Source organism: Onychostoma macrolepis, chromosome 03 (genome assembly GCF_012432095.1).
Source record: "Onychostoma macrolepis isolate SWU-2019 chromosome 03, ASM1243209v1, whole genome shotgun sequence".
NCBI lineage: Eukaryota > Metazoa > Chordata > Actinopteri > Cypriniformes > Cyprinidae > Onychostoma > Onychostoma macrolepis.
In genome coordinates this window covers 26,571,508-26,859,005 of record NC_081157.1, presented here as the reverse complement: position 1 = coordinate 26,859,005, position 287,498 = coordinate 26,571,508, and the positions used below count along the sequence as shown (strand labels likewise).

Genomic DNA, 287,498 nt, shown 5'->3' with positions numbered 1-287,498 from the left:
AGTATTTATAAAACCCCACACTTGGGAAATACTCCAGGCGTAAGAGAACATGAATATATAATAGAGAATGTGATTGCAGATGTGTAAGAAGCCAAAAGATGTATCATACAAAACAAATATATTCAATGTTATTCACCACCGTAAAATATAGCGTAACTTTTTCATTTCTCCAAAATAGGGTCTTTATTTTGGGTGTTTATTTTATTTAATGTTCTATAACATATAGTTTTCAAAATTCCTATTTTAAATTAGAAAGCAGTACATGGGTTTGATTAAGAAAATAGCTTAATAATAATAACTGAACAAAACTTATTAGTTAGTTACAAATAAAATGTACATATATGCTTCTTTCTGTATTATTGTAGTTATTTCTGAAGCAATGTAAAAATGTTTGAAAATGTACACTTTGTGAAATGCCCCTTGTCACTAAACACAAACAAAATATTATACTATACTATTGTCTGCTTGTTGATGGTGTAAATGCTGTACTATCAGAAATTAATTATCAGTACACTGTGCTGTCACTGTGCTTTCCTTCCTCTTTCTTAGAAGCTCCTCGAATGCTTTTCATCTCTGTTTTCATCTTGAGTGCTTATATAGCGTTTAATTTTAACCAGGAACTACCCAACAGCCACCTCTTCCTCCACAAACCACAAAACCAATATGGTGTGTGTCACGGCTTCACACTAGATGTGTAGGTGGTTGCCACATAGTTCTTTGCAATTTCTAGACTGTTGATAAGGGTGGTTGCCAGTTTGTAAGTGTAATCAATTAAAGTGGTATTAGCACACTTCTCCTCAATAAGATATGATTTGAGATATCATTCATGTCAACAGCACAAACAAGCCAAAGTTGAACATTTTATATTTTGTTGAAATCCCTAAGTATGAGCAATAATTATGATGTTTGTCTTATTTATAAGCACAAGCAGTTTATAGGTCTTGTATATTTTCTGTATTTGCTGTTTACTCAGAACTCCTTCCTGTTTTCTTTAAGGGTATTGACCTTTTGTACATATTCTGTGGAGGCCTAGAAGAGGAGAAAGTTTCCATAGTTAACTTGTTTAGTTTCACTTCAAATTTAATTCAGTCTACCTTCACCACCCCCACACAAAGCCTCTCTTTCATTTCTCTCTCCAGTTGTTCATGTGTATTACTAAAAACTTCTTGATCGTGTGTGTGTTTAGGTTAGAACATTTTCATTAGGTTTAAAGTTTAAAAGAACGTGTAACAAGCATACGGTACATGCTAACAGTGTCTCTGTTATGGATATGTGGTTGTAGTCAAATTAAACAAAGGTCAAGAGAATGAAGTAGCATTTACACATTTATTAAATATTTAGCTAAAACAAAGACAAGGGGAAAACTGAGGACTTATAACAGGACGAGAACAAAAGAGCAAACAAGATAATACAAATCAGGTGGGGATGATGAACGATGATTAACTAATGACAAAGACCGGAACACAACCAAATAAGGGCAAACAGGAAACTAGAAGAGCAGTCTCCTACAGACACTCAACTCTTATTAGCTTGTAAACTGCTCTAATTTCTTGATTACTTTACAAAATCGGCAACCCACTTTTGAATAGACCGTGTACATGCCCTATTTTTATTATTATTACTTGCCTATAACCTGCAGTCTGGGTTATTCATGCCATTAATGATAAATTGATTGTTTTTTTTGTAATATTATTTTTATAACATTTTCTTGAAACACTTACAAGACTGACACATGTCCACGTGTCTGTAACAACAGTTACAATGTACAGAACAGAAGACGAAGATAAGTTGACTGTTGATAAATATACAACTTAGACATTACATTTTTTTTCAACACATGGTCATTGAAATGAGGTGAAAATGCTGTTAGTCCTTCTGAAAATAAATGCCAACCTCATCAACAACCGACACAACCGACATCAAACCTTCTAATAATATTTTTTTTTTGTCAATGGAAAAAGCAAAGAATTAATCTTTATTATGAGCTGAATTCATACTGTAGAGGGCACCAGGAAATTGTACATTTCACAAACAAGCCAGAGTGACATTTATGCTCAGTAGTTCTGTAGAAACCTGAGAAAAAGATGTATGATAATTTTGTGAGATTTGTTATGTGTAAAAGTAATTAGAACTATATTTGGCTTTGTTTGCATGCTTGCTGAAGGTAATGACTAAAAGTGGGTGGGTGTGGCCAAACTATCCTGTTAGAACTGCACAACTGCACCAAGAAAAATAACAATTTACTTTAATTGCAAAGTTTAATTTTGTAATTAAAACATTCTTACCAAGACTTTCATTTACAATATTTTTATACGATATAATTAATTTTGCCTTTAAACATATTGTGTTTGCTTGCATAAATCTCTTGTTTCTTTTCTCTTATACAGTTTAAGGACCAAGATATAAGACACCAGAGCGCCATCTACGGGTAAGAAGCTCTAAACATCACAGTAAGTACTCTGTCTGTAATTCAGGGACAGATAATAAACAAAAACATGTCATAACCTTCTTCATAATTTGCACATATTGCATTGGAACCACAATCAGCGCAGCCATCCACACCAGCAGTGCCAGCTTTAGGCCACATTTGGGCCAAGATTGTCATCAGCTATAGCAATGACCCAGCAACCCTCTAAAACTTTTAGCGGTTGTATTACAATGTGTAGAACACTTTAGCAATTCATTTGAGCATTGTGCTGGTTTCATAATTTCATTTTTTTAAATTTTATCTTATGATTGGAAGGTTCAACTGAAAGGAACTTAATCTCTGTTAACATTCACACCTCTTTCGTTTTAAATACTGGTGACTTATATAATGGTCATAAATTAGGGTTCTGACTTCCTATTCAAGGTTTTGAAACCCCAAAAACATGTCAAAACCATCATTATGGGAACAGTGTCAAGAGAGTGGCTGTGAATTGTAGAAGTATAGTTGTCCTGTTTTCACGCAGACTATTATTGCTGTTTCTATAGCACAGACAAACACAGAAAAAAAGGAAGTATTATTATATTTGGTGGGAAATTACTTCTCACATCCACTACACATAACTTTGACAACACTTGATTAAAACAGTCAATGCAAAAAGGGGCTCATGACAGTGAAGTTATTTCTGAGAAGGGCTTCAGCTCTTAGTTTGTACTGTTTCATCTCATCTGTAGTTACATTTCCTATGTTTTTTCCTGTTAATTTGACTCATTAAAATGCAAATCAATTTATAACTTTTGAAATGCATTTTTCTGGATTTTTTTGTTGTTATTCTGTCTCTCACTGTTCAAATAAACTCACCATTAAAATTATAGACTGATCATTTTTGTCAGTGGGCAAACGTACAAAATCAGCAGGGGATCAAATCATTTTTTCCCCCACTGTATAGCCCTAGTGTTTCTTTAGTTCTTTGTGAGTTGTTGAATGTAATGGTTGTCTGTTTGCACGTCATTCTGTTTTAGTTTTTCCATGAAATCCCTGCACATAGATCCTTGCCTCTGCCTGTGTTCCCCAGCTTCTCCAGAACGTTACAGTTTTTGACTGGCATGTCTCTTTGTCTAGTGCACCTTTGACCCTTTGATATAGACCCTTTTGCGCCAACGAAATTCCAGCTGAATGTTTATGTATGAATGCTTATGTGTGTACAACAATGTTTGTGTGAAATAATGAAAGATACTCAAACAAACATATATAATTTATGAGAGGCACTTATTACTAGGTGTATGTTGTATATTTATTATATAGGACACACACGCCTGCCTAAATGACAAAAAGAGACAGGTCTCATCAATGACCTTTATTTAAAATCATTTTTTGCTGTTTTATATTTTCAGGAAACAACGACATAGCTGTTTATCTATCTATATCTCTAAAAGTAGCGGTTAAATTTGTAACAGGCTTGGTATGTTGTCAAAGTCAGTGCTATACAATGTAAACAGTATAAAATATATCCAGTAAGCAAGTAAACAAAAATGTTAATCAGAAATCAGAATCACTAACAACAATCCTGAGGTATTTACAAGACTTTCAGATCGGAACTGAGTTATACTGAGTTACTCCTCCAGCATCTTGCAATCATCACTGCAAAAGCCTGCTCACTAAAAATAGTTGGGTTAAAAATGACCCAACAGATAACCCAATGGTGGGTTACTATAGCACCTACCTAATGTTGGGTTATTTTAACCCAATGGATTGGGTAATAAGTTTTACCCAATGCATTGGGTTATAAAATAACTAATTTGTTGGGTTATTTGGCCAAAATGTTTTAAAATGCTTTAACCATCCTGGTATTATTATTATCATCATCATCATCATCATCATTATTATTCTTATTATTGCTATGTAAATAAATAATAATGTACAGCATACAAATATATGGAAAATGCTTTATTTCCATTACATTAAAAGTTGCAAATACTTCTATTAAATTAAATGACTGGTTGAAATTGTGTTATTAATTATTTCCTTATCACATTAGGTTATATGCAATTGTTTCAGTTTACAAGATAAATATAAATTCACAAACAAACAAACAGAACAAAGCTAGTACAGACAATGCAATTACAGCTGCAACAGGTTTGGGATACTCAATGTTCAAAATGTAAAATAATTTAAAGCATGTATCAACTGCTTGTAAAAAAGACGGCCTTGCTTCAGTGCCATTTCTCCCACAATAATGAAGGCTTGATTATGAGGGAATTGTCTTGGTTGCTCCTCCTCCTCCAAATACAGAATGAAATTTGTTCCAACCTTTAAACAGAAATTTAAAATGGTAAATATGCACACATACATCGGATACCCAAAAATGTATTGTCATAAATGATGCCTTGGATAAATGATAATAAGGATAAATGACTTACCCACTTTGTATGGCAATGAAGGAGGATATCTGGCAGGGTTTTACTGCAACTTTAATGCAATCTCCAAGACCAACTTAAACAGAAAAAACAATGGATTAATCTCCAAACAAGAATGGGGGGAAAGGGGGGTGGGGTCTTTTTAGCAGTTTTTCATTTGATTTCTTACTGTTGTAATAATGGATTAATGTCTATTATATATCAATTTGATTAGCCGAGTGTTACAAGAGTTGTGTTTATATCATTGTAGACAGGTGTGCGAATTTTTGAACTCTTTCTGCATGTTACATTGTTATGCTAGTGGGTGGTAATGTGAGTGTATCAATGACATACTTAATGAAATTTAAGTTATGTAAAAGCTATATCACACTCGTAATCGTGCTGCTAGACTCTATATCAGCAGGCTGTGGTTATCTGTGGCCTCATACATGATCTAGAGTCTAATGCCAAATTCACACTATAAAGATGGCAATAAAGCACTTCTGAAAGTGGCATTTATGTGTCTTTACAATACTGTTTAATGCCTCTCAGGGCATAAATGCCTTTACAGAATTACAAGTGCATATTTAGATTCTGAAACGGGTCAGAGCTGGAATTTAGTTTACCTTTAATGCTGCATTGCATCTATACAGAGAATTTTGAGCTGGCACAAGCAGCCTTAAAGGAGAAGTCCACTTCCAGAATACAAATTAAGTACAAAGAAATTAATTTTATTGAGGAAAACAATCCAGGATTTTTCTCCATATAGTGGACTTCTATGGTGGCCAACAGGTTGAAGGTCCAAATTGCAGTTTGAATGCAGCTTCAAAGGGCTCTACACAATCCCAGCCGAACAATAAGAGTCATTTTTCTTAAAAAACAACAACATTTATCTACTTTTTAACCACAAATGCTCGTCTTACACTAGCTCTGTGATGCGCATGTGTGTCTTCATGCATTACGTAATCATGTTGAAAAAAGGTCACGTGTGGTTAGTTCTTCATGTGTGTACTCGGTTCAAAAAGTTAGGTAGGGCGAAGAACTCCATCTAATTTTCTCCTCCAACTTCAAAATTGTCCAACGTTGTTGTTTTACCTTTTTTGTAAAGGGCATTTGATTTTCTTTGCACGATCACTTTGTAAACACTGGGTCGGTACTTCCACCAATGTCATGCATGTGTGATTATGTAATGTGTGAGGTTGAGCTAGTTCAAGACGAGCATTTGTGGTTAAAAAGTATATAAATGTTTATTGTTTTAAGAAAATGACTGATTATTTAGCTAGACAAGACCCTTATTCCTGGCTGGGATCATGTAGAGCCCTTTGAAGCTGCACTTAAACTGTAGTTTGGACCTTCAAACCATTGGCCACCATGGGGTGAGTAAATTATCAGGAAATTTTTATTCTGTAAGTGAACTTCTCCTTTAACTCAGCTATGTAAAACACCTTCACAGTACTCTTGTTTGTGTGAAATTGCTCAAAGAATAGTTCACCCAAAATTAAACATTTGTTATTATTTACTCAACCTGAAGTTGTTCCAAACCTGTATGAGTTTCTGTCTTCTGTTGAACACAAAAGATTTTGCAGAATGTGTTTTATTAATACTATGAAAGTAAAATATATATTTTGTGTTCAGCAGAAAAATGAAACTCATAGAGATGTGGAATAACATGAGGACGAATAAATGAGAACAAAAGTTTTATTTTTGGGTGAAATAACCCTTTAAGTGTGTGTTGGTGTGCTTGTCAGTACATAACGTAAAATATTACAATATGGCATGAAATACAGAGCAGGGTTTTCTCACCAGAAGAAATATTCGGAAGATCCAACCAAGGCTCTCTTCATCTCTCCATGCCCTTTAGAGCTCAAAGTCTATCTATCCCTGACATGTGGATATAATATACCTTAGTCCAGAGTAATCTAAAATTAACAAAGAAATGGAACAGTTAAAATCAAACATTAGCATAAGATGACTACATTTCCTACTTCAGTGTTCAAAATATAATTAAAATCTCACTTGTTATTATCTATCAATTGAAAAACAGAGACATGCATTTTTTATGGTTTTGTGGGTTCCATATATTATTCTAATTAACTAACTGATTTTAATACAGTACACCAAAAATCACACTATGAAAAATATTAAACAAATCATTCCATATAGCAAACAGATTAAAACAGTACTACATTATTACAAGGTTATGACTTCACACAAACACATTACAAAAATAAATATGAGAACATGATAAATAAAACAAATATAAACTACTTAACAAATATTTTAAACAAGTTCTAGTGTACAATCATATTTTCATTTTCACAAACTGTTACATGCAGTGCATATATAATACAAACTTTTAACTTTTCAAATGTGATTATATGTTTGTGCTTTTGGAAATTCATCTTTACTTAGCCTTATTATTTTGCATTTAAGCCTCTTTTGAGCATAAAATGTAATTACATTCTGAAAATGTAATAGTTGCATGTCCAATTATTTATTTGTATTTTCATTTATCCACATCAGAGTGCACTTTCATCCAAGTGGTATAGTTAAGACGTATGAGGTTTTGACAGTGGAAATTTCAGTAACGTTTAAAATTGTGTAAAATTCAGCATCCTGTTCAGACCCTAATATGGTACATACAATCAGTATTAATTTAATTTAACATGAACAGTTTGTGTGTGACTATACCTTGAAACCGATAACGGTATCTTTTGATAATTGATGATAACAATGCACCCTTCTCTTCCACGTTCAGTTCTTCGTGGCTGAAGAAGCGGCGCGTGTAATCAGTGTAGCTCGCAGCGCCCTCTGTTGGTGAAAATAATCACTACATGATTGCTCTGGTAACCAGCAACTTAGAGATAATAAAATGCTTAATTTCTGCGTGTTTCGTAGTATTTTAATTGTACACTGTAGTTTCCTGGGGAAAGGACATTAAATTTGAATAAAAAGGCGACATACCTTCACTCAGAGTGGACGCGACACCACGAAAGAGGCTCCGCTGGTCTTCAAGGTGAGCGCTTAATTCTGCCTAATATCTGAAATGTATGTAAAAAAAAATCCCCCAAAATTGTCGAGACTAACAGAAAAAGTAAGGAAACCGGTTTTTATACGTTTGAAATCGATCTGCTACAAGCGCTCGTGTCGTTAGTCAAGAGTGCAGAAAAAAAGTTTCAGTCGACAGGGGAGTAAACATACTCGTAGGAAAAACAGAAATATTATTGTGTCAGGGCATGAAGACACTTTGTAACGAAAAACATTACGCACACATATTAATTTACCACTGTATCATCTGTCGCAGCTGCACCAATCGACCGTTGGAATTTAAATTTTAACACAACTGGTTGCGTTGTTGTTGAAATAACCCAATAAACACAGGAATAACCCAACAAAGCGACTCAATATGTTTAACCCAGATATTGGGTACAGTAAATAACCCAACGTTTTTGGGTGTTTTCTGAGTAAAAGCCTTGCATCTCTCCTCGTTTTCCTCTTCCAACATAGCCTAAAGGATTCATAAGAAAATGGTGATATTAATACCTAAATTACCTTATTAACAGTAGACATGCATGTACAGCCATTTGAATGATTATTCCCATTGCATTTTGTCATAAAGTACCTAGCAGTGATCACATTTTCATGCATAATGTACACACCTGGTAAGCAGTTTTTGTAAACCTCATTGCAGTGTCAGCAGGGCTGCAGTGTGTACATTTTGAAAAATTCCTGGCATGGCTCAGACTTCGTTCTCCAATTTGTTACACCTGTATATTGAAATGAGCAGCATAAAAAAAAAAATAGCATTATTACAAAGGTAAACATTCAGACACGGCAACTGAGAAATTGAATGGTATGGCGCAATTTTAAACATCTTTAATCAAATATGTAAAAGAAAATACATACTGTCAAGCCAGAAGAAGTGTGCCCTCTTTCGAAATGAGTCTGTATCCACAAGACTTCTGAATTTGGAACAAACCAAAGACAGATTTAACAATGCAGCATCACCCTCCTCCAGGACCACATGAAGAAGAATTTCCAACAGGACAGCATCTGGCAACTATTGGGTATTATAAACAAGCCAAAAAATTAATGCAATTTCTGAACATCACAGCCTAACCTCCCTTAAAACAGAATGTGAATCCTATGGGAGCAGGTAATATTTAACATTTATAAGGCATTTGCCATAAAGCAACTATAATAGTTAGTGAAGATAGACTTTCAGTCTCTGTTTCTGTCATACTGAATGTGCTACTACCATCAAGATTCCTATGTTCTGCACCTTCTCCTGCTGTTTTGTCTCCTCCTTGAATGCTTCTGACATGGCTGATGTGCACCGCTTCTTTCTAAAAATAAATAAATAAACGTGATTTATTACCAAACATTACTTATGCAAAATGGATTTTAATTCACATATCCACATATACCTTGCATGTGTCATTTTGAAAAAGATCAGATTGACCCACCACCTCCAGATATGGGCCATATCATGCTGAAAAGTAAAAGACAAATTTGGAAACAGATGTTTAAATGTCAAAAATTAATACCATTTATCAATATAGAAAAGAAAAGGATAGTGCTTACCTGGGTGAAGTCAAACTCCCAGTTAAGCGCCACATACAGTGCATACTGCCAAACAGACAAAACATTAACAATTTTGAATATAAATCAAACAGTTAATTTGAAAATATATATATATCCATGCCTGGATTGCCACCATCTACTCCAATCCTCATAAAATCACGACACAGAGGAGATTCACAGGCAATAGACGCTGAGCCAATGTGCTTTTTTACATGAATAGGGACTCTAGGTCCATGGACATCTTTTGGGGTGACAAAAACCCCATTTCTCTCGTCAATACAAATGACAGGTGGTTGCTCCTGCCCGACATGCTGCCTTGCCTTTGGGTTTTCAGTTGGCCCTTCTGAGGGAAAATATTTAAATATGTAAAGGCAATGTGCAGACAAAGACCAATAAATATTAAACATTAATAAATACCAGTATCAAAAGTACATACCCTCCGGTTTGTTGGGAACTTTGTCCATAACTGCAAAATCTGCAAACAATACAAAATGATGAGGGGAGTTAATCTCAACATGAATGAAATCAAAATAAATAGATTTAACTAATTACATTACACATACCATGATTATGGAGGTGCTTTTTTAAGTCAAGGGCATGACACAAGATGTGCTGGCACTTAGGGCAATGCCAATGGCATCTCTTCCTTTGTTGGGATTTCAAACAAAAGCAAGGAATGCAATATTTTTCTAGAAAGACAAGAACAAGTTAATACATTTTAACTTGCAGCCAACATGAACAAACACGTAAAATGCATGTTGTTTGTACAATGCTTACGATTGCCATTATCCTCAAAATATATGGCATGCTTTAAATGCTTTGCCTGAAAGTGTTCAGGAATTGACGTCACACCAGCTGTACAATAGGAACAACTGCCTGTCCCAGAATAGACATCATCTATTCCAAAAGCAAGTGATACACCTGCACATGCATTGTATTAGATAAAATAACATACCTCAGCAACACAAACTCATTCAAATATAAAAGGTAATATATTTCAGAAGTTGAATAACATTTTCCCATGGATAAGTTTTTGCATGTTCTGTTCAAATTAACTTATGTTAGTAAGGAAATGTAATGGCCTCACCTGTCATAACCGATAGTCAGGTATACAAAAGGTGAAGACAGAAATAAGGGAAAGAAGACGGAAAGCAGAGAAAGAAGCAGTAAGGGTAAAATCTTTGCGCGGCAGGGGCAGCACCGCCAATTGCGCCTGCCACCGGACCTGCCACCGCTTGCCTCGCGACCCGTCACCGCTATAGCAAACAGGTGGTGATGCTTAGGTGCTGTGCGCTCCATTATGGTTTTAAAGGGAGTAATAATCTGGCAAATAGGTAAATAAATGTAGAAATGTACTGTTTGTTTGTTCATAAGCATCAATCAGAGTGTAAACAGAGAGAGATGTTGAGGCAGGCGCGACGCTTTGGGGCTGCGCGCGCCGTTATTCTTAAGGGAGGAATAAAACAAGCAATGTGGCGAACAGGTAAATAAATGTAGAAATGCACTGTTTGTTTATATGCATCAATCCGCCGTTATGGATGTACAGGTTATGTTTATATACGTACATTCAAGGCTGTAAAATGACAAACGTAACGTGCAGGCTTATATTTAAAACAAATGCAAAAAAACAACAACAAACAAACAAAAAAACCTACTTGTAAAAGTAGTCAAGCTACATCGGGTTTTGGGGGGCTGTCCTTACCCGGGACGTTTATTGCTTTGAAACCGGCCACCCCACCCCGCAAACAAATACAACACCGACGACCCCCAGCCTTCAGACGTAAGAAGTTTTTGATTGGTTGAACTACGTTGAACTGTAACCGAGCAATCTGATTGGTTGTGAGCGAACCTGGATTTGAGGACGACGGACCTGAAAGATCATAACCTGGACAACTTTTTTTGCGTAAGTACACTTTTTTTGGCTACAGCTACATGCATGGAAAGGCGCTAAAAATAATTTATAGTCGCTATATTTACTTTTCAATTTTTTTTAAGGTGTTGCCGATTCTTGGAGAATTTACAGGATGGAAGGTAAGCAAAATAATTCGGCATTTTCTTAACATCAACAACATTTCTTACTTCAGTAAGAGTAGTAATTTAGTGATATGACGAACTGTGTGTGCTCTCGGCGCACTGATCATGAGGTCACCGAGTTCCGGACCTCGGTAATGTTTTCATGTAGTTATGAATGTCTGCATGACATATATAATTCAGTTTAGACAGTTTGCAAGAATGTTTAACATCCGCAGTATGAAAATGATCGCTGCAAGACGCAGAATGAACCAGTTGTGAGTGAGGGCGCGGGCGCAGCATCACTGATAGATCCAGCTATTATAGGCGTTTTTGGGATTTGTCACTTAATTTAACACTTTAGAAAGTTAATGAAGTAGGAAGTTGCAGTTTATGGTCAGCCATATCTTTATCATATTTATATAATTTTATATTTGAAAAAGATTTTAAATAATTTTGGTCTATTTTTCGTTTTTGTTTGTTTTAGAAAAAGCCCATGGACAGATTATTACTTACAGGATAGCACATTCGTTAAGGAAAACGTAAAAAAATATGATATTTTCAGTCAGAAACGTTATCAACTCTATCAAAAACAGTAGCATTTCACACTAGTGCACAGATTTGTAGAACAAGTAGGTTAATGAAATGAAATACGCAAAGTATTCCATTCAGTAGTTAAATTTTCACAAATCATGCTATAAACATTCATAAGAGCAATAGACAAAGTTATCAGCTATAGCAATGGTTGTTAATAAAAACTATAACAGTAATATGTATTGTTGCATGAATAATAAACGACTGATAAAATGATCCACCCTTAACTATAAATTATTAACAAGTTTTGATGCAATAAATAGGGTATGATTTAAAAAATGATCATCCCTCCGAAACAGAGAAAACATCTTTTATAAACATCTAAATTTCTGTCTCTTTTAAAGTGTTTACAGTGTATATAATGAGTTGTATTTGTAGGGGTTATTATAGCACAATTCTATAATAAGAGAATTACCCACCTCACCTTACCTCACTAATTTTCAAAGCCTGGGTACGGGTATAAGTCATGACTATGATATCATATTTCTGCTTGAACACAGTTCAGTATATTCACGTAGTTGTCAAAATTAATGCACTGTGAGGATCAGTGATGTTAATGCAAGGGCATCAGACGCTCCAAACACATACATGTCGGCTTGTTCTGAAAGAGGAACTGTTCACTGATGACACAGAGCCGCCTTCAGATCGCTGAGTTTATGTGCAGTCATTTGGCGTTTCCCTGTGGTCTTGTTTGGTATGATAGGTTGACTTCTTATTTGTTAATGTTACTGTATAATTGAACAAAGTACTGTAAAGTTGTAAATACACTCTGTAGTGACATTTCTGCAAAGTATGTTTCCAAAAAAAGAGCACTTTAGATTAAAATCTATCTTTAATATATTTTGTTAACAAATAATAACATGAATTTGCAAAGTAATAACACTAGAATTACAACTGTTTTTGTGAAGAAAAAAAGGTTGGGGGGCTTTGCAGTATTGATTGCGATAGGAGGGGGCCATGGAGTAAAAAAGATTTAGTACCACTGATTTAGGATATGGAGTGATATTGTAGCAAATATTCTTTGTCATCCTGATGGTGTTTTGGTCTGCTTATTCAAATTTGTTTTCTTTTTCAGCAAGGAAGTTTGAGTTTGTCAGTGAAGAGGAGCTTTTAAGCCTTGGAGGAGATCAGGACTGCTGTTACTGCAGAACATCTGTTACAGCATCCAGTGATCATATATCCAAACGGCATCTAACATTTGCCATTCACTTTAGAGTCACTAAGTAAGTAATTGTTAAAAATGTAAATGTAATGTAATATTTATATGTAATATAAATTATGTAATATTTTGTTAAATCACTATAATATATGTTGTATTATGTATAATATCCAAGATCCATTACTTGTCATGTTAATTCCATAATCGCTCTTTGTAGGCAAGTTTGCAATACCATGTTACTGTCCTGATTGACAAAGTGGTAGAAGGAGCCACTGGCATTGTTCAAAGTGCAAGAAAGTAATTCAAAGGTCTTTTGATTTCAAATGCCACTTAAAAAGACATGGTACGTGTTTTGTCAATTTTGAAAGTTGTACTATTGTTTTTTAAATATTTAATTTTGTAATGATACATTTTGTTTGTTTGTCTTTGTTGTGTGCCAACAACAGGTCTGATGTTCCCAGAAAAAGCCTCAGGTTGACACATAATACATAACCATCCTACACAGTAAATGTAATAAAGTGGAAAATGTCATAATGTAATGTATCATTATTTCTTAGATGACAGAAAACCCTGCCTGGACACTATCCATGTTGACCCAGTTCAGAAAGAGAACCTGTTCTGCAAGAAATGTGGGATTCATTTCACGATCACATCCAACTACCAAAGACATGAAAGACAGCAGCATGGCAGACAGGAACCAATGATATGCATTGATTCTGTGAATGGAATATATGTGACAACAAAAGAATCTCATGGGATGAGACTACCAATACATGTGCAAAAGTCTTCTGTTTTAAATTATTTTGCCTGTGAAGTGCAGGCATGCACAGACTTCATGAGCATTGCTGCAAACAGTGGAAACCCTGGGAAAGAATGTTTTCACTTAGAAAGGACCAGGACAGCAACATCATACAGTCCTCCACCAGCACTACGCAATGAGTCCCTGCAGGAGATGCAAGAAAAGGACTTTTTTCAAAATCGAGACTTGAAGAGTGCACTGCAGTAAACCAGCAGGCTTGCTCTAAGGACATAGACTGTGTCTTTCCTATTTTTTTGGGGTGAGCATGGCCTTTCTGAGCGATATATATACTTTTCTGTGTACACAGGCCAAAAGGACAATTGGTGTAAGTTTGGAAGAACAGTCTGCACATTTGATAGTAAGACTGGTAAGTGGCACTGCCAGTGCAGAGGTACAAAAAATCGGATCAGTTGTGTCCATAGATACTTATCCATGTGGTGGCTTTTTCAAGAGCATCCCCAGCTGTTACAAAATGTAGTGGACACCTCAAATGAGGATATTGAAGATGTTGAGGAGATGATCAGTGCTGGTGATGATGTCCACCAACATTCACGTAGTAGTATCATCATGGAAACCAACTACTTCTGGAGTTCAAAAAGGATACCAGAAGACCTTCCAGTGGATTTAACCACAACAGAGAAGCCTGTTCCTGAAAACTTTGAACCACTAGAAGTACAGTGCCCATACTGTCCTGGCCCATGTCCTCCAGATCTTGGAAACAAAATACTCATCACCCGACAAGCAACTGTTTATGGAATATTTAAACAGTTTAAAGGTAAAATGATTAACGTAATGGTTAATGAGCAACTTTCTTTCTTACTAAAACTCACCTTAAAAATCACCTTGAATTGATTTATTTTTTATCTAGGTGTTTCTGTCTATGCCAAGGAGTGTCCTGTCTGCAGAAACTTTGTCCGGTTTCAAGAATATGAGAGTGGGTTTCACAACTACAATAACAGAATTTTTCTGTCAATCCCTTTATGCTCTTTTCTGACTGCTGGTGTTTCAGTAAGTATACACAAAATTTTGATATTTAGAGAGCATGTTTCAAGATATCACAATAATCATGCAAAACTGTTCATCAGTTGAGTAAAACCTCTATTAAATTTACTTTCTACAGAATCATATTGTTGTGGGTCGGCTGTTTAGAACAATTGAATCCCATTCAAGAACTGCTTTGCCAATCAACATGCTAAGAAAAGCATTCTACCATTTCAGTGCTTTAAGGCAGTACTCATACAATTTTTTTTTGTTACCGCTGTGGTTATCATCCATCCATTGTCATAGCAGACACCAATTGGAAAGTTGCATTTGATATACCAGGTGAGAGTCAAATCTGAATAAAAACCCTCAGATCTGTAAATGTTCTTAACACAACATTTAGGCCTTCAAAATAACACACATTCACATACAACCCCTTTTACTCTATAATTTCCAGTCAATCTCATGAGACGCCCGGACATTCAGAACATTGGCCTCCAGGACACCCTTGTTAATGTGGCAGCAAGATGGGAGAACCTGGAAAAGGAGATCATTGCCACTGGATTTTGTGACGGTACCAATGAAAATACTGTTTCAATTGTTTAACAGTACTATTGCCATTAATGTTAATAATGTGTCTTAATTATATATTACGTTTCAACATTAAGGGTAAAGCCTTGGGTTTTGTAGCAGTAGAACCAAAAATTAACTGATGTTAATCTTAGAAAAAATTCTGTTCCTCAGACTCATCTAACAATGCTTTCTCAAGTCCACTGACATCTTCAGCCTTTGCTCCTTGGATTGGACAACACACAAGACTACATGACAAGCTTCCAAAAACAGAAGTTTTCAAAGGTCTCTCTCAAAGTGAAAGGGTGAGCTCTGTATGCCGTGAAAGCCAGGACATTGGTGAAGACCATATTTTACAAATACTGGACTCTAAATCGGTAAATATTTATACTTGAAGTCTCACAGTATTCGTGTAAGCACTCAATGTATCACTATTAACTTTTTTCCCACGAACAACACTAATAGAAAGTAATTTCTCCACAGCACAAAAGAGAAGACCTGGTGAAGGCATGCAACTGTCTTGGAGTGTCAACAACTGGCTCACTATAAGGAGGTTTACCCCAAAATGTTTGTAAAGCTGAAAAAAGCTGGAGGTAAGATATTGTTTTTCAGTGTCATTAATTCATTTGTGTAGGGTTACTTTTTTTGTTGAAGTACCATCATCTATGCAGAAAACATGTATGTAATTTGTCATTCTTGTCACTTTAACACAGGTGGAGTATTACATATGGGCTGCACCCATGGTGTTATATATTATACATCACCATTATGGTGGCAGGAATCTGCACGGGACCACAGGGATGCTCTGCTAAGTTTTAAATATCCCCCCACTGTGTACATCTCTGACATCGCTGGACGTGTTGCCAGGCATGTTAATAATCGTACGCAACAGAAATTTTTCCAGCCAAATGACGGAAGGGTATGCGCACCAACGGACACAAACATATCACTGGCAGCTGCAGGAAAGTTAACAGTAAATATTGAGTGGTTGAAGAAAATTAGGAGGAAACCAAGACATGCAGAAGAACCCAAAGAAATGGAACGATTCTCATGTCCACACCCTGAGACAGGGACATCAGACCGGTACTCACTGTATGACAGATTTCACCAAAAAAAACAAAAGCGTCCTGAAGAGAGACTGCGTAGCCTGAAAGTGATTCCAGATCTGGCTTGTCTGATTAATTCTTCAGCAGCAGAACAAATAAACAGAGAGCTTTCCTCAAGTCGATACTCACTATGTCAAATGAAGGACATCCACTACATGTTCTCACTACGTCTGTTTTTTCACCTGCACAATGAAAGACTGTATAGCTCCTTCATGAAGGAAATTGAAAAACAGAGTATAGCAGAAGCCATACGCATTGGATTAGATGGCAAACTGATATGTGGCCAAACAGGTAAGAATGTGAAAATTTAAAATTACACTGTGACATTAAATTTATTAAAGTTTGCCACTTTATTTATTAATGTTATGTTATTGTTTCCCAATTAATTACAGGAACACACACAAGAAAACCTGACAACAGTCAACAACAGTCCAGAAGTCCTGAGGCTCCAGCAAAGGGGGACAGTCCTACTATGGATGGTTACCGTTTTTCAGTGGCAATGTTTCCAATTAATGATAAAAATAAGGTAACAAGTGTGCTGATTAACACCATTGACATATGTCAGTAGTAATAATATTTACTATTAATAGGAATATAAAATCATTAACACATCTTCTGCATCATTAGGACAAAATCCAACAGCTGTATGCTGCTGAGAAGAGAGAGCATGATGTCATTGCTAGAATCTCTCGTTACGCCCGTCTCTTGAAAGACACCAGTAGCCAACTGATGCCATGGCTATATGACAATGTAAGTACCAATTATGGTTACCTTATGATTTTAATATTTAATTATGATTAAATTGACTTGATTATTCAGCTATCACATACAGATAACTGTCACCTTATATAAGATGTGTAAGTAGATATGGAAATACACAATATATTTGAATACACTTTCTTACTATGCATCTTCATATTTTGCTTTAAAGACTGTAAATTGTCGGATTGCACAAATTGCCTCAGAAAATCAGAATGTAAGTAACTTCTTCAGAATCTATACTTTTTTCACAAGTTTTAATCATTTTCATAAACATGCAAACAAGCATTATGAGCAGATGAAAGAAGTGCAATTTGCATGTAATTTTGTTCTATCCTCAGGTTGCAGCCTTGACGACTGACACATTCATTTTGTGGTACAGGGACTGGCTGGCTTCAAGAAAAATTCCTGATTCACATCTGAAAATTCTTGAGGTACTATTCAATTTCTGAAATAAAATGCATTAAAGCAATCCTGTCTTTACATCCTATGAATGTCACGAATGCCTCAGGGACATGTGTTTCCTATTTCTTTCATTTCAGAATGATACACAGAAAACACTTCTATCAAGAATTGTTGGCACGGATCAGACACCAGAGACAGGATGTCACTTCATTCTTTGGGTTAGTACAACTCTAGCAATGTTCAGATTATAGAGTATATAGATGTGATTATTATAGACAAGCTATAAGCTATATAGTGTTATTATAGACAAGCCAAAAAAGTACAAACAAATGTATTTGTGACTGCTTTAATGGCTCTTTATTTAATTTCTTCTACAGGTTTTTGACAAGATGGAAAAACAAATAAAGATTTATGACAACACAGAACGTTACATGAACATTTCACCCCCAGATATGGACATTCTGAAGTAATGCATTTTATCATTTATTTTATGTTTTACACAGTTATTTTAAAAACATTTCGTAACTTAGGTACAGTCTGCTTTAAGTTCATTTCTTTCTTCCAGAGATGCCTATAGAAATGTAGACTCCCTGGATGGGTGGACTGTGTGCAATCCACAGCAATGGCGAAGAAATGATGGAAACAACTGTGGTGTTTTTGTTTGCACAGTGAGCGGATAGTTTTTTATGAATTTATGATTGCAACTTTGATTAATATTTATGTAATGCATGCTATGGGAAAGTAAACAAATACCGTTTAAAAATGATTACAGCAAATTCTTCAAATTCCCTTTACATTTTCTTAGATGGCAGAGATGGAAGCAAAAGGTCTCAAAATGTCTCCCGAGTTGCTTCACACTGACCAGCTGATTCATCTTCGACTTTACCATGCCTCCTGTTTGGTTGAAAATCTAGAAATTGAGGTAAAGCAGACCAGTTAAGCTTTAATGGTGGCTTTCTCTCTAACAAGGATGTATGTAATATACAATAAACATGACATTTAATATTTTGCTTAAGAGTAAACACTGCTTTACTCATCTTCTGTTCTTAGGACTTGCAACCAAAGAACACGTCTAAAACTAAAAACAGATGTATAGCCCAAAACCTTGGTGTTTGCATATTTCAAGAAATCCAGCAAAAGTAAGTGACCATACTGCATTTGAACATGTTATACTGTATTTATTGAGCAGCTATATATAATTATATTTTATTTTTTCTGCAGAACCATGCATCCAGATGTCAAAACACTGCAATGGATTCAGTGTGACAGTTGTAACAAATGGTTGCACAGTGACTGTGCTGGCATTGATCCAACAATGGTCACAGTGGACATGCCATTCAACTGTGGATGTGACATTGATAAGTCATATCCTTATGATAAGTATGTACTTTACACTTGCAAACAAACTTCAATTACTACATTACAAATGCATTCAATGTTTGAATAACCCTCCAATTTCTTTTTACAGAACACTACATTTACATTTATGCATTTAGCAGACGCTTTTATCCAAAGCGACTTACATTGCATTCAAGTTACAGTTTTTACATTTGATCAGCTCTTGCTTTCCCTGGGAATCGAACCCATGATCTTGGCGTTGCTAGCGCCATGCTCTACTATTTGAGCTACAGGAAAGCCGCTATCAATATTGAAGCAGGGATTGGTGGTGGACACTGTAATAACAGACCAGGACATTATGGTAAACAAGACGAATATCACCAATAACTGAATAAATGTGACTTCCCTTTTGTAAAGTGCTAATTTGCATATGCAGTGTCTCATTGACATTTACAAGCATATCTGTTGGAATTTTCTAGAAGTTTACAATTTGAGAAATATCCATATTTTACACTTGTTTCAAACAAATACTGTGGTTCTGTTTAAAATAACCGTTTTTGCACATTGTAGGAACTACACAATGGCTTGACAAGTGGCAAAATAAGATCAAACAGGATGTTTGTGCATAATCCAACATTTTGTCCTAAGCTGAAGATGAAACTTGATGGAAGGATTTATTTATTTTTTATTAAGGAATAATTTTAGTTGCAAATGTTTCAGTGCTCAGACTTTATTTAACAAACACAAATCCGACAAGTGTTATTATACAACAAGAAATAGTAATGGAAAATTACTTCACAACAACTGTGATATTAAAAACCTTGACATGAAGACATCTTAAGACAAAACAACAATGGAAAAATAATATATAAATCAACTATATAATATCAATGAAAAGAGTATATAAATGGCTTAAATGATTATTAGAAATGATTATATTTTTAAATGAAATAAAATAATTAAATGATAAATTATCATAAATGAATGAATTAATATAAAATAAATGAAGTAAAACACAACAAATGTATGCTCTCTTGAAGCAAAACACACATTTTGCATTTGAGGATCCTTAGATCCTTCAATACTCTGATTTTGTCTTCTGCATTTATCCCATTCACACACAGCAGTGGTGCTGCAGCCATTTGAAATTGGGGGTTAGTTGCCTTGCTCAAGGGCATCTCAGCTATTGAGAATGGAAAAGAGCTCTGTTCATTTACTTCACCCCGCCTACTTTTGGGCTTAGAATTTTCACTTCTATGACGAGTTTAAGATTTGCTGCCACGCTGACAAAAGTTAAGAGTAGGCCTACAATCCCCAGTGTCACAGAGAGCCGTCAGCACAGCAAAACTGCCGAGCTTATAACAGGAGCAGACGGTCTGATCGGCAGTGGATCTCACTGTAGTGCAGCCATGTGTTGACCAGGCGCCCCCGTCTAGTTCAGGATCCCAAAACACACACATATGCTTCTCATTCTTTTTCTGGAGGGAAATGTACATGTAGAAATATCAATTAATAATGCATCACACTGGTGTAACACATTATATGTGGTCCACTGAGAGCAAACTGTTCCATACCGTCAGGTGAGAAAACGTGAGCTTTATTGGTTTCTTTAGGTTGGTTGTCTCATAGTTACTAAAAGTGGCAGTTACTACTTTTGAATTGATCTTGAAAGTTTGCTTTTGCTGTGTCTCTAAATGGTTAAAACAGCAGTTGAGTGATTCATCCAGACCTTTGTAGCTGAGGAGAGCTGCAGTTGTAAAGCCTGGTTCATGCACAAAGACAGTAAAAATCGTTTTATACTGTACAATTAAAAATACTGTACTTTTTCTATGTTGTATTTATAAGAATGTGTACCGAGGTATGTATTTCCTGTTGCTGTGTCCCAGTTGGAGGTCAATTGTGCTCCACTGATATTCATCATGAAATGACCCTCAGGAGGAGAATTGCCCCTCTTTACTAACAGCTCCACATCTGGAGGGCAAAAGCCACATTACAAATATAAAACAGATTCATTGAAACAGATGTTACTGAAGATGGTACTAATGGCACTGAAGTGTAAAGTTTAGTGACGTATTTCTTACCAGCTTTAGTGCTTATTTTCCTGGTCCGGCTTGCTGACAGCAGATGTCCGGTCAGTTTTAGTAAGATTACCACAATCCTAAACAATGCTGAGACTATATCATTATCATTGAAGCCACCATGAAGCAGATAATCTAGATCACTCAGAAATGCCTGTATTGTGGTGGGTGAAATGAGAGAGACTTGTGGATCAAGATGACGTTTAAAGCACTCATTTTAGTTCTGCTGAATGTCTGCAAGACATTTTACCACATAATTTAGCTTACCCTTGTGAAAAAGAACTACACTTTAGCATACTGTACTTTTAAAAGAGTACTTGTTATGGAAATAATATACTTTAAAATAATATGCTTAAGTGTTAACTAAACCTTAGTTGATGTTATTTGCAATTCAATTCAAATGTATTAGAAGTTTACATTTATAATGAATACAATTAGTTAGAGTTTTTTTCTTACACACAAAAGTAGGACTTAAGTACATATAGCCCATGTTATTTCAGAAAGCATAGGCTATAATCTTCAAGTACTTGTAAAAGCTAATTGAGAGAGACAGACAGACGGGCAGAGACAGAGTCAGATAGATAGACAGATAAACAATTGCTAAAATGTCTAAGGCTAGGTTTTACACGGAGCCCCTAAAGGGACATGGTGGTGGAAAAAATTCAGGGTGAGTGGAATTTTTTTTAAAAATGTTTCGCGCTCTCTCGCAAAGCTTTTGCATTCCCTCGCAAAATTTTTGTGTTCTCTCGCAAAGATATTTGCGTTCCCTCACAAAACCAGTTAAGTTGGACAAACTCTTCCTGTTTACTTTACAGCTTGCAGTGGTTCACACAGCTCTGTATGTTCACAATGGAGCCGTTCATAGAGTTTTATTTTGAACTTAGACTCAAGTATAAAGAAATAAAGTCAGTGCTTAGTTCAAGGAACAGTTTTGGGACATTCTAAAATGCTTAAGGTGGCTTAATGATTTAAAACATTGACATTGGAAGACAAAATTTGATAATAAATACTGATAAAATTATTAGGCTAATATTAATAACCTTATTAATAATATTACTATTAATAAAGCAGAATAGCCCTGAATATGAACACAATGCCCTGCACATTTTTTTTTTTTTTTACAACTTTTTCTCCCCCCATAGAAAACACTTAAGGTAGGCGAATGAACTTGAATTTATTGTTTATGAATCACTTTATGAATTTATTATCAAATTTTGTCCTCCAATGTCACTGTTTTAAATCATTAAGCCACCTTAAGCATTTTAGAATGTCCCAAAACTGTTCCTTGAACTAAGCACTGACTTTATTTCTTTATACTTGAGTCTAAGTTCAAAATAAAACTCTATGAACGGCTCCATTGTGAACATACAGAGCTGTGTGAACCACTGCAAGCTGTAAAGTAAACAGGAAGAGTTTGTCCAACTCAACTGGTTTTGCAAGAGAACGCAAATATCTTTGCGAGACAATGCAAAAGTTTTGTGAGGGAACGCAAAGTTTCTCGAGAGAACGCAAAACATTTAAAAAATATTTTTTTCCTCCCACCCGGAATTTTTTCCACCAGCATTTCCCGTAAGGGCGCCGTATTTTTAGGCTTTGCTAGTGATCGATAGATAACAGATATAGCACACTGTGTCAGAACAGTGTGAAGGTCTATCCCGAGTTTAGTGGTTATAGCTTGAAAGCTCTGGGAATTAAAAAAAAAAAAAAAGTAGTCTAATAATAACAACAACAACAACTAATAATAATAATAAATTGGCTTTCTAAAGCCAACATAATAAAGTAAAACTTTTGACATAATTACAAAGAGCATTTTTTAAAACTGTTTTATTTTTGCCATAAAAGCTGATTTAAAAAGTGTCACCTCCAAAAGTTTTTCTCCATTCACTTGTGTATTATTCCAGACAGATTCGCTCTGACTCAGTACCAGACAGCTGCTGTTCATCAAAGAGGTGAGTTTTGTGAGCTCTGGTGATGCCTACACAGAAAAGAGAAATCAGCATTCTGGTTCATTATGAATGACTGTAATATTCATATTCTGTCTCAGTAGTCTAGTAAAAGTCCCATACCGGAGATGCTTTGCTCTCACTTAATAATCTGTCACACTTATGCTCTGAAAAACAAAACGAACATAATATCACATGAAAAAAGTATGGCTGTGATTATGTGATCACATCTGATATTCAGATCAGCAGCACAGACTGTGTTGCACAACAGCATATTACACAGAAAAAATGGTAACCTTATTAATATCACTGAATCAACCTAAATACATCCATTTATACCAACAACAGGTTGAAATAGCTCTTTAAGTGCACACTATCACTTGGCACAGTTGCATACCAAACCCAAGCGCGATTATCCTCCCTTCCTGCTCCCCTACTGTCCTGTGCTCACACTGCATATAATGTTTTGGGCCGGAGCACATTTACATCAATATAGGCATGGGCCGGTATGAGATTCTGACGGTATGATAACCTTAGCTAAAAACATCACGGTTTCACGGTATTGCTATTACAGCTCTAAAATATGTTATTTTTAAATGTCTGGGTAAAAAACAACGTTTTTTCCACTGAACACAATACATTTTATTTTTAATAAACATATAGAACATTTTGGAATGGTAAACATGTCAGGCTAAATAATTAATATAAATAATTGAATTCTTGTTAATTAAAATATGTGCAGTCACTTAAGTGAGCCTAAACCTGCAGCTCAACAATAATAAGAACATAAATTATTTTCTGTAAAAAAAATAAAAAATCCTTCTAAATGAAAAAAAAATTACAAATGCAGTCACTTAACCTAAACCTACATTTCAATAATCAAAAACATAAATCAAAACTATTTCTGTAAAAAATAAAAAAATGCAGTCATTAAACCTGCAGCTCAACAAGGTTTTTGGAGATATGCTCACTTTCTACACATTCATCTTTCAGTCCAAGTTATGAGCGGTGAGGTACAAAGATGTGTGCACATACACATAAGGAGAGTGCGCGATTGTGTCACACACACACACACACACACAACACACACACGGTCTCTCTCCGTATATCACTCAAACAGTGGCAAAGACACCTGAGCCAGCAGTTTGTTTCTTTTTTAAATGACGTGATTTTGAACAGATGTAAACAATGGCAGGAGGCTTAAAATTATAGACGTGATACCAGCTAATGTATTGTACTAAATCGCAGAAACGTAGTACTTTAGTCTGCTATTCCCCGCTCTGTGAGGTAACGTGAGGGAGGAAACTAGCTGAAGTTAATTAGGTATGTTATCTGCCTCGGTAGCAAGCCAAATAGTATTTATTTCAACACTGAAACAACCGGCGAATGGGTCTCTGTCTTGATCGAGGGTGAAAGAGAGAGAAATGAAGACGACACAGATATATCGTTTGTGTACGACCTGGAAGTATTTACTTAGCGATCGGTGCCAAAACGGCATCTGTACGAACATGATTGGTCTACGTTACCCGAGAAATTCCCAGACAGCAGACTTCGCCTTTTTCGACGGGGGAAAAAGTTCTTGAGGATTCACCTCATTAGGCCATCATCCTACACACAGGTGACTCTCACTGACCGCTGTCCGGAGGAGGGGGAGGGGTCGTGTGACTCGTTACGCTCTTCACTGCTCACAACTGAGGGAGTCCTGCACTTTCCGTATTTGACGACACGTAAAAAAAACTGTGCATACCACAGGAACGGTATAACGGAAAATTTTAGTGGTTTTGAAACCGTGAATTTTCCAAACCGCGGTATACGTTAAAACCGGTTATCGTCCCATGCCTACATCAATACATTGTTCCATAGCTGTTTTGTGCTCATGTTAAAACTAAAGCAAACGTTTTGTGCTATGAATTATGGGAAAGCATGAAATAAAAGAGATAGTTACCAAAAATAAACTTTTAACAGAACTCTAACCTGTGCATTTCATTTGTTTGTGACCATAGTTGGTGAATCCTGAGCTGCACACACATTCATGACCGTCTTTGCTGTTTTTGCAGACTCCTCCTCCACATATAGATTTATCAACGTCACATACACCTTTAACAACATCAGAACAACATTTTAAAGAAAGATCTTACGTTTCTCAAAAATAAACTTAAATGTGTCAGAATGTGAACTTGAGTGGTTTTAAAGGACCTACTCTGGCAGAGTTCACTTGTATCAGTGAAGTTAGTTTCTGAATCCAGCAGCACAGATGCAGTAGTAACCGCCACCAGTGTTATGACATGTTGTATGTTTTCCACAAACACTGGGATCATCACTGCATTCATCTCTGTCTGTAATTTAACATAATAAACAAAACTCTCAGCTGAAAACTCTCACATTAGACTGCAAGCCAAAAAATATAATAGTTTCTTACCAATACACTGAACTCCTTGTCCTGGATTAAACATCTCTCTTCCATCACTGGAAATGTAGCCAACTGCACATGTGCAATTATAACCTCCTCCAGAATTGACACTTACTGCATTAGAACCACAATCAGCGCTGCCATCCACACGTTCATTGATGTCTGAAATGAGATGAACAGAGATTCAGATGTTTTCTCTGCTGCACAGAGATTATATGAGATTCATGTCGAGCTCTCTTGCATTTAATCACGTTCGCTTGTTTGAAATTGCCATCTGAGTTTATATTGAGGCAACACTTACACACAGTATTGTCAGTTACGTTTTGCTGTGTTGACAGAAATTGTTTTAGACAAAGCCATGGTGCTGTTGTGTGGCATGTTGTCGTTCCTGATTGAATTAGTGATGGGTTGTTCTTGAACGATTCGTTAATTTTAAACGAATCTTTAATGTGACTCGGGGAAAAATGAGTCGTCTCGGGGAGTGATTCGTTCAGTCGTGCGTGCTGTACTGGAATTATGCTGCATTCACACCATGTAGTAATTAATTACTGTAATTACGAGATGAGAACACGTGATGTTCAACTCGGTGCTGTTCACATCCTAGGACTGGGGATTATCCGCAGTGTTGCCAGATTGAATGTACGATTTCCAGACCAAAAACCCGCCCCAAAACTTTAACTGTCAAAATAATGTGATAGAATGTAAATCAAGGTTGATAAGAGCCATTTTTAACTCCTTATAACGAAATAATGATGACAAAATGATATAAATATAATGCTAGATAAATTTCCCATGGATAAAATCGGGGCAAATACATTAAAGAGAACTGCCAAATATGATTAAAATATGCAAGCAGACACTGATAAACACATGCATAATTTTCAGTGTCAACAGTCAGAATTTAAATGCAAAAAGTGCCCAATATATAAGTGATCAGAATAAGCAACTTAATTATAGGTATTTCACACTCGTCCATGCACACCATGACAGTCAAAACTGTGTCAGTATGATAATCCGACAATTAAAAAAAATGTAACAACAACAATGCTCTTACTTTCGTGTCGCTCTATAATTTCACACAGAACTAGTCTTTCGTGAAATTCATATTGAACATAATATAGAACTTTGCACAGTCAAAAATAACAAGTCCAGCAGCTTTAAAGGATATAATCTGGACCGTTTAAAAGATAAAAAGACAGGATCGTATAGATAGATTTTGATTATAATTTAACTGTGCTCTGATTTCGGAGTTGCAGTGATGCCTTCGTGTCATCTCCCTCAGGTGTAATTCACGTTTTGAGAGTTAAAACACTCTCCACTCTTTACCATCTAACGTATATATAGGCATTATGATCACTTACAGTTTATACATTCAAAATCAGATCCGTTATCGCGCTAAAAACCCGTCACTCATGAATCATCGTCTGTCTGCAGATCAGTCAATGATTGGCTAAAATTGCGGCCGCGATGTCAGCATCAGCACCAGATATTGTGCGTGTGTTTAGTAACGTTGTGGTGACTGATTGGATGCATGGAGTAGGCTATATGCACATTTGGGCTTGTTTTTTAACCAATTAGCCTATACAATTTAAATGTTTTGAAAACCGCCAAACTGATTAAAAACCAGCCCAAAATTTGTCTACCCGCCCAAGCCAATATTTACCCTCACAATCAAATTCAAAACCGTCCAATCTGGCAACACTGATTATCCGTGATTATCACTGTCTTGGTACATTAAACAAGCATTTAAAAATGCTACAAAACTGTTCACAAGCTCCTAGGGATTTGATTTTGCTTGTCATTTGTTGAAATAGGCTAAATATTAAAAAGTACTATGAGTTCGTGACTGTTCGCTGAATGTGACCCACAATCTCTGATTCTCCGTGGCGTGGAAAAATGAATATTTATAATGACAACAATTATACTTTATCATTTAAAAGTTTCCAACAAAGAAATGGATCGACTTCTGTCAGCTTGTTGAACACACTTTTATATGGATAATTTAATATGACGGCTGAAGCAGCAGCGAGCGACACTGTTTTCACGGTAATCAGAACATTGTAAATGAAATTCTACAAAACCTAAGAGAAAAAAAAAAATCTAATTATCATGCAATGCGACAAATTAGCTTCTCTTCCCTACAATGAAGAATGAATTATTGTTTAACTTAAAGGCAAAAACAAAAGAAAAGTTAATCAGTTATCCATTTAGAGAATGAGAAGTAACAATGGGAACGGATAGCGTGTCCTGCTAATATGGCGGCGCCTTCCCGAAATGCTGACAGAATTTTTTTTTTAATATTGTTATAGTACATTACAGTATCTATGCATCTATTTCCCTCATTTTTAGAGCAGCAATATAGATTTCTTTGAAAACGCCGGTATTTTTCTCTGGTTCCGCGGTCACGTGGTACAAGCAGAGGGTAAAAGCCGTAGCTTTAGGTGACTTCACGCCACATCTTAATAACCGTAATTACCAGATACCAACTTAAGCGTTCACGTCCTTGTAGAACTTTTTAACTTACGGTTATTACAATATGGCCTGAATGTCCTGTGGTATTCCTGTGGTACTGCAGCAGTACTACATAAATTTACCACACAACAAATGAGCAGAGCTAAATATGACAGGATTACCACAGCACTTTCTGTTGTACAGTATCACAAGAATTTACCATTAGATGCCATATGTAGTTTTTCTGTTGTTTTTGTGTGGTAATTCCAACACAAGCTAAATAAAAAGTAAACAATATGCTCTCTAAAAAGTTGATGCAGTTGTTATAGAGCCAATATTTACCTGATCTTAAAAATGACTTTGATCTGTCAATACAGTCAGGTTGATCATGTTAAATAACCAGTTCATTTAGATGTTACCACATACAGTTCTCCAGTGAAGTGCAGACATGATGCAAGTGTTGTAAATGGCCGCTTCATTGATTACACTCTGTATAATTTTAAACATAGTCTGAAGTCTCTAATATAATATATGTTTTTATAGAAAAATTTCAATATATATTTCTCTAAATTATTTATAAGATAAAATAAATTGTTTATATAAAAAATAATTAGTTAAAATCTTGTTTCAGAGATTCCTGGATTCTCAATGAGCTGAGAAGACTAAGGACAGATGCACGACCTCAAACTGAAAGTGAGGTAAATATAAAATTGTATTTAGAGAAAAAATGTTGTTTCAATCCTCAAATTTAATTGACCCATTGGTGGTCCAAGACATTTAACTGTTTGTATTACTCTGTGTTCACAATATTCCAGATTATGTATGTGGTGCACAGTAGAAGCAGGTTAGGGAATGGATTGATCTGAATTGGCTTTAGAAATGCTCCTATTTAGTGAGTAGGGAGCAGAAAAAGAAAACCTAGAGTGGAGTATATGTGTTGCTCACATACTAAACACACTCTTTGTCACACACACAGGTTCATAATGAACACTTCTCATGATAACATGAAAGTTCTCTACTATTGTGTTTTGCAGAGTTGCTTTGGCAAAACATCTGTCAAACAAACTAAAATCGAAGTGTGTTATTGCTCAGTGCCATTGTCAAATTGCAAATTGAAAGAAGCTGCGTGTAATCATGAATTTCTCGGTACGTAAATATACCAGATTTAATTTTCTGTGGAACTGTTGGTGGAAATTATGTTATTGGTGCAATAACAATGTTTGAATTTTCCTTCTTATGGCCAATAATATATCATCTGCTAATATGTCATGCATCTCTACTCACTATTAATTACATTTTTAATGTACTGTTGTAAAAGAGCAATATCGAAATTGCAGTCATGTTGTTGTTTAATCATTGTTTCTATGGACACATGATAGCTGTGCTCATATTCAGAACAACAGCAAAACAGTACATGGTTTTGGCTTTGGTCTAATAATTTATAGACTAACTTTCCTGTAATTGTGAGGTTTTTTTTATAACACTTTATATCAGGGGTATCACACTCGGCTCCTGGAGGGCAACTGTCCTAGCTTTGTTCTAAACCTGCTCCAACACACATATCGGTAGTTTTCAAACCAACCTAAAGGACCGTTTGTCAATTATTTATTAATGTATATTAGTCATGTCCATTTTTTTATTTTGCAGAAAAAGTGAGCTGTGCTTTCCCTGTTCTCAGCCTCAGTCGTCACTCCCACGGACCGTTGGCTAAACATCTGATACATATGGCACACAAAAGTGGAAACACTTCAAGAGTTTCAATGTCATCATCGGACTGGTTGAATTATACAGGATTTCTGGGAGACGTGCGTGTTGCGTTCTTTAACGTTCCACGTGGAAACAAAGATGCCGTGATGCCCAACTCCTCACGAAAGAAGAAAACCGTCATGTTTACAACTGTGATGACGAGCGCTTATCAGGATCAACTAACCGCTGGATTTTTGAAAGTATGTGAAATATTTAAAGTTCATGGCATAGAATCTGTAAAATACGTCCGAGAGTTTTACACACCGGTCTGTTATTGTGGTGACATTTCCACGCCCCGAAACGTGACGCTGAACGAAATGAACTGTGATTGGTTGTTTGACATGTCGGTCAAACGGCCTCATGGGCGGGCCTTGGCCAATGAAAGCTGCCATGGATTCCAGACCTTAAAGGGGTGGTTTACTGCTTTTTTTCTTTGCTTGATTGTGCTTATGGGGTGCAATATAACATGTCTTCGTGTTTCGTTTGTTAAAAAACGCCTTATTTTTCATATATTCCACCTTTATTGTAAGCTGCTTTCTCCTCTGTCATTTGAACGACCGGTTGACTTCCTGATTCTCTGAAACCACTCCCTCAGAAACAGGCAATGGGCTCAGATTGGTTAGTTAAGCCGGTGTGTTGTGATTGGCTAAACGGCGTACTGCACATTGTCCAGAAACGTCACGCCCATTCCCTTCACGGGCGACAGTTGCATGTGCTCCGGTCAAATGTAAATAATGGTGTCAATATTGCCGTATCAGTTTGAGTCAGAATCAGACCCAGAAAGCGGTAATGAAGAGAGTCAAGCAGAACTTCCGTAAGCACGGCTCTTACAAAACGTTTCTGAATGGAAGTTTGCTGTCGTGATTACATATCAATTTTTTGAAGTTTGTACACGTTTGTCTTATACACACAAAATAGCCTCGAACTAACTGGCCATTATAACCAAACAGCGTTGGCTTGTGTTTACGTTCTTGATCAAATCGAAAAATTACGTCATAAAGTATACATGTGTAACCGAGTGGTAAAAAGTATAAAAGTTTGTTTCTCCTTTTGCATCATTAAACGTATTTTATTTGTATTTGCTGTTTTCTGTAAATTTGTAAGTAAAAAAAAAAAAAAGAAACAGTGAATACCTGCATTTTCCTGGAGTCGTCAGTAGGTGTGTGCATTATGCATGAGAAATGCGCATGCACTGTCGTCCTCAGACATTTTGAGTGATGCGCAGCGAGCAGCGAGAGGGAGACACGCACTCTCTGTAATCGGTGACAGATTTAAGACCATCAAATGGTAAATCAAAATCCCCGGTCACACATGCAAAATACATTTACAAAATTAGTACATAATTACAAATTCGGGTCCAAAATGTTTGTACGCGTTTGTCATAGACACACGAAATAGCATTTAACTAACTGGCTACTAAAGCCAGCGTTGGCATTTGTTTATGACCTTGATAAAACTAAAACATTACGTCTGAAATTATACATGCAAATACATTTAAAATTATTAAATCTTACTTACAGGTTGTGGCTCTACAACTGCTGCCTCTGGTTTTAAAGTTGGAACTGCTCCATGTTTTAGTAATAGTTTCTGTGTGAATCTGGCATTGAATTCGTGTAGATTCTGGAAGCTGTCTTCCGTAAAATGCGCAGCACAGAGAGCTAAATTAGGATTGTAATTGTCAGGAACAATTGTGACGAACTACAGCGTCCGGTGAAAATAGCTACAACTCTCCACTATAACTCATCCTCTTCGACAAAGCCGCATTACATGGCCTTGCCCCCTTGTTTGCATGTTCTGGAGGGAGGGGTTGATGGGTTTATTTCGTATGCAACCCGGGAAGTATCTCGTTGTAGTCCCATATGAGTCGTTTTTGTAGGCATTGAACTTCCTGATTTTTAAAAGACCATATCTCCGCTTACGTTGAACTTTCAGCACAGCAACTTTGCAGATACTGTTCATGCACCAACAGCAACATTACACACTATTTAAAATGAAAAAAGTGAAATCGCAGTAAACCACCCCTTTAAGCTGTCAGTCTGAAGCTCTGGCTACGCGAGACAATGCTTTCCCTAATGTGGACACAGGATCCCTGAGAGAGGCTGTTCACAACAAATGAGCGAAAGCTTAATTGTGAGATGTTAATGTTTGAATACTGTGAATTAGCATTTTCATGCTTTGTTTAATTGTGCCTTATATTGTTTTATTGTGTCATATACCCTACTTTGTAGTGTACACAGATGATGTTGTTACACATGGTGAATAAATGTTGAAATGTAATATGGCAGATGTAGTATTGTGTGTCACATTTTTGTATTTGTAACATTTTTAAGATTATGACAAGTATGCTAGTAATACCACAGGTTTATGACAGAAAAACTACTGTTTTCTTGCAGTAATATAGCGAATTAAGTGTTACCATAAAAAACCCTGCAAAATTATTACAGGAATACCACAAAAATATTACAAAAGGACCACAGGACTATTACAGGAAAGCCAGGTATTACTGCAGAAATATGATAGTAGTACCACAGGAATATCACAGATATATTACAACCCCAAATCAGAAAAAGTTAGGACAGTATGGAAAACGCAAATAAAAAAAAAGAAAGTAGTGATTTCTAAATTTACTTTGACGTGCATTTCATTGCAGACAATAGGAACGCAAAATATTTCATGTTTTGTCTGGTCAACTTCATGTCATTTGTAAATATACATCCTTTCCTGTCATTCAGACCTGCAACACATTCCAAAAAAAGTTGGGACAGTAAAGCATTTACCACTTTGTAATGTTGCCATTCCTTTTCACAACACTTAAAAGACGTTTAGGGACTGAAGACATCAAGTGATGAAGTGTTTCAGGTGTAATTTTGTCCCATTCTTCCTGTAAACAAGTCTTAAGGTGGGCAACAGTACGGGGTCTTCGTTGTCGCATTTTGCGCTTCAAAATGCGCCACACATTCTCTATTGGAGACAGGTCGGGACTGCAGGCAGGCCAGTCAAGTACCCGTACCCTCTTCCTTCCTTGAATCTTTTAATTATATTATGCACTGTTGAAGGTGAAATATCCAAATCTCTTCCTATCTTTCTTTGAGGAACATTGTTTTTAAATATTTCAATAATTTTCTCACGTATTTGTTGGCAAACTGGCGATCCTCGGCCCATCTTTGCTCCTAAAGGACTAGACCTTTCTTGGATGCTGCTTTTGTACCAAATCATAACAACAATCACCTGTTGACATCACCTGTTTCAAATCACATCATTATTTAACCAATTTACCTCATTACTAGACCTAAATTGCTCCTGTCCCAACTTTTTTTGGAATGTGTTGCAGGTCTGAATGACAGGAAAGGATGTATATTTACAAATGACATGAAGTTGACCAGACAAAACATGAAATATTTTGTGTTAATATTGTCTGCAATGAAATACAAGTCAAAGTAAATTTAGAAATCACTACTTTCGTTTTTTTATTTGCATTTTCCATACTGTCCTAACTTTTTCTGATTTGGGGTTGTACATACAGTACAACAAAAATGCTGTGGTAAAGCGTCCCAAAAAACAACACAATACCACATAATTACCACACAATTTTTGTGTAGTACTTTTAATGTTTTACCACATGTAATACCACAGGTAATTGTTGTAAGGGCATGCAGCATAAGTTTATGGGGCTGTCACGTGATGAACGAACGACTCAAACCCGAAGACTTGTCAGATGAGGTGAGCTAATAGACTGAAGACCCAGATAAACAATAAATTAATATTTTCTGTTTCTTATAGCATTATAGTTTTGTATTGTTTGTAGTGTGATCAACGTTTGCGTAAGTAGTAGACGCGTTTGGGAAGTAACACGTAAAATTTAATTATGTTTTGCTAAAATGAACGAAATGACTCGAAAAAAAGATTCGTTCATTTTGCTGAACAAGACTCAAAGGTCCGAGTCTGTAAAATGATCCGAGCTTCCCATCACTAGATTTAATTTGTTTTAGAATTAATCTTTTTATTATTTTTAATTTTTTTAGAATGAATCATTGATACCTACTGGCGTATTAATGTAAAGTGCAGCAAGAGTCACTAAATACCCACCACTAACACATGAACTGACAGACTGTCAGAAAAATGCAAACATAGACAAGCATTTTGTGCTATGAAAGTACATGGGAAAAAAATCAAGAGATATTTAGAAACCAAAATCTTCTCAATAAAATTACAATTTTAACACTGTGCAATATAAAATATGTGTCTTTAAGCAAAACGAGAAGCACTAAATGGCCAATAATTTTCTAGGCTCTAATAGTTTCTTACCATTACACTGAACTCCTTTTCCTGGAATGAATTTCTTATTTCCATTGCTGGAAATGTAGCCAGCTGCACATGTGCAATTATAACCTCCTTCGTAATTTAGACATACTGCATTAGAACCACAATCAGCGTTGCCATCCACACATTCATTGATGTCTGAAAAGAGATGAACAGAGATTCAGATGTTTTCTCTGCTGCACAGCGATTATATGAGATTCATCATATCAAGCTCTCTTTACCTTGGCATTCAATAACATGCGCTCGTGTGGGGTTATGAGTTGAAAGAGTTGTGAATCCTTCATGACACTGACAGTAGTAGCTGCCATCAGTGTTGATGCATTTTACCTTATTTCCACAAATGTGTGGAGTAGACTCACACTCATTGTCATCTGTAGCAATGACAAGAAAAGTATGAATAACCACAGCACTCTTTCTTGATTTTTATTTACAATTCATTTATGAGTGCTGTTTCAACATCAACAAAACATGATTATTACTTTTTTTTGTGGGGCCATTATAAATGTTTTAGAATGAATCTTTTTTTTATTTTATTTTTTTTAGAATGAATCATTGATTGAATGATTCAGTGACTCATTATAGTTACTTGTTGCCACCTACTGGCGTATTAATGTAAAGTGCAGCAAGAGTCACTAAATACCCACCACTAACACATGAACTGACAGACTGTCAGAAAAATGCAAACATAGACGAGCATTTTGTGCTATGAAAGTACATGGGAAAAAAATCAAGAGATAAAAGCCAAAATCTTCTCAATAAAATGTAAATTTTAACATTGTGCAATATAAAATATGTGTCTATAAGCAAAACGAGAAGCACTAAATGGCCAATACTTTTCTAGGCTCTAATAGTTTCTTACAAAACTTTATTAGGGCCCGAGCACCAAGGTGCGAGGACCCTCTTGGAATTGCTCTGTTTATTATTATTATTTTGTGTGGGGCCAGTGTGTTGACATGTACAGCTCTAGTAAAATCCTGTTAAACCCTGACATCAGAGTTGTCAACACAAAAAGGAGTTTCTAAGAAATGTATGAATGTATCATATATGTTAGATTTTTCATTCATACCTACACACTTTCGTTTGCTTGTTTTCTGTCCAGGTTTGCAGGTTGTTTGCATCAGGATGTTCTCTGTCAGTGCTAACAGAAGAACTATAAGCAGAAAATAAAGAGTCTGTTACTGCAGGTTTAGTGTCTTTGGTGTAGTTTGATGCACATATAGTGAGCTCCAAAACACTGAGACCATATTGATAATATGGGATTTTTTATGCAAACCTGCAAATATGCAGATAGTTTTATCAAAGGTCAAACAAAAGACATCCAGAAAGACCTAGTCAGTCTGACTTTTCAGATTTCAAGTAGTAATGTAATAATGTTTGTAAAGTAAAAACAAAACTAAGAAAAAAAAAGAAGAAAAATAGAAGCATTTTCAATAGTGGTCTCTAGATTAGATTACTGGACGTTACTGTATATAAATTGTGTTTGAAATGATGGTCCCATTGTTGGGGAGCACAGCTTGACCCCAAACAGAGACCAGTATGCTGAAAGAAGGTGAAGTTAATCAGTTTACAGAGAGTTTACTGAAAACAATGTTCTCCACACTTCCAAAGGCCACAGAAAACGAATAAGAGAAATCCAACCTCCAACTAACTTGAGATACAGAAACTCTAAAATTTAAAGGCATATGGATGATCGGTTGATGCTGTTTCTACTTTAACAGTACAGATAATTCTACCATCTTCTGAAAATGGTATTATGTTATTCACACAAATGTGGTTATTTCAAGATATTACCTTTGACACACTACATTCACAAGTCATAAATCAGAAAACTACCATTCCCTATTTGTTATATAATATAAGAGGAGATGATTGTAAATCCACCCCTTCACCACTGACTATTTTGCTATCCCATCCTGATCTTATATTAATCTTAATCTTAAAACATGCAGCCAAAATTAATTTGATTTATTCCCATAACAGCTAAAATGCCACTTTTTAATGAGGAATAACAAAGACAAAATGGAAAGAATTATCAAAGAAAGGAATAATTCTATTCAGTCAATTCACTTTTACACTCATTGTTCATTACATTTGCATAATTCACCTGTCATGAGAGGGAACAACAACATGTTATTTAATAACTAAGCATTTATTATACATTCTGCATGGACTGTCCATTTTCCCAGAGTCTAAACATATGTGGGTGGAGTTCCTGCCAATATTATTTGATTGATCAAACATAATAAGGCTAGTTACACATACCCAAAAAAGACCATTCTGTAATCATTTACTCGCCCTCATGCAAACCTAATTTTCACTTTTTTTTCTCTCTCTCAGATATTCTTGTGGCAGTTTCCTCTCATTCCCATTTATTGTTTCTCTTTTTTGAGAACAGTTTGAGTTTCTCCCTACAAACATCTGTTCATTCAATCGTGAAAAGAACTGAAGTGTAACTCACCCAGACTCAGCAGATACATGTGCCTCATAGTCAAAGACTTGCAAATAGAAAAATAAAGAAAGAAAACGGCTTATGTTTTGATCCTGAGCAATTACAAGAAAGTTCTTGAGACTTTTCAAACGATGACTGTCTCCAACTATCTTCAAGGCTAATAGTCACAGATCACTTCAACTAGAAAGAAAATGGTAAATATTGTGACTTTTTTCATTTGAAAGCCTCCTTTTCACAGTCTTGCTTCTCAGACTAGGTCTTGTGTCTCTCTCGCTGACTCTAATGCTGAAAAAGCTTGAAGTTCCTGAAAGTTTTGTCAGTGCTGTCCAGCCCTCTGCTTTGGCCAATAGCAAATTTTATTTTATTTTATTTGTTTACAAGAAAAATAGGTCATTTGGTTTCACTTTATTTTCCAGAATGTGCACTTACTTGTACTTAGAGTGCACTTAAGGTTAGGTTTAGGGGTAAGTTCAGGGTTAGTACCTAGTTATTACTCAGTCATTCTAATTACTACAAGTGCATTGCATGTACATGCAGAACAGGACTGTAAAATAAAGTGTTACCATAATGTAAAATGTCATTTTCTTGCCTGATTTTAGCACTCTGATTTAAATGTGTTTAAACATACAATTGATGTTGTGGGGACAATAGTCAAGAAGAGACAGGAGAGTTGTGTGAGATGTTTAGTAGCAGTGGTATATTTGTCTGTTTATTCACAGATGCAGACTATTAGTGCTGTTCCTGTATACACAGACACACTCAACAAGTTTAAACCTCATAAAGACATACATCTGTGCAACAGAAAGAAAGAACATTGATGTATACAAATATATATTTCTAAAAAAAGCTCTTCCTGTTCCTGTGTTTCTTCCTGTTGTTAGTTTGCTTCCTTAGTTATCATCGTCATCATCATCATCATCAGCATCACCACCTGATTCTAGTTCAGTTCATCAATTTCATAATATATTGTTTGGTTTTTGGCAGTTATGCTGTTGTAGTTTGCCTTGACCTTCCTCTTTGGTTTTCTTCAGGTACTGTAGCCTGTTGCATAAATCTAGTTGAACAAACACTTACTTTCAGAGTAGGTTTAGAGTTGAGTCCAGGTTAATTTGGGTCAAGAGGTTTCATGATACTTTTTTGTTTATCAACTTTTTCTATCAACTCAGGTTTTAACTCTGAATCAATGATTACTTATATTTTCTGTGCACAAAGAACCAGGTAACTCTGCAGAGAACAGCCAATAGCATTTAATATTGGGGGGAAAGTAGGTGTTTTGGTTGATTTATATGGAAATATGAGGATTTTAAGCCTACACTTCCCACAAAAAAAACTTCTGTTGGCTGCCAAAGCTTTAGAAAATTGCTGGCAGAACATTGCTGATTGTGTTACCTTTAAAGGCTAAAAATAAAATGGATTGAAATTTATTTCACCATATTTATTGTAATTTAATTAGAGTTTAAATACATTTGGTTTACTTAGATATTACTTAAAAATAGATTTGCAATAGTTTACTTGTGATATTAATAATAGAATGCTATTAGCCAAAGCAGGGGTCTCAAAACTCTTTCAGGCACTTAATTTGTACAACTATATTAGAACGGGAATAATTTTCTAACAGCAACACTGTGATGAGTGAATTTTTGCTAGAAAAAGAGCAGGAGAAATAAGATGTAAGTGTCTCAGAGCTGGCAAAAGCTATTAAAAGAGTGACACTTTATCTCACAGAGTATGACGCAGCTTGCAGAAGTGACATGCATGGTTGTTGTCACCACTAGAATTAGCCAAAGCAAAAAACTCATTTAACATCTTCCAAGGCACATATTTACAAAATAGTGACTTCTGGGAATGCATACTCTGGTCTCAAGAGGCCAAGTCAATCATTTCGGATCCAAAAGCATCCAAAATGTTGTGGTGTTGCTAGAGGAGTACAGTGAGAAGTGCTTGGTACCCACAGTGACGTTCAGTGGTAGTAAAGCTCTTATATAGGGATGTGTGAGTGCTGAAGGTGTGAGGGAGTTGTGCTTTATCAACGCTGTCATGAATTCACACACCACTGTCTGATGTAATACAAAAACTTGAAACAGAAGATGCTACCATCCCCTCATTCCCTGCATTATTGGGCATTTCTTCAGCATGACAATGAAGATATTCATTCTCCCAAGGTGAAAATCCTTCAGTGGACATGTATTTCACCCAATCTTAACACTCTTGAGCAGTTGTGGGGGATTCTGTAGAGACGAGCTGAGCAAAACTCCCCATTAAAGACCAGAGCATTTAAAGAGGTCGTCCTCCAGGAGTTAAACAGGACAGATGTGAAAATTTGTCATGAACTTGTACACCCAGTGCCAAGAGGGTCAGAGCAGTATACTTAAAGTTCTAGAGGACATATTAAGTACTACAATATTATACATTTGCTGAATTAGATCTAGGGTGCACTTATTTCTGCAATCCTTCATTTAAACAAAATTGGCTAATTTACTTATCTTACAGAAAATATTGGCATATATTGCCATCTGTCCATGAATTATATTAGTGATCATTAAGAAAATACATCTTTATATTTATTCAGAGGGGGTGTACTCATTTATGCTGTGCACTGTACTTTAAGTACCCCTGAGATTTCAAAATAAACATTTCAATAATTAAGTATCACATTTGCATGTTCACGGTTTCTTTGATGTTGATTAATGGTTACATGGCATGGAGGTAAATAAAAATATCTTTTTTTAGTAAGTGTTTTATTTTAATTGCTATTTTAAGACTCAATAAGATAATATATGTTTACTTGAATATTGCACTACAAAATAATGTTTACTGGAGCATTGCACTACTAACTCTTTTGCACTATGCGCTGCTTCCCACAAAATCTCTCTTCTGAACAATTTAATGTAAAAAATATATATTTCCTGCACAATTTCATGTACAAATATCTCTTAGCACTATTTCATGTACAGTATTTATGTAAAGTTCTTGTACAGTCTCAGTTTGTGTATGTGTAGTCAACTAGGTATAGTAGTTATAGTATTTATAGTATATGTATAGTCAGATGGTTAAACTGTTGTATAGACCTATTGTTTTTTTGTTTTTTAGTTTTTTCCTATATTTGCATTGCTATATGTGTATCTCATGTCTAACTAGTATGTAGCACCGTGGTCCTGTGAGACACGACATTTCGTTCCACTATATGTCCACACATGTAGCAGAATGACAATAAAGCTCAACTTGAACTTGATTTTAAAACAGTGCCTGCGTCCCAATGTGCATACTATCCATCCTAAATTTTATGTGATAGCAGTAATTTTCAATACTATTTAGGGCAGATAGGGTGGATAGTACACAGTAAAAAAATGCAGTGTCAATTTAACACTTAAAATGTCCATTTTAACACTACTAAAGATCATATATGGCCCCAATCTATCTAGTGTTAAAAGTACACCATTCATAGTGTTGAATTTTTAGTGTGAAAATAGCACCTTAGGGCGTGTTCACACTTGGCGTCTTTTTTGACTAGAAAAAGTTGACAAGAGCGCTTTTTTAGTAAAATAAAAAGCTGGCAGCATTTTGGTTACAAATAGCAGCCGAGGGTGTCTTTTGTTGCTATAACAACAGCTGCAAAGGTAGCCTAGCGCTGTGTGCTGCAGAAATGTCGGCTTTTGAAGTAAATGTTGGCTTTTGAAGTTAACGGGGAGGGTATGTTTGTCGGTTCACAACGACGTTTGTGGGAGCGCGACATTATACGGGGAAGGAAACTGTATGGTGCTTCCAACAATTTAGACCAGGAGCTCCGGTTGGATGATACACGGTTTCATACAACTCCTTGCATGTACAGGTGCATCTCAATAAATTAGAATGTCGTGGAAAAGTTCATTTATTTCAGTAATTCAACTCAAATTGTGAAACTCGTGTATTAAATAAATTCAATGCACACAGACTGAAGTAGTTTAAGTCTTTGGTTCTTTTAATTGTGATGATTTTGGCTCACATTTAACAAAAAACCCACCAATTCACTACATCAACAAATTATAATATGGTGACATGCTAATCAGCTAATCAACTCAAAACACCTGCAAAGGTTTCCTGAGCCTTCAAAATGGTCTCTCAGTTTGGTTCACTAGGCTACACAATCATGGGGAAGACTGCTGATCTGACAGTTGTCCAGAAGACAATCATTGACACCCTTCACAAGGAGGGTAAGCCACAAACATTCATTGCCAAAGAAGCTGGCTGTTCACAGAGTGCTGTATCCAAGCATGTTAACAGAAAGTTGAGTGGAAGGAAAAAGTGTGGAAGAAAAAGATGCACAACCAACCGAGAGAACCGCAGCCTTATGAGGATTGTCAAGCAAAATCCATTCAAGAATTTGGGTGAACTTCACAAGGAATGGACTGAGGCTGGGGTCAAGGCATCAAGAGCCACCACACACAGATGCGTCAAGGAATTTGGCTACAGTTGCCCTATTCCTCTTGTTAAGCCACTCCTGAACCACAGACAACGTCAGAGGCGTCTTACCTGGGCTAAGGAGAAGAAGAACTGGACTGTTGCCCAGTGGTCCAAAGTCCTCTTTTCAGATGAGAGCAAGTTTTGAAATTCTAGAGTCTGGAGGAAGGGTGGAGAAGCTCATAGCCCAAGTTTCTTGAAGTCCAGTGTTAAGTTTCCACAGTCTGTGATGATTTGGGGTGCAATGTCATCTGCTGGTTTTGGTCCATTGTGTTTTTTAAAACCAAAGTCACTGCACCTGTTTACCAAGAAATGTTGGAGCACTTCATGCTTCCTTCTGCTGACCAGCTTTTTAAAGATGCTGATTTCATTTTCCAGCAGGATTTGGCACCTGCCCACACTGCCAAAAGCACCAAAAGTTGGTTAAATGACCATGGTGTTGGTGTGCTTGACTGGCAGCAAACTCACCAGACCTGATCCCCATAGAGAATCTATGGAGTGTTGTCAAGAGGAAAATGAGAAACAAGAGACCAAAAAATGCAGATGAGCTGAAGGCCACTGTCAAAGAAACCTGGGCTTCCATACCACCTCAGCAGTGCCACAAACTGATCACCTCCATGCCACGCCGAATTGAGGCAGTAATTAAAGCAAAAGGAGCCCCTGCCAAGTATTTAGTACATATACAGTAAATGAACATACTTTCCAGAAGGCCAACAATTCACTAAAAATGTTTTTTTTATTGGTCTTATGAAGTATTCTAATTTGTTGAGATTTTGTGAATTGGTGGGTTTTTGTTAAATGTGAGCCAATCATCACAATTAAAAGAACCAAAGACTTAAACTACTTCAGTCTGTGTGCATTGAATTTATTTAATGCACGAGTTTCACAATTTGAGTTGAATTACTGAAATAAATGAACTTTTCCACAACATTCTAATTTATTGAGATTCACCTGTATAGGCCCCTTGTCAGTAACCAAGTTTTGTGCTTCACTGTTGGTTGCTTGTTGATGGTGTAAATGCTGTACTATCGGTTAATACAATCTGTCTTTGTGCTGGCCTTCCTCTTTCTTAGAAGCTCCTCGTGTACTTTTCACCTCTGCTTACATCTTGTTTGCTTGTATAGCATTTAACTTGTTTGCTTGTATAGCATTTAACCAGAAACTACCTAAAAGCCACCTCTTCCTTCACAAACTACAAAACCAACATGGGTGTGTGCCTTATCAGTGTATGTGCACGTACCTCACAAAACTAATTTTGCTTTTGAGGAAGGATAATAATTTAATGATCCACAACAAAATAGAAAGCGCTTTGGTGGTAACTTAGTGAATACTTAATTACCACAATACTAATTTCTCACTAGATGAATATACATTTACACACAAACTGACCACCAACCACAACTTTCAGATGCCACCTTTGTTTGTTTTTTTAGCTCAGCTGTGATGGAATTGAATGCACAGTATTGTGGGAGATACATCTACGCTGCCTTCAAAAATCCATCAGACGAGGGCATCTCAGGAGACAGGAAGTGAAACTAGCATTGGATTTGGATGCGCCTTGATGCCTTCCTACCTTAGAAGGTAACCTCCAAAGGCAGCATTCTTCAGTTTGCAGTGGTTTGAGTGGTACTTGATTGTATGAAATGGTAGCGTTTTGGAATAAGAGGTAAAGTGTTAGGTATTTTTGTCAAGGAATTTCTATGTAGTGTTTTTCAGTGGTTGCTAGGGTGTTTTCTAGATGGTTGTTAGATGATTTTTACTGGCCCTGGTCAAAAGAGCCTCAAGTCCCTTTATGTTCTGGTCTGCAAGTATGACTATTTCAATATCTTTCAACAGACAGTGTCAGTCTGTCAGTGTGTGACCTTGTACATCCTCTGCTGAGGCCTAGAAGAGGAGAAAGACTCCATAGTTGAATAAAATTATGTCAGCGAATTGTCATTGTGTATAAAGTTTAAAAATATATACACACACCTAAACAACAGTTTCAGTCACACACTGTACGTGGCAACACTTCTACAGACACTCAACAGTTTGTTTTAAGTGTAAAAAAAACAGACAATCATTTATTACAACTGGAATACTATAAATGGATAATATAAAATCTTTGAAATAAAGGTATAAAATAAAGCATATAAAAATATTTTGTAAAAAATAAGTAACAACAAAGCCAGATGCTCTGAGCATTCTGATCAGACATATCATAACTGTTCTTTGGCGAGAGCAAAAGCAATGATTATTTAAGGCCCCTCCTTCCAAGATGCTTGACATTTTCTTTTATAATGTACTTCTGCAGCAATGGCAAAAGTGTTTTGCTTTTCAACCTTTGTCATTTTGCAAACATACTTGGTAAATTTAAAGTTGTACTTTACAGCATTAAAATTCTTAAAAGCACTGTGCTTAATTATAAAAATACATAAAGGCTGGAATGCACTACACAACTTTTGTACAGATTTTGCTGTGATTTGCAGTCTGGAAGAGTAGATGCTAAAGCCAGAACCAATTTTGAGTCTGCAGATTCTGGGCAGTTGGATTTGAAAAATTTCACAGGAAATCACATACAAATTCCAGTTTCTTTTAGCTTCAAAATATAATTTCATCCATTTGGAGGATTTCAAACATATAACACAGCTAGTCTCTTAATAGCATATACATCATAATTAGCGCTGTTAGACGATTAAATCGCATCCAAAATAAAAGTTTTTGTTTACATAATGTGTGTTTACTGTGTAATTTATTATGTATATATAAATACAGACATATACAGTATATATTTTGAAAATATATACATGTATTTACATGTACTGTATATATTTATATGAATATAACATGTTATATAAATATATTTAATATAGAAACATGACATTTTTCTTTAATATATGCATGCATGTGTGTGTATTTATATATACATAACAAATATACACAGTATATACACATATATTACATAAACAAAAACTTTTATTTTGGATGCGATTAATCACGATTAATCGTTTGACAGCACTGATTATAATGCACTATACTCTAACATAAAGTGCATGTATTTTTTTTTAGGTTATTCTGTCATCCATCATTATAAGCCTGATAACCATTCCCACTGGTAAAATCTGTCAAATCTTTTCAGATTTTAAAAGTCGTGTAGTGTATTCCAGTTTTTAATTTATACAAAAGGTGCTGAGCAGCTTTGTCATCCAGTGTTTAGCAATAGCAAAGCAATACAGTCATCAAAAAATACCCTTGACCTTTAGGTCCCATCTTTGATGGCATCCCAGTACCATTTGTTAAGGTTTCCAAAAACCCGGTAGTCTTTCTTTGTTCGTATATATTGACAGGCACAGCATGCATGCTCTTGAGGATAATTAACAAGTTTGATTTCAAAGTGTTTTCGCCATTGAAAATACTTTTTGTATTCTTCAACATTTTTATCCAATGACAGCAGGTGTTCAGCCAGTTTCTGAGGGCTGGAGAAATCCTTCACGTGGATGAAAGCATCTTTCGGCAAAAAACTTTCGTATATGTATCGTGGAGCCCCAAGAGCCACTGGCACCGAGGGGATTGAACAGCTTCTCTGTCATGTAGTCATAATGAGCGTCTGTGTTCTCAAATAACAGATAGAACTTACATGTAGTTAATATTTCCTTGTATTGTGCATCACTTACTGGTTTTCCAAAATGACGCCCAAAGGCATAAATGTTGATGTATTTTTTGACCTCATTATAGTATTTTACCCTTTCATGCTTCTCATTCCAGTTGCTCACAATCCAGCAGACTAACTTGTCCTTTTTGTCCAAAACTTGTGGAAATATCTTATACTCGGTATCTTCAGTTTTAATCATAATTTGTTCACGAAGGACAATATCAGCATCCTGTCTGTAATTCAGCGTCACATTAAATAAGTTCTCCAAACCGCAGAGTCGTCTCGTGTTTTGTGGGGACTCAAAGTGCATCCATATCCATTTCTGGAAGAAAGGCCGAGGTTTTGTGGGTAAATCTGACAGGTCGCTTTTAATGTCTCTGTGATTTATCAGCACTCCGGGAGCCTGGCTGTAAAGCTCTCTGTCTACAGTTAAATATCAACCATCAATATTAAAATTGGAACTGCAGGAATTTAGGTCGATTTTTTTTCCCAAATGGCCAAAACCATATAAGCAGGATAGTGCTGTTTTCCAGGGGCTTGTCTTTGGATGCTGTAAAAGTTCTGACTGTTGGTGATTCGTTACAATAGAGATGTAAGAATTCATATATTAAAAATATGTTCAGTCCAACAGAGAATATAAGAAGCAAATAGTCCTAGTTCTAGTGGTTTGTAGAATACTTTTAAGAGATTATTATACTTTCTTGAAAACATTTGCTATTGGTTTCTAACATGTGTTACTGTACATGTTTGGGTTGTGTTGTCGTTACACGGTTTAGACCAGCAGGTGACGCCAGCGTAGTTTGGAAGATTCGTTTTCGTCAATATGGGACACATGCCCTATCAAAAAACTGTGCCCGTATATTTTGATACCCTTTTTAAATACTGTTTTGGATATACATTTTTGTAAATCTGCAGTCGCATGTGCAATTAACAGCTGCTTAGTCGTTAACAAACTATAGATTTTCGCGGGCACTTGTTTTGTTTTTATAGAATAGCCCGTTGTAAACGATTCAGTGCCTCAACCAAATGAATGAGAATCACGAGAAATCCTCAAAACAGTAGTGTGTTTCTAGCCAGTGTGTATATGATCTATGGTTGTTTCCAGTACACGACAAATATCTCTGAATAGCCTATATAACCAAAATTACACATGATTACAGCAGAAAAGGTTTCATTAGCCATTACACCAGTCTTCAGTGTCACATGATCCTTCAGAAATCAATCTAGCATGATTTATTATCAATGTTGCAAACAATTATGTTATTTTTTAAGTTGAAGAGCAGTATTAATTCAAAACAAATCTTTTTTAAAAATTAAAGTCTTTACCATTACTTTTTTATCAATTTAACTTTTTCTTACAAAAAAGAAATATATAGTAGTCAACATTTGAATATATATAATATGTACCACATCAATCTCAATAACTACTACTGAGTTTGTATTTAATCATTTTAAGTGATATATATAATTGTCCATGAAGGCTGAAAGTCAAAAACTCCTTATTTCAGGTGTGCAGAATTATTAGGCAGGTTTTCTTTTACAGATAAAATGAGCCAAAAAAGAGATTGAACTCAACAATTAAAGTAAAAAAAATATATTAAATGCCCATGAGAAGGATGCAATACTAATGCAATAATAGAATTAGCAAAGTTAAGGCATGACCACTGGGCAGCGGAACCATTTTAGTCTCCAGCACCATCATTTTCCAGAACTGCAACCTTCCTGGAGTCTCCACAAGTGGAACGTGTCAGGTTCTCAGAGACTTTTCTTCGGTAAAAAATGATTTAAAATGGAAGAATTTATCTTCCAGAATCTGGCAGTAAGTTTTGGGAGCTCATTTTAGTTCATCTCCTATCTTGAAAAAGTCTGTCTTGCAGGACTGATTAAAAATGAGCTCCTAAAACTTACTGCCATATATTATATATATATATATATATATATATATATAAAATATATTTACACAGTAAAACAACTCTGGTCCACACCACAGCAAGTCAGTTTTTCTTCAACGCCAGAGTAAAGAGTGACAATTTAACACTTTTACGATGTATTTTAAGTTTAGATTAAATTAAGTTAGATTAAATTTAGGTTAAATTAGTTGACAGTAACTGTCAGGAAATAATTTGTGATAACTTGAGAGAGTTACACTGATAACAACATTGAGAGTACATAAAAAAAAAAAACAATAAAGTTAAATTCAACTTTAGTCTGGGATCACAGTAGAATTCTATTCATTCTACAAAGTTAAAAATAAAGGCAAAATGCAAACAGTTGTTATAACAAACTAGTTCTTTATTAACAAACAAGCCGCATAACATTATGGAAGGTTTACTTTAAAAATAAATGAAGGCACAATATAGGCATTTCTGTCATCAGAAATAATATGAAAAATGCTTATCAAATGGTCTGTAATACTTCAAGTCCTGTACATGTCAGTGAATGCAAGTCGCTAAATGTCAGTGAAATTGAGTCAATACCCTGGACTTTGCAACACAGTACAGCAGTGCCAGAGTCAACACAACATTCAGCAGATGAACAACTGCAGGATATGTGGATCAGTTGTCTCCAGTTGCAAACAGTAAAGTTCAGCGTATAGTTATTTCACAGAGCAGGAAAGGCTATGCAGATTCAAGTTCCTCCAAAAAGACTGGAATGCTGGTTCCCATCTAGACAACACAAAACCAGACCAATTCAAATGAATGCTATTTGTGTTTTATAAATACAGCAGGTTTTTTGGTGGAACACACTCAATCATCTTGGACTTTTGTGACTCAAACAAGAAACTATTTTGGTTAGATTCAGACTTCTGAATTGATTCATTTCCAAGTAAAAAAGGAACAAAGGAAACCACAGAAGTAATCCATGTGACTTCAGTGGTTTAACCTCAATTCTATGTTTTATTTGTGCAAAAAAAACAATTCATGACTTTATTTACAAAATATTAATCTTCAATACATGTTCACACAACAACATCTGCTCTCGCATCAACACATCATGAATGCATTGTGATGTTCTTTGAATGCACGCTGGAGATTAATATTTTGTAAATAATTTTTAAAAATGTCAAGAGTGGGAGACATGGATTTGGCTGTTTATAAGATTTCAAATGGCTCGTAATCTTCATGTCAGCTCCTAGGCTATTCAGGTTAACGCATTAATATACTATATGGGAGATGACGCAGATGACATGTTGAGAGGACAGCCTTTATCTGATGCACAGCGGCAAAAAACGTACCATACGAAAGAGCAAGATTCAATCAAAGAGTGCAGCAGCCCAATGAATCAACTGATAACTTCATAACATGCTCTTGCAGAAAACTGCAACTATGGACCTCTGCATGATGAATTGCTCAGCGACAGACTTGTAGTTGGTCTAAGAGATAGTACACTATCAGAGCGGATGCAGCTGGACAGAGAGCTCACACTTGAAAATGCTATTAATATGGCACAATAGTCAGAAGTAATCAAAAGTTACTTTGGGGACCTTTACATTAAGGGAAAAACAATAACATTAAGGGACCTTTTGTCCAAAAGGAACCACTGGTGTTGTGGAAGAGCCAGCAAGAAGCCTTCAGAGAATTTAAACATGAGCTTTCATAACCACCTGTTCTTCTACAAAAAGAGGAGGAGCAGTGGAAGCAACACAGTTCTGGAGAAACTGCATGAAGGGCACCCAGGGGTTGCTAAATGCAGACTGCATGCTTGAGACTGTTTAAGTGGACAGATAAATGAGCTGGAGTCAATCCAACCAATGCCCTCGGAGTTTCCTGCCAGACCATGGCTTAAGTTGGGTGTAGATTTGTTTTCAATGCATGGAAGGACCTATCTACTGGTGGTGGATGATTTTTCCAGATTTGTGGAGAATTAACCCATGCAAGATCTGATGATGTAATAATGCACTTAAAGTCTATGTTTTCAATGCATGGAATTTCAGAGAATTTCATTTACTTACATAATGGCCCTCAGTTTTTTTCCAGTCAGATGTTTGCAAGCTTTGCAGTGGATTATGGCTTTAGTCACATCACCAGCAGCCTGAGATTTGCTCAAAGCAATGGAGAAGCTGAGCATTACGTTCAGACTGTAAAACACCTGCTTAAAGCGATTGGGTGTTCAGTTTCAATTTACCGCCTAAAATGACTGTGTAGGTATATTTATACAAAATGTATTGGGAAACGGGCATGAAATGAAATGGGTTTAAAAAGTCAAGACAATCAAAGATAATAAGATAGGAATTACCTGACATTGTTGAAATTACCTTAGCAAAATTCACCTCACTCCATCAGGAACATAACAGTATGTACAATCAGTCAATGCATTTTTACATCCTTATCATTAGGCATGGGTGTACATTTCATCTAACAGTTGGGGATACAATAAACACAATAATTATCATGAGCATTTTTTGAAGGGGACACAAAGATGTTGTGGGTACACAAATTGCCTTAATATGGGGACTTTTTGTACTTGACGTTTTGGTGCACTGAAAATTATCTTATGTCCGTTTTCTTTCCTTTGTCATTTTATCTGGCCAACAACAAAAAGCAAAAGTTGTTTAAATCAGCCATTCTTGAGAAGTGGGACAAAACAGGGTGCAACATTGAAAAAAATATAAAACCTTGTACTCGGACAAATGAAACTACATTTATGTACAGTGGGGCAAAAAAGTATTTAGTCAGCCACCAATTGTGCAAGTTCTCCCACTTAAAAAGATGAGAGAGGCCTGTAATTTTCATCATAGGTATACCTCAACTATGAGAGACAAAATGAGAAAAAAAAAAAATCCAGAAAATCACATTGTAGGATTTTTAAAGAATTAATTGGTAAATTCCTCTGTAAAATAAGTATTTGGTCACCTACAAACAAGCAAGATTTCTGGCTCTCACAGACCTGTAACTTCTTCTTTAAGAGGCTCCTCTGTCCTCCACTCGTTACCTGTATTAATGGCATCTGTTTGAACTCGTTATCAGTATAAAAGACACCTGTCCACAACCTCAAACAGTCCAACTCCAAACTCCACCATGGCCAAGACCAAAGAGCTGTCAAAGGACACCAGAAACAAAATTGTAGACCTGCACCAGACTGAATCTGCAATAGGTAAGCAGCTTGGTGTGAAGAAATCAACTGTGGGAGCAATTATTAGAAAATGGAAGACATACAAGACCACTGATAATCTCCCTCGATCTGGGGCTCCACGCAAGATCTCACCCCGTGGGGTCAAAATGATCACAAGAACTGTGAGCAAAAATCCCAGAACCACACGGGGGACCTAGTGAATGACCTGCAGAGAGCTGGGACCAAAGCTACCATCAGTAACACACTGCGCCGCCAGGGACTCAAATCCTGCAGTGCCAGACGTGCCCCCCTGCTTAAGCCAGTACATGTCCGGCCCGTCTGAAGTTTGCTAGAGAGCATTTGGATGATCCAGAAGAGGATTGGGAGAATGTCATATGGTCAGATGAAACCAAAATAGAACTTTTTGGTAAAAACTCAACTTGTCGTGTTTGGAGGAGAAAGAATGCTGAGTTGCATCCAAAGAACACCATACCTACTGTGAAGCATGGGGGTGGAAACATCATGCTTTGGGGCTGTTTTTCTGCAAAGGGACCAGGACGACTGATCTGTGTAAATTAAAGAATGAATGGGGCCATGTATCGTGAGATTTTGAGTGAAAACCTCCTTCCATCAGCAAGGGCATTGAAGATGAAACGTGGCTGGGTCTTTCAGCATGACAATGATCCCAAACACACCGCCCGGGCAACGAAGGAGTGGCTTCGTAAGAAGCATTTCAAGGTCCTGGAGTGGCCTAGCCAGTCTCCAGATCTCAACCCCATCGAAAATCTTTGGAGTCCCAAAACATTACTGCTCTAGAGGAGATCTGCATGGAGGAATGGGCCAAAATACCAGCAACAGTGTGTGAAAACCTTGTGAAGACTTACAGAAAACGTTTGACCTCTGTCATTGCCAACAAAGGGTATATAACAAAGTATTGAGATTAAATTTTGTTATTGACCAAATATTTATTTTCCACCATAATTTGCAAATAAATTTGTTAAAAATCCTACAATGTGATTTTTCTGGATTTTTTTTTTTTTTCTCATTTTGTCTCTCATAGTTGAGGTATACCTATGATGACAATTACAGGCCTCTCATCTTTTTAAGTGGGAGAACTTGCACAATTGGTGGCTGACTAAATACTTTTTTGCCCCACTGTATCTTATATGTACTGAGCTATGCTTTGATTCAACCTCCCAACTTTTCTCTTTTTTTTAACAAAATGTGCTTTTTACATTGGACTGTGTAATATAATTTCAACTTTATCTTTAACAGCATTCAAGATGTTTTTAACATTTCAAAACACATTCTCATGTTAGCAGACAGATTACACTTTCACATGTGACCAACAATTCCTCAACAAATATAAAATATTATCAAAATATTCAACTGACGGAGGTGACACATCTGATGGTGGTGACGAAAACCTGAATTTGTAATCTTTTTAACTACCAAATACATTGAATCAATCAATTACTGTATTAAAACAAACACAACAAACGGTGAGTATCTTATTGTTTATAAAGCTTTTGTTCAAGAGTCACATTTAAGTATTTTGATATATCATTGGAACACAAAATCTTACGGTGGTGACATCTGATGGTGTTGACAAATTTGGCATTTCTTTCACAAAATTTATGTAGGTGCCATTTAGTTTTTTTCTGTTGATGCTAGATGCTAATGGAACCTGCTTCAGGAGAATCTAAATATTTCAAATAACTTCCTCAGAAATTGGAAGATGGTGTTGACACATCATGGTTGTAACCAGGAAATATTATATATTATTTAATGTTTATATTATTCTACTTAAGGTCGCGTTGCAGTGGTATCTGTATCATCAATTGTCATATCCCTTTGCACGGCCGGTGTGAAAAACGTGCTTTCTCCGCATTAGAATGCCAAAAAAGCCGAGGTTTTACCTGCAGAAATTGATGATAAGGGCTATGGCAGTTGATCATTCCAACGCAATCTAAGTTGAATCATATACACATTAAATATGTCTACATTCACTACGGAACGTGGATGAAAATTAAACAAACTCAGTATGGTAAACATCTAAAATAAAACGTGGCTTTATAATTCATCTCTGTAGATTTAATATATTATAGATACAGTGATTTGCATTAAACTGCAAGCCCTCACACCACAAATAGAAGAAAATCATATATGGAAATGTTATTTGCGGCAGCTCGTTAATACCAATAGGTAACTGTTCGTAACCCCAGTTCTCTGAAACATCGAGTGGAGAGATCCACCTATGGGAAGGGCATCCACGCCTGACCTCTGCAGAAGCATCCAATTGCACCAAGTCTGGCTTGACAGACAGGAGCGCGCACGTTGTACTGGAATTCAGCTCCAGACACAGAAATGTCACATTCTGGGCAGGAGTGAAGTCGCTCTTGCTCACATTCACTCTTTTGCCGAGGGCTGTGATGTGAGAGAGCACACGGGCCGTGATTTGCATCGCTTTCTCAACAGTGTGCAAGCACTAATGCAGTTTAGCTCCAGACACAGAAATGTAACATTCTGGGCAGGAGTGAAGTCGCTCTTGCTCACATTCACTCTTTAGCAGAGAGCTGTGATGTGAGCGAGCACACAGGCCGTATTTTGCATCACTTGTAATGCGGTTTAGCTCCAGACACAGAAAAATATCACATTCTGGGCAGGAGTGAAAATGTTTTCGCTCACATTCACTCTAACGGCAAGCGCGAGCGAGTACACAGGGAAGTGATTTTCATCACTTTCTCCCTTGAATAAGCTATAATCAGCCAATCGTATATGTCAGGATCTTGAGACCCTCTATTCTCAGCGTGGTCACGCCGGCTTAAACTCACAGACAGATCATCCTAGGCTTGAGCAAGCCCAAAAGGGAGAACTGTGAATTCTTAGCACATGCTTTGGTAGGCGAAATGAAAGAGTTCCCTGCACAGAGGATAACTGCTTATGTGGGAAAAAGCATCTTTTTAGATAGAATGATGTGAACCAATCGATTACTGAACGTAAGAGAGAGCCATGTGTTAACATTCTGAAATTGTATTTCCTCAAATGTTTGTTCAACACTGAGATCCAGAATAAAAAGGAGAGAACTATTCATTTGAACTGAAACTGGCGTGTGGAAACAGGAAGTTTCCTTTTTAGAGCTATCCAAAATCGAAGACAAAACTGATCATATATGAGATTTCGGAGGCCTTTTATTTTGTAATGCAACATCAGATCGCCTTGAAACTGACTGAGTGACACACTGGGATAGTGGACTATTAATCTGAATTGAAACTGTGTGTGGAAACAGGGAGTTTACTTTTTAGAGTTATCCAAAATCACAAGCAGAACAGGTAGAATATGAGTTTTTGGAGGGTTTTTAATATTTAATGCAACATCAGACAGTCCTGAAACTGGTTGAGCTATACACTGTGGACTATCAATCTGAATTGAAACTGGTGAGTGGAAACAGGGAGTTTTCTTTTTATAACTATGTGAATTTACAGATAAATGTGGTTATATGCGAGTTTTGAAAGGCTTGTACTTTGTTATTTCTCATCAGACAGGTATTTTCATATTATTTGGAAATTCTATATTTAATATCACTCAACATTTTAAGTCATTTTCATTTTATCAGACCGTTTTTTAAACATTTGTATTATTTTAAATTCATTGATTTTATTTATTTGTTTATTTATATATTCGTTCATTCGTATATTCATTATTGACAGAGAATGACCGTGTTTTTCAAAGTGGAGGCTGGCCTGACTGCAGTGCTTTTTCTGTGGTGATATGCATGTTTACGCTGTGTGCTCCTAAGCGTGACCTAAAACATGCCGGAATCCAACGCGGCGTGACGTCCCATTCTCTATAAATAAAATGAGGTCTTTCTCATCATTAAAAAAACATTTTTGTCCATGTTATAGCATATAAATGATTGAACCCTTCTCTGTGGACACACTGTTTTAGATGTAGTGAGAAGACAACAAGTGTCATAGATTTCACATAATGATAAACTTAAATTGAAGGGGATAATTGTGTGAAATACATTCTATTATTATTCCCCATAACATTTACAACTGAAAATATTTTTATTTTTTAAACCTGATAGCAGTTACAATTGCTGGACATGTTTTGTCCTGAAATATGAGTTAGGTTGAATTAATGAGCTAGTAGTTGATATCACTGAAAATAATATGTGATTCATGAACGAATTATTGACAGAACTGTAAGACTATTATGGAAAAATAAAGACAATTGAACCCTTTTTTTTTTCATAAAGAACAAACAAAATTGTAGTTAGTAGATTTGTATTTCCAAAACGAATCAAACTAATAAAAAATAAACTCGTTCATTCAAAACTACGCCATAAGGTTTGAATAGCCTGCACTACTGATTTAAAATCACAGTATACTATAATTTGTGTAAGCCTATGAACTGAATGAGCTGACTTAAACCGGAAACTCTTGCATTATCGACAAACTCTTTTCCTTTTTAACACTGTAAAGCCGCTTTGACACAATCTGTGTTGTATAGCGCTATATAAATAAAGGTGACTTTATTTAGATAAATTAGTATAATTATTAAAATATCTTGCGTCCTCCACGTAGTATTTAGGTTTCGTCTGGAACATATACAACGGTTAAGCATCTTTTTTTGTTATTATTATTAAAGAAAAAAGAATCACTCCATCCGACGTTTAACGTGTATAGCCTTGAAAGCTTACTTACTGGAGTCACGCGACTACTGAGAAAACGGTCCTCTCCCACTGGACTTCTTCTTCTTTTGAGGTTTTATTGGCGGTTGCCCGCCACCGACTGGTAGGAGTGAGGATCAAAACGTTAAATCCCCTTCTCTATTTTATATCCTATAGTATAAGATACTGAACTAGAAAGCTGTAATAATCATTCCCTGAATTATTTTTAATCTAGAATATCAACTGGATTAAAATGCATTTTTATTTTTGGCAGATTTTGTATCAGAATCCATTCTTGTATTTCTTGCCCACAGTGGCATTCACACTTCCTCTAATATTTACCCATTTTATAAAGTGTACTGTTTAGTCTTATGTATCCAAATCATAATCTTGATATTATTATCTCATATCTTCTGCTTTTTCCTGCACATCTCATCTCTCCCACTTTGAACTCTATAATACCGTTGTCATTTCCTCTCTTCCTCCCATTGTTTTTGCCACCATTCCTTCAAACTTTTCATAATGATGCTGCTCTTGATCTCATTTCTAGGCTACTTAAATGTACTGATAAATCAATGTAATTATTTTTGTGGCTTCTTTGGTGCCTTTTCAGCCATTTCATTTCCTTTGATACCAATGTGTGCCGGTACCCATAAAAATACTATTGTCATATACCCATCATTTGAATTCTGTATGAATGTTTCCTGTATTTCTATTAAAATATCTGGTATACTTTGATGACTGCATTGTAAACTAGCCAATGATGAGTCTGAACAAACCTCCATACCTCCTCTATCCACTGCATTTTGGTAATCGAAAATGATGAGACAATGTAATGTTTTATACCAGTTTGCACCATCAAGCAGCATATTAGGCTGTTTTTGTAGCCTACAGGAAAAAAATAACTAACACCGGACTTGCTGTAAAAATTTAAATGACCAAAGTACCTTAAAAACTAATCTGGGCAGTTCTGAATTATTCTGGTGACTGTTTCTTTGGCATGGTCACATGTCTCTTATAACCTCGAACAGTACTATCACACTACATTATTTTCATTGCAGAAGTACGCTATTTCCTGTGAATGTGCCAGACTTCCAAGCCATTAAAACACAAACGGTAGAGCATGCTATTTTCGTACGGCTAAAACAAGGCATTAAATGACACTGGACTTCAACATTCAGACTACCATATTACCTGCTCTTACCTTATAAAAAAAGGTGCAAACAGGTGATATCTTTAAAGAGCAAACCTCAAACTTGTTTCTACATATGTAAATAATTTGATCAGATATTGAGTAATAAATTATAAATTTACATTTAATAGCAAGTCTATTTTTTTTCTCTATAAGGTCACCTCTCACCTGCCACATAAAAACATAACCTTTAGCATGAGTATAACCCGTATAGATTCACTTGATTAAAAAGACTGTGAGTAACCACTGCTTAGATAAGAGAAGGTTTTTTTTTTTTAAATCTAACCTTTCAGTCCGATGCAGGTGTGTTGTTCTCAGGCAGAGGTTATTTGTCCAGTTAACTGTTATGCCACATCACCAGTTTAAGCCGTTGGGCAGTTACACATTTTTTGTTGCATAATGAGAAGTTGTGTAATCCAGTAGCCACAGAAATTACTTCTGAGGATAAAAATGAATTTGCACTCTTACAGTAGGTGGGCCTTCAGTTTTTTATCTTGCCTTACTTGCTGTTGCCTGATGGAGGCACTGTATGACCCAAGACATATCTGTATGCATCTGTATACATCATTTAACCTTTCAATGACTAACAATTAGTTCACATCTTTAATAAGAGAAATCTCATAATGTATTGTTATTTCCTTTCACAAATATGAATAAGGGTATAAAAAATATCCTGGGGTCATGTTTTGGCTGGTTAGCTTCAGCCCCTGGTTATCAGCATTGTCAGCATCTCATTTTCCAGAGTGATCAGTCACTTGAATAAAGCAAAGATGTCAGCATCCAAGTTGTGTAACTCAGCAGCTGCCTTTGAGATGAATGGCTATGCTAATGGTTAGCATTCTCAAGATATACTGTATCATGCTATGTTCCATAAAATTTCAGAACTTGGAATTATCCCACCTCCTAATTGAAAATAACTACTGGAACTGTGCTCAAGATCAGACTATAGCTTGTCAGTTCAGATCGATCAGCCCTACTTTCAATAGAAGAATCATTTGATGTTATTTCCATTTAGGTGGTGACTAACATGACCTTACAGTAGTTTTTATTCAAGAGAGAATTCAGAGTTCTGGAACGCAGCCTGACTGGAACTTTTTGGGGACAGAAATTGAATTTTTTTACTTGAGTATTCTCAGACACCAGACATGGTCTGGAACACAGCCGTGACACAGAAAATGTAGATGTAACATTTTTGAATGAAAATACCACCTAGTTACCAGTGCAGCAGTAAGCAATTCTTAGACTCTGGACAAAACCTGCATCATGGGTTTTCCCCTTTGGTAGAAATCGTGTTTTCTCCCTAGTGTTTTCCTCTGTTACTAGAGATCATGTTGCTTCTGAAATTAGTCAAGGTGCTCTAACCCTAATGTCAATCATTGTAATTTTGAGGGTGAATCAAATATTTATATGCGGATGTCACTTCCGAAAGCATGTGCATGTCCGTTGGTTCTCGGAGAAGCATGAAAAACAAAACATTTATTCAAATTCAAATCCATAATCAATGAATCTCTGTACACTGCACTATGAATCTATTATTGAAGTTGTGTCTACATGTTATTATGAGAGGATTTGCAAGGGGATTGCCATGTCTGTGCAACAAAACTAGCCCAACTGACCCATCGCAAAGACCCACCCCCTTAGTTACTGTTGCTATGTACGACAAGCCATGGCCCTCTCACGCCACACATCATGTTCTTGTCGGGGTTATGGACCAGCTTTGGTTGTTTTGCTCCCCATGTGCTCTCTGTGTCCTAGTTTCTCCCTCGTGTTTCATTGTGCCCATATTTGGTTCTTCCTGTTCCTGCTCCTAGTGCGTTTCATTTGTCTCAGGTGTGTCTCGTTATTACCTCGCTTAGTTGATTATTTAAAGAGTTGTCTGCCCCTTGTCTCCTTGTCCGGTGGCTAAACGTCAATGTGCAACGTGTGTGTCCTGCCTGCCCTGTGTTCGCTGTGATTTGGATTATTAAAGACTCTCGTTTTGTGTTAACTCCTACGTCTCCTTGTCTCCTCACTCCTCACTCCTCACAGTAGCTACAATGAGAACACCAGACGAACTGGGCTAACAAGATGAACTGGGCTGAGGACTTTCTCTTCGATTTCCAGCAGGAGGGACGGCCTTTGGAGCAGTATGTGGAGGAGTTTCTGTGTCTGGTACATTTGGTGAGATGGAGCGATTCCATGTTTAATGCGTGCTTCCGGATGGGAAGAATGACGATTGCCGCAGACCCGTAGCGGATTTTATAAATTACGTTCTTGATTTAAATGCTTCCAAGTTCTTTGTCGATGTGGAGGATCATCATCCTCCTCCCATCCGGAAGCAAGTGGTTGCTCCAGCTCACCACAAGCCAGCACCCTGCACATACGGTTACAATGAGCCCGCTCCCTCAGTGCCATCCACGCATCCCCGAGTTCTCCGAAGCTCCTCCTTTGTCCTCAGCCAGGATTGCCGGCCGCGCCATTGTCAAGCCCACCGGCCGCTGCATTCTCAGACCCAGCCCAGAGAGGGCTCCTGCTCCAACGTCCAGCCCAGAGAGGGCTCCTGCTCCAACGTCCAGCCCAGAAAGGGCTCCTGTTCCCACATCCAGCCCAGAGAGGGCTCCTGCTCCCACGTCCGGCCCAGAGAGGGCTCCTGCTCCCAAGTCCGGCCCAGAGAGGGACGCTACTCCTACATCAGGCCCACGGAGGGCTTCAGATCCCGAGTCAAGCCCAGAGGGCTGTTGTTTCCACGTCTGGCCCAAGGAAGGGCTCAGATCCCGAGTCAAGCCCAGAGCCAGTTCCAGCCAGGGAATCCGAGATTTCCCCCAAGGAATATTTTTTGGGGGGGCTATATAGGCTATAGGCTGTAGGGGCCGGGCTGAGGCCAAGGCCTTGGGAGGCTATCCCACCATGGCCCCCTGTGCTCCCTGCTCTGCCATGGCTCTCTGGACTGCCTGATCCCACCATGGCCCCCTGAGCTCCCTGCTCCCACATTCGGCCCAGAGAGGGCTCCTGCTCCCACGTCCAGCCCAGAAAGGGCTCCTGGAGTAATGTCAGGGTTATGGACCTGTTCCGGTTGTTGTTTTGCTAGAGTGAACTTTATAGTTACTTACACTATGTGTATCTGATATGAATAAAACATATCGGCAAATTAAATTTGAATGGATTGTTATTGTTGCTTCCATAGACGTCTTTGTGTATTTTACAAACTCTAAATGTATTGTTTTACTAGTACTTATGTGTATTTAAATGTCTAAAACCTAAAATATGCACTATATGGTTAAGAACACTGCATAGTTGTGATATTATGACAAGCGCAGTGCACTTCTCTCAGATTACTTTTGTAATGAATCAAAGCTTTCAAATTTTGTCATTTTTTTAAAGAAATTGTACTGTTTTGTGGCTCTTTAATGTGTCGAGACAGATCACTGTAGAAGCACGTGAACCAATCACCTCTTCCACTTTTCATAACATGAAATAAACATGAATGAATATCAGAATGTATCTTGTTTCCACTGCAGAAAGATGTCAGTACACACCATTTTTCAAATTCAAGTCCACCAACATAAATCTACTCTCCTGTCTTGTTTGTTTGTTGGACAAAATGGCAGATTTGGCATTATGATCGCCTGTCAATCAAACTCCTGGTGAAGGGTCAATTGCTATTCAAAACTAGCCCAATCACGGCCAAAGCTATAGCTCAGTCATGCTCAAGGGGGAACTGGCTATCAAAATCACAAAATAACATGGTATGGGGTTGGCCCCCTCAGTTGAAATTGCAGTCCATGGGAGGGGGGAACTCTCGCGTGACCAAAATTCACCCAACACACCGACTGACGATTAATCGCCTCTCATTACCCCCTGTACACTGCACTACAAATGACACATGAGAAAGCTGAAATTCATCCGAAAGAGAGTTGTATGACTCAAAAATTGGCTGAAAATTGACAAAAAATCACAGTGTATGCCCAGTTCACATCAAGAACAATAACTATAAAGATATAGTTTCTAAAAATCGTTCTCAGTATTAAAAATTAGCAGAGTCCACATCACAGCTATAACGATAAAAGCACAGAGAAACGATGTAGTTGGAATAATTTTCAAAACAATTTTTTTTCCAGCTGATGAATGATAAAAACATTGACAGCCAATCAGAATCAATCCTGCTGTAACAAGCTTGAAAATTTAAAGCAGTAGACGAGCGTGCGCTTAGAATAAACAGACAATATGGTCTGCTGGTGTGGATGCTAATATAGTTACCAAATAAACAATACAACAATAGTTATCATTCTTGGTTTGAATGGGCCTTAACTCAGCTCTGAACAAAACTGTTCAAAACGTTCTGAGCAATGAGTGGATTCTGATAAAATTGCAAACCTCTGATTGGCCATTGCGTTCGAAAAATCAACAGATATATCTCTAATTGGCTACAATGCGCAACCCTGAAAAAACTGCTGTAAACATGTTGTAAACAGAAACCTTTGAATCTGTCATGAGCGTAAACACAAATTCACATTGCAGTTTGACAAATCCGTTTCACCAAGAATTTTGTTCTACCAGCATTACAGAGCCCATATGCCATTTAGGGTTGTAGTTTTTTCTATCCACGATATGGTAGTAGTATACATCCTCAAAGATATTTCTTGATGTTTTGTTTATCTCTCAGTCTGATATGTTGTATGTTGCTAGTTTTAGAGGGATTTCGGTTACTTTCTGTTTGTCTGCCTTTATCTTAAACCAGACCAGCAAACCAGTTTAAGATGGTTCAAGCTGTTATTTTCAACAGGGAAGACCTATATTATAGTGTAGGCATTCCGTTAGACAGGCAAGAGTCTTTACTTCCTACAGATCAGATTTTGAGCACCGACTGTTGTTATTTTTTTTCTCGACCAAACCCGTCACAGTGCTGTTGTGTGACAGCGCTCGCTCGAGAGCGCTCTCCTGTCTGTCAGTGCCGCTGCAGCATTAATAATCCTCCTCTACACACTCCATTATACACGCCGACATAAACTGCCCAGAGCTCTATGTATATGTCAAACACTGCGTGTCCGAAGGGCACAGATGCAGGCAGAGCAGAACATTTGCGGGAATGATACTGGACTGATGCCAGACACCAAAATCTTGGTGCATAGCCTGCACATGGAGAAAAAGCGACGCTGATAGGTGGTCTACCCCGAGGAGCCTTCAGTAAACAGCCTGATGGACGAGGAGACACCGCGCTGTTTACACTGAAACGCGCTAAACGCAGCACAGACGAGCGGAAATGTTTCCCAGCATCTGTTTCTTAATCCGACACATCTGAAGTGAGCGCTGCTGTGTTTCATGATGCATCGGAGCACCCTCATGCCTAATTTTCTTTTATGAAGCCATTTTTTTCTTTATTTAATGTACAATCGCTGTGTCCTGCAGTAATTCTGAAGCCTTATGAGGAGGATGAAAGCGTCTGTATTTGTCGCGGTCATGTCCTCGGTTTTATTTAATCCCAGTTTTGCCTTCAGTTCACATTTCGACCCAGGTGAGTAAAAACATGACATATTCTGACCCGCAACCGTTTATTATTCATTAAATATGCGATGATGTACATGCTACCAATGAGTTGAAACAATTTAGACTTTATATTTGTCATGTTGAAACAGCCACATACATGTTTTGGTTAAAACATTTACAAAATGCATAATAAAGGCCTAAATGTATGTTTTTGCAAACGTTTACATTTATTTTTAATTATGTGGTTAAATGAAATTGCTAGCCTACATATATTTGCATGGCTTTAATCGGTATTTTTTTCAGCTGTTTTTAAACATTTTGATGCATATAAATGTATAAATATGTTATGTATTAATTTGTTTGTGAATAATGCATTTATCAGAAGACATGTGTGTGCACTCGCACATGCATGCGCATTATGCACTACAGAGCCAGAGTGTGTTTTGCATATTTGCAGTCAAACGGAGCTGACTTGGCATTAGTCAGCCAGAACTGGTGTGTTCCTCTTCTTGTGTGTCCTGTGTTCCCAAGGCAGTTTCGTTGCGTAATGTCTGTGTGTTTGACATATCTGAGCACTGCTATTTACTTCCTCGAGAAGTCAGCAGCCTGTGGTGTCTCACTCAGTGACCATGAGGGCAGACCGCGCTTTGTGGTTGGAGGCCGACCAGTGAGACTGAGATTCACGTGCAGACCCTCTCTTGTGGCATCAAGCTCCCTCTTCATGCGTGCCCTGCAGCCCGGTGAGAGAGGCTGCATGTCTGCAGTAGGCTCACACCGTTCATTAGGAGCAATGTATACAGCATGTGATGCATCAGAGTGCGTGCATAGACCTTAGAAAGCCAAGCGGCATGAATTAAAGTGATGTAGGTGAGGAAAGAAATATGTAGTGCTGTAAACAGAGCCAAAAGCATCCCTGGCCGAGGTGACGTGCAGCATACTAATGAATTAGTACTGTTCAGCTGCCTCTCTGAATCTGGGGTGCGGAGGGGGTCAGCTTCTTCACCAATGCTCTTGGTTTTCACTGTCTGTGTTTTTACCAGGCACTCTAGATATGCCCTTCGCATGCAGATCAGTGTTTGAATGGCTCACTGATTGGGAAGCCGTAACAAACTATTATGTAACGCCCACTGCTGTAATTAGATTGAGCAATATGAGGGCCACGGACACTCCCAATCACGACCAAGGAATTATAGCTGAAAAGATGCCTTGACCGGTGCACAGTCCTGTGCTTGATTCAATTGCAATCTTGCATTCCTGCTAACCATAACTTCCCTCATTTCTCTTGCGTGCAATGACAGAAAATCAGATCAAGCTCAATACTCTTTAAAATAAAGGTTTGATAAAGCTTTTTAGGTTCCCCAAAGAACATTTAAGTGGACTGTTCTTTAAAGAACTAGTGTGAAGAACATTTTAATGATCTAAAGAACATTTTTTCCACTATAAAGAACCTTTTGTGCAATGGATGTTAAAGGTTCTTTATGTAACCATTGATGTCAATAAAGAACCTTTATATTTAAGAATAAAGATGAAATGAGGATTCCATGAGTTTCCATATTTTATTCACAACATTCCACCCTGGTTTGAGATGATAGTAGTGCGGGAAGGGCATTGGCTAAGCCTGCAAAGATTCCCTCTCGCTTTATGAGGACATATTTAGGGTGACTGACTGTAGGCTGCCTGGGTGATATACATGCCCTATAACGGGCTGGAGTCAGCAGCAATCTGTTACTCTGACTGGCCAAGTAATGGGATTGAGAATCAATGTTTCAGTGGCAATGGATGGTGTGGTGTATGACAGGAGACTAATCAGTCTCCCACCCTCAGTTTCTTGGACGTACACAAGGACGTAGCAAAGTCATGTGGATTATAATGGCACAGGGCAGTTTGCTTCATCACATTACAGCAGTTTGCATGTCAAGTGCTGTTTTAAGGTTAGGACTGTATTAGTGTAATTTATGGGGTTGGGAATCGGATAAGAACTGGGTCCATCTTTTTAAAAAGAACAGAACAGTGAAAAATCAAAATCATTGTGTTCTGGAATTTCTTAAAAAGATTAAAAACAGGCTCTTATCTGGTTCATTTGCAAATTAACTATAAGCAGATTTTTAAGAATTACTCTCAAAATTAAGCTTTAGTCTTTAGTTTGATTCACTGTAATGATTCACTCCCTCACTGAATTGAAGCGATTTGTTCTCTGAACCTTAAGTCATTACCTTGAGCTGAGAAACGAGAAACTTACACTACCATTTAGTTTGGAGTCAGTAATTTTTTGAAAAAAATTAAACTTTTATTTAGCAAGAATGTATTAAACTGATCAAAAGTGAATGTTTTATAATATTACATTGTAAGATTTATAATGTTGCAAAATATTTTTACTTCAAATAAATGCTCGTTGTTTGAACTTTCTAGTTCTCCTGAAAACAAAAGAATAATAGATGTTTTTTTTTTTTTCTTAAGCAGCAAATCAGCTTGTTTTTGAATGATTTCTGAAGGGTCATGTGACACTGGAGTGGAGTATTAAAAAACATATTTTAAATTGGAATAATATTTCACAATGTTGTTGTATATTTTTAGCAAATAAATACAGTCTTAGTGAGCATTAGAGACTTTTGAATGGTAGTATAGAATCAGTCCAATTATATTACAATTAGATAGTCACAAATGAGTTTGTTATAGTAAATGATCATTTATTTAAAAAAGGATTATAGAGCCATAATTGTTATGTTTAATCGAAATCAGAACCACAGCCTATACATTCCTTACTATACCCATCCCTGTGTTTAGGGTTGTTGCGCTAAGATGGTTTATGGATGACTCGGAAAGAACCACATCAAAGCATTCAAAAGTGGTCTGTTAGGGCAAGAATTCTTGCGTTTGTCAGAATTTGTAGCTTTGTTGCATACTGATGGTTATTTACCAGGCCAGGCTCTATTCATGTGTCCTATAAAGCCACATGCATCACGGATGTGGTTGGCCTGGAACTGTCTGTGAACTGGACTTTACTGCTCCCTGGTCACAACAACACAATCCTTATCCTCAGTAAGAGGATGATTTCACAATACTTCAAGGCCTGCCTGCGGTTGTGACTGTTTACTACAGTTTTCTGAAAATTTATGAGGGTTTTGTTTCATCCCAGACTCTCTCTGATTCCAATTTGCTTTGAAGTTTTGCTTTTTTTAGATGATTAACAAATAAATACCCCTTGCGCACCTGAATGGTTATAAGCGGTTGTGTAGGACAAACAGCACTTATGTGAAGTGTCTGATGAAGGTCTCAAAGGAATATTTCAGATAAAAATAAGATTTCCTGAGAATTTACTCACCCTCAAGGCATCCCAGATGTAGATGAGTTTATCAGAAAAGATTTGGAGAAATTTAGCATAACATCACTTGCTCACCGATGGATCCTGTGCAGTGAATGGGTGCCGTCAGTCCAAACAGCTTATAAAAACATCACAGTAATCCACAAGTAATCCACACAACTCCAGTCCATAAATGAATGTCTTATGTGTTGAAAAGCTGCGTGTTTGTAGAGCGACTTACATATGCAAGTGCATTAATATAGAATGTGTAGTCAAAGCAGTCAAGGACTTCAGCCGGTGCTCATTCAATCAGAATTTTATTTTTATTTTTTAAGATGGATGCTATTTGTAAATGCTGTGGATTTCTTCTGCTTATTTTGTTCTGTCTGATTATATTTAGGTCTGAGTGTTCTGTTATGAACATGCTGCTTTTGCAGACAGATCGATGTTGAGTTCATAGAGCTATTAATCGTGTGCATCAGGAAGCTGTTTAAGCACACTCTTTAGACTGCAGCCTACATCTTCTGTTGCTTTGCTGATGAACTAGCTATGCAGGCTTCAGTAAGTAACATGGCGACTGAAGGTGACTGGCTTTTGTACCTGCTCAGAATCAGCACCATGGATAGGGTCGTGTCTGGATTCTTCAATCATGGTGAATTGCTGAAGTCAACAGATTTGCAAAGTCAACAGAATGCAATTCAAAAGCTCAAAGCTGTATTTCAGGCCTCTTCAGAACCATAACAGCACACGATTTACAACCAGGGCCTGAAGTACATGAGCTACTTCTCTCCACACATTTAAAAATGCAGGTTTGTTAAAGTCACCAAAAATCAAAATGGACAATTCTTATTTTTAAATGGAATATTGCCGTATTTATTATAAGTGATTTATCTGTGCACATCATTTTATTAAAAATGCATGTGCCCTTGTGATTTTTAATCCAAAAAATTTCCCTCCCTCTTTTCTCTGATGTCTTGTTCGCTTGGACAACCTGTCACTCATACGAGATCGCAGCAGAAGCAAATGACAACAATCAATCCAATCAATTTCCAATGGACAAAATCAAGTCCCACTCTACTTTTTGTGTATTCGCGAAGCTGTTTTATTCACATATATGTCATAAAAAAGACTATGGAAACTTCAGTAACACTTTATTTTAAGGACCAATTCTGACTATTAACTAGTTGTTTAGTAGCATGCATATTACTAGCATATTGACTGTTTATAAATACTTATAAAGCACATATTAATGCCTTATTCTGTACGAACATATTTTAGATCCCTTAATCCTGCCCCATACTTAACAACTACTATTAGTAATATTACTACTAATACTATTAATAAGCAGCAAATTAGGAGTTTATTGAGGGAAAACTCTTAATTAATAGAGAATATGTGTTCCCTAATCTAAAATGTTAAGAAGTGACTGGTACTGAAGTAGGTACTTTTGACAACACTACTGTACATTATAATGTTGTGATGCCTAAATTCACCAGGAGCAGTTAAAATGATTGATTTCAGTTTTAGTTTTAATCTACTTTGACAACATAGTCTAGAATTTTTATATCAGACATTTATTGGTTATCAGTCATAACCATTAAATAATTCTCAGTTTATCGGTATCTGCCAGAATTGTAATATCAGTAAATCTGTACTTTCTTTGGATTAGAGATGCAGCTTGCATTTTTTTTTTTTAAGCACATAGATAGATAACTACAGAAACACAGAGCTTAAAAGAGTTCTCCAACACCATCTTTTGAAGTTCTTCTATGATATCAGGCCATAAATCTGTTTTCTGAACCTTTATGGAGTTCATGTGCAGTAGAAATGTGATATTATCTGGAGAAAAAACATAGATAGCAGCACTCTTAAGCAGTAGTTCAGGAAGAAAGGATGCTGCCTTTGCTGTCCTTCTGGCTTATGCCAATATTGTTTCCTGACAGTGCTGAACAGATTTCATAAATCAAACTTTAAGCCAAGTAACACAAGCCACCGAGGCGCTAGTCAAACAACAACACTTGGAGCGAAGCGTCAGGGGCACCACAATACTTTAATCCGGCCCAGACACCATTCTCAGATTTCGTTTCTGTTAAGATTTGTCTTAGTCCACTAAGTAATTTCTATTATGAAAGAAGAGAGCAATATTTCCAACGCATTGCATTTGGATATACTTTTTAACCTTGTCTGTCTTAATAAGAAGATGGGATTTTGTACATACTGCATTACTGCTGTCTCCTTCCCAAACACACACTTATAGTCGAATTCACTTGACTGCCTCTTACTGACAGATGAGTTCATGCAGTATTTATTGCACCACCTCATCCTGACCTCGTCTGGGTGAATGCTGCGAATGCTGCATGCCATGTGAGGCAGCCTGGAAGAAGACTGAAGTGTGTTGATGTCTTAGAGCGGATGTGGAGAGATTTATGAAGAGCATTCAGAACAAGAACAAATGAAACATCTACTGTATGATCAGGTACAGTGTAGGTGTAAAATTGAATAACAGTCGAGGTTAGTCAAGGTAAATTTGTTCAAGTACTTTGGAAGAAACAGAATCTGCCTTTCAGTCAATTCAAGCTTTAGTCTTGTAGTGTGCGCTGAGCATATGTGCGTGTTGCAGTGCATAAGAGAAGAACTGTCATTCGTCAAAATAAGGAACTACACAGGAAAACGTGTAAACAGGCAGCTGGATGAGAGAGATCATTATGTTCTTATTCAATGCTAGATAGTCATATCTGTGGTGAGGGTTTCCTTGTATGATGTTGGTATGATCTTAAAGCTTAGAGGAAAATTATGTATTTATTTCATCCTTTTTGATGAAGTATAGTTTAAGCATATTTATTGGTGTGTGTGTGCATTTGTTTGTGTTGAGGCATAAATGTGAGTTTCAGTTTTAAATTTGTTTCTAATTATGTGTGTGTTTTGTCTTTGGATGTTGTTTTCTTATCTGTGTCACACATGTTTTTCCTGAGAGGGAATGGTCACAGAAAAACACATCGCCTGCCTCCTTCCTGAATGTGTCTCCACACACACACACACACACACACACACACACACACACTTAGAAACAAATTAGTGTTCTGATAAGTATTTCTGTGGGGGCATGAAAGGAACAGCAATGCAAAGATACCCTGCACTAAAAATAAATGACTTTGAGTAATTAATTATGAATTATCTAGGGATGGAGACAACACAACAAAGCTGGGGTTCTGGTCAAAGGATCTACTCCAAAACCTAGTGAGTTGGAACATAAACAGCATTTTAAGGCATCACAGATGAGTTCCCGACACAAAGTCAGTTTCAAACGATAATTACATTGCCTTTCAAGATAACTTTTACCAAATTATAAGACAGCGTGGCATGTATAATTCATGGAGAAGATAATGCAATTCAGTGAACTCAGTGAAGGAAATCCATCCAAAAAGAGGAAAAACATATATTTATCTAATTAATGCAAAATATACTATTTTATCCAGTGTTTGTTTTCTATGCAGTTTTATGCTCAAAGACTGTACAAATAGTTCATTGGTATTAATTTGAATAGAAGAAAGTGCAATGTGCAATATACTGTAATAAGTCCCGCCTTCTAAAAAAAAAGCTAATCGGCCAGTTGGTCATGCTTTTTTAATGCTTAAGAAACAACATTTATGTGATCAGATTTGAAATATGCAATTTAAATGTGAGTTTGGCAATCAGTTTTTGAGAATTTAATATTTCCTCATTGTAGTAGAAAGGAGCTGGTCTTGCATGTCTGAAATAGCTGCCTCAGAGGCATTGCAAATATGGCCGCAGAGTGAACTGATTTTCCTTGAAAGGGACTTCTGTATTGCACTGTTAACTTAGGATCATGCTAATGTCAAATTCTGTTGAAATCAATTTGAGTCGAGTTTTTTTTTTTTAATCCTAAACACAAACGAAGATGTTTTGAAGAACTTTGGTAACCAATGGTTGATTGTAGCCATTGACTTCCATAGTACTCGTTCTGTCCTTTCAGTGACTGTTTGCCTTATTTACAAGACTTACATTCACAACCAGTAGATGTAAAGAAGTAAAGCTTCTGAGAAGAGGCATTTAAGATTGCTTGCTCCCCATCACCCGTCAAGCCCCGCTGATTACTGTGGTTACGAGGACTATGGGTTGCCATCTGTGCTGAACTAGTGGTTCTGCGCTTTACATGCAATGAAAAGAGCCACTTGCTGTTTATCCTCCACCCTCATTGAACCTTCACCAAGAAACATTCCTTCTCCAAATCACCACACGGTTCAATGTCTTCATTCTTTCAGCCGCTTCAACACCCAATAGCAATTTGGCAATATATCGCTCTCTCCCTCTCTCGGTGGTTTTGTCGTCTCACTCACTCAGTGGTTGACAGAAGGCAGCTGTCAGCATCAATTCTTCTCTAGGACAGTGAACAGACCACAGCACTTTTCCACTGATTCAGCATTGACTGTTTAATGAAAGGATGTTTTTTGTTTACTCGTGTGTTTGTGTGTATTTCTGCATAGGCCATGATAAGGCTCTCTTGGGATCGCTACACTTGTTCACATGTTCTGCTGTGATTGTGGTGAGAAATCTGTGCAAATATGATAAAACGTGTTAAACGTAGCGGAGCGTAAAACATTATTGATAACTGAATGCATTAGCGAATCTGTGTCATACAAATAGCACTGCATACGAAACTCATCTCACAATTGTTTCCATTAGTGCTTGCAAATAGCATGTTGCTGAGCTAACTATATGAGAAATATATGAAAGTACAGCACATATAAACGATGAATATATACATGTGTGCTATGCAGTTTACTCTCAAAATAAACACACACAAAAAAATGACAGCGGTGAGAAAGCAGCAGTTAAGAAACCATCTGATCAGAGCAATGTGGATATGTTTGCGCCAGCTCTGCAGTTCACCAGCATCATGTCGACAGATGAGGTGATTAAAATTACACTGTTATGATAGTTTGATTCTGATGTGTATTTGAGACTGAGGACTATATAGATTTACTATAGATTGAATTAATCCCTTTTCTTTGCATGACACATTTACAGTACAGAATAGTACTTTTGGCATTAACCTAAACATAAGCATTCATTTCATGTGTCAAAGAACGGAAGAGAGGCTCTTGAGAGTGTGTAAATGTCACATACTTTTGACTTTCCCGGCCAAAATGTCCCGAGTCCTATACCTGTATAGCTTACTGGTTTATACATTGGCAATAAAAAAGCGATTAATGCATGAAAATTCTAGTATTTTCATGTATTGCCCCTTTAAGGCTGAAGACTGATAAATGAAAACTTCATTAATTTGAGATCTGCTAGATTACATTTACAAGTGTTACTAAATTATTAGTGTTTTTTAAAGATTAACTTTAAATGACAAACAGTGTATGGTTTTTATGCTATGAAAAGTAAAAATTTATAATAAAATGTAATATTTTAACATAACATTTTAACAAATTAACATTTGCTAGCAATTTTTATGTGAAAATTGTTTAAAAGCCATTATTTTCGGTGTAGGCAGTTCACCATACACTTTATAGCAGAGCCAGATTTTCCCTCTTGATGTTCCTTAAACTCCAAGAAGGCCAAACTGGGACAAATGTGAATCACTCCCCCAATCCCACCCCATACTAGGCCCAATATTCTTCCCTAAATGTCACTTGTCTTGTTTTCCCGTTGTCTCAGCTAGATTCTGGTGCACTCTGCTCTATATCAGTGTGTAAAGGTCAATACTGTCGTGGAGCTGAACGAGTATCTCCACTAGCGTTCCAGTGCTCATCGTTTATTCTCTGATTCCCACTGATACAGGCTTACCCACTGAAGCAAATGGAGCTGGGTCTTGTTTTTTAGTGTGAGAGAGGGGAAAAATGTGCTGCTCGTCCAGATGACCCCAAGCAACATTGTCTGATGAATAATGTTCCCTGTCTGGAAGAGTTTTGTTGTTGTGCTTACAAAAAATTACAACTAAAAGTAAAAAATGTTTTTGGTATCTGAAATAAATCTGAAATAAAGTAAAATAAATTACTAGATGAAAAAAATAAATAAATCTAAAAAATGAAAATCAGAAATGTTGACTTGGCAACTAACTAAAAAAAGTTTAAGTATAAGTACTAAAATTGATAAAAATAAAGCTGAAACTGAGTTTAAAGATTTAAACTAATATTAAAATGAAAACAGAAAAAAAAACTCATAAACACTGCACTAGTATATAATAACACTAAAATAATGCTGTTCTGGAAGAATGCAACCCTCACTGGAGTTTTTATTGCAGTAGTGTCAAGATTGGCACAACACCAACTCTGCAAAGCTGTCAGCACCTGGTCACAGAAGTGAAAGGCATTGTGTGTATATGTGACAATGTATGCGTGCCTTTAAAGTGTACAAACATGAGGAAAAGAACAGCTCAGCTGGAAACTTATGCTGTGCTGAGACAGGAGGAGGAAGAGTGCGTGTACATGAGAAAAACGGCAAGAGAGAGATGGAGGCTAAAAATAGGGACACAGGTGGCCCTCCCTCCCTTCTGTGCTTCCTTCCCATCAGGCATCAACACGATTGTTAAAATACACTCTCTCGCAGACAGTGTCCACTCCTAGCAGTGGACGAGGCGATAACTTATTGATGCCACAACAATGTTGTGCCACGGCTTCATAAAGCCCAGCTCTCGTCCGGAAGGCCTCCTGCCTGATGAGTTTTGGAATTAATGTCCATGTCTGGAGGTCTGTGGGGAGTCATATGTCTTTTGGACAACACCTACTACTGAATTCAAGGTTGTTTTTTGGTAGTTTCTTTTTAAACATTCGTCTGCAGAGAGTCAGAGAGTATCAAAGAAATACAAAAGAGCAGCTTGAAGAGTGCTAACAATGGCGTACTTAAAAAAAGCAGTACTTAAAATTTAAAGCCCTGGTGGCATTGTATTGTAAAGTAAAATAGTATGTGTCATAAAAAGACAAATCTCAATGCTTTTGTATGCCTTGTTGAATATAACAACAGCACTTTGCAGTCATGACCTAGAGGGCACTGCTCCATCAGCTTTCTTATTTATTCACGTTTACCTATTATATTCTCTCTGCTTCATCTATAGCTAACCTCTTGTTTGATAATGTTATGGAAAATGGATGACAGTGTACTCTTTCTTCCTATTTTTGATGTGCGGTTTTGTACTCTGTTAGTTAAAGTCACTTGCCGCTTCAATCCCAGTTTCAATAAATCAGCTTGACTCGCTTATTTCCTCTTTTCCCATCTCACTTGACTTTGCCGCACTTTGCTTCCTACCCTAAAAATTCAACTTTTTTTCTAAGATAAAATATGACCATGTAATAGTGACACTGTTTTCATGTTTACACATAGGAAATGTAGGCAAAAGTCAATGTAGATGTTGCTTTCCCCTTTTCTTGAATTACATAAGTATACACGCCTGTTTCCCACTTTAAAGCAAAAAATAAAATGGTAAATGTGAGAATAAAAGTCATATTGTGAGATTTAAAGTCACAGTTGGAAAATATAAGGTTGCAGTCAAAAGGTAGATATAAACTTGTAATCATGTATAAATATAGCCACAGTAAAATAATGTTACAATTACACTTCTGCTCATGAACAAACAAACAAATAAATTGGGGATTAGTCAAAACATTGATGATAAAAAGAAATGTTTTTGAGCATTAAATCAGCATATCAGAATGATTTTTGAAGGATCATGTGACACTGTGGACTGGAGTAATGATGTAGAAAATTCAGATTAGCAACACAGAAATAAATTGCTTTAAAAATATATATTCAAATAGAAAAATGTAATTTTAAATTGTAATACTATCTCACAAACCTTGGTAAACATAAGAGATTCTTACCAACCCCAAAGCTTTAAACAGTAATATACATAGCCATAATAAAATAATTACAGTTAACTTTTATATAGGTGAAAATAGGCTCATACATTTGTGACCTTGGGGTAATCCAAAACTAACTCAAAGAAATTAGATTGTTATGTTATTATCATCATATTAAGATATTAAGCTACTGATATTAGTAATATAAAAGCTTTTTTAAGTAACCTTTCATCTGTGATGCTAGATTAAATGCAAAGCAGCCACACTGCACCACTGTGAGTGTCCTGTGCGGTTAGAGGACGTTCACACAGCGCAGGTTAAGCTGAGCGGCTCTGCACCTGAGGCTCTCTGCAGTCACTGTGTGTTATTAGCAGCACCTCTTGCATTGTCTTTCATCAGAATACAGCAGTGGTACCACAAAGGCTTTGTCACCGCAATGTGTCTAGTCATGAACCTCTCTTGTGAAGTCTTGAGCTTACTATAGAGGCCCTGGCATGGGTTTGTCAGGACAGCTGAAGATTTAGAGCTTCTTCTCTCAATATCTATCTGTTATTTCCCCCGTTTTCTCTTGTTGCCACTTTTCAATAGCAGAGGAGTATCCATCTCAAGTGTGCATCTTTGAACAGCTTTGTAATAAACTGGATATGGGCGCTCATAAAATCAAGTGCTGTAAGTCACGTACTCACTGCAGTTAAATACACTTGTGACTCTTAAAGGTTCGTTTGTTTACAGGAGTGACAGCTACATTTTATAGCTTCAGTATTTACTCCCACAAATTCAGATTGACATCCTGAAAAAAATTGCTAGTAAATTTCACAAATAGTTAGAAAGAAATCGCAAGTATCATTGAATTAAACATGGAATTTTTAAATAAAAAGACTGAGATTTTGAGTAAAATAGTTATTTTGGACATAATTATTTATGACCACCCATTTTACAGAAATAGTATTTAAAGAATAGCATTTTATTTATTGGTATGAATAAAAATATTGCTAATTCTTACCTTGAGCGCATGGATTTCATTAGAATAGTCTTTTGGTCTCATACGGCCTAGCAGCAAAAACGTTCACATAATTCAACGCACCTGAAGCTCAAAACAGATCTGGAAATTCTGCATATGAATATTGTTGGACCTCCAAATAGCTCCCGTACTACTTTCTATTGGAAATTAATGAATTCCAGTTTGTTGTTTATGTCGGCAATAGAGGTCAATATTAATAAGGATGCAATATTTCATTTGCTTCATAATATTTTTCCCTTCAAACCATGACAGTAGCTGAAGTGACAGAAAACAGACATATCAAGCCTGCGTAGGCAGAATCTTTTACTAGTACTTGTGAAGAATATGTCTTGGTCCATTACTATCCAGAGAACTTAATGCACAAAAACCTCCTTTATAGATGGCAGCTGACAGACATAAGTCTATATATTATAAGTATTTGGTTGCTAATATTATGTTGGTCTAAAGCTAAATAACACCAGGTAGCTGAACCTGAACCTGCTGACATCCAAGTTTCTAGTTCAAAGCTGCAAGACCAACCCTGGTTAGTAGTGCAAGTCTTCACAATTTTGGGTACGTATCAATCATTTATGGTGATGTTCCTGTGTTTTTAATGTGGGAGCAAGATATCTTAGAATGGGTATGATCATCAAATATTAGTGGAAGGGAAACACTGCCAGGTTACACAGTTACTGTACAATAAAATGTGTGTAAAAATGCTGGTTTAAAATATACTATTTCCAGTTCATTTCCCCTTACTTTTTGTGAAGTCTTTTTTTTTTTTTTTTGGAAACCTGAATGAAAACAGCAGCAAAACTAAAGAAGTGTTTTTTGGGTTCAGTGGCAAGACCCACTAAAGAGGATAAACTAGTAAGAGAATTAGGTTTGGAGGGAACCCTGTCTAATGAAATCCTATGTGAGAGGAGTGAGTCACACTGCTTTATGATGCAGTGAACAGGATGTCTCATCTCCCCAGTGACTGCTGCCCCCTCCTTCCTTCCATCTATTCACTCACCCTCAACTATCAGCTCATTATTTTTCTCTATACACGCCACAACTCCAACTTTATCAGCTGTTGTCTGCTCGTCTTTAAAGGTGAAATAATTTGCATTCCACTAGCGTTAATGTGAATACATATGCTTATCACCCTCATGCCGTTCCAAACGTCGTTTGGTTTATTTTCGAAAACACAATGAAGTTCTGTTTCATTCCTCCTGACCGCTAGAGGCGGTGCTTAAGCACTAGTGGATTATTGCTATGCCAGCTAGACAGGTCAAGATAATATACCAAAATGGTCACATGGTGACATAGGTGGAGCCTCGAAGACATGAGCCGTTGTGGCTCAGTATTCGGCCTCTTTCGCTTTCTCACTTGGCTTAGATAGGTCGTTCTTCAGTGATCTCGCTCTGTCAAGTGCAGCTTACCGGAGCAGCGAATTATCGTCCTCTCAAGATGTAACAGCGCGCTTCTAAGGATCTTGGATTTGCCCTGTTATATTCGGCAACACTTATGCTTCTCGGTTCTATCCAATATGTCAGTTGCTTCTCGCTACTACCAGTACACTTGAATTGGCGAATGTTGACCCCTCAGTTTCTCAATTCTTCCAAACTACTCTTTTCACCAAGAGCCATGTTACATGTGAACTGGGTAACCTTTCGGCAACACTTCTGGCAGCCCGTCGCCAGGTGTGGATTTCACAGGCTAAGCTGCCTGAGGATTGCAAGAAAACTTTAAGAGATCTTCCAATCGTTCCTGGACACCTCTTTGGAGACAACGCGTCAGTTGACCCAGACTCACCGAGGTCCTGTTTTCAAGGTGCCGCCCACTCAGGTTTGTCATCTCTTGGCAATGCCAGAGCAACGATTTCGTCAGCGCTCTACGCCACAGTCTCCAGGTCCACAGAGACCTCGTGTCGTGCCAGGGGGCCCACGTCAGCATGGCTGCACACACAAGGCATGATCTGGTTGGGCCGGTGATAGTCGATTGTTTTTCAAGTGTACACCTGCAGTACTGGAGGCAGACAACAGTAGATCCTTGGGTTGAACTACTTTGAGCAAGGGTTATGCTCTGCAGTTTCGACGCCGGCCACCAAAGTTCTCAAGGATTATTCCCACAGTAATAAGGGATGCAGTTTGTTCAATGCTCTCTCTCAGGAAATTTGTTCTCTGTTGGAGAAGGGAGTGATAGAAAGAGTTCACCCCCTTGTTCAAAGGGATGGGTTTTATTCAGCTTACTTCCTGGTTCCCAAAAAGGACGGCGGTTTTCGTCCAATTCTAGACTTAAGGCATTTGAACATTTTTCTGAAAACTCTGCCTTTTCGGATGTTACATGCAGCCGACGTTCTTCGTGCTGTCATGAAGGGAGACTGGTTTACGAGCATCAATTTGAAAGATGCTTATTTTCACATTTCGATTGTTCTCCATCACCGAAAGTTTCTTTGTTTCAGTTTCAAGAACCAAGCTTACCAGTTCAAAGTTCTCCCTTTCGGCTTGTCTCTGGCCCCTCGTGTGTTCACAAGGTGCATGACTGCAGCATTATATCCTCTATGGTCCAGAGGGATACGAATACTGCCCTACTTGGACGACTGGATGCTGTGTGCCCCCTCAAGACAGCAAGCTGTCCACGACACCAGTCTGCTCTTGGAGCACGTGCAGAAGCTGGGTCTTTCTGTAAACAAGGCAAAGAGTTGCCTGGTTCCAAAGCAAACAGTCACTTACATTGGAATGCTTCTGGACTCTCGTGCAATGTCTGCCACCCTATCACAAGCCCGAGTGGACAACATTCTTCAGCTCATTGCTCATTTCCGGCTGGGAGTGAGTTTGCAATACACTGTGTTGCTACAACTTCTAGGGATGTTGACGGTGGCCACTTCTGTGATACCACTGGGCTTGCTCCACCTCAGGCCGCTTCAGTGGTGGAACAACAGTTTGCGGTTGAACCCTGCCAGACATCGTCATCGGTTGATAGTTGTCTCACATCGCTGTATTCAGGCGTTGAGACTCACTGGGTGTTTTTGATGTCGGGAGTACCGCTAGGGGTCATTCCCTTTCGCCGAGAGGTGGTCACGACCGATGCTTCTCTCCTCACCTGGGGAGTGACTTGAAATCACAGGGGTGTCTGTGGCCAATGGTCTACAGTTCGATCCAGGGATCACATCAATCTCCTGGAGCTACGTGCAGTCTTCCTTGCCCTGCAGTGTTTTCAACCAGTTCTGGCAGGTCGCCAAGTGTTCATCCGATCAGACAACACCTCAATGGTGTTTCATCTGAATCATCAAGGTGGCACAAGGTCACTCAGGTCTCTGCATCTCACTCGCAAGATCCTCACGTGGTCTCTTCCTCATCTAGCATCGCTAAGGGCAGTTCACCTCTCGGGGTCAAGCAACCAAGTAGCAGACGCTTTGTCCAGGAAACTTCTGCACCCGGGGGAGTGGAAGCTTCACCTGGATGTGGTGCAGAGGATATGGCAACAGTTCGGGAGAGCAGAAATAGACCTCTTTGTGACAGAGGCAACCACTCATTTGCGGTTTGTGAGAACCGAGACATCCAGTCCGTTGGGGCAGGGCGCTCTCTCGCACGAATGGCCAGACTGCCTTCTTTATGCGTTCCCTCCTCTTCCACTGTTGTGGGAAACTTTGCACAGGATAGCCCAGCGCAATTACAGAGTCTTACTTGTTGCACCTTGATGGCCAGTCAGGCCTTGGTTTCCCATGCTTTTGAAGCTTTTGGAGGGCAAGCCGTGGCAACTTCCGCCTCGGAAGGATCTGTTGTCACAGATGGACAGTCTGGCACCCCGGACCCAGCTCGTCTGCAACTTTGGGTTTGGCCGCTGGGTCCAACCCACTTTTAACTGATTGTGAGCCTGCAGTTGTTCATACCATAGCTAGTGCTAGAGCAGTGTCCACACGTCAGCACTATGCAGCACGTTGGAGTTTTTTCTCTTTGTGGTGTAAGAGTCAGGGATTGGACCCTGTGTGCTGTGACATTCCGAAAGTGTTAAGCTTTTTACAACAGCTTTTGGAGTCTGGTAAATCAGCCTCCACATTGAAGGTATATGTTGCAACAATTTCTGCATATCATGTACCAGTTAATGGGTCATCTCTTGGTTCCCATGCTCTTATTTGTAGTTTTCTAAAGGGTGCGAGACGATTGAGACCAGCTCACAAACCTCATTTTCCAGGGTGGGATTTACCACTTGTGCTTGTGCCTTTACAGGCAGCTGACCTTAGATGGACGTCTTTGAAGGCTGTTTTTTTGTTGGCCCTCGCTTTGGCAAAGCGTGTTAGCGAGCTGCATGCCTTGTCCGTTAGTGAGTTATGCATGCGTTGGCTGCCGGATGATTCTGGGGTTATTCTGGGTTTGACCAAACCCATCTTTTCTCCCCAAAGTTCTGCTTCCTCAGTTTATAAATCAGTCAATCAATTTGGATGCTTTTCAGTCTGGATCCCAATCTGACCAGTTAAGGGATCACCTTTTGTGTCCTGTGCGATCCTTGAGGTGTTATGTGGCTGCTACCACTCATCTTAGAAAAACAGATCAGCTTTTTGTGTGTTATGGCGCTGCTCGGAGGGGCACTGCTGTATTAAAGCAGAGATTGTCGAATTGGGTGGTGGAAGTAATCACTATGGCATATAAGAAAGCTCAAAAGCCTCTACCAGGGAATCTGCTTTCTGGCGCGGAGCCAGATCAGACGCGCAAGCTCTTGTCATATTATCACTTATTCAGTGTTTTCAATCATATAATGCTTATTTTAGATTTCAGACATTTAAATACACATAAGTACTAGCAAAACCATACATTTATAGTTTGTAAAATATGCACTGATGTCTATGGAAGCAGCAATAATGATCCTTACAAATATAATCTGACGGCATGTTTTATTGATATCATATACAGATTGTGTAGATAACTTTAAAGTTTACTCTGCTCTTCTCCCAGTTTACTGGAGACTTACTTTAAAGTGTTTCGGGAGGAGAGGATGAATTTACGTGTTGTAAATCCCACAGCTGGGATTCAGCGCGAACAAACATGGCGGCGCTCATCACCCGGTATAGATCAACTAACACGGTCATTATAAAAGTGTTTAAACAACCAAATACATTTACTTGCACATATTTCAGAATCGGAATGGCAGATATTTCATAATATAGCGAGTATGTAAAAAAGGAAAAAGGAAATAAAAGCAATCCATGTGTCATACAGCGCTATTAGGGCTGCGGTGTGTCACATGACAAGCATGACGCGTCGCCATGGAAACAATAAGGCTATAAGTTCTAAAATAACGGTCGCCTAAAAAAACTCACGCTGGGGGCTCAGCTAGAATATTTTAAACTCACGTGCGAAAGGGTTAAGCACCACCTCTGGCGGTCATCTGGAATTCACAGAACCACAGATACATACGTAACTAGCAATATTATTAATGAAATGTGGGTGACTAAGTCCATTCCACCAAATTTCAGATGATTCAAAAAGTTAATAAAGACATCCTAAATGTCATTCATATGAAGTGAGTGATTTAGTCAAATTCAAGTCAAGACGTCACATGTATTTCCATAGTGCTTTATATAATACAGCCTGTTTCAAAGCAGATTCACAGGAGTAAACAGGAAAATAATGGTGGTCGTGTTGTGAAGGAAAGAAGACAATAGTATCATTATTCAGATCAATTTGGTTCAGTGTTTATTTAGTTTAGTTCAGTCACAATGTCAATGCTGCAAAGTTCATTAGTCATGAAACGATATTATTTGACTGTAGAGGTCAATAGTGCAGACAAATCAAAGATATTACCCAATATTAATCTTTTAAACCAAATCTTCTTGGGGGAAATAATCACTTTATAAACACACTTTATGAACAGATTTTATTTGTTTATTTATTTGTTTGTTTATTTTAATTGTATTCACATTGATGAATTAACATACAAAAGCTCGTCAGATATGGTAAATGGAAGCTTCCATTTACCATGATTGATGCACATTGATCAATGTTTCTATATGAATAAAAGCCTAAACTTGAACTTTTTGTAGCATCAACAGTTTGGTAAAATGGACGTTTCAATGAAGGCAGAGAAATCTCTCGGGTTTCATTAAAATATCTTAATTTGTGTTTCAAAGGGGTTAGAATGACATGAGGGTGAGTATTTGATGACAGAATTGTCATGGTTGTGTGAACTATCCCTTTAATATGTAACCTTTGGTTAATATATAGTATGCATGATTGGACAGGTTTCCCAAACACCCCTTTTACCATTCAAACCTCAAGTAATGAGGAAGAAACCTCAAACTAGCAAGGAATGCAATTAGTCCAAAAAGTATGACACTAATTGCATTAATGTTAGCTTTGTACTTCTCGCGATTGTAATTAGACTTAAAAATTAATTAAAGTTGTGTTCATTTGTGAAGGTTGCCTTGATGAAGTAAATGTGTGAGAATCATAAATATTTGTTGGTCAGACCTTATTTTCTGCAAAGAATATTTATGTTTATTAATATACCAATTAATGTTTATTGTTTAAATTAACATTCATTAAGACAACTGGTTTTGGTGTTGCTGCGAATATGAATGCAGATACTACGCATACCGCATTTTGTCTGATTGTATGCGATTCTGAACACCTGTGTCTACATGCGGCATCCTTCTTATTTCAAAACGACATTGAAATGTTGTATCACAGAGCACAGGTGGACCAAACTGTGTGTGTTTAGGACACTGGGAGGGTACTTTGGTGTGAGAGGGAAACCTGATGAAATAGGGAGAGGGAAATATAAAGAGCAGCTGTTAATGCATCAGCAGAAATGTGTCATCATTATGAAAGGTGGGGGCTGAGGAGAGATTTGACAAAACGCGAAGTGCAATGCAACATGACAGGTCAGCCAGCCTGTTACCATGGAGACGCAGGAGTGGGTGGGAGAAATGCTTTCGTACACCCAACACGTTGCTGACCGTGTCTCTGCATGTGGTGTTGTGTATACACACATGCTCTGCTGCTCTTGGGTCACATTGCCTCTGTTCCAAAACCCACTGAGATGCCTACATAGACAGCTTTATTAAGGTGTCATAGCTGTTCTCCCGATGTGAAGACTGTTTTGGAATGCAGCATTGCTATGCATTTTTTACCTAATTTTGGCAAATTCTAAAACAGCATTGCATGTACCATTTGTGAAGTCAATCCATAGTGCATTGTGGTAAGTCCAGTGAAATAAAAAAAAAAAAATCAAAATAGCAGATAAATTGAGTTTAATTCATTTAATAATTAAAAGTAATAAATGATAAAAAATTGTTCAGAGTAATTAAAATTCACTATTGCCCCAATCTTTGTTTATTTTTGTGCTTACTGCGCCATTAGCTTAGCAACAAGCTAACACCAAACTCTACTGAAATCAATTGTGAGTCGAGTCAACTATGTGGTTCGTGTGAGGAGTGCTGTTTGTTTGATTCAGAGCTGCATTGCCATTCAAAAGTTTGGGGTTGGAAAGATTTTGTAATTTTTTGGAAAGAAATCAATACTTTTCTGTAGCTCAAATAGTAGAGCATGGCGCTAGCAACGCCAAGATCATGGGTTTGATTCCCAGGGAAAGCAAGAGCTGATAAAATGTAAAAACTGTAACTTGAATGCAATGTAAGTCGCTTTGGATAAAAGCGTCTGCTAAATGAATAAATGTAAATGTAAAATGTAAACTTTTGTTCAGTAAGGACCCATTCAGTTGATCAAAGGTGACAGTAAAGGCATTTATAATGTTACAAAAGATTTCTGTTTAAAAAAATGATGCACTTTTGAACTTATGAAAAAATGTATGATGGTTTCCACAAAAATATTAAGCAGCAAATAGTGTTTTCAACATGATTTCTGGAGGATCATGTGACACTGAAGACTGGAGTAATTCAGCTTTGCATCACAGAAATAAATTGCATTTTAAAATATATTCAAATAGAAAATGGTTATTTTAAACTAATATTTTCCACAATATTACTGTATTTTGCTGCCTTGGTGACAGTGGCGCCTCAAGGGGGGCAGGGGGCGCCACGGCCACCCCTAAAATGACACGGGCCACCCCATTGGCCCCCCCAAACAGAAAGAGTGGATTTTTTTTAGAATAATATTTTTTTAATATAAATTAACACGGACATTGACGAAACACTACATTAAAAATAAATATAATAAACTTGTATTATGTGTACCGTAGAATTCGCTCTCAACCTCCCCTCTTTACCTGCGTTGGCGAGAGACTTCACAAGACTCACACAGCCGCACTATCGAAGCATACTGCAGCACATGGTCTGTTCAAGTTCGAGAGAAGCAATCAACGCGGAGAGGAAACTTACAAGTAAAACTTCGTTTATTCTGTCAAACTCACATAATACAATACTGTTTGGCTATAGATTAGGCGTCACCAAGGCATTAATTAGAACTGATCTATTGCTGTTGCTCACATGTGGAACACTTTAAGTTTTTATTAGATTAATATTACTTAGGGCTCTACAGTGTGACCATTTCAGTTGCATTTGAGACTGAAAACTAGGCTACTGCGTGCGACTATGAAAAAATATTATAAACGTGCGACTGACCCAATCAGCATATTTGAGTTTGCGCTGAAGGAGCTTCAAAGGTTTCTAATGTAGTCACAACGTGTTTGGCTGAGTTGAGTAATGTAGCCTATCACTTACAGACGTATCCACTCATTATAACAAACAACGCGAAGACAGACTGTAAATTAGAGATTCACTGTGCAGTGTAAGGAGCTGATTATAATAGAGTTTTGTGAGATCGCAAACTAAGATGAGTGACAGCTTTTAATGATTATTAAGGGAGTTTGCAAATGTGATTGATTTAATACAACAGTTCATTAAACAAGAAGTTAATATTAATTTAAGTGACTTATATTTTCTGACTACAACAGTATTGCCTTATTTTGCTCTATTTCGTCAACGAAAATAGTTTCTGACAAAGTAACAGCTGAGCCGCTGCGCATCTCCATTCAAACACAGCGGTGTTTTGTTTATGCATGAGCTGCGTTTTTAAACGAATCTAGTGTCAATAAAGACAGTCATGTACTTCGTTCCTGAATGAATCAGCCGTTCAAAGGAATCAAATAAGTGAATGATTCAGTGATAAAATCAGTGACATGCCGCCACCTGCTGGCAGTTTTAGTTTAATTTTTAAAGTGTATTTCCTCTTATTTATATTCAAAAATGTATATTTAAAACATTAACCTCAACATGAATTTATGAATTTAATTGCACTCTCAGCCTCATTAAACATTTGAAAATACACCTACAAGCCACTTGTGTGTTCTTCTGTGCCACCTCTGTAGTACAAATTTATTCCTTAAATACTGATTTCATTTGATTGATAACTTATTCTTATTATACTTTTTATTCTGTTGTTTTAATTAGAAATTTTGAAAAGCTTATACATTTTTGAATTGATAAATAAAAGATGACATACTTTTAATAAAGTTAGAAAAACGCCATTATAAAGGTAAAAACAAAATTCCCTGTAAATCACTTTAAGGAGTCAAATATCACCTCTTAAAGGGAAGGTTAATTTTTTATCAAAATTTTAAATTATTGATTAGAAGGTGCTCCTAAATTTTTGACCGTGCTCCTAAAAAGAAAAGTAAGCGTAGAGCCCTGTTACTCCATCAGTTGATCTGTAAATTATTGCAGGTTTGGGCAACATTTAATGCACTATCTTTGGCTCTTAAAGTCATATATGTAGAACAGTTTTTGTTACCCAGACAGACGAGTAGTATTTTATTAATTTATGTCTGACAACAGAAACAGAAAATATTTAAATTAAGCACTGACAGCATATTTCCACACAAATGTAGGGTTTATGATAAATAATCGAAATGAAGAGGAAAGCAGTCAACATCCACCTTCTTCAGCAAAAGGTCTGTAAATTCTGAGAACATTTAGGGCTTAATTTACTGCAACAGTCAGTGTACCAATTGTTTTGATGAAGTGATGGGTTAAACATCTATGCTTCTTGTTTACTTTTACTCTCATTTGAAATGAATTTGCACTCCAAATAAATATGAGGGTACTTGCAGTTGAATTGCAGAGCGACTTTTTTTCTATTTTGCTCTATACAGAATTTTTATATTTTGCTCTGTATAGTAATAGCCTACTGAACTTTATATGCTCCCAGAATGAATGGTAACACCAAAAATTATTGTCCGCCATTAGATTTAGGCATGCAACACTTTTTTTGTATTGTGCCAACCTAACATTTTATACTGGCCCCTTTCGGCCACCCTATAAAAAAAATCCTGGAGGCGCCACTGCTTGGTGATCATAGCAGTCTGAACAAAAAACATTAAAAGCTCTTCAAATCCCAAACTTTAAAATGGTATTGGATGTCAATCTATTTAAGTCAGGATGCTCCCTTAAAAGACAGCCATTGGAGGTAGTATACAGCAGGGCACATTAGCCTACTAGGTTTCGAAACAGAGCCCATCAGATTTGTGTTTTCTTGTATTTGTGTTCATGCCTTTCATCCCATGTCTATTTTTGTTTTGAGGCACTGGCCTTACAACCCACATGACCCCCAACGGACGTCATGTGTAGAAACATGGCGTGCACAGCGACATGTGTCAGCATATCGGCAAAATAAGCCACTTCCTCCATTTCAGGACACATCAGGATGTTCATGTCCTTTTTCAACTGAGAGAGAGCACATGCATGTATGTCTTTGTGTGTCCCCTGCTGACAGCAGGATTACAGTGAAAGTCAGATTAAATCTCACTGGTCCAAAATGTGACACCGGCCCCTGCGGTGTCCTTGTAATGACAGAGTGTGAAAAGGCCTAAATGCTTTTGGCCCGAGTCCCATCGGTTCTCCTTCATTTGCATACAAGCAATCAAACTGGGCAGCTGGGAGGCATGTTTAAACAGCCTAAATTTTACATTGAGGGGACATTTCAAATTTCACCCCCTACTTTTTGGGTGATAATCATTATCTGGCGCCATTTTAACAATCTCTGCTCTGTCAGGTAGGACTAGTGGGTGTCAGTGTAATTCTTATTCATGAACCAAGCTAATAGGTTTATGTGTTTTCCCGCTCTTCAGGTCGTTCCTATGCCTCTGGATTATTATGTTAATGAATGATCTTTTCAATTTAAATTTAGTGTTTTTTTTCAGGGGTTTTTTTCTCACATAAAGCTGGAGTCTTACAACCTTGAAATTATTTAACTTTGATTAACACAAGCTCAAATATTTTCATGTTTTACTACATAATTCATGCTATAATTTCACGCTCTTGTCAAACTACTCTAACTCAAATTTACCAGTTTGTAGAGTTTAAATAAAGATCAAAAGATTTGTCTGAAGCTTCGCGTTGGTGACACTGAAGTCATGCAACCGTGGTGTAGCTTGTTTAGATTTTTACTTTGGACAATTGTGTTTAGTATTTAAAATGAATAAAAGTTGTTTTTATGTATGAAGATTATTTTTATGAACATGTAAGAATCATAAATGTTTGTTGGTCACAGAGCTTATTTTCTACATTAATCTAAAAGCCAACAGAAAATGCTATTGTTAAGGGAATCAGGGTGTTGCAAACTTCTGGATTGGTCTACAAAAATCAGCTCTCTATTGTACATCTTTAGAAGACTTAGGGCACAAGTTGTATTGACTAACTTTTATGGTACCTTTGTGGTGCTTTTTTTTGTAATTTTTGGAGTTTGGCAGTGTGAATCACCATCCATTTCAGTGTGAGAAAAAGAGCAGCATGGGCATTCTGCAAAATATATATTTTTTTCTAAGGTTTTGATTGCCACAGGAGGATGTAAAAATAATCTTGCATTTCTATGGAATATCCCTTTAAGATCACATTATATTTTCTCAATATACTTTAGTTATATTTTCATCAGTATTCATTAATATACAGCTCCTTTGCATACCACCACATTTCCTGAATGTGCTTTGACATCCATATCGCTGTCTCTCACTTCATTAACTGATAAAACGGTGCAACTTGCGTTTCATTCTGAATAACAAGTGAGTCATCATCTCATATCTAGGTTTTTTAACCCTATACTGTATCATCATGCAGACTGCGTCTCAGTGATTCACCACAACAAGAAAAGCAGATTTAGCTTCCATTAGCCCTGGTTTCATCATGTTCCTTTATGAACAAGTCATCTATTCAAATGTGATGCCCACCAAATCAAATTATAGACAGCAACCGCATGCTTCTTCTGATGCTGTTATGAAACATTTAGATAAAACCTGTGTTATTCTCTTATCAGCTTTTAATAGCTCACAATAGTCTCTTCATTCATAAAGACAACGAGATTATGATCATTTTCTCGGTAATGGTTGTCATGTATTTTTATCAGGTGTTTTAAAGTTGTTATTTATGAAGTTGGCAATTTTCAGATTTTCTGTGGATTAACTTGCACAAATTAATTTTTTACCTCAAGACTAGTAATGTCCACTAACAAAGTAAAAAGGGACAATTTTGATTTCATGCAGACTTTAAAGCCATAAATGGGAAAAATGTATCCTATAAATGACAGATGGAAGGATTGCTTAGGAATCTGTTTATGTGATTTAAGCTTTACCTTTAAACATAGTCTTTTACTCTTTATATCTGAGGTTTGGAGAGCAGATTTTGAGACTAAATGTCTGTTTGTGCACCCCAGGTGGCTCCCCGTTGAGTGAGCTGTCATGGCCGTCCTCTCTGGCGGTGGTTGCTGTCTCCTTCTCCGGCCTCTTCACGTTTGTCTTCCTCATGCTCGCCTGCCTGTGCTGCAAGAAAGGGGACATCAGCTTCAAGGTGAGATCTCAGTCCTCATTAGTCATTTCATCCATCAAAATGGCCCTTCAAATTAAAGGAAGATGAGAAATTAATGTCTTCTCCAGCACCCATCCTAATTTTTTATAGGCACGTCACTCAGTTCACAGTGTTTTTTACAACAACCTATTATCATTTTTGTTTGATGTCACCTTGTTTTTTTCTAGAAGTACATCATGCCGTTCAGCCTGTTAGGTTTGATTTGTCTTTCTAGTCATGTACACATGTACCAACACAGCCTTACAAAGAAAACGTCAATCTTCAGCACTTTTTTTCTGTGCAAAACACAAATGTCTTTGTATTCCTATTTACTTCAAGGATTAAAGCCTCCATTTTATTTTTCACATGTTTGGTTTCATCTACTACCGAACTGTGTATTCTTCAAACACGTGATAACCTGAAGACAAATGAAACGATCTATGAGACTGAAGCATCATTGCATAATTAGTCTGACTAGTGACAGTTTTTTTTATAGACTCTGTCCAAAACCTTGTCAGCTTCTTTCTTAGGCAGAATTTCTTGATCCAAAGCTGTTTACAGTTTTTTACGATCTCTATGACATTTTTTCCAATACTTCTAACAATTTTCCTAAACTCGTAACGCACCAACACACCTACAACACACAATTGATAAAACAGTTAATTTCATGCTCAAAATCACGCATTGCAAACTAAACTTCAACACTAATTTTCAAATTCACTAACACACTAAACTACTGTACATCTACCAAAATACTGCAGACATGTCTCAAAATCAAATTATTATTCCAAAACACTAACACATGTTCTCTTCCAACAGGAACATTTAGTCAATCATAGCACAACATCATAAAAACACTTAATATCAAATGGAATTACAGAAACTGCATCATTTTAGGTGTCAGGTCTGACCTTATACAATAGAGAGTATATTGCATTGATCATAGATTGTGTTTTACAGTACAGTTTCTTTTTCTTTTTGGGTTTAGTAAATGCATGTATTTTGTTTATTTTGCTGCAGAAATTCAATACAAAAATTGAATGACCCATCTCAGAGTAGCTTTACAGAATGAACGGTTTATGGGGGAAAAAAGAGACAGAGACAGGATTGCTGCAGTAAAGGCTTTATTTGCAATAGTTCATTAGAAAAACAAGAAAGAAAACAAGAATGCAAGAAAACTATGAAAAAAATATGCAATATAGCTGTCATTTATTATGTGAAAATACAAAATATACAAACAGAAAAAACGCCACAGAAGAATATATAAATAAATAAATTTAATCTAATCTGCCCGGTCTTCTGCGTTTGGCCACATGTTCTCATCCACATCACACCTGATATCTTCTCTGGCAAGGCTTCTTGGGAAGAATCTTTTGGTATGCCTTATCCTTCCTGGTATTGTTCAGCTGTGATTTCTTGGCATTCAGCATCCATTGCATCCTGGAGGGACATTTGACCCTGTGGACGATGGTCAAAAACCTTCCATCTCCAGGCTCAGAAAAACTCCTCAATGGGGTTGAGGAAAGGGGAGTAAGGGGCAAGGAAAGGAGACATCATTCTCGAATGGGTGTCAAACCATGCTCTGACTGCACTGGGAATGGTGGAATGCCACATTGTTCCATGTGATCATATATATTGGCAAGTGGTCTCCCACCCGACCCCTTTCTCTGGCACCAGTCTTTGGTGCAGATCTTCTAAAATCTCACATTTATGCAGGAATGCACTTTTCCACATAAGGTCAGCCCAAAGAGGACGTCTTTTACTGTATATCATATGGTCATGTGACTGAAAGAACCTCAACATCTGTGTGTGTTTCCTAGATGGGAATCAGCTGTAATTTATATATTTGCATGACTTCAATCAGCTGTTTCTCATTAGCAGTGGAATAAAATACAGGGGATATATTTGTTTCAATTCACAATATGAACAGCTGTTCACTTTGACTTTAGTCTATAAGTTAGTTTTAGAACATGATGTTATCTGTTCTGACATACAGAGTGAAAGCATTTGAAAATTTGGCAGTAAAATTACATTGTTTTGGTCTTGTTAAGCTTGTGTGTAAAAGAAGTTCAAGCATTTAAAATTTGTGTTAACTGTATGCATTTTGTGTCAAAGCAACAAGGAATGTGTTAATTGTATAGCCTACTCAGACGGAGGTTGTGCTAACTGTGTTAAGAGTTTAGGAAAATTGTTAAAAGTATTGAAAAAATTGTCATAGCGATTGTAAAAAACGAGGTTGGCAGGATCTTGTCTCCCAAGATTTCTTGCTGAAGTCAAAATCTCGAGCATTGCATGTATGCTTTGTGGAGATGGCAGTCTTACTGAAGATGAGCAAGATAAATAATTATAAATCTAGTATATAAGTCATGCAACACACAAATGTACTGATTAAAAAAAATACTGTAGATACTGCAGATGCACTGATATCAAAATTCTGGATGATAACTAGCGCATAATTACTTTGATGCTATGGCAGAAATGAAAACTCTAAACCATTTGGTTTAAATACCTAAAAACAAAACAGTAAAAACAACAATCACTCATTTTAAATGCTAGAATTGAATTTAGGCATCACAACATTATAATGTACAGCAGAGGCATGTGCCCCCTCAGATTTCTGAGTCAAGTGGATTTTGAATGCAGCTTCCAAAAGACAAAAAATAGCTGAATAATATTTTTTATATTTGATACAATCACACCGGTGCGATTAGATCATTCAGTCTAACAGCATCAGCTGCTAAATTCAAATCTGCGTTCGCTGGCTGGTGCTGAGCCTGAGACAGATGCGTTTGTACAGTGCTGCATAACCAATCACACACGATTCTGTTGAGCTTATGAATGCAATGGCCAATCAGAGGCGTTCAGATGAGTCATCGCTGAAACGCGGTGTTTTGTTCACTTGCTCGCTGACTGAATTATCTGGCGAATTCTCTCATCAGAAACAACAAAGTGCAGATGTGTGTACGAATGTAAGTTAAGATATTCATTTCACAGTGTAAACAGCTTCAGTGATTTTAATGGGAGTTTTTGAGAGTGCCTGAACTCTGGCTAGACTGAATGAAAATGTTCCTTGTTCTCTGTAAAATGAAAGTGTTAGAATTAGTAACTTACAATATTGTTATTAAATTCACATTAAATACAAAGTCAGTCGTATTAAAACTAATTTATGGCATGACACCCATATCTGGTACTTAAGTAAAAAGTCGGGTTTTAAAAGTCGGGGATTAGTCTACTTTGCCCATCACAATTTATTGATCAAATAACATAATCTATAAAGGTGCAAAACGCATTTACTTACACATATTTGAGAATCAAAATATTTCCTGATATAGGGCTAGTTAACACGTTTGGAAATATATCGAATAAAAAGGAAAAAAATAAATAAATAAAACATAAGCCTATATCAGTTATACAGTGCTATCGTGGCTGCTGTGTGTCACATTATGACAAGCATGACCCCCGATACGTGCCCCCTCAAAAATCATGAGTGCATGATGCCCCTGATGTACAGTATGAAAATGGATTCATATTGGGATGCTCTAAAGATTAAATTTAAAAGTGTTATTAATTTGAATGTTTTCAAAGATAAATGTTAAGTATGTACAATTAAAAATCGGCCAGTGTACACTACCATAGAAGTTTGAGGTCAGTGATATTTTTTGGAAAGAAATTAATACTTTTATTCAGGAAGAACACATTAAATTGTTCAAAGGTTACAGTAAAGACATTTTTTAATGTCACAGAATACTTATATTTTAAATAAATGCTTTTAAACTTTGTATTCATCAAAAAATCCTGAACATGTATTATAGTTTTCAAAGTTTTTTTAAGCAGCACAAGTATAAGAACAAGTATAATAAATGTTTCTTGAGCAGCAAATCAGCATATTAAAATTATTTCTGAAGGATCATGTGACACTGAAGACTGGAGTAATGATGCAAAAAATTCAGCTTTACATGAATAAAATACATTTCAAAATGTATTAAAATAAAAAAAGAACAGTTATTTTTAATTGTAATCATAATTTACACTATTACTGTTTTACTGTATTTGTGATCAAATAAATGCAGCCTTGGTGAGCATAAGAGACAAAAACATTAACAAATCTTACTGATCCCAACCTTCCAAACTGTAGTGTATATCCAATATACGGATACAAATTAATAATAATAAAAAATCTTGGAATGTTGCTGATAGACTGTGCATCGCAATATATGTTCATTGGAGTACTGCAATTTTAGTTTAGCACAATGCCACTGCTAGAGTGTCGCCAAAATGCATGGCATTCATTTCAGTCAGGATGCTGCATTATAAGACAGCTTTTAGCATTTCTTTGTGAAGTATGGCACATGGAACCCAGCACGGCTCTGATGCATGGGGCGATTCTGCTCAGGTGGCTGAAGCCTCTGCCTAATAGAAATAGGCTTTGCTCAGCAAGAACAAAAATTAGAAGGGAACATGGATGTTTGACAGAGAATATGAACAGACAGGGACAGAGGGATAAGTTGTTATCAGATTTGGTTTGGCACACACAGTTGAGGATTAATGTATCAGAATAAGCGAGCTGTTTATGTTCACTGCAGCAGTGGGAGAGTGGCACATCAGAGGAAGCGTCGCAGCACACAGCTACAGGCCGTTAATATGCTGCCTGTAAAGCTGTGCGTTTGGACTGTCTGTTTTTAATAGGATCGTCTGCTCTAAGTGACTGTGAGTGGGTGGATGGTTTGTCCATGTCTGTCCCACACTGGGCTGTCTGTGGCAGACTGTGAACGTGCTTCTAGTCCAGGAAGTCACAGTGGCACAGATAATTAGCATGGCATTTGGTGTTCTGTGGAAATCACAGGGATGCCACCCTGTGGAAAGTCTGTCTGTGTTTGTATGGCCGTTCAGAGAGAAAACAAGCTGACCTGTATAGACTGACCTGGAGGAAGGCAATGGAAAACATGGTCGAGATTGCTATGATATTCGTCGTTGTGTAGGAATTTCTAGCCTTACTTGCTCTTTCTAACTCGTTAAGCCATTGCATAAGCCTGTAACTGCCTGCATGAAGAATGTACAATAGTACATTCTAAGCCTAAATGTGACAGCAAAAAAGAGACCTGTTAGTGAGTGTATTATAGGCCTGTATGTGCCTATATAGTAAACCTTAACATAATTGTAGCAAGATACTTCCCACAACATAAGAATTTCATTAGTCCAAAACAAGCATTCGCAAACAAAATATAAATGCATCATTAATTCTGACTAATTAATTAATATACATATTTATATAAATAGGTAGACTTGTAGAATATCATTTTTTTCTGACTAAAATGGGCAATTCTATAGCTCCTGAACAATAATATAATAAATATAATATAATATAATATAATATAATATAATATAATATAATATAATATAATATAATGGATGGACAGTATAATAAGCACACAACACTGTTGTGCCTATTTAATCTAATTAATTAATCTAAATATTTACTTAAAGATAATATAATATAATATAATATAATTAATATAATATAACATAACATAACATAACATAACATAACATAACATAATATAATATAATTAATATAATATAATATAATATAATATAATATAATATAATATAATATAATATAATATAATATAATATAATAAAGACCCTGGACCACAAAACCATTCTTAAGTGTCAACTTTTCAAAATTGAGATTCATACATCTGAAATCTGAATAAATAAGCTTTCCATTGATGTATGGTTTGTTAGGATCGGACAGAATCTGGCCGAGATACAACTATTTGAAAATCTGGAATCTGAGGGTGCAAAAAATCTAAATATTGAGAAAATCACCTTTAAAGTTGTCCAAATGAAGTTCTTAGCAATGCATATTACTAATCAAAAATTAAGTTTTGATACGTTTATGGTAAGAAATTTACAAAATATCTTCATGGAACATGATAATTAGTAACCTAATGATTTTTGGCATAAAAGAAAAATCAATAATTTTGACCCATACAATGTATTTTTGGCTATTGCTACAAATATACCTCAGCGACTTAAGACTGGTTTTGTGGTGCAGGGTCACATATAATAATATTGTCCCTAATTTTAAAAAAATGTCACTAATTAATGAATCAATAATTTATTCACTGATGTAGAATAAGAAATAATTTTGGAAATTGTTTATACTGTCAGGATCATGGACCTGTGTGTGTTCGTGTTCCCTGTGACCCAGTTTCTCCCTCACGTTGATTGTTCATTTGGTTCAGGTGTGTCTGGTGATTAGTCCCTCGTTAGTCTGTGCATAAAAGCCCCAGCCCTTTCAGTTAGTGTTTGTCGGTCCTTGAATGTCTTCCTTGCCCGTGCTCTGTGTTTCCCTGTTGGGTATTAAAGACTCTCTTTTTGTGAGTTCCTCGTCTCCGCATTCCTGGTTTCCTTGACTCCTTGAATTGTTACCTCTGCGTCTACCCTCCAATTTTGTTTCCGTGTTTCCTCAGTGTTTTCTTTCCGTTGTGTCCCCATGGATCCCCTCCTTCGCCCGGAATACCTCCTCCTCCTGCTGGAGCAGGGGGAGAAATTGCTCGAGGGCCACACCAGACTGTTCCTGGTCCTCGCCAGCCTCACCACCTACCCGTACGACGCGCCTATATCGTCTGAGGATGGCCCTCGAGCGAATTTCACTGCTTTTGTGGAGTGGACACTGGCGAGAAACAGATCTCCGTTTCCTGTCTGTTCCCCAGAGGATCACGCCACTCCCGACCCAGTGCACAGCCCACCATCTCCCTGCTGCGCGAAATGCATGCACGAGCCCACTGCTGACGGAGAGCCAGAGCCTGCCGCGACTGACAAGCCATCGCCGCACGGATTGACAGTGCTGAGGATCATCGCGGAGCCAGAGCCGCTAATGACATCAGTCAAGGTTTGTGAGCCGGCAACAAAGCCCGCCACGAGGGAGAATACCGCGGACGGTGTGAGCGCGGAGAGGAGCTCCACCAATTGCACCAATTCCCCACACCCAGGGAGGGCCACAGATCCTACCCTTCTTCGTCTCCTGAGTCTCCTGAGTCTCCTTCGTCTCCGCTGGTCCCGTCTAGCTCCGCTCCTCCAGAGCACCCTCCAGTGTTGGCTCCCGTTCCTGAGTTCAGCCCTGGAAGCCTAGAGGCTCACAAAAGCCCCGCACCTGCCTCCTCCACCGCTGTCGGTGCGAGCCCCACGGGAGTGCCATCCTCCAGCGTCGCTGGGGCTGGAGCATTCCTCACCTCCGTCTCCAGCCTCCGAGGCCCTGACTCCGCCTCGGCCCGTCAACCCGTCGGCTCCACCATGGCTCCTAGCTCCCTCCTCTCCACCGTCACCCATTGTTCCACTGGCTCTGCCGGGCTCCCTCGTCCCTCCGGCTCCGCCTTGGTCTGGCGTCGACCATCCTGCGCCTCGTCCCTCCGTCCCTCTGGCTCCGTCAGGCTCCTCCATCTCCCTGGCTCCTCCTCAGTCCTCTGTCGCTCCGGCTCCACTGAGGCAGAGGCGGGGATCCAGAGGGACCATCTACTCCACCTTGGGCCACCGGATCCTCCCCGTCGCCCTTGCTCTTCGGCTTTCCGTCTCTGCCTCGGGCTCCTCCACCACCTGCTCTGCCACCGTCGGTCGGCCCCCTGGAGTCGGCAGCCATTCCTCCTCCATGGCTCCTCCCTCTGTTGGCTCCACTGTAAGCCGCTGTTATGGCTGTGGCCTGGCTCCAGCTGGACTCCTCCTGCTCAGGGTCCCTCCCGTCTTCTCCCTGGCTCCTCCCTCCTTTGTCGCCTCCCTGGTTTCTGTCAGCCGGCCCCCTCCCGGGTGTCCGTCCTCCTCCTGAGCCTCCGCCTTTGTTCCCACCCGTGTCCCCCCCCTCTGTTGTTCCACGTTGCGAGGACGCGCTTTCCGGGAGGGGGCGTTATGTCAGGATCATGGACCTGTGTGTTCGTGTTCCCTGTGACCCAGTTTCTCCCTCATGTTGATTGTGTCTGGTGATTAGTCCCTCGTTAGCCTGTGCATAAAAGCCGAAGCCCTTTCAGTTAGTGTTTGTCGGTCCTTGAATGTCTTCCTTGCCCGTGCTCTGTGTTTCCCTGTTGGATATTAAAGACTCTCGTTTTGTGAATTCCTCGTCTCCGCGTTCCTGGTTTCCTTGACTCCTTGAATTGTGACAGATACAGTTTAATCACAGCACCTAATACAATATACACACAGCAATGATGTTCTTAATTTTAACTAATAAATTAATCTAAACTTTTAAAAAATCTAAAATATTGGAAATTGTTAATACAGTTTGATCTCAGCACCTAATATAATGAATTAACCTAATATAATTACTTTTCTCTATAGTTATATCAAAATAAGGACAAAAATGAAAAAAACAAAGCATATAATAAATCTGCGTCCTTGAATTTCTGCATTCTATTTTCTACCCTAATTGAAATTCAGGACCTGAATTGACATTTAAAAGGCAGTTTAATTCTGAATGGTGCATGTACGACATGTACCAAATAATGCTCAGTAACTGAACAGAAACAAAGGTGTAGATTTAACTGATATTATTAAGGAGTGGATAGCATTTGCTGCAGCATGTGGGGCCAGACCACATCTTTCTTTTTCTTTTTTAGGTATTAAATGTGACTAAAACCTGGAGATTGTGTGTATTGTGAACAAGCACCAGCCCCTCTTGCACACGCTGCTGATGGAGTGAAACAGCTGCTCTTCCTGAATGGAAAACAGCCCTCACTCCCCAGTGCAGTGAGTGAGCTACAACCATTGCTGGAGTCTAATTGAAATGAGTTGGCTGCTTCACCCTGGCGTACTTTTCATCAAGATGTTTGGGCTTCTTATTGTGCATTTGTTGGGAAGAGTCTGACTGTATGGCTGCAGTCCATGATGGTCAAACATCCTGTGCCAAAATCAAACTGAACACTTTCTACTATCTATGTATGTCAGTAGACATTTGTCAGAGTAGATTTGACTAGTTCTCTTAAACAGTTAGTCCCCGCTGGTAGATGCCATAACTACACTGTAAATAGTCTCTTATTAGACAAGGTGGAGTAGAAGCGTACATTAGGTTCAATCTGTCATACTGTCTTAAGATGCATGATTGAACAGACTGTAATTATCTCAGAGTCAGACTCATCAAAATTGTATTGGCATGTATCAAAACAAATTGTATTAAAATGTACTGTATAAAATCATTTACTTCCTGTACTGTTAAAAAGATAAGCTAAAATGAAAAATAAAACAAAACAAAACAAAATACCAACATGAATACCTAATACAGGTACCCAAAATAAAAATAAAATGTAAAAAAATAAGTTTTTAAACTCACCACGGCTGCATTTATTTCTAACATAACATAATATTGTGAAATATTCATAATATTGTAGCATAATACATAGCATAACATTGTGAAATATTATTACAATTAAAATGTTGAAAACAGTTGTGCTGGTTAATATTTTTGTGTAAACCATATGTTTTCTTTTCAGGATTAATACACACAAAAAAAAAGGGTGTAGAAACAATATTCAGTTACACTTTATTTTAAGGTGTCCTTGTTACAGTGTAATTATACATTTAAGTACTGAGTAATATTAATAAACTACATGTACTTACTATATGGTTAGGGTTTAGATTAGGGTTTAATTTAGGTTTACTTGCAGGTAATTATATATCATTTATTGTTATCATAATAGTAAGTACATGTAACATATGTAACAAGGACACCTTAAAAAAAGTGTTACCCAATTTCCACTTAGAAATCGGTAGTAAATTTCACCATTAATTGCAAAGAAATGGCAAGTAATGCATTGGATTAAACATGAAAATGGAAGTAGGGAGACTAAAATAGTATTATCTTCTAAAATGTATGTCAATAATCTGTTTTATTTACAATTTCGAAAAATCTTTTTGTAAAGTTCAAAAGAACAGCATTTATTTGAAACAGAAAACATTAAGAATGCCTGTGAATTGTTAAATTATGAAAGTCTTTTCTGTCAAAAAAATTCTTCAAGTTAATGCATCCTTGCTGAACAAATGTATTATTTTCTTTAAAAAAAAATACTTTCCACAAACTTAATGAGTAGTGATAGATGCTGCCATATCTCTCCTGTACACTATGTTTCAGAGTAAATATAAAGGAGATCTGTGAACACAAATGGTATGGTAGAGAGGAGCAGGTCAGCATTTCCTAGCCTCTCATCTTATCCTCTTTATCCCACCATGCACATAAAGCGAGAAAACCAGTAGCTCACTTCAAATTAAAGTTTTTATCGACTGCTGGTGAATAAAGATAAATTGCTGCCTCCTCTTCAAATATGTCCTGTTAGCACTTTAGTAATGCACACATAATGCATGAATAACAGATTGAAGTATGAAATATTTGGATGGACTGTGTGAATTAAGTAAATTACTTTGCACCATCAAGTGGTTCTGAATGATATTGCATCAATTTGCCTCCGAGCCACATCCACTCCCGATGATAAACACCACATTAGCAGATGCAGTTCAGTATAGATTTGCTCTTACAGCTTGTTTTACATTTAAAGTGGAAAAAAGAAGGCTACATTTTATAAACCAAATAGAAACTACACACAACTACGTTTTTAAGCTTTCTGCCCAAGTACCAGAATTAAATAAATAAGTGGTCCCATAATAAATGCACACAGTCAAATTTGTGTGCAAACTTCCCATTCCTGAAAAATAGAGAAATGGCTGTTTTTTTCCTTCCTCATCAAATCCTGTTTTCTTCAGAGAACAATTGTAACATTACATAAAGAAATGTTGTACAGTAGTTCTTAAAATAGGAGAGGTACTACGGAAGCAGATAAAAGATGTTGTACATTGTAAAAAGGCAGACAAGAATATGAGGATATGCAGGCAGAGAGAATGCTCTTTTATAGGTAAAGACGGGGCTTATAGTCATGGACAATAGTCATAAGTGAAGAACTGGCTTGTAGGAATGTAAATTGAATTGGCCAAAGCTAATAGGAATTGGAATTTCAATTGGATTGACAGTCCAAGACAGTCATTACAGTCACACAACAGATGCTCACAACTGCTTCTACAACTTGCTGTCAACAACAGTACTGGTTACCTACTAACTAACATATGCAGACATAACATATACATACATACATACATATATATATATATATATATATATATATATATATATATACACACTGTATATGCAGAGATAAGATGCAAAAGCCTCCAAGTGCCATTAAAATAAGCATTTTATATCAGGCTCCTATGTGTAGGTTCAGTAATTTCACTTCAATTAATAGGTTCTTTCCATTGCCATTAAAGTGAAATAACTGAACATAAACATAGGAGCCTAATAAAAATTCTCATTTTAGAAGAAAATTTCAAACGGCACTTAGAGGCTTTTGCATCTGAACTCTTCTAAAATCCAAAAAAGGTTTGCATATATGCTTTTTAAAATCATATTTGATACATACTTCTTTTTGCTCATGTTGTCTGATATAGGAGAATATGGAGATCAAATTCAATTGGAGGAAAAGGACACCTCAGTTTTATTCAGAGGCTCAAGCAGAGCAATATTTGGTGCAGTTGCTGATATTTAGATTGCCAAAAAGTATGCAATTATGATTTCAGTTTGTAATGGTAATGTAAATCAAAGAGATTTTATAAGTATAATAGACTACTTACATAAAATGCATCACTTGTTATGTCTTAGCAAGTCATCTTAGCAAGATGAAATTTTAATGCTTACTTTTATGGTCAAAGCTCTGTACTTTTTATTGTGGGTATAGTTTAATGCAATGCAATAATGATTGAGAGATGAATTAATACATTTTCCTCAAAAGCAACAACCAGAAGGGGGGCATTTTTACAATGACAATAAAAGGCCTTTTACTTGCTAAAAAGTGTAAACAATCAATCAGATGTGGATCTTGTACTGCAAAGTTTTGATCATGACATTTGTGCTTTAAATATGATACAGTAGGCTTTTTTTTTCACCTTACCATGTACAGTGAAAAATTGTAAATGTCTTAACCCTGCATTATATGTAATTTCAATGTAAAATACTGTTAAATGTGTGGTTTTTGCAAGTAAAAACTATGAATTGCCAGTAAGAAACAGTAAAAGGGCATTCCTGAAAGCTTTAATTTAATGCTTTACACATACTGTACAACACATACTGTTATTTAGAATACTGATTATTAATATATAATATTACTTACTTTAAATGCAAATTAGTTCTGCATCCTGTTTACTACCCCTATCCAAGTTCAGATCAAATACAGGAACTGAATTCATGCTGGTTATGGCACAGATTCAGTACTACAATTCCCCAACACAGATGCTCAACAATAGTCACAATGTGTGAGTATGAGCCAACATGTGGAGCTGTGGGAGCTGGATAGGTTATTGGGTCCAAGCAGATGATTGCCCAATTTTTGAAATGTGGCATCCAGCTTTCAAAGCAAAGAAAATCCCACAAGAGAGACTTTCATCAGCCATCACACTGTGACAAAAGAGACCATTAAAATTCCATATTAATTTCACAGTATGCATAAAGTAATAGAGATGATGTAAGAATGCCAGTCTGAATATTCTGCTTGTGTTTGAATTGTGCCATTTATTTCTTTTTTTAATCAGAAATGTTTCTTGAGCATAAAATCAGCATATTAGAATGATCTCTGAAGGATCAAGTGACACTGAAGACTGGAGCAATGATGCTGAAAATTCAGCTCTGCTTCACAGGAATAAATGGCATTTTAAAATATATTACAATAGAAAGCATTTATTTGAAGTCTCTGTGTGCTTTTGTTCCCTGCAGGAGTTTGAAAATACGGAGGGGGAGGAGGGCCAAGCTGACCTTTCAACTTTAGCCTCCCCCAGCTCTCAGAATGACCCCGAGGTTTATATCCTGCCCCTCACGGAGGTCTCACTACCTGTGTCCAAACAGCCCAGCAAGTCATGTAAGAATCTGTACGGTTTTGGTCATTATTTATGATTCACAAAAGGAGATGTTTTGAATAACGCCCTGACTGTTCTTTTCCAAGTGATATGGAATGAGTCTGTGCTGGTCATTTGATTCATGGTGGGAATCATGAGGAGGCATGTTTTTAATGAAAAACATGATTTAGATTAGACCTACTGCCTGTGTTAACTGTAGTGGTTATAGCTCGTCACTGTAACACATTGCAAAGAAGATTGCTGGTTGGGTTTTTTCATTAATAAACAATACTGGAGTTGAAGTGCCACACTACGTTGATATTTGTCCCTCACATTCCTAACGGCCTTGTGACAGGAAGAGTAAAGAACAGGACTGTGCCCATTGTGAACGGATGGTTCCGGAAAAAGAGCAGTGGCCTTGTTTATGTTCTCACAGTGCAGAGAGGGGTGGAGAGCGAACCGTCTCTGGAAGCAGAACACACATCTGTCAGTTGCATAATGCGCGTGAGACCGGCCCAGAGGACTCCTGGCATGGTGGATGCATGTGAACTAGACTGCAGAAAGGAAAGGAAGTTATTAATGCATGGAAGCACTGGAAAGTACAGATGGAAATGAAGCTGTTTTTAACAACATTACAACAGATATGAAACAGATGTGTCCGAAAACCAAATTAACTGTAGATTTGCATTTCTTTAGAAGATATTGATTTCTTATTAGTGCTTGCTGAGACAACCAACAATGGCTTATGCACATATTTTAGGTTGAAGGTTTTGTAAACATTACCATACAAAAGTTTTTTTTTTTTGAAAGAAATGTATATTTTTATTCAGCAAGACTGCATGACATTGTGATCAAAAGTGACAGTAAAGACAATAAGGTTATAGAAGATTTCGGTAGCACTTGTACCTACAGGCAAATGAGTGGTAACACAAGGTACTTACCTGAGGTGTATGTACATGGTAACAAATAAGAAACACGGCTGTACTTAACAGTCGTATATGCATGGTAATTAGTTTGTACATACAAGTGTGGGTAAGAACGGTCACTTACAGGTAGTGCCCGTACATGGTAACTAATTAGATACTTTACTGTGCTTACTAATGTATATACATGGTAAATATGTAGTACTTACGGACAAGTGGGTACAAACTGGCACGTCCTTACAGTATCTGTATATGGTAACTAATAATACACATTACTGTACATACCAATGGTATGTATATGGTAAATGTGTAGCACCTACGGAAAAATTTATTATTATGTGGTAACAAACAAGACACACACTGTACTTGGTATACACGTGGTAAATATGTAGTACTTACAAACAAGTGTGTGTTAATGTTAAATTGCAATCCACAACAGTGCTTAAAAAGTTTGAAGAACTGGTAATTCCTGTGTAAAGTTTATGTAAAATGGTGCACTTTATTTTACATTCCTATTTCCATATACTTATTATCTAAGTACTGGTGTATGTTCCTATTAGTTAATGTACAGAATAAGTTATGCGATACTCAAGTTGGGGGTATAAACATGGACCAAGGTACTTATTGAGTAATTGATGGTAGATGGTACAAAGTAAGTATATGGAAATAGGACTGTAAAATAAAGTGCACCATTTTACATAAACATTACACAGGAATTACCAATTCTTCAAACTTTGTAAGCACTGTTGTGGAGAGCAATTTAACATTAACACACACTTGTTTGTAAATACTACATATTTACCACGTGTATACCAAGTACAGTATGTCTTGTTTGCTACCACATAATAGCACATTTTTCCACAATGAACAAGTCCATTCTGACCACATTGTTTGAACAAATGCATCCAATTTTATTACTTTCAAAATGACAGCGTGAACAGTCAGTCCTAAAGATCAGATTTGGAAAAAATAATGTGAACAAAGCCTTAGTAGGGTTATTTACCACTTAATTATCACCTAGTAACCACCATAGAAACTGCAAACCAATGCAGAAAACGTACTACAGTACATAGCAACACCCTGGCAACTGCTCAAAATGCCATAATGGCAATGAGTTTTACATAGGCAAACAACATTAACATGCTCTTCAGGAATGATAAAAATCTACTGAATGTACTACGTTTGATTTTGCATCAAGTCAAATCCAATCGCTCAATGGCAGACTGTGTGGAAGCTGGCGGTGAGAGAAGCCATGCAAGTTAGGTTTTCTCCCTGTGACTCACGTGCTCTGTCTGTGTAGAGCATCAGGGGAGGGTGGGGGAGACAGTGGGATGCTGGCTTGAAATGCAGGCATGGATTGGACAAAAGAGTTTTAGGAGCCAGCCAATAGCCTCTGGACTGTTCGTCGCCCGTGGTTACAGCCATGTGATTGGTCCAGGTGTTGCAGAGCGAGAGGGTAGCACTGAGTCCCTCGTGATATTGAGAAGGGCTCGGTCATGGTTGAACCGCTCCCTTTCCGTCCTCCCCCTCTTCATTCTCCTGCGTGTTGTATTAATGCAAAGAGCCGGAAATTAACACTTGACTGAATGCAGTGAAGTAAAAACCCCACATACGAATGTCCCTGGTGTTTTTTCACATTTACAGGTTTTCATTGACTGCGACATAAGCTTCAGTCTGGAAGAGGTCGAGCATTGAGAATCAGAGAAAGAGGAGATCGCATTTATGGTTCTAAAATGCCTACTGTAGACATTTACATTGTGCTTATTCATGTAGCGGAGACTTTTATTCAAAGCAGCTTACAGAGCGTTTAATGCAGGTTTCTCAACTCTGGCCCTCACGGTCCACTGTCCTGCAGAGTTTAGCTTTAACCTTCATGAAACTCACCTGTCTATAATAACCTTGATTTGCTGGTTGTTTAGGGTTGAAGCTAAGTGGACAGTGGATCTCAAGAATCAAAGTTCAGAAACCATGGGAATTGAACCCACAATCTTGTCATTACTAGCACCATGCTCTACCAGTTCTTGAGCTATGGGAACAAATCCTATATCACTCTATGTCACTTTATATAATTGTAGATGTATACATCCCAATATAAAGTCGACATGAAATGGAAATTGTGACCCTCTGTTCCTCCCTGTTGCAGTGTACATCTGTGTGGAATGGTTTCTTGATTGAGAAAAAATGTGGGAATTTAATTTTGTCCATTGGGAATTGATAGTACTGTTTTCTAATCACTGGGATTGCATGTAAATTCTTTAAATTAAATATTAGCAAATTTTTAAATCATAGATAAATTATTTCATAGATACTTCAATTTTAATTTAGCAAGAAGTTAAGCAAAAATTGTTTATATATTTAATAACCATGTTGTAATGCCGATTTGTTGTGATTTAACAAATTAAATTTTAGTATTTTAAAGCTACCACATTTGATTAGATTAAGTCGTCTTTTTATCTAGATCCTGATGGACAAAAGATGATTATAAATAAATTCTGTGTATTAAATAAAGTCTGTCATCTGTTCAAAAAACAGCTTCACATTATACACTTGAACTAAAAACAAAAGACTCAAAACAGCAAAACTACTATCATATAGTTGCATCGCTAAATTGTTATTGGACAAATTTGAAGCTGTTAAAATAGCTTAGCGTTCTGCCAAACAGCACTCTTTAATGATAAATTCATGCTCATCTTGACTTGTCCACTCATGTTCTTTATCTCGCTCTCTTACATGTCAATAATACATGCCATCGTTCCTAATACATATAAACGATGTAGTAAAATCTACACATTTCTGCTTTTGCATGGTAAATACTGTAATCTAGCAACCCTGTTTAAGTACCATGCTAGTTCTATACCAGAATCAACACCATCATACGTAAATCACCAAATCACAAAATATGATGTACAGAATGTATATTTCATGTAATATAATTCATCTTGGCACTTCTGAAATCCCCTTATCCATTTAAGTTGGCAATTTTTCTCGGTCTGAAGTCTTATGTCGACATATTAAGTAGAATTTCTCTTCTAGTTAATGTGAAATCGTAGACCAGCCTGGGTTTTCTCGTGCAATTGTGCTGCGTTTTAATGCATTTTTAACATGGCCCAGGGCTGCTCTGGGAATGCCAGGAGTGGGACGGGAATGCACAACTCACAGATTCCACAGAAATCATATAAAAGGCCAGTTCAAGTCTGCTGAATAAAAGAGAGATAGTTGTGTGTCAGGATGGGATGGGATGGGGGGGGGTCAATGCTGTGACAATCCTGGCTCTGAGCGGCAGAGAATGGGCCTTGTGTCTGGGCTGGTACTGGGGTACCAGGCGCTGCTGCTCTGCGGACAAAAGCCACAATGTAACTGTGGCGGGGAGTGTGAGGGGCTGGAATGAGAAGCTTCTGGAACGCTGCAGAGGAGGAGAACAGTTTAGTGCATTAATACAGGGATGGGTCTGTGAGGCACACTGTGAGACCTGCTGGTAGCGCAGGAGGAGGTGTGTGGGGGGCTCGTGTTAATGACAGAGGTCTTTCTGCTGCTCACAGTGCCTTATTTGTTTACAATTGCCCCCATAGTCTTGCTGAGACAGATAGAGGGAAGGGGGCAGAGGAGCAAGGGTTATTATGTACTCATGGCATTGCTTGCGTGAGCAGACGCATTTGGCATGTGCCGAGCTGCGCTGCGGACATACGTCCAGATCCTGGTGGGACACTTGGCACTTTAAACACCGATCTCCGCAGGAGCCGCTAGGTTTACCGCAGATTCGAGTTGAGTTGGCTCCAGCTGTGAGTTCCAGCCGGCTGCATTATGGGAATGTTGTGGGACGCTGTATCTCAGCGCGAGGAGATGCGCTCGGTCTCTGGGAAGGAAGACAGACAGCGCTGCTTTCTCAGCTGTCCGAGGGCTTGGAGGGTTAAATCCCTGGCGTGTGAATGGAGACATGGAGAACCAGAGAAGAACGGCACCTTCATTCCACTGTGTCGCTGGACCTTCATCCTACGGTTTCTTGCCAGACAAAGAAAGCCGCTCTTCTTCTGTATCTTCAACATCCAAGCTTATCTGCTGAATTATGATGGTTCGAGGTGGGACCAGAGTGTCTAAAGATTTGTGTCAACTTTCTTTCATTTTAAATCGCCGATGAGGTAGTTTGAGATAACCATGGTTCCTGTGGTTGTGCATCCCTGGATATTGCTCACTCTCTCTTGATGTTTGGCTACTTTCAAACTGCTCATTGTGCATTCATTTCATCCATTTGTATGCCAATGCTGAATGTATGTTTTCTCTCTGTTTCCCTCAGTTCAGCTGCTGAAGTCTACGGATCTCAGACGCCACAGCCTTCTCTACATCAAAGAAATGGGACAGGGCTGGTTTGGCAAGGTGAGGCCTTTTATAACTCAATACGGTAATGTGGCGCTGAAAAAATAGCAGTGTTTTTTGAGTACCCTACTCTTGGGGTTGATATTGCACACAGTACACTGTACGCAAAATGTTGTCGTAAACTCATTATGAGCTACCGTTAAACAGTTAACAGATAAACTGCACACCAAGTGTCCACTCTCTTTAAATCGGTGCTGCCAGTTTCACAGGTGGCAGGTGTGAGCCATGTTAATGTGCGGTTTGGGCTGGCTTTCAGGTTTTGCTGGGGGAGGTGAATGCTGGACTCAGTACCACACAGGTGGTGGTTAAGGAGCTAAAGGCAAGTGCCAGTGTACAGGAGCAGATGCAGTTCCTGGAAGAGGTCCAGCCTTACCGGTACACACCTTTCCTCTCATCTCTCTTACCCCATTTTTTTTTACTCTTTTTACTCCCCCATTTTTTTTACTCATCTTATGCTGTATGCTAAAACATATGCCATTTTTTGTCAGTACATCTAATTTGGAGGCACAAACTGTTAGCTCTTATTTGGAATGTGTAACTAAACGGTTTCTCATATGAGCAGTGTTTTGATGTTTGAGTGTGTGAATCCCACAGGGTGCTCCAGCATCCAGCCCTCCTGCAGTGTTTGTCCCAGTGTTCAGAAGTCACGCCCTACCTTCTGGTTATGGAGCACTGCCCCCTGGTAAGCCACTGAGTACCAGCCGCTTCGCTCACCGTCTTCCGAACATACTCTGAGTTGGTCTAATGACCCTTTAGAATCTATACTAGCAGTCAGCAATCTTCTTGACATGAAGTGCCATTTTTACAATATGTCCATTATTACACAATGTGTTGAAGTAGCATCCCCTTTATTTACTAAGTATAGTTTTGAGAACAAGAAACTACAAACCGCATGAGTTTTTGACTCCAAGTGGCTGTGGTGTGGTGTTCAGTTGACCCTTCTTTAAGCCACGCCTTCAAAATGTTGACCAATCTGAGCTTAGCAACTCTTGCCATAGAGTATAATCAGACTTTTGTTCTTTTCTCATGTAAGTCTATGGAGAATCTGTGGGTTTGGGTAGTTTTTAAATCCAAAATATTACAAAATGAAAGTTAAACTTTGTAGCCAGGTCACCTTCAGTACAATAGTGACATAAGGTACACAGAGATAATGCATGCAGTATGTTACCACTTTCATGCTGTGTATTAGATGGTCAACCTCATTCACAAATGAACATGCAACATCTATAAGAACATCTACATTTTCTCCAAGTAATGTTAATACCTTTCCTACAATCTAATATATTTATTGTTTAATATGTACTATAAGTAATGATAACTAATGATTTCACAGTAACATAAGGAGGATATTGTCATAACATTACAAACAGCTCATCAATTGAGGCTTTTTTAGTTTAATCACTATATGGCTTCATTTATCAATGTAATTAAGAAAAACAGTATTGCTCTATTTCATTCCAAGACAGAAAAGAATAACATTCCCTCCAATTTTACCAATTTATGAGCACATTTAACTGAAAAACATGCTGTTCACTGACATTTCCTATTCATTTCTGTAAAGCTGGTCTGAGCATCCAAGGGGGATGGAGTTTAGCATAGGGTTAATTAAACAGCTTAATGCTCCCTCTGCTGGTCATATTAGAAACTGTGCATTTGCACAGTTACAAACTGATATAGTGGTACCAGAATTACAGTTGCTCACTATAGCACAAATTAGCATTCTTGTGTTTTTCTTAAGAATACTGTTTACTTTATACAGGGAGATGTTAAAGGATACCTCCGTAGCTGTCGGGCAGCAGACTCAATGACCCCTGACCCTTTGATCCTTCAGCGGATGGCATGCGAGATTGCTTCTGGTCTTCTGTACCTTCACAAACACAATTACATTCACAGGTGAGGATCCACTAACCTTTGGCCTTTTCCCCGCATATTGATTCTCTCGGTTATTTTTCACCCCACCGCTCACTGGACGTCCAGCTCTGGTGTCTCCTGGCAACAATATCCTGGTGCTGCCTGAGTACATGTCACAGACTCCAGCATCAGTGATTTTGTTGCTGGGGGAAAACCCCTTGCTCAGCACACATCATCAATTATTTGTAAGTTACCCATGAAGTAAATGTGAGATGACTCTGCAGACTACCTTTGTCATGAAAGTTTACCAATGACAGGAACTATAAATGATGCAAACATTTCTCCACTCTGTCCTGTTCTCAGTGACCTGGCCCTAAGGAACTGCCTGTTGACCTCAGAGCTGGCAGTGAAAATTGGGGACTATGGCCTCAGCCACAGCAAATACAAGGTGAGTCTATGAAGGCTTTTATGATTGCAGCCATGCTGATGCTATTATTTTGACGTTGACTCAGTATTTCTTCTTACTTAATATCAGTGCATCCTTTCCCTTTGTTAGGATGACTATTATGTGACAGCAGATCAAATATGGGTTCCTCTACGCTGGATTGCCCCAGAACTTATTGATGAAGTCCATGGCAATCTCTTAGTAGTTGACCAAACCAAGACCAGCAACGTCTGGTGAGAAATAATTCAGAGAAAAACACTATGGCAGAGGTTCTCAACCTTTGTATTAAACTGCAAACTTTATTGTATTAAGATTTTTTTGCATAATTTTTTACAGGAGGATAAACTTACATATAAAATATGCCATGATATGTGCACTAAAATGTTTTTATATGAATCAAAAACCGAGGTTATAGCCTTTGGCCCTAGTGAAAATTCAGGGAGCAGAAGTATCGATCTGGACAACCTTGCTCCTTTTACTTCTTCCTGTATTAAGAACCTAGGTGTTTTCTGGGATCAGAGTCTTAGATCTGATAAACAAATAAATGCAGTTTTTAGTTCCTGTTTTTTTCAGCTTCGCCTTCTCTCCAAAATTAAATCTTTTCTCTCTGTGAAAACTTTAGAGATTGCTATCCATGCGCTCATTACATCTCGCTTAGACTACTGCAACTCTCTATATTTTGGCATTTCTAAATCTTCCATCGCTCGTCTCCAATTAGTACAAAACGCTGCTGCTAAACATAAATTTGATCATGTTACTCCAATTTTGAAATCGTTGCATTGGTTATCTGTGCGTCTTATAATTGAGTTAAATTCTTCTCTATGTTTTTAAATCTATAAATAATCTGGCACCGAGTTATTTATCTGATCAACTTTATCCTTACAATCCTACACAAAATCTGAGGTCTGGTGATCAAAGACTTCTCTCTGTCCCCAGATCACGGTTAAAGCATAGAGGAAGCATAGTGGAACAGCCTTCCAGCCTATATCAGATCGGCACAGTCTTTAACTGTTTTTAAATCATCTCTTAAAATCTATTTCTTTTCTTTGGCTTTTAATTCATTGTGAGTTTATGGTATGAATCTGAGGGTTGCCCTGTGTTCTATGTCTTTGTTTGTTCAGCACTTGCTGTTTTTAAATGTGCTATATAAACAAAACAAACTTGAAACTTGAAAATGTAACTTGAGCGCAAAGATGAACTCAGTATAACAATCAGGATGTTGCAAATTTTGCAAATGGTGAATGAAGAACTAGCATGCAGAACTTATCCAAGAGGAGATGCTTTCAAGGATAATGCTGTGCTTTGACAACTTCAGCACAAAACACAAGCTCAGCACCTTTCAAAAAGGTAACATTTATAAATCATAATTTGCAGCGTTCAATATTCTGAAGTATATTTCTTAATTCTCTGCAAATTCCCACAAACTTTGGAAAAAAAGGCACGATCAACAAAAAAGCTTGAGAACCTCTGCCCTGTGACATACTATAGGCTATATGTAGAAAAACAAAGCTCCAGACTTTTTGCACTTTAAACTAATTTTCTGCATTCTATGTTCTAGTTTCTCTGTTCTAATTATTATTATTTTTTTTACTCTGCAGGTCATTAGGTGTGACGATATGGGAGTTGTTTGAACTGGGTAACCAGCCTTATAGGCACTATTCTGATAGGCAGGTTTTAACATATGCTGTAAAGGAACAGCAGCTCAAACTGCCAAAGCCCCTGCTGAAAGTGCCTCTGTGTGAACGCTGGTGAGTCGTCTCCAAAGTCCAAGTCCAAATCATCATTATGAGCCACCCATCCCCTTACGTCTGCCAATCGCAATCACCACATCCAAACCAATCAATGTTCCCCTCCAGAGACACACCCACCAATCACTTTTCTTTTAAATACATGTAAGCAATCAATATCTTCCAACCATAGGTGCCTCCCCCAGTCACTGCCATTTCCTCTGGCAGAACCAACAAATCAATACTCCTCAAATCCAGTGTGGTCAATCATTAATTTGCCCCTCTGTAAAGCCATCAATCATACATTTATCCAGTCCTGGAAGCACACAGTCATTAATTTTACCCCCACACACTCCAATCATTGTCCATTTAATCAAGCGCAGTCATGCGTACAAGTATACCACTCCATTCCCCACAGGATACTAAACAATCAATGACCCTACTTTAAGACTGCAAGGCTACTATCATGCTAAACTGTCCATATTTCAAATCATCACAAATGGGTTTCTGGCTATCGTCCATACTAGCATCCATTTTTAAGTACTCATATAACAATAAGATAATAGAGCATTGATAATAGAGCAGGGGTCTCCAACCTTGCTCCTGTAGAGCTACTGTCCTGCAGACTTCATATCCAACCCTGCTCCAATACACCTGCCTGTAATTATCATGTAACCCTGAACACCTTTATTAGCAGGTTCAGGTGTGGATGGAGCTGAAATCTACAGGATGGTTGCTCTCCAGGCGCAGGGTTGGAGGCCCTGCTAATAAATCATTAGCAAATTGTACTAAAACATAGTTTTTGGCCCTATTCTATTCTAATCCTTTACAGTCAACAGTCATAAATTTTTAGTTTATAATCCAAAATATTTGCTTTTCTGTTGCGTGTGTGAGCAGGTATGAGGTAATGCAGTTCTGTTGGCTGCAACCTGAGCAGAGGCCTGTTGTGGAGGAAGTCCATCTCCTGCTAAGCTACCTGTGTGCTAAGGGTGCGACTGAAGCTGAGGAGGACTTTGAGAAACGCTGGAACTCTCTCAGGCCAAGTCTGGGCTCCAGCAGCTCTCACAGGACACCTGCACCTGAAGTAGCCTCTTCTACTTCTTCTTCATTTCCTCTGCTTGAACACTTCTCTATGGCAGACAGCTTCCAATCTGAGAATGGGGATGATATATTGACAGTAACTGAGACCAGCCAGGGGCTCAACTTTGAGTATAAATGGGAGCAGGCACGAGCTGAGCAGCCCTACTGCTCCTCTTCAACTAGTGGACCATTGGGAAAGAATAATCCCCATTACCAGGATGTGTATTACCCTCTTAGCAATTCCACGGGTAGCTGTAAGGGTGAGAGCCTCCCTCTTGGGGTTTCTCCATCCTACTATGAGTCAGACCATCCAGGTGTGGTTCCAGTGCTAAGTGCACACAGCCCCTCAGTAAGTAGTGAGTACTACATCCGCATCGAGGAGCCAGGTGAGTGCAACATCAACTTAGAAGACACTAATCTTGATTACAGCCCAAGACTTGAAGCCAGCAACAGTAGCTTGTCCTCTACAGGCAGGAGGAGCCCAATTGGGTCTCTGCCAAACACCTACTGGTCAGCAGCTAAAGAACCCAACAGTAATGATTATGATTCAGATAGTAGCCTAACCATGGAGCCACTCCAAAGAAGAGTTCCAAGCTCGGTAGAGATAAACCAGTCAGAAGTTTATTTTTCTTCCGATGACAGGCATAATTTACAGTGTGAACAGTCACCTCAAGCAGGGCCAGATGTTCATTTGATAAGAGGGCATGGTTCAGACACTTATCAGCAGAGAAGAGGGTCGGGAAGCCTCTGCCATAGACTGGAGGTGGTAAAGGAAAGCCCACTTGGAGTTTCAGTCTCTCTTAGTAGTCCCAGCTTGGCACATTGTGACCCATACCTTGAGTCTAACCAGAGAACTGTAGAAAGAAGTATGGCCAATAAGACCTATTATGACATGATGGGCCCCTTACAAAAGAGTGTGCCCAGACCCCACTACATGAGCATTGATATTGATGCCGGTGATGGCCTTCTTTTGGGCAGGGGGAGTGCTGATTCAGAAGATGATGATGATCTGTTTTCTCAGAACATGTTAACTAATTGGAACTCCAACCACTCAGCAAACAACAACAGTTTAAGCGATCGTACACAAGCTGTGGGTTTTCGAGATGCATACCTTGATTTACGTCACCCGACACCCTCTTCTCAAGTCGGGAATTTGAAATCAAGAGTGTTGGAGACAAGCAACAGTTGTGCATATAATTCTATCGATTCTCTCAAAGACCACTCATACATGGAAGCCACGGATAGTATGTCCTCTAAACCTAACGCTGACTCAGAGGGTGGTGAATACCTACATTTAAGCCCTGAAAGTACTCAGGAAGTTGAATCATCTTCCAAATGTCATTCTGTCACAGAAAGTCAGCCTATTCTTTCACGGCAGAAGAACATTGCTCATAAACATATCAAAAACAATACATCAGACTTCCATGTAGGAGGTTGCAACAGAATGAATCCACCAACTCTTCCATCAGAGCTGGTAGTGACTAAAGAAAACGAGTTGCTTGAGACAAGGATATCCCCTGCACAAAAACTGAAACTTGGGACAGACAGTTCTGCTGGAGTTTGTGTAAAAATGGTGTCATGCCCTACGGATCTATCTAAGACTGTCTCAGAGTGTAGCCATTTGACAGACAGCAGAATGGTGCCCGACAACTCCAGTATCATTCTAGTGGAAATTAATGACTGCAGTAATGACTGCATGGACATCCCCTCTGGAGTATTAGAAGATTATACCTTGGACTATGCAGAGGTGGGCAATATTGACCTAACTCATAGAACACTGCAGAGAGAGACTGGGTCCAGACACTGCGAGGACAATCTTGCCTCTAGCAGCAGTCCATGTGAGGCCTTCAGCCCTGATAGTTACCACACGTCCATTCAGCCGAAATCCTTAGATAGTGGCTATGACACGGAGAATAATGAATCCCCAGAGTTTATCTTGAAAGACCTTGAAGGGAATCCAGCCCTTAGCACTAGTGTAGAATCAGACGAGTGTGACATGTTGCTCCAGATGGACCTAGATGAAGATGTCAATGTAATGCTCCTGCATCCATCCAGCAGTCATCTACCACTGATCAGCCTTGGTGAGAGGAATCAGTACAGAGACTCTGCTTATTTTTCTGACTATGACATGGAGAATGACAAGAGCCCTAGTGAAGGGGTTCACCTGTTCTTCAATTGCCAAGATGAGGATGATGCCTTTGATCTCAAAGCAGAAAAGGAGGGCTCAGAAAAGTCATTTGGGAGAGAAGGACGTAGCATGGAGAATGAGAAGGGAAATGACATATCTGTGCCAAAGGACAACAGTGCTGCCCTTAATGCTAAACAATTGTGTCTTAAAAAGACAAACCCAAATCTCTGTCCATCACCTGCATCGGTTCCAATGATATCTATGCTTTCACCCTTTCCTCCAGAGATGGGGGGTTGCTTGACCAAGGAGTCAACTCCAGATGATGGTATTGGGCTGGAATCTGATCACTCTGGAGAGGAACCAAACTCTGAATGCTACTCTTCCACAGTGTCTGAAGGTTCTTCCTCAACACAGCAGGCCTCAGGTGTGGAGGAGCAGGCTAACGGAGACACCAGAGACTTTTCCTCAGCAGAGTCACTAGGCTCAGACTCTACCATAGTAGACTTCAGTGGTGAGATAATCCAAGCAGAGGAGCAAGAGGCCTGTAACAGTTTGGACAATCCGGAGCTTCCAATGGAAGGAAACAACGAGGAAATGGAAGATTCAGTGGAAGAAGGTGGCATAGGTTCAGCACTTTCAAAACCAAAGCGTGATGAATCCTTGGAGAATATTCTTCCAGCCTTGCCAGAAGACTTAGATGTTCCAGCTCCACTGGGGAATGGAGAGGAGGCGGATGAGGAGGATTCAGAGGATAGTGATGAGTCTGATGAAGAACTTCGTAGCTACAACATACAGGAGCAGAGTGATGAGAGCGATGAAGAGTTCCCTGTGGTGCCTGTCATTGTGAGCGATCGTAGCAGTGCACGGCATCTACGCAGCCTGCTCAAAATGCCCTCCATACTTACACAGTCCTTCTGCGATGAGCTGGAGAGCAAGAAAAAAGCGGTGTCATTCTTTGATGATGTCACTGTGTTTCTGTTTGATCAGGTTTGTAGAATTATCTCTTGTAGCATTGAGCTAGTGCGTTGAGTAGCATGTTATTTTCATTTCAGAAAAATACTAGGGGTGGAACGGTACGCATATCGAACCGTACGGTTCACGGGGCAAATTCCAAATGGAAGTGATCATCCCTGTCCCCTTGGGATGATTTCCTCATTATCTTCAGCCGAGATGTTCCCGTGACACGGTGTGCATCAGCAGATGTCGCTGTTTTAATATCATAAATGTCTTTTTATTGTTGTTAGCATAACTGTTGCAAATGAACATACTTTTTTTTTTTTTTTTTTTAAAGGTTTTTGCTATATAATAAATAAAAACTAATATGTATACAACTTTTTAAAATATAAAATGTTATTTTATTTTTTTTATGCCGGTGTCCATCAGCGAATCTGCAGATTCCAAATTGATTCCAAATGACTAAATAATGGCAAGCACGTACCCTGCTCACTCTAAAGTCCCCACTCCAAGGGGACAGGGATGATCACTTCCATTTGGAATTTGCCCCGTGAACCGTACGGTTCGATACGCGTACCGTTCCACCCCTAAAAAATACATTGATTTGTGCAGTGCTAACTGTTAATATGACTCACAGCCTGTGACTTGCTGTGTATCAATTCAGGAGAGCCCCACAGGTGAGCTTGGGGACTACAGTTTTCCTGTGGAGGAAGAACCCAATGGCCAGGCTTCAGAGGTGGAGCTGCCACGACCCCAGGATAGGGTCACTACACCTGAGGATTCACCAGGAAGGAATGTCTCAGAAGAAAGTGAGTGTTCAATAACAATTCCTGGGTATTACCTCTCGTTTAGTGACATTTCACAAGCCTCTCACCCTAAACAGGTGGGGCATTTCAGTGGCAAGATGATTTTCCATTGATTCAAAGCCCTTCAACATCAGAACCTGGGTCTGAAGAGATCGCTACACCACCCAACTCTCCCGTCAAGTCTCCAGATGAAAAACCAGCACCACTGCTTTCCCGATTTAGCGTCTCTCGTTTTTCCATTACGCATGTGTCTGACTCTGACATGGACTCCATTGGAGGTCAGTTCTGCATAGACTACGTTCACACTGCAAGTAAATGTGGCCCAAATCCGATTTTTTTTGCTCACATGTGACTCAGATCTGTTTTTGTCATGACAGTGTGAACAGCACAAACCACATGGAATCTGATCTTTTCAATTCCGATTTGTGCCACTTCCTTATGTGGTACTAAATCCGATACAGGTCAGATGTTTTGCAATGCGACCGCAGTGTGAACAGTCATGTCGGAATTCATGCGACTTTTACGGCACTCTAGATCGACATTCGTTATAATTCCGCGCTGATGGGAGACATTTCAAAGATTTCACATACCTAAACTTATCAAGACAATTTTAATCAGTGGACGTTTGATTTATCAGTTCAGAACTCATAAGTATTACAATGATAACTCTATACAAGCAAAACATGAGGGCTCGTATCATAAAAGTTTCAAAACTCTGCTCTCTTTTGTCACATCCTTGTCTTTATTTTTCATATTGCCTGCTGGCTTTTGCTGCAGATCACACTATAAATAAAACACGTTAATTGCTTACTTTATGTCCTCCGGGTTTACTTCCATATGACAGTTTGCTGCGCAAGTGTTGCCAAATCCACAGTTTCCCCGAGGAGTTAGGCCACTTTCTCCACTGTTGCTGCGGGTTGTTTTTTAAATTCATGGGTTGATACAACCCCACTAACACAATATTTACCCCTGAACATGATTGGGCTAGTTTTGGACTAGTTTTGAGAAGCAATTGGGCGGATTGTTGTTGTTAAAATCTGGAAACCCTGTTTGTATTGTTCTTTTGCGCATGCGGGTCAGTTCAGAACAATGATCTGTTCACACTGGAAATCTGATATTGGCCACATTTAAAACAACAGTGTGAACAGCTGTACAAAAAAAATTGGATCTGAGCAAAAATCGGAATTGAGCACTAAGGCTCGCAGTGTGAGCCATAAAGACATGGTTGATACAGTTGAGAAACATTAGGTGCTAGATCTAATGATTTTACATTTGAGTTTATTGCTGTATGCAGGGTTGACATTGAAAGTTAACTAGCTCTCTCTTTTTGTCACACAGGTAACAGTGAGAATGGGGCCCAGGAGTGAAGGGGTCATTAACTCATTTAATTGAAGAGGTGTTTAGAACCCGTATGGTTTGATTTGGTCTCATCAGACTGTGGGCTCTCCTGTATCGCTATATTTTTGTTCTTTTAAACGTGCTGGACAAAAGGGTCCTGTCAACCTGATATGCTGTTTGGACACAGTGCCTCATATTGTAGTGGATTAGCCAGCCCTTCCCTTGTGTTCCTAGACAGATGGTGGTTGAGTGACAGTTTTTTTGAGGACAACAGTTATAAAAACTGAAGAGGAGATCTGTATAACAACATATTTATTATCTATGTATTACAACATGAGGTATGAAGATTATAACTTATTTGCACAATTCAGTATCAGTATCATGCTGAAACCATCATTTGTTTTTTTACACATAACATGTAGGAAACAATATAAATACAAGGCTGCTCTCCTCATTTGCTTGTCATGCCCCATACCGTCAATATGTGGTTTAGAGTCTGAAAGATCTGTCATAGTGCTTTACATTTTTCAGGTTGACCCAATGATCTGCATAAAAATAGAGTTACAAGATGTTCTGCCCTCATAAAAGAAATACCCACGTTTATTATTGAGGGTGCAAAAAATTATATACATACCGAGCCCCTCACTACAAGCTGCTCAAAAGTGATGTTTTCTATATTTGACCACTTTTAATTAAACTTTAGCTCAGGGGTGTTAAGGGTATGGTACAAAAGTAGATATATTAACAATATAAACCATCACACTTAAAACGTCTTCATACAGTCTTAAACAGTGTTTTGCTTTATTTTTAATGCTGAAGAACTTTCATAACAACTACCTGCACTTTCATTAATGACTTAAGATATATCTTACCCCATAATCAAGTACTTCATCAAAATCAAGATCTTATTTATATATTATTAAAAGTGCAGTTTAATCATTAACACTTCTTATCTGGTTAGATCTTTAAATCTCTAGATCAGAATATCCAAAATATTTATGGATGACAGTGATGCATTACAGTACTTGTGCTGAGAAGCAATGACAGTATTGCAGGAGAACAGATAATAACCAGCTATTTTTCCTTCAACTATTATGGTAGCATGCATATATATGATAGCTCACATATGGGTCATTCCTGTTATGCAGCAATTCAAACTTTCAGAAATATAAGGCACTTAAACACTTTAAAAAAGCTCATGTGCTACATTCTGTGTGTTCTGAGGTCAGTAACTTTATGTGAGAAATAGAAGAATTGCAGTTGTCATTTAAGACATCCAAACTTTGGCATGGCACAGTCATAATGCTTCTTGACTGCAACTGTTTACATGAGTGCAAGATTTCACTGTTATGTTTATAATTATCAAGCGATTATAATAACGATTTCAATTTCACTCTGTTCTTCACATAAAGCTACTGTATGACTTCGGATGAATTTAAATAAGCTACATTTATGATACATCTATGGTGCTTTGCCATATATGGAGCTGTAGCTCAGACATTCAATTCTTTGTGTTCCAAAACTTGAATTTAATATATCATCCAGGGGCATGAAAATAAGAGGAAGTGTAAGAGGAATGACCCTGGGGGTACTGATGGTGATAAGTTTGTTGGTGCTTGTCAGGATCAGAACTTTAGCAAGTCCATCACAACAATCAGTCATGATTGCTGAATAACTTTTGCTTTGAATCCGAGAGCTACAGGAACTGATTTCAGGATAAACCAGCGGGTTATCAAAGTTACAGGTGTATACTTCACAATTGTGGTACTCAAAGACACACAACCAAGTTAAAGAGAGAAGAGTGACCATCTCGTCTGTGAACAAAATGTGTTACAAACAATAACGGCAGCTCCTGCAGATCTGATCCTCCGTCTGTGATGATGCCTTGTCTCAGAAGTGTTATTTTTGTCAAATCCAATAACAAATAGATGTTCAAAAATATACTACAAAACAATTCAGATGGTCCAGACGGCATGTGGGCCTCATGTGTTTCTACAAGTTTCTCTCAATATATTTTGTCTTTTGTCCCTATATGATCTGAGGTGTAACACCGAGAAAAGTTTTGACCTGTTTTACACGATGATCTGTTTAAATGTAACGTACAGCTGTACCTGTCATGCTCTGCCTTGAATCACTGGAGCCCATACACATTTGTGCCAATGCTGTAAGTCACAATCACTGCACTTGTACCCTCGCTTTCTCGCTGTATGCCTTTCAAGAGTTTTATACTGTGCTAAACCTTGCGGCAGTAGGTACTTTTTCTCATTCAGAACATCAGTGCTTCATTAGGCTGGTTGTGGTTGCCAAAGAAAGGTCAAATTAAAGTGTACTGAATGTTGAATGTAGCGTTGAGGGGAAAAGTCTGTTGTTACTGCCTCATAGACGTCGAACCGTATGTCCTCACGACTCATGCCTACTGTACTATTCTAAAAATAAACCAAGCTATAGTTTGTCCTTGTGCCTGTGACAGTTATTAAAGATTCCTTATATATATATAGTGCTGTCAAACGATTAATCACATCCTAAATAAAAGATTTGTTTACATAATATTTGTGTGTACTATGTATATTTATGTATATATAAATACACACATGTATATATTTCTGAAAAATGTTATGTTTGTATATTAAATATATTTATATATAATATAAATTATATGAATGTAAATACTTTCAAAATATATACTGTATGTGTGTGTGTATTTATATATACATAAATATACACAGTACACACATGTAAAAAAAAACTTTTATTTTGGATGCGATTAATCACGATTAATCGTTTGACAGCACTAATATACATTTACATATATAGACACACGCACGCACGCATGCGCCCACACGCGCGCTTATTCTGAGACCACTAGTGAAAATGCTCGTTTTGCATTTTTGTAGTTTGTGAAAAGACCTATTGGTGATGTTTTACAGCATGTTTTGAGATGATCCAAAGATCCAGCTTGAGGTTAAATGGAAGAAAATTAAATCATTTCTAGGTTAAAAAACTAAAATCCCAGATTTTTAGTGAGATCTCAGCCGTTTGAACCTATATAATTTGAAAGTGCAGCAGTTCATGATACTTTTTTATTTCAGAAAAGACAAGAATGTTCACATACATTTGCAGTCCATAAATAAGAATAAACAGAAAAGCCAAAACAAAAATAAAACATTATAAAATTGGTTTTAAAGCTGATCAGACACAAAATCTTCCATTCTATCGAAGAATCACACAACAATCCCACCTTCCTCACACCATCCACAGTAGATGCCCTAATTTATAAAACATGCAATTCATAGCAGTATCTAAACTAGCTGATATTGTATTTTCCTGTAACACTTCGAAAATCAGTGGTTATACTGCTCTAATACTTTTCAGTCCCCCAAGCAGAAACAAAACAAAAGATATATTTACAGAACCTGCAATTTAATATTTTCACTATTATTCAGCAAGTCTATTTTTGATATTTAATAAGCAGTATTGCTCAGTATGTGGAAAAGCAAAAGCAGCAGGTGAAGACAAATAAACCCCCTTATATATCTATAACAGTCATTTAAATTTCTAGGAAAAGAACAAAAAAAAAAAAAAGTACAGTAGAAGCAAATAATAGTACAAAAATCAAATGGAACAACAAAATATCACAAAGCAATTCCCTTTACTTACACCAGTGGAGTTACAGATATTCAGAACCACACTGAGCACAGAACAGCAGGAAAAGGCACAGTTCCTGTGTCGGTGCCACTTGCATGAAAAATTGCACTATATATTGCATCTAATATAACTGTACAGATCTCTGCAAAGACAGAGATTCACAGAGGCATCACTAGAACTTTAGCAAAGCACAGTGGTCTGTTTAATACAGAGCGACCACAGCATCAAGATCCCTGCGAAGAGGTTTCATCAGCTTTCTGAAATGAGTGATAGAGGCAAGTGCCACAAAACATACACAACTGACAGAAAAAGAAAGGCTTCCCAATAGAACTGCATTTATAGAAATAATATCTACCAAATTACTCACTTTTTTACATTTTCACATTCATTCAAATAAAAGATCTCACGTTTAAACAATCAGGCGTACACTTTACCTCCAAAAAAAAAAAAAAATGTACACTGACATTTCGGTTGTGCCTGATTCGTTAATGAAGAAAACCATTTAGAAAAGCTTTTAACTTTTGAAATACGTGAATTGGTGGATACAAATACCGTTAATTATGTAGCTACAGAGTTAAGATCATTAATTTAATCCTTTAAGAACTCAACCAGCTCTATCCTCCGTGCCCTGTGGGTAAATGCATGTGCTCTGCCTCCGCATGCTGTTGCAATGACACAGACAGAACAGAAGAGGGCGACAGTGCACAGGCCACTGCATGGCCCCTCTAGTAGTAGAGAGGAGCGGATCGGTCGTCCATGATGCTTGGCCTGAGGTAGACCTCCAGGGAACGGTCACTAGATGGAGAGGGGGTGGAGAACAAACACGGTCAGTACGCCCACAACACGGCTCGCGCTAGTGACCCACTGAACTCTACGACACATAAACAGCTCTATTGCACTTTGATTTGGGATACAGAAGAAAGGCACTGCTGAAAGGCATACAGTGATTCATTTGACATATACTTATGAACAGGTATCTGGAGAAGAGTCTATGAAGGGTGTTTGGAGCAGGCATGCAAATGGAACAAGACATAGTTACTTCTGTCAGCATTGATAGATGCATGCAAGAGTTAGATTCGGGGTTACCTCCAGCGCCAACACCATTTCCTGGCAACCTATGACCTCTCTGGCTGGTGCGAACTACAGCTCACACACAAAAAGCCAAGGACCAACCAGAGAGGCAGGTGGCGGCATGAGACGAAACAGCTGTGAAGCCCTACTGCCTGTTTAAGCCGCACAGCGAATGAGAGTCGAAAACAAAATCAAAATGAAAAGAATAAAAGAAAGGGCATGATTGGTTTGGCTGAGCAGCGATGGAGGCAGGTGACTTACGGAGGTCCTGCAACACTCAGAACCGGGACAATTCAGGACCCAAACTGGAAAGTAAAGAGAGTCCAGGGGTTTGTACCTGAGAGCTCAGCTCAGACCGAGGCTATGCATGGCTACATTTCCACCGCATTCACATGATTGTTAGTGTTGCGTACGATGGCCGTACAGTAGGTTACTTGCTCTGTGACATGGCGCTTTTTTTTTTGGACTGCTCATGGATGACGTCACAGTTTTATGTTCGTAGATGAGTCAATAACGCACTTCTAGAAATGACATGGGTTCAAAATATAGTGCAAAATGAAAGGTCTGCCCATAGCAGTTTGGTTAGGAGGTCCAATTAGTAAAGAGATGTGTATGGAAAACAATGAACTCTTGAAGAGCACATTTCAATTTCAAACCCTTCACAGTTCTTTATCTAAAATGCATGCTTATAAAAAAACTGACACGTCTTATATACATCTCAAACAGATCAGATCTTAGAAGATAAGGAGAAGAAAAAAGGCGAGCAGGCAAGCACAGACACAGAAACACGGACACAGTCACATATTCATACGGACACGACGTCATGATGCACAAGTACACAAACTTTATGCTAGATTAGAACTGTGTGCTCTTCAGGTTCGTGAAACGTTGGTCTCAAAAGATGACATTTTATTTGTGGACGACCCAGTTGAGCATGTCTTGTTGGTATGGGTGCAAGTGAGAAAGCCAAAAAAACTAAATATCAACCATTAATGGCCCAAAATTGCTCATGCCATATTTATTTGGCTTATTTTCAAATAGATTTGATCAAATAATATATCAGTAAATAGCATCATAAAATATGAATATCACATCACAATAAAGGTCTTTTCTGCTGAGTTGCTTGTAGGTGTGCAGCACCCATTAAAGCTCAATGCAAAGTCTTGCAAATCCAAGATGACAAATTAAAAATCATCAGAAGCTCATTTGAACAAATGTTTTATTAATATATAGATATTTATTTATTCCTTTCGTAAAAAGTCACCATACATTCAATGTCAATGTTCACTATGTTCCTCCTCAGCATGCATATTGTGATTGTTACACTGATTTCTTGTGCATTTTTCCTAGTTTGTCTATTTTCCAAGAAAAAAAAAAAAGAAAAGAAGAAGAAACAAAAGAACATCAACACAGCGAGGACTACACCACAGCTCCAGAGGATCTGTCAGTCAACATCCTAAAACTGCATGGAAACATACTACAATGGGAATGTTTTAGAGACATGGGCTGGTAGCACTTCTGTATAGGCTCAGAATAGGCTAAAAATAATATATTCACAAGATATGATACATAAATGTGTAACCTGATTGATATTCACAAAATAAAAATCATATATTCACAAAGGCATAATTTAAAGAGACAGTTCACTCAAAAATGAAAGTTCTGTCATCGTTTACTCTCCATCATGTTGACTTTGTTTTTTTTTTTTGTTACCTGGAAGGACATAAACCTCTCAGGATTCATTAAAAGTATCTTAAGGTGTGGTTCAAAGATAAACCAAAGCAAAGGATTTGGAACAACGTGAGGATGAGTTAATGATGATAGTCATTTCATTTTTGAGTGAATGGTGCCTAAGGCCCTTTCACATTGCATTTCATTTCAGTGTTGTCCAATGCATTGATCTCCAACTCTCAACTTGATTGACTGAAGAGGATGTACTTGATGAAATAAATAAATTAATTAATTAATTTTGCCATTTCAAATCACTATTTTACCAAAAAGTGAATTTTGGTATTTTTTGGCAAAATGTATTTTTGAACCAAAACGTCTCTCAATCACTATTTTACCAAAAAGTTAATTTTGGTATTTTTGCCAAAATAAATTTTTTACTCAAAACCTCTCAGAAAAGAATACATCCACACTTAAATTCAAAGTTATCCATCAGTTCATGAGTTTCAAAATTTGTGAACACACCATTCAAAGGAATATTTGAGAAACAAATTTTGTGAATTAGGTCACACATTTATGAATCATACTGTCAAAATATTCATTTTGATACTATTCTGATCCCATACTTCAAGGTGTCTGAGGCAGGATAACGGGATATTTTTTTGGGGAAAAGGTTTCTGCTCAGAGCACTTTTCTTTCATGCATGTAGGGTGAGCGGACACGTGCCGGTCTGGACGAACAGCACAGTCCCACCCGAGGATTTTGAAGCTCATGCGACCTTCACTCCAGTTTCATAGGTCCATTCTCATTTGGCACTTGTTTAATGAGGGAAAATTTCGATTTTCCTTCCAATTGTTCCAATTTCGTCGGTGAATCGGAGGAAAATCTAAGCTTGTTGCGGCACAAAGCGACACAGCCTCTGGACCAGAGGAGCACCAGGTAATACATGAGGGATTCACAAAACGCAAATGCTCTTCAAAAACACACAGAGAGAGTACACTCTGCACAACTAAACCACAAAGAAGAATAAAAAAAAATAAATAAAAAAAAAACATTCCTCATTTGGCATGAGGCTCCCATTACATCTGCTTAGAAAAACACTCAGCAAGAGCTTCGGAATGAGGAGAGCTGCTCCAAAAGACCAAATTTGCTTTTCTTTTGGCACTTTTACATGAGGATGTCATTTTAAAAAAACAACCACATAGCAAAACTTGTGCTCATGCATGAAAGACGGGAAGTGGTAAGCAGTCTCTTTGGAGTCCACAGCGATGTCATAGCGGCGTCACTACAGGCGAATCAGAGTCCGTAAAGCAGCGAGGCGAGCAGTTGGACTGCGTTCTGGTCGTTCTTCTCAGAGTTCCCCCCCGACCCACCACACGCGACCGTCACTATCGCCCCGGCAAGACGCAGGGAGGAAGAGAGGACAGAAAGGAGGGATGAGACTGGCCCCTTCCATTGGAGGAGGAGTGTGTGGAGGCAGAGCTTAAGAGGGGAGGGGCTAAGGGAAGTAGGGGCGTGGCCCCTGTGCTATCCGGATCTGTGTCTGATAGTCTGTCTGTGTTCACACTGTCGAAATCAATTTGCCATCGGAACTGTGGAACAAAGAGAGAAGGAAGCTTGCCAGGTCGGACACATTCAGAGAGAAATGAAGAAAAGACAAGACAGCCACAAATGGGCAGGAGTGAAGGCTGTAGGGGGGCTTATTCCTCATCCTGTCTAATATCAAACTACACAGCTACTGAATGTGCCATGAGACATTAAAGTGCCTTTTTCAATTGACAACGATCAAATTGAAAAGGCAAAGGGTCAAAATTGGTAAAAGGTCAGGTCAAGATGCATCTTAAAGCTATCTAGAAATAATCTGGTTTAACTACAATTTACAATCTACAACATAAATCATTCGACTTGTTCCTTAAATCAGGTTCACAGTAATGCATTTACAATTGATGTCTATGAGGCAGGACATTACGGTTCACACATACTTCTACAAAAATATAGAAACATTACGTGATACCATCTCATAATAATCTTATCTATGCAAAGTTATAGTAATACGCTGCTGTTTAAAAAATTGGGGTCTGTTATGATTTTTAAAATGTTTTTCAAAGGTCTCTTATGCTCACCAGGGCTGCATTTATTTAAGCAAAAATACAGTAAAACAGGAATATTGTGAAATATTATTACAATTTTAAATAATTGTTTTCTATTTAAATATATTTCAAAATATAATTTATTCCCATCTTGCAAAGCTGAATTTTCAGCAGCCGTTATTCTAGTTATTCACATGATCCTTCAGAAATCACTCTAATATGCCGATTTGCAAATTTTTTTTATGAAAACCATAATATATATTTTAGCATACTTTGATGAAAAGAAGTTTCAAAAGAAGTGCATTTATCTGAAATAGAAATCTTGGTAACATTAGAAATCTCATTACTGTCACTTTTGATCAATTTAATGTGTCCTTGCTGAATGAAAGTATTCATTCCTTCATTAAAAAAAAAAAAAAAAAAACCTTAATCCCAGTAAATTCTGCTACCAGAAAGGGCTGTTGAATAGAGACAAATATGTCAACAGGAGTAACACTGATAATGCATTTTGCTTTAATTTAATTTATCTGTTTGAAAGAAAGTACAAGCTTCACATTTCTACATTTAAACCCTTGTAATGAACACATTTTCATTGTAAGTGCATTACTGTACACAGTTTTTATAAACTGACGGGTTGATATGAAGCTATTGTCTGCTCTCCATATACTTGCAATTGTGCTGAACCTGAAACATTTTTGTAAGTGAACTGAATCTCAACTAGAGGCTTCTAGAGACAATGAGTTCAGGGTACACAGACTATGAGCAGCTCTGATCCTGACCTTAATGGATCACACACACAATGAGGTTACAGTGAGGTCAACAACGATGCATCTCACAACCCAACAGCTCATTCACTCCTCTCACAAAAACAGACAGACACACAACCTTCTCGTCGTCAAACCATTTACAATTCTCTGATAAAACAGGGTTGGTCTCCCAACAAATATCAGCACTACATTGCACATTTAGCATAAGCAAGCAAGAGCTAAGAAAGGGAAAAAACACAGATATTAACTACTATTCACTAACAGAAGTATAATTAGCAGTACAGTTTTGGCATTTTGGGATAAATTCATAAAACTGATTCATTATTAAATGTTGTCATTTCTGTTCATTAAGAGCCGATCTTACCTTGTGGCAAACTGACTGTCATAATCCTCTAGCGCTGGCTGGAAGTCGTAAAAACAACATTTCAACGCGGCTTAGAAGCTTATTTCCAGGGAAAATATCCAAGGGTGCATCAACACAGTGTATTAAAGGGACAGTTCACACAAAACACTAACCCTGTCATCATTTACTCACTCTCACATCGCTGCAAATGGAACATCATGTTTATAATGTTTCAATTCTATTTTCCTACAGTGACAACAGAATGTAATCAGGGGCTTTCAAAATGAACAAAGAGCACCACAAATGTGGGCTGTACAACTCTTTTGAAGTCATACAATAGTTTTGTGCATTGTTTTTAAATAACAAAACCTTCCTCTTTACTCAAATATCATTAAAAAACCCAACCCAGGAAGAAATCCACCAATTTCTGCAAAATGATACTATGTTGCTTCTTGCACATACTGCAAAAATTTCAAAGTCAAATGTCCAGTGAGTGTCGCTAAGCGCATTCAGTTTTATTCAAATCTGCCAATGCTTTTACTTGGTTGTTGTGCATATCGTGGCAATTGGGAAATTAAGTGTACAGTGAGTTTATTCTCTGTCTCGTTTGGAAAATAATAACTCTAAAGCTAACCGATACTGCTAACAAAAAGCAAACATGGGGGGAAAAACACATTTGCTGGCTAACCTTGCCATTTCTTAAGGCTTTGGACTCTTATTGTGACTCTTGTTTCACTGTACTTGCATCCAAACTATCCACATGGCAGGTGCACTGATGTACCAGGTGAGCTACCGAGCAAGTTTACTATCCCAGAAAAGCCATGCATATGGAACTGGTTGTGTGATGCAAACATCAAAATGTATTAGTTTACAAATCATGAACTATAGTAAAAATGTTTTGAGGTCATAGTATTTTGCAAGGAACTGCACAATAAGTCTATATTAATCAATAATCTGCCCCTGTAATCACAATTTGTGGGAAAGGGAATAAAAGTTGCAGTGAATTGTTGTTTCTCTGATGCATGCTTTTGCGTTCCACCGAAGAAAGTCATATGCGTTTGAAGCAACATGAAAGTGAGTAAATTATATTTTATTTTAGGGTGAACCATCCATTTAATACGAAAATCGTGCATGTTAATAGAAACCCCCATGTAGTAATCTTTACAGAGCAGATTAAAGAAGAGCTGACGCATAGATTAAGCTTTAAGCAGAGTCGAAAGAGAAAAAATCCCAAGAAAGGAGACATTAGTGAGAGATTCCTGTCTAATGCTAATATGTGTGTGTGTGTGTACCTGTGCGAAGCCTGCCATGCTGTAGGGACGTGGTCGAGTCTGTGTTAGGCTCTGTGCCAACAGTCGGGCAGTCAGACCATAGTCAGGCATGGGCAAGGACATGTCCTCTCTCTCCAGCAGGTTTCCTGTGCTGCTGCTTTTTCCATGGTGAAGACTACAGGATGAAGGTCAGTCAATCAGTCATCGTTACACCTGCCATTAACATGTGTTTTGTATCTGGCTAGTTTTTTGCTGTATTGAATTTACCCCTTTATTCAAATGCATCTCCAGTGTGATCAGATAGAGATGCGAATGCAAATATCTACTTCCACCCACTACTGTTCAAAAGCTATGATCTGTAAGATTTTTCAAAAAAAAAAAAAATAATAATTCAGCAAGGATGCATTAAATTGATCATTACATTAATTTGTTAATGGTTCTATTTCAAGTAAATGCTGCTCTTTTGAACTTTCTATTTATCAAAGAATCCTGAAAAAAAACATTACTAATTGCACATAATATTAAGTAGAGGTCGACCGATTCATCGGTTTTGCCGATGAATCGGCACCGATAGTTGATTGCCGCAACTATCGGTTATCGGCAAAAATCCATGCCGATAGTTTTCCGGTTTGCAACCGTTGCTGGAGTGGCTGAAAAGGGTCCGCTGGCATTATACAGTACGAGAGCGGCCTCTAGAGGCGGAAATCACTGACAGCACGTGTTGTTTATTGTGACACGTGACACTGCGCGCTGCACAGAGAGGGAAACTCCAGACGCGCATTTAAATACAGCCGACAGAAAAGCCTGCCGCGGAACAGAGCGCCATTCACATAGTTTTCTATTAAATTACATTATATTTGTCCCAAATTGTTGTGAATGTACATAATGACTTCACCCTAGGCTATAAATTATGCATTGTGCATTTTTCAGCAAAACGTTTGTCTTTCTGTGGCTCTAATAAAGTCTGAATGCTTCATATAGAGAGCTGTAATACAGATTGCGCGTTCTCTTTACTTGCTCTGTTTTTTTAAACACCGAACTTCAAACTCATTTATGCCACATTGTTCATTCTTGAAGCAAACTTATGTCCGTTTGGTGATTAAATAAATTGTTTTAGATCGCCACTTGATTTGAACGCAAAGCGCCTGGTGTGTGTGTGTGTGTGTGATACCTCTGAGATGCAGTGCTGCGCTTTTGCGCGGTGACTTTTTTTTTTTTTTTTTGTGATAATTATCAAGTGTTAAAAATAGAAGCAAATAAAGTGTGTGAGTACACATACAATATCCATATGTATGTAATTTTAATGCTATGGCCTTGTGTAGATATTTAAAGATGGCCATCTTTAAGCATGACTGTTGAAATTAAATGGTAACACTTAATAATAAGAGTCCATTCGTAGCATTAATGAAAACTGTAGAAGTATTGTTCCTTGTTAGAGTGTGTTCATTTCAACATTCACTATTAGCTACTAATAGGCTACATTTTTAAATTTGAAAGTTTCTTCTTTTAACATTAGCAAACTATGAAATAACTTTAATGATCAATATAGTAAATAATATTAATATTTCTATTCATTTACAAAGTATGGTTCAGTACTGTTACTGCTTTTTTTTTTTAAATAGTAAAGCACTAGCTTTCTTTCAGTATCCATTTGGAAAACTATCAGGTGATTAATCGGTATCGGCCAGTGTGGTCCAACCTAGCTATCGGTATCGGTAAAATCCACTATTGGTCAACCTCTAATATTAAGATGCACTTTTCAGCACTAATAATAATAAGAAATGTTTTCTGAGCAACAAATCAGCATATTAGAATAATATCTGAAGGATCGTGTGACAGAAAACATTTTAAATTGTAATATTTCACAATATTACAGTTTTTTCTGTTTTTTTGATCAAATAAATGCAGCCTTTTCAAAAACATAAAAAAATCTTACAGACCCTGAAAGTTTGAACACGTGTGTTGTGTTTTACATTTGAGGTTGTGTTAACTGAATCGTTTGTGCTTCAGTTGTTAACAAAATGCTTCAGTTGTTTCATGTGTTTCCTTTAATTAATGTACTCCTCAAAGTATGTTAGAAGTGAAGAAACGGGAAGAAAAGAAATGAGCATTCCAACCAAAACAAGATTCCAACCATAATCCAGTGAAACAATTTAATTAATAATCAGATATTGTTGATTAAATCCAGTGATTTAATCAAAGCGCAAGAGCACAATATCTGTCGTCTGTCAAATCACCAGAGAAGAAAAAGAAAAGCCCAGAACCTGTGGCCCACACTTAGTGCAAAGTGATGTATATGATATCATATATTCCTACATGGCTAATAACTAAAATGCATTTGCATTTTCACCTTCATCAAATGTGGTCAAAATCTGCTCACGAGTGATCCGATCATTGAAAATGCATGTTAATGCCAAGTGTAAAGAGTGTTTCAGGGTACTTACTTCACTCTTAACTTCTCGCCGTCACTGTCAGGCAGCACTCGGGTGTAGGAAAAAGGAAACCAGCCACGCCTGAAATGAAAGAGCTTTTCTTTAGAAACTCCACATTTATGACAGTGGTTAAAACCCAGTGTAAAGAATACGCATAAGTTTAATATCTCGGTTTATTTAGAAATACTCTTCTAAATAGAAAATAGATTAAATGGGTAGCAAACAGAGTATCATTCCTCTCAGACTACTCTCCTGAGTAAAACAACCTTGTAATCAAATTCATCTCTGCTGAAATCGCTGTCTGGAGAGGACTCATTGTGCACATATTAACTATACTGTAAGTCTTTGTTTATTGCAAAATATTTAAATGTATGCAAATACATAAGTAGTTAGAGGGTGTAGGGAAATATGTCTCATGGGAGCTGGCAGGCGCTGCTAAGCTCTTTTGGTGCTGTTCACATTTCCATGGAAACAGTGACTGATCCAAGTAGGCAGTCTCTCTAGGATTATGGGTAGTGTAGTGTAGGATTTAATGGGGTTGTCAGCTTGTTTCCATCAAAAATGAGTTTAGTTTTAGATGTTTTTTCCTCTAAAAAACATAATTGTTCATATATAGTAAGAGTATAGAATTACATTAATATTGAACTAAAATTCATGTAGGTAGAATGAGAGAATTTGGTGAGGTGTTCATATTGAGTTCATAATAAATGTGACTATGATTTGGCATATTAGCAAATATCAGCACAGCTTGAGATCTCTTTTGAAACTCTAGAGAAGACACACGGGAGATTTCTAGGGTCTTTTTCTCAGGAGAATAATCTGAAATGGACAGGACAAGGGACCCAGAAATCCTAGAAATGGCATGGATTCATTAAAGACGTTCAGTACTCATTTGTTTTCATTTGATTATCAACATATTTTGCATTACTAAATCGATTTTTCCCCCATCCAGCTTTGTTGTTAATGAATGCATCATTGAGTGCTTACATCTTGTTTTTCTCATTCTCCCCATAGTGCCAGCCGTCCCGAGCCTCTGGCACCAGCAGGGTGATGATGTCGCCCTCAGTGAAGCTCAGGAGGGTGCTGTTGTCTCCAGCGGCGTGGGAGAAAATGGCCTGTACACGAGAACGTCCGTTCTTCTCCAGACCAGCCGCCATGGAACTTGACCTGGGAAGAGTTCGTGTCTCTCCTAGAGAAAGATTCAAATAATAATAATAATAATAATAAAATTAAATCAACTTTTATAATTAACTTACTAACTCTTCATTTATTTATACAATTTACAGGTCCCATGAGGTATTAAGATAAGCGGTCAAATATTTTGAACATATTTTAGCCATCTAACCAAACATTTTCATTTTACATTTTGTTAAAGTTGCAGTAATTTTGTTGCGTTGTCATTTTTATTATTTTTCTTTCAGCTTATTTTTTTTTTAAACTCTATATTGTCTCTATATTATCTATACAGTTTTTATCAATTTTTATTTTGGTTTTAGTAATGTTAGTATTTCAACTTTAACTAAATGAAAAAGATTGCCTTGGCAACTAACTGAAATAATAAAATAATAATAATAAATTAAGTAATAATAAATAATACTTTGCAAATATTTTATTTTAGTTAACAGTAACAATTCTTCCCCCATGGTTTTAGTTTAGTTTTTAATTTAGTTAGTGATAATAACCCTGTTCTGGGGATGAAAAACGAAAGCCCAGAAGATCAAAAAGCACTTTATGGCTCAAAAACCCCATTTGCTCAAAGTTAATCCCTGTTGAAAAAACCAGCATATGCTGGTTAGGTATGTTTTGAAGCATGGCTGCTGGTTTGAGCTGGTTTAAGCTGGTCCTTAGCTCATCATGAGCTGGTTTAAGCTGGTTCTTCTGAGCAGGAGCTAGTTGCTTAGGACCATCTTAGGACCAGCTTAAACCAGCTCAGACCAGCAGCCATTCTTCAAAACATACTTAACCAGCATACGCTGTTTTTTTCAACAGGGATATGCAGAAGGGTTGGTTTCTCTTACCCACAGTGGTCTTGTTTTTAGCGGGCTGGGGCCTGCGGACAGGCAGGGTGTTGGAATAGACGTCGCTGACCTGTCTCTGGGGCTGGCTCTGCGTTTGAGACTGATTCTGTGGAGAGGGTGGTCTTCCCTGAGAGACCCCACCCTCCGTCCAGTAGTCTTCTCCATGGACCCCCGTTGTCCCGTTCACCAGAGACATGCCATCAGGACCCATTAGCCGCTGCAAGCATATAGATCACCAAGTAAGCGATGCCAGACACACACACAAGTCTGGATTTTTTTAGCCTGGGAGTTTTGTTCAATTACTGACAGTGTATGCGAGTGAGCTACACCTGACAACAGGACAAATGCAAGAGTAAAAGAACATTCACTTTGACAGGAGAATAATTTCGTACTTACTCTCAGGACATCCAAGATGTAGATGAGTTTGTTTCTTCATCAGAACAAATTTGGAGAAATTTAGCATTACATCACTTGCTCACCAATGGATCCTCTTCAGTGAATGGGTGCCGTCAGAATGAGAGTCAAAACAGCTGATAAAAACATCACAATAATCCAAAAAGACAACCAGTCAGAACATCAATTAATAGCTTGTGAAGTGAAAAGCTACGTTTGTAATAAACAAATTCTTCATTAAAACGTTTTAGCTTTAAAGTGTCAAAATACGAATTCATAATCCATAATACTGCTTCCTCCAGTGAAAAAGTTCACAGTTTGAAAGTCTTAATGATGGATTTGTTTCTTATAAATTACGCAGCTTTTCATTTCACAATATGTTAATTGATGGATTGGACTCTCGTTGGACTTTGGATTGGATTATTGTGATGTTTTTATGAGTTTGGACTCTTAAGCCTCGTTTATACTCGCGCCTGGCTCCGCTTCGCGAGCCTCCGCTGACTGCGCGCGCACCTCCCCAAATGGACGAGGCGTTTATACTTGACGCGTTCGCCATTGAGATATTCTTTGAAACGACAGGGGGCGCACAAACGAAATCGTCCTTTAAATCCGCAGGAAGTAGAAGAGAAGTAGGAATTTTACCGGAATTACGTCAGATAATTCAAGATGAACTATTGTTTGTTGATTTAATAAAATTTTACAAATCAAACTTTGTTCACTCTTTCATTTCTGTGCATAATGCAGACACATTTCTACATATTGCAGTATAGCTAACGGTATGTGGGTTATTCGACAGTGTTGGAATTTACAGGATGTCTTATTTCTTATTCTAACATTTCAAATTAGACCACATTATTAGAGTACAAGTTAGACAAAAATATTGCCACGTTGAGGCTCAAGTAGGTGTAACTGTTCAAATACAAGATTAATGTTATAATGTATATAAGTTGAAACCCTTCAGTGTTTTGCAAATGTAACACTTCTATAAAGGTTAGGGACTGTAAAATGTACTTTGCCATAGATTAACCCATGTGATGTGTTTATTATGTTATATAAAATGAGAAGATATAAGAACAGCTCAAAAGAGCAATGTTGATAAATATTGTTTTATTCTGAATACAATATATTACAGACACATTGTTTTGTGGTGCATAGAATACTTTGCTATAGTTACAGTGCTACAGGCATATATTTGAATAATTATTTTAAAACTATTATAAAAATTACAAAGAAAATATAAGCTGTTCATGTTGACTGCGGCGCCGCGCGAACTGTTCGCTCGAGTCACAAAAAATGTCGTGCACACCGCCACGCGAAATGAGGTCGCGCTCACCCAAAGCGAACTTCTGCTAACACCGCGATGGCGTCATATTTGGCGCGCGCACCCAAGCGAACTTGCGGACGCGTCGAGTATAAATCCACTGATGAGCAAGTGATATAACTTCTAAATTTCTCCAAATCTGATTTCAACATCATCTACATTTTAGATGACCTGAGGGTGAGTACATTTTCAGAATTTTTTTTTTTTAGTTTTGGGTGAAATACTCCTTAAAGGGAGAAGCCCTTAAACACAGATTTTTTTTTAACAGAGAGACAGAAAAACCTTATTAACATTACAACTGAACCTCAGGGAACATATTAAAATAATAATAATTGAAAAAAAAAAAAATCATGTCATGACCCCTTTAAACCAGCAGACGAGGCCAGACTTCTAAATAAGCTCTGTGATAAACGAGTATCACTTCAGCAGCAGCACGAACAGAGAGAGAGTGCATTATGGCTGTGGAGGCTCAGTTATTGTATTAACATTGTGTGAGCGTTCTGCTCTAGCGAGGGGCCACTCAACTAAAACACTGCCTGCAGAAATGAGTTTTAAAGAGGTTGAATCATCCTACGCTCAGCTAATGCTGCAATATGCAAATGAACGTTTACTTTTTCACATTAAGACATGAGACGCTTGAAATGCTGTTTTGTATATTCTGATCAACAATAAATCCTTGTAAAACAGAAGGCAAATGTTCCCTACTAACCCCCTGATGGCCCAGGCCACTTCCCATGAAGGCAGCTAGTTCGGGGGGCACAGGCAGCGGTTGTGCTCCAGGAATGGGATCTGAGATGACCAGGTTGCCCTTGGAGGAGTGCAGAGGGCTGGAGAGGAGGTTGCCAGATCCAGAGCTCATCTGCTGGGCGAGCAGCATGGCCCTGTCAGGCAGCTTGTTGGGGTCTGAACAGGCCTGCTGCCACACTGGGATCTTCTGGGTTAACAAGTCCTTACCCTAGAAACAAGAGGAAAAGCATCATAGATACAGTAGTTTAGGATGGCATTAGAAAGGTTTGACCATAAATGGTGTGCTAAAATGTATCTGAGTGAGTGAATGAGAGCGACTCTATTTAATATCTATATTAATGAACTGGCATCAGCACATGATAAGTCCTCTGGTCCTGGTCTGACCCTCGAGGGCAGAGAAATTAAATGCCTCCTGTATGCAGACGATCTTCTGCTCGTCTCCTCATGAAGAGGGGCTGCACCAAAGTCTCTCCATTCTGGAAAAGTACAGTAACGATTGGGCCTTACCAATAAACATGGAGAAGTCAAAAATCATGATCTTTCAGAAAAAGCCTCGTCTTGCTGACAAAAAAATATGAGTTCACAATTGGTGGAACAATTCTTAATCACGTCACCTGTTATAATTATTTGGGTCTGACGATCTCAGCCTCTGGACAGCTCAATACTGCAATAAAAGATCTGACGGATAAGGCACGCAGGGCTTTTTACAGTATAAGACGACCCCTGTTCAAATTCAACCCACCCATTAAACTGTGGCTGAAAATCTTCGATAGCATCATCAAACCCATTCTCCTCTATGGCTGTGAAATCTGGGGCCCCAAATTTAAATTAAACTATGAATCATGGGACAAAAACCCTGTTGAAATTTTCCACCTTGAATTCTGCAAAAACATCTTGGGAATTCACAGAAACGCCCCGAATCTCGGCTGCAGGGCAGAACTGGGCAGATTCCCTCTGATCCCTCCTTTTCATTTATAACTGCGCTCTGTATTCATTTAATCATTTAATCATTTATTTATTATTATTATTATTATTATTATTTTTTTACCTACATGTATAATATGGACATGTATATGTGTTTCCCCATGATTTTATTTATCTGTATAATATATGTATTGCTTTAACAACATTGTGATGTTACACAGTCATGCCAATAAAGCTAATTTGAATTGAATTGAATTGAGAGAGAGCGCGAGAGAGAGAGAGCGAGAGAGAGAGCAAGAGAGAGAGAGAGAGAGAGAGAGAGAGAGAGAGAGAGAGAGCGTGAGCGAGCTGCCAGATGTCCTCTGTGCGTTTTACACCACTTCACTTGCTCATTATATATATAAAAATTACCATGGTAACTGTAGTTTCTGCCAAAACAATAGGGTTACTACAGTTATTGTTACTACTTCAAAATCGTGACTAGATTTTTACACTTTCAGAACAATCTGAGTGGTTGCCAAGGTGTTTCAATAGGGTTGGTTCAATATGAGTGGTTCTCAGCAGGTTGTTAGAGTATTCTGGGTTGTTGCTAGGGTATTCTAAGTGGTTTATAGTGTGTGGTTAAAGTGTTGAGTGTTTTTTAGTGATTTGCTAAGGTGTTTTGAATTTGTTGCTAGGGTGCTCTAGATATTTGTTTTTTTTTGTGTGTGTTGCAAAGGTGTTCTGAGTGTTTTGGTGTGTTGCTAGGGTATTTTAAGTGGTTTATAGCATACTGATATGATGGTTCTGGGTGGTTGTTAGGGTGTTCTGACTGGGTTTTAGTTATAGCAAAGTTGTTTTAGGTTGCTGTTAGGGTACTATACTGTTAGGGTGTTCTGAGTGGTTTCACTGTGTTGTCAAGAGTGTTGTGAGGGGGTTTTGCTGTGTTGTTATGGTGTTCTGAGTGGTTTTCACTCTGTTGTCAAGAGTGTTGTGAGGGGTTTTCTGGGTGTTGTTATGGTGTTCTGTGTGGATTTCAGCGTGCTGTTAGTGCAGGGGTGTCAAACTCAATTCCTGGAGGGCCACAGCCCTGCAGAGTTTAGCTCCAACCCTAATTAAACACACCCGATCCCGCTAATCATGCCCTTTAGGCTTATTTGAAAACTACATGGTTTCTGTGTTGGAGCAGGGTTGGAGCTAAACTCTGCAGGGCTGCGGCCCTCCAGTTTGACACCCCTGTGTTATGGTGTTCTGAGTGATTTTTGGTGTGCTGCTAGGGTATTCTGCATGGTTTTCAGTGTGTCGTCAGGGTGTTCTGTGTGGATTTTTGGGTGTTGTTAGGGTGACTGTCAAGTAATTGCTGTTCTGACCGCCAAGTAATTGCTTACTAGTGAATTAAGCCTCACCAAAAGTATCTGTGATACTCTATGATACTGTGGTCTCTAGATATGGTTTGGGTCCCTTCAACAATTCAAGTCAGTGGGATTTTTTGCCTTGGTATTGTCCATACGAAAATGAAGACGCCATTAACTGATAACAAAAATAATAGCACATATCCATATTGCATGATCTGAGGTTTTATTGCTATCCATCGCACAAACAGTGGGGGGAAAGGATGTGCCAAAGTAAACTTAGTGTTAAGAATTAAGATTTTTAACGTAGCACAATCCTTTCAACATATATTTCACCTTACATCATATTCATAGCAATTGACTATTGGTGATTCTGAGCAACTGCTAATAGGTCTCTCACATCTCGGACCACTTACAGTACAGCACACTGCAGTGTGGGTGAGGGGCCTTCGTCTCCGTCCTACCGCCCACTCCTGGTGACTCACGCACACAACACACTCACGGCTTCTGATTCTACCACACTCGCTCTCTCTCCCTCTTCAGCGCGCCCTTTCTGAACTCTTCCCACACACGCCTCCGTACTGATTAGCTACTGGACAGGATGTTCTTGAAAACGAAGGGCTTCTCTCCGCCCCTCCCTACAGCCTCAACTACATTCCCAGAAGACATCACCACACGTCTAGTCCACGATCAGGGTTTACGGTTTAGTCCGAGCAAGTTATACAATGACATATTACAGAAAATAGCCATGTGCAAACATCCCTTCAGCACACACACAAGTATACAGATGTAAAAAGGTGCATTTAAGCAGATTGCGTATGGGTTGGAACACCTGCTGAAGTTAATAACTACTCTGCATGCAGACTGGAGTTACAATGATGTGGTTTTACCGTGGGGAAGTGGCTCCGTTATTACGGATAATTGATATGTCAGAAACGGCGTGCATTACTTCACAGGCACTCCTGGAACACAGACAATTGCAGGGGAGAATAAATCTCATCTTTGCAATAAGCCCAAACAAACTGTGCCCAACGGAGATGGTTGTGAGGGTTGATCTTTGGGGATTGCCATGGCAACTGCTGCTGTCTTCAGCCATATTACAGGAGAGACACTGAAAGTACATCGGTGGTGATGCTGTCTATCTTGTACAGCAAAGGAAAAAGCATCTGGGTCTCACCTTGCCATGGTAGGCGCTGCTGTTCTTGGCCACGGCACACTGGCGGTCCACCAGGAAACAGTATCTCCTACGTTCTTCTGAAAGTGCTGTTTTGTAGCCCTCTGCAATGAAGCTATCCAGCTCACTCTGTTTACTGCTGATGGTCTCAACATACTGAGGAAGATAAAAGGAAAAGCAGTTAGTTCCATACAAAACTTGTGGTTAACTCATGCAAAAAGCTTGTAAATACACTCATAAAGTTTCTTGCATTTTTGACCTTCCTTAAAAAACGATTTTTGCTGTGTAAGGTTCTTTGTTTGGCTATATGGTTCTTTGACGATTAATTTATTAATTGCACACTACAGTTCAAAAAATTGGGGTTGGGATTTTTGAAATGTTTTTAAGAAATCTCTTATGCTCACATAGGCTACATTTATTTTATACAGTTAAAACAGTAATATTATGAAATGTTATTACATCCTGTGATGCAAAGCTGAATTACTCCAGTCTTCATTGTCACATGATCCTTCAGAAATCATTCTAATATGCTGATTTTCTGCTCGAGAAACTTTTTTTTTATCAATGTTAAAAACCGTTGTGCTGCTTCATATTTCTGTGAAAACCAGTTTTTTCTGGATTCTTTGATGCATATAAAGTTCAATGAACAGTATTTATTTGAAACAGAAATCTTTCGTAACATTATAAATGCCTTTCCTGTCACTTTTAAACAATTTAATGTGTACATGCTGAATAAAAGTATTAATTTCTTTAAAACATTTTACGTACCCCAAACTTTTGAAAGGTAATGTTATATTAATTAATTGAACACAAACACTCATTCGATTTTATTATAGAAAAAAAAAAAAAAAAAAAAAGCAGCAAGGATTTACTTCAAAATTTCACTTTTTGTGCTTAACAGAAACTACGAAATTCAAAGGAGTTTGGAACGATATGAGTAGGCCAAATGATGACAATGTTAATTTATGGGTAAACTGTGCCTTTAAAAATGTTCTTGCTTAGTATCAGGCTGTTAAACTCTTTTTGGTACTGACAAGAAATTTTAAGAGAATGTAGAGATAATGTAGATGTAAATAACTGGTTGCAGTAGTACGCCTGTCCTCTTTTAAAGCCTTACAAAAAGTACTGCGGCAGTACCATGGTACTGAATGATTACCATATTCATGCATTATCACACTACAAAATAGGTGCTTTATAGTGTTGTTTTGTCTGTGACTGTACTCCAGATTAAAACCTGAGTAAGAGTGCTATGAATATATGAATGCGTTTTAGATGTCTGCGCGATAGGTTTTCTTATGAATACTAAAAGGATCTTTTCTCTAGCAGCTCTCTGCTGATTGGCCCATAATCACCTCGCCATCTCCCTCTCTCACATCCCCAGTGGGAACTCGCAGCTCCCGGAAATGTCAGAACCATTACAGAACTCATTATCTCAACACATCCAGGTGTTTTAGTGCCCTATTCCAATTTACCCACAACAGGACGAGGGGGACTCCCCGTTGCCCACTGGCATTATCGTGCATTTCGGTTATATTGGCCTGAATGAGACAAGTGATGAGAAAAGCATTATAACGAGGAAAGCACTTCAGACACCAACAAGAATCAATGATGGAAACTATTTCAAATAAAAACACGGATTTATAGCGGGAGTGAACGCAGAAGAATAAGTCAGAGTCAGAAATCTAATGGAGCAGAAAATCTCCTACAGTCACACGGCGAAAGCTCGACTGCATTGAAATGAAGATTGGGATGTAAAATTAATGGGCTGTAAAACCAGTAGGAGGAGTTTTATAGAGAGATTTGATGGACTTCTATCTACTTTGGGTCCTGTAGACTGAACTCTCTCAAACAAGAGCTTGTTGAAGAGAGTATTTAACAGATTGAGAATCTGCAAGATAAAACATAACCTTTGTTCACGACTCCACAACAAAATACAAGGTCCTGATTGAATTGAGTGCATGCAGTTTGAAGTTTTAACCACAGGTTGGTGCTAGTTTTACACCGATGGCAACTGGCTTACATTTATTGAGGAACAACAGAAGATTGAATTACAGACAAGGTGTAGGTTTTGAGGCTTTTAGTTCATATCTTTCATCTATATGCTAATGTAATCCAAAAACTTGACAAAAGCAACTGTTATGCATTTTAAAAATGTCTGTCCTCCTCTTCCAGAAAAACTATTTAAGACATCAACTCCTTGTTATTGGTGTAATTCAGATCTGTACCATGTCTCCTGCTAAATTATACCACCTGTCACTTGCAAATCATGTTGGGTCAAGCTGTGACCTGAAAACTGAATGCTATTAGCAATTTAACAAAAACCAAAAGCCATTATTCCACCCCAAATCCCTATTTCAATAGAAAATGTCATTAAATTTCATATGGTCTTTTGGACACGGTCTTAATAGATGAAGTAGGAAGTGTTACTGTACAGTATATATGTGCTTAGTAGAATATTAATGTATATACATATTTAGTCATCAGTTATTATCATTAACCAAACTTAAAACCACCAAAATAAATAAATCATTTTCATTATTGAACTTTTGGTATGTGTGGTTTTCTACTTATTGCCAATAACATATTTCCATCAAATGCATTATAAATTTAGCTTGTTTTGCTCTGATCATGCTAGGAAAAGCTATATATATATATATATATATCCAGAATTGTTGGCCTTCTGGAAAGTATGTTCATTTACTGTATATGTACTCAATACTTGGAAGGGGCTCCTTTTGCTTTAATTACTGCCTCAATTCGGCGTGGCATGGAGGTGATCAGTTTGTGGCACTGCTGAGGTGGTCTGGAAGCCCAGGTTTCTTTGACAGTGGCCTTCAGCTCATCTGCATTTTTTTGGTCTCTTGTTTCTCATTTTCCTCTTGACAATGCTCCATAGATTCTCTATGGGGTTCAGGTCTGGTGAGTTTGCTAGTCAGTCAAGCACACCAACACCATGGTCATTTAACCAACTTTTGGTGCTTTTGGCAGTGTGGGCAGGTGCCAAATCCTGCTGGAAAATAAAATCAGCATCTTTAAAAAGCTGGTCAGCAGAAGGAAGCATGAAGTGCTCCAACATTTCTTGGTAAACAGGTGCAGTGGACTTTGGTTTTCAAAAAACACAATGGACCAACACCAGCAGATGACATTGCACCCCAAATCATCACAGACTGGAAACTTAACACTGGACTTCAAGAAACTTGGGCTATGAGCTTCTCCACCCTTCCTCCAGACTCTAGGACCTTGGTTTCCAAATGAAATACAAAACTTGCTCTCATCTGAAAAGAGGACTTTGGACCACTGGGCAACAGTCCAGTTCTTCTTCTCCTTAGCCCAGGTAAGACGCCTCTGACGTTGTCTGTGGTTCAGAAGTGGCTTAACAAGAGGAATACGACAACTGTAGCCAAATTCCTTGACACGTCTGTGTGTGGTGGCTCTTGATGCCTTGACCCCAGCCTCAGTCCATTCCTTGTGAAGTTCACCCAAATTCTTGAATGGATTTTGCTTGACAATCCTCATAAGGCTGCGGTTCTCTCGGTTGGTTGTGCATCTTTTTCTTCCACACTTTTTCCTTCCACTCAACTTTCTGTTAACATGCTTGGATACAGCACTCTGTGAACAGCCAGCTTCTTTGGCAATGAATGTTTGTGGCTTACCCTCCTTGTGAAGGGTGTCAATGATTGTCTTCTGGACAACTGTCAGATCAGCAGTCTTCCTCATGATTGTGTAGCCTAGTGAACCAAACTGAGAGACCATTTTGAAGGCTCAGGAAACCTTTGCAGGTGTTTTGAGTTGATTAGCTGTTTGGCATGTCAACATATTATAATTTGTTGATGTAGTGAATTGGTGGGTTTTTGTTAAATGTGGGCCAAAATCATCACAATTAAAAGAACCAAAAGACTTAAACTACTTCAGTCTGTGTGCATTGAATTTATTTAATACACGAGTTTCACAATTTGAGTTGAATTACTGAAATAAATGAACTTTTCCACGTCATTCTAATTTATTGAGATGCACCTGTATGCATGCATGTATGTATGTATGTATGTATTATATATATAAAACACACTTGCCAAGGCAACATTTTAGTTTAGTTTAGGTGTATGTATTAAAATAACAAACTAAAACTTCATAAAAAAAAGAAATAAAAATAAAACTATATACAGTAGACAAAAAAAAAAATAAAAAAGAAAAAAGAACAAATTAAATTTAACTAAAATTTTTGTAAAATATAAAAATAAAACCTCAGTCATTAAAATAATCATTATTAAAATATTACTACTACTAAATTCAGCAAGAAATCTATTACGTCATTGATTTTACTCTGAGAAAAAAAAAAAAAAAAACCTATATTAAAATTAAAATAATAATAATTTATAATAAATAAAAAATAAAAGTAAAAAATTGTTTGAACTCCTGTTGACGACCCCCGGTCTTTAGAGGGCTGTATTACTCATGAATGTGTACAAAGCATGAAACACTGTTCAAAACCCCTTTATACCTAAATAATGCAACATATTTTCCAGTGAAACAGGCTCACAAAAGCAAAAAAAAATGCATTAAGAAAGGGCCAGTTTTATGGACTTTTTTGGGGGGATTTTGCCTTGCAGAATAATACATCAATCAGAGATACAAACTTGCTTTACAGCGCAGATAAAGCTGAGTGTTTCATTTCCCCTCCAGAATAAAAACACAGATACAACTCCACTATGAGTCAGAGCACTGCAGTGTGAAAGAGACACGGTGAGGTACGACAGCACAGGAGGTGAAATGAGGAAAAGCACAACGGAAATCTAGAACATGGGGAATGAGTGTTTGATGAAAAGATGCATTAGAGGTCATGACAGCAGACGGCTGCGTGGACAGGCATGACGCGGATGACAGGCGTGCTGATGGAGTGATGGATGGAGAAGGCAGGACCCTTCGTTTCAGATATGGAAGCTGTCAGCCCTGCTCAATCAGCCGCTGTGAAAGATGTTACACAGGTCATGTGGCTTTAGCACACACGCTCTTGTTATTAATGGAGACAGTGGAAAGAGCGGCTGGAAGGTTATACTGGTGTTACATTACAGAAACTATGACATAATTATGTATTATTTTATTGAATATTCAAATATTAATAATATTAATATGTTTTTTTTCTTTCCCTGAACGAAACAAGTATTTTCATTCAAAATATTTCTATTTCAAACAAATGCTGTTAGTTCGTTTGAATATTCTGGTCAAAGACTAAAAAGAAAAAAAAAAAAAAGAAAAAAAAGAAATGATGAAGGATCATGAGACACTGAAGACTGGAGTATTGATGCTGAAAATTCAGCTTTGCCAACAAAGAAATAAATTACATTTTAAAATATATTCAAACAGAAAACAGTTCATTTATATTGTAATAATATTTCACAATATTACTGTTTTTATGGTTTTTCTGATCAAATAAATGCAACTTTTTACCGACCCCAAACTTTGGATTGGTAGTGTGTGATTGGAAATAAGATGGGAAATGGTATCGGGACATGATGCAGACCAATTATGAGCCTGTCTCTCTCTCTCACCAAATGGACACAATATGTTACTTTAATGTGGAGAAAACTAGAAACCTCACTAAAAACAGCAGTGTTGCATTCTGGGAAATGTCGAACCAGTCCAGGCCAACGTTTATTATGACACAAGGCACATTTCTCTAACACGTGAAACCGAAGACACATGCACCGCAGGGAAATTCCAGACACAGGTATTGTTATGCTTATGTTTGTGTCAACACTATCTTGAATTCCTCTCCACAAAACAACACCCATTCCAATGAACAGCTCATCTAAAATGAATAGCCCTACAAAACCACACAAATCGACAATACTGTGTTTTTGAACAGTACTATGCTACTAAAGCAGCAGTTCCATTCAAACACATTCTTTATCATTCAGTGTCATGACGTATATCAAAGGTATTACCACAGAATGTTTTCAAAAGGGCATGGTTTCCAATCAAATACCATTACAGTTGTTTCTATCCAAGTTCTTGCAGGATCTAATAGAACAGGGAAAGACCGAAACCTCCAAAGTGTTTACTAGGATGACATTTAAAAGAAAAATACATGCACAGCTTGCATAATGTTGGTTGCATTAAATATACTGTATGTTTACTACTAACATTTGGTATGTGTGGTTTTCTACTTATTGACAATAACATATTTCCATCAAATGCATTATAAATTTAGCTTGTTTTGCTCTGATCATGCTAGGAAAAGCTATATTTTCAAGCATGGTCTAATTAGTAACTAATTATATACAGTAACACACATGTGATGAATCTATCAAAAAGGCAAATTGCTCTTTTAACCCTATAAAACCCACTGTATCATATTTGATATGCTAAATTCTAAGGCCTCTAAATCAACATAATCATAACTTGCAAGTAAAAGGCATTTATTTGTTATATACAAGTCACATTTAAGAACTCTCTGTCTCTGAAATGCACTGGTTTTCAAAACGGTCTCCCTCATCTTACACAACCGATTCAACTCGTCAGCTCATTAGTAGAGACTTAAGGACATGAAATGGGTCAGAAAAAGTAAAGAGTTGTGAGAAAATACGTTGTCTGTCAGATCTGCATCACGTTCAGCAGCGGCAGCACTTAAAGCAGCCAAAATAACCTAATAACTAGGTAACTAATTAGTGTTTGATATTTTTATTCAATTTCTGTGTATTTCCTACTTGCTGAAGGGCACAGGTAACTAAATATGACATTTATTTTAATGGTTTTATGTAAAGATTGTATTAAGTTCACTTAAATTAGAAGTTTTTTTTTTCTAATAAATGTTTAGGTCTAATTAACATTAAAATTGATAGCTCTCAATCATACTGTAATGCTGAATGGCTATAGTCAATCGTTAAATATTAGAAAAAAAAAATTCCTAGAGACATCAGTAGTATTGTTATCAGTGATACTCGCCTTCAGTCATAAAAAGACGTCATTAAACGAATATTTAAAATATACTGTCTTTATGTTTTTTCTACATTAATTTGAAGATTGAATGTGAAATTGTTGCAAAATAACAGTATATTTAAATACTTTAAATGTTAGGTGCAATTAATCACGATTAATTTCAGAAAAAATGCGCAATTAGCACTAATTTTAGTATAATTTTAAAAATGTCCCTGTTCATGTTGTGGTACAGTGTTTTTTTGCGGTGAAATCTGATTTTTAAGAATAACTTTAGTATTATTAGTAATATTTCAAGACAAACACTTACTGGACTGAAGAAACTTTTTTTATATAAAAAGAAAGTTACAATGTATCAAATATGATTTGGCTTTTGAGTAATGTTTCTTTGTTCACCTCTCAATCATCAATGTAGTGCATTATGTGTTTTGCCATGCTATGCAACTGCACGAAATGTTATGAAAATGTAATTTCTGGGGTGTTTTCCTCCTCCTCAAGCATGAGTTTCAAATTCTCCCATTTTATATTTTATAGAAGGATAGAAAGGCCTCCAAACATTGTCTTGGGGTTTGAAAAAAGGGTGCTTTGGAGTCAAAATCATTATGCAATGCAACAATGTGTTGTCAAAGACTGAAACTTGTTATAAATGTATGATGAACAAAATCATTTGTAGTGATTTGACATTTGCATTTGTCGATTTTGTGAGAGGCGGCAAACATTATCAAAATGATCAGCAAATATTCAAATGAAGAACAGCTAAATTTCTTTATTTAGGAATAAAATAATGTGGAATATTTTTAACAAGCAGTCAATTTTCTTAAATCACCCAGCGCTCGCAGCATTGTTTGGACACTGGCTGTGCGCCGAATGGGAAGTGGAATCTCTCTATGTCAAAAGCAACACTCGCGTGCTGTAAAGCACAAAGCCCTCTCAAACTTAAACGCTTCCTGCTGCGTCTCCCGCTGCGTCAGCCTGATATAGCCGCGGCTCCGCTCGTTCCTCTGACATCAGCAGTCCTTCATCCTGTGGCACAGCCGCTTCCTCTCCAGCCCGGCTCTCCCGGGATAAGTCTCACGCCGGATTCGTGTGTGCTAACAGCGCATGCAAGTGTTCTTCTGTAGATACTCTAATTGCTTTCCCTGAACTCGCTGAGGAGTCCACACCGTTCAGAAGCATGACATGTCTGTTAACGTGCGATATCACAGCGAGCGCCGACGCTGTAGACCTCCGCCGAATCTCATATCCCTCCCGCTGCACCTCAGACCACTCTACTGAACTGAATAATTAGCTAATTAGCATCTTCAGAGGGACTTCAGCGACTAATTATTTCAGCAGCAACAGGAAGAGGGAAAAAAAGAAGAGGGGACGGAGGTACAACTGAGACGAGAGCGATAAAAACGGAGTGTATGAACATGCTCAGACAAAGTAGTCAATTCATGCCTCTTCGTGGAGCTTTTTTCAATGAATGGCAATCTGAGAACCTCCAAACCACCGTCACTCTCAGCGATAACGGTATGATTTATGGTAATATCGATGAAGTATATGAATTTGTGTGTGTGTGTACACTCAGACTTTGCTTTATGGGCCCCTGGGGCTCGCGACTAAATCAGTTGACTTTTCTTGCTCTTGCTCAAGGCCACATTTACATGTAAAAAGCTCTGAGGGAGAAAATGAAAGGTGCTCTGTTCTTTAGACGAAAGCAAGTATTGAAAATAGATCTTTTAAATGATCAGAAACAAAATAACTCATAATATATATCCATGTATATCATCTAATTGTGGAACTGTACAGCGTTTGATTGAATGGGTTGTATTCATAGTCACTGAATGCACACACACCCATGACTAAACATTATACATTAATGTGGTGAGTGACTTTGTTGCTTGGCAACTGTAAGGTCTGAAACAAACTCTGAGCAAGCGTTAATATTAATACATCAAAGTATTAATTGAACATCTGTGTCTGCTTTCTTTTATTAAAGCTAATCCGTAGTGTGTTACAGTGATTTTACCAAGGGTAAATGTGTTCTTAAACTTGACACTTGTTTCTTCATTCATGAAACAGTTATGATTGGATGAGATGCATTAGGTAAGTAAACTAAATAATGTAAAACAGCGGATAGACTGTACATGAGTTTAATTCTACACTACCGTTTCAAAAGGTAATATTTGTTAATGCTCACCAAGGCTGCATTTATTTGATCAAAATACAGTAAAAACAATAATATTGTGAAATATTATTACAATTTAAAATAACTGTTTTCTATTTGAATATATTTTTAAACGTAATTTATTCTTGCGATGCAAAGCTGAATTGTCAGCATCATTAATCCAGTATTCAGTGTCACATGATACTTCAGAAATCATTAGAAAAGAAGAAACAATTCTTATTATTATCAGTGTTGAAAACGGAATTAATTAGAATAGAAAGTTTTTTAAAAAAAGCATTTATTTGAAAAATGATCTGTAATGTCACTTTTAATCGATTTAATGCAGCATTGTTGAATAAAACTATTAATTTCCTAAATAAATAAATAAAATTAAATAAAATAAACTATGTACTCCAAACTTTTGAATGGTAGTTTATATTGCAAGTATTAGAATTTTTGTGACCATTTTATGAAGAACTCAACTGTGTCATGTAAAACGTCTCTTAACATCCACCTTTGGTACAATCACTGCATGCACTAGTTTACAAAATCACAACACTCTGATCTCTTGAGGCGAGTGAAGCTCGGCTCAACCTGAGCTCACTATCTGCAGGGCATCTGGCAGTAGATGGACACATTTACTGTATAAACTCCCAGCAGCACTGCATCTCAAACCACTCAACAGCAGTCACTGACAGATACCTGCTCCTACACGCTCACAGCCTCAGGGGGGAATTCAGCCGCATACTCAGGGTTATCATTATTATCTTTAGCTAGTAATACAAAAAATTACCTACTGTGAAGACTTTTGTATACAGTTTTTAATGAATACCACCTATTATGACAGTGAAAACTGTCTGCAAATGTATTTAGATAAAAAAATGTAAGCTTGGCAAAGAATGAAAACTGAAGATATATCAAGCGTAGCGTTAGTTCTGGCAGGTCACGTTAGTCAAGCTTGCATCAGCTGACTCTCTATAGCAATACGACACCGATCTCAGCTTTCCTATATAAGGTCATTCAGTATTATCAGCAGCTTTTGCGTTGCTCAACAGATAATGCTCCTCCTCCATCCCCAACTCCTCCTCTCATCCAGTCAGAATTTGGCTATCTGATTCTCTTTTAAATCAGGCTAATTTCTAAAATGTGTACATTCAATTATTGAACATTAATGATATCTGCAATACATTTATGTTTGTTCTGTTTCCCTAGGGGGGATTATGGCTGCTCTCCCTGCCCTTATCCATGCTAGGCTGCATGGATGTGCAGGGAGTTCTTGCCCAGAACAGAACCATACCGCCAATCCAAACTGTATGCTAATTGTCAATCATCTTTGACGATAGCGGTCCTGACAGAAATCCACTTAAATGAGAAAAATAGAAAAAAAAGAAGAAAAAAAAAAAGAGAGAGATTTTTTGATCAGTGTTAGATGAATTAATTAAAATATGCACTTGGTCAGATATAATCAGCCAATAAGGCAAGAAGCAACCGTTCTTTTGTGGTTCTTGTTAGAATCCCAGCAGCAGCGTTCTGGATGAGCTGCAGCTGTCTAATGGTCTTCTTGGGAAGGCTGGTGAGGAGACCATTACAATAATCCACCCTGCTGGTGATGAGGGCATGAACAACTTTCTCCAAGTCTTGACTAGAAACAAGACACCTAATTCTTGCAATGTTTTTGAGATGATAGTATGCTGATTTACTGCTTTGACATGACTACTGAATCTAAGGTCTGACTTAAGAATCACACCAAGATTCTTGACTTGATTTTTAGTTGTTTGACCCCTAGAGTCAAGGTATGCATTCACCTTGAGAACATCTTTGTTTCCAAATGCAATGACTTCAGTTTTCTCCTTGTTTAACTGAAGAAAGTTTTGGCACATCCAACTGTTCATTTCATCAATGATTGGCAGAGAGTCAATGGGGCTGTAGTCATTTGGAGATAAGGCTAGGAAAATCTGGGTGTTATTTGCATAGCTGTGATAGGCAACTTGGTTATTTCTTATTATTTGACTCAGTGGGAGTATACAGGCTGAACAAGAGTGGTGCATGAATTGAACCTTGTGGGACTCCACATGTCATGGATGTCCACTTAAGACTTATGGTCTCCTATACTCACATAATAACCTCTCCCTTCTAAGTATGACCTGAACCATTTGAGGACCATCCCAGAAAGCCTGACCCAGTTTTCCAGTCTCTCTAGAAGAATGACAGTGTCAAATTTTAAAAATGTGATGATACCAGCATCCATACACATGGGAGCGTTTGAAAGCCACATCTATTAGTGGATCCCTAATATATCCGCACATAGACGGATCCTCTTATAGAGGCGGCTTTCAAACGCTACTATGTCCGTGTGTCTCTGTAAGCACTCGGTAAAAAAGCATGAAGCGATGATCACTGTAGCCAATCAAAGTCATATCTGTTGAGCGCGTGAACACAATGGCCAATCAGGTGTGTTTAAGAAGCCGCTCAACAGCACTCAAAATGCTCGTGGGAAATGCTGGTATCATCACATTTTTTACATTTCAGTATTGACTGGTACCAAAGTCGGTACTTTTGATGATTTTAATTCGTTTTTTTAAATAATCATGTTCAACAGTGGAATTCCAGGTGAAAAACTACATCACCCACAATTCTGCAAAGAAACCTCCACCAATCACAGAACTGTGACCCTCCCATAAAGAATCACTCTAAGAACTGCAAATGTTGTAACATCCTCTCACAAACTACTTGAATATTTGTACATATATATGCAGCTCAATACTTCTGTTTAACTGCATCTATTGAATGAGCACTGAACTGCATCCAACCGATTGCACTGTATCATTTTATTTATGTATTCTTTTATTTTAATCTGCTTTTAATTAGATTTTATTACATTCTAAATTAAATGTTTGTGTTATACATATGTTATGATTATTTTTTAAATATTTATGTAAAGAACTTATTTTAACTACCAGTGTATGAAATGTGATATATACATAATACAAACAAACAAAAAACTTTAAATAAAAGACTTGCTTTGCCATATTTTGGAATAAACAAAATACATTGCTTCTGTATACATAATCAACATCTTTAAATCGATAGTTATCCATTATTTTTAATTTGATTATATGATTTGCAATGCTTCATGGGATTGCAGTCCTTTCCCTCATTAAAATCCATTAAGAATAGTCCTGTAATTTGTCTTTTTCTTCTGATTTCCAAAAATATTTTTGCTTCAAATCAAAGATCGTAATGTTGTGATTCATCTAGTTGCTGGTTGGTTTGGTTCATGGCTTATAACTTTTTAATGAAGACCTTTTAAAACAATCCCTACAGGAAAAACAAACGGGAAAAAAAATCCGGGACCAAGGCAGCTGAAAAATAGGACAGCTACTAAAATAACTCTGAAAATAAACAACAATTATGCTAAAACTACAACTTTTATATTAAATTAAAACTAAATGGAAATGGAAAATCCAAATAAAAACTAACTAAAAACACACTGGCAGAGCTACGTTTTAAGGACGTGTGAGCCGATCAGGGATACCATGGCTCCAAAATGGGGTCAGGAGGGCCGTTCTTTCACACCTAGCAGAGCGAGTAAGCTTCCCGAGAGCTCTGGGCCAGAGAGCACATGCACTTTGCTTATTGATCTATGCCAGGTCTCCACAACCCCGCTGTCACAGTGTAAGTCTCCTCTCAGCAGGCCAGCATTCACACACCGCAATTAATACGGCAGGTTAGGGTCTACTCGCGCAGTTTAAACAGGGAAGAAAGTCAGTAAAAACCAACCTTGATGTTTGCGTGTGTGTGTGTTCAGTGCAGCCTCTTAGCTGATATGCCGCAGTGCTGTTTGTATACACACCTACGGCTTTCGCCCACCCATTGTGTTCTCTCTGCCACGAGAGGCTCGCAGCACTTCTTACATTCAGACAAAATCATCCCAGCATTAACATGATGTAGGTGGTCTCGCTGAACCAGTGCCTATCCATCCACCTCCGTCCCTTTCAAAGGCCTCGATGGAGCCCACAGTGACACACTAGCTCTGTTCACAGCCCGTGGCGGCGGTGGCGGTGTGGGGGCTCACCTGCAACTCCTTCTCGCCGTACTTGGAGGGGTTCTTGCTGCCCTGGCTCTTCCTCCGCAGTTTCTTCAGCTCACCCTGGCATTTCTCCAGACTCTCTCCTTTGCTTTTGTGCTCCATCTGGTACTTCTTAAGAGCCGCCTTCAGGAGAAAAAAAAAAAAAAAAAACATTGTTGGTAAATGCAGAAATCATCCGACTGTAGCTACTGTGTTAAGAAAGACATGGGAGTCAAAGCCCACTAGTCAAAAGTCATGTTCCCTTTCACTCGCTGTCTGCTGTCTACTGCCCTCCTCTGAGCCACAGTCTTGAATGAAATTGGCTGATCTTAAACAGCCTACATAGACAGGAACTTTCTTAATGGTCACTAATGTACATATTGGTCCTGACAGAATTCACTATATATATATATATATATATATATATATATATACATACATACATATACACACATACACACACACACACACATATATATATATATATATATATATATATATATATATATATATATATATATATATACATACATACATATACACACATACACACACACACACACATATATATTTAGGTATGTATGTATGTATAATTGTGATTTTTATCAGCACAGTCCTAACCATTAATAATAATAATAATAATAATAATAATTATTATTATTATTATATAAATGCTTTTATTACTAGATCACAATCAAGTGTGATATTATAACTGTCAGATTGAAGTCTGGTCTATACTGAAATAATAACAATAATAATAATAATAATAATAATAAATCATCATCATCATCAACAACAACAACAAAAAATAATTATTATTATACCACTAAATAATACATTGTATATATACAAATATCAATAACATGCATCCTTATTTTAGTATGTAAATGTTACAATAAATGTTATCAATTATTATTGTTTTTAGAATATGAATTATAATCAAACTATCATAATTAAACTATACAAATATAATAATTTTGAAATTGTGATGTTATCAGCACAGTAATACAGACTTGCTCAACTCAATTTGACTTTAGCATGTTGCTAAGTTAATGATTCCACAAATAATTTTGTAATTTTATCAGTATTTTTCAGTGTTGATAACATCTTTACAATAAACATATCACCATTTTACTTTTCAATAAATTTAACTGTGACTGTCAATACACAAAAATGTAAATATATTTAACTTGACATGGCACCGTAATGACACGACACTCATGGTTTGAGATGCTGGAAAAAGTTAGATGTGACGCAACAGCAAAAAAGAAAAAAATGGTACATATTGTATATAAACTGAGCATCAAACCCCAGTCTCACACATCTGATTCATCTGTTGAGTAATCATCAATTAAAGTGACTAAAGTGCACATTCACAGTTCTAGGATTGTCTTCGCAAAGATGGACACTTGCGATGCTGCCTTACAGTTTGGCCAGAACATCTGAGAAGGCAGCATAGCTCTGCCAGCAACTGTTAAGAACAGCCTTCAAGTCAGGATCTCTTCATGATGCCTTCAAATGCGGTCTTGGCAGGCGGTTCACTGGGGTCTGGAGCAGAGCTAAAGGTCTGGGGTTTCAGGGCAGTGTGTTCTGATGTCTGCAGAAGAAAGCAGTGAAGGTCTCCACTCCCAACCGCACAACATGGCTCACGGCCAAATTCTGGAGGCTGATACACTTGGCTGAGAATTTCTAGATATATGAATCTTCACACATCCTACACAAGGTACGCTGAGAGAATGATCTCTAGACTACACGTCTATAAATAGTTTGGCAGCTCGACCAGATTCTTGCGCAGCAGGAAAGTGTCTACAAAGACAGCGTTACATGTGAGTGATGGAGCAATCGTTCAATCTTCGGCGGGAGAAAGGAAGATTCTGCTTCAACTGCCATGATCCCCTTTTCTCACCATATGAATGATTTACAAGGCATTACAGGAATAAATAAAAATCAGGTCTGACAGATCATGATTTCTCCGGGAATTTAAGAAATGGAGCGTGTGGTTGGTTAACTTCAGTTAACTCGATTTGCTTACTTGTCAAGATGGATTTGTTGTGGGCAGAACAGAATATGCATTTGAAGCATTTTCTTCAGACTAACTAGTATTAAATCAACCTGTTATTTTACTCTTAATCCTTATAAAATGGTGCTCCAATGGCGGCAGCACAAAATGGATATCATAAGAGTCATCCAGACCTAAATAGAGATCTCACAATGGACTCCAGAGCAGAGACTCGACGTGTTGCACAGAATGTGCGGACTGAGAGAAAAAAAAAAAAAAAAAAAAGTGTTTGGTTTCCATGGGGAACGACCGCAGACCGCTCTCTCCAGCGCTGAATAAGGCAAGACAGCAAGGCTTTAATTTTATCTGAATACAATGTGATGACAAGCGACGCCCAATCCCAGTCGCCCAAACCCCCCCAATGAACTGCTCTACACAGCTCCTCTCCAACCCACTCACAGTCTAAAGATATCTCTCTCAGCACTGCTCCAAACATACTTTAATCTGCAGCAAATTGTGTACTTTCATTTGTTGAAAATAGTGGAAACAGGAGTGATGGGAAAACAGGGTCGTTGCTATACAAGAAAACAAGACGTATTTCTACAAGATCTATGGGTGTGTTTGGAATGGTATACTAACTACTATAAAAGAAGTCTGCGGTATATATACTGTGTAGTGAACACAATTTTTCTATTTTTTTTTTCTTTTCTTTTCTGTAGCTCTACTAGTTGTGTTTGAATCAAGGAAACACGTGTACTGATAAGTTGCTTTGCATAAAATAATGTGCCAAATGCATAAATGTAAATTGTTTGCAAATAATCTGCTCCATTTGCCAAAATGTGGAGCATGTAACCAAAGCAGAGTTAGCAATGTCATCCAGTTTTTTATTTATTTATTTTTTTAAATATTCTTGGCTCAATATTTCATCAGACTGCCAAGTAGTAAGACAAAATTTAACTCAAAAATTGCTAAATATCCATATTTACACAACAAACGTTTGGCATAAGTAAGATATTTTTAACTTTTTTGAAAGAAATTTATATTTTTATTCAGCAAGGACACATTTAATTGCTCAAAAGTGACAGTAAAGACTTTTACATTGTTACAAAATATTTATATTTCAAATAAATACTGTTCTTTTGAACTTTCTATTCAAAGAATTCTGAAAACAGTTTCAACGACAACAACAAAAAAATATTAAACAACTGTTTGCAACAATGACAACATTTCTCGAGCAGCAAATCAGCATATTAGAATGATTTCTGAAGGATCATGTGACACTGAAGACTGGAGTAATAATGCTGAAAATTCAAATTTGCATCACCGGAATAAATTACATTTTAAAATATATTCAAATAGAAAATAGTTATTTTAAATTGTAATAATGTTTTACATTTTGTACTGTATTTTTAATCAAATAAATGCAGCCTTGCTGAACATAAGAGACTTCTGGATAATTTCATGCCAACTATGATTTAACTAGTGCTGGGCAACGATTAATTTGTTTATTGAATTTAGTGCATAACAATGCGATTAATTTTAAAGAATTCAAAAGTAGTGTATTGCACACTTTTTTCATTTAAAAGTACTGGTATATGAACAAACATGCAATAACATTTTGTTTGCAAACACTTTAAACAAATAAGATGCTTTTTTACAGCAGTATTCCTTTTACATAGTAACATTAGCAGTTAAAATATTTCTTGTAAATCTCAACTTATAACATTAATGTAATCAAATTACATATAAAACCAAAGCTATGTGACTGCCAGGGCATTAAAGTCTTTATAGGAAATATTTTATAGTTTATTATAGAAAAACAAGCTATGCTCAGAGTCCAGAGCCTCGATCATAACATTTTAACAGGCACCTTCCGAGTAGAGACCTGCACTCCCGTGGGACCCAACACAGCAGAGCACGGTTCGTTTAGCCGGCCCTGGCTCGGTTGGAAGAGGTGGGCCAGAGCACGGTTCAGTTTGGCTTGGGTGAGGTACGCATGTAGTGTGAGCGCTAACCGCGCTCTGATACATGCAGCATGATTGAGTTAACATTTCTTAGCGGCAAAAGTGATAGATCTGTAAAGCAATATACTGTGAGAGGACTGTGTGTTACTGCATCCCAAACGACTCAAAATAATAAACCACAAAGTTAACAAAATGATGCTCTCCACTTTGCTGAGCGAGAGCGCTTCTCTGCCGTCTTCACGTGCTATCGGAAACTTCCTGTTTCCCACTTATGAAGTCGTGATTACGAGCACATTGCGTTCTTTTCTGTTAAAAATAACAGTGAACAGTGGTTTGTGAATGTTGACGCTTAGCCTAAACAATTTTATCAGGAGCGTTCATGTGAGCCCCAAATGCTCTCATTGGTTGAGACACGTGATGACACTTATCCCAAGCCAGTACTGATCAACATCCCACCCCTCCTGTATGGAAGGCCGTTGGGGCCAAAACGAGTGGTACTAACACGTTAACACGTATTTACGCATTAACACGCGATTTACGTGTTAACGCGTAAACTATGCGTTAACGAGCGATTACATGTTAACGCATACCTAAATGGTAGATGCGCTAGATGAGGTAGGCTCAACGTAATTATTAGGTAAGTGCTCATTCACAATCTTATGAATAATTAAAATAAAACGAAGATGCGCATCAGCACATTAATATTTATAAAAAGGATTACAAGCTGTTACGACAGGCAGTGTCAACGTAACGTGACATCACCCTTTCGTTTTATTTGAATTATTCATGTTGTTGTGACCCAAGTACTACACTGAGCATACCATGAGTTTACTTAAAGCAACCATCACCTGCCAGGGACATTGACGGAAGGGCACATGGAAGAGCCAGGGGAAACATAGTCTCATGTTCTGTATTAAAATATATTTAATTTCCTTGTTGATACTACCTTCAGTCTATGATTTAACATTTTCACAAATTGTATTATTATACATGTCAAATTATATTTCATCTGTCTGATTTCAGTTATTACTAATACAAGCCACTCTTGATTAATTTCTTTGTGTGTGTCCTTTGATTATTCACCATATAAGGGAGGGCACATTCCTTGTCACATGTGGATCAAGGTAGGGGTTGGATGACTTGTTCAATTATTAAGTGAAGATACTTAATAGCTGTTAAATATCTCAATTAGTTCGTAACAAAAACATAACCAAAATATTACTTTTCCTGGGGCATTGGGGTTTAGTAATTATTGATTTATTGCATGAAATTAGTGTATCCAATGTTATCAAGTAATTTTAAGGTATTAGATATATCTTTGTAATGTATTTCGAATTCTACCCAGTGGTGTGTCAGGCACTTTAACCATCTGAGAAGGGGTGACAAAATATAGGACATGATAGCAACAAAAGACCTTATTTATATCTAAAACGGTGGCTCATTAACACAAGCTAATCTATGGTATACATCTCTCGTTGTTTTCATTACAAGTTTGAACACTATGAGGTCTTGAAGTCAACAGCACTGCCTGCTCCATCTTCAGCAAAGAACCGCTCTCAATTGCTAAGGTGTGTGTGTATTATATACAAGAAAAGAAGTGGTTCCAGCCATACACAAGTTTAGTTCCTAGATTGAAGTAGACTCAATACACATGCTTTGATGTTTTAAAAGTAAGTAAAAGGGGAAGGAGACAACAGACTCCCTATGTACATTTACATTTACATACTTGCATATCATTGCTCTTTTGTTGATTTTCAGGGGTTGAACAGTTATAATTTAAAAATACTTGAATACTAGTTGTGCTGTATCTATTATATGTAGTTGTAGCCCACTTATGCCTGAAAAGACATTAAATTAAAATGCATTAAAAACCACCAGTAGATGGTGCTAAAGCTCAATGCCAGCACAAAATGACGCGTTAACACGTAAATCGCGTGTTAACGCGTATTTACGCGTTAATCCCACACGTTTTGGCCCCAACGGCCTTCCATACTCCTGTGACCCATGGTTTGTCTGTATGTGTATTCAGAGCCAGTGAGCAACAGTTAATAATTAAAAAAAAATTTATTTAAAAAAAGTGCGATAAAATAATTGTTAATTCATTAATGCGTTACACCTCATTCACACAGGGCGTCGGCATCAACGCTTGACGGAGGGTGAGTCTGAAGCCTGGTGCTGACGCGACCGTCATAGTGACAACAGCCAATCACATTACTTTTCTGGTGTTGCATGAACAGGATTGGCTAGCGTCTGCGCTGAGGTATTTGCATAAGGCGATCTGATTGGCTGACGCCTGCATTGGCGCTTGAAAAGTTTAAAAGTTTTCAACTTCTTCCGCGACGCGACAGACCCACAGTTCAGTTCAGCAACGCTTGACATCACTCCATTCAAAGTAAACGAGAGGTGCTGACGCCAATAACATGTTAACTTGCCCAGCCCTAGATTTAACAACTGTAAAGTCAGTCTAAAAGGCCATTCACAACCCATTTTACTTTCACAATCTCATGCATTTTCAAGTGAAATAGGAAACTTGGAATAGTTTTATTCATTGGAAACCAAACAGATTACAAAAAGTGTGCGTGAAGGGTGTCTGTGTCGGTTGCTCCGACAGAGAAATGTGTATTACTAAAGTAGAGGAGAAGCACTTCTGTCAGTCTGTTAGGTTATCAGAAGGAGTGGGATGTGTTCTGTGGACTCACAGTCAGGTATCTCGCATCCAATTCCACCTTCTTTTCCAGCTCTGACAGCAGCTCGTTGTGGAAGCATTTCAACTGCAACAAAATGTATAAAAGTTAGTTAAATTGGCTTTTGAAGAACCTTGAAACACATATTTGTGCAGATTATACAATGTACTCAGAAATGTTACGTGTTCAATACACTATAGACAGCATTTTTAGTATAATGTTGATAAGCAATTAGTCATTAGTCAAATTAGTCATCCCTCAATGTTGTGGTTACAGTAACAACTGCAGCTGAGCATTCCAAAAGGTTTTATATCAGAAACGTCAAGGTTGTATTTTTATTTAGCGGTTACATTAAAGGTGCAGTATGTAATATTGACACAGCTATCAGTTGAAATGGGTACTGCAGTCCAAATTCGACACTCACACGGGCTGCCAGATTGAAGATAAGAAACAGGAAGGAGCGCAATTGACAATGGAAGGCGCCAAATTTGATTTCTACACTTTTTAATATGCCTCTTGTCAGAGAGATTTTTAGATGAATGCTGAGGCTTTTTAGGTCAGGTAGAATCTGCAATGTCTGACCCAGTTCATTTGCCCGCTTCCATGGCTATAATATGCTGGATTTTCAATGACCTGGCAACCCTGGGTGTTTAAATATTACTGGGTAAATTGGCAGTTGGCGGAATCACACAAAACAAAAACAGACATTATGACACTGAACACACATTAGAAGAATAACTGGCTGTAGCATTGTTTTTCAGAGAAAAATTGTTTCCTGAATGTCTGCAAATATATTAATGGTATTTTTAAGCTGTGATACAGTAAAACAAAACAAAAAAAACAACATACAGCACCTTTAATTATTCAGTGATGATATGTTTGTTATTCGAACTACAAACCTCTGTAAATCCTTTTTGTTTTACGTAATTCCTACGTGTGGAGTTTGCTCCATGTAAACTGTGATTTACATTAAAATTCACTGGATTTAACTTGTATTGAACCTGCCAAGATTTTAAAAATTCTAAATCTAATCTAATCTATGCAAAATAGATACTTTCATAAAGATGCAAAATGGATGGCAGTCAAATGAAGTACAGACCATTTCCTCTAACTGCACTTGAATCTGTCGGTGGACCTCTGCCATCTGGAAAAGCACATCCCCTGCAGAGAAGAGGGACAGTCGTCAGTTAAGAGAGAGGACAACAGGAAATGGACTCATAATCATGTGATTCAAGTGAGAACAAATGTTGAGAGGTTAAAGAGACTGTTAGATCGAGTTAGGGTGGAGTAGGCCAGAAAGAAAGAAAGAAAGAAAGAAAGAAAGAGAGGCAAGATAAATCCCAACGTGCATTACAACCATGCCATCATACACACACACACACACACCACAAGACGGGCAAACATAGGGACAATGACACGATCAAAGACATTTAACACTGAGACACAGAAATTAACAACAGGGTGAAAGGGTGGAGAACAAAGACAGAAACTCAAAATACAAAGCATGTCAAAACAGGGTTTCAAAATTTCAGTGTATTAAAGGAACATTTCACAGAAAAATTTAAATTCTGTCCTTTTTACTCACCATATGCTGTTATTTTTCTGGGGAAAGATATCATGTAACTTCTGAAGGCTTTTATAGGGAGCTTGACAGACATGGTCACTTTGAACTGCACCTTTATAGAAAGGATTCTTCAAAAATTCTCTTTGTGTCCCACAGAAATAAAAATAACAGCATATGGGTTTGGAATGCCATGAAGGTCTATAAATACTGACAGAATTTACATTTTTGAGTGAACTACTCCTTTAAACAAAAAAACTCTCGCCTAATATGAGTGTAAATTAGAAATTAGCTTCATTTGTCTTTTTTCAAGTGCTTCTTCTGCAAGGATGACTGTCAGAATGTTGTGAAACTTGTTGCAAAAGAGTAAAGAAAACTAAAACAGGAAGAAAAGGACTAAACAAAGAGAGGCCATGCAGCTGGTGGAAGTTGTGTTGTTTTTCATATACCTACATGCTGCTGCTTCTGAATATGCAATGCATTGTAAAGAAAGGAACAGACAGTGAGCAGAGCACAGAGGAGACCCGGTGAGACACTGTGAAAAGAACACACAGCAATGGAAGACAACAGCGAGCCGCCCTGACCTCCTCCCATCTCAGCCTGGCAACCTAAAGTTAGGCGCTACAGAACGTCTCCAAGCACGGTGTAAAGCGGATCTCATGTTTGCGCATGCTTGAACACCTCATACGTGACAATTTAACAGTCAGTCCAGTGTAACAACACACACTGCATCCCTGCACGCTTGTTTACACCACAGACGCGTGATTGAAGAGCTCTCGCTGAAGAGCAGAAGCATTGGGTTCAGAAATACAGTCTGTTGATTACTCTGAGAGAGGCTTCTAAAGAGATCAATGATGACTAGTTTGCACAAAAATGAAAGTTCTGTCGATGTTCATTCATCCTCATCATGTTCCAAACCGATTTATGTTCTCTCTTTCATGAAAGAGAAAAGGAGATATTTAGGTGAATGTTCATGCTGCTCTTTTCCATACAACAAAAGCAGACAGCGGTCAGTAGCTTTAAAACACCAAAAGAAGAAAAAGTGTCAACCAAAATAGATTTTTTTTTGATGGCCAATGACAATGTCATGGAGAGCAGGGTGGTTAATGGCAGATGTAAGGCTAATATTTATGATATTTCATTTAAAAATAGTATGCTGCCAAAAATCACATTTATTTTACATATTAACTGAACTAAACATAAATAATTCGAAAATGAAATTAATATAAAATTGATGAAAAAATAAACCTGTAAAATTAAACATTTATATTTTAGATAGGAACAAATTATTTTAGATAAGAATCACAAATTCTTTTTTCTTTTTTTACTGTGATCGTTTAATTTATTGGAGAAAAACACGATTTCTGATAGAAAAAATATGCATAGTTGATCTATAACACAATCATTACTGTGACTAGAACAAGAATTGGGTTGTGTGCTGGGATGGGCCATTGATTTCTGTAAATCAGCATGTTTAATCATTCATTCTCTGCATGAGAGAGAGTGGGCTAAATGAGGGCCTGTTTTGCAAATGCACCAGATTGGGCATTTATTAACTCTTTAAAATAATCACAAATTCTTATCGTAGTATTTTTCACAAATAATACATATTAAAAAAAAAAGTTAAAAACATGATTAAAAAGGAAGCTGCAACCAATAGTTCTCAATCTCATAAAACAAGGTAATACTAATTTTACATGCAGTAAACATTGAATATGACATGGATGATATGAAAGGCTAATGCCAATAATTAAAAAACAAACAAACAAACAAAAAATACTGGCTTTCAACTACTAGAAAGTCCCACAAAAGTCCCATATTCCCGGTCTTCAAAAGCCATTTGATAGCTTTGTGAGAGGAACAGACCAAAATTCATGTCATTTAATGAAAATCTTGCTCTCTGTTGTAGCAATGAAACTTCATTCTAAAATAAATTTTGAATGTTTAAAATGTGTTTGCGCATGCTTGAACACTTCATACTGTACGTGACAAAGTTGTTGCATGACCTCAAAAGACTTGGAATATAGTAAACAAGTTGCACTGACCACTTTTACGGGGATTTTATTGATACCGTTTTGTTTTTGACAGACTCTTGTTGTGTGGAAAAGAGCAGTGTGTAGATTCTTCAAAATCTCTCCTTTTGTAGTCCATTGAAACAATAACAGGTTTTGCAGTGTAAATGGTAAATGGGTGAACAATTCCTTTAAGGGTCATACAACTGTTACAGATCACTATCTTGAGTTTTGCGCACCAATCTTAAATATGATCTCTATGTGCATGTTAAAAGTAAAGAAAAACACATCTAAATGAGCTTTGCAGTCCAAAATCATTCAGTCATGCAGACATAGTTAAGAAAGCTTTACAGAACAGGAACAAAAAGACTCAGAACAGAGGGAACACGATACTAAAGAAACAACTGCACATTTTATTCTCTCATTTATTCATTTCCATTCTCAATCCATTTCTCAAATGCAAGAACTGCAAAATAATTCACATACTCCCATCATCTGAAGCTTATCCGAAACATTACAAATCAGAGAAACCTCAAATCACAAGAGTGAAACTGGCTGATATGCAATGTTTTTTTATCTGTCCTGGGTAGTAAATGCTTTTAATAAAATGCTGGGTAATATTTTATAATATTCTTACATTAACATTAGGTATCTCTATAGCAATGATCAGTTTTACAGCATTAATAATCTTGCTGTACTAAGGTTAATTTATATAATGCAATATTAAAATGCACTAGTATGCAGAAATTAACATTAATAAAGGTTGAATGATTAAATTATTGTTCATTCATTCTTTAACACATACAACCTTACTGTAAAATGTCACTAAACAATGAATTAGCAGAGTACACATAAATTTCCATTTAAACTTTTGAGCTAATCATCAAATTGTTCAGGTGTGACACACATTTGTTTACAATTTAGTAGAATCACTCAAATTAAAATATCTACCTACCTACCTATCTATCTATCTATCTATCTATCTATCTATCTATCACTTTGACACTTTGATATTAAAAATAATGATTCAAATGACTTCAGTGGCTTGATTGCAATTAATCTAGTGACTGAAACACACCAACATGCAAATCACAACACTATCAGAGGTTTGATTACACACAGGTTTGGTGCAGACTGCAGAGTCATCTCCTGGACAAACAGTGGCCTCTCTCATAAGTCTCACAGCATGGCACCTAAACTGATTAAAGAGAATCAGCCGTGCTCAGGCTTACAAACCTAAGAGGTCTTTTGACTTAGTGCTCAGATCAATTAACAAATGCAGCTCTACAACCTGCCACAAACACACAGATACACACAGGTCACTCCTTTTCTAGTCCTTAATCCGATTCTGTACACAACTGAATTACAGGTCATCTGATGAACATGCATCTAATATTACTTTGGCCAAAATTTTGTAATCCTTTATAAATCTAGTTTAACCTGGTTTAATAAGGTTTTAAAAGCATTTTCAAGGAAAAAATAAATAAATAAAAAATAATAATAATAATAATTATTATTATATATATATATATAATTATTATATATATATATATATATAACCCTCAAGCAATACATTTATACCTTTAAATATACATTAGGGCTGTCAGTTTAACGCTTTAATTTAATTAATTTATTATGAAAAAATAACACTATTAAAATATTTTAAACGCAGTTAACGCACTGGCCCCGCCCCCAAACCCGTATGTCATCTTACATTTCATATAGTTGACTGCTGACAAATATGATACAGGGCATAAATGCAATTATGTAGTTATGTATGTAGCATAAACGCTTGTGTGTAATACATTTTATGCTGATTTAAATAAAATATTTCTTTCTAAAGCTACAATTTGTAATGTCTACTTGATATTTTCTCATTTAACAAAATTTTTATTTGCTTTAAATAATCTTTTGTGGGTATTTTCAGTCAAATTTATTTTGTGATTAATTACATTCATTAATTGAAACATCATGTAATTAATTAGATGAACATGTTTAATAGACTGACAGCCCTAATATTTTTTTTTTTTTTTTTTTATATATTACGTATTGAAATATTAAATCTTACCACTTGACACTTTACAACCTGAATTAATCCAGTATTGTCATAAAAATACATTTTGTAATGAAATGACATACATATATACAGTATACACACACTCCAAAACACTGCTATGGTTACCACCAAATCAACCATGCCATTTTGGGAGTGACTTCTGTTTTTCATACTTACTGAATGATAATTTAGAGGATTAACTCCCGCATTTAAATGTCACTCCCAAAGAACCCTCCAGTGTGCATGTGACCAGAGAGCAGAGCTTCCTTACACAGAAACACAGAAACACAGACACACCCAAACCTTCCTTCCTGATACGTTACTGGAAAAGCTTCTTCCTCAAGCCACCTTTAGATCATTTATTCACTTTGCAAGCAGACCTGAAAGCCTGACTTTGTTTGGCTCGAGTCAAAGGAAACGAGGTCTGAGGCTGTTACCGAATTAATATAAGTCAGCAAAATATTTTCTAAATAAAAATACTGATTTCAGACCTTACATATGAAATCTTTGATCTGATATGTAGTTAAAGATGTGCAGCGAGTTTTTACAGCAAAACCACACACCAAAAGCTTTTGAGAAAGAGCCTCAGCTTTGATGTGTCTGACAGGAACTCTTTGTATGCAGGTACTTTAAGCTCTTTATAATGGACTTGTGACATCCGCATTCTCTTTGCTTTGAGCACAGCTGCCTTACTGACTGACAGACAGCAACAGGCCAGCGAGGAGTCACGGTTACTGCAGAGAGCTCGACACCGAAAGCCAGAACACACACACACACACACACACACACACACACACACACACATACATACTCTCAGGGCCTGTCACGGCTGTCTCCCTTTCTCCCTCACAACCTGCAACCAGGGAGAACAATGCATACCTGTCATCAGTCAGTAATGCAGTTTCTCTTGGGAAAATCTGTTGGCTGCATTACATGATTTTGCAGACAAACTAAATCATTTGATCATATAATACAATAAATAAGTAGTGAAAGCAGTGAAGCAGATTTGTTAAAACAATTGAAAGAATAAATCAAAGAAATAAAAAGAACAATTATTATTATTATTATTATTATTATTATTATTATTAAGAGCAGCTTTATCATCCTGAAATTTGAGTTAGGACATTTTTATTAGGACAGCTTTATCATCCTGACATTTTAGACACATACATACAAAATCTACTTTAAAATAAATGAATAATAGTAATAACATGTACAAATGATATGAGTAATATTAAATTAATATTAGGAATTATTATTATTATTATTATTATTATTATTATTATGTAAACATTTTTATTAGGATAGCTTTATCATCCTGACATTGGAGACACACAAAAAATAAAATAAATCAATCACTTTATTAAAATAATACTTAATATTATTAATTTACAATTATTAATATATTAAAATAATAATAATAATAATAATAATAATAATAATAATAATAATAATAATAGATACATTTCTGAAACTTAAGTACTTTTTTATAAAACAGTTATCATCACGCTGACATTTTTGAGACACACAGTAAGCAAGCAAGCAAATAAATAAATAATTAAATAAATAACCTCAAGAAACTTTTATTCAGGAATGAAAAACTATTTGCTCCTCTGTCACAACCCGCAACGAGGGGAGAGCAATAGATACCTGTCAGAGGACATGTTCTCTTGGGAAAATCTGCGCCTGCAGTCTTGCATGTCTCTACTTGGACAGAAAAAAAAAAATGCGTGTGCATTTGGATCAAGTTCATCTAGTCAAATAAGTCGTCCTCTACTTCCTGCCCCAGGCTCACCTCGCCGGCTTCATATGCAAACATTTGTCAGAACATCTGAAGTGCAGGAGTGTCGTCACTAACAGAGAGCCGCGGGCAAACCCGACAGGCCGGACCAGTCTGGGAGGAGGAGAACGAGGAGACTAGAGTAAAGCACTGACAATGGTCAAGCGTGGAGCGCTGCAGGGTGTCATGGAAACAGTCGAAACACTCAGGCTGCCAGCCAAACCCAGATTCTGAAGAACAAAATGGAGGACTCTAAGCCTAACATAGATGCGTCAACTCCCTTATCTATTTGTACAACAAGCAGATTACATCACTCCCCACCGTGCTGCAACTGACAAAACACATGCATCCCATGGTGCACTGGTGCATCCACTACATCAAACAGCACTTAGTTGTGTCACACTGTATTGTGTGTGCAGTCCTCATTCACACATGCAGCGATTTTAATCACTGGAGGTCATCAAGAGGCTGTATTGTTGTTGTTCATAATGCTGGTTGCTCTAATACTAATGGTGCGCTACATCACAATGGAAAATCTGAACACAAATCAGATGCATTAATAATTGAAATAAGATGACATTCTTTTTTAACGCAGTGAACAGTTTTCTTGCTGCTTAAAATATATTTCTGTCAGGACCACTGTCGTCAAATGACAGACAATTAGCATACAGTTTGGATTGGCGGTATGGTTCTGTTCTGGGCAAAAACTCCCTGCCCATCCATGCAGCCCGTCATGAATGAGCAGGGAAAGCAGCAACAATAATATAATAGTAATAGCGTTAACAGAACAGAATCGAGCAGATCATTAATGCACTTAATTACATTTAGTGTAACACATTACTCAAGATTAGGGAGTCTGATTCAACAGGAATATCGGAAGTCAAGTCCTGACTGTGTGAAAGGAGGAGTTGGGGATGGAGGAGGGTAATTGCTCCCGAGCAAGCAAAAGATTTTTAGATTTTTTGTTTAGATTTTTAGACCATCTACAGGTAAAAATCTACAACACTGCATGTATGCTGCATAAAAATTTGGTCTGATTTTCACATTGATAGACTAAATTAAAATACAAATTCACTCATTTTCACGTCCATGCAGATGATGTTTCTGGAAAAGCAGAAATACAAAGGTTAACCACATACATTAACCAGCACTACGCAACCTTCGGTTTCTGACACCCACTTATCACGGAGAAGAAAGGGTTTTTTTCCCCTTAGGTTTTTCAACATTTTCAAACAGCCACAGTGCATTTATTTATTGGTTACAATTATTTATTTAATTTTTTTACATTTATTTTGTTTACACTTGCTTATACATATATACATATTTATATATCTGAACATGTTAGCCCAAAAAGTTTCAGCAATTACCATGATATGAACTTTTGATCCAGTCACAGTAACACTTCCTCAGTTTTTCCTTCACTTCACCACAGTATCTGACAGGAAACAGATCATGTGCTGAAATGCATTTACTCCTATTGGTAGTCTGATTTGCTTAAAGTTACAATTCCCTCAACCATTTTTTCACTGAACACTTGCCAGTGCTTTGTTGCTTGCTACAATCCAGAGCATGAATAAATGGCCTGCATCTTGCATTTGCAGTAATGCTGCATAATCATTGCTGAGCCCATGTTGATACAATTTGCACACTAAATTGGCAAGCATGCGAAATATGTGTTGAAGCACCGTGAAGCTACTTATCAGCACAATCTTTTGTGATGCAGACATTTATGAAGCCAAACACAGACATCCCATTATTTTCTGCACACAGCTGCAGCTCTTTCATGCAGCAAGAGAGTGAAAGCAAAACACGAGACTGCTGCGGCTAAGATCACATCAGGGGTGTCCAATCCTGCTCCTGAAGGCCAATCTTCCTGCAGAGTCTATCTCCAGCCCCAATTAAACACACCTGAACCAGCTAATCAATGTTTTCAGGATCACCAGAAACTTCCAGGCAGGTGTTTTGGAAGTAAATGTGCAAGAAGGTGCCCTGCAGGAGCAGGGCTGGAGATGTGTGAAACCAGCCAACAACAATCAAACGCGCTCTCCTAGACATCCTCTCTCTATTGTAGAGAAGTCTGATTCATCTGAATGAGACTTTGTTTGGATGATTCATTTTAATTAAGTAATTCAAAAAAATAGTCATAATTACCAGTGTTAGCAGAAGACTTATTGTAGTGAAAAAAACAAAAAAACACACATTTAGTTACATAACACTTTTTTTTAATTTTTTTTTTTTACTATTTTGCCTGCAGTTATACAAGTGTTCTTTTGTTTTAAATTTATACATTTATATATTCAAGTTTGGAGCAGTGATCCTAATTTAAAAACATTTGTTTTTTCTACCAGATAAATACTGCTCTTGAATTCCAAATCATGCGATTTATCATTTATCATCTGTTTTATCATTTGCCTGACTTAGCTAGTTGCAAATATACTTAGCTATTATTTCTTAGTAGCAAAACAGGCAAATATAAATACACCATGTACATAAAGTATTGTCATTTCATAGCACGCTTCATATCTTAGTTCTTTTACTGTGTATATACACACTATATTTAGGAAACACTGTCATATTCCATGGACCATGGTACACATAGGCCTACTACAGATACTTCAAAGAATAGTATTAACATGGTACCAAAAACATGGTAATACCATAGGACATTTGAGCTATTTCATAAAGATGCCAACAGAACTACATGCATGCGTGTGTGTGTGTGTGTGTGTGTGTGTGTACCTGGTATTCTCTATGTTATGGGGACTAAATTTTGACCTTGTGGAGACATTTTTTGGTTCCCATGATGAAAACAGCTTATAAATCGAACAATGAAGTTTTTTGAAAATCTAAAAATAGCAGAAAGTTTTCTGTGAGGGGTAGGAAAGGGATAGAACATACAGTTTGAACAATATAAAAATCATTTTGCCTCAGGAATATCCCCATAAAACATGGAAACCAGTGTGTGGTCCAGGTAAAAGAGACCAAATGTCTATAGTAAAACCCTAAATTAAGGTCATGGGATAGAATATAAAGTTTGTACAGTATACAAATCATTGCGTCAATGGAAAGTCCCCATAAAACATGAAAACCCAATATGTGTGTGTGTGTGTGTGTGTGTGCTCTAAGAGAATAATAATACAAATAGCTGGAGATCAGCCATGTCAGATCAGGGATCCTGTCCTACTGACCCAGTAAAATCTGCCGTGACTTCTTCACCTCAGCATGTAGGATCAGTTTCAAGTGCTGTTCAGAGACACAGATCACTGAACTCTCCAATGACAGTTCAGCTGAAGCCAGCAAACTAGGAGAGCAAAAACCCAATCTAAAGGCAGAAAAACAGCCTCTTGCACAGCTTTAGAAAAATTACTACAGTGTTTTTCTGTAATCATTAATATACACTTATACAATAATAACAATAAATACATTGGAATTTATGGAAGATTTACTTAATGGCACAAATATGTAAGTAGTACCATTGTAAATCAATAAAATAATCATGAGTACCATGGCTTGAAAAGAAACTACTACATACAATATCATTCCAACAAAAACAGAAAAACACATGCAATTCCTGTGGTTTTTCAAGGGTTTTCTGATTGTGAGCATATCTTTGTGTTTGTTTGTTTGGGTATGTGTGCAGCTTTGTTCATCATAAGAAGCTTCAGGGTTTGAGGACGGGGAAAAGAGGGAAAAGAAAGAGGTGGAGATCAGAGAGTCTGTAATCCTGACAGACAACACAGTGTGTGAATGTAGCCATTAGAGCTGACAGGGATGCTGCTTACACTCCAAACTGCAATTTTTGGCAGATTTGGCAGTGAAGGGCAAGTGTGAGGGATCCTCTCGGCACAGCCTGTGCTCCTCAGCTGACGGGAGGTGGAAACACTATGATAGGGCTAATGTGAGGAGGTATCAAGGCAGAAGAACATACACCTGCTGGAACGAGCCTGAGACATGAGAAGAATATAACTGAAATATACCAATGAAATCCAGCGGCTTCATCTAACCACACAATCATTCTCTGAATCAAACTGTTCTTTGCAGAAGCTTCTCACTGCCTTGTTGTGACGTGTTTGACGCAGAGCACTGATTGATCCAGATGACCTCAAGGTGTGTCTTGACAGGAATACACCAACACAGCGCAGTTTAAAGGCCATTGCTACAGGGCTGTCCACTTATAATATGGAATTTAGCTTTACTTTAGTTTATATTGTCGAACCTCTGACCCTTGAACAGTCTGTTTCTACTACTGTACTGTATAAAAAGCCACTATCAACACATTTTACTGATGTAAAATGTTTTTAAAGTTTCTTATGTTCATCAACGCTGCATTTATTTGATAAAAAAATACAGAAAGAACTGTAATATTGTTAAATATTATTGCAATTTAAAATAACTGCTTTCCAGAGGTGGGTAGAGTACCCAAGAACTGTACTCAAGTAAAAGTAAAAGTAATAGTCTGAATAGTTACTTGAGTAAGAGTAAAAAAGTATCGGATAAAAAAACTACTCAAGTAGTTAGTTACTAGTTACTTTGGATCATATACTGAATATAGTCTATTTTTTTTTAGATATATAGATACACACACACACACACACACACACACACACACACACACACACACACACACACACACACACAGCCGTTCAAAATACTTTTTTTTTTTTTTTTTTAAATGTAATTTATTTCAGTGATGCAAATCAGAATGTTTATCAGCCTGATTTATTATCAATGCTGTTCTTTTTTAGCTTTCCATTCATAAAAGAACCCTGAACAAACTGTCACAGGTTCCAAAAAATATTTTCAACAACACTGGTGATAAATCAATATATTTGAATGATTTCTGAATGATCATATTACTCTGAAAACTAGAGTAACAGCTGATACAAATTCTGATTTGCATCAATGAGTTAAATTAAATTATATTTTAAAGTTTAATTATGTATTATAAATGTATATAACCTCTGACACGGAGAAGAGTGACTGCTACAGAACATCTGAACATATCGAAACAAATGCACATTGACGGATCTTCTTCTGTCTGTTCTGCAAAATGTAAACAAATGTAGCCTTTATTTCTGCAAGCATAAATATTGTTAAAATATCACTATTAATTGTGTCTAGGCAAGGCATTCCTCCTGGAACTAACGCGGGTTTGGCGGGTGTTTATTTCATACTCTGTGACAGCTTATTTAATGAATGAATTATACAATGTATTTAATGTGTAAGGTACATGTACAACAAACTGGTAACGTCATAGTGGTATCGTGTATTGTAATCGAATTTATACCTGTGGAACAGACAGCACACGCGGTGTTCGTCTAATAAAGATCTTCATAGCTAGCAAACCATAGCCTTTGCAGATTTACTTTCAACTGACTGTTGATCCAAAGCCATGTCTTCAACACTCTCGATGTTACAACTCTGAGTGAGAACCGCTTCAGACGACTGAACGAACGAATCATTCAAACTGATTCGCGAACCGATTCACTGGTCTGCCAACTGGTTTGATCAAGCCTTCAAACAGAATTGACTCAAAAGAATGAATAATTTGCGAATGGGCATCGCTCATTGCCCAGAAAAAAAAAGTAGACGACGCGCTTGGAATAAATTGAAGGATTTATAACTTGTATTGCATTAAGATAAAGTAACGAGAGGAGTGTCGCCCACAGTAACGAAGTAAAAGTACCGCTTTTTCACTAAAAATGTAAAATTACCCATTTTTAAATATACTCTAAAAGTATTAGTTACCCAAAAAATTTACTCAAGTAAATGTAACTCGTTACTACCCACCTCTGCTGCTTTCTATATGGTTATACTTTAAAATGTAATTTATTCCTGTGATGCAAAGCTGAATTTTCAGTAGCCATTACTCCATTACTTGGTCACACGATCCTTCAGAAATCATTCTAATATGCTGATTTATTATCAACGTTGAAAACAGTTGAGCTGCTTAATATTTTTTGGAACCTGAGATACTTTTACTCTTTGGTAAATAAAAAGAACAGCATTTATTTAAAATAGAAATATTTTGTAACAAAAATGTCTTTTTTGAAAGAGATGAATACTTTTATTAAACTAAGATGTGTTAAATTGCTAAAAAGTGATATTAAGGACTTTTATTGTTAGAAAAGATTTCTATTTTAAATAGGCCTAAGTGCTGTTCTTTTTAACTTTTTTTATTCATTAATGAAATCCTGAAAAAGTATTGCAGGTTCCATTTTCAACATTGATAGTAGATTAGCATATTAGAATGAATTCTGAAGGATCAAAAATAAAATCTTAAAGTATATATCATACCATTAATATAAATTAAATCACTTTTACCACTGATGACTACATTCACCTCTTATTTGCTAAAAAGTAAGAAAAACCTTCTGTCTTCCATGATATGACCTCTTTAAAAAAGAAGAGCGAATGTGAAGAAGAAAAAAAAAAAAAAAAAAAAAAAGAAACGAAAGCAAGCACAAAAAGAAAGGAGATATTATAATAACAGCAATTGAGAGGAAGCCATCTCTGTAATAAAGCACTACAGGATGAAAAGCAGAAAGCCTCTAATTTCATGGGGCTACAGAAGCTTATTAACTATTCTAGCTCTGAGCTCTATGAAAGCCATGCCAGACGCAACATATATACAGCATGGATCAAGACACTCGGCACATATATGCCAAGACAGCAAATCAAGGGCAAGGTGAGGGAGTGCGTGTGGGCCCTCGTTCTCCCAGCATGCAGTGCAGCTCTCAGAAATAGAGCAGGAGAAAGCAGGGCTCCTGGGACCGAGGCACAGGGCTAATAAAAGAGCTCCACTGCTCTCATTCCGACAGGCCCAGGTGAGAGAGGGTGAGAGAGGGTGAGAGAGAGAGAGAGAGAGAGAGAGAGAGAGAGAGAGATGCTGTCAGAAGTTATCATAGGACTCTGTCTATGTTCCAATAAAAGAAGTGACTGAGCAAAACACTTTCCCTCCTAAATAAACAACAAACCTGCTAGGCTTGCTAGCATTTACTAGTGCCATTAGCCTGCTTCCTCTCTGATATATGTGAAACATCAAAAATATAATTTACAAATAATTACAAGTGCTTAATTCGCTTTTGCAGTGCTTCAATCTTAAAAATAAAGGTTTCAAAGTAATTTTTTTGCAGCAGTGCCCCAGAAGAACCATTTCGGTTCCACAAAGAACCTTTCAGTGAACAGTTCTTAAAAGAACCATTTTTATTAGTGTGAAGAAGATTTTAATAATCTAAAACACCTTTGTGGAATGAAAAAGTACGTTAAAGGTTCTTCATGGAACCATTGATGCCAATCAAGAAGTATTGACCACTGACATTACAATGAATGGGAAGCATTGGAACACCCAATATTGCGGCTCTTGCCTTCTAAATAATAGAGCCAATCGCTAATGGACCCATTTCACATTTCCGGGGTTCTCAGAATCAGAAGTCATTGTAGGGTAAACTTACATATTGGCGAATGAAAACTATTATAAAACGATTGTATTATAAAAAAACAAACAAACTTAATCTCTGGAACTGCTCTGAGAGTCACTTCATTTGCATTTTACAGTTTCTTTTGATAAAAACTATAGTCATATCATATACAAACAGAAACGTAAAGGCTTCACAGCAAGCCTTCAAATTAAAAGTTCGGTTCAACTTTAAGAAACCGTGACAGAAATATTACTTAAATGTAATGATAGTACTACTACTACTAATAAAATTATTATTAAAACATAATTTTTTTAAAAGGAATATTTACCAGAAAAATTACTTACCAGAATCTATTTAGCAGAAAATGTAAACACACAACACATTATTTCTGGGAAAAAAATAAACAAAATAATAAATTATAAATAAATAAGTCAATTAATTAGAGATGATTGTGATTATTAATATTTATTGAAACCATTAAAATAAAATCCAGAAAAATTAATGGAAAACAGAAAAAAAACAACATTTCATAGGGCCTTAAAATGTAATTTTTGTTAAACTTTTAATAAATTGCTGTTTAATATTGTACGTTTCATCATTTCAATTAATTACACATGTTTTTGATGAATATAATTTAATTTAACCATTAAAACAAAGTCAATGTAAAAAAAATACATAAAAAATATTGGAATCCTGAAAAATTAAAACGGGAAAAAAATGAATTTTGGAAAAAATAAAACAGTTTTATAGGGCCCCAAGTAATCCATTTTTATATTTTCCAGATTTAAATATGCTACAGAAATGTAAGTATGTCATGTATCCCCCATATTTCCCAATTCAATTAGGAACTGCGCTTGCATGACTGAAAATACAGTAGCTGCCTGAGATTGTTCCCAGGATTTACTTGGTGAACTGACTTGCCTTGAAAGGGACTCTGGTGGTGGATGCCAAGGTGTTCTGAGCTCACAGATGCTAGCCTTAGCAACTACTATAAAATGTGTTCTCGATCTTCTCAAACTGAGGTAATCGCAGGCAGCGTTCTTGGATGTCTGGGAAGAAAAATGTGTCATTGAGTTCTTTCTGCATCAATATCTCTGAACTAATTCACTGGCCACTCGACCTAAACCACTGGGGGAAGTGCTTTAGACCTGACAGGAAATTAAAACGGCATATCACCACATCATTTGCCACTCAGAGAGGCGTAAATGCTGATGAGTTCTAATTATGTAACAGTTTTGCCTATTATAGGAATGGGCGCAGAAACGATCCGAAAAATACATCTCAGCAGCCTCTTTTCACATTTAAATGATCAAAATCCCTCTGAGGCAAGTTCACTCGGCCAGCCATCTTGACACAGCTACTTTCCATCTAGTCTATTCAAATCATTGATAAAAATGGTATAATAAAAGTAGCTTCTTTAACTTAAATTATGGCTAAAACCTTTGACAGCAATAAAGCAGTGCCTTTATTGAGGCTCTTTTAAATGAAAGGTGGAACTTTCATTCTGTCTCTGGTACTTCACTGTTTTAAATATCTAGTTGCCATAGAAACACTTATATGAGAAACCATTCAAAAGCTTAAAAATGAAACCTTCCACAAATGTCAGTCGCTCTACTTAAGTTACATTTTAAAAAGTTTGCACAGTATTGTTGAAGGCTATTCTTCTTCTCTTAGTCATGTCTTCTCTCCTCAGTAAGTTTCTTAATGTCAGGCACAAGAGTCAGGTTGAGTTTACAGTAGCTCATGAATATTAATTAAGGCGTCTGACATCCTGATTGGCTTAAAGGTTTGTGAGTGCTCAGTCCATTGATTAATAAACAGAATGGCTTCTGGTTGGTCATTGTTTTATGGCTTCAGCACCAGTTTGAGATGTCTAAGGCTTTCTAATACAAGTCATGTTTGGTTTCTAACTGATAGTAAATTATCAAATACTAAGATTTAGTGTTAAATTATTTCACTACTTTTTAACAGTTCATGCAAACGTACTTTTTTCTACTGAAAATAAGGTAGGATCCAGAGTTTGTCCTCAGGCGTACAGCTGGAAGGTTTATGCAAGTAAATATTCATAGACGTATAGCTGTGGTGCTTTCAGTATGGACGACGTCAAGCTGTTGTGGCATGCTGTGACGTGATGCATCATCAGGCTCTTGTGTAGACACGGTGTAAGGCAGAACGTAATACAAATTTGATTAAATCAGTCAGTTATAATTTATCTGGAAACTGAAACTGAATATTTAAAAAGAGCAGACACTAACGATAATTATTTCATTTATCACATCAAACGGAAGCATAACATCAAAACAACATCCAGATCTGAATAAAAAAGCGAGAGGCAAATTTCAGAACACTTTGTTCTCATGGTAACTGTTTCACTAGCAACTTTACTAAAGCAGTGAAGGATGCTGCTTGATTTGCAATATTTTAGACCCCTTTGCAAATTTTTCCCCTTTGCTGACTTATTGAAGAAGCAACAGTACAGTCCACGGCAAACATCCTTAATAAAATCCAATAAGACACATATTAAACTCATTTCTGGGAACATTCTGGGTTCAATAAAAGTGTAGCTCCATCAACAACATTTGTGCAATAAAATGTCAGATCACAAGAGAAAATTATTTTAACTCATCCCTCAGTTTTTACATGAAGTGCATACCGGAAGTACACAGGTCTAGACAGTATGCATTAAAATACACACTGAATGTACACCACTGTACCGTACTTTACGGAATAATTTGAGTAAATGCTTTAACAAAAGCACACACTTTTCCATGCAAATTTGCCAAATTATTTTCTGTGGCAATCAACACTGTGCCATAAATACAGTTTTCAATATATAGTTCACCCAAAAATGAAACCTGGTAAAAATGTTTTCATGCTCAGGCCATCCAGGGTGTAGATGAGTTTGTTAGAACAGATTTGGAGACATTTATCATTACATCACTTGCTCACCAATGGATCCTCTGCAGTGAATGGGCGTCAGAATTTATCATTCCAAAAACAGCTGATAAAAACATCACAATAATCCACAAGTAATCCACATGATCCCAGTCCATTAATTAACACCTTTTTAAGTGCAAACTTGCTTATTTGAAAGAAACAAATCCATCATTAAGACGTTTTAACTTTAAACCGTCAATTCTGACCAAAATACATAATTCATAAATCATAATAACTCTTCCTGCGGTGAAGTCAAAATCAACTGACATATTTGTTTAATACCATTTTTGACTGTTCTTGCTTGTAAACGGCAACTGATCTGTGCATATTTCTCTCCTGATTCATACAAGACTTTTATCACCGTCTAAAGCAATATTATAATTACAGGATTCAATAGAAACAATAGAAGTGAAAAACATCTCACTGATAGATTTCTTTTTTTCTTACAAACATGCAGCTTTTCACTTCACAAGATGTTAATTGATGGACTGGAGACGTGTGGTTTACTTGTGGATTATTGTTTTGTTTTTATCAGCTGTTTGGACTCTCATTCTGACGGCACCCATTCACTGCAGAGCATCCACTGGTGAGCAAATGATGAGATACATTTCTCTAAATCTGTTCCCATGAAGAAACAAACTCATCTACATCTTGCACAGCCTAAGGGTGAGCATATCTTCATGTTTTGATGAACTATTCGTTTTTTCTCAACACCAGAACATTCCTTTAAGCATAACACACCAAAACAGTGGTGAGAAATTGCGACGTAACCTTGGTAAGCGTACGCTGTGTTGTGATGTGTCGTCTACGTGCAATCCAACCACTGTCTGCTTGTGTAAGGGTGAGAGTATGCCACAGTGATGTAATGAAGGCAGTAAAACACAGAGAAAGAGATGTGGTGGGAGGATATGAGTGGGAGGTGGTGACAGGGGCATCATTATCCTAAACAAACCAGTGAGCGTGGGAGTGTATGCGAGAGGGGGAGGAATAGTGTGTGTGTCTGTGTACGCACTCCTCACGCCTCACTTTCAGATGAGAATGAGCGCTCTCCACTGAAAGCGCTTTGAGCATCCAAGGACACCGTATATGAAGGCACGATATTTGCCCAGGCTCAACTATGAGTGCGTGACTATGTTTATGCAAGTGTGTGTGTATGTGAGAGAATGTGTGGCGTTTAATGCGAGAAAAATCTGAAAAACAGCAAGGAATGAAGTGAGAGAGAGAAAAGCAGGAGCGCGTGTAGGCGGAAACCATTTACAGTCTGTCTCAAAGCGAACCCCCATGGCTCTCTCACCGAGAAAGACAGACACACAGGACTGCAAATTGCCCACAAGAATTTAGTGTTCCACCTCGCGGCCCGGGACATCTCCTATCCAAAACAATGATGAAGCCGTTTGTCACTAAATGACACGTCTTGCATTTCAGCTCAGCATTCGGCAGGGTAAAGGAACCTCGTCATTATCCCCGGGGGTCGGCGGTCGCAGCGGTGCTGTAGTGTATCTGCACTGGTAATGGCCAGTTTATCATTTCATAAAGTATGACGTGACACTCTGATATGCGTGTTTGAGTTGGGCCTGTTCTCACGAGCAGGTGGAGTCCTGTTGTTGACACGGGAGAGGATATAACCTTGGGCGATTCCTCTGGGAGAGACTCGACAGGAAAACTCAAATGAGGTTTGGGTGTGGGCCACGAGGCAAAAAAAGATAAGTTCCCACTCTTATTTCTGATTGGATGAGCTGCGTTTGAAGCCGCCGACAATGCTGATAAATGCACACCTGTGACATTTGACCAGCGGAGGAACTAAATGTCACAGATTGACCTCCTGGCTCAACATAAAGAATATAAACATCAATGGTTTGCATTAGGGATGTCAAAAGGAGTAGTGATTTGGTATCAATTTAATGCTAAATAAAAAAAGTCTTCAAAAAAGGAATGATAGTAGTGTTCCTGCAGTTTAGGTTATAAAATGTATCATCTCAATGATGACTTATTGTTTGTGGCTGGACAATAAAAGAAATATCTGAAAGCTAATGTAAGGCCATTATTTTAATTAAACGTGTTAAAGTTTAAATTAATGTGTTACATTTTTAAATTGAACATTTTATCAATTAATTTAAACATAATTAAATTCTTTAGAAAGTAGTATTTCTTTTCAACAGAATATTAATTTTTGCTGTGGTAAATTGGTGTAGATAATTGTGAATTTTGACTAATATTCAGCCCTATTTTGAACTTTTCGAGCTAGTGTTATTTTAGTATTTATATGCTATTATTAGCGTGTTTTTTTCAGTTTATTTTACTTTAAGTTTGTCATTTTTGTTTTTTTGTATTTTTTAATAGAAATAATATTAGTTCTTCAACTTAATCTTATATTTCAATTAGTTGCCAAGGCAACATTTCTAATATTTAAATTCTTTAAGTCTTTCATCTTACATTTATATTTTATTTTAATACTGCTTTATTTCAATCAACAAAAACTATTCTTAATAATTTTAGTTTTGGTTAAAGGGATAGTTCACCCAAAAATTCTAATTATGATTTACCCCATGATTTACTCACCCTCAAGGCATCCTAGGTGTATATGACTTTCTTCAGACGAATACAATCAGAGTTATAATTAAAAAATGTCCTGGCTCTTTTTGTAAGACAAATATCCATATTGAACATTTTATAAACAGTAATCTCTTACTTCCACTAACTGTCGTTACGTGTTCACAATAGAATGCCGTTCCAGCAGATGACGTTAACAATAAAAACGTTAAGCTCTAGAGCATGGCATCACATCCTGTTGCCCATATTTGTTGCAGGGTCCAAAGTCATTTTGGGGCTGGAAGCCTAGTGTGTTCGTAGCTTAACTTTGCTCCTGGATATAACCTTCCTTCAGAGTTCAGCTGTTACTCTAATCACACACCTGAAACAGCTAATCAAGGTTTTTGGGTTCACTAGAAAATTATAGTCACGTGTGTTAGCAGACTGAGAGCAACTACTGTAGATCTTCAGGATTGAGCACTCCTGCTCTAATGCATAATGCAGCAGCTTTTGTTCTTGAGTAATGAATGCATACATGCACACACTCACTCACTCATATCACTTAATCAAAGCAGAATGACTCATTGTGACACTGCTGACGAACAATGGCACAGGTTCTCACAAACCACACCTGCCCATTATCTACATGTAACTGCATTTGAAAATGACAAAACACCAGTCAACTATGTATGTTTTTAGTTTTCTAACACAGAAACATCATCTTAACTTATCTTGCATTTAAACAATGAATGTTAGGATTTAAGTTAAAAGGATAGTTCACCCAAAAATGAACATTTTGTCATCATTTCCGCACCCATTCCTGTCAGCTGCTGAACACAAAAGATGATATTCTGAAGGATGTTGGTAACCAAACAGTTGACGGCAGCCACTGACTTCCATAGAAATAAAAAAAAATAAAAAAACCTATGCAAGTCAATGGCTACCATTAACTGTTTGGTTACCAGTATTCTTAAAAAAAATAAAATAAAGAAATAAATATATTTGTCTTCAGCAGAAGAAAGAAACTTATACAGGTTTGGTACAGGGTGAGTAAATGATTCAGCCAAAGCGTCTACAATCAAACTGTAGCGAGAGCGAGTGTTTCATAGTGAGAGATGGTACAAATTCCATATGTAATGTACCTTGAAGCTTGTTCCATACATATGGAGCATAATTAGAAAAAGCAGATCGACCTATCTCTGTACGAAAAATCAGCATCTTAAGTAAGATGCTGTTTGATTCCAGCCACTGTGGTCAAGTGAAAATAAATAAATAAATAGAAATCTCAAGTATCTTATTCTGTACTGAATGAGATCCCATATTAATGTATTATTATTTTACAGGAACAGTAGTAATTAATTGTGGTATCTTGGCAGTAACTACGGTTACCATGGAAACTTTTTAGCAAGGGTTGTTATTAATCACCACTAGTGTCATCAAATATGAAATTTAAACTAAAAGATAGAAAGTATAAATTCAATATTGTGGGAAAAATATTCTTTTAACACACGTCTAGTACTGTATATAATATGGTATTTTGCTGAAAATCTATGGTTACCATATCGCATTTTTGTATGGGAGTGTCTTTCACACATCACAGATGATTTGTTGTGTTTATATGAAGTGTAACTCGAGAGGGTCGCATTGTGTTGTATGTCCAGGAGGTCTGTGACTGAGGCGGAGACTCTCACTGTGATTCACACTCAGTCAGAGCGAGAGAGTGGGATTCAAGTGCTAATACCTTTTGCAAGTTCAAATGAGAGGTGAACCATACTGTTGATTGCATTATATATGAGGGGGGAGTTTACTCCACCTCAGTCCAGGAAACGCCCTGTGGAAATGAAATAACGTAGATGCGCCTTTCATGTCCTGAGCAACAGCTCTAGTGTATGTGACACTCTTGACCCAGTGTGATAGATATGAGCCAATTAAATTCACTGCATACACTGCATTCACTGCATTCCCATTTCAAACAGCATTTATACCATAAAAAGGACAGCTTATGCAGACATTTTGTAATGTGGCATAATTAAAGGCATAGTTCACCCAAACATGAAAATTCAGTTTCATTTAATCACCCTGATTTGGTTTCAAACAAGACTTTTGATCATCTTCTAAACACAAATGAAAATATTTTTTAATGAAACCTGAGAGATTTCTGTGCTTTCAAACAGCTTGATTCATCTGGATTTCTTTTTACAATCTTTATGAAGTTTTGGTGTAATGGGATTTCAATTGAGGGATAGAAGTCTCAGTTTTCATTAAAAATGTCTTAATTTGTGTTTAAAAAAAAGTAGAGTAACTTACATTTCAGACGCAATACTGTCTGTTTGTTTTTGTACAGCCAATGAAAACAGTTGCAAACAAAGTCAAAGTGGAATCATATGGAGCTTCTTTGTTTAACACAGTAGTGGTGTTTTGTTCCTGAATGAATCAGCGTGTTCAAACAAATCAATTGACTGTATAATTCAATGACTCACTCATAAATACAGTCACCTGTTTATATTCTGAATGAATCCGTATGTTTGAATGAATCAGTTGAGCGAATGATTCAATGTCTTCCTTTAGAAAAACTGTGGCTGCATACTTCTCTACTATATCAGTGTGAAAAGAGTATGTATTCAGTAGTATTCTGAAAATAGTAGGCAAAAAGTACCAGGATAACATTCTAGATTTGGCAATATTCTGATGTGCACTTCCAATGAATATTTTACTATCCCAATTGGTTGAGTGAATAATACAATGGTTCATTCATAAAGACACTCGCTGCATCTGAATATGCCTACTTTCCTAATATATAGCATGCAACAGTAGTACAAATGAGTAGTATGTCTGAATACATTCGAAAAACAGTAGTACCTGGAAAAGATGCAGATGACCAACTACTTCTGTTGAGATCTAGAGGTGTGCATTCAATGGACACTTTACCATCACATGAGGCCATGTCAGGTAATCAATGCAACTGACACATACATGCTAACATGGTGGATGTAATACGTCTGGACATCATTCATACTACAAACTAGTGCAGTCAAACAATTAATCGCATCCAAAATAAAAGATTTTCTTGTTTAAGAAAAATGTGTTATCTTTATACATTAAATATATTTATATATAATATAAATTATGAGAATATAAATATATACATGGAAATATTTTCAAAACATATACTGTATGTGTGTGCATTTATATATACATAAAAAGTATACACACTACACACACATTATTTAAATAAAAACCTTTATTTTAGATGTGATTAATCGCGATTAATTGTTTGACAGCACTACTAGTACAAATATTCATACTATATAGAACATACTTACAATGGTCGGCAAGTTTGTTCCTCATGAAATATAGCGCCTACTTAGTAAGCAATTTTGGATGCAGCATCTCACTTGTTTAATTCCTAAATGGATCAATGATTTGAACAAATTGGTTGATTGAATGATTCAATAACTCCTATATCAATACTCAACAACTACTAACATACCGTCTGTATTAGTAGACTGACAGTCTGCCTGAAAATCCCCAAGTATCTCAAACAAAAGTCAACTAGGGTCAAAATTCACTTGGGACCCCTGATAGTGAGGTAGAAGAAGATTCAGCCCATGCCCAAAAGGACTTGAAAGTTCAATAGATGATGGATATCGTATCACGAATACAAAGTAGATTTTGCTGCGGTACCTCAAGCCAATCCCCATAAGCAACAAGCATCTTGAGGGTCACGCATACACCCACTCTCACATCCTTGGCAGAACAAAGAACCAACCAACAATTCTGACAGCCTCCTGTAGCAGAAAGTGAAATGCTATTTCAAGATGTTATAGCCCTCGAACTAGATCTGCTTTTTAAACGGATCATAAATGATGCATCGGTGAGTTTCCCTGAAATTTCCCATCCACTGCTGTCAGCCCTTTGACTTCATTTTCCACGCAAACTAGAGAAACTGAGCAAGTAAAACAAGGAATAATTCAAGCCAGTACATAAACTACGTCTGAAATGCTTCCGATTTAAAAAAGGTTCAATATAAAAAGCTTTTCAGCTACAAATTCTGACAGTCGGGCCTAATGAAAGCAACATCGGCACTTTGCTGAGCATGTGGTTCCATTAGTGTGTGTTTTGTGGTGTCATGTCGGATCAAGCCACACAGTTTGCCTGCTCCCTTGAAGCTAAAACAGCACGGCGAGACTCACCCAAGTCTTTAGATCCTTGGCTTTCACTGGCCAGCTCTCCCATTCTCACCAGAGCATCAAAATAGCCCTTCGCTGCAAACGTCACACCTGCAAAAAGATAGAGGCAAGTGGAAAAATGTGTCACAAACATTCTCATCTCTCATTACAGCAGTATATTCGATGATCAAAGAGCCCATGACGAGGATGGGACGGCTCTCAGCTGCGCAAGTTGGTGTCGGTCCAGCTGGGTAATGAGCGGCAAAAAAAAGCTATAGGAGTGGATGAGTCTGTTGCACAACAGGAAACACAATCAGTTGTACAGGAAACACATTTAGAATGAGTAAAGATAGTCCTCCTGTGACTATGGAAATTTGGCCCTTTTTTCTTTACCAGACCAGCCCAGCTGTCTCCCTCACACACACACACACACCGTTTCCCGATCCCATGCCTCATTACGGTTTTAAAATGTCAACTTCGATGAAAAAGAATAAACAGAATATCATTATCTCCAAAACTCTCCCTGGATTCCCACATGCGTGTGGAAGAGAGAGAATGTGTGTGATTTTCCAACTAAGTGGTCTAGCCTAGGCTGTTTTGGTGTTGGTCTAACTGGTGGGCCAGTAATGCTAGGCTATTCACTAGAAAAACTCGACTTTTTCTGAGACTTCATGAACTACAGGTTTGCTTATTGTGGCTCAAACAGGTATCAGTCTCATTAAGTCACCAGAGACATCACACTCAGGCTGATGTAACAGACAGAAGATATTTACTGTATATGCAGTGCTCTGCAAATGTTTGGAAAAGCTCTAGGGGTTTTGGACGATATAAACAATATGTGGAGTTTTGGACAATATGAACATAAATCCTTTTCATTTTATGATGAATCTGCATTTATAATGGGTAACACAAAATATGTAAACACCTGATATAATAAACATAAAAAAATATTAAAGCTATTGACAAAACATCTCTAAACTGTGTACTGATTGGTCTGTTTTCAATCAATTAATAAATCTATAAATGTGTTCTGAACTAAATGATCTTCAAACCTTTAATCTAGTAATTTGGGTATTATATCTCTATACCTACCTACCTACCACCCATCCATCCATCCATCACTGTCTGGGGTCAGCAAGATTTACAAAATACAAAAATACAGTAAAAACAGTAATATTGTGGAATATTATTACAATTTAAATTACAATTTATGTTATGATATATTGCAAAATATAATTTGTTCCTGAAATGGTAAAGCTGAAATTTCAGCATTATTACTCCAGTCTTCATTGTCACATGATCCTTTGGATATCATACTAATATCCTGATTTGCTGTTCAATAATAATCTATTATTATTAATAAGTTGAGAAAGGTTGTGTTTTTTCAGGATTCTTTGATAAAGTTTGAGGAACAGCATTTATTTGAAATAAAATTGTTTCTAACACTATGAATTTGCTTTTTAATCAGTTTAATGCGACTTTGAATAAACATATGCATTTCTTTTAAAAAGAAAAAAAAAAATATTAATCTGTATTCTGTGTGTATGTCGGACATCAAAATAAAATGGAATAAAATTAAATAGCTGTATAGCACTCCAAAAATATAAATAGGGCATCTGTTTAATGAAGTTAGTAAATGAAACAGATGCTTGTAATATAGACAGCTAAGTTAATCATAATGAAGCAATTCAGTTGTAGCCATGCATCCTGTGTAGAAAGTGTGTCAAAATTTCTCCCTATTCCATATATAGTGCATTCAAGGGAATCAGATTAGCAACTCAGGGAAAGTATGAGAGATCTGGAACAGCTAAACAGCATATGCTGGTGATTTCCATAGGACTGGTGGCACTCATTATTAACTAGAGCAGTAAAGAGGTAAAGGTGGCCCACTCATACAGGGCTCACCTGTATCTCCTGCCTCACAGATGTTTACTGGAATCAGCTGCTCAGACTCGCGGCATGGCTGTCACTCTTGGTCTGAGAACAAAGTACCAAGGAATTACAAAGCCACTGCCACAAACTATAATTGCAAAGCAAGACCTGGCATCCAAGATGCTGGTCTTCCCCAAAAACCTCCAAGAGCAGCTCAGGTACTGTTATGCAACATACTTCCTTTAAGAGTGTCCCACACTGCGCCACGGCTGAAACAATGCCTCTTCACCTCCCTCAGAGTGAGAGCGTAGAAAACAGGCATGGAGAAAACGGATACCAGTCAGCTATTCTTTATGGAACTCATTCAGAAATCAATTGAGACCTTCATTTGAATCTACTGAGAGCCTGTGGAAAACCACCCTGCGCTTCTGGCACGGGCAGAAAGGCCACAAAAAAATCGGTTGAGCAAACAATTCATCAAGCTGACCAGCTGTGGCTCTGATTAAGTAAGCCAAAGCAGACTGTTGCACTAGGTGAGCCACTATGTGGATAGTGTTCAGGGCTTATTTACAAGGAAATTATGCAAAAACGTGCCTGACAGATGGGACCATCAACTCTGGGAACTCACATAGAGACAGACAGAAGGCCCACTGTATTTTTTAGGTTTCTATTTCTTTGCTTCTTTCTTTCTTTATTCTTCTATGTTGGATAGGCCAGTACAGGAACTCAAATTGTTGCTGATAAACTGATTTGACAGGAAGAAAGGAAGAAGAGTTGTTTTGTTTTAAAGGTTGACTACTATAAAGTGTAGAAAAAGTTAATGTGACTTCAAAATGTTAAGTTGACTATGTAATTTAGTACTTTAAATTATTAAAATTTAAAGCTGCAGTCCATAACTTTTGGCGCTCTAGCAGTTAATAAACAGAACTGCATGCATCTTGCAGAAGACAATTATAGACGTAGCTACTACTTCTCTCTGTTTATGTCTATGACGAATCGCGCAGGTACCGGGTTACCCCGCAGCGGTACCTACCCGAACCAGTCTAAAATAGTCTGAATATAAACACTTATTATAGGTGTACCGTAGTGATTCAGGATAATCCAAAAACACGGTTTGGAAAATGGATTCATGGTGTACTCACTTATTATATAAATTTAGCAAAAAAAAAAAAAAAAAAAAAGTTACAGACTGCCACTTTAAATAAAAATAAAATTTAAATTAAATATTAAACAAATTAACTTACAAATTAATTGTTATTGAGAAGTGGATGTTTTAGCTATATCTAGTGTTTTTGATTATATTCTGTTGAATTTTTTTTTGTTTCAAGTAGGGGTGTCCCGGACTAAGGATTTTTATAGTTGAATCGGAATTTTTGAATCTTGCCGATAGTCGAATCATATGTTTGGGGGCGGGGAAAAATACATTACCGAGCGTCAAGTCAGACATTGGACAGTCATAATTATTGACTTTAACACACAGGGAAAATGTGCAACGGACGCCTCACAGATAAAAAAAAGTAATGTTTTATGTTTTGATTAAAAGATAGTTAACATTAAATGTCAGCAAAACCCTAAGAATTCACAATATGTTTTTTTTTTTTTTTTACAATAGTGCTCTCATTATAACTTTATGTAGCCTATATGACATTTATTAAATGTTCTGGATTTCTGTTTTGAGCTGCGCGCGCTGAAGATGACCAGTAGAATGAAGCATTTGATAGCAGGTTTTTAATTGATCATTTAGCTCATATAGAATACGCTTCGTTATTTATACAACATAACATTAATATTACGACTTATAGGCTATCTGCAAATGTCCCGAATGAACGTCTGCGCGGCTCTGAATGAACTCTTGTTGTGGACGCATTGTTCACGCAACAGCGTGCAGAGACACGGGAACTAAACTCTCAAAATTCACAGTGTTTTATTATAATAGTGTTCTCGTTATAATGTTATGTATATGACAGTCCCAGTCATAGTTATTAATATTCTGCTGTTTGTACTGCTCGTGCTGCGCGCTGACGAGATGTACTACAATGAAGCGCTTTACCGCAACTCTCCTATACGAGATAAATAAATGATATATATAAACCAGCTGAAATGTTTTGAAATCACTTGAACCCTACCTGATCAAAAAATCCAGTCTTTCACTCTGTGTCAATTTGAGTCTTGTTAAAGATTTAAATCCCTGCCTCCAAAATGCTCCTCTGTCGGTCATGGATTATGGAAAGTGAAACTTAAATCTATAGGGGTGGTTGGATTTATTCACGCACGTTAAAATATTTATCTAAAGCTTATTATACACAAGTTAGACTAAGGATGTTCACTACATCACTATTATTTCATGTTGATGCTCAGCCTCACTTAAAATGCAAGCTTAATGAATGAGCAGAATGGATATATAGATTGTTTGCATGTTTCCTCAAATCTTGTTAATGGACTGTTAAGTGGAACTGGAATCTCCACAATTCTCATCCATATATGTAGGTCTCCTGCTTTGAAATGATCTCTTTTACTGAGAAAGAACCATGTCATAGCACACTCCTCCTACTGCACTCATTCATCTTTCTGTGCCTGAGGCTCTAAAACAAATCAGCAAGAACAATACCAGTCAGAAATAATAAATGGGGGTAGAAAGCTTTGCTGACTTTGTGTCTGAGTGATTTAATTTCCTAAAACAAGGGGTAGGGTGGTAAAGACATGGCCTGAGAGCAAAAGAGGATTACGATTTATTCTGGTGGGTTTAGTGGCCTAGGACCTCCCACCAGACCCCAGTTTCCCTCAGAATGGGGTAGTTAATTATGGAATAAATCTGTCTTGCCTTTATGTCCTTTCAGCCATGTTTCTATGGTAAAAAACCCACACCATTCTCTATGCCACTGCTGCGTAATTTGCGCTACTACTCTACCCAACTGGCTACTTGTGGACAGCAGTCTGGCAGCATATGGACCCCTGTGTGCAGTCAGCCCCTTTTTGAGGATAAGAGTCTTTCAACCACCTTAGCCAGTCTGCCTTTAATGCTCAAGAGTTTGAAGGGCAGGCTGTCTCACAGATTTTACATAAATCCCCAAGTAGGTTGGGTGCTGGGATTTATGGTTAGCCCCTGTTTCCTTTGTGATTTTCTAAAGGAATATTGTGGATTCAATGAGGATAAGCTCAGTTGACGGCATTTGCACTTTGTACAAATTTTTGGGAATTTTTACTGAAAAGAAAGACCAAAAATGCAATGGTAAAAACCTGTTAATTGGTTAACTAAGTTATCTTGCCATACATAGTGAAACATTTTATTTGGCCGCATTATATGTAAGATACTGTCAAATTTATGTTTTTTGGAAGTAAACTTTAAAAATTATCACAATTTATAGTAAAGTAAGAATACATTTTACAATCTTTTACAATTTTTTTTTTTCTTTTGACTTTTGTCAACATTACAGTATTTTGTGTTACATTTTATCTTATTTAAGTTGTGGTTCAAGTAGATATATTAACATTACAGAATATTAACATTATGTTTATCAGTTGTAAAATACACAAAAAGAATGTAATACTGGAGACATTGTCACAGTATTTTTTTATGACGAACCTGCTGTAAAAATGTAGTACATAAAAAGTACATACATAAGTAAAATAAGTACATTATATAAGCTGCAAAATGGATTAAATCATTTTTTACCATCACTAAACTAGAATAAAAAAAAGTATAAAATCAAAACCGATTCAAAATATCAGTATGAATAAATGATAAATTATAAAAATAACCCTGATTTTAACATTTATAGATTGTGCCTATTCACTATCCCATTGTTTTTTGTTTTTTTTCCCAAAATCGATGCTGTTGATTGAGCTAGGAGAAAACCTGGGATATTCCTTTAAGATGTATTCCTGCACATCACCCTAAAGGTTTTACGGCCACTGTCGGGCCGAGGCTGCCAGAGCAAGATTACATTTGCCAATGTGAACGCAGACATCAATGGGCAATTGTCTGGCTTTCATCAGTCACCTACCGCACAAAGCCTTCAAAGTCGTCTGATTGTTCCACTGTCTAATGGCTAAATATCAAATCATCAGTGAGGCTGGGCACATTATCTCCTCTGTGAATGCCCTCATCAGCAGAGCGCTTGTGTTCGGCCCATCTGAGCTCAGGAGGTGTCTCGGGCTGTGTGAGAGTTGATAAGGCGGTGTGGCCATCTGAATGACAGGATGACAAATATTGTCATCATCTTCAAATGAAGTGGCATTAAAGGCGGATGGGAAGGCGTGGAGGGTTTGGACAGCTGCCTGAGCGCGGATGAAACGGCGGATGTCTGGACATGTGTTGTGAGGGTACTTACTGGAGAGAGCCTTCTCATAGTTCTTTCCCATGGCGATGAAATTCCGCAAACAGGGATTGAACTGTTCCATGATGCTCTGCAAGAGAGGGAAAGTTTTGTTTATAAAGGTGGAATTGCAACATGTTAAGTGTGCATGGTTTATCGGCAGGCCCATATAAAATCCTCACACTAAGGATGCACCAACTTTAAAAGGTTAATCAATACCAATCAACTGAAAATTTTCACCTTTGGCCAATAAGCTAATATTAAAATTACATACTATTTTGTCTAAATAAAAGTAAAATAAAACACTAAAAAATAAAAACATCATTTTTAAATGCTGCAAGGAAATTTAGTATGTCAAAAGATCAAGGAAAAATTAATTTCTCAGAAATATTCTGATATGTTTGGAAATATTAAGCTTTTTAAATGTCTTTGAGTCATGTGCTCTCTAAGGCTGCATTGATGTGCTCAAAAATACAGTTAAAACACTAATATTGTAAAATATTATTACAACTTAAGTGTAGTATTATCTTGCTTTGTTTACCAAAAAAATAAATCAAGAAATAAAACAATTTAAAAAAAAAAATTACAAACAACATCAGCAGATGGCTGGTTAAAGGCAACTGATAGCATTTATTGCCTGCTAAAGAGACTAGATTATGCACGAATTTCCATGAAGGTTTAGCCTGGTTAGTGCCTTCTAGTTAAGCTAGTTGACCAAGGAGCTCCAGCACAAAACATCTAAAATATGAGGCAGCAGGGGCTGTGCATCTGTACCATAGAAATATACACGTAGATGCCTCATTAGCGATTGTTTCTATGGGCCGCAATACGCAAGCCATCCACCATTTTTGGAATGGTCTGCGAACCCAGCGCAAGTTGACTGTGTGCGTCTGTAACAGCAAATTATACGCATGTATCTCTCTGAATATTCATTGATTATTATGGTGAATGACGTCAAGTTGACCATTCCAAAATGGCGGACGCGTCAACCTATCTGGAGCAGTCAAATAGGGCATCTATACATATCTATGATCTGTACACCCAAACATACCAGAGATGCTTCCATTTCCCCTTATGCAAAAACTGTCCACAGCATCATCCCTCGTTCACACCACCCATCATTCCATGTTGTGTTAAACAGAGTGTGATTATTCTTGTGGGAGGGAAGCAGACACTCATTCTGGGGGTGAGCAAAGAGCTTTGACATTTTGTTCAGGGCTTTGAGGCTGTGTCTTTGAGGATGCGAGGAAGTAGAAGAGATAGAAAGTGAGCATATGTTAGGAGTTAATGAACATATTTTGCTCTGAAGTGCTAGTTTGTGGGCTTGTTAAACTGCCAGGATGTGTATACAGTGCATTTTAAGGAAGGGCTGGAATGTCTGGTGTTTCTGAGAGGGCACATATGCAGGGAGGGCAAATTGTCTCGAAGCTCCGTTCCTAGTGCAACCAAAATAAACACTTTACCGCCTCGCCATGCTGTAATCCTTCAGTGATGCTCACTCGAGTGGGCATCTGTCATAGCACCCTGAGCACCATCCACTTCCCCTTCAGGGCTTCCTCCAATTAGAGCAGCCGCAGTCTGCCAGGGCCTTAGGGTTAACAAAGGCCTGAAGCTGACAGCACAACACCACCGAACCCTGCTTTCTTCCTCCAAAATTCACCATGAATAACTACATCCCATACAGCAGCCTTTAACACCTCACAGGAACCTTTCGACCATCCCTCCACAAACAACTCAAAAACAGTCTAAATCAAGCCAGTTTTCCCACAGTAAACATCACTACTGGCCAATATCTAACCCTCAATCTCAATCCCTTTACTGGCACATAATACCATGTCATAGAATTGATACCATAAACCCTGTTATCATGTAGTGTGTCAGTTTGTTTGTAGCATTAGCATAGCTAAATCCATGACATTAAAATCCAGCATCAATTAACTTTTAGACTCATACATTTAAAAATGGCAATGGCAGCTTCGCCTGCGCATTCCTCGCTATTTTCTTCAACCAATAAAAGTGCATATTCTCCGAGTACTTACTTTGCAACAGTTAAAAAGTACATTCTATATAGTATGAATGCGTGTAGTATGAACATAATCCAGATGTAAGCAACTGCATTGTAAGTTGCATTGTTTCAAAGTGTTTATCACTGTTAGTGTACTGTACGTGTACTGTTTTTCCCTTTTACAATATAGTAGGGACCTATGTGATTTCGTATACAACCAAAGTCCCCTTCAAGGATAGTCAGTCTATTATTTGCAATGCCTCCGGGCAGCTATTTTTGGGCACGCAAGACTCCTATATGTTTGAATGGGGAAATACCGAAATCTCAAAAAGCTGCTTGCCAAACTCACATTTAAAAGCATATTTCATGTCAGTGACACATTTATGTCTCAATAATGTGTTTTCTTATACTCAAATAGCATTAAAGCAATTTATATTTCAATTTACATTAGAGTTGGTCCAGACAATATATGACCCTGGAGCACAAAACCAGTCGTAAGTAGCACGGGTATATTTGTAGCAATAGCCAACAATACACCGTATGGGTCAAAATTAATATAATAGGATATTAAGAATAGATTATGTTCAATGAAGATATTTTGTACATTTTCTACCGTAAATGTATCAAAACTTAATTTTTGATTAGTAATATGCATTTCTAAGAACTTAATTTGGATTTTCTCAATATTTAGATTTTTTTTGCACCCTCAGATTCCAGATTTTAAAATAGTTGCATCTCAGCCAAATATTGTCCTATCATAACAAACCATACATCAATGTAAAGCTTATTTATTCAGCTGCCATGTGATGTATAAACCTCAATTTCAGAAAAATTGACTCTCATAATTGGTTTTGTGGTCCAAGGTCACATATGGTGTGCAGTACTAATCAAAAGACTTATAACTGGAAAGACTGGACCATCTAGCAGTATCTGCAGTGATGCAATGACTTCACTAACTGCCAAATGGCTCTTTTATTCAGAAGGTACAGAAGGCACTTTTATTCAGTGTGTACTACCAATTCCAATACAAGTTGCACCCTGAACAACCAAGTTCAATTCTCGGCTTGTGGTCCTTTCCGATCCTGTCCCACTCTCTTGCTCCCATTTCACTGCCTGTCTAATCTAACTACTTTCTCCTATTTAAATAAAGGCAACAGCAAATCCTTAAATACTACTTCAAGTTCACAAATTTGCAACTTAATGGATCCATGAAGGTAGATAGTAATTGTACATAGTAAGTGGCTAAGCATTAGGTGATTTAAGTGATAGGAACAAAGCGGCACTCAAGTAGTTACAAAATAAGCAGTAGCTAGCTTTGTCCCAATTTAAAAAAGACCTCCGGAACAGCTGGTGCTACCCAGGATTGAGCATTTTTAAGAGTTTTAGGCAGGGTAGATTCTGTTCAATCAATCAAGATACATAGAGGAGCCAAATACAGGCTGGAACACGCCAACAGACGGAGAAATACCAGGTCAAAATGCTCTCAGTTGCCTGGACTGGAAGGCATTTTTGGGCAGACTTAATGTAGCAGATTTGGGTCAGGTATTAATAGCCATCAAACTACTTAAGGACTAGTTTGACAAATGTTTCACTCAATATTTCATCAATCCTTCAAAAACGTAAATGTTTTCCACAATAAATGAAGTCTGGGAGCAAAACGAGCGCTGTTAGTTAGGGAATCTCTAGTAGAGAGACAAGACTTGTTCCCTAGGCTTCATTGGCTTGACGTCACAGGTCACCTTCCCGCTCCTGCCACACTCTCTGGGCAGCTCTAAAAGTGGGTCTGCACCTGACGGAGAGTAAGATGGAGAGTAGACAGCAGTGCAAAATCAGTCACCCCAGGAGCTCCATTAGATGGAACGAAAAAAAGAGATGCACAGCAAGTGAAGGAAAAAAAATACATATTCATTGATCAAAATATTAGCAAGGGTTTTTTGTTTGGGCTTCATGTGTCTCAATGCCAGTCTGCAGGCTTTGGCACAACAGCAAGACAAGGTATGAAATGTTCAGGAACGAGATGATATGTGGCGAGCACACATTGACACTGAAGAGTACGGCTCTCTTCTCTGAAGGATGAAAGACCTCCATTTCAAGGGATTTTTCAGAAAATCTTTCTTTACCTAGCCTCTGACTGTTTCCCTCTCCTTCCCTATACCCCAGCGACTCCTTTATAATGCCCTGTCAGCATACCTCATTAAAAAGACCCTGTCAACAACATCCTCATAACATGTGAGGGCAAGAAAGAGAGGAAGAGAGAGATAAGGTACAATGAAGAGAGGTAGAGATTTGAAGAGCTTGGTGCTACAGTACATGTGGGTGGTTTACATAACGGTTAGGCGAGACCAGGTCTGGACTCATATGGCACTCCAGCAATCAAGAGCAAAATTGGGTGACGCTGACGTGGGAATGATAAAACAGTAATGAAGTGGGCTCTGTTCCAAAACCTAGCAAGCTGCCTACCTAGGCGACATTTTAAGGCATCACGTATGAGTTCTTGATGCAAAAGCTGTCCCAAAACATAGGAAACAATCTTCTATTGGCTTCAAATGTGCCTCGTTTTAGCCGAAACTGGAAGCATTGCATGTATCTTTCTCAGAGGAGGTAATCCCAGAATGCACTATACCTACATTAACATGCACCCGAACAATCGCTTTCATGCTCAATCGAACTAAAAAACCTTCATGTAAACACCTGAGCTTTTTGTTCGAAATACACAAACGCTACTACCCATGTAAATCAGATTGCAAAATTTAGGGTTCATATAAACAGAACTTTAAGAACCTAAAATCAGACTGATCAAAATTATTGCATGTATCCGTTTAAGTTTAGCGAAAAATACATTACATTTAGCAACGTTACCGTCAAATACTATTCAAATCAGTAGTGTTCTTCTCGTCTGCTTTGTGTCAATGTACCGCATTCCACTTCAGCCACTTATAAGGTGCCATTTCAGGTAAAATGCTGCCTATGAAGACATCTGTCTATGTAAGCAGCAGACGGCAAAACAGCTCACAGGAGCAGAGCTGTAGTCAGCACTCCGGTGCCTACAAAAATTACACAGTGTAACTCTCACACAAACACAAAATGTGCAATTTTCTGCTAATGTTAGTGTCAGGTAAGCTAGGTGCAATTAGCTTGGTTTAATGCTAACACCTTGAACTCATGAATCACAAGTGAGGTCAGAGGGAGTGGGTGGGGCTTAGGTGGTTTCTTTTCTAAATTCTGTCAGTGTTGCTAATTTTATCATCCCAGTCCTCGTGTGCTACATCTGCCAGCCTAATTGCAAGAGCTAATTGGAATATGAGGCCAGCATACACTTTGTCTGAGAGCTTGGTTATTCCTGACTCTCTGTAAGGGGGACGTGTGCAACACCTTCACTTTAGTGACAGGGCAAGAAAGCGACAGTAAAAACAGTGAGTGAATCCTGGATAAATATGGTTGCAAATGAAGACAAATAAAGTTGATGTTAAAGGTTTATATTGTGTATAAGGTGTTAACAAGTTCGAAGCAGCAAGTAAACATACAGATATTTAATTTTCCCACGATGCTAGCAGTGCAACCACTTCTTTAAAAACTGAAGCCTGCACATTTAATAAATAATCAAGAGACCACGATTACAGTTTTTATTTGCAACACAGGCTCATTGAAAAAAAGAATGCCTCTACCTACAGTTTTGTTAAACTATGAAAATGTCCTTATTTAACAATTTACTGCAGTTTTCAGTAAAACACTGAAAACTTTTGTTCCTTTCTACACAAATTATTTTGTGCAGTTTGTTGCACAATAAAATGTCATGACCTCAAGTGCATGTGCATGATTTATAAACGAATTTGCATCACATAAACAGCTTCATTTCTGTCTTAGTAAACTTGCTCAGTAGCTCACCTGGTACAGTATTGCACTTGCTATGTGGACCGTTCTATGAAATTTGTGTCAAATAACTTGATTAAAGAGATCAAACACTTGTAGAAACAAACTAAAATGGCATGGTTGCTTCAAAAAAAGCATTTTATCTCATGTTTATCTCTTTTGTTAACACTATCGTTCAGGTTTAGGGTAGGGTTTATTTGTATGTTATTTTGAAATGCGTTTTAGTGCCACTTAGAGTGCACTAAAGGCATTTAATTTCCAAATTGCCTGTTAGATACAACAAGAAACATAAAACATTGCCACATTCACTTTTATCTTCACTATCTTCACGTTCTTCAATTTAGGTTTAGATTGAGTCAAAACATCTACAGCAGTTGGCTGTTTGAGCTGCCTTTGAGCCTTATCTTTCTAAAGGGGATTAAAGAAGCCTTAAGGAAATTGTAACTGCATTTTTGGTAATTAAACTTGGATTGGTACAAAAGAATATGCACAATCAAAGAATAGCAATGATGCTACTTCAAGAAATTTATGAGTAACCACTTTTTGGCTCATATGATAAAATCCACTGATGAAACATCATTTACTGTGAATACTTGGCCCATCATTTTGTTGCAATATTCCCAAAGAACTTTCCTGTCACCATTAGTAAATGGAAAAATATGAAGATGCACCCAATGTGTCCATTTATTTCTGAACAAAGCCACATCATACACCACTTCCAGATTCAATCCTACAACCTTTTGATTACCGACCAAGACAACCATTGCTCAGCCACCCAGCATTTATGGTGCTTTGGGGAACCTAGTGTTGACTTTAATACCTGACATTAGCACTGACAAGCCAGAAACAAAAGAAATAAAGTGTTAGCAATAAAAGGCTAAGGGAAAATGTTACCTAAACACACTCCGAGAAGCGTTTAAGAGGAAACAGGGTCGGGAAGAGTGACAAGACATTATTGCAGATGTGAATTATGCCGTCTAGGTGTATTTTATGGTTATGACCACCTAATCATGCATTATCCCTTACATAAATCTACTTAGTTTGAAGCAAAACAAGTTTTGGTATCAAAAAGTTATTGAAAACAGACTGAAAATGAGTTTGAGTTGACTAAGGGGCTGATCACACAGGAAATGTTCCTGCTTTCCTTCTGTGAAATTTAAAATGGTAAACTTACTAAATTGTGCTTTACATTAAGGATAATTGTTTGAACATCAAAAATTGTTAGTATGCAACTCTTTAAACACCATCATGTGTTTCTGTTTTTTTTTTTGAGGCTTAATAAATGATTGACACTACAAATGTTCAGAACCCAACAACAGCTGGCCTTGCACTTGACAACATGCTGGCAGTGCTAATCTAATGCGGCAGAGGTCTGTGCATGGGTCCTCGGCAGACGGAGCACATGTTGTGTGCAATCAGAGAGGAATGTGTGGAGTATAGCGACTGTATCAGTCTAATGACTAGCGTACTGTTCCTCCCCCCTCCATCAGACCCCTGTCTTAATCACATCAAGGGGCCAAAAAGAGCAGGATCATCTCTTTCTCTCTCCCTCTGTGTTTCTGGGCAGGCTGCATGCAGGCTTATTTTCAATATGCAATACAAATCTTATCTCAGTTTCGATCCCTAATTCAGGCTCAACAATGACGAATCCTCCTAAACACAAGCCTGCCAATGTGGTTCCCAACTGGATTTACTTCACAACCAAGTTTGTACATTGGAAATCAAGCGTTGACCAAACAGACATTCTAAAAAACAAACATTAACATTCCCATTAACTGCACAGACCCAACAATATGTTAAATTATTAATCACCAAGACAATCACTTAAGTGCAGTTTTTTTTTTTTTTTTTTTTTTTTACATTGGTTGTTGTATGTAGCACAGCAGTTTGGAAATGAAACGTCTGGTGAGTTGCGCAAAAAGGTTAATGCTCTATTAAGTTTTAAAATAATACCTACACTATAAATAACTAATATTGCTAACAAAATCAAACATGAGAAAAATGCATTTGTTCACTGATACACTGAGAAGAAATCCAGGCAGATGAAGTCTTTCCGAAAAATTATTTTCATATGTATAAGAGATAATGATTTCAGATGATTAAATGTAAAAATGAAAATTAATAGAAAAGATTAAAATTGGATACAATATCTGAACTGAATATATTCTGCTAAAAATCTAAGAGAACAGGTTAAAAATCTGAGTATAATAATCTTCAAGAGCAGAAGAGATGAAGATCTTCAGAGCATGCAAAGAGAGAAGAGTGAAGAAGCCAATTTGGGGACCAATATATACACTAGAGACTTACATTCTATTACAGCATCATGGAATGTTTGTGTGTTTGATCGACAAATGTCAAAATGTTTTTATCCGTTATGTCATTTATACATGTGAAATATTTCCCCTACTTAAGGTGAATTTTCATGTTGATATGACCTATGAAATGCAGTAGGTAGAAGTAAGATAAAAATAGAGACTTAAGATCACTTAAGCATAACAAAATGTACTTTTTATGTCAAATGAAGGGAATATATTAATTCAATGGAATATGAGTACAACTGGAATTAACTAGAATTATGAATATAAATGCATAATACTTGAGTAACTGAGTATATGAGTAACAATGCAGTAATATGAATATAATGTAATAAAACCATAAAAGAATAACTAATAATGAAAACATAACCATATTGGAAATTCTGATACACCACTGACTCAAACAACCATGTCATTTTAGCTTGCTTTTACAAGATTTTGAGCTCTTTTATCAAACCTGAGAACTCCACACTGCAAGTGCAATGCTGTACCAGGTGGGCAACCGAGCAAGTTTACTGTATCACAAAAGCAATATATATGGGACCTATGTTGTCCGTATGATATAGGCAGTTTGGGAAGGGCATTCTGAAGAGCCACAGCCTAAAAGGTACACAGCATTGATACCACACTTGCTTGCTAGCCATTTGTAGGTGGTGCTAAGGAGAGGGATGCATGCTAAAGAGCATTTGATTGATTAAATGCGTGTATATATGGTTGTGTGTGTATATATGGTTTTCAGGTTAGATGCTAGCATACAGATAGCTTCAAAGTTCAGTTACAAAACACAAAAAATCATAATTTTGTAAATGCATAAACAACAGAAGTGTGATTTACGGGTGCAATACATGGAACAAACACTGGGCCAAATACTCATTAGCAAAGCAAAATGAAATTGAGACAAAACACTGCATCAAAACAGACCTGTGACCCATTTTGGGTCATGACCCACCAGTTGAGGCAACTGTGATAATACAAGCACTGCAAGTTTATCTGCAAGTTCTCCTTTAAAAAGACCCAATGGAGCTCTATTTGACATAGCCTAGTTAAAAAGTGCACATCAGCCTATTTAATGAGTGAAGACGACACCAAATGAGAGTGCAAGCAAAGCACTAATCACTCATCATCACTAGTTAAAGAACAACCACAGAAAATCTATCTAAAATCTCGCTGTCTTCTGCTCAAACTAGGCTTGAACTTTCTTGTGAAACACACTATCATGCTAAACCCTTGAGTGAATGAAGGATCCTTAAAGATCCTCCCATTATGTTTAGGAATTCCCAGAATGCACTTCATGAGAAGCACCACTGGTCTGACCACACTACAGAGCTTTAATTTTGCATTATATTCAATGTATAACAAACATCTGACTATCTGAGCAATTGGAATAGATGTAAAACGTTTTTTTCACAACAGATTAAAAGTGACTATCAAACCCCAGTGGCCTTCCTTTTACCATGGGTAAGAGCTGTTAGGCATGATGCAAAGCGTGTGATAAAAACATAAAAGACAAGCTTGAGTGGCTTCACGATTTAAACAATTTGCACAGAATGATGATAGAAGATGGCATCAAATACTTTGGATTTCTTCACTTTTTTGTGATTGACTGATTGTACATTAAAACAGCTCCTTTTCAAATACTACCACATCTCAAGTTATGCATTTAGTTTGATGTGTTCATTTTGTGTTCTTTCTGTATTATTTACATACTATTATGTACAATACATAGCATTTGTTACTGTTTTGAATTCTCTTTCATTTTTATATTTTCAGTTTTCTTTTACATTTTAGTCATTTTTTAATCTATATTTATCAAAGTTTTAATTTATTCAATGTATTTCATTTTCATTTCAAGTAATGTTTGTACTTTAACTTGAACTTAAATAAGTTCAAGTTGGTTGCCAAGGTAACATTTCTAATTTTCATTTAAGATTTGAAATTTATATTTTATTTTGAAAAATATTAATATTAGATAAAAAAAAAAAAAAAAAAGAAATTGATGAGAAAACAATGAAAATGTGTGGAAATGGCATTTGTTGTTTAAAAAAAAAAGTTTGGCTTTTCTATTAAAAAAGGGGGGATAAAGGAAACAAAACAAAACAAATGAGTGTGAGATGCATAAACTGGCATTTACACTTTCAGATATTGTTAATAATCAAATTAAGTTAGTGTGTGTAAAATGTGTTTTCAGGGAGTTTATTTTCTAAAAGCTCAAAGTTACCAAAGTGTCCATAATTGAAGAAACACCCAAACTCTTAAGAAAAATTCAAAATGAAAAGCTGTTTAAGGATGAAAAGAACATAGAAGCTTGACTAATACTGAATGTGTGGTTATCACAATAAACACTGAACGATTAGTTCTTGTCCTCTAATTTGACTGGTCCAGCAGTGCTTCAATAGCGATGATATTTAGCCCACTACCGATTTACACTTAGTCCACTGAGACTTTTCCTTGTTTGTTGGTGGCATTTCAGACCGTGAGTGGTTCTGAGTTTAGGTCGAGGTGAATGTTTTCTCTCGCTCAGTGGTCACAGCACTAATGCTTGTGTACCTAAATTATAACCCCTTCAAACAGGCTCATCCAATCAGAATTTAGAGTCGGAACGAGACAAAGAACAAATCCTGCATGACTAATACAGTGAATGCAACATTATGTAAGAAGAGAGAAAGAAAGCCTGTTATGGCAGACTACAACAAACAGCTTGGGCGATCGATACTGTACCATTGGCTGAGATAACTGTGTATCTAGATTCAATTAGCCCAATTAAATGAAGCAGGTCTGAGAGAGGCAGAGGCATCTGAGCTGGACAGATGTGTCTTTGCTTCAGAACGTAGGTGATGCTGTTAGACAGCGCTTTCAACACATAACCTCCTGACCCTGTGACAACACTTCATATTCCTGCAGCTCACTGACGGTTTCCATGGAAACATCTGCGAGTGTCTCTTCCTCTGCAGGTTACACGCTGATTGATTTATTTTTGAGAACTTAATTAGGAGCGGACTCGGTGTCCCCTGATCATTAAACTACTCCATTCAATAAGCAGCATACCCTTCAGCAAAACAGTCTGGAGACTCTACCACATAAACGCCTTTTATGTTCTATGGGAGGGAAAAAAAATCCCATTAAACATCATTGGATTGGAAAACATGAAGGGTTACAGAAATTTTGATGATTATTATTTATTTATTTATTTTGACAATGATGCATGAGTTTTTTAGTACTGGATGACAAACGTATGATAGAGTCACAATATTTTGACAATATTTTGTATCTGTTTGAATAAAAAAAAAATAATAAAATAAAAATACAGCTTCATGTGTGTGTGTTTTTTATTTTTATTGTTCAGATCTGGATATGCAAAAAATCAGATTTTTGTCTCAAGGTCTTGGTAGAAGAATAGAAATGTAAATTGCTATTTACAAATATGAATTGCTGTCTTTTTGTGTTCATTCAAAAGGAAAACATCAAACATGCCTAGACTGTTACTTTTCTTTAAACATTACGAATCCCTTCTAAACTGGAAAAACGCCCTGCTAAACCATTTCAAAACAAAAACACCATAGTTTTAAAGTTTGGGATTAATTACTTTTTTGTAAAGTGCGAAATTTATTACTAGCATTTTCTTATACTGTTCTTCAGTAAGGACAAATTAGATTGACCAAAAGTAACCAAAACATGCCTGATTTTATAAAGCATTTCAATTTCAAATAAATGTTGTTCTTTTGGGCCTTCATCTACTCATCTGAGAATCCTGGAGAAAAAATGGAAACTGATTTCACAAAAACATTAAGCAGCACAAACGTTTTCAAAATTGATAATAATCAGAAATGTTTCTTTAGCAGAAAATCGTCATATTAGAGTGATTTCTGAAATATCACGCACTGAAGATTAGAGTTACGATGCTGAAAATGTAGCTTTACATCACAGGAATAAAACATTAAAAAATACATTTCAATAGAAAAAAGCTATTTTAAATTGGAATAATATTTCACAGTATTCCTGTTTTTACTGTATTGTCAATTAAACAAATGCGCAAGAGACCCTAAACATTTGAATGGCAATGCACATCGAGGTCAACTTTAACCTCGGGAAATCAAGGAGGACTCTCTTGTGAACAATCTGCTATTCAAAATATGAACATGGAGGTATAATTGCGTTTACACACTTCACACTATAAGTGACCAACAGTGTCCTCTTCCCCCGCACAACCTTCAGAAACAGGAAGACAACCTCCACTTTCATCTGCACAAAACAAGAGCAGATTGTTCACAAGAGAGTCCTCCTTGAGTTCCCAAGGTTAAAGTTGACCTCTTCAGAGAGATCTAATACAGTTTGCCCCATTTGTCACAGCAGGACTGACCCCTGTGACCCAGACATAATGAAAACGTGTTCCTATAGGAAAAGAGTCATTTGAGGGCCATTCGCTCCATTATGGTCAAGCAATAAAAAGGTTAGAAATAAATGTAGCATTACTCCGTGCTAATCCCATTTCGTATGCCTACGTGCATCTAACCATCTGCTGGTAAATTGGTGCTGGAATCAAAAGCAGAGGATGTTCCTTTCGGCCGACTCCGTGACCTGCCGCCCGCACCTCCTCCTGAATCATTACAGGCCCACATCTCCACACAGCAATTACAGACCATTTCCAAAAGGATCGGGAAGCTCTCTTTCTCTCACCCACACTCCTCCTCCCAAATCTTGCTCCCACATTCATCTGTTCTTTCAAAAGCCAGTCTTGAGATCTCATTCTCTTCTCAATTTTGATAGATACTAGAGACACCAAGCCATTCTGACCTTTCCAAAAATCATTTTTATAGAAGTTTCTACAACTATAGGAACTTTTATGACCTGGGGGTTTGACTTTTTTTGTCCCCTTTTCTTTTTTTTTTGCCTAATCTCAATCGCTTAATTTTCATATTTTTGACATGTACAGTATGTGCACTGTACAGTACAGTATTATTCAAAAGCTTAGGGTCAGAAATATATTTTTTTTATTTGTTTGTTTGCTTTGAAAGAAGTCTCTTAGAAGGGCTGCATTTATTTGATCAACAAATTCAGTAAAACCAGTAATACATTGCAGTAAAAAAAAAAAAAAGTGTTGTCAATATGAATAATTTAATCCTGTAATGAATTTTGCTACATTTTCAGCATCATTAGCTTCAGTCTTCAGTGTTGCATGATCCTTCAATAAACATTTTTTAAATTATTATAAAATGTAGAAATCAGTTGTGCTGCTTAATATTTTAGTGATAAATTTCTTCCACAATTCTTTGATTAGCAAAGCTCAAAAGAACAGCATTTATTTTAAATCTTTTAATTATTTATATATTTGATTTGATTTTTTTAAACTAAGGTACATATCTTTAATGTCATTTTAGGTCAATTTAATGCATCCTTCATTTAAAGTATTCATTTGAACAAATGTTTAAAATGGTAGTGTATTTTATAATTTACATATTTTATTGTACAGATCCTGGATTTCAATTTCATTGTTTATTAAATGACATTTGTTCTTGACAGTTCAGGTGGGAAAATAGCAAAAATGACAGAATTCATCTGTGCTGGAGATATATACCCTGTTGGACATTATTAGCAGACCAATTAAATAAACTATATAGTTTGGAAAGGACTTGTTAAAGGATGTAATTTAAAAAAAATCCAAAGGGCCAGAAGTTACAGAAACACTCAATTAATGAATATGCTAAACCAAGCTATCCCACGTTCCATATGCATGAAGCATTCGCCTTAGCTAACCTCATCAGAGTTAATGTGTTGACTCATTATGCAATAAATCCAATGCGCGTTGTTGCTAATGGTAAAAAAAGGTGTGCATTTCGTGAGCGCTCTGCAACATTACTTGTGAGCTCTGAGTATTAGAGATAGAGAGCTCTTTGAAGAGAGAGCTCAGACAATAAGATGTGGCAACGGCTCAGAGCCATCCACCCCCGGACCGAGAGGAGAGTGGGTGTGCGGAGTGAATCCATCTCTTATAAAACCCATTCCCTTTCAAATGACTGTCGGGAAACCTATGATAAATGCAATCTCTTGAGGCCTAGGGACTTCTGACACAGCGACAAAAGCTATATCTTTGTCGAGATCACAAAGGCGATCGGTGAAAGTTGTTTTACACATATTAAATATATTGCGAGTGATTGTAAGGTCGAGAGATCCATTAACTTGTCAGAGAAGTAACTGCAAACGTATCGATTGTTTAAGTGTCAAAGGGCCATGGGAATTTCATAGGACTTAAGTGTATACTTGTATTCCTTAAAAGCCTCGCAGGGAGTAAACTGCTGCCATATTTTACACTACAAAAGCACATCTCGTTTACTTAATTACAAGGGAAACAAAAATCTCTCTCACTCTCTTTCTTAGAGGTTTATATTTGGTTACAGTACTGTAAAGAGGGGAATTGTAATGTCATGACACAAATAAAACAAATGTAAACTTTTTGTCATTATTTACTGACCCGCATGTTGTTCCAAACTCATAAGCTGTTATTTGTCTATGGAACATATTCAATATATTGTAAACATAGCTTTGAGGGTACATAACGAGAGAGAAATGATGAAAATTATGGAAACTTAGACCTATAACACCCATGATTTCTAGTCAAAAAGTATCATAAATAATGTACTGCTCCTCAAAAAAATCTTTTGAAAACTTCAGAAGTGCTAATATAGTTAATGGACTACTTTTATGATACATTTTTGCCTTTTTGAGCTATGAAGGAGTTTGAATATGCTGCCTAACATCTCTCGTTTTGTGTTCTGAAGACAGAAGAATGTCAAATTGGTTTAAAATGATATGAGGGGGAGTAAATGATGATAGACTTTTCATTTTTGGTGAACTATCCCTTTGGCGTGTCTATTAGCACATTAGCCCCATAACAAAAACTTTGTGTGTTATTGCTGAATATAACCAAATACATGCCCTCAATGTCTGTTTCTATCTGCAGTCTGTGTCTCTCACAGAGTGACATGACAGAAACATTTTGTTGCATGTTGTTGCTAAGAAACCACCTGTCCAGATTTTCTACATGAAAAATGTCCTCTCACTTCTTTGAAATGGAGAAAAAAAAAGAAAAAAAAAAAATGAAAGAAAAAGAAGAAATTATAGTTTGCTCCTGGTGATCTCTGATGAAATGAGTCCCTGAACAAGTGATATTTCACGCCTGTTGGGTATGATAATGCTGTCATCAAACAGATTTATGGGAAGGTAATATGCATATTGTAACCGAAACCTTTGCTTGTTATTTCCGTTCTCCAATATCAGTCATGGCATGTAGGGAAGATAAAAAAAAAAAAAAAAACAGCACCTATAAGTTTCCCCTGGGATAGTGTTAACATGGTAACCATGTTTACTTCACTCTAAGTTGACTATTTGGGAGAGGTGTTACAGACACTCCTACGGCATTGTTTCACCTGTAGACGAGATGAAACATGTCCTGCTGCATCACGTCTCTCACTACACCCTGATCACCACCGCTGGAGGAGATTCCAATCAATTACTATGCATAAGTAATAGTAAACTTTACCCTACAGCAATGTGTGAACAAAAATGCTTTGTCAAGAAATCGCAATATCACCAAGAGTGGCTATGTTCCAGAATACTCTAAAATACAATTTATAACTATAAGTATGCGCTGAATTTCTGAATGTTGCCACAATGGGCACTATAGGAACATATACATACATACATACAGACAGACAGACAGACAGACAGACAGACAGACAGACAGACAGACAGACAGACAGACAGACAGACAGACAGACAGACAGACAGACAGACAGACAGACAGACAGACAGACAGACGACAGACAGACAGACAGACAGACAGACAGACAGACAGACAGACAGACAGAACAGACAGACAGACAGACAGACAGACAGACAGACAGACGAACAGACAGACAGACAGACAGACGAACAGACAGACAGACAGACAGACAGACAGACAGACAGACGAACGAACAGACAGACAGACAGACAGACAGACAGACAGACAGACAGACAGACAGACAGACGCAGACAGACAGACGGTTTCAACAGCAACAACATTAACGTTACATCATTTGACATTTGCGTGCTTTTATGGCCCAAACTTAACTTCCGGTAGACTTCTGCAAAGAATCAATAACAACAGAGTCCCTCTACAGTAGATTATTTCTGATAACAAGTAAAATAAATAACAAGTAAATTACATTCTCTGACAGCAGGAGGCACTTCTCGAGAGGCAGAAATGGAGGTTTCCCCAGTAACAGCTGTACACAAAACAGCGCTGAGCTCACAAACTCTGCTTTATCAGGCATTACATGCAGGATGAAAAAAAAATGACATCGAAGACAGTCGGTTTCCTTCAGAAATACAGTGACATAAAAACACCCGCACCACGTTTTGATTTTGAAATGTGCAGTGCTCATGTTTATTCATGTTTATTTATGGGCAGTCACAAATAAATCAATGTATGGGAAACACTGGGTTGCATCAACAACCTGAGCTCAACTTCAGTCTACTCATCACCTTAACTTTAACTGCGTTTGTATTCGACCCCATATTATTAGCCACTAACCAGACAATCACAGACCAGAAGTTAACTTCGGGCCAGGCGCGCAACCGAAACAATCTATAGAACAACAGAATAATAGAATGATAGATAGATACAGAAATACCATTTGGGATTGCTGACATCATGTTGGTATGTCTTTAGAGGGTGGAGTTTTGGAAAGAGGGTGTGTGGTTAAAGTTAGCAAAATGGCACTTCCAGCACCTAAAACTGCACAGCCACAGCAATGTCTGTGATCCCGCTAGCAACCAATACAGACACGAACATTTCGTACAAGTACACTGTATTCAACAGACACTTTAATTCAAGAGGTGTTAGTAAGTGCAAGATTCATGTTTTGCCTGGGAATAAAAGCCACAACTTTGTGCTACATATTTAAAGTTAACTCCTGAGCTAAATCCCTGAGCACTGAGGTTTGTTGCCACCACAGTGACGCAAGAACACACGCAAGTCCAACGAAACCACATGCTAACAATGCACTAGCAGGTGCATTATCACACAGTAAAGGCCCGTTCACACCAAGCACGATAACTATAAAGATAACGATAAAGATATAGTTCTAAAAATCATTCTCTATGTTAAAGAATAGCAGAGTCCACACCACAACTATAACGATAAAGGCACAGAGAAACAATATCGTTGGAATCACTTTCAGAACGATTTTTTCCAGCTGATCAACGATACAAACATTGACATCCAAGCTCGAGAATTGAAAGCGGCAGATGCGTGTGCGCTTGGAATAAACAGATGATATCGTTCGCTGGTGTGGACGCTAATATCGTTATCTTTATAATTATCATCCTTGGTGTGAACGGGCCTTAAGAGTCTGGCCTCACACTGCACCTAAGTGGCTTGACCTCAGCTCGCCCACACACACAGGTGAGCGGACAGCAGTTATGTCACCCTCCAGCTGGCAAAGGTCCCGTCAGGCCTGCTGCCGGTGCTCGCCTGGAGGCTGATGGGATTAGAGAGATCCGGCTGAGCCCAGCGCTGTCTGGATGACTGGGCCCCGGCGCTGAGAGTCTGACAACAGGAGGCTGAGTGATTGAGGGCCGGCTGTGACTCACAGGTGAGGCTTGTTTTAAAACCATGGCAACTCCAGCGGGATCACAGTCATCGCTTGCAGGTAGGGAGTGTTTTGTGTGCACAGTTGAGTAACAACCGATCACACACACACATACGCACACACTTGTGCACACATACGCCCTGGTACACCCATGTGTTGAGTCACAGAGCATGTTCTGGCTTTCCTGTGACACTTCAGCAGATGTTTAACATCCCACCACTGATGTTTACCCCTCTTATCTTTTCCAGCTCTTTCTCTCTCACACAGAACACTCGTCAATATTGCTCTCCTTTTGAACTCAATCAATGTTCTTTAGCTGGTTGATTTAACAAGCTATCTGAATAGCGGGTGGATTTGGACGAATGATCCAGCCCTCGAAGAATTGGCACACAACGATTCTATGTTAAATGACCGGCAGATCACCAATAGACAGCAAGCGGACTAATTCAAACCCGTCCCGTGAGTTCTAACCCACTTTAGGTTTATGGAATGCAAATCTACAGACTGACATAGTAAACTAGAATTTAAATATCTGCCAGAACGCTTGAAAATATAATGCGAATCGCGCCGTATGCTAGTCCTCATAGTCAGATTTCCATTGCTTTAAGAGTAACACCCCAGATACGGGAGACATCCGCTTGCCCTTGATCAACCAGAATAGTTTCTTTGTCCTCGTTTTAGGTGTTGGACTTCAGGTGGCCTATTTAACGGGCTTAAGTATCTGATGAGAGCCGTAATCCTACGGTGTGGTAAGTACTAACTTTTTTTTTTAAAGTTACACACCAAAAACTGCAGCAGGAACCTGTTGGGAATCTATTGAAACATTGACGAGACACACACATTGACTGAACCTGTTGCAACACACACCAGCATGTCCCCTCCTCCCTAAAACACCTATGCTGGAATGTCCGACGGAGCACATGCCAATAAACATAGCAACGCATACAGGTTCATGGGAAACAAGCCTCAAAATATAATGGCGGTTATACAAAAAAAAGAAGGAAAAAAAAAGTTAAAAAAAAAAAAAAAAATTTTGCTTAAATATAATTACATAAATTAAATAAATAAATTATATGATTAAATAATAGTCAATTAAATAAATTAAAATATTCATAATGTTTTTATTGTTGCATGTATTCTAAATAAATAAGATGCATTTAATTATATTTTATATGTAAATAATATTTATGCATTACATCAAATTTGTATTTATTTTCTTAGACAAAATGCAGAATTAAAACTAATTAAAATCTGCATATCGGTTACCAGAGCTTTACACACAATCAATATATCATATCAGTCATGAAAAGTAACATTGGCAATCTCTTAGATAGAGTAGTGCATTACAGGTATTGCACTGTTTTGTTCAAACTAATTAGTGCACTTATATAATATTTGAAGCTAGACATACCTGCAAACTGCCATAGGTATATACATTTGTGACCACTTAGTTAACAAACTTACCTTAATTATAACCGCATTGCAAATGATATTGCAAATACTCAAAAATAATTCATATTAAATATGCTTTTGTTTCAGTTAAATTATTTTGTATTTCTTGGTAAAAAGGAGAAACAAAACTAATTGAAACCAACTAAATCTGTATTAGGCTATATGAGTCGTTAAAAGTAATAATGTAGATAGATGGACAGATAGATGGATGGATGTATAGATAGATAGATAGATAGATAGATAGATAGATAGATAGACAGACATGTGTGTGTGTGGGTGTGTGCGAGAGAGAGAGACTGGGAAGGGTTATGTTCTTTTCGTGTCAGATAAGTAAAAACAATGCAAATCACTTCTGTTCTCACGGTGCAATTCATTTAAAATGACATGAGCAACACGAACAACAAACTTGATCTCCCATCAAGTTCATTAACGATGATAAATCTAAACGTAAAGCCACTTAAGAGAATCATCTTATGCAATACAGTAAACAACGACGATAACTCATATCTAAAAAGCATGCACTTTCGTTGCACAAGTCTTATTAGATCACCACCTGTGATCAGTAAGTTGTTCCATCAGTTGGATCAATGCACTTTACCTTATAGACATTTTCCGTGATGCGGTGGACCTCGTCGGTGCGAGACATTGTGAAATCTTCAGTTAAAACCATAAACGGTGTTTTGCTGAACGTGATGTGTTATCCGAACAGTGTGTCTGTGTGATGAGGGTCAGCTGCGGATCCGCGCTCCGATCCACAGGAGTCTGATCTCTGCTCAACAGTACCGAGCGGAGGCAATGGAATGGAGGAGGGGCTTACAAGAGTAGCCCCGCCCCGTGTTCTAACTCGCACCCTGGAGGCGTGGCTAATCTTCACCTGCGCCCGCCTCTTCCCGGATGTAAATTGTCTAATACCCATTTATCACAATTTAAAATTTTCTATTTGAATGTATTTTGAAATGTCATTTATTGTTGTGATGGTAAAGCTGAACTTTCAGCATCATTACTCCAGTCTTCAGTGTCACATGATCCTTCTTTGTAACAAAATATCCTTACACTTTCAGAGAGTGGACTGTCGCTGTTGATCAATGTAATGCATTCTTGCTGAATAAAGACACACACACACACACACACACACACACACACACACACACACACACACACACACACATATATTTATACACATATACACACACACACAAACATGTGTATAAATGTATATTAAAATCCATTCAAGGTTTTTCATGGCTGTGAGAGCCAGAGAAAAACCTGTACAGCATTAGAGATAAATGTAGATACATATATGGATATAAATGCATCTATACATGAAAAGAATGTTTACATTAATCACAAAATGAGCCATCGGAAGAGGATTGGCAGTTGTGGATCTGTCAGCACAGATTCATTTCCTCTCAATTAGTGATATTAAGAGCCCCCTGCTGGTCATGACATGCTAACACACATCTGCAAGAGCCACGACTACGGAATAAACGTAATCTTACTAAAATCAGATGCACAGATTATTATAACCCAAACTCTTTTAGGGTTTGCATACATGAACAGGCTTAAAAATCACATTGTTTAAAACACATCTATAAAAGTGCTATAAACTTTTTTGGGGGGAGTAATTGTTAATCCCAATAAGATTCATTCAAAATGAATGAATAGTTCATCATGACTAGCTAGTCTGGCAGAAGGTAGCAAAACAGCTAACACTGCTTAAAAAAAACAATGCTACAGGCTAATTTATAGCTGTATGATAGATAGCAATGAAAAAGCTACAAGGCAAAAGTGTTGTAGCAATTAGGTTCACTTTTTGCATTTGCAAATGAAAATAAAAACAGTCTCGTTTACTAGTTCCACATAACAGAGCTCACAGTTCATAGCTTTATTTTAACAAAACCAAATATGAATTGATTCTGAACTGACATTTATGCTTCAAGCAAACTTACCCAAACTAACAAAGGTCAATTTTAGTAGAAAGAAAACAACAACAACAAGCATTTCTATCTACATGGTTTGCCCAATTTTTATTGTTCATGACATTTCAAGTCGTTCGTAATTACTTTTAAAAAGAAACTGTTTTAAATATAATTTTAAATATTTTAAAAATATATAATTGCAATAACATATTATAGCCAATTACAATAAATAAATTAGAATAACAAGAAATGTTCATGACTTCTTGTTGACATTTTATTGCTTTCCATGACTATAAGTCTGAAAAATAAAATAAAAAGTAAAATTCCCTGATATTTCCAAGTTTTCCATGACCATGGGAACACTGATTCTGATGCGTGCCTATTAAATATCCTAAGAAAGCCTTCTTTTCTGCCAATTACATTCCCCTAGGTCTTCCTTTCATTCAAAACAAAGTGATGAGCCAGGTTGCAGGATCAAACACTACGCTGCCAGCCTCTCTCGCTCCGGCTTGATTTGTGCCTCTTTTCTTTCTGCAAAGACAGAGCACAAAGCGAGTGACAGAAAGCAATCAAAAGCAAATAAGAGAGCCATGTCATTCTTTCACACAGTGCTGTGTTTGACAGCAGTAAAACAACACCTGTCTTCCCCGTAGGCACCACTGGCAATGGATCCGTGGGTAATTCTGGAAGGGTTATGTCTTCTCCCTGCCCAGGATGAAGAGAGCAGCGTTAGATCAGACACAAGCTATGCACAACCAGTGAACGATGATAAAGACAGGATATCTGGCAGCACGGATGACAGGTAAAGGTCTCCACACCTGAGTGATGGCCTCCAGCTCTGCTAACACAGCATCCTCATCCTCCGCTGTCAAAGAACCTGCCAGCAGTTCATCAATTTGCTTTAAGGGAATTTGTTTCAAGAAGTCGTTAGACATTCGAAGCAATAAAAACCAGGAAAGAGCAATATATCCAGTGTCCAGGTCTGTGTTTCCCAAAAGCCTAAGAAGATGCATATATTTTTAAATGTAATTTGATGCTGAATTTTCAGAATCATTATTCTTGTCTTCAGTGTCACATGATCCTTCAGAAATCATTCTGATTTGCTGCTCAAGAACCATTTCTTGTTATTATTAATGTTAAAACAGTTGTGCTGCTTTTCACTTTCTGAGAGTCACTTTTGATCAATTGAATGCATCCTTGCAGAATAAAAGTATTCATTTCTTTCACAAAAAGAAAAAATAAATGACCTCAAACGTTGTGTATCACATTAACTATAGACATGTTACACATGTACATGCTTGTGCTCTTTCTTCGGTGTAAATGCCACTTGGTATTGTTTCATTGTGTTATGTAATGCTATGACTTTTATACATAAAGTTAGCATTTCTCTGAATGTTAAGTGAACTGAGTTTGACTCTCATAACCTTCTGATACTCAATGGCCTCCTGCGTCTCCTCCAGTATTCTCTCCACCTCCTCAATAGACATGACCTGATGAAGAAAAAAGATCAATACGAGGCAAAAAAATTACTTCAGTCAAATTCTCACAACAGCCCAATAAATCACTTTTTATATATTCATAACATTGTTGACCCTTCGCTAACCTCCACCCCCATTTGGTTACTGTTGCTCACTGAGACAAGCCCAACAGAACATCCCACAGAAATGAATCAGTCAACAGATTTCAGTAAAACGTGGTCATATAAAGCATGGAAATGGAAAAGATGTTGTTCTTATATGGGCTGGAATTGTTTATAATGTTCCTACAACACGTGATACTGTGAATGTTGGTGTTCTTACTTATGTATATTTGGGAATCAAATGTACGGATCTTCCAAAGGCTTATATTAAAAAAGCAGCAAAATCTTGTCTGATAATATAATGGACAGAAACAGGTACTAAAGTAGTTACAATTTAAAGGAGGGACTTAGAGAAGGGGCAGGGGATTTCGAGGGGTTCTGGAGATTCCAAGACAAAGACGTGTCTGCTGTAATCTAAGAGTTTTAATGTTTAAGCCTTTAATCCTACAACAATGTCCAACAGTTCCCAAAACATGCTGCAACTAACTAAACCGCCCACCGCACAACACCAAACAGACCAATGAATCATCTTGGCTCCTAACAGCATTTAACACCACCGATAATTGATTACTAAGCTGTTGCAGGTGCATACACTTGTTACAATACAGCAAATCTGTGATTTGAACTAGTTCGGTCTATATAGACTTACCTCGTGCATTTGCTTGAGACAGTCATTCCCAGCTTTTAAACCCTCAATGACCTTTATTTCAATCTGAGCAAATTCAATATCTTGAACCTGAATGAGACATAATTAAAGTACAATTTATATTGCTCATGCTTTTTGTAATACCACAATATGATTAAACAAATAAACAAATAGCCAGTTTCTTTAGAGTGACATGATATTTCATATTTTTCTAATATGACAATTTGGTGCTCATTTATTAATAAGGGTCCTTATTATTAATAATGTTGTTTATGTTGCTTAATATTTTTGTGGACATCGTGATACATTTTTTTCAGATACATCAGATTCTTTGATGAATAAAAAGTACAAAAGAATAGCATTTTTTGAAGTAAATTTTTTTTTAGTAACATTATAAATGTGTTTATAGTTACTTTTGAACAATTTAAAGCATCCTTGCTTAATAAAAATATTGGCATTATTTTTTTTTTTCTTAAAAAAAATTTCTTACCCCAAACAATTGAATCACAGGTTCCATAAAAATGTTAAGCAACAAAAATCTTTATCATTACTAATAAGAAGAAATGAGCAGCAAATCAGTATATTAGAATGATTTCTGAAGGTTCATGTGACACTGAAGACTGGAGTAATGATGCTGAAAATTCAACTCTGCATCACAGGAATTACATTTTAAAATATTTTTAAAATAGAAATTGTAATAATATTTCACAATATTACTTTTTACTGTATGTTTGCTCAAATAAATGCAGTTTAAGAGCATAGGTGAGCATACGAGACTTATTTAAAAAAAAATAATAATAATATATATATATATATATATATATATATACAGTATATATATATATATATATATATATATATATATATATATATAAATAAATCTAATTATTGCAAACTATATACCAGTGTGTATCACATTTAATACCTTTAAATAAAACCAAATAATATCATCTAAACCCACCATGTGCTCCAGGTTGGCTATCTGGATGTCGGTCTTGTCCAGCAGCTGATTTTGGTAGCGTTTCTTTTTGAGCAGCAGAAGAGCTCGTCTGTGAAATGCATGAATCACACGTGTTAATGAATCTGTTAAACCGAAATCAATTTTGCCATGTACGATGCAGATGGCACCACGTCAGCACAATAAAGGCACTGTGCAAGGCATGATGGCTGACTCTGGGTGACGGCTATCATGAATGTTAGCATTGCATAACGAGTGCACTTGTGTCGGTGTAATCTGAAATGTCTTACTCCTTCTTGCCATCCTTCAGGAGCTGTTTGGCCAGACATCTCTCTTTCTCCAGCTGTAATGTGATTTTCTTCTGATATTGTTTCAGTTTATCTCTCTGCTGTTTCAGTTGCTGTGATCCAGTGACAGGATGTAATGCAGAAACATGACAGTTCACTTATAGCAACACTTCTTATTCATAGAAGCGTCAGTTCTTGACTAAGATGAACAAACAGCTGTCAGAACATGATATCACAGTCCAGACATGGATCACCTGAAACCCTGTTCCTGTGTTCTGATAAATAAGACAGCAGACTCCGCTCAAAGAGACAGACCCCCATTGTGCAAAACAATATTCAAAGACCCCCCATATAGGCTAATATATTTCTACGGTTTCTTCTGTAATTTTGACAATGTTAACTTTTCTTATTAACAGAAACTGAGTATAGATATATTAAATCAACCACAGCTCATTTTGTGATTCCAGAACTGTACTTTAATGAAAACAATAGTTATCAAACTGGGGATTTCATCTTGATTTTGTGTTTTTTATTTGCATTTTAATTTCATTTAGACTTAAATTACTGTTACTGTAAATAATTTAATGTAAAGTTTTTTATATGAATTGTGTTGTATTTTGTTTCATCTTGATTTAGAATTTTTTAGCATTTTAATTTTATTGAGTTAAATTATTATTACTGAAAATAATTTAACGTAAAGCTTTTTATATGAATTTATTTTTTGTATTCTTTGTTTCATCTTGATTTTTTTTTTTGCATTTTAATTTAGAGAATTTATTAGACATGATACATACTGTAAGAAAATTTAGAAAAAACTAAACAGACATTTAATTAATAATTTAATTAATTTAAATACTTTTAGTTCAACCCCCTTGTAAATTTGTTGAGGCCCCTTGTTTGAGAACCATTATAGAATAATAGATTATATTGTATACAATTATAAAACAGAATGTAAATCGTATATTAAACATAAATTGTATCATGCTTTTATTGTTCAGTTTTTTAATGCTATACAATACTGATATGTTTTATTCTACAGTAAATGTGGTTCTATTCCATTCTACTCAATACTGTTCCGTCACACTTTATTCTAATACATTATGTCTTATATAATGCTATTTTATTCTATACAATGAAATCCTAGAACAGACTGTTATGTTATATTGATAAACTGCTCTCCATAACATACAGCACACTCCGAGTCTGTTCTCTAACACTTTTCCACTGTACTCGATTCTATATCTGTTCTATTGTGTTCCGTTTTACCCTGTTCTATTCTATAACAGCCGCAGATCTATTCTACTCAGTTCTGTTGTATTCTACTGTTCTGTTCTACACAGGTAGTTTCTGTGTGTTGTGTAAAGTAGGACAGCTGATCTAATCCGTTCGTCAGTATGGCTGAATTGATTTCAGACGCACAACAAGCTCTATATAAGCTATACACACGCGCGCGCGTGTGTGAGAGAGTGTGATGCTCATTTATTGATTCATTGATTATTCTTACCAATATCGCCCTGTCCTGATCTGTCACTCGACTGGTAACTCGTCCCTGTCTGCCGAAAACATTTCCCATTGCGAATAAACCACATTCCCGCCTTACTGATAATGTCACATCTCATATGAAATACCAGCTGCTCTTTACTTTATAACACACAGAAAATATGTGCTCCGATATATCAAGTGTAGAGCGGAGTATGGCCTGTTTTATTCAGCTGTGGCTCGCTAAGCGCATTTAGCGTCTATAGATGCAGCTGCGCCCTCTGGTGATACAGCGAGAACACAGCAAGCTAATAATGTCACTATTTGCCGCCCCCTGGCGTGCTTTTTGTGCACGAGTTTAAGAAACATTACCTGTTTCCAAATGAACCGACACCTTCAGTGACAATCAAAACACAGGAAATATGATATAGCACACGTTCGCATCGTGTTAAAGATTATACAAACATCTGACAAACGTCTTACAATCTAAATCATAAACATCTTAAAGACATCTAATAAACATTGCAGATGAGCAAAAAAAAAAATAAATAAAAATCTTGCAGATGTAAATGCAGACGTCAAATAGACGTCTCCGAGATGCTACCAATGTATGTTATATATGGCTCAGATACCTTTGGTGTAAATATTGAATATTTAGTTTTAGCAATTCCAATATCCAATATCATGATCATAGTTTAACTTTTCTTCATTTTTGTTTTAAATTATTATTTGTCCATAACCGAGTACAGTATGTGCAATAGCAATTGCATGCTTTGGGGGACAACACTAATTATTGATTTATCCATTTCAGTAATGTATTTTTAATACATTTGACCGCTATAAAATATAATTTGGTTAAAAAAAAAAAAAAATGTCAGGGATCTGGAAGGAGGACCCAGTTGCAGAGTGAGGGACAAAGGTTTGTCTTAACCGACTGATACAAGAGGGTAGTGAGGTGCACATGTGATACAACATCAAGAACACAGTAAACAAAGGAGACAGCTGGGGAAGACCACTGGAACAGTCTCGGACAGCAACTGGCAGATTACAATAGCAGCTAAAGGAGCGGCAAGACCAGGCAGATAGAAAGGACCGAACAAGGCACCATAGAGCTGAGCTCAGATACTTGTTGACTGCCGACTCTGAAGCTCACCAAGTGCCAGGCATGGCGAACCAGTGGCAGGGCTCACAGGAACAGGTCAGGACAGGACAGGAACACTAACAACACAAAGAGACAAGACTGGACAAGGCTCCACAGGAACATAAAAACACTCCGATGGAGGCAGGGGAAAAATTAAAACAAAGAACTAATAAAAAAAAAGGAATGTAACAAAGTAAATAAGTTACTAATTTAACCAACACAACTAACTGAATAGCAAACAAAATGTAAAACAGAAGATCAGGACTAGAAGAACTAAAGCAAAAGGCAAAAACAAGGAGCCAGACACAGACACAGACACAGACACAGACACAGACACAGACACAGACACAGACACAGACACAGACACAGACACAGACACAGACACAGACACAGACACAGACACAGACACAGACACAGACACAGACACAGACACAGACACAGACACAGACACAGACACAGACACAGACACAGACACAGACAGAGAATGACCACAAACCGACAAAGACAAGAGGGCAAGAGGCACTATAAATAGGGAGTAAAGCACACGAGGAACAGGTGAAAGCAATTACACTAACAAGGACTCAACAAGGGCTAACAAGAGGGTGTGGTAAAGATGAAACAAGGAGGAGGGGCTAGAGGAGCACATGGCTGACGAAAACGAAGCCATGTGTTAACACAAGATAACATAAACACAAGAACAAACAAGACAACCCTGACATTGAATGTTCACACATAATCTGGTTAAAAGAATGATGTTCTACATGTTCACACAGCAAGAACTGAAATGAGAAATTAATGTTATGGACGATTGTTTTAGCCATTGGATAATTTTTTTTTTTTTTTATCTCGCTCTGAGTTTATATCTCACAATTTTGACTTCTGAATTCTGAGAGCTGAAAGGTATAAACGCAGAATTGTGAGATATGAATGTGTAATTCTGAGAAAAAAAAAGTCTGATTTGCAAGATAAAAAGTTGCAATTACAGTTTTTACTTAAAAATAACTCGCAATTCAGAGAAAAAAAAAAGTCTGAATTGCGACATGTAAACTCATAACTGTGAGTTTACATGTACAACCCCGCCTTTTTTCAATTCCACGATAGAAGCAGCCTTCCATTACAGCACAAATTAAGAATAATAAAAAGGTAACTTTCAGTAAAAATTATTTATTGAATCAAATGTCACAAAAACGTATTACGTTAACAATAATAATAAAAAAACAGCACTTTTGAAATGTTATGACAAATAAAGACAATAATAGCGGTAGAATTCAACATGTATAATCTAATCTAATTTTATTATTTTTCATTCACTGGGATAATAAACAGCTGCCTGTCCGAACAGCGGTATTGTGAACCTCAATAATAATTTCTTCAGAAATGGCCAGGTCTATACAGTACGTCAGTGTAAACACACAAAAGCGCTTAAACTAGAAAAATAGGCTTTGTGAGCTTTGATCTAGTTTGAATACACAGGCATACACACAAAGATACTTTAAGAAGCTTGAACAAATCAAACAACTAGTCTGTCTGTGATTTTCAAATTGTTCATCCCCATATCTACCATTGCAGAATATGATTAATATTTATCTTTGTTCTGTGCCGTGAGGCTCATAAATACAGTCTGAAATGAATAGCAGACATATGTCTTCTAGATTACATACATCTATATTTAAAGAGTGGCACCAACAAAACACCTTGTTCCTCTTGCAAAGCATGTTTATCACAGCAGACCCTCACAGAAGCCCGTCCAATTGATCATTTCTCTCATTCAGTACAAAAGTCAGAGTATATTAATTAAAGGCTCATAATCGAGCTCAAGGCCTTTGTGTGGTAAAAAGCAACCATTATTTTTTCATTATCATTTGCTTTAGCTATTAATCACAATTTGCATGCCCTAAGCTGAAGTGCTAATCAAAACCTGAATCTCGAACACCAGGCTGATCCAGTTTGTTGCTATCACAGAAAACAATTTATTCTCCTCACCCCTGAGGAGAATAAGTGAATATTTACATAGTCAGAGCTCACCCATAAACCTCTGAGGTATCCTTTGCCTTTCTAGATGAGACTTGGATGGCATGCAGTCTTTGAGAACTCCCTTTGATGCACTAAATATTTGTGCTTTAACATCCACAGGTGTCCTCCTTTGAGATGAGATGAGATGAGAGATCGCCTATTAAAGGAACGCATCTCATGGCGCTGTAGACCTCTTGAGGACGAGGAACCAGGAAAACTAAATCTGGAAGTCTGTCCCGAAGTGTCTTATTTGGGCATCAGTCATAGACAGGTAGGTGGTCCTCATGCTGGGTGAATACTGTGGTTGTTGAAGAAAGAAGAAAGAAACAGATGTTAAAGGTGTTTGACATTAGATATCATATTGGCATGTGTGAAAAACAGTCAAAAGACCCTCAAGCCCCATTCACAAACACATACAGAGATCTGCACCAAGAAAAATCACTCATTTTCAATGAGAGTTGATGTTTTGACGTGAAATAAGGTAAAGGAATCCTTTTTAATGTGATGTGGGCGTGGCCAGTGCCATTATGCAAATGAGGAGCAATGCAGTCACTACCATTAGAAGTGATGACATTCTCACAAACTTCCTGTCAGATACTTATACAGATACAGATATATATATATTTATGCACACACTACCAAGTAAGGTTTTTAATGTTTAAAAAAAAAAAAAAGTATCTTATGCTTATCAAGGCTGCATTTATTTGATCAAAAATACAGAAAAAGAAGAAGAAAAAAAGCAATATTGTGAAATATTTTTACAATTTAAAATAATGATTTTCTATTTTAATATACTTTAAAGTATAATTTATTCCTGTGATGGTCCTCATCATTCCTCCAGTCTTCAGTGTCACATGATCATTCAGAAATCATTCTAATACGCTGATTTATTATCAATGTTGGAAACAGTTGTGCTGATGAATATTTTTTTGGAATCTCTGATCCTTTTTTCAGGATTTTGTGATGAATAAAAGTTTAAAAGAACAGCATTTATTTAAAATAGAAATCTTTTCTAACAATAAAAGTCTTTACTATCACTTTTTATTATTAATTTAGTATCCTTGCTGAATAAAAGTATTAATTTCTTTCAAAAAAAGAAAGAAAAAAAATAACTGACCCCAAACTTTTGAACTGCATTGTATATTGATTAATAAATATGCATATTTAAAAAATGTATGTGGATATATACACACCTTTCTATATATGCAAAGTGACTTGAACATGAAAATACTAACTTGCCAGGAGGACTCGCAAGCACTGTGGGTGTCAGCAAGATGGAGGAGTTACTGTGAGCATGTGATTAGTTTCTGCCCATGTACTAGAAAAAATAAAATACATAAATAATAATAAAAAATATATATATAATGTGTGGAAACCTCCAGAAATGAAATCACTGTATGTGTGAACAGGACTTCAGGCAAAGTAAAAGGTGAGTTGGAAAAACACTGTGAGTTGGCAAAAGACAACAGCTGCAAAACCGCTCAGTGCTCTTACATTTTAAAGGGATGTACAGAATGTTTACGGAGCGGGTGATCCTCAGAGGAAGGAAACGAGGACAAAGAGAGAAAAGGCACGTTGAGGGGGGGACAGGGGCGCACTTACTGTTTCTAAATGTCTGAGGATATAACTTCACATGTGATAAAAGACAGGAAAAGAACTCAATTAGCTGTGAAATATCATTGTGTGAATACAGACTCTTGACAGTTAAAAATGAAGTTGGGAATCGGTTCATTAGACAGAAGACTGTCCTGTGATGAGTTTTACGCCTTCTGCAATGCTTCAAACAACACGACTCACTAGACGATCCTTTCAATTACACCCTTTCACTTATGATTCATCTTACAACTCACAATCTGCACAAGTCTGATGGACAATTTGGCTATGAATTAAATCAAGACAGGACTGTTTTTAATTAAGTTTCATTAATAATTTAGTATTAATAATTATTAGTAATTTCTCCTTATTCCCTTTATAACTGCAAGGATATTCAACAAAAAAAAAAAGAAGAAAAAAAAAAAAGGAAACATCAGGGGGCAGTAACGCTCCATGTCTGCTTTCAGCTTCAGTTCTCATGATCTCGAACACCACAATCACACAAAGCAACCTTAGACACAGGTTACATTAATGAAATCTAACTGGATCTAATATAACATTCACCATAATTAAGAATTATGATGAATATACACTATACCTTTCAAAGTTTTGAGGTCTGTAAGATTTTTTAATGTTTTTGGAAGAAGTCTCTTATGCTTAACAAGGCTGCATTTATTTGATCAAAAATACCATATAAACATAAAATTCAGAAATATTATTACACTTTTTAAAAATCAGTTTTCCATTTGAATATATTTTATAATGTAATTTATTGCTGTGATGAAAACTGCATTTTCAGCATCATTATTCCAGTCTTCAGTGTCACATGATCCTTCAGAAATCATTCTAATATGCTGCTCAAGAAACATTTTTTACTATCATCAATGTAGAAAACAGTCATGGTACATATCAGTTTTGTGGAAAATTATAATTTTTTTTACAATATTTTTTTATGAATAAGAAATTCAAAAGAACAGCATTTATTTCAAATACATATATTTTTTGTAGCATTATACATGCCTTTACTGTTCAATTTAATAGATGCTGAACCAAATTATTAGTTTATTTTTCTTTTTAATCTTACTGATCCAAAACCTTTGAATAGTTGAGTAAAGTGATAATTAAAAGAATAACTGACAAAAAATTGAATATGTCTATGGTCTGCAGAAGAAAGCAAGACATACTGGTTTGTAATAGTGCTATAAATCCGCAACTACCTCAAGATATGATACACATCATAATGTATTACATTACCAGTATTGGACTGCAATTTTAACTTTGCTTTATTTTTGTCCAGTAAGACACGGTATGGAGTTGAGAATTTTTACCAGTTTTAACCAGTTTACACTCAATTAGATGACCTACCTCTTCAGAAATATTAAGAGAATTTACATACAAAATAAATTAAACAAATATAGTATTAATATTATATATAATGATTTATAATTTTTTTTTAGCAGAGCCCTATTGTGGAATGGCATGAGGGTTGGGTATACAGTTATTTTAATTTTTGCAACGCATTAACAGACCAGTGATATAGAAACCAAATATACAAATATACAAAAACGGAATAAAACTGTCAGTAAATGGAAGATTGAAATCAAAATACCGATGGTGGTGGTGAACCACTCCCAATCAATGGGACGTTTTCATAGCGAGGATTTCTTTCAAATAGCATGGACTGGTTCCTGCAGGAGAGGAAGAAAGATAAGTGGGTCAGCATGAGAGAAAGCAACAGCTCTCTCTCTCACACACACACACACACACACACACACACTCACATGTACTCTGGTGTGCTGGATGTGGCCTGCAGTGGAGGATGCAGACTCGTCTGGCTGCCCATGCTGCTGCTGTAGCTGCAGAAACTGTGAACTTGAGCTCGGCTGGGGTTATACGGCGTGATGCGTCTCGACGGGTTAAAGGGGTCCTCTTCATCGATATCATCATAATCCCTGTCCCTAAGAACAACCAATCACACGTCAGCCACACCGATGGTCTCAGGTGCCATGCACTACAATTACACAGCAAGAAGGTGGATGGTACCTGATGGTGATGAGGGTCCAGGCACGTGGGACAGCACACAGCAGGGTACAGAAGGCACAGGCTGCCAGCAGAGAGAACAGGCACAGATACAGGAGCCCCTCCACACCGTCATAGCAAACGCCCAGCAGAGCCTCCAGATAGTCCTGCAGGACCAGAGCGCTGTTAGATCAACACAGGACCTAACCACGCTTTGTATTTGTTTTCAAGTAATTTGAGATAATAATTTATTATTATTTATTAGAGAAAAAAACTGCGTCACTGATTGTTAATATTTGAAAAACTTTTGTTTGCAAAATAGAAGTTAAGCGGTGCAACCGACATAAAGAAAAAATAGACCTCTATACCAAGGTCACCTTAAGAAAAATAATAATATGGTTTACCTTTTAGAAAATAATAATTACTATTACATGCATTCAAGGTGTAAGGAAAATGTTATTACTTTATACTTGATGGTTAAACCACATGGCATTTTTAGAGACATTCAATTTAATATTTAGTTGGAAATGGTAAAAAAAAAATAAAAAATTCAAAACCACATGAAATCAACATAAATTTAAACGGTAAAAATATTTGAAAAACTTTTGTCCGCAAAATCTAAGTCAAGTGGTGCAAGCAACATAAAAGCATTAAAAAATTCCCCTAATACCAAGGTCATCATAAATCTCTTCAATAGATAATTTTATGAAAAATCAAGCTTAATTCAGGTTATAAAATGTCATGTGGTACAACTCCCCCCAAAATATTATGTATGTATGAGTTAGGAATATGATATTTGTAAATTAAATAAATAAATGAACAAAAAAATTATATAAAAAAAAAATATTGAAATGTTTTAAAAAATAATAATGTTTGTACACTTACATGCATTGAAGGTGTAAGGAACATTTTTTTTTTTTTTTGATGGTCACACTACATGACAATTTTAGAGACATTAAAATATAGAAATTTTGAAAATGGCATAAAAGTAAAAAAAAAGAAAAAGTTTTGGGGTTAAAATAATAATAATTTAAAAAAAAATCAGTGAACAAGACTGGCGATAGATAGAAGTCTGACTATTTGAGATGACAAACTGTTACAATATACTTTGAAGTACAAAGGTGACTCACTTTATGCAGACTACGGCAGTCCAGCAAGGCGGTAAGCTGGTGCAAATTGAACTCTGAAGAGTTCAAGATCCGCTGAATTCCTAGAAGATCTTTCTAAAATGATTCAAATTGGAAAATGAATGTTTAGAAAAAGGGACGTAGAGAATGTGAAGCAGAAGCCTATTTGACAGCACTCTCACCTCTGCGGTGGGAAACACAGCAACAGAAAACTGCAGCAAACCTTGCACCTGTATCTGCATGGTGGTCAGAGACCTCTGGAAGATGGTCACAGACTAAAATACAGAAACAACAGCAAATCAGACAAACATGTGACCTAAAGCAGTCGATCCACTGATCTAAACGATTTCTACATAGACATGCTATAGGTTCTGCCTTCTGTTCATGCAATGACTAGTAAAAGGTCATTAATCCATGCTGAGGATTTATATTTACATCTGGATTAACGGTTATTAAGGTTTTAAATTTGGTTAATGGTTACATCTGTCTTATACATCTGCTTTATGACATTCCCCCAGAACATTTACTTTAATAGATCCTCCAAAACAGCAGCTTAACCAGCAGAGAATACTGTCTAAATCAGTGGAAAAGCTTTCACAGGATTCCCACAGGCAATGCGAGAAAGCCAGACAAATCTAATTATCCCAAAACTACAGACAAAAGAGACCCCCTTTGATCAAAGTTTATTTTCATATCGCCTATTCATAATTTAATTAGCCACGCAGATTTTTTTACAGAAACATTATAATGGCTTTAACATGGGTATTTGCCTCAATTAGAAGTCAAATGAATCTGTAAGCTCCGTTAATTGCTTGTGTCAGGAGTTCAGGGAGGAATTGAATGCTGACGTGCCGGGGAATCGTTTACCTGCTGGAACGGATTGGGAAGACTCTGGCTGCAGTATAGGTAATAGTGCACTATATCTGCAGGGGAAATAGAAACACAGTGAAGATTCAAACGCTTACAGTCTGTGCCATTATATGAAACTGAACTAGCAAAATGGATCATTTGGAAACCATCATTTATCATGAGCACATTAAAGGAATAGTTCAGCCTAAAATTATAATTTGCTGAAAATGTATTCACCCTTAGGCCTCAGTTTCAACTATGGATCCTGTGTAGTGAATGGGTGCCGTCAGAATGAGAGTCCAAATAGCTAATAAAAACATTACAATAATCCACATGGTTTAAAGTTAAAATGCCTTAATAATAATGGATTCGTTTATCACACACAGCTTTTCAATTCACAAGATAATTGATGGACTGGAGTCATGTAGATTACTTATGGATTATTGTGATGTTTTTATCAGCTGTTTGGACTCTCATTCTGACGGCACCCATTCGCTGCATCCATTGGTAAGTGATATAATGCTACATTTTGCTAAATCTGTTCCGATGAAGAAACAAACTCGTCTACATCTTTGACGACCTGAGAGTGAGTACATTTTACAAGTACAAGTTTTCATTTTTGGGTTAACTATTCCCTTAACATATGACTGCCCACATATCAGCTATTGAGTATTAAGCCACCAATCACAATAGAGATCATTTAAAGGTAACGTAGCAAAAACTGTTTAATTCTAAATGTCGGAGAGTGTGGAAAATGATTGTGTGAAACTACATCATGACTGTAACATATAGGATATGCCTTTGAACAGCTGTGTTAAAAACATCTGGTTCATGCACAGGACACAGGCATATGCAGCAATATTACTTACCCGCACTTAAGGAGTCTTTGGTTTGATTGACAATGAACTTGTCAGGAGAGACACAAAAGTCACTGGTGCCCTAGAACAAACCAAACAACAAGCTCACAAGTACAATTCTGCAAAGCTGGTTTTAAACAAGAGAAAGAAATCGAAAGGCCACATAGCATTTGGTGGATGCTGTTGCAGTGTTCACACATATTGGATTGTGGTGTTTGTATCAAAAGGTGACAGGGTTTCTAAGACCTTTGCTGAAAGTCAGGACCATACAAGGTGATCAAATAGGGGCTAATCTTATTGCAGAGATCGGTGGATGGCCTGGCTTAAATTAGTGGGCGTCAGCAGCAAGAACAGACAGTGTGAAGCGTTACCTCAGATACTGAAAAAGGCTCAAAGAAACCTGAAATTTTCTTGAGAGAAAGTGTCATGAACCCTTTTTCTGCACTGATAATCTTCTCTCTGACAAAGCTCTGAAAATCTCATTCATGCATTTATCTGAATGCATTCGGATTCAAAAGTGACAAACTGGAAGGCAAAACCAATCAGATTTTAATTTCAACACTAGGTCTAAGGATGCCCTTGATTTAAGCGACATTATTACCAATCGTTTCCTAGTTAGGTAAGGTTAGGACAACGGTGGTTTGTCGGACCAGAAAGTTGTTGTTGTTTCAAAACCACTACAGAGTGATTCACATGGAGTCCCAATGGTAAATTCTCTCTGGAAAAAAAAGAATGCAGGTGTGAGAGTCACATGTTCTTTCAAGACTTGTTTCCACTCTCTCTTACTATCAGTAACAGGAGGGAATCAATGTAGTCAGGCACTGCTGGAGTAATCCACTTTACTGCTGGGCCCGACCTCTGCTCTGACCCCTCATTGAGCAGTCTTAAGTTCTGTTCCCTACAGACATCCTGACTGAAACGTCGGCTCTTACTCTAATCACTGTCATGCTCACCGTTTGCCTCTTAATGTGTAGCTCCTCAAAGAGTAGAGCTAAAATAAGTAAGCCAATTTCTTAATTGAAATTAGAGATATTATTTAGAGAGTAAAGATTCTAACTCTAGTTAGAATGACGAAATAAACTGATTTGTCAACTTTTAAAAGGAAGGATAAAAATCATTACATGTATTTTGTGGTTGACAACAAAAGACAATATAGAGTTTGACTTGATGCATGGAAAAACTAGTCTAATTAATAGATGGACAGATTGATTCAGGTCACTTAGTTGATTCATAAAATAAGGATTCAGGAATGAAACAACTATCTTTATTAGTGAGTCACTAAATGATTCCCACTGATTTGTTCAAACACACCAGTTTGTTCAGAATCATCCGTCATCACTCATTGTTCAGAATTATCAGTCATTTTGTAGCTTTTTGTTGGTCGATGTTGAATCTAAAATGTTTATCGAACTGTTTATTGAACTGTATTAGTGAAGCTTATGGATAAAAACAAATAAAAACAGCATTTCTGATTTGATTATGCCTAAATATAGAATTACTATAGTAAATATATTTCATTCACTATATATATTTATCATATTACATTGTATTTAATAAGTATATAACATATGTTTCTTGACAAAATGCAAATAGCATTTACTATTTCTTTCAAAGCATTTGTTAATTATAAACACTTTGAAGCAAGGTTGAGGATTTGGACTACTAATGAAAAGTGGCATGTTTGATGTCAGGTAAGTGCGTCACAGGAAGTGTAAAGTACCTGAGATCCCCCTTCAATACCCCAGTGACATCATGAACAAGGCACTGGCTCCTAGGTGTACGGTACTGCACACCCAATTACTGTATTAGAAGTCAAGACTAAATATAAGGCATCTTCAGAATGTTAAATACAGTTTGCTATCTTTATTATGCATGCAGCCTGAGAAATGCAGAGCTGAAAACCGAGGCTTGACATGAGACAGAGTAAATTGGCCTGTTTAGTGACACAGAGAGAACGGCTGTTTACATCCGTTAAGCCAGCGGGCCGTCTAATTTAAATGACCAGGGCTTTGTAATCAGCTTTTCAAACGCATGTACCACGATACGCATAAACGCAGTCACTGAACCCTGATAATCTCCTAAGAGTTTCGTACAGCTCATGCCCCTCTACCCTTACAAACATTCACTTTAAATTTTTTTTTAAATAAATCCAGGACTGTGTTAGTGAATGAAGTGACTCATAGTCACTGGACACTGATCAAAAGGGGTTTAAAGTAGGCAGTCATGTGAAAACACAGAAACTTACCACAGCTGTGGCTGTGCCCGCTCCTAATGACGCCCAACTCATGATCAGGGTCAGTACACCACATACCATAATACTGAAATGAGAGAAAGAGAGGAGATAACAGCGAGATGCAAGGTTAAACATGAAATTAAACACTACCTTGCAAAAGTTTGGGTCGGTAAAATCTTTTTGAAAGAAGTCTCTAATGCTCACCAAGGTCAAAAATACTCAAAACTGTTTGTGACAACTCTCGGAGTGATTTGCATGGTAATGTACATGACAATGTTAATGTATTTGGTCTTGGCGGAATAGATCTGCTATGCTGCTGCTGCTCCTGTGGCGGAGCAAGTACCGAGACTTGCAACTGCCAATACCTCCACAACATGCTGCTGTGAGCATGTAAGAAATACTGCTGCTGCACATATAACACATATGAATAACCCCATATAACATACATGAATCACCTCATAGCACATCTATACAGGTGGAGCTGGGGAAGGTGAAGGGTTTCTGGAGTGAGCTGCAAACTATGTGGTGCCACGTAGGATTTAAATCAAACTTCACTTATAAATACATACATAAAACACATGCATATACACCTATAAATTACTCGCATGTATACTATTGGATGTTCAAAATATATGAAATACACGTGCACACTAATATGAAATCCATACCAATACATATTATGTTAGTAATGAATGCATATACACTTTTGAATAACTTGTGTATACATATAAACTTGACGCATGCATACACCTATAGAAACTCGCTTATACATATAAACTCGATCCATGCATATACAGTACACCCACAACAACACACGCACATACATATAAACTCGCTGCATGCAGACACACCTATACATACTCGCATATACATATAAACTTGATCCATGCATATACACCTATAAACACTCGCACATATAAACTCGATGCGCGCATACACACCCATAAAACACTTGCGCAAACATACAAAATAAAATTCACAAATGTATACAATTCCGATAAGAAAGACGCATGCTTTAGTTGTGTATATACGTATATGCAAGTGATTTTATATGTGGATGTGCGTGAACTTTTCAGTGCAAACGGAAGGCATTTCAGTGTAAAAGGAAGCAGCAGCATCTCCAGATGCCGGGACATTTGAAAATACTTAACGTGGCTTAATGCATTAAAACAGTGTTTTTAAAAGACCAAACTCAATAAACGCATTATTAATAAAGCATACGATGTCTAGACAAGCAGATGAGTCCAGAATAAGAACGTAACGTGTTTAATTACGCGTAAAGCCTTTTCCTCCCATAATACACTTAACCTGGTTTAAGGCAAGTACTCCAGAGTGCAATCTGGACGATGGGGCGGGGCGACACATTGGACACACCCACAATTCCATTGGTTTATAACAAGGCAAATCTTATTGGTGTAGACCCGAGCATGCACATTCCTTTGTGTACGATTTTGTAATTGATTTGGCCATATTACAGAAATATACTTAATTATTATCTGTTTAGTAACCATGGTAATTTTAGTCAGATGAAGTCCTTTACAAATAAACTCTTGACGATGGCACCTCCGGGTTCTTCAGGCTGCAGCGCTTCATTCATATATTTCCTTGAGGATCGGCAGGCCGCGGATCAGCACTAAATTGGGATTTTATACGCAAATTATGATAATTTACTGTATTTTAGAGATGGACAAACACAAACATAAGCGGCTGATTTTACGTTTTAAAGTACAACCGTTTTTTGTTGTTTAAAGAGATGAGTTATAGCCTACGTTGCTCAATGCGTCACAAACTTGTAGGTTAAAAGTGCTAATAAAATGTTTTCATGGCAAGCTCAATGTTTCCTTGTTTATATCTTAATAAAATATTTGAGCCTATATTGATTCTCTTACAGTTTTAAAAGGTACTATCTTATAGTAAATAAGTGTCCGTGACATCAGATATTAAAAATCCAATTATTTATGTATCCACACCCTCATTGTGTGTGTGTGTTCTAATCTGTGTAAGGGATGAATTTAAATTCAGTTATTAACACTCGATCGTTGTAGCCATATAGATCTGCATAACTATCGAATATTAAATCACTCAGAGCTGTAAATCTGTGCAATACGTGAGCACTTTTAATGAGTAAAAGAGACCTTCTCTGTGATTATAATTTTTTTATTTATTAAAGACTATAATAACTATCTAAAATCAGTATGCCTAATGTAGTACAGTGATTCCTGGTTCTTTTTAAAGGATCGAGCAACAAAACCAGTCATTTAATTTGTGCATATAGCCTATATAAATGTATAAATAAAAATGTTGCAGAGAAAATTAACATTTATTGCTTAAATACGCACTAAAGCACATTAATAATAATATTGCTGTAGGTCAGATTTAATAACAGCTATTTTAGTAAATAAAAACATTTAAAATAGGCCTATATGCAAAAAAAAAAAAAAAAAAAAAAGAAAGAAAGAAAGAAAAAGAAAAAAAGAAAGGGGTTTCTTTCAGGAAGGTTTTTATTCCCATTGTCCACACATAAAACCCCAGTTCACGCTGATGGACTATTTGGTATTATTGGCTTATTTGTCACCGCAGTTGTTCTTTAAAATAAAACCATTTGCGGGTTTGTCCTATGTCTTACTGAAATACAGTGAATTATCATCATATCCTAAGTTATTGCTTATCCACCGATCCTAGAATAAATATACATATAAATATAGCCTACATTATACAAAACAACTAAATCTCAAACAGTGGATAATTTTTTATCAACATCGCCCAGCTAAAACTGCTCAATGTTTAAGTATGTCTGCTTTGTGTACAGTGAAAGTACAATAATATGACTTCATTTAACGTGCAACCCACATGTTGAGACTGAAGACCACTATTTATGTTCATCACACAGAAACATAATTCATATTTCTCATAGGTGAGGCTATTTGTAGCATAGGTAGGACTATATCATGGCCACGAATTAAGAATTTGTTCCCCAGACTGAATTTGTGAGCCGCACATATTACACAGCTCTGTTCTGCCCGAAGTACTCGGATATGCCGCCACCAAGCATTTGATAGGAACTTAATCTAACTAATTCGTCATAAAAAAATAAGAATAAAAACACATTTGCTAATTGATTCCAACTAAAATCGCTGTTGTTAGCACTTAATATTTCTGTAGTACAGCCAAACAGCATAGATCAATCATAAAAACGTATATAAAAGAATGCTCATGCGCAAATGTCTATACACCAATAAGCTCTGCTGTATTATAAACCAATGAAATTGAAGGTGGGCGGAGCGACACGTGTCGGCCCACCTTAATGTGTCGCCCCGCCCCATCGTCCAGGGTGCACTCTGGAGCTACTCGTTTAAATTTACTCGTAAATTTATGGAAGTCGGATGCAAAATAAATGTGGGTGGGTTAAAATTAAATAAAATTACTGCAGTATATGCCATTTTCTGTAGTCTGGTGCCTTTTAAATAACGGAGTGTCTATTTACACAAAGTGCAAATGGGCCGCCTTGTGGGCAGGGGTTATTTACCGCCGCTCACTATCATAACAATATTACAAAAGACAGCTATTTCTGTGCAATTCCAGTGGTGTAAGTGGTAAAGCGTGTACCACAGAGTTTTTGACGCGAGAGACCAGAGTTCGCATCTGCCTTTTACCGAAATCGGTCTTCTCCCTTTTCACATCTCTTATTACATCGGAAAGGCATTTGTTTTCAATAAAAATGAAGGAAATAATCTAAAAGTTTAAATAAAATATGGGGTAGGGTTAGGTGTATCTGAGCAGCAGGTACGCTCAGATGCTTTGTTTACTTTGCTGTGTCTCGGTAGTGCAGTAGGCGCGAGTTACTAGTGAAAACACGGAATGGAGTTTCATTTATATGGACTCTGAATGAGCCAAGGGCAATAGATTTGAGGAAGCAGCAGTGTTCAAGGCTGTAGCTAAATGAAGTTTAATTTATTAGGGCATAGCAAACTGCTACCACAAACATTAGCCAAATATTTGAATGCTGAGCAGCGAGCTCATTGGCTATCAATGATGATGTCATTATGTCATACTGAGTTCGATCTATCGGACTGCACCATCTAGAGTTTCATGCCAGAACTTTGTCTTAAAAGTGTGAAATACTATTATAATTTAAAATAATCTATTTGAATATTAAAAAGTCATTTACTTCTGTGATGGTAAAGCTGAATTTTTAGCATCATTACTCCAGTCTTCAGTGTCACATGATCCTTCAGAAATCATTCTAATATGATGATTTGCCATTCAATAAATATTTCTTATTATTCGCAATATTGAAACCAGGTGTGCTGCTTCGTACATTTTTGTGCAAACAGATGTGTGATACATTTTGTTTCACGATTCTTAGATCAATAGAAAGTTCAAAAGAACAGAATTTATTTGAAATATAAATCTTTTTCTGCCTTTACTATTTGCGATGTAACGTATCTGAATGCTAAACTATTATTATGTAAATTATAGGCTGTTCTTCAGTCGTGTTCCTCAGTGACACAGAGGCGGGCGTGCGGATGTTTGGCTCACTGTATTTTATTTTGATAAAGTACCAACTGTGCTGTCAAGTTAGCAATGCTGGAACTGATGTGTTGTGTGTGTGTGTGTGTGTGTGTGTGTGTGCGTGCTCCGGCGCGATCACTTCAACTGTTTCCTAATACCAGCAGAATCAACTTTAAACACTTATTGTCTTATTAATAATCACCGTATAAAGGTCTGCTTTTATTTGTGTACACTCACAATGAAAACAAAACAGATTATATATATATATATATATATATAACATGTAATAATATTTAGTATTTTCACATCTAGATGGAATTTTGTTTTAAAATTTGCACTAACGTTACTGTCTGTTAAAAATAAATGAAAAGAAACTGAGCATAGTAGATTTCTCTCCCCCCCGGGAAGTGGCGAATAGTGGATATAGCTACTGTATATAATGCATCTATTGACAGTATAAGGTTGCGCTGCTGAGGCGAGGTTCACGCAGCCTCTCCGGGAGAAATCAAAACGCGCAACACTAAGAAACTCAGCATACTGAGGTAAAAATTCAAAATACAAAGTTTTTATATTTAAAATACAGTTAGTTAGGCAACATCACTTAACATTTTCACCAATACGACTGTTTAATAGTTCTATAAACAGTTCAATGAGCAAATACAATAATGTTCGGTCACTTACATTTTTGGCGGAACCACAGCGCATCTCAAAGCAACCATCCGATTCATTGCTGAATGATTCAGTGTTTTGAACGAATCGATTGAGTCAAAGTTTCATTAGCCCATGCATAAACGTCTGATGAATCTGCCGTTTAAACTAATCGTTTGAATGAACGACTCAATGACTCACTCATTAAACGCTCACTACTGGCACCTACTGGCGTTTTAATTTAGTTGAAAAGTATAATTTCCACCATCATTTCTTGTTTGTATATTCAATTTTTGTTTTTAAAGAATCTCATAGTTTAATGTAGTTGTATTTTTCAGTGTAAATTATTTAATTTGATAAAGTATAGATAAAAACAATCACATTATTATAATTTAATTTATAGATCAAATGTAAGAATTTGAAATGAAAGTTAATGAGATTAGTGTTAAAATGCTCTCTATAAAGGTAAAAAAAAAATAAAAAATGCCCTTGCATAAAATATAAAACAAAACATGCAGATGTATAGCCTATGTCACAGCTGATAGAAAACCGATGAGAATATTGCATTAGAATAAATCATATTTGCAAAAAAACAAACAAACACACATAATGCATATAATATTCCATTGTCCTCATTTGTAAGTCGCTTTTGGATAAAAGTGTCTGCTAAATTGTTAAATTACTAAATGTAAATATATAAATATATATATGCTCGATACCATAGAGCCCCCACATAACAAATCCCATTTTACCCCCTGTGTATATGTATATGTGTATATATATATATATATATATACACACACACACATACATATATACTGCTTCTTTGTTTTCCCACTGGAACTGCTTATATACCTTTATATATCTTTTTTTTTCTTTTATTACTATTATTTTTATGTATTTTGTTCTTTTATTGTTGTTGTTGTTTTGTTTGGTGTTTATTGTGTAGTGTAAAACTAATAAAAATACTTACAAAAAAAAACACACATACATTGCCAATAGGTTTGTGATAGATTTCCGTTTTAAACATTAGTACATTTATGATATACATCTTTAAAAAATGTATACATCTAGTGTTCCCAACAGAATTCTACTCTACTACTACCAACCTATGATTAAAATGATTAAAATTATATGATTATATTTCTATTAAAACAACATTTATATATATATATATATATATATATATATATATATATAAACATTTGTAAATGTGTAAATGAACATCAACTAAACTTCCATTTCGTATGTAAATCCAATGTTACTTCAAATAGCTGCTCTGACAGATTAGTAGGTAATTCATTTAGTAAATCACTGAATGATTCAAAACAACTCTTTTGACCGATTCATTAAAAGAACCTTCTCATAAGTATAATTTGTTGGGGAAATGAACCATCTTCTTTACACTTTAGTAGGAAGCAGATGAATGAGGATGTAAACCAGTGAGAAAGTGATCAAAGACATGAGCATGTGAGCGATCACATGAGCAAATAGGAAGTCAAAAGGAGACAAAGATGAATGGGGTAAACGGCTCCCTGGTGGCCATGGAAAATGGAGCCGAGGTTTCCTCAAACAGCCTTTCTTGTCTGAGGATGGTCTTAAAAGCACCAATAAAGCGGATTGGAAGCACGTAATAATTAGTTAAGGGCGAGCATACGCTCGCACAGGCAGAGAGATCAATAAGCATTAGTGGGGTAAGTGGGGATGGATCTAAAGGAGCTTCCAATAAGGCTAAAGGGGAGAGAGACAGAGGATTGAGATGAGAGGAAATGCAGGGCTTGGTGGCGACTGGCTAACCACAGCTCTCGATGCACTCAGAGTCATTCCACAGAGGTCTGTTTATGTCAGAGGCTGCATTATTTTACAGTGCATTTAAGCTGGCAGGAATAAACAAGTTCACAACACTATACAAGCAATTAACAATGGTAAAGGATTATGTGCAAACAGAAATACAGGAAATACGACAAGTTGCATCCTTTCTCCATGTTTACATCTTTTTGATTACACAAATGGGTTATACATCCCTTCTGTGAAGGGAATACCCAAAGCCAGAGGTCTAACAGTAGCCATAGATATTTAGAGCACACTTACACTGCAAGCATCCATCGAGACTGCTTTGCCAATCCCAGACATGCTATGAGACAGATGACCAGGTCCAAAATCAGAAGCAGCAGGTATGTTAACCATCTGAAAAAAAGCAAACGAAAGATGATGAAAGATGAAAGCAGAAATAAGTGTTCAGAATCAGATAATATAAAAAAAGCACATATATATTTTTTATTTGTACTATAGTATTCTTATTTATTAGCTACACTCTAAAAAATGCTGGGTTAAAAACAACCCAACTTGGGTTATTTGGCAACCCAGCGCTGGGTAAATATTGGACAGAAAACACACACACACACACTACTAGAGGCAACAGCAATAATCAAAAGATGAACATTTATTATTAAGCAAGAACACATGGACAAAATACAAGACAAACTAAATGTATTTGGGTAAATACAGCATAATTTACAACATTACATACATTTAAACTCGTTTAACAAGCATTTTAGACATAACAATTGTAACATTTAAACATAGCATTTTAATTTAACTGTAATCAACCAATCTCTGTAATCACTTTTCACCAAAATAGTGCTAATTCTCGTGACGGTGTGTCGCCAAAATGTGAGCCGGTGATGGGCTGCTGCTTACGGGGGAACTGCGAACTTCAGGCTACGGCCTCGCGTTTCACTTATAGCTGAAAGATGCCGTGACTTACTCCAAAACCGGCCCATAAACAAACAGTAGTGAGATTAGAGAACATATTTTAGCATTAAATTATATTAAATTCCGTATTATAACGAATAAAATCAATTTATTTTATGCCAGGCAGAAGGCGTTTCCATCATGCGAAGTGAGCGCTGCTGACGCAGCTGACTGACGCAGCTGACTGACATCTCGTCCTTATGTTGTGTTGCGCAAAATAATACAATTTATTGAACAGTAAAGACTTTATAAATGAAATAAAATGTATACAAACTTTTATTTCGCTGAAGAAGAGCACCAAATCGGCGGCGCTGAGAGAACCGCTCTCTCCTATAGTGGACTCAAAAAGCCAGTGCACTAACTGTAACTCAGCAGCTGGGTTGTTTCATCGGAGACAAGCTCAACTCAGTGGTTGGGTAGAAAAAAAATAACCCAGCAACTTAGCTACAAAAAAAACGAATCTAATGTAAGGACTATGATAAAAAAATAATGCTCTTAACCAAGCATCTTAATCAAAATAGATTCATGTCAACTGTAGGCACGTTATTTTCAATAATATAAAAAACAAACAAACAAACAAACAACTGGGTCTACTTTTTTAAGCAAATAATGTTATGCTATTATTTTCATAGAATTTGATTAATTAAACTGTCACCTCATTCAATTTATCTTTTTTTAAATCAGTTGACAGTGCTGATTTTAATATTCATGTACTGCTGTGTGGTTTAGATGTGTGGTAGCACACTGTCAGTAGGTCTCTAAGTACTTTAAAAGTGGGTGTTTATAGCACTCAAATTATTCCTCCGTCTTCCATTGTATGTTTCCCATACATACGATTAATAATTGAACAGACCAAATACACATAAGAATTTCATGAGCTCCTGCCTAGTATGTGAGAACAGACAATCGGCCAAACAGTTCACTCTGAGAAGGTGTTATTTATGGTAATCAAGCATACCGTTTGATCCCATAACATAAAACAATTTTTATGTAGTATGAATGCATAAAATTTCAATAAAAGATTCACGAAATGACCCAAGTAGTAGGGCACTGTTTTCTAACTAATATTAGATCATCGAAACCATGTGTAAAAACAGGTGTTTTACTGTATTTTCTGTACTGTATTGATTCAAGGTCTACATGGTTTGGTGTGCTACTGGAATGCCTGGCAAGCCACAATCCGATCAGTAATCCTACACCATGAGGACTTAAAAATGCCCACACATCTTGAGACAGAGAGAGAGAGGGAGGGAGAGAAATATATGGACACAAAGGTTTATGATAAATCAAGGGAGGGAGTCCAGAGCTTGGGGATTAGATTTGCCCATGAGTAATGGAGGAAGAGACGTTTGACCGTTGCTGCTCAATAGCACAGTCCTTTAGCTGCTTGAAACACTAGCTACTCGTCAATACATGCACTGCAAGTTCATAACGTGCAGGTCTACAAATGGAAATGTAATCTTCTTGGAGGGCATACAAATCAATTTAACAAGACTAACAGCTCCAAAAGGGCACAAGTAACCTAGTCCACATGAAATCCAGTAGTAGTGTCAGTAAAGATAGACAAATAGGCCTAAAGCTGGCACCTTTAAGGCAGTTTCCCATTAAAAACAACTTGATTGTGGTAGGGGTAATAGAGTGGGGGAGGGGGAGGTCAACATGTTTGAGAAGTAGGGCCATAATTATGAGATGCAGAGGGAGAGTTTAAAAAATGGTGACATATATTTGAGGAGTTCGTCCAGAAGTTTAGAAAAAAAAAGGGTTACATGTTTAAAGAGTAGGGCAAAAGAACTAGGCTTGCATATTTCAGGGGTAGGGCCAGGAGTTTGAAAAATATAGAGAAGATTTGATGAGATGGGTCAGAAATTTGGAAAACAGGATCAATGTTTGAGATGTAGAGGGGGCAACAGGGTCACAAGTTTGAGGAGTAGGGCCAGAAGTTTGGAAAATACAGTCACGTGTTTAAAGGGGTCATCAGATGCAAAATTCACTATACAGGTTGTTTGAACATAAATGTGCGTTGGAAGTGTGTGTACACATCCATCCTATAATGATTTTTTTTAATCCGTATTTTAAAATCCCCTTTCTCAAATCAAGCTGTTCTAAGATTCCTGTCAGAATGACGTAGTTCTGCACAGGCCGCTCTCACGAGTTGATTGACAAGGCCGTTTTTCCTTAGACCCGCCCTGAGTGAGCTGAGAGCTGTCCGCCATTGTGTCGACGCCAGTGCAGGGGAAGACTAGATGTCTCAGATTAAGCGATTGAGGTGTTTTGTTGTTGGATGTAATAATGAGTATATGCTAGTTAGCCAGTTTCGCGGCTAAAGTAAACAGTACTGTTCATCACTCCATGGAAGAGAGGGGCGGAGTCAGCAGAGCTCATTAGCATTTAAAGCATTTAAAGTGTTTGAGGAGTAGAGCTAGATGTTTAGATAATTGGGTCACACGTTTGAAAAGTAGAGTCAGAAGTCTAAAAAATAGGATCAGAAGTCTGAAAAATAGGATCACATGATTCTGAAACATTCTGACACATTTCTGACCAACCTCCACATATAGCCGTCCAGTCTCTGACCTCTGATGAGACATAGGACATGTTCTTGCAAAAATTTTTAAGAGCACAGAGTGCAGTAAATAAACCATCATTACCCCACCTGCCCAAAGGCAGCTTACCTGTAGTACTCTATGAATGAAGTTTTATCTGCGATGGCTGCCAAATCCACTTGCACCTTCCTTGTGTCTGGCATGGCTGTCAGCTGCTGGATAATGTTGTTGGCCATCTGCTGCATGAAGCGTAAGGTTTGGGTGTAGTCTCCCCGTGGAGAAAATATCTCATCCAACCGCTCCAGGTGTTCTTTCAGCCCGACCTGCATACTACCCAATGAGTTTCCAACCTGAGAATAGAGACAAGAAAAATGCTGATCACCATTAGAAGGCTAATTAATGGCGATCAGGCCCACTGGCACGGAGACGAGTAGCTGGTTCCAATTAATTCTCTATGGGACCAGGAGGCATGCACAGGGGATCACAGGATTGCCAGAGGAGTAAAATAAGTGTCGAGAGTGACAGAAAGCAGATCAATTCTTTAAGGAAAAAAATAATAATTTAAGGCTTTTGATTTCTTTAATTATTACAGATATTTTGAAGAATTTGGGGGTCCAACTTTCATTATATAGACAGAAACAACAATACCGAGACATTTCTCAAGATATCTTCTGTTGTCTTCCACAGAAAAAAAACTAAGTCACACAGATTGTATATAATGGAATGTATATAAAGGTGAGAAAATTATGAGTATATTACATTTTGTGAAGAATCAATTTTGGTGCGGTTTCAAAGGCAATAAGGGTACATTGTCAATCATTTTGTAATGTATAAAGCATATCTTACACAGAAATCACTTCAAGATAGAGCTGCACAATTCTGGACAAATTGAAAATCACAAGTCTCAAATAGAGATTGTGATTCTCCCACGATTCTGAACAAATTAATGCATAATTTACAAAAGTCTGTGACAACATATTAATTGCTGCAGTCAGTTTAAAAGGGTTTAATTAATTTATTTTTTTATTGTTAAAAATTTTTATATATAAAATATATATTTAAAATACAATTTATTTAATAAACCAAATTTTAATATTAAAAATAAATGATTCAGTGGCTCACTCATAAATACTTCACTTGTTTCATTTACTTTTTTTGAATGAATCTCTTGAATGAATGATTCAATGACAAATACATTTTTAAGTCACTTGTCGCCACCTAGTCGTGAAACAATGTAATGGACACAAACGTTATTTGAAGCGCCAATTACTTTTAAAAGGTGATTTGCTATATTTTGATCGCAACCATAGACCTCCATGTTTATATCTGAACTATAAACCTTCATCCCAGTATTTCTGATTTTAAGACAGAAATAATACTGTGTAGTACCTAAACATGGTAAATGCTCTCTCTGTGTCAGCAGCAGTGCGAATGCAGATTTGAATGTTCCAGTAATACTTTTTCAAAGATTTAATAAACATAGACCAATCGTTGTCATTGGGAAATGACTGGGTGTTTGAATTGAGATTGCGATCTTTTACTGATTAATCATGCAGCTCTACTTCAAGTACTCTACTTTTTTTCAATGTGGTGAAATTCGTGTGAGCAACTTAAACCAGTTGCAAAATCTGCATGGGGAAACTTTTTTTGTCCTCACTTGAAATTTCTTGGATTTCACCAGCGAGAATTTGCTTAATGGGAAATGTGACCGTGTATTTTTTTTATGTTATGATTAAAGGAGGGTACTAGCTAAACAATTTTCTCAAAATAAAATGTAATTATAAACTTGTTATAAAATTGTTATAAACTTTGATATAATCGCAGTAAGGAAGCTGATTTGTTTTGGCAGACCATCCATTGTTCATGTTAAGGTAGACTTCTAGGCTTAAAACTTGCTCAGAAAGTAACAAACCAGTTTTCAGTGAGCTTCATTAGCCCCCGATCTGTTTTTGACAGATTCACTGAAGCTGGCAGAGAATCAATAATGCTTTCAGGAGGATTTTGTAAGGTCACCACTAAATATTAATGCTATCTGCCTGCCTAGGTGCAGAGTTATGACTATGAAATATTCTGTGCTTATTTCTTTAAAACACTAGATCCTCTGTTGCAGGCTTGAGTCGATGTCAGAGATCTATCCACGGATCAACCTGTCCGTAAAGCCTGTAAAAACCAAATGCTGCACAACCTTCAAAGGTTCGTACCATAGAGACAAACCAATTGTGAAAAAAAGCTTTTGCATTAAAAGCTTTTGCATACAACCTTTATGTGACAATGTTGTGATTTTATTGTAATTAGCTACCAATTTGATATAATCTTATCCAGCCAGAGTAATCTACACTAGACTGGATTAATGGCACATAGTCTGTATCCGTTTTAAATTTGTTATGAGAAAAAAATAAAATAAATAAAAAAATAAAACATTTAGTTGAATCTAGCCATCTGACCTCTTCTTTTCCTCTTTTTAAAGCCCATCATGCGGCATTTCTGGTAAACCGCTCTCATTCTTGGCAATAACTGTTCATTCTGCTATCGTTACAGTGAATTGCAATATGTGGCTCTTTTGAATAATAGCTCTATAACTCATAATTTCGAGATAGTGGAAGCATAATTAAGATTCATAAAAATTAAGATTCAAAAGGACTAACATTCATACATTAGATTCACTTCCCTTGTGGAAGGTGTGGATACTGCATGAAATAGAGTTAGAAGCATGCGATATGGCAATTGCTACACCCATTTACTCACAGTTGCAACAGCTATTTTCTGGCACGCAACTACAGGCAGGAGGCGTTTAAAAAACCTGGAAGCTCAAAAACTTCCTCCACACTCTCCCAATCACTTCAACATTCATGAATTCAGTTATGCAATCAAGCTTGGCCTTCAGATGCAGTCCTCTTTGCCATTCAATTTTAAGAGGGAACTTCCACTAAAGCTGAAATTGGATTTATGCAGTTATAGTGAAGCCAATGGCTGTTTGTTGTTCTCACATTCTGAATGTTGTTTTAGTTACAGCAAACAGTGAAAAGGCTGTTCTAGACAGCATATTCAGATATATTTATTCGACCATGAAGCAATGCATTATGGGCCAGTGAGCCAAAGATACACTGGCAGAGAGTGAGAGTGACAGCAGGAAGCTCTCAGAGGCAGTGTATTAGAAGAACAGAGGTTGTCACCACATTGCCAGCAGGTAATGAACATCAGGGCTGTATGAGGAGTAATGTTCTGCCAGCCAGCCAGCCAGCCAAATGCTCCGTTTGTCACACTCAATCTGCCATATGCTGAATTACACCGCCCCCTAAAATCCAAGACAAACTGCTGGAAACACTGTTTGTGGGTTGTTTTAAATATAACAGTGCTCAGTGCATAGATGGTGATGTTCAGACATTTAAACGGGAAAGAAAAGATCTTGTAAACCTATCACTTAATCCACATCAATTATAACAAAGACTGAGATTAGAAAGAATCTTTTTTGTTAATAAAAATGTGACGTCTGTCCAGGGCTAGCATACTTCTACATACTCTTTACTGCTTAGTATGCTTGAACCAGTGACTTGAAACAGTGGAAATATGCACTGATAAATGTTTCAAACCCTATGGTCAGAATGAAATAAAGTACTTGCTGACTATTTGCTGAAAACAGCACAGCGTGCAGTTGTCAATAATCAATAAATATTGCAATATTTATGTACTTGCTTTTAAATGAGTAAAAGGTGTATGCTTTTAATTCAAGGAACTATCATTTCAACCAAATAGCAATGGCAGCCAATAAAAAAACCAAAATGTTTAAAACTAAGAAGTAAAATACAATACAAATCTTTGTTACCTTCAAAACATTTAATCATTTTTTATCAATATCAGTGTATCTTTAAGGCTTTTAAAATCAAATTAAGGCTTTTTACGACATGCACATCTAATTTTAAAAAGACTTAATCATTGACCCCAAAATACAATTTTAAGTTAAAAAATAGTTTACAGTAAAATCCTAAACTGCAAAATGTAATTTTAAACAAGTTTTATAAAAACCTAAGATTACAGCCATGAGTCATCAGCCATGATATATGATTATATGTAATTTTCTAGACACCTTATTATTCTAATTGTTTACATTTTTGAATGCACATTAGCTTTTTTTGACCCAAAATGTGCATAAGCACCATGTTGTTAACTTTGAAACACACTGCACTCATATTTATTTTTTTAAATCATAGTCTTTTGACGTTTAACCCTCACATTATGCCATATCGTGATTCCTGGTTTTCTGTCCCCAAATTAAAATTTTTTATTTCAGCATTTTTAAAGACCCACGCAAAATTCCATGCAGAGGCTTCCATGAACATTTGTACGTGATGATTCAAACAAATTGTTAAATGACAGATTTTGAATTGGATTTATTAAAAGTGAACTTATGTTGTGAAATGCCACAAATGTGAAACTAATCTAACTGTTATGCTTTTCGAAAACATAATGGTCAAATAAAAAGTGCCGCTTAATTTTATACCATGATTTCACTGTAAATTGTAAACAATCAATACAAGGCCCAGGACTAAAAACTACTTCATGAGTAAAGCATTATGAGTCTTGAACATAGCCTATTTAACTTTGTGTTGTTTCTTCTTGTCAGAAAATTTTGATCTAACTGCATTTAATCAAATAAAATTAAATAGTTAAATTACATTTTATATTACATAATTAATTAGAATTTTAAAATTAAATGTTAAATTACATTCAATTTTAAATTTAATTAAATTAAATTAAAAACATGAATATCAAATTAAATAAATTCTCAATAAATCTGCAGGACACTCACAGATATTTAAAGCAGACCAGAACGTGGATGCTTATTTAGATTTTTAATCCCCTTTAATGCAGATGAACAGATAATCCTAGTCTTCTCTTTGCACTTACTGTATTCCTTTGCCTACACACATGAATACACACACCAGCCGGATGTGTTTGCATCAGGAGAGGTTTCTAGTCTATCTACAACTCAAACTGGAGGACGTTAAAATGGGGACAGGTATAATATGACTACAGCTCTCAACATGTAGATGTGAAGCCTGCAGCAGTGCTGCATCTATGTGTGTGTGTGTGTGTGTAGGTGTCACTCATCACATGATGCACTCATACTCCAGCAGCAGTGAAAAGCCCCTGAGGCTCCGGCTCTTAGTTTTTCAGCATGCAGAATGTAACAGGCAAAATTCAGATTTCGTTTTAATCACAGTGTTCCTCAGGCTATTCAAATGAAATGGGACAACATGATGAGTGACAGGTGAAGGAAGTGAAGCTCTTACCAGACTGCCAATGCCACCCAGTGTGTGATTGGCATTATAAATGGAGTAAGTCAACTGGTAAACGCCATCATTGGTTTCGCTGTTTCCATAGAAACCCACGCCCACCGCTGAACTGTGAGAAAAACAAATCAAGGCAGAACAACAGTTTATGTTACAAATAAAGTTTCATATCAATAAAATTCTCTCATGTTGCTTCAAACTGCTTGTTGAAGATTTGAAACATTTAAAGGTGAAGTGTGAATTTTTGACCACTTCAAATAAAAATCATCTTATGAGATAAAGGATTTTGTTGCCGCTTCATCAAATTATCCTCCTCAGTTCAAAAAAAGGCCATTAAACTACAACAACAGCCTGCTAGCGTCACACGGAAAACATTCACACGCCAGTGAAGCTTTGGTCTTGACCAGAAGAATTAACAATAAGAGTAAAATGTGATGAAATGATTTAAGATTTAAAGTTGTGGGGGTATTTGTATATTTTTATGACCATTAAGCACATTTATCCCCAAATTATCATTCCCACTAGCCTCAATAGTGATTTTTTAAATTGAAATTTTCTAAATTTTATAGTAAAATACTGTATTATAATATAAATTAATAATAATAATAAAAACTGTTTCCCCATTACAGCAATGCAACCAACATTTTTAAATATAATTAATTTATTTATAAGTAGTTAATTTTTCGTCAAGAAAAATATATACTAAAATCTTTTTTTTTTTTAATGTTTTTGAAAGAAGTTTCTGACAAAAGAATGCTCATCTAGACTGGAACAGAAATATAGTAAACAGTATTATTGTGTAATATTATTACAATGCTATTTTAATTTTCTATTTCAATATATTTTAAATCGTCATTTATTCCTGTTTTGGCAAAGCTGAATTTTCAGCATCATTGCTCCGGTCTTCAGTGTCACATGATCCTTCAGAAATCATTCTGATATGCTGATGTGCTGTAACATTTCTTATTAATCAAAGTTAAAAACAGGTGTGCTGATTATTTTTGTGGAAACCATGTTACATTTTTTCAGGATTCTTTGATTATTAGAAAGAATAAAATAAAATAAAAATTGTTTGTAACATAAATGTGCTTACTTTTGATTGATTTAATGAATCCTTGGTGAATTAATCCTTTGAAAAAAATAAAAATAAAATAAAATAAATGACTGACCCCAGTAAGTAGTGTTTATAAATAAATATATTGTGTTGGAGATAAATTGTGTCCTGGAAATTGTTGACAGGTTTTGTGAGATTCACTGTAAGCATTCTTGTTACCTTGTGTATTGAAATGCCCTTGTTTCACAAATCACAGGTCTCATTTTGGCAAAAAACAAAGAGTAAAGTCATCTAAAACACACCCGACACCAGCTGTTACTGCAATAAACATAAAAAGTGTGCTCACCCGTACCAGTTTGGCTATAAAATTCATCATTGTGTTTCAATTGGTCTCATGGTAGCTTCTAATGTGAAATCTGAATAAATGTTTCAAAGCAGCCTCCAGAATTGTAGTCTACCAAATTAGACTGCTGTGTTGTGTCATAACAGCCCAGCAACCAGTCTGCTTGCTCTCTTCTCCAGACAGCATCAGATCAGCTTCATTAAGCAACCTCATCAGAACCATGTGTGCAGACTGTCAAGCATTAGGGCTTCTCAGTCCATCTCAGTCAGCAAGGGATCCAACCCCGACTCCTTATGCTAGAGCTGCTATATGAGACACAGTCCAGGTGTGATATGTATATGTGTGTGTGTGTGTATGTATATGTGTGTGTGCATATGTTTATGTATATACATATATGCATATGGGTGGTTGACAAATAGGCAGTACATTTATTTATTTTTTTTGTAAAAAAACATTTTTGAAAAAGAAATGCATATATTTATGTAGTGTGAAGTCTGATCTTTAGGAAAATATAAAGGGTCACTAACTTCGTCAATTCTTCACACCTATGGTGTGACATAGCAAAAATTAAGAAACAAAAAATGTATTTTAAAACAAAAAATAATTTTAAATCAACAAAATTCAGTATCTTAGTCAATCGGTATTTACATTTACATTTACATTTACATTTATGCATTTAGCAGACGCTTTTATCCAAAGCGACTTACAGTGCATTCAGGCTATACATTTTTGTTTTATCAGTATGGACGGTATGTTACTGAAACTCTTCTAGCCCCCCGTTGCATGTGTGGCACACTCTTTTTAAGGCATAATTTTTATTGTATTTACTTTCTGCATTGTTCTCTTAGGATATCCTCCCTTCTGGTGGATCCCTGTTAATTTTCTCTACATATTTCCATGTCCCCTCTCTTCCACTAATTTCTCTCCCTCAATTCTTTCTGTTTCGAAAACAAATGATCACATTTTATGCTTATTTTCATGACACTTTATAACGGTAAAAGTTTTCTGTAAAAACATCAGAAAATAGTTTAATTAATGTAATTATTGCATTTAAGAACAGTGAAAATGATCAAAAAAAGGAGTTAAACAAATCTTATTTAATTATTTAAAATGCTTTTTAAAGAGACCTTGTCCTCTGGTGTGACATCTTTGTCCTGTGGTGTGACAGTACAGGCGTCACATCGGAGGACATTTTCTGTTACACCATAGGACGTTTCAGCCTTTTTTTTTGTCAATTAATGACCTTGCTATACCAAGCTAATCTGTAATTAGCGGTTAGCAAGACACATTTGCATAATTTTCCATGATTATGTAGTTTAAAATGCAGTTTTTAATTAAAAAATATATATAATTTAGGTGTGTCACACCAAAGGACAAAAAAACGTAACACTTTTGTAGTGGTTCCAAAAAAGATAAATATTTGAACAATTCTGAGACAAAAGTTGACCATGTGCACATGTCATGGGCTTGACAGGGGGCTTCAGTAACACGACCATGAATGGGGTCCTTCAACTAATTAAGTTTTCTCTGGAATTGGCCGATTTAAAATCAGGATATGGTGTCACATCCGAGCACATGGTTTTCAGAGACAAAATTAAAAAAACGATTGGCATTTACTAAAATAGACACTTGTGCAATTATGCTGGAGGTATTTATTAACATTTTATGCTTTTCTTTTTCATTTATAAAAGTTGTAATTTATTGAACCATGCTTGGGACAGTCACACCATAGGACAATTTTGAGATTTGAAAAAAAACAACAACAACCAGATAACACTGCAGCTTTTATGACAAAGTCCATGTAGGACAAAGAAATGTCTAACCATTTACTGCATTTTAAATAACGACAATATTAATTATATTAATTTTTATCTTGTGGGACACTGAAAATATCATGTCACATCAACAAGCAATATAGATATGTTTTATCAGCCAATCGGTTTTGAAAATGACTGATACCCATAAAAATGCTTAATATCGTGACGATAATTGGCCAGGCTGATAATTAGTAAGGACATCGATAAAACAGTCCAAGTGACATCAGTGGTTCAATCATAATTTTATGACGCTACAACAATACATTTTGTGTGCACATAAACTAAAATATTGACTTTATTCAACAATTTCTTCTCCATTCAAGAGAGTATGAATAAAAAAATGATTCTTGTAGCTTCATAACATTATGGTTGAGCCACTGATTTCACATGGACTGTTTTAACGATGTCCTTACTACCTTTCTGGAACTTGAACGTGGTAGTTGAGTTGGTGTATATGCAGGGTCAGAAAGCTCTCTGATTTCATCAAAAATATCTTAATTTGTGTTCTGAAGGTGAACAAAGGTAATTAATGACAACCTTTTCATTTTTGGGTGAACTATGCCTTTAAGAGGTGCATTCACAAAATCAGAGCTTCACACTTGCACAATACAGAAATATCTGCTGTGTTTTACTTATTTTTCTTAACCTGGCATCCATGTGCATGACTTGTGTATCTTATTTTCTTTGATGGCTTCAGCAGAAAGGCTATTTTTCAGACTGTTATTATAAATATTTAATATGATAAAGCCATCTGTATGTCTGTCTATCTATCTATCTATTATCCATCCATCCACCTCTATATTCATCCATTTGTCCATCTATCCTTCTGTCAACCAGAACACCTCAGAAATGTGTGTCATTACCTTAACAACCAGCTCTAGCATTTACATTTACATTATGCATTTAGCAGACGCTTTTATCCAAAGCGACTTACATTGCATTCAAGTTACAGTTTTTACATTTTATCAGCTCTTGCTTTCCCTGGGAATCGAACCCATGATCTTGGCGTTGCTAGCGCCATGCTCTACTATTTGAGCTACAGGAAAGCAACAACATAGGAAACAGCCAAAATGCACTGAAAAACATTCAACCACATAAGGCATATAACCTTGAAACAGTTTTGATTTCTCAACTTTCCTTTTCTAGTTAATTAATAAAAAAAGAGAAATAAATCAAATAAATAAATACCCACACTGAAGAGGAGGAAGAGTATTAGAAAAAACTCAAGGCCAGTTTAAACACTCACAAAACCCAGGGAATTAAAATCATTATTGGATGAGGGCTAAATTAAACAAAACACCAAGCAGACAATTTATTTATTTATTTTCTTTCTTCATTTTCTTCTTCTTCTTTTTTTCAATTTTTATCTTGGCATACTCATTCAGAGTGAACACATGCTGCTCCCCTGAAAAATTATATTAACCTTATATTAAATTAACTATTTTATATTCATCAACTAGACCTAGAATGACTCTTTTTCCACGTTCTGTGCTTATTTCAAGGAAAAACTTTGAATGTCTATGCCAGCACTAATTTGATATTCATGTGATGATTTATTTCTCTAGCATTTTTCCCTTGTACCTGTCCATGTCATTATTGCCATTACTGAGTGACTCAAATCTAAAAGTGGGACAAAACAAACTGGGTCACCAAAGGACACTGCTAGCCATAGATCTGGTTTCAGCCAAAATGCATGAATTTGAATGTTGTATAATTAAAATAAATGCTCTACGGGCTCTATTAGTACATGATACTTGTATGTAGTAAATGGCATAAATTTTATTAGCATATTTAACTTTATTTTTTTTCTCAAAGCATCTCATCCTCCAGATTGGACTTCCCTTTCACACCCTCTTCTAACCAATGCATACTTTGTTCAACCACAAACACCCACTGCACTATTCTCAGACTGCACTATTTGTTGTCAGATATCACAGAGTTGTGAACAAAAACAGTCTAAAAATGCCTTCAATGCAAATATAAGAAACCCACTGAAGAACAGTGGGGAGTGAGCAGATGGCATACATTGTCCTGCTATAATAACTCCTCAACAGGATGTGTGTGTGTGTGTTGGTGTGGGGGCAGGTGGTCTGAGTGAGAATCCTGTCTCTGATTTCCCCTAAGCATGATGGATTCCAGGCTCTTTCCTTATATCATTACTAGAACTCCCTCAGGCTAGCAGCATTTCTGCTCCCATTAGCCGGTGAGTGTGCGAGCCCAGCTCTCGCCCTTTGCTTCCAGCACACTGCTGAAACCACTTCTCATCTGGTTACATCTCACTTACAACCTGCACCTCTCCATTTATTGAAGTGCCAAAAGCAGATAAGGTGTAAATTTGAAGGAAATGATTGGGCACAGTGTCTGTGAGATGAGTAAATTAGCCAGATCTCAAACCCAGAATGATTAAACCTAAAAAAAAAAGTTTTTGCAAATATTTAAATAGTTCTTAAAGACCCCTTCAGGGTGGATCATAGGAACACTGCCTGTGGTGTTTTTAACTTGTTCATATTTGAACATTAGCAAATAAAACCAATTTACACATTTTTAAATTAACAACAGCCTGTTTTTGCTGCTGTAGCTTCTAAATTTTAAATGTTAATGACTTCTGTTATGACAAACTGCTTGACAGCTTATTAAAATTTGGAAGGAGAAAAAAAAAAAACTTTAAAATCTACAAAACCACCAAATAATTTGACATTTTTAAGACTAGGCAAAGTTAGTTCAAACTGTAAGTGGTGCAACTGCCAAAAAGATATATATTTTTTAATTAATTCACAATATTTGAAGGAAAAAAAAAAAATGCACGCTCATATTATGGGAAATATGTTTCCTTTTTTGCTTTTTACTTTTTGCATTTAAAGTTAAACGCCTTAATGTTTTTTTTGTTGTTGTTTTTTTTTTCTTACAAACATGCAGCTTTTTGCTTCACAAGACGTTAATTGATTGCCTGGAGTTGTGTGGATTACATGTGGATTATTGTGATGTTTTATCAGCTGTTTGGACTCTCATTCTAACGGCACCCATTCACCGAAGAGGAGCCACTGTGAGCAAGTGACGTAATGCTAAATTTCTCCAAATCTGTCTCAATGAAGAAACAAACTCATCTACATCTTGCATGAGCTGAGAGCGAGCAAATTTTCATTTTTGGGTGAACTTTTCCTTTAAATGGTCTCACCAATTAACATTTTTAGAGCAATAAACAACAGTTTTTGTTTGAAATGTTACAAAAGATTTTCAAAACCATATGAAACCACAATGAATACAAAGTGTACATGTCTAAGAACTTGTCACATATGAGATTTTTAAATATTAATCTTTTTCTTTATCATGGGCATTCTTCTCTCTCATTTACAGTAAAATTTTACAACTTCGGTCACTACAAAATGTCATTGTATGGAAAGATCTGCATACAGATTCTTGAAATCTTCTCCATTTGTCTTCCACAGATGAAAAATAACAGTGAGGACCAACATGATCTCACAGAATTCCGTGTAATGTTCACGGACTTAATTAACCTCCGAATCTGTGGTGGCATCACGGAATCGCCGAAAATTCCGTGATGGGCTCACAGAAAAAAATCCGTGATGGGCTCACAGAAGTGATACCAATGTAAGTCAGTGACAGGCATCAGCCGTGCTCCATGCACGGAAACCCTTAGCATCAATATGCCGACGCGATACTGGGAAATTTATCGTCATCATTATTGTTCAGAACTGGGTAGGTTTAGGGTAGGGGTGGGGTCAGGTACTCCAGTGAAAGTATAACTGCATCGGAGTCACTCTTTTTACGTGGTCTGATGCAGCGCTGGTGTTGAACCAGTGAATCCGTGCATGGACCACGGCTGATGCCTTCTGTGAGCCCATCACGGAATTTTCGGCGATTCCGTGATGCCACCACAGATTCGGGGTTAATTAAGTCCGTGAACATTACACGGAATTCTGTGAGATCATGTTGTGAGGACTGATATCACTGCTAGAGACTGGTGATCCTTCTCTAAGCCGCTGAAGGACTCATCCAATGCTTCAGTAAACACTTGTGTGCTCCCACTGAGCACTGACAGAGCGACGCAGGATAAAAGTGCCATTTAAAAGCCTAATATGCTCAAATGTGCAAATGACAGACACACTATCTCCCTAAGCTGTACCGTCAGATGCTGTTGTGAAGCTGGATATGAATTACAGAGTCAGTTCCTGCTGAAACGACCCACTGCGGCTGAATCTTCACCCATCAGCCATCTCTGCAGGGCTTTAATGGGGTCAGAGCTGTCATTACAGCTCAGAGTACGGCTAACTGAAACGAACGCTCATTTATGATTAGCAAAAATTTAGATAAACTGGAAAACTGTGGAGGATGGGGTGGAAAAGGCTAATGTTATTCTGTAAATGAGAAAACTGGCTTCTAATCTACATAGATGTACTGTAGAGAACTCCAGTGTTAAGTGTTTTATAGGGAAGTGAACCAGTGTGACTGGATGAAAACTATTCTGGTTCTGTTTTATTAGATTAAAAATGGACATAGGTAATATTGAGCTGATAGGATAACCCAATAAGGACCACGGGCCACCCGACAAAAACATAAATGAGATTAACAGTCACATTATTGAGTTAAGGTCTCATTATAAGAGCGTCTTTACTTAAGAGCATGTGCTGCGGTGCATCATCTCTGTTTTTTATGTCCTATTTTTAAGACATACCGCAACCAAAAAAAAAAGGAAAAAAAAATAAAATCACCTTCTGAAGCCAATACACTGATACAGCAAGCTTAGTCTAAAGAACAGACGTGAATTCAGGTTATTCATTTATCGGTCCATTCCTATATCCATCTATACAGTATGTACTACGCTACATACCCCTATAAGGTCAACTTAATTGTGTTTTTTCAATGATTTATATTTTTTAAGGAATGTCTCATCCAAAAATGTAAAAGTCGCTTTCTGAAGACATACAGAAATTTTGGTGTGAAGGAGAGACAAAATGTCTGGTTATTCATATGCTGTGTATATCTTTCTCTCATTTACACATTTCACACCTTGTTGCATTCCACTGCACTATTTGTCCATTGTTTTCTATGTAAACACTACAGACAGACATCTTTGACCACAGCACTCATGTTGTCACATTTTTGTCTATTGTTCTGTGGTAGAGATTTCGTATTTAAAAATAATGACAATTCAGTCAAAGTCAAATTCCTTTACGTATGTATGTGTTTACAAGCTTGGTGTCAAGTGTAAAAAATGATAATGATGTCATTAGTTAACCAAAGAAGTAACCCAAGCATCAGTGATGTTTCTCAGCAAAAGAGAGGAAACTGTAGGCGGAAGATGATGATGTCACGCAAGTGGAGGAAATGAGAAAACCGAGCCTGCAACTTGATTCCATTACTAAACTCTTATTCAGACTCTATTTATATTCTGTAAGAAGGACAGTACTGAATTAGAGAGAAAACATACAGTTTTAAAACGTTTTAAAAAAAAAATCTTTTAACTTGAGCACCAGTACTGCTTCTCAGGAGAAAAAGAGCAAAATGTTCAGTGAAAAACTAGACTATATTGTACACAATTAATCCTGGACAAAGATTTTACAGTCAATTACAATTGTCAGGGGCTCTCTAAGAGAGCTCTAATGACTGTAAAGCTAACAGGCATTGGCTAAAAGCAACACAACTTCAGTTTGGGTTTTATATAGGTCTTTAAAAAAGCCCACTTAGAGTGTGTTGGATGCACGTACACAAGTAAAGGGTTAAACAGGACTTTAGCTGCATCACATAGCAGCACTTAGCAGGACAACCAGCCCTGTGTCTAGATCTGGAATGTTAACTCAATCAGGGCTCAAACTTTCATGACTGTCACAAGTTTAAGCTGAACACTCTGCCAATTCAATTTAGCACATTAGCAAAAACATTTGTTCTCTTTTATTGACATAATGAAAAGCAAACAGTGTTAGCAATGTGCTAACTCCCAACGCTCTGGAGGTTGGAAATTGATTTAGAAGTTCTCCAGAGGGTAAGAAGTGAGCTTCAGGTCAGGACACCTAAAGTAATGACATTGTTCACACACACACGTTTAATTTTGTGAAAAGTGGGGACATCCCATAGGCGTAATGGTTTTTATACTGTACAAACTGTATGTGCTATTGCCCTACACCTAACCCTACACCTAAACCTACCCCTTACAGGAAACTTTGTGCTATTTCAGATTTTCAATACACTCCATTCTGTGTGATTTATAAGCATTTTGAAAAGTGGGGACATGGGGTAATGACCTGAAAATTCACCTTCTCCTTGTAATACATAGGTCACACCCTTGTCATTATACAAATTTATGTCCTCATTTGTCACAAAAACGCACACACACACACTTATTGTCCAGACTACAATAGATGGATCCTGAAACTGGTTTATATCTCACTGTAAACATGATCCACCAACAGACTTTGTGTGTAAGAGTTCCTCACGTGTTTTCTCGTGTGTTCATTCACTGGACATAATGAATTCTGTGACAGGTGTGTGCTGGTTAGCAGGGAATAAATTTATGCAACATATCCGGCTCGGAGAGAGCAGAAGTGAAGGAGGATTAATTCTCACAAAATTAGAATTGAGTTTCCTTCTTATTTCCTGCCAATCGGTGCTGAAAGCAGCGGTTCGCGCTCTGATTTGTTCCGCCGTTTGGGAGATCAAGGAACTGTGTGCGAGGTCACAGCGTATCTGGCTTAAATACTAAAAATATCTCTTCCACAGCTCACATCCCACCCATGAACCCGTCGCATAACAAATCCAATCCAAATGCACCATTATCCCTGGCAAAATACCAATGAAATGTCACAGGTTAAAGAAAATTTAATTCTAACTCTAAATGCCCTCTGAACTTTTCCTACTCAGTGGTTCTGAATGAAATGTGCATGTCTTGCATGACTCATCTTCTTTTTCTCCACTTTTCTCCTGCAAGTTAAATTTTTGCATTCCACTGTGTTGCTTTTCCATTGTTTTTCTATGGGACCATGCATTTGATGGTCACGTTTGACCGCTGCACTCTCATCTCGTGTCTTTTGCAGTATTTTGAAAAAACTAAGCTCAAATTTAAATTCAAAAACACATTCTGTGTGAACATTCTATGCGTGTCCATGATTAAGAAAAGGGTTAAATCTTTCCATAATCCTGAAATTTTTGTTTTGGAGATAGTCAGTGGAGAGACATAGAGGTGTTGAACTCAAAAGTATTACAGCAACAGCTCTATACAATCTAAACTTATGAGGTCGTAGCATAAATATTTAAAAACTTTGGTCTCTTTTACCTCATATTCATCCTCCTTATCAAATGCTCATGAATTCGCTGGCTTCCGCGGCACATCAGCTTACATATGAATGTGTAAACGCTTACTTCAGTGGCCTCCGTGTTTACTTCTTGTTATCGTTCAGAACCACGATTAGTTCACACTGGAATTTATTATTGGACATTAAAAAAGAAAGTGAACAGCTACACACACACACACACACAAACAGATCTGGGCCCATATTCACAAAACATTTTATCTTACCTCTAAGAGTTCACCTAAATTGCAGTAAAAGTTTTTAGCCAAGAGTTGTCTTTTAAAACCTATTCACAAAGTTGCTGAGACAAACTTTTACTAAGGAATAGAGAGAAATCTTAAACTAAGAGTAAGGGCGGGGTTGACCTCGTTGCTATGGATGATGTCAGCATGCTTGCTTACTATGCACACAGTGAAAGGCTGATGGGAGAGATTCATTCATAGAAGTACTGTAGAGCGCAATATTATGTTGCCATATTCAAATAAAAGTTTAAAAATAAAAATGCTAATTGCCACATTCAAATAAAGATTTTAAAATGCAGGCTAAGTGTCACTAATTAAACAATATAATATATACTGTATATATACATATACTGTACATACATACATACATACATATATATATACATACATACAGGCTAACAATTAGATGAACATATACATATACAGTATATATATATATATATATATATATATATATATATATATATATATATACACACACACACATGTATACAGTCATGGCCAAAAATATCTGCACCCTTGGCAAATATGATCAAAGAAGGCTGTGAAAATTAATCTGCATTGTTAATCCTTTTGATCTTTTATTTAAAAAAAATCACAAAAGTCTAACCTTTCATTGGATAATAAGAATTTAAAATGGGGGGGAAATATCATTATGAAATAAATGTTTTTCTCTAACACACATTGGCCACAATTAAAGGCACCCTTTTATTCAATACTTTTTGAAACCTCCATTTGCCAGTTTAACAGCTCTAAATTTGACTGACAGACAGACTGACAGACAGAGAGACAGACAGAGTCAGACAGACAGACAGACAGACAGACAGACAGACAGAGAGACAGACAGAGAGACAGAGAGAGAGAGAGACAGACAGACAGACAGACAGACAGACAGACAGACAGACAGACAGACAGACAGACAGACAGAGAGACAGAGAGACAGACAGACAGACAGACAGACAGATGTTGTCCACTGAAGCTAAGCAGGGTTGGGTCTGGTCAGTACCTGGATGGGAGACCTCCTGGGAAGACTAGGTTGCTGCCATATAATAATGCATATAATGCATGACGAGGTTCGAGAACACCTGACAAGAGATCAGAGACCATTCCTTCATCCAGAATCACTCCAGACCCTTTAGATTCCCAGCTCCATGTTGATGCTTCTTCTCATTTTCTACAGGGTTCAGGTCAGAGGACTGGAATGGCCAGCAGAAGCTTGGTTTTGTACCCAGTGACCCATTTTTGTGTTGTTTTTGAGGTTTGTGTTTGGATTATTGTACGGTTGGAAGATCCAAGCATGGCCCATTATAAGATTTCTAACAGAGTCAGTCACTTATTGATTTTTTATCTGTTGGTATTTGATAGAATCCATGATGCCATGTGTCTAAACAAGATGTCCAGGACCTCCAGCAGAAATATAGGCCCACAACGTCAAATATACAGCAGTATATTTCATTGTACACATGGGGTACTTTTTACCCCTGTGTTCACCAAACCCTTCTGGAGTGTTTGCTGCTCAAAAGCGAATTTTTTTTTGTATCATCTGACCATAGAAGCCAGTCCCATTTGAAGTTCCAGTCGTGTTTGATAACTGAATATGCTGGAGTTTGTTTTTGGATGAGCTAAGAGAATTTTTCTTGAAACCCTCCCAAACAACATGTGGTGATGTAGGTGCTGTTTGACAATTTTTTTTTTTTAAGGTTTTCTGACCCTGAGACTCAACTATTTTCTGCAATTCTCCAGCTGTGGTCCTTGGAGAGTCTTTAGTCACTCAAACTCTCCTTCTCACCGTGCATTAGGACGATATAGACACACGTCCTCTTCCAGGCAGATTTGTAACATTTTATGTTGATTGGAAATTCTTAATTATTGCCCTGATGGTGGAAATGGGAATTTTCACTGTTCTAGCTCTTTTCTTAAAGCCACTTTACTAATTTGTGAAGCTCAATTATCTTTCGCTGCACATCAGAAATATATTATTTGCTTTTCTCATTGTGATGGATGATTAAGGGATTTGGGCTTTGTTTTCCCTCCTATTTCATTTCATGTTCATAATCACACTGGAGTGCTCAAAATTGTGAATATGAATGGGAATATATTTCAGATTAATATTTTACTCATAATAATTTCTAGTCTGAAATTATAATTTCTGTACACACACAGACACCATTTTCCCCCCACTATATCTGTGTATATATATTTTATCTTTATTTATTATTTTTTAAATATATATATATACACATACACATATATATATATATATATACACATATATACACACTAGGGATGTAATGGTATGAAAATTTCTTATGATTATAGTGACCAAAATTATCACGCTTATCAGTGTTATCACAGTATTATTAAAATGTGCTGGAGATGTTCAAAAAGTATGACACATAAATCGCTTCAAGTTTTATATTTAAGAATCAACAAACAACAAATAAAATGACTTTTTGTTTGCATAATCACTAAAACAATACCATTACTGTCAGACTTGTGTCCCCGTGTCCTGTGTTTTGTTCCCCATGTTCTCTCCATGTCCCAGTTTCTCCTGTGTTTATGCCCATATCTGGTTTTTCCTGTTCCTGTGCCTTTTATGTTTGATTTGATTCCAGCTGTGTCCCATTGAATTCCTCGTTTAGTTCTGAGTATTTAAGACATGTATTTTCCTGTGTCCAGCGTCCGGTATTGTTCGTCTTACCTGTGCTACGTGTGTGTCTCCTCCTGGCTTCCCTGTGTGTTCCTTTGGATTTAGATGAATAAAGACTGTTATAATTGTGAAACTCCTCTCTGTGTCTCCTCGCTCCGGCACAGTAGGCACACGTGACAATTACCAATGATGTTCAGATTTTAAATGACAATTTGACTGACAACAGTTTAATAGCATAATCAAATATCTAATGTAAATGTTCAAATAACGCTTTGAAAAAGTTTTATAAAAAGGTAAACCTCACATTTCAGCCTTTAAATATAGAAAATGATAACTGTCAAATGATAACTGATAAATAAATGATTACGTATTTTCAGGGGCGTAAATTTCATCTGACAGTAGGGGGGGACAATAAACGTAAAATTTCTCAAGAGCAATTTTTGAAGGGGACACAAATAATTCAGCCAAAATTGTACTTGTAAGGATAGATATGTGTACACAGCATGTGTACACAGCATGGAGACCGTGTTTAAATATGAGTTCATGGTTCACCACGCGGTCATATTATAATTATTATTTTGCGTCATCCATAGTATTTTAGGTTTCGTCTGAAACCGAGTACGTCTCTTTCGCATTAATTCAACCGCATTAAACCCACTGATCTGCCACTTAACATCATATTGAACGAAACCCAACACATAGGTCTACAATATTAGCCTAATATCAGTTCACACACAGGCTTATCGCCATGTTAGTTGTAGTGGGTGACAAGCTACGGTATTAAACTTGTCAAACTTATAATCGCTCATAGAAAATACATTGGATGTAAATTTTTTTGTCATGACTAATTTATTAATGATCCAGCATCATCTGTATTAAAGATAAAGAATCATTTCACCCGATGTTTAAAGAGAATAAAATAGCCTTGACAGCCTACTTACACATAACTAACTTGCTCTCTCTCTCACCGGACTCGTGTGTGTGTATCGGTAAAGAAGGAAAGCAGGCAGTGGACCAAACCACTGTGAGGAAAGGGAGGGGGGAATCAAAACATTTCTGAACTTAAAACGTTTTTTTGCGTTTATTGTTTTACTAATCACACAATTATTTTAAGTATATGTCCATTATATTATTTTCAATACACAGAGTCACTTGTAATGATATTTTTTTGGGGGACAAGCCTCAGATGGGGATTTACGCCTATGCGTATTTTACCTGCTCCATAAATAATTCTACATAACTTATCTGAATTGTTTAAATGTGTAGAATCCACATAAGCTTCTTTTTCATCAACCGGTCAAAATTTGGGCATGCAAATTCGGTCCGTTTTTGGTCAGACAGAAACTGCACACATGCTGAATGTAAATATAAGGCACTGTAAATCCACCCTCTGACAGCAGGCGGCGTTTATGGAAAAGCTGAATTACAGCTGTTTCCCGTAAATTCCGTTCACAAAGCAGTATTGCGATTAAGAACAGTTCCTTTAGGTATTACATGGAGCGAAGATGAAAACAAAATGCCATCGAATCGTTTCTGAAGACAGTCAGAACCTTCAGAGGTACATTCATAATTAATTAATTCATATATTCATTTGTATAATTCCCTTAGCACTCTTTTAAAACCTCCCAGCTTTTCCGCCCTAGTTTCACTCAAAACGAAACTACTCTGTGCGCTGTGTACACGTGAGACTGTTACTTAAAACTGTGCTTTATGCTGGACAGTATTTATTTATCGTGAGTTGTTCAAATCGCGGTATTCGAATACAGTTTTAAGGATAATTTAAATTTGAAATGGTAATTCTAACCGTGGGGAATTGTATCATGATTTATCATCAAACCGGTAATCGTTACATATACAGTGGGGCAAAAAAGTATTTAGTCAGCCACCAATTGTGCAAGTTCTCCCACTTAAAAATATGAGAGAGGCCTGTAATTTTCATCATAGGTATACCTCAACTATGAGGGACAAAATGAGAAAAAACAATCCAGAAAATCACATTGTAGGATTTTTAAAGAATTTATTTGCAAATTATGGTGGAAAATAAGTATTTGGTCAATAACAAAATTTAATCTCAATACTCAATACCCATTAATTCTTTCGTGTACACGGATCAGTCATCCTGGTCCCTTTGCAGAAAAACAGCCCCAAAGCATGATGTTTCCACCCCCATGCTTCACAGTAGGTATGGTGTTCTTTGGATGCAACTCAGCATTCTTTCTCCTCCAAACACGATAAGTTGAGCTTTTACCAAAAAGTTCTATTTTGGTTTCATCTGACCATATGACATTCTCCCAGTCCTCTTCTGGATCATCCAAATGCTCTCTAGCAAACTTCAGACGGGCCCGGACATGTACTGGCTTAAGCAGGGGGACACGTCTGGCACTGCAGGATTTGAGTCTCTGGCGGCGCATTGTGTTACTGATGGTAGCCTTTGTTACTTTGGTCCCAGCTCTCTGCAGGTCATTCACTAGGTCCCCCCGTGTGGTTCTGGGATTTTTGCTCACAGTTCTTGTGATAATTTTGACCCCACGGGGTGAGATCTTGCGTGGAGCCCCAGATCGAGGGAGATTATCAGTGGTCTTGTATGTCTTCCATTTTCTAATAATTGCTCCCACAATTGATTTCTTCACACCAAGCTGCTTACCTATTGCAGATTCAGTCTGGTGCAGGTCTACAATTTTGTTTCTGGTGTCCTTTGACAGCTCTTTGGTCTTGGCCATGGTGGAGTTTGGAGTTGGACTGTTTGAGGTTGTGGACAGGTGTCTTTTATACTGATAACGAGTTCAAACAGATGCCATTAATACAGGTAACGAGTGGAGGACAGAGGAGCCTCTTAAAGAAGAAGTTACAGGTCTGTGAGAGCCAGAAATCTTGCTTGTTTGTAGGTGACCAAATACTTATTTTACAGAGGAATTTACCAATTAATTCTTTAAAAATCCTACAATGTGATTTTCTGGATTTTTTTTTTTTCTCATTTTGTCTCTCATAGTTGAGGTATACCTATGATGAAAATTACAGGCCTCTCTCATCTTTTTAAGTGGGAGAACTTGCACAATTGGTGGCTGACTAAATACTTTTTTGCCCCACTGTGTGTGTGTGTGTGTGTGTGTGTGTGTGTGTGTGTGTGTGTGTGTGTGTGTATGTATGTATGTATATATATATATATATATATATATATATATATATATATATATATATATAAATATAAATAAAACAAACTCCAGCATATTCAGTTGTCAGAAACAACTGGAACTTCAAATAGCACTGGCTTCTATGGTCAGATAAAACAAAAAAAAAAAAAGCTTTTTAGCAGCAAACACTCAAGATGGGTTTGGTGCACACGGGGATAAAAAAAAGTGCCCCATGTGTACAATGAAATATACTGCTGTATCGTTAATGTTGTGGGCCTATTTTTCTGCAGGAGGTCCTGGACATTTTGTTTAGACACATGGCATCATGGATTCATGGATTTAAATACCAACATATAAAAAATTTTAAACTGACTGTCATGCTAGAAATCTTATAATGGCCATGGTTGGATCTTCCAACAGGACAATGATCCACAACCAAACATCAAAACCAAAACAAAAGTGGGTCACTGAGAACAAAACCAAGCTTCTGCCATGGCCGTCCCAGTCCTCTGACCTGAACCCTATAGAAAATGAGTGAACTGAAGAGAAGAAGCACCAACATGGAGCTGTGAATCTGAAGGGTCTGGAGTGATTCTGGATGAAGGAATGGTCTCTGATTTCTGGTCAGATGTTCTCCAAACTTATCAGGCATTATAGGTGAAGATTCAGAGCTGTTATCTTGACAAAAGGAGGTTGCAAAAAGTATTGAATAAAAGGGTATGGATTAATTGTGGCCAACTTGTATTAGAGAAAAACATTTATTTCATAATGAGATTTCTCTCCCATTTAAATTCTTATTCTCCAATGAAAGGTTAGATTTTTGTAGAATTTTTAAATAAAAGATCAAAAGGATTAATGATACAGATTTATTTTCAAAGCCGCCTTTGATCATATTTACCATGGGTATGAATAATTTTGAGCACAACTGTATATATATATATATATATATATATATACACATACATACATACATACATTAGGTCTGTCAATCGATTAAAATATTTAATCACGATTTTACTAAATATTAACATCCCTGATACGCAAAAGTTTTGGTCAATGCACTTCTCTCATCAGAAACAACAAAGTGCAGATGTAGCCTACCTACCTGAGATGTAAGAGATTAATTCATCGTACACTGCAGACAGACAACATCACTGATTATAGCTTATAGTTTTTTAAAGTGCTTACTCAGGCTTCAGTAATATTATTTGATAATGTAAATGTTCTTTGTTGGCTTTGTTCTTTGTTTGAATAATAGTGGACATGCATGTTATAATTAAACTTAAAATGACTTTTTATTAAACGTGAATATCGCGTTCCCGGTAGAGCCCTGCATGGGACAGTTTAACAGAATTACCGGCCCGAGTCGAGCCCGTCTTTTTCCCCCCTTCTGTTTCAGCTATTAAAATAGTTCAGTTTTGTATGTAATGGCAGAGTGATTATATTCCGTTTTGTTTTTTTATTACGTTAATTTAGAAAAACTTTTTTTGTTTGTTTTTTTGTTAGTTGGGTCATTCTACAGAAACGTCCACTTTTCTGTCCCTAGACTTTAAAGAAATATTACAATTGAAATACACATTAGGGTTACAATTTTTCTTATATTTTAAAATGAAACTATGTTATTTGAACAATTACACCTTCCTGAGCCATCAATGTGGCATTATTTTTTTTTTTTTATTAATTATATAGAATTCCAAGTACCACAAAACTGCTTGTCCCCACAGCCATGTACAGAGGGAAAGTGCTTCATTTTGAGGTCAAAAACAGGATTTTCTACTATTTAAAATACAAAAGTCTATCCATAACTATCAAATATATGATATAAATGGAATAAGAAAACAAAATGCCAAAAACATATTATAAAATATATAATGAAAATAGTGGTCGCCTGGAGTTGTGTCACTGGTGTTACTGCTTAACAAAAAAAATCACACTGATGACATCACTCGACTTCCTCCTCCCTATTTTCTAAACATATATGAAAAAAGGCCCATGTTTAGTCCACTGTTTCTTTTCAGTTATGATCAATTTTCTCATTCATCTCATGATTTCATATGAATCTTTTAGTTGATGTCACTGGTGTGACCTATTTATTGTTAGGGAAATGTAAACAAAACTATAATACAAATGGATTAAACTACTTAATTTAGTGAGTATACCATGATTGACAACATGTGGCTTGATACCTTGCAGCAGACATTTTGTAAAATGCATTTTTCATGAAAATTGTCACTGGTGTTACTGTCACTGGTGTTACCTTCCTTATGGATAACACCAGTGACGATGAATATATCAGGTCTAATGTATGTCACTGGTGTTACTGTCACTGGTGTTACTGTACTGTTTTTGTCTGTCACATTAAATAAATAAAACAATCTCCTTATTTCTTGCATTTTCATTATTTTTCTGTAACTCTGACTACATGTGCTGAAATTAAAATAAATAAATAAATTTCATAAAAACTTTTAATATTGCTAAAGAAGGTAACACCAGTGACAAAAAAACGATACATGTGGTCTTGAAATAATTGCACAAAAAAGCTAAAAAAAATTAATAAATAATTAAGCTGTCATTTATATGCATTCATAAAGTCAAAGGTAATCTAATAATGTAGTCTAAGTTTAAATGTAAAAAAAAAAAATTTTTAAGACATTTTGCCATACCAAAAGTGGACGTTTCTGTAGAATGAGTTCAAGCATATAACAATGTTTAAACGTTAAACCTAGATAAATGTGCGCTGCATCCAATAGTTTGTGCGGAGAACGGAAGCTAAAGTGCAGGACATGGAGGCACCAGCACAATCAATTGCATTTTTTTTTTTCAATGGAAACACCTTAAAATACGCCATAATTTTTGCTCATAAAGGTAAGAGTAATACATCATTCAGAACTGTAAAGGGTCTACTTTTATTTGTGTGCACTCACAATATCAACAAAATGTTGTGCTTTTAAGAAAACAATGATGCGCTTTACAAAAATGAACCAAAAGTCAGCGAATACATGCCTCACAGACATGATAAATATATCTATAGAAAGCTTTAAATTACTACTTAACGAAATAAATCAAATCAATAACAAAAACTCTTTCATTATAATCCGTGAAGATGAACTTCTCTCTAAAGGCGCGTCTAATGAGTCAGGATCATCATCTTTGCAACGCCGACACAGAAAACGCTAGTTTATTAGTACATAATTCAAATATCTCCTTACTATTTCCCCCGGACACATTCAAGGTAATTACTTTTGCTGGGGCTTTGCGGCAAGCTTCAGCGTATTGCGTGTATTTGAACGCAGAACTCTTCAGCTGTGCTGACGGCTCTCTGCTGCTGCGCGGCGCTAAACACTGTCGAGCCGCTCTTCACAGTCACGGCACGGTCTCGCGTTGTTTCTACCAGCGCGGAAATTATTATTTTTCGTCACCAATTGATGGATGTCTAAAATATAAAAATAAGGAGAAGCCTGAAACAGGCCCGAGGTCCGGCCCGCGTCTGAACTATGACGTTGCAGGGCTCTAGCGTTCCCCTCGTTAGAAATCACGTTTCCCCCTCAGGGAGCCCTCGAGGTAGATAGTGGGGGGCGAAATTTAGATAGATAGGGAAGAGAGTGTAGGTGGACCTGGCGGACTGGTTGAAAGAGACCTTCCTATCATTGCCGCGGAAGGGAAGGTTGAGTACTCACAGTGACGGCAGGGTGTCGTCGGATGTGGACAGGGAAGTCCGAAATTATTTTCATTATTTCATAAGATTTATGTATGTTGTGGTTGTGTTCAGCTATCATTGATTATTGTCCTCCTGAATTGTATGTTGATTGCCTGTGCTGGTTATTATATATGGGGCATGTGATTTATGATTGGAGTTTCGAACTAAGTGTGCTTTGCAGGACATATCATACCACTTATAGTTTGCTGTGAATTTGGAATGAGTACTTGGGTTCTCTTTTAAATGTGTGTTCACGGTTTAATGAAATATGACCAGTGTATGTAATCAGGATATTTAAGTGAGACAATGCCATAAGGCTGCTATTGGTGCTAATAAAAAGTGTATTCGTTTGTAATTCTTGTTCTTGAGTGTGTTTTGTGTGCTCCTCCCGGACCAGACCGGGTTAGAATTAAAGGTGGTGGCAGCATAGGGGTTAATCCGCATTAAAGAAGTTCGCCAGTGGCCCCTAGTGGTGGCTGAATTCATTAAACTGGTGGCAGCGGTGGGACTGAATTGCAATATACCCATACTTCTTTGGGTGGTAAATTATTAAAATGGAGCACACTGAAAATGCACATTCTAGTCAGGAGCTTTCTGCTCAGACAGTTATGAGTATGACTGCTCCTGCGAATAGGATAGTGAACCGTCCCGTGTTTATGCCGGAGACATTTACCGGTAGCGGCCGTGATTGGTCTGATTGGTCCCAGCAGAGGTGAATAATTGGAATGGGGATTTAAAATTGAAGTTCATGTCACTTTTGTTGTCCGGCAGAGCGAGAGATGTATTCTGTGGTTTGACCATAGAAGACCGCAGTAGTTATGCCAAACTTAAAGAAGCGTTGAGCAAGTGTTTTGATCCTTGTGAAAGTGAGGATTGGAATCGTGCAAGTTTGTCAGCTAGGCGACGATTACCAGGGGAAAGCACATGTGAGTTTGGTAATGCTTTAAAGCGATTAGTAGCCAAATCTTATCCAGTGGCTAACTGTGATACGCAAGATTTACTAGCACGCGAGCATTTTATTTCACATGTTGGGACCGGTGAGCTGCGAATACAGCTCCGTAGTGCTAGACCAGCGACATTAGAGGCAGCCATAAATTTGGCTTCTGAATTGGAGCTCATTCGAGAGTTAGAGAGTAGCCAGATTACACCTGAATTGAAGGTGCGTGGAGTGTCTAATAATAATCCCAATGATACCCAAATGGCTATATTGCTTGAAACAGTAGAGAGCTTGCGCCAGGAAGTTAGAACTTTACAGGTGACTGTTCAAAATCTTACTAAGACTCCAGTTAATAATGCCTCTTCTTTTAGGGCTCCTTCCCATTTTGAATTACAAGGGTTTAGTCGGGGCCAGAAGGGTCGTGGCGATGTATGTTGGGAGTGTGGTTGTGATCGCCATTGGAGAAAAGAGTGTCCTTATGTACAGGGAAAATAGAGGGGGCGAGTAAAGAAGGCCAAATACTCGCCCCCCTCCCTGATTATACGACTGGCCTGCAAATTAGTGTTTCTTGTAGTGAACAGGGTGTCGGGGTGTTTTTATCTGCTAGAGTGGGAGGTGCAGTTTGTGATTTGTTGTTAGATACAGGTGCTCAGGTGTCGGTAGTGTCTAAAGAATTTTGGCAAAAAGCAACAAATGGGGGCTCTGAATTAGTTCCCTATTTAGGGAAGGTGTCTGTAGCTGATGGGGGACAAATGAATATTGTGGGAAAATGGTCAACTGTGTGCCAGATAGAGGCGTTAACTTTGGCCACATACTTCCTAGTAGCTGATATACCTTTGCAGGAGATCATTTTGGGCACCGACTTCTTGAGGAAGTTTGGTGCAGTAATTGATTTAAATGCACAGTGTTGTACCTTAATGGGGAAGAGCTTACCCCTACAATTGGGTAACGTGAACAACAAGGCCAGGACTGTATCAGTGAGGCAGGATGTGATTGTGTCCCCGAGAACTGAGGTTATAACTCCTGGTAGTGTTGAAGGAGTGGGGCTAGAGTGTATGGAAGGAATGCTGGAACCTTCGGATAGATTGGTTACTGAAGTTCTGGTGGCCCGTATGTTATGTAGGGTGGAAAAGGGAGTGTTGCCACGAAGGGTTATCAATGTTACAAGTGAGGAACTTATTCTAAGAAAAGGGATGACTATTGGAACTTTGTGTACTGATGTTCAGACAGGGGACAGTGCAGTCAATTCTTTAGGTTCATTGAAAGTCTCGGTAGAGCAGCCATGGACAGCCGAAGTGCTGTTGCAAAATCTGGGGCTGAATAATAGAGGCCTGGAACCCATACAGTTACAAGCTGTTCAAGTATTATTGAGTAACTATCTTCATGTTTTTAGTAAAAGTGACAGATTTAGGACGGACCCATAGGACCCTCCATCAAATTGACACCGGGGATGCAAAGCCCATTAAATTGGCTCCTCGTCGGGTACCAATCCATTTGCAGCAGGAGGTGGCAGATCATGTGAAGCAGATGCAGGAAAGGGGTATCATACGACCATACTGTAGTCCTTGGGCTGCTCCTGTTGTTCCGGTGAGAAAGAAAGATGGGGCATTGAGGTTCTGTGTCGATTATCGTAAGTTGAATGATGTCACTAGAAAAGATGCATATCCCCTTCCACGTATTGATGATGCATTAGATAGCCTAACCCATGCACAGTGGTTTTCTACTTTAGACTTAGCTAGTGGTTACTGGCAGGATGAAGTAGACCATATTGATCGCTCAAAAACAGCCTTTATAACAAGACAGGGGCTCTTTGAATTTAATGTTCTTCCTTTTGGGCTGTCCAATAGTCGAAGTACATTCCAAAGGCTTATGGACTTGATTGTGGCAGATTTGCAGTGGTCCGTGTGTTTAGTTTACTTGGACGACATTATAGTTTTTGGGAAGGATTTCGGGGAACATCTTCAGCGGGTAGGTCAAGTGTTGTCCCAATTGCAGGCTGCCAATCTCAAAGTAAAACCATCTAAGTGTAATCTGTTTGCCACCAAAGTGCAATACCTTGGTCATGTCATTTCGGCTGAGGGGGTTATGGCCAATCCCAGTAAAGTGGAAGCTGTACAATTATGGCCTATCCCTAAAAATCAGACAGAGGTACGAAGCTTTGTGGGCTTAGCCTCGTATTATAATTGTGCCTTATTACTGCTCCTATTTTAGCCTATCCAGACCCCCAGCGCTCATTCATCCTGGATACAGATGCCAGTGATGTGGGGATTGGGGCTGTTTTGTCACAGGAAGTTGATGGTTTGGAGCGAGTGGTGGCGTATGCTAGCAGAACCTTGAGTAAACAAGAGCGTAAATACGCCACCACCAAGAAAGAACTTCTTAGTGTGGTTACTTTTACCAAGTATTTCAAACATTTCCTTTTAGGGAAAGAGTTTTTGTTGCGAACAGATCATAACTCTCTTCGTTGGCTGCATAATTATCAGGGTTTGGAAGGCCAGTTGGCCCATTGGTTGGAACAGTTAACGGTTTTCCACTATAAAATTGTTCACCGACCAGGTAAAAACCACATTAATGCTGATGCGCTATCAAGATTGCCGGCTTATTCTGGAGAGGTTGTGGCTAGCTCTGTTAGCTATGTAGAAGTAGAACCTTCACCTCAGGGTGGTGTTTTGGAACAGGGAGAGTTCTCGAATCAAGAAACCGCGGAGGTGGAAGGAGGAAATAATGATTTGATGAGAGCTCAGCATAGTGACCCAGAGTTGAGTTTGATGTTAACATTGAAGATTCAGAAAGGTAACAGACAGGAAGTTATGAATACCTATCCATCCCTTAAGAAGTATGCTTTGGTCTGGGAGCAGATAGAGGTTCAGGGGCAGAGGTTGGTGAGGGTGTTGCCTTCAAAAAATGGTCTGAGTGCAAAAGCTCAAGTTATTATTCCACAGTCTATGGTGCCAGATGTTTTGAGGTTGTTGCATAATATAACTACAGGAGGCCATTTGGGAGTGCAGAAGCTACAAGAAAAGGTGAGGGGTCGTTTTTATTGGCCAGGATGGTATAAGGACGTAAAACGATGGTGTCAGGAATGTCCTGAATGTGCGGTTCATAAGGAAAACGGTCCAGTTCCCCGGGCCCCCCTTATTCCGTCTGTAACATCCCGTCCTTATGAACGAGTTGCACTTGACATATTAGGGCCCCTCCCTGAGACCCTCCTCAAAAATAAATATGTGTTGGTTGTGGGGGATTACTTTTCAAAGTGGACAGAAGCATACCCCCTCCCAAACCAGGAGGCAAAGACGGTAGCTAGAGTACTTGTAGAAGAGTGGGTGTGTCGTTATGGAACCCCCTAGAAGCTTGCATTCCGACCAAGGTCGTAATTTTGAATCAAATTTGTTTGGGGAATTGTGTCGGTTGCTAGGCATTAATAAGACAAGGACATCTCCCTATCAACCTCAGTCAGATGGAATGATTGAGAGGTTTAATCGTACATTGCTGTCTATGTTGTCTTTTTATGTTGATGACAATCAGCAGAATTGGGATGTCCTTTTGTCTTATGTGATGGCCTATAGAAGTAGCATTCATTCCAGTACTGGCTTTACCCCATATAAAGTGTTATTTGGTCAAGAGATGGTTTTGCCTATTGACATTATGATGGATGTGGATGGACAGGAGCGATTTGCGACTGTGAATGAGTATGTGAAGGGGGTAGCTGAAAGCCTGGCAACAGTAGTGGGGGCAGTGAAAAATCATCAGGCTAGAGCCTCGGAACAACAAAAGTTGCATTTTGATTTTAAAGCCAAGTTTCAGTATTATTCAGAGGGTGAGTTGGTGTGGTTAATGAATAAGGCTAGGAAGAAGGGGGTGAGCCCAAAATTGCAGAAACGGTTTAAGGGCCCATATAGGGTTTTGGAAAGGGTATCTGAAGTGTTGTATCGGATACAGCTAGAGGCAGGAGGGATAGATCAGGTGGTGTATTTTAATCAACTGAAACCTTATGTCCCTTCTACAGTCACAGAGTCTGGGGGTGGCCATACAAGAGCCAAAGCGGACCAGAAGATTACATCTGCCCAGACTATGGGGAAGAAAGAAAGGGGTCCAGGCTTTGGGTCTAGCTGGGTGTTTCGACGATCACGGCCACCTGATGTCCCTGCTGCTGTTGGGGACGTATATTCATCTGTTTCTTCTGGTGTCACTGAGGGGTTTCAGTCGGCTGTTTTACCTGCTGCTGCTGGAGTATCTGCTTCACCTAAGCTGTTTTCTAAGCCTGCTGGGTTCACAAAGGGGATCCGTGGCGTTCGTGGTTGGCTAACACCACCGGCGTGAAGAATACCAGGGTCCCACTTATTGGCCTGGAGATAGATAGTGGGGGGCGAAATTTAGATAGATAGGGAAGAGAGTGTAGGTGGACCTGGCGGACTGGTTGAAAGAGACCTTCCTATCATTGCCGCGGAAGGGAAGGTTGAGTCCTCACAGTGACGGCAGGGTGTCGTCGGACGTGGAGAGGGAAGTCCGAAATTATTTTAATTATTTCATAAGATTTATGTATGTTGTGGTTATGTTCAGCTATCAGTGATTATTGTCCTCCTGAATTGTATGTTGATTGCCTGTTCTGGCTATTATATATGGGGCATGTGATTTATGATTGGAGTTTCTAACTAAGTGTGCTTTGCAGGACATATCATACCACTTATAGTTTGCTGTGAATTTGGAATGAGTACTTGGGTTCTCTTTTAAATGTGTGTTCACGGTTTAATGAAATATGACCAGTGTATGTAATCAGGATATTTAAGTGAGACAATGCCATAAGGCTGCTATTGGTGCTAATAAAAAGTGTATTCGTTTGTAATTCTTGTTCTTGAGTGTGTTTTGTGTGCTCCTCCTGGACCAGACCGGGTTAGAATTAAAGGTGGTGGCAGCATAGGGGTTAATCCGCATTAAAGAAGTTCGCCAGTGGCCCCTAGTGGTGGCTGAATTCATTACAATATTACAGTGCTCATAAACACACACAAAACTCAAGTGCACATGGAGGGAGGGGTTCTAGCAGACCAATCACAGCGCTTGCGGTCCGTGTAGAATTGACGGGCTGTTAGATTTTTAGAGAGGTGCACGTCAGGTACGGCGTAGGTTACGGTGCAGGCCTGTGCGTCTCTGCGTAGGCTACGGCGTAGGTTCGACGCAGAAGTATAAAATTGGGCTTCACATCTGTCAAAACAAGCGCGTACTATTTAAGTCTAGCGGAAACGTAATATTTAAGTTATTTAATAAATAAATAAACGGTGATTGGAATATCCTAAATATGTCTGAGGTGCAAACCTACAAAGAGCGAGAAAGAATTTGAATGCTCTATCAGCCATAATGTTGTCACAAATAAGATGAATGCAATTCAATGCTGGCTACCGTGTTTTGCACACACCTTTTTTTTTTTTTTTTTAAAAAGATAAAAGTATAGCCTACATGCAGATTAATAAATGCACACACACTAAATACAGTATATATGTGGGTATAAATGTAAACACGTACACATACAGTAGTACTGGTCAAAAGTGTGGGCACTATTACTATTTTTAATGTTTTTCCGAATCAGAATGAGCTTTATTGCCAGGTATGTTTACACATACGAGGAATTTGTTTTCGTGACAGAAGCTTCCACAGTGCAACAGAATGACAGCGACAGGACAAAAAACACAGATAATAAAAAGAAGAATTAAACAATAGAACAAGTAAATAAGAAATTACAATATACAAATTGACAACTGCATGTACAGGTACATAACAATAGACAGTTATATGTACAGGTATATTATGTGCAATTGAAATGTAGAATAAGTATGTGCGTTAGATAAATAAGTGTATAAATAGTGTGTGTTCCACAGTTATTGACAAGTGTTCATGAGATGGATTGCCTGACGGAAGAAACTGTTTCTGTGCTGGCCGTTCTGGTGCTCAGATCTCTGTAGCGTCGGCCAGACGAGAAAAACAAAACAAAACAGACATTTTGAAAGAAGTCTCCAATGCTCATCAAGCCTGCATTTAATTGATCAAAAATACAGACAAAAAGAGTCATATTTTGAAATATTATTACAATTTAAAATAATGGTTTTCTATTTTAATGTGCTTTAAAATATAATTTATTTCTGTGATCAAATCTGAATCTGAATTTTTTATCAGTGTTGGAAACAATTGTGCTGCTTAATATTTTTTATAACCTGTGATAATTTTAGGATTCTTTGAAGAATAAAAGAACAGCATTTATTTAAAATATAAATATTTTGTAACAACATGCACTACTGTTCAAAAGTTTGGGGTCAGTGTTTTTTTTTTTGAAAGAATATTAATACATGTATTCAGCAAGGATTTTAAATTGATTAAAAAAGTGATAGTAAGGACATACTGTTAGGAAAGATTTCTATATTTTGAAAATCCCTGCCAGGATTCAATCAATCAATTCTGTATAAAGCATCACAGGTTCCAGAAAAATATTAAGCAGCACAATTTTTGACAATAACCAAATATCAAATCTGCACATATGAATGATCTCTGAAGACAAGACGAGTAAAGGCTGATGAAAATTCAGCTTTGCATCACAGAAATAAATATAAAGAATATTAAAACAAAAACGTTATTTTAAAATGTAATAATATTTCACAATAATTACTGTTTTTGTCTGTATTTTTGATCAAATAAAATGGAGGCTTGATGAGCATAAGAGACGTTTTTTAAAAACATTCAAAATAGTAATGTGTCTAATAGTAATAAATCTAATACTAATAGTAATGTATAGTGTGACTTTTGACCAATACTGCATATAAACAAAAGACATCCTCTCACTTTCAACTGTTTCCACCAAATTTATTAATATGTGAACAATATCAAAAGAAGCAGTCAGTATCTGGCCTGGCCATGAGCAGCTTTAAGTACTACATTGCATTTCATTCTCAAGTTCTCAAACACATCTGAGTGTTCATATGGTCACATGTGGTTTGGCACTGTCCTGTCTCCCTGTAGCACTCAGTGACATTACAGATGATGGCTTTCATAAAGACAAAAGTAGAAAAACAATTATTTAATTTAATGCACAATATTTAAAAATAATGCTATTGTTTAATACATCAGTACATGTTGGAATTAACATTAGACAAGCTTAATAAGTGATGATTTTTTTTTTTTACTGTTACCTTTTGTAAACTACTGCAGTTAACTGTTACACTATACAACATTCAAGTTTACAGTATACAGTACATTTCTATAATGTGTTACGCACTGCATTTATCTGCTGACAAGATAGCTGGACAAATAATGTGAACTCATATTTAATTATAGCCCTCGTAATGCTTGCAATAAAACGGATATAAAAGCTTGGCCTTTTTCACTAAAAAAGAATCAAAACGCTAGGCGCATATGTAAACAATGATGGAAACACAATGCTGCATCATACTTGAAGAGTTAACGTAAAGAAATACAAATAATCAAATGGGGGGGAAAAACAATATTACCTTACCTGAATGGAAATGTTCGCTGTATATCCTAGAGTTGCTAGTTGCTATTCTGCTTCTCGCTTCACTGCTGCAATCCAGGCGCGTTTCTCGGAAATCTAAACCCTTTAATTTCCGATTATTTATAAATGAATGTTAGTTCAAGCCCAGAGGGAGCACCCAACCACTGAGCAACAACGATCTCAATTTGAATTTTGACAATTTAAATAGCAAAATTAAATAAATTATCGCAATCCTACTGTGTATCAAGCGCCTGCCGCCATTGTTTTGAATGCGCTCTTAACATTAACCGGAAACGTCTGAGGAACAAAGACGTCACTTCCTTAAACATCCTGGACACGCCCCTGCTATATAAGTAATCTGCTTGTTTCTGCATGCCTCTGAGTGATGCCGTTTTATCTACTACATACTGAAGTACGCATGACACTAATGGCGTTTTCAGCGGCTACATAAACATGAACATTAGCAGAGCTGCTCTGAGAGAAAACTTAAACATTTCCTAGTTTTATTTGAGAAAAACCATTGTCAAATACACTCTGAAACTCAAAGGTCTGCTACATGTAAAATTTTCATTTGATAACATTTTAAAACATTAATTAAAATGTTAAAGTGTGATATAAATATAAATACGGTGTATAGCTTTATTTTTTAATTGTTTTTTTTAAATTAAATTAATTTATTTTTTATATTTTTCCTAAGGGAGACTTCAATACTTTCATTAAAATGGTTTCAAGTTTGTTGTAATAAAGGATTTGTTCACTCAAATTACTTGTTCTTATTCTTTTAAGAGTCTGTTACTGAGAGTCTGTTAAGAATTGTTACTGATAAGAATTACTGTTTAATATATACCGTGATATTTTCAGAGGAGATTTTCATACCGTGAAAATCTCATACCGCTACAACCCTACTCCAGAGATAGAAAAATATTTATTTATGTTCTCACCACAAAGTTGTGTTGACTAGTTGACTAGTGAAAAATCATAAAAAAATCGAGAATCGGTCTAACGTTCTGAAAAAAATCGAGATATATATATATATATATATATTTTTTTTTTTTGCAAAATCGCCCAGACCTACTCTTATCTATTCTATACGTTCAAAAATGATGCATTAAAATTAACCTTTTTGCTGTTATCAGGAAAAAAATGCAATGTGATCACTTAAGTTGCTTTGATACCTATGACATTTTTCAGTCAGTATTAAATTACTGAAAGAACGAGTATCACTTTGTAGTGTATTTTTTAGGTTCGATAACTTGAAAAGTAATGTAAACTTAAAAGTAACTTGAAAGCACAGTAGTTAGTAATCTGATTAGTTTTTAAATGCAGTAATAGTTAATGTAATCAAATTGCAATTTTAAAGAAGTAACTAGTAATTCCTAGTAGATTACTTTTTTTAAATAACCAACCCAACACTGTTGAGAACTAGCATTTACAATGTGAACACAGCCTTAGATTTGGCGACAAATGTTTTTGAATATTAATACACTATCAAGCAATTAAAGAAAAAAATAAATAAATAAATTCCCCTAAGAAATAATAATAAAAGTTTAAATATAAAAAATACTAATGTTTACCAAGGCTGCATTTATTTGATCAATATGTAATATTTTAGTATTTTAATATGTAATTTATTCCTTTTATGGCAAAGCTGAATTTTCAGGATTCTTTGATGAATAGAAAGTTAAAAAAAACAAACAAAAAAACAGCATTCATTTAAAACAGAAATTATTTGCAGTATTATAAACGTCTATACTGTCACTTTTGCTTAATTTAATGCATCCTTGCTAAATATAAGTATTAATTTCCATAGCATCTGCATCAGCATTTAGTGACATGCAAATTATGCATTTAAAACAAGATCTATAAATAACTATAAATAAAATCAGTCCCTGTTTCCTGGTGGGTGTAAAACAAAGAGAATGTACTCACCATATGACCAAACCGGTGATAACAGCAACCCATGTGACACAGCAGGTGTCGGGCCTTTTGACTTCCTCATCCTCTTCCTTTCGACAGCAGCACAGGCAGGTCAGATATGCGGACAGCACCAGCAGACTCAAACCCAGACCCAACGCAGACACACAGGCCAGGAAGATCAGAGACTGCCAAATAGAGTCAGGCAAACATGGGGCAGATGGTCAAATCAAACAGGAAGTAGACCGATTCATCTGTCGTCAGTGTTGCAATTCAGTAAAAAGTTTAATAACATTTTCTCAATCAGCCTTTTTTGTCTTTCCCTAAGATCATCAGAAAATTAAAAAAAAAAAAAAAATTAATTCAAAAAGAATACTTTCAGAGAATCAATGTGTTCAAATGTGTTCTTCGTAACCTTTAAATATTACTGGAAAATATACAGATTTAATTTCAAACTCATGCAAATTTTCTGATCTACACTTGAATGTGGTACATAGTTATTTGTTTATTATTTGTGATGTTACCTATGAGGAAAGGCATTATGTGTTTTCCTGAATAGTCTATATGTAGAAACTGAAAAACAGAGATGACCGCATCTCTCAGAGAAGATGTATTTTGATGTTGTGCTTGTGTTCATGGCAGCTGTGGGTGGATAAATCGCATGATGGTTGTTATGAGGGCCAGCTGGGCCCCCATGCGCATCACCATGGCTACCCGCATGGACTGAGGCTAAACAGAAACGTTCAGTCTTAGAGTTGAAACATCATGTGATGAAAGTAAAGCACAACAGCTCTGGAGTCTTGTGATCCAGGGCAAACAGAAGGAGAGCCGGATATTAGATATAGATATACCAGATATTGGATCTATTTATTAGCTTAAGAAAACACTGAAAAGTACTAGGCCTATTGCTCATTTTAATGCAAAACAAATACTTCTCCACGCTTTCATATTTTAAAGTCACATCAAAAGCCAAAAGAGTGGTTAAACCAATTGCAAAAATTTCACAATGAATAATCACAACATGCTCTTGGGAAATTCCGAGCAAAATTACTAAAATCACTAAAGGGTGGTGTGTAATTATTTTTAATTCTCAAACCACATAAGAACTTGAGGATTTATAGTCAAAACCAGAATGTAGAATAGCTAAAAAAAAAGCCAAAAACAACAACAACAACTTGAGCGAAAAAGTATGTGAAAAAGCCCCTGAGCCCATGGAGATTTCACATGTGAAAACTTACTAATGTGGAATTTTAGTAATGATTATTGCTAATGAAAATAATATTTAGGTCATGACTGTCAGTTACTTGTGAGCTAAATCTGCTGTAAAGGGGCAAGCTGTTTAAGTCAAGTGTTTGAAATGCTTGAAAGTGGACATACATACATTTGCATGTCACTGTTTGTACAGGATAGGCTACTTTAAGTAAAAACTATAAATAACTGTAATGTTAAAAAAAAAAGCCACTGGTGCAAGTTTTACAAAATATAAAAATAGTATGTCTGCATAGCTTTCCTCTTAAAAACACGTGTTGCCTATTTTTTATATTTTGTATTAGTAGGTGTCACCACAAGTTTTGTTTTTCTTAATTTTTAAATACTGCATGGTATATACAGTTGCTAAATAAATAAACAAGGTTTATTGATCAGTAGTTTTTACTTTTAATACTAAAGTAGATAAAAAACAAGTGCTTTTCTATTATTTTTTTTCGTTTCATTAATTACAGTACTTTTTACTGGAGTGATAATTTACTAGGGTATCTGTACTTTTACTTAAGTAATTGATTCATTTGTGTAGTTCATCCACCACTGTCTGCAATCAAAAGTCAGACATCTCACCAAGATCTCAAACATTTCTCATCATGTTTTTTCTAAAAACTAGCAAACAATGCATTAGGGATGCGCGGTATACCGGTACTGGAAAAATACCGGTAGCCTATATATTATGTTTCAAATGGTATGATATCATAATTTTGCTCAGTTCGGTATTTCATACGCTGCTGTTGCGAAGTGCACCTGTAGGAGAAATTGCTGCGCAACCGGTAAATGTGACAACAGAACAACGCGATCGATCAAACACAAGCAACTCTATCAATGTACCCGATATTAATAAATAAAGAGAACAGAAGAAGTGAAATATGGCATTACTTTGCATTCAAAACAGATGACAAAGATGAACAAACTGACCTTACTGCACCTGTATGCAAGCGCTGCTATAAATCATGTGTTGCCACAGGAGGCAACACATCAAACCTTTTTAAGCATTTGTCGCTTGCTAATCCTGATCTTTTCAGAGAATTAAGAGATCGACAGGTGAGTGCATCATTCATGAATTCAGATTTAATTTTAACTTTATTTACAACTGATCAAGGCACACACAGACGGTAAGCGCAACTGTGCGTGTAGAACCAGTGAAGTTTTGGTCACGTAAAAAATGCACTTGCATTTTATACAATCGAATATTAATTGAATTTGAATTACGCAAGAGTTTTGCTATATTAATTTTAGTATCAATAATATGAAGGGAATGTTTCTGCCGTGCTGCCGACCGCTAATATGAAGCAGCCGAGAGAGTAAAGAGAGCGAAATTTATATTTAATGCTTTTTCTTTGGCTATCTGAGGCTGAAATCTGAAAACAATCTGAGAGAGAGAGAAATAATAACGTGATTTTGAATATTACTTTGACTGTTAGAATAACACTTTACAGTAACGCAACATTTGTTGCATTAATTGCGTTACTTCAGTTGTATTTTTTTTTTCTTCAAACTCAGTCAAAATGTAACCTATATTCCCGGTAGGTTTTTGTTACATTTTGTTGGCACAATGTGTTTGAACAGAAAAGAAAAGAAAATTTGAATATATTTTCATTTTATTACTTCAGTTATATATTTTTTTTTCTCCAACATCAAAATGTAACCTATGTTCCCTGTAGTTTTTTTGTTACAGTTTGATACAAAGGCATTAAGATGTTAATCTGTTTTTATTATTATTTTAATAAAATTGTTAAACTTCCAAACTTTCTACAAGGGCTAAAGAAAACATGCAGAAGTAAGATGGAGGCCTATACATATGCAGGAAATACATATTTCATATACATACACTTTCTTACAAAAAAAGCATTGTAATAGTACTATAGCGATGGCATCTAATTACTATATTCATCAAACAGACACTTTAAAACCATGATGACACTACTAACATACCATTTCTGGTACTTTTAAAGGTACATACTTAAAAGAGCACACCAAGGCACCAAAGACATCTAAAAGAGCTTTTGAAAATGTTATGCCACCAAAACTAAAACACATATAATATTTGCACACTGGCGTTTTCATCTGTTCAATGTCTTGATATCACACACCCCTAAGATGGTATTGGAAATATGTTCAGAAGAACAATTCCTGAGATTGATTTCAAATAAGCACTAGCAAGGGAATTTAACCGAGAGAAAGATTTGACAAGCAGTTTATTTTAGAGTGAGAGATTAAATAAATTTGTGTTGCAACTCCATTGATTTCCTCAAGTAACCCAGAGAAATGTGACCTTGAACAAGGCACGTAATATCCTTTTTGATAAAAAACCCCAACAGAAATATCGACTGAATCAATGAGCAAAATGTTCCTCTGGAGACAGTATTGTGTGCTAAGGTACAAATCACAGTGTAGAAACAGGGTCTCTTTAATGGAGATCTGACACACCACCCGATACATCTGTGTTTACCAGATACTGCACATTTATAGGGTTCAGTGAAAGACAGACATCTCACATTTTATCTCAGATCAAAGTCCATAAATGCTTAAGCTGCAAACTGTATTCAATAATCAGAGTGTGGAATTCGTGTCTTAATGGTAATGAACTTGGATTATGTGAACAGATAAAGTACACATATAGAGTACAAGTCATAGATGCCAGCTCCTGTTTGAGATAGTTCTACACAATCGAGTTGAGCGAAACCTTTGATCCATTACAAAATTACATTTCTCACTCATTTCATTCTGCATGTTCCACTACTACACCTACAAGAACGGGCCACTGCTGGGCAGGGGAGGCCGGGGCAAGTTGTCACACTGTTTACTCCCACGAATATTTACATATAGGTTTATTTTTAATCCAGCTTCTGTATTTTGAACACTTCTTGCCCAGTAAAAGGAAAACAATGCATATGGGACATGTCACACTGCATGGCAAAAACTTGCCGTTCACTGACAGTGATGGGAAAAGATAGGATATTTGTAAAAAGCCATCTACTGTACAACATGTATTTTGGGGCTTATTTAAAATGTAACTTATGTCGGCGCCGATAGCCTCGTGGGCAGCACTGTTGCACTTTGGGTGACACGATGTCACAGCTTGCGGTCCTTTCCCAATCCTGTCCTCCTCTCTCTCTCACCTCCTTTTTCCTTTCAATATATACTGTCCTATCCTAATAAAAAAGGCAAAAATGACAAAAAAAAAAAAAAATATATATATATATATATATATATATATATATATATTTTTTTTTTTTATAAAATCTTTTATAAATAAAAGTAGCCTATAATAAGGTATTAAATTGGTTTACACATGAATTTAAACAGCACATAAATTATTAAAAGAGGGAAAAACAACCAATGAACCAGCAACACATTAAAAGTTATTTAAAAAAGCATCAAAACTTGTTTTACACACTGACATACAGACAAGAATATAAACTATAAAAAAATTATACAAATTCACTAAAAGGTTCTGCAATGTTTAGGTGTTTTTCATTCATATCAGGTTGGGGTAAGTTGTCACACATTTTAAGTGTTATACATATATGCAAGTTATTTATTATAATATTTGCTGGGCAAAATAAGGCTTTTATATTTTGTACGTTATTTTACTAATTTTATTTATTTGCAGTCTAATGAATTGCTTAACTCATAATGGTTTCCTTCATGGTGAAATTTATGCAATTTATTAATTATAACTTTTGTTGGCTAAGACAACGGTTTGATATCTCTGTATGCCGTTTTATTTATTGGTAGATAAATGAGTTGCTCGTTTTTTACTTCATACTGAAAGGCTGTTTAAAGGCCTGTTACATTGTGACAGTTTGCCCCGTAGTATGATAACATGCTCCAATTGTGGTCAAGCCAGCTTGTGTCCATTGAACTCCATTTCTTCCCTCTCTTTAAGCCATGACAGTGTAAATGTTCAATGGTTTCTTTTTGTTGTTGTTGTCGTCGTTATGTTTTTGTGTCTATACAGAAACTCACGTTCAAAAAGTGTAGTAGCTAAAAAGTAGGCTATTACATCTAGTCTTTCCCTTAATACTCTTGTCCTGAGAACACGCTCAAATTTAGTTAAAATCTACCTTCATTAGTTGACTAAGCTATACATTTGTGTCAGTTGTTTACTAAGCAGCTATAGCAGAAAATGATGATATTTACTTTTAGTTTTCCCTCGGTCTCCCCTCCATAAACTATAAATCCAAACAACTTTCACCTGCTGATAGCTGGCGTCCTCCGGTTTAAAAGTGTTATCAACCGTCTGGAAATTAAAATTAAGATGAGGGAAATTGTGCAGCCAGTAGGTCCACCATGGTGCAATGTAGTCCTGGCGCGATGAGGCCATCCCGGACGTGAAACTCAAAAACGCCGCTGATTTCTGGAGCGCTCCGATAATCCTCACCGTTCACTCTAAAACACCAAACACAAAGAAGATCCGCCACCAGTGGTTGTGACACGATGACCAGACAGGGAAACACAGCGCAAAAGTATTTCCCCTGGCTCTTTTCGCTTAAAAGAATGCATAACACAAGAGTTGAGTGTGTAAGTGCATGCAGAGTGATCAGCTGTGACCCCTCAAAGCCCCTGACACTGACTGGCTCCACGCGCCTCTCCTGCGGCTGCGCACCGCGCGCGCGTCTACAGCACTGATCATCACTCCAGACAAGTTGTAAACTCGTTTAAGCTCGATGTGTAAACAGCACAAAATGTGTGTAAATTCACAATGGAAAAAGGTGCTATAAAATGTGCTACTAAAATGCTTACAGGTGCACACTGCTGTAAAATAAATCTCACACACAATATAATAAAGCAACCAGTGTGTCTGTATACACAGAAAAAGACTGTAGTCCTTTTGTTCTCTTAAGACGTATTCATTTAAAATATTAATGCCTAATTCAAAGAAAAGCATCGAGACATTTTTAGACAACATATAGCATATAAAGGCTCTTTCACGGCTGTTCAATATTGACATCTGGTGGACAGAAAGGGCACTCGTCCTATTCCAGGGTTTTCAAACCTTTCCGAACCAAGGACCCCTGGCAGATTTATTTTTAATCACGTTTGAATGTAAAGTACTACACTACCCACAATTCTGAGACAAAATCCACCAATTAGAGAAGTTACTGTGGAAACAGGAATGGTTTGAAACCAGTTTTTGTGTTTGAATATCTATATTTCTAATATATAGTATTTTTAGACTTACAGATAATGACTGTTAAAGACAAAAAAAGAAAAGATAGTTTCAAGAATAAACTGTAGTCAGGATAATACTACATTACCCACAATCCTCAAAAAAAAAAAAAAAAAAAAAAAGAAAGAAAAAAAATCCACCAATCAGAAAAGTTTCTATTACTGTGTGGAGACTTGTTTAGTTTTTGTTTGAATATTTAATACATTTCTAATATATTGTATTTTTAGGTTACTTTAGGTGCTAAAGTCTTTCAGGAGACAAAGACTCCATAAAACAGTTTTAAAAGTTGTGAGTTGTAATAATGAAGTGATCAAGGACATTCATACAGTGTATGCCAATGTCAAAACTGTAAGTCTGTCTCTCACAGCCTTGTTTTTTTTTCTTCTTCTTCTTCTTCTTTTTAATTAAATATGGTGTCTAACCTGACTAAGGTATATACCCAAGAGTTCTTAACAAAACATTCACCTGAAATGGATTGAAGTTTATTGAAAAAAGAGAACATAATGGAAACAAAAAATACATCAGGAGGTAGCAAGGACAAAATATCACTGCTTAATCAATTACAGCACTGATTCACGGTACTTGATGAATAGAACGTTGCACTATAAAAGAAGTCAAGTACACAGTCTTGTACCTTGGTCTTGGAAAGTTATAAAATGTATAAAAAATATGTATGAAATAGGCCAGGATTAATGAACTGAGGTTATTAAGCAAATATATGAACTATTTTAATTATGCATGTTGAGTAAAACATAAACCTAATGATATCACTTTCTACACACCCCATATGTTATAAAATTCTAGGATACAGTAGATGTGGGTGGTAAATTATTTGTTGAGGCTGTGATCATGTACCGAGAGGTGGCAGTAGCACATTACAAGTCAAAGAGAATAAAGATAAGACAAGTAAAGTGAATGACCAAGAAAAGATCTCCAACACCTCAGTGCACTGAGAAATTAACATTTTACTTCTTTTTAATTAAAGGACACGTCATTAAAATGACAATATGTTATTACTGTATATGTGCATGCTATGAATCATAGAATCTCAAGTGTGCTGTTTCTGTATGAGTTCAGTGATGCAGACATTGTGAAGCATGTAAGAAATGTGTTGCGCTATCAGCTGTATATTGCATATTTGTTATATTTGGCACGTTGGGTTTCAAGGTCAATCATGCAAACCTGCCATGCAGTTATTTTTGAGTACAGGTCTGATTGATTTTATTATCAATTACTCATCTGACTGCGATGACCTTCCTGCATAACAATTCAAATATTAGGCACCGGCTGTACCGACAAGCTTCAGAAGCTGTAAATATGCTGTAACTAAATATAACTAATTATTATGACCCACAACCTTTTGCTACACAAAACCGAGTTTGTCAACATGTATGCTGTAGCAGTTTTGGGATTCAAACGAGCTTTCAAATCTCATTTGTGTCATTTTTCTTTCTCAATTGCTCCCTCAGTTGACATTATAAAATTATGACAATGTCCCAAGACACCACAGGATGAATTTGCATAATAAACATTTTTCATAAAGGTTGTAGCTGACATCATCACAATGACTCTGAGAGGAATTCTCTCCCCATCACCTGCCGTTATTACACATTAATCCTCCAATTCCTGAGCCAGCTGTGATGGTTTTCTTTTGATGTTCAAAACAACGTATAGTGATATTAAGGAGTCTTTCCTCTTTGGTTATTGCTTTTTGGGATTTGGAATCCTAAATCCCTCTGTGGTGCAGCGAGTGACTAAGGCCTATACATATGAATGAAGATTTACACATCAGGCTCAAAGAGTTTGTGTTCAATCAGACACCACTGCTCACTATAGCTCCGAGGGCTGAGCTGAGGAGCAATATCCCACATTCAGAGCGGGGAGATTTTACTTTCCCTCAGACTTTGTTTTATTCTGATCTGCTTTCATCCATTGAGACATTTGTCTATCTGAAAATCCTTGAATAACTCATCTGTGCCATCATGAGTCATGGGAAAGCTAGTGTATGTCTTTAATCATGGCTATTTTTGAGTACTTCTGCTAAAATCTTTAATTAGGAATGAGGAAAGTGTGCTATTACTGGACTCAGTCCTTTAAGAACTCCTGAGCAAACAACATAGCACAAAATCTAAAAGATAAATCGTTTACCCCAATATTATTACCTTAACGGTACTTTAGAGAGTACTTTAAAAAATCTATGCTTTAAAAGTACATATTGAAAGGTACCACACCTGTCACGGATCCGCCCACAACCTCACCTACACCAACCATCAACACCCGTTCACAATCACCCGAATACTGATTACCACCTGACTCCAATCACCAAACACCCTACATAAAATCACTCACCACAATCCTTCGTTGGTTGGTCTCAAGGTCGTAAGCTCATCATCGTCTCTCACTTACCTCTTGGATTCCTGGACTCCTCCGTGCCGTAAGCCTTGCACTCAGACCTGTTTGAAAAGAAAGAAGAATGTCTTTATGTTGGACTCACCTCTTATGTTGAAAATGATTCCAGCACTGTTACTACTTGGTTCTGTTATCCTTCGAGATCTGTTTACGTTTGCAAAGAAAGAATTAAAGAAAAGCAATTCGACTCACCTGTGTTCGTCTCTCAGTCCAACCCTGACAACACCAGTGACAGCTTTTCTACTTTTTTTTTCTTAAAGTGTACCTGGACAGCAGTGTTGGGTGTAATGCACGACTAAGTAATTAATCACTGTAATTTAATTACTTTTCCCTTGAAAAAATAAGGCATTACTCGATTTTCTGTAATTGAATTACAGTTACTCCTGATGTAATTGCATTAAATACTGTATAGACTATAGAACAATACTAAATAAAGCAACAGTGGATTTCACATCAAAATGTAACAACTAATGTTAAGAAGTGTTTTTTATTGTAACCTTCTCCCTTTAAATACTTTGGTCAACTTATTTGAAATAATTAAAAGATCAGTTTCATGTCTATCCTTGGTATTGTTCAACTTGTTGAGGTTGATATGGGATTTACAAAGAAATTAGTAATAAGTAATGCAATACTTTTTTAGAGAGAGTAATTAGTATAAGTAATCTAATTACATGGTTGAAGATGTAACTTACCCAACAGTACTGCATAGCCACCTAAAATGCTTATACAAATGCATTGCAACACCTGAACTACAACCTGAATTCCGGAAATGTTAGGACATTTTTAAAATTTGAATAGAATGAAAACTAAAAGACTTTCAAATCACATGCGCCAATATTTTATTCACAATAGAACATAGATAACATAACAAATGTTTAAACAGAGAAATTTTACACTTTTATCCACTAAATGAGCTCATTTCAAATATGATGCCTGCTACAGGTCTCAAAAAAGTTGCCACGGAGGCAACAATTGGCTGAAAAAGCAAGAGATTTAGAAAATGTTCAGCTGGGAGAACATCTAACAACTAATTAAGTTAATTGACATCAGGTCTATAACATGATTAGCTATAAAAGGGATGTCTGAGAGATGCAGAGTCTCTCATAAGTAAAGATGGGCAGAAGCTCTCCAGTCTGTGAAAGAGTGCGTAAAAAGATTGTGGAATACTTTTAAAACAATGTTCGTCAACGTCAAATGGCAAAGGCTTTGCAAACCTCATCACCTACAGTGCATAACATCATCAAAAGATTCAGAGAAACTGGAGAAATCTCTGTGCGTAAGGGACAAGGTCGAAGACCTTTGTTGGATGCCCGTGGTCTTCGGGCCCTCAGACGAAACTGCATCACTCATCGGCATGATTCTGTCATTGACATTACTAAATGGGCCCATGAAATTCTTCCAGAAACCACTGTCCGTAAACACAATCCGCCGCGGCATCTGCAGATGTCAACTAAAACTCTATCATGCAAAAAGGAAGCCATATGTGAACAAGGTCCAGAAGTGCCGTCGTGTCCTGTGGGCCAAGGCTCACTTAAAATGGACTGTTTCAAAGTGGAAAAGTGTTCTATGGTCAGACGAGTCCAAATTTGACATTCTTGTTGGAAATCACGGACGCTGTGTTCTCCGGGCTAAAGAGGAGGGAGACCTTCCAGCATGTTATCAGCGTTCAGTTCAAAAGCCAGCATCTCTGATGGTATGGAGGTGCAAAAAATACAGATGAGTGTGCACTTAGAGTAAACAGATGATATCATTCGCTGGTGTGGATGCTATCATTATCTTTATAGTTATCTTAATAGTTATCGTCCTTAGTGTGAACGGGGCTTTATGTTAAAAGTAGCCTAGTTCAGTCTATTAACTACGCACATCATAAACCCGTCTTTTTAGGCAAGTACCAGATATGGGCATAATGTCATAAAATATTTTTAATACAACTTAATTTAAATTTAATGTGATCACAATTTAATAATAATAACAATAAAAGCATTGCAAGTTTAAGTTAAGCTTTAACTTCCACGGTTATTCAAACTGTAAATACAAAAAGCAAGCAAAGAACATTATCACTGACTTCAGTCTAGTGTAAGTTTAAGAACTAAAGAAAAATAAATCTCCTTTTATAATCAGTGAAACTGTCTACACTGTAAAATTAATCTCTTACTTAAATCGTAAGTTCATCTGCACTTTGCTGTTTATGATGACGAGAGAATTCGCGAGAGAGTAGGGGCCTGTACCATGAAGCCGGTTCAGCTGGCTAGCCAGTTAAGTTTCAGTTTAGTTTGCGCCAACTCTGGGTTTTAGGTACCATGAAAGTGGCTTGGCTTTTAGCAGTGTTCATCGCCATAGTAACTTACGCTCCACAGCTAACCTGCTCCGGGGAAGGTTATGTTTTGGTTTAGACCAATCTCAAACCGAAATTTGACCAATCAGCTTCAAGCAAAGTAACACATCTCTGACACAATAAAGCCACTCCTCCAGTTTCTCTTAATCCAAATTAAAGGACGCTACATAGTAAAACATTTTTAAAGATAAAATCATCTGATTTTTAGAGATGATTATTTTTTATAATTATTTTATATTATTTATATAATTATTATACCCTTAATCCATTACACAAGCCAGCTTAGTTTAATAGTAATAGTAAAAGTAAGCTTTTATTTAAAATCAATGTAAACATATAGATAATACGTTTTAGAATCAATAGCTTTAAACATGACTACATATGAGCTTAGATTTTTAAGTGTTTTTATACCTATAAATATTATTATTACCTATTAATATTAACTTTTACTTGCACTTATATGGTAAGATGTTTTCTTTAAGGTTTCCTCTTTCATGGGTAGATCGTTTCATGATCGTGCTGTGTAAATGTGTTTAAATTCTTCATACTGTTCAATCTTTTAATCTTTGCACTGACTCTCTCACAAAAAGTGAATCATAGTTTTAAGGCATGTGATTGGCTGCTCATTACTGATGTCACACTTTCATGTGCACACGCTCCATTAACTCAGGGTCAAGCCTCAGCTGACAGAGAAAGTTGATGATCAGCTTCATGGTACCACCAAAGCCCGGATTGTTCTGGTTTGGTTTTGTCAACTCAAAACTAATCCTGTAACCCTGAGTTTGTTCAACCACCATCATGGTACAGGCCTCAGAAACCAGTTTGCGCACTGAACACAACTCCCGCATTTCAGTGATGACTCATCTGATTGGCCATTGCATTCATAAGCTCAACAGAATTATGTGTGAATGGTTACTCAACACAGTAAAAAAAATGCATAAAAAGAAATATGACACATTCCACACTTTTCGTTTCATTTCCGCTTTATTTTCAACAGTCGTAATATGTAATACTTTTTTTTAGAAGGTTATCAGAAGGCTTATGAAGCGCTATTTCTGTGTTTCAAACATTTGGCGCATATCTGGGAAGACGACAGCTGAAAGTGCGGAGCAGTTTGGGGAGTGCAAAATAGAGAGGCTTTCATAGCCATGCGTCCTAAAAGAAATACAGGAAGACAGAGGAACATAAAGAGATAAAAGCGTCAGGACTAAAAAAGGCAGTGAGTAATAAAGCATTTCGTGGATGGAAGAAGCTGAGAGCTTATGCACGTTATAACAGCTTCCGAGTTTGTTTTCTTCTGTCGGATAGGTAAATAATTGCTTTAATTATTACCATGGTTTTGCCAAAGCTTCGGCTTGTAGATGGAGGGGGCGTGTTTAGAGTGTCATAAAACACTAAAATACATTTAAAAATGTTAACAGAGATATTGGTGTTGGATATTGCAGAAGATAATGTTAGCATCAGTTTATTTTAATTTCAGGATGAAATGTTTATCTTTTGTGCTATTTTTGTTTTTCAAGTGTCATGAGAATTCCTCCCTCTCCTCCACTGACATACATTCATAAATATCGGCCTCTAGTTGCCTTTTTTTTTTCTTAACCTTGTAGCTTCACTACTATTCACATCTCCTCTACCGTGGTCTCATGGGATAAAAAAGTGTCCGTTACACTTCAGAATCTCACCTGAAGTAGTAGGTTATCTGGGTTACTTCTCACATACAGTTTTTTTATTTTGGCAACAGCTATTTGCACTAAGTGTAAATAGCGATAGATGCTATTTACACTAATTACCTGAAAATAGCAGCATTTAAGGATATGCTATTTACACTAAGTGCAAATAGCCATAGATTCTATTTACACTAGGCTATGTTAAAATAGCAAGATTTTCTGCTATTTATACTACTTATTGCAAATAGTGGCAACTATCTGCACCTCAGTAATATAGTACATTATAAAACAGTACACAATAATAATGTATTGAGTGTAAATTACAATTTTAATTCAAATTATTAAATGGATGCCACCTTATTGGGTCAATAAAGCCCTCCCTACCCCTACCCTAACCCTACGATACTTTATTTTCAACTTTTTGCTGCTTGATATTGCAGATTGGTGTGTTTTACCACATTATTTTAATCTATTATCTTACTTATAAACACACTGATTTGCACATTGTTATTCTTCTCGTTACCATCTTGAAACGGTTACTCATAATAAAACACGATGTGTTGGTTTGTGCTTTTATATGCATTAGGCTAACTCAATATTATAGGTTTTTAAACTGTGGTAACTTTTAAATGTTGTGTTAGCTAACGCCTTCGTCTTGTTGTATTGTGTTACTTTAGCAAAATCATTTGCTGAAGTCTATTGCAGATATAGATATTAATTCCTGTGTTTAGTTATGGTTGCAAACTCACAGTCAGTTGTTTTCGAGTGTTCACGGACTGGCTTTGACCATTCCAATATGGAAAATGGTATAGTGGCCCATAGAAACAGCTGCTAATGAGGTAGCTATGTACTTATCTGGCTAAATATGTCAAAGCTTCTAGAACAGTGAATATAATTTTAAAACACATTTAATCCAATACAAAATATTTTTTTTCTGTGGTATTTAGTTATAATATTGTTCAGGAGTGAATTTAATCTTCTCTGTAACTTAGGGGGCATTTATACGATACTGTTTAGAAACTTTCCGTTTTTGCTGTTTATTTACACGACAATGATATTTTGGGGGCCTGAAAATGCAAACTTTTGAAAACAAGTTTCCAAGTGCAGGTTTTTGAAAATGCACATATGTATTATATGTAAGTTACATCGCCAACTTCTGGCCTGGCATGCATAATACAGTGTTTAAGTCGTTTTCACAGATCCCTGTGGCAACGTTGTCATCAGTGCAGAAAAATACAAAAGACAAACTTTTCCGTTTTTAGCACGTTGTTGCCGTGTAAATATAATGGTAAAACCCTCCCAGCGTTTCTTTGACCTTCTGCTATTTTAAATCTGTTTTTGCACTGGAAGCTCTTTTTCTCTTCCTCAATTTAACTATTGATCTTTTGTTTTGTTCCCCTTTACCATTACAAGGATAATCCATTTGCTTAGTGGAACATGGTGACTGAGTTTGTGCACTGCAGGAGGGAAAAAGAAATCCTGGGGTTCCTTTGTTCGGCAACCCTTAGACCTTGAGAAAAAAGCACTATACAACTGCAGTGCGAAGAAATAAACTAGTGAACCTGCATTCAGATAAAATTCAACATATATGGATGACAGGCAATCAGTGTGAACTCTCAACAGCCTGGAGACTGAACAATAACAACAGTGATTCTTTTGAATGGGCTGTTAAACTGACTAATGTTTTGGAATGAGTAAATGGGAACAGTGTTTTTCAGCTTGGTCTGGATTTATTTATTTTTTCCTGCTTCAAATGTGTGACTGAAAATGTATATGGTTGTCTGAAACAAGATTACAGCAGCAGGTTGAACTGAATTGGGCCAAATATGTGCTTGTGAAACGTATCATTGCAATCTGTGGTTTACAGTGATAATTGTCTGAGCACTGTATCGATCTGTTGGAATGATGAAGAGAGAGAGCCAAACAAAGCAGGTTTGGAGGAACTCTCCAAAGACATCTTTGCACAATAACTGTTTTCTTTTATGTACCACTTGTATTTCTGAGGACACAGAGACGATCTGAACAGAGAGCAGAGATAAAGCACAAGCTTTGGGCTTATTGCCTGGTTTGAGAGAGATTCTTACACTGATCACAGTGCGAGCTGCACACCTACCAAAGACAAGAGGGAACAGAACAAAGAACACTGCAGCTTAAAGACTGATTATGGTTTCTGTTAGCAGCTCAAGATAAAAACTTATTCCACAGCTAGGGCCCATAACCGGCAAAAAGTAATTTTATAGCATAGCAGTTTTATAGTACAAGTCAGAGTGAGTCTGTTAAGGCTAGTTCAGCCTGATTTGCAAGCCAAGTTCACACTAAACGACTATACACGTCGGCAGATCCCTGTGTTGTTCAGACTACATGACTTGATTGTCTGTCTTTAAGTCGTTGTGGTGTTCACACTACGTGACTCTATATAAATGATCCGCAACCAGGGGTTACACTACAGGAGCTGACCACAACTCTGTCACCCAACGACTCGATTCGGTCCCTAAACCATGTTTTGTCATGAAAACACGCAAGAATTAACCGTTTGCAAAAAGCTTGATTGACATGAGATCTGATATCAGAACGGGTATATTATGTGCCGCCGCTGCTATCCGCCATCTTGCCCGACAGTTACGGCCAGTCTTCATAGAAATACATGTTAAAATGGGGTAAAAAATATCGACTGAATTGAAAATTTTTCAAAATAACTAAATATATGTGCGGAGGGTTAAGCTGTGCTGTTGTTGGCTGCCACAGTAACGGTAATAAGCTAAAGTATTCCTTTAAAGTACTTGTTTTGCGTACCAGAAAATCTGTCATTAAAATACTGAGTGAGAAACAATAAAATAATATGTTAAAACGTGAATGATAAAAGCACATAAATTATTTTATCATTTTTCACTCAGTATTTTAACTTAAGCGCTGCATCCATGCATACAGCACCAGACATGACAGATTTTCTGGTCCGCAAAGCAAGTACTTTAAAGGAATACCTTAGCTTATTACCGTTACCGTGACAGCCAGCAACAGCACAGCTTAACTCTCCGCACATATTTATATTTAGTTATATTGAAAAAAATTCAATTCAGTCGATATTTTTTACCCCGTTTTAAACATGTATTTCTATGAAGACTGGCCATAACTGTCGGGCAAGATGGCAGATAGCAAGATGGCAGATAACACCACAGGGCCGGGTCTAAGAGGGGGCTAAGGGGGGGCAATGGGGGGCAGATTCTCCTTGTGCCCCTCCAGATTCTTCTTGTGCCCCTCGATCATCCACTGGATACTTAAAAAAGAAAAATCTAAACATTAAATGCTAATGACTCTGCTGATCCCGCCCCTCTCTTCTGTCTTTTACAGTCTATGGGAGTGACAAGCAGTACTGTTTACTTTAGCCGTGAAACTGGCTAACTAGCACGTTATTAGGAAAGGCGATTTGCAAAGATTCATAAAAACCCTTATACTCACTTCTTCTGTAGATGAAGCTGGATCACGAATAATTTGCACGAACATAAATGCATTTAGGCAGATCTGGATCGGCACATTTCCTTCAAAACTAAAGTAACGTTACAGGGATACTCCACCCTTACTTCATAACGTTACGGTTGAACCACTGATGGCAGATGGAGTATTCTGACGATGTTTTTCATACTTTTCTGGACCTTGACAGTGTAATTTACTCTGCAGTCAATGGGACAGTCACAAGCCTCCCAGATTTCATCTAAAATATCTTAACTTGTGTTCTGAAGACGAACAAAGCTTTTACAGGTTTGGAACGACATGGGGGTAAGTGATTAATGACAAAATTTTAATTTTGGGGTGGAGTATCCTTTTAATCCTCTTCAGTGGCTCAGATGTTGGGAGTAAATGATGACTGCTATTTTCATTATTACATCCAACAACAGAACACCTCAATCGCTTAATCTGAGACGTTCTTGTCTTCCCCTGCACTGGAGATGGCGGACAGCTCTCAGCTCACTCAGGGCGGGTCTAAGGTAAGACAGAACTACGTCATTCTGACAGGAATCTCAGAACAGCCTGATTTGAGAAAGAGGATTTTAAAATAGGGATTTAAAAAAAAACACTGGGTGGATTTTTAGCATTATATGATGGATGTGTACACACACTTCCAACACACATTTATGGTCAAACAACTTGTAAAGTGAATTTTGCATCCGATGACCCCTTTAAGTACTCTACATAATTAAAATTAAAATGAAGAACAAACTATTGTGACATACTTTAAAATTAAGTTTTATTAACAAAGTTGGGGAGGAGCTCATTCAGATAATCAACTAATTCAG

General features: G+C 37.1%; 7 protein-coding genes, 1 long non-coding RNA gene and 1 pseudogene across 28 annotated transcripts; 3 read left to right on the top strand and 6 right to left on the bottom strand.

The window, feature by feature from the left end:
• Nucleotides 1–4,424: 4,424 nt before the first annotated feature.
• LOC131537994 (uncharacterized) lies at nucleotides 4,425–10,588 on the bottom strand. Of its 4 annotated transcripts, none has more exons than XM_058771772.1 (15): nucleotides 10,493–10,588; nucleotides 10,183–10,326; nucleotides 9,969–10,094; nucleotides 9,842–9,880; nucleotides 9,618–9,748; nucleotides 9,406–9,450; nucleotides 9,249–9,313; nucleotides 9,080–9,167; nucleotides 8,728–8,881; nucleotides 8,481–8,588; nucleotides 7,786–8,329; nucleotides 7,513–7,632; nucleotides 6,625–6,740; nucleotides 4,846–4,918; nucleotides 4,425–4,735 (listed from the first exon to the last, which is right to left on the bottom strand). In XM_058771772.1, exons 1-10 carry the CDS (start codon nucleotides 10,497–10,499, stop codon nucleotides 8,515–8,517), a joined length of 873 nt encoding a protein of 290 aa, XP_058627755.1. In that variant the 5' UTR covers nucleotides 10,500–10,588; the 3' UTR covers nucleotides 4,425–4,735; nucleotides 4,846–4,918; nucleotides 6,625–6,740; nucleotides 7,513–7,632; nucleotides 7,786–8,329; nucleotides 8,481–8,514. The 4 variants fall into 4 exon arrangements, with proteins under 4 accessions (XP_058627755.1, XP_058627756.1, XP_058627758.1 ...); XM_058771773.1 differs by having other exon boundaries at nucleotides 6,625–6,724; XM_058771775.1 differs by having other exon boundaries at nucleotides 9,104–9,167.
• A 742-nt stretch (nucleotides 10,589–11,330) lies between these two features.
• On the top strand, nucleotides 11,331–13,690 carry LOC131537995 (uncharacterized). The gene is made up of 4 exons (XR_009270449.1): nucleotides 11,331–11,436; nucleotides 13,085–13,232; nucleotides 13,386–13,511; nucleotides 13,615–13,690. It is a non-coding gene; the product is annotated as an uncharacterized LOC131537995 (long non-coding RNA).
• A 1,712-nt stretch (nucleotides 13,691–15,402) lies between these two features.
• LOC131537991 (uncharacterized) lies at nucleotides 15,403–19,841 on the top strand. Of its 4 annotated transcripts, none has more exons than XR_009270448.1 (15): nucleotides 15,403–15,522; nucleotides 15,693–15,895; nucleotides 16,002–16,111; nucleotides 16,232–16,915; nucleotides 17,017–17,150; nucleotides 17,252–17,374; nucleotides 17,556–17,600; nucleotides 17,725–17,817; nucleotides 17,926–18,006; nucleotides 18,166–18,254; nucleotides 18,354–18,456; nucleotides 18,594–18,710; nucleotides 18,839–18,927; nucleotides 19,010–19,487; nucleotides 19,697–19,841. XR_009270448.1 is itself a non-coding variant. In XM_058771766.1 (15 exons), exons 3-15 carry the CDS (start codon nucleotides 16,084–16,086, stop codon nucleotides 19,282–19,284), a joined length of 1,773 nt encoding a protein of 590 aa, XP_058627749.1. In that variant the 5' UTR covers nucleotides 15,403–15,522; nucleotides 15,693–15,895; nucleotides 16,002–16,083; the 3' UTR covers nucleotides 19,285–19,841. The 4 variants fall into 4 exon arrangements, 3 of the variants coding, with proteins under 3 accessions (XP_058627749.1, XP_058627748.1, XP_058627747.1); XM_058771766.1 differs by having other exon boundaries at nucleotides 19,010–19,168; nucleotides 19,257–19,841; XM_058771765.1 differs by having other exon boundaries at nucleotides 15,693–15,823; nucleotides 19,010–19,841.
• Nucleotides 19,842–20,029: 188 nt separating this feature from the next.
• Nucleotides 20,030–34,198, bottom strand: LOC131537992 (adhesion G protein-coupled receptor E3). 4 transcript variants are annotated; one of them, XM_058771768.1, is made up of 11 exons: nucleotides 31,273–32,307; nucleotides 30,888–31,007; nucleotides 25,567–25,719; nucleotides 25,348–25,483; nucleotides 25,122–25,244; nucleotides 23,271–23,314; nucleotides 23,066–23,179; nucleotides 21,208–21,358; nucleotides 20,981–21,097; nucleotides 20,701–20,888; nucleotides 20,030–20,604 (listed from the first exon to the last, which is right to left on the bottom strand). In XM_058771768.1, the coding sequence occupies exons 3-11, from the start codon at nucleotides 25,609–25,611 to the stop codon at nucleotides 20,392–20,394; spliced, it is 1,131 nt and encodes a 376-aa protein (XP_058627751.1). In that variant the 5' UTR covers nucleotides 25,612–25,719; nucleotides 30,888–31,007; nucleotides 31,273–32,307; the 3' UTR covers nucleotides 20,030–20,391. The 4 variants fall into 4 exon arrangements, with proteins under 4 accessions (XP_058627751.1, XP_058627752.1, XP_058627750.1 ...); XM_058771769.1 differs by lacking the exons at nucleotides 30,888–31,007; nucleotides 31,273–32,307 and adding an exon at nucleotides 25,859–25,990; XM_058771767.1 differs by lacking the exons at nucleotides 30,888–31,007; nucleotides 31,273–32,307 and adding an exon at nucleotides 34,060–34,198 and having other exon boundaries at nucleotides 20,031–20,604.
• Nucleotides 34,199–44,198: 10,000 nt separating this feature from the next.
• On the bottom strand, nucleotides 44,199–45,425 carry LOC131534930 (4-galactosyl-N-acetylglucosaminide 3-alpha-L-fucosyltransferase 9-like; annotated as a pseudogene).
• Nucleotides 45,426–60,454: 15,029 nt separating this feature from the next.
• aatka (apoptosis-associated tyrosine kinase a) lies at nucleotides 60,455–116,867 on the top strand. Of its 3 annotated transcripts, XM_058770257.1 has the most exons (14): nucleotides 60,455–61,001; nucleotides 85,742–85,875; nucleotides 98,672–98,813; nucleotides 104,005–104,084; nucleotides 104,341–104,459; nucleotides 104,679–104,766; nucleotides 105,844–105,977; nucleotides 106,299–106,383; nucleotides 106,492–106,613; nucleotides 107,979–108,128; nucleotides 109,005–112,302; nucleotides 112,934–113,078; nucleotides 113,153–113,353; nucleotides 114,414–116,867. In XM_058770257.1, the coding sequence occupies exons 1-14, from the start codon at nucleotides 60,911–60,913 to the stop codon at nucleotides 114,440–114,442; spliced, it is 4,818 nt and encodes a 1,605-aa protein (XP_058626240.1). In that variant the 5' UTR covers nucleotides 60,455–60,910; the 3' UTR covers nucleotides 114,443–116,867. The 3 variants fall into 3 exon arrangements, with proteins under 3 accessions (XP_058626240.1, XP_058626239.1, XP_058626241.1); XM_058770256.1 differs by having other exon boundaries at nucleotides 113,153–116,867; XM_058770258.1 differs by lacking the exons at nucleotides 60,455–61,001; nucleotides 85,742–85,875; nucleotides 98,672–98,813 and adding an exon at nucleotides 103,201–103,789 and having other exon boundaries at nucleotides 113,153–116,867.
• A 612-nt stretch (nucleotides 116,868–117,479) lies between these two features.
• baiap2a (BAR/IMD domain containing adaptor protein 2a) lies at nucleotides 117,480–206,114 on the bottom strand. Of its 7 annotated transcripts, XM_058770263.1 has the most exons (15): nucleotides 205,929–206,114; nucleotides 186,075–186,150; nucleotides 179,896–179,982; nucleotides 156,506–156,567; nucleotides 155,422–155,493; nucleotides 148,766–148,903; nucleotides 135,612–135,764; nucleotides 132,142–132,387; nucleotides 129,719–129,935; nucleotides 128,688–128,889; nucleotides 127,713–127,781; nucleotides 125,290–125,443; nucleotides 124,019–124,056; nucleotides 119,391–119,434; nucleotides 117,480–118,853 (listed from the first exon to the last, which is right to left on the bottom strand). In XM_058770263.1, the coding sequence occupies exons 1-14, from the start codon at nucleotides 205,998–206,000 to the stop codon at nucleotides 119,407–119,409; spliced, it is 1,614 nt and encodes a 537-aa protein (XP_058626246.1). In that variant the 5' UTR covers nucleotides 206,001–206,114; the 3' UTR covers nucleotides 117,480–118,853; nucleotides 119,391–119,406. The 7 variants fall into 7 exon arrangements, with proteins under 7 accessions (XP_058626246.1, XP_058626243.1, XP_058626247.1 ...); XM_058770260.1 differs by lacking the exon at nucleotides 119,391–119,434; XM_058770264.1 differs by lacking the exon at nucleotides 124,019–124,056.
• A 1,225-nt stretch (nucleotides 206,115–207,339) lies between these two features.
• chmp6a (charged multivesicular body protein 6a) lies at nucleotides 207,340–212,461 on the bottom strand. Its single transcript, XM_058770252.1, has 8 exons — nucleotides 212,224–212,461; nucleotides 210,723–210,832; nucleotides 210,436–210,523; nucleotides 209,478–209,564; nucleotides 208,674–208,739; nucleotides 208,068–208,148; nucleotides 207,888–207,954; nucleotides 207,340–207,780 (listed from the first exon to the last, which is right to left on the bottom strand). The coding sequence occupies exons 1-8, from the start codon at nucleotides 212,290–212,292 to the stop codon at nucleotides 207,731–207,733; spliced, it is 618 nt and encodes a 205-aa protein (XP_058626235.1). The 5' UTR covers nucleotides 212,293–212,461; the 3' UTR covers nucleotides 207,340–207,730.
• A 2,032-nt stretch (nucleotides 212,462–214,493) lies between these two features.
• Nucleotides 214,494–276,222, bottom strand: ttyh2l (tweety homolog 2, like). Of its 4 annotated transcripts, XM_058768150.1 has the most exons (16): nucleotides 275,821–276,222; nucleotides 270,372–270,544; nucleotides 239,776–239,887; nucleotides 234,614–234,834; nucleotides 231,282–231,377; nucleotides 224,043–224,115; nucleotides 221,810–221,879; nucleotides 220,959–221,014; nucleotides 220,274–220,366; nucleotides 220,095–220,187; nucleotides 218,989–219,131; nucleotides 218,727–218,903; nucleotides 218,555–218,633; nucleotides 216,955–216,979; nucleotides 216,588–216,670; nucleotides 214,494–215,650 (listed from the first exon to the last, which is right to left on the bottom strand). In XM_058768150.1, exons 1-15 carry the CDS (start codon nucleotides 275,947–275,949, stop codon nucleotides 216,636–216,638), a joined length of 1,575 nt encoding a protein of 524 aa, XP_058624133.1. In that variant the 5' UTR covers nucleotides 275,950–276,222; the 3' UTR covers nucleotides 214,494–215,650; nucleotides 216,588–216,635. The 4 variants fall into 4 exon arrangements, 3 of the variants coding, with proteins under 3 accessions (XP_058624133.1, XP_058624129.1, XP_058624127.1); XR_009269485.1 differs by lacking the exon at nucleotides 216,955–216,979; XM_058768146.1 differs by lacking the exon at nucleotides 216,588–216,670.
• Nucleotides 276,223–287,498: the final 11,276 nt, after the last annotated feature.

Excerpts from the sequence above, each read along its gene's own strand:
- LOC131537994 (XM_058771772.1), bottom strand. Across the intron at positions 9,881-9,968 it reads AAAGCACCTCCATAATCATG|ATTTTGCAGTTATGGACAAA; the intron begins GTATGTGTAATG and ends TATTGTTTGCAG. Across the intron at positions 9,314-9,405 it reads GGGAGTTTGACTTCACCCAG|CATGATATGGCCCATATCTG; the intron begins GTAAGCACTATC and ends TTTACTTTTCAG.
- LOC131537991 (XM_058771765.1), top strand. The coding sequence starts at position 16,084 with ATGTTTGTAAAGCTGAAAAAAGCTGGAG. Across the intron at positions 16,112-16,231 it reads AAAGCTGAAAAAAGCTGGAG|GTGGAGTATTACATATGGGC; the intron begins GTAAGATATTGT and ends ACTTTAACACAG. Across the intron at positions 17,601-17,724 it reads TTGCCTCAGAAAATCAGAAT|GTTGCAGCCTTGACGACTGA; the intron begins GTAAGTAACTTC and ends TTCTATCCTCAG.
- LOC131537992 (XM_058771767.1), bottom strand. The coding sequence starts at position 25,611 with ATGGAAGAGAGATGTTTAATCCAGGACAAGGAGTTCAGTGTATTG. Across the intron at positions 25,245-25,347 it reads TACAAGTGAACTCTGCCAGA|GTGTATGTGACGTTGATAAA; the intron begins GTAGGTCCTTTA and ends ATGTTGTTAAAG. Across the intron at positions 21,098-21,207 it reads GAAAATAAGCACTAAAGCTG|ATGTGGAGCTGTTAGTAAAG; the intron begins GTAAGAAATACG and ends TTTGCCCTCCAG.
- aatka (XM_058770256.1), top strand. The coding sequence starts at position 60,911 with ATGAGGAGGATGAAAGCGTCTGTATTTGTCGCGGTCATGTCCTCGGTT. Across the intron at positions 61,002-85,741 it reads CAGTTCACATTTCGACCCAG|GTGGCTCCCCGTTGAGTGAG; the intron begins GTGAGTAAAAAC and ends TGTGCACCCCAG. Across the intron at positions 104,460-104,678 it reads GAAGAGGTCCAGCCTTACCG|GGTGCTCCAGCATCCAGCCC; the intron begins GTACACACCTTT and ends TGAATCCCACAG.
- baiap2a (XM_058770259.1), bottom strand. The coding sequence starts at position 206,000 with ATGGTTTTAACTGAAGATTTCACAATGTCTCGCACCGACGAGGTCCAC. Across the intron at positions 135,765-148,765 it reads ACGGCGAGAAGGAGTTGCAG|TATGTTGAGACCATCAGCAG; the intron begins GTGAGCCCCCAC and ends TATCTTCCTCAG. Across the intron at positions 132,388-135,611 it reads GCAGCGCCTACCATGGCAAG|GGTAAGGACTTGTTAACCCA; the intron begins GTGAGACCCAGA and ends TCTTGTTTCTAG.
- chmp6a (XM_058770252.1), bottom strand. The coding sequence starts at position 212,292 with ATGGGAAATGTTTTCGGCAGACAGGGACGAGTTACCAGTCGAGTGACA. Across the intron at positions 210,833-212,223 it reads ATCAGGACAGGGCGATATTG|CAACTGAAACAGCAGAGAGA; the intron begins GTAAGAATAATC and ends ACTGGATCACAG. Across the intron at positions 209,565-210,435 it reads TAGCCAACCTGGAGCACATG|GTTCAAGATATTGAATTTGC; the intron begins GTGGGTTTAGAT and ends TGTCTCATTCAG.
- ttyh2l (XM_058768144.1), bottom strand. The coding sequence starts at position 275,949 with ATGGCCTCATCGCGCCAGGACTACATTGCACCATGGTGGACCTACTGG. Across the intron at positions 221,880-224,042 it reads CGGGCACAGCCACAGCTGTG|GGCACCAGTGACTTTTGTGT; the intron begins GTAAGTTTCTGT and ends GGTTTGTTCTAG. Across the intron at positions 218,634-218,726 it reads TCCAGCACACCAGAGTACAT|GAACCAGTCCATGCTATTTG; the intron begins GTGAGTGTGTGT and ends CCTCTCCTGCAG.